The sequence below is a fragment of the Nesoenas mayeri genome (assembly GCF_963082525.1).
Source record: "Nesoenas mayeri genome assembly, chromosome: Z".
NCBI classification, from domain to species: Eukaryota; Metazoa; Chordata; class Aves; order Columbiformes; family Columbidae; genus Nesoenas; species Nesoenas mayeri.
Window position 1 is genome coordinate 36964806 of NC_137542.1, and position 230345 is coordinate 37195150.

Below are 230345 nucleotides of genomic sequence, written 5' to 3' on the forward strand. Positions count from 1 at the left end.
GGGTAAACGATCTAATCTCTGTATGGCTTTATGTCCCTCTTGCCATTACTTTTTTTTCTCTCTTTTTAAGAGAATAATTTTATGAAAGGTCTGCTAATGCATATTTATAGCATTTATTAATAGTACAATAATGACAGTCTTCTGTTGCAGGCTTTCAGAAAAATATACTGTAGCACCAGAGATATTCAAAAAAGATCTTATAAACCATTCACTGAATTTGGCTGAATAGGTGCATTCCTGGAGAATTCTCAATTTGATTGCTAATCTGGTTTGTTGAAACCATACAAAATGCACAACTGATTTTTGAGGAAGACATCTTTGATCATAGTTTATTTCCCTGGAAATTCAAAGTCTTTCTTACTGCAGTATCCAATCCCAACATGCTCTGGTAAACTGGATGTGATCACAACCTGCTGTGACAGAAAGGTTACTTTTTCTGCTCCTACAATGCCTGGATTGCTTGTGCAGGATGGGTTTGCCATTACAGGAGGGAAAACTATTTCCAGACATGTCAAATTACCTGTCATCTGGCTGCAGAAAGACAGGGTGACAGGCAGTCTTTCAGTTGGTGTCTGCTGCTTGTCAAGGAAGGCCTTTGCTATACTTTTCCCTTCCCAAAGAGAAATGTCTAAGACAGCAGTCACCAAGAGAAATAGCCCACACCCTCCAGCAGGGAGGCTCTTCCATCCATATACCTGGTTCAGTGATAAGCAAAGTCTTGCTCTTAACCTATGACAGAGACCTAAAATTTTCCCCAAATACTGGGGAACATTTCTGAGGGGATTTCACTTATCTTCTGGGTAAAAGCCCTTTCCAACTCCTAGACTGAAATACAAACAGGATTGTCAGTGAAGAGGGTAGGAGGAATGGAGGACAGGGCCAGAACTGTCTAGTCCTTCTTCAACACCTCCACTAGCTTCTGCCCACAATCCCCAGGCTGACTTCAACAATATAGTACTAAGGGGATTATAACAGTGTGATTATAAGAACAAGGCTCAATTTAGAGGCATCGATTCCTGTCTCTGCTGATGTGAAAATGTACAAAGGAAACCTGGGACTATTTTCTCTATTGTCCTACAGACTAACAGCAGGGTTACCTCAGCTTTCTGTTCAGTGAGTGCTGGGAACATGGCAGGGCTTCTTTTTTTACCACAGTCAAACAGGAATTTCTGCTCTATATATAAAAAGGAATGTTTTGTGCAAAGTCGCTTGATTTGTGGTTTACACAAGCAACTTCTGAGTCATTGTCAAAGTTTAGCGCCAGCCCACAACCCCCGTCAGCAGCTAAAAACAGGTTCCACTCACTCACCCCTCCCCCACTCCCAGTGACATAAGGAAGAGAAACAGAAAACAAAGGCAAAACCTGTGGGTTGGGAAAAGAACAGTTTAACACAACAGTGCAGAAAAACAGACAAACAGTAACAACAACAATAATGGAAAAACCTACAAAGCAACAGACACACAGCACCAACCCAATCATGTCTCAGCCCCACCATGGCAGCCTGCACCCCTCCAAAGCAGCAGGTGGATTCCCAGTCGCAGCCCACGCAGAAACCTCCTGCCAGTCCCACATGCAGCCCCCGCCAAATCCACCTCACCCCAAACCAAACAGTGGTTCACAACCAAAAGACAAAAGCACCACACCACGTGGTCGAGATACAACCTAGATCTTCCCTGAATGACCTGCTCCCAGCAGCCAGAGCAAAAGAGAGACAGGCTGCCCTCCTTGCCCACCCCCTTTGAGGATGACCTAATATGGTATCAAATACCCCCTTTGAGAGTTCTGGGTCAACTGTGCTGGCAGTGTAGAAACTAACCCTATCTTGGCCAACCCAGCACATTCTATGCCCTTATTCTGTGCCCAAATACCCCCTTTGGGAGTTCCGGATCAACTGTTCTGGCAGTGCAGAAATTAACCCTATCTCAGCCAACCCAGCACATTCCACCCCTTATTCTATGCCATTTATGTCATGCTCAGATCCTGCACTTCCCAGTGCATTTCAACTGATGACTACCATCTTAAACATATATATATATATACATATATATATATATACACACACAGATATCTTTCCTTTCGTTCATGGCATAATCTCATTCTTCTGAAATGTCAATTGAGTCCATGACTTTGGACTTTATCTATCAGGATGGTCTTCTGGGGCAAGAAAGACAGAGTGCCATGTTGGAGTGTTGTATTGCTGCATGCTGCATCTGAAACTCGTAGTACAGGTCCATGGTTTGCAGGTCAAAGTCATCAACCTCAAGGAGGTGGCTGGATGCCAGTTGTTGGAGCCAGCTCTGGTTCCATCACTGCACTTTGCTAAGTTTTGTTTAAGTTCATTCTTTGTTAACCTGAAAGATACTTACTGTATACTCTTAGTATGGTGTATAGTATTATGCATCAATTACCATCATACAGTACGCATCGTGGGAATATTCTCACCCAGAATCAAGTACCCCTGAGGTACACATTGGACTCTTGCATCCTTCAGCATTACCCACCAAGTCCACCCAGGTCCCTGAGCAAAAGCAATCCCAAGAATGGGTTTGCCTTTGCCCATAGCAGGAATAACCCAAACTGTTTTCCCAAACATATTCATTATTTGCACAACAGGGACTTTAACACCCTTTGCAGTGTGTGGAAACTTCAGCTGGGCAGGGCCAGCTCAATTGATAGATCCCCTGGAGTTAACCAACCAGGTGGCCTTTGCTAAATTCGAAACCCAATTTCTGAAAGTTCCACCACCCGTTGCTCTTAATGTAGTCTTTAATACACCATTGTACTGGATAGACCCACTCAGTGCCATGCTCTTTGGCCCAAGTGTTTATGAGGTTGTTCCAGAAATGAGCCCTGTTGTCTGACTCAGTTCTCTCTGGAGTGCCTTGTTGCCACAGGACCTGCTTTTCAAGGCCCAGGATAGTGTTCTGGGCAGTGGCAAGGGGCACAGCAGATATTTCCAGCCATCTGGTGGTTGCCTCCACCATAGTAAGCACATAGTGCTTGCCTTGTCAGATTTGTGGAAGTGTAATATAGCCAATCTGCCAGGCCTCTCCATATTTATACTACAGCTATTGTTCCCCATACCACACAGGCTTGAACTGCTTGGCTTGCTTGCTCATGTTTCACATTTGCGAATAACCTGTACCATAGAGTCCATGGTCAAGTCCACCGTTTGATCATGAGCCCATCTATATGTTGCATCTCTTCCTTGGTAACCTGAGGCATCATGAGCCCAATGAGCTGCAAATAATTCACTTTTGTGTTGCCAGTCCAAATCTACCTGAGACACCTTAATCTTGGTAGCAAAATCCATGTGCTGGTTGTTCTGATGTTCTTCAGTGGACCGACATTCAGGCACATGAGCATTTACATGGGCACACTTTTACAGGCCAGTTCTACAGCCAGGCAGCTATATCTTGACATAATTCAGCAGCCCTGATGTGTTTCCCTCTGTGCTGCTTGTTGCTCCTCTTGCATTGTTGTAACCACCCCCAAAGGGCATTTGTCACCATCTACAATTCAGTGTAGAGGTAAAGCACCAGCCATTTTTCTCATTCAGCAATGTCTAAAGCCAGCTGGATGGCTTTTACCTCTGCAAATTGAATTGATTCACCTTGTCTTTCTGGTTTCTGCAACTCATCATGTGGGACTCCAGAAGCTTTCTACCTCTGATGCTTTCCCACAATAAGACAGGACCCATCAGTGAACAGGGCATATCTCTTCTCATTCTCAGGTAACTTATAATACAGAGAGGCCTCTTCAGCATGTGCCACCTCCTGCCGATACTCTGAAACCCTTACCCTCTGGCCAGACTGTGATTACTTCTAAGATCCCTGGGCAATCAAGGCTCCCCGTTCAAGGCCGTTGCATGATCAATGCAAACCACTTACTAGATGTGGCATCAGTTGCATGGTGAGCAGAGACCTTTTCCTCTGAACATCCAGCCCAGTACCAGCAGTCAAGGTGCCAGAAGGAGCTATACTTCAATACTAATCACTTCAGAAGCAGCTTGAACCCGTTCATATGCTGCTAATATCTCCTTTTCTGTTGGACTATAGCAGGCCTAGGATCCTCTGTATCACCGACTCCAAAATCCCAAGGATCAACCTCAAGTCTCCCCTGGTGCTTTCTGTCAAAGGCTCCAGATAGGGCCATTCACTCCAGCTGCAGTGTAAAGCACATTTTTAGCATCTTGTCCTACCTGGACTGGCCCAAGACATAGTGCATGGTCCATCTCCTGCTTAATTTGTTCAAAGGTTTGTTCAGGGCCCCACTCAAAATCCTTCTTCTGGGTCACTTGGTATAGAGGACTCACATTCTCCAGATATCCACAACACCCAAGAAAGTCTGGATTTCCTTTCTATTAGTTGGTGCAGACATAGCTGCTATTTTATGGATTACATCCATTGCAATATGACAACATCTGTCCCACCATCTTATTCCTAAAAACTGGATCTTCTGTGCAGGTCCCTTGACCTTACTGTGTTTTATAGCAAAACTGGCTTGCAGAAGAATCTGAATTATCATCTCAGCTTTCTCAAAAACTTCTTCTGGTATGTCACCCCACACAATGATGTCATCAATGTACTGCAGGTGTTCCAGAGCTTTGCCATGTTCCAGTGTAGTTTGAATCAGCACATGGGAAATGGTAAAGCTATGTTTCCATGCCTGGAGCGGTCAATCCCAGGCATACTGGACACCCCTCCAGTAGAAGGCTGTACTCTGCTGCCAAAGGAGTAGAGAAAAACACATTAGTGGATGTGGATTGTGGCATACCGCTTGGCTGCCTTTGACTTCAGTTTGCATTACAGCTCTAGCATAACCATCAAGGCATCAATTAATAGCAGCATGACTTCATTCAGGCCACAATAATCCACTGTTAGTCTCCACCCTCCACTGGATTTCTGCACTGGCCATATGGGTATTTTTAGGGGGGGAGTGAGTCTTAGTGATCACTCTTTGGCTCTCTAGTTAACAAAGCAACTTATGGATGGGAATCAGAGAGTCTCAGATAGTGTTATTTTGCCACTAGTGCACCGTCATAGTAGCAACTGGCACTTGCTGGTTTTAACTCTCAGCAATCTTACAACAGAAGCGTCCTCCAAGAGACCAAGCAAGGTAAACAATGGGTTAATGTCCTGCTATCCCAACTAGTTAATGGCTGCTATCCCAAAAGCCCACTGGTACACTTTTGGGTCTTTAAAATACCCTCTCCTGAGGCAGTCTATGCCAAGGATGCACAGAGCACCTAGGCCAGACACAATGGGGTACTTTTGCTAGTCCTTCCCTGTTGGACTCACTTCAGTGTCTACTACAGTCAACTGTTGGATCCCCCAATGACTCTGGAAATACTAATGGGCTCTGCTGCTTCACAATTTGATGGAAGTACAGTACATTGTGCCCCAGTGTCTACTAGAGCCTTGTACTCTTACGGGTCTGATGCTCAAGGCCGTTGAATCCACACAGTCCAACAAACCTGTCTGTCTCTCTCCTCCACCTTGTTGGAAGCAGGGTTCCTCTAATGCTGGTCATAGTATTCCTTGCTTTCCTTTTGCAAGAATGAACCAGAAGTCCCTCAAAGAGGATCAGAAGTAAAATCAGCTCTTCTACTTTGTCTGAGGAACTGCTCACTGGAAAATGGAGCAGCAATTTTCCTGGCATAATGTTCTGTTGTGGTTGTCTTTCCTTACAACTCAGGTATCTGTGCCACTAGCACTGAGGTAGGTTCCCATCCCCCTTTATCATTTCTTCTCCATGGTCACAGAGGAAAAACATAGGGTGCCCCGCTTTGTATACCCTTTATATTCTCTCTCTTGAACAGAGAGACACTCATTCCAAGTAGCTGAGATCCTAGGCTGTACGGGTTGGAGTGGAATTTGTCTTTGAAATGCTGGAATTCTTGGAATAATTTCTCAGCTCACATGTTTGGCAGTTTCTCCACAGTCGAGAGACAGGCCCGTGGGAAGGAAGAGAGACTTCCTTCCTATCACCAGAGTTGGCCAGTCATCCATCATTTGTTACTCACCTTCTTTCCAGGACACTACTGCCAATGAGCTGGCATAAGATCACGCTGCACTCTGCAGGAACTTCTGCCACATGAGTTGTGTGCACTGGACATAATCTGTATCTGTGGGTAAACCCTCATTATTGGTGTAATTATAAATCACCTCCAGAACAGACAATCCCACATGTACTGGATAGCTTTCTCCACGGTGGTCCACTTTCCTGGGTGACAGGTAACATCTTCCTTGAAGGGGTACCTTTCCTTCACACCTGACAGAAGTCACCTCCAGAGGCTGAGGGTTTGTGCCTTTTTCCCAATCACCTTGTTAATGTTCCGTTCCCTAGACAGGGATCCCAGCTCCTTGGCTTCCTGACTCTCTAATTCTTATGGTCTTTGGGTCATCTGCAACACAGAAAATTTTATTTGGTTGGTGAGATTTCAATCAACCTAAAATGAAAACATTTTTCAGCTTGGCTGCATATTAAAATAAAAATCTCTGCTGATTTCCAAGTATAAATAGTTCTTGCTGTGAAATACTCAGTTTGTAGTAATGTTCACTTATCCCAGGTCCACTATGGTATACAAGTCCACAAGCTAAAAATAAATTATTTGCTTAGGAATTAGGACTCCATTCTGTTAACTTCCAGAAATACTATGGGGACTTCAGCAGAGCTGGACCAGCTCTTCAGTAAGGATCCAATTATGAACTGAAGACAATCCAAAGAAAAAAATCTCATCAAATGGCAAACCATCCATATAGGAAAAGATGAAATAGATGGAAATGAAAAATACATGCCTTGGAGCTTTAATGGTGCAGCCTCAGCCAATTCTGAAAATCTATGGATCCAGCCACCACAAGAAACAAGCAATATGCAACATTTCTGTCTTTAGTTAGGACATGCCAACCTGGGTGTTTTCCAGGCACAGTCAGCCTGTTGCTGCATATGGGCCTTTGCTTTGCTTTACTTGGCTTGAGAGAGGAGCTGTCACACTCCTGCCCTCCTACTCCCAGCACAGGCACAATATGTGAGACCAGACCACTGCTCATAGGCTGGCATAGGCAGGCTGACAGCTGAGGTTCTGCCGCCTGTTTAATGTAGGTCTCAACACCAGCTCACCTCTCTGCACAGCCAGGAAAAAGCTGGGAAATTACAATTAAGCTTTGAAACAAACATTTGCACAGAAATAATGAACTTTAAAGACCAGTTAAGACTGGCTTGCATAGAAAATTTGCATGCATTACACCTATTTATTTTGAGAAACACCTTTTAGTTACCTTGTGTAAAACAGGTGGTGTTCTCAGAACTACAGCATTGTGTTTATTTTTTAACTCAGAGTTCAATAATCAACTGCTCTGAGCTGGCATCTAGAAGAGTGAAAAGATTCCCTTCACTAACAATACCAACCAGGACTATTTATTAAATGCTTCAGAGGCAGGAGCAGCACAGCCTTGTAGCACCTGCTCTTCAGATAGCTGTGACTGACTGAGATCATCTTTGTAACAGTTGAACATTGCTCAGAGGCAGAAATGAACTGTACAAAATGTAGCATTTGGAACCCTTACGCACTGTTTCTAGACAATTAGTCATTGTTCCCATTGCCTCCTACAAAATAGCTAAGACTTCTCCTGCCAATGTCCATATGTTATTTCATCCTCCTGTCCTCATCACATGGCCTATCCACATGACAGTAGCTCTGATATTGAGTCTGTTTGCTATCTGAGGTAGGAGCTGTTCCCTCAATTTCCTGTCTGCACGGCTCTACATTTACAAGTGGAACTGACTAATCAGTGCAAAAAAGATAGAAGCAAACATCTGAAAAAATATAAAGTAAAATAAATTTTATAGAGGAGGAAACCATGTATTGTCTTGATCTGTTACAGTTTTTAGCACATACTAACGAAGCAAATGCCTCAGCAGGCTCAAATTCAGTATTTTTGCATGAAGCTCGCTGCTTTGCTATAAGATAGAGTGACAGTTTCTGTTTGCCAGTCCAAGTTAGTCAGGAGAGCTGAATTTATCACATATCTCCACAGTTTCATCACTGCTTTGCTCATTAACTGTCCCGGAAACAGTAGGAAGGTGATAAGGGAAAAAAAAAAAAACGGGCCTTACAGCCCATCAGCTCCAAGCATACATTGTTCCACAGAAAAGCATCCTCCAAACCCTGAACCAGTATCAGTACAGCTATCTGCAAAACAAAATCTTGAACTGGCAGATCAAAGGAGCAGCATTAGAAAAATGCTTGAGTTAGTCCACTGTCAGTATGCAAGCCCCACAGCAAGCTGCATCTCCAAGCATACTAGCATCTGAGCTCCACCATTCTGCCCATGAACAGAGCTGTTGTCCACCTGAACTATATAATGTTTCTTCCACATCAAAAGTAAATACATATGTCAGAGGTCCAAAGGTCCAGCATGTGGATCCTTATTCAGAAGGTTAACATGTGCTTCATTCAGGCCTGAAACATATGGGTACAAAACAGCAATTAGTCAGCCAGAGACACAAACACAGAATAGTATCACAAAAAATGCCAATCCCAGTCAGATTTTTTCTTAAATTATTATTCTGAATCCTTCTAGGTCTCACTTTTCCCCTTACCTCCAGAGAATATTTCTCATATCCTAGTTTCAAGAGCTACAAATTCATTTTACTCCTACTTTGAAGTCCAAATTCAGACATCAAGTACCATAACACTGACACTTAGACTGCTACTACTGACAACACTGTGCTTCTTGGTGACTATCCTTGGAAGCAGCCCCTTGCTAAACCCAACCTGAATTTCCTCAGTGTGAAAGACTGCTTGATTTAGGTGAACCTGTCTACTGCTTCCCTTGATACCTGGCCTTCCTGTTCATAACCTGTCCTTTGATTTTCTGGAGAAGCTATGTTTAACTTAATGTGCCATAATATTAATGTTGGCTTCAAATGCTGTACCCATAGCAATGACATAAAGAGCTGTGGTGAACTCTCCCAGGGAGACTCCATTAGCCTACACCCAGCTGTGTCCAGTCACATTCAAGAAAGAGGTAACAGTGCAAGCTTTAGCAATTTAAATGGGACTTGACTTTCTCTACTTAAAATCACTTCTTCCTGGTCCCTTAACTGCTGCTGCAGGTGAGTTCTGGACACTTGTCTACAGCTCTTCCTGGTTCTTTCACATTCCAGCTCCACTTTGACTTCTTATATCCTAGCACAGTCTATTTGGCAAGGCCTGAATAAAACACACCATGAAGCTTCACAGAGACAACACAGCAGAGGACCTTCTCTGCTGCCTTGAACCAGTTTTACTCCACTAAACCAGTTGTTGTGACTAGTTAGAGAGCATTTTGTATTGACAGGGAAGTCCTCATCTTATTCTATCACACAGTGTTTCTCAGAGACAATCTTTCCCTGCAAAAGGTCTTCCTAACTGACTCTAAGCTGAGTCCATTAAGGAATCACTGAATGACTCGCTTGTTGTTGCAGCTGTAGGTATGCAGACTTTTAGGATACAACACAGGTTTGCTCCGACAGTCTCCTTAGATCATAGCATCTTTGCAGTCTCAGGAAATGTATTTGTTTTTACCTCCCAAAAAGAAATTGGCCTTAAATGAGCTGAAAGAGAGTAAGAGAAAGCAGAGAGAATCCCAGATGCTTTATTTTTATTCTCTTATTCCTCAAAAGATAATGGAGGATTTTGATACAATGCATTTCAGATTTTCTTAATTTCTAGAGAGAAAATCCCTCCTGACCTCTGTTAGTGGATGTAATACTCCCCTGACCCCTTCTGAAAGATCAGCTGAAAGATATACAGGTTAAAGAACAAACACGACACACCTTGATAAAGGTACTGATCGACTAACAACAAACATTCAGGTACATAGCATCTGGATCTCTGCTGAAAAGGAGAAGTGAGTCATTTCCTGTTGACATCTTTGGGGCAAAAAAAACTTAAGTACTTGGAGACTAGGCAAATAAATAAAATAAAAGGAACTTTCTAGTGTGAATGGATATAGGAGGTGGAAGGGAATGAAATCACTCCTTTTCACCTGTCTTGAAGAAGCAGCATTCATTTCTCTCCAACAAAAACTTGTATATCCTGCTCACATAGTCATGATTAATTACCTAACCAAATTTGGGGTTAGAAATGAATTATTTTTCCATTTGAAATGGAAAGGCCCTATCAGGACTCAGGCAGGGGAGGAGAGGAGGGGTGGAGAAGCAGCTCCTGCAGGTATGTGGTGAACAGTTCCTTGTGATGAGTCTTCTGGGAGTTTTATTCAACAGATCTCCCATTGCCATCAACAACAGAGCATCTTGGACTTATGTATTAAATATCCTATTTTATAAAAGTGGCTATAGGTATAAAATACTGCTATTAACTCAGACTTGAATTATATCATCTACCAATACATTCTTCCTTGTAAACACCCTGATCAAATTGCATGCATAAGGGAATGCTATGCACACACCTTCTTGTCTGTGGGTTTTGAAAACCACATCCTACAGCCATCAAATGGCCTTAGGAGGAGAACCCCTAAGGACTGAGAAAGACATGCGGAGCTGAAGTTGTAAGGTGTTCCCACACTGTAGCTTTTCAAAGTTTTCTCAAAGACTAGGGGCCCAACAGTACAACCACAGTGAAGATAAGCAAGCGACAACAGTAGTAAAATAGCAAGGTGTGGGTTTACTCCATGCTGATTTCAATCTGGAATAAGTATCTGCTCATTCAGTCTGGCCAGCACAACTTTATGTGCAAAAGGATACAGATGGGTGTCACAGTGACATATGTTTGCTTAAATACGTGTCTAAGTTGGGTCATATGGATTGGCTATGCCAAAGAACAGCCCTCTATATAGTGGTGGTGAACATCCCAGGTCTGATGGAGAAGTGGCTGGAAGTTACCTAATCATCAACAACCAGAGCAAAACATCTGACCACAGCCCTGCCCTTTCGACCTGGTTACTCCTGAATGTTCGAGCCAGGTTCTGTGAGCTATTTTTGACTTGTTCTCATCTTTACTTCTCAAGAAGGGAAAGACTGGTCTGTGTCAGGTATTATACGCTGAAGATTTTAGCCAAATACTGGCAATCTTCAGTTGTTTGTGTGATAGGCATGCCATTCTAACACAAGTACTACAGCTTTCTCTCTCTGACTGCAGATTCTTGCCATATAGTAAGGCTGTCCTTATCCTTTGCTGCTCCTTCAATGAGAGAACTATGTACCCTTGAGTCTTGCAGCTTAAACAGAACCCTAAGAAGAGCCAGTCATATACATGGGGTAAAAGCAACCCCCTCATTTTTCTCTATACCATTAAATAGACTGAAGAACATATAGCAGCAGTTTGCTAAACACAGTGCTGCTGTTGGACTACATACCCAAGAGAGTGAGGCTGGGGTTTGGTGTGAGAACTGTACCTGTTTGTTAAAAAAACTATGGGACCTAAAGGGAAGAAGGAAGCAAAAGAATTGCTGCTCACCATGTACTGCCTCCCACTGTGCCTTGATGTGAGCCCCTGAAAGTCCTTTGGCACAGAAGAGGCAACAGTCTACATGGGTAGTGCCAAGTCTTAGAGTCCTGCCAGCCCTTCTGCAGGTTTGTTAACACTTTTCTTACCTTCATTAAGGGCTGAAATTCAGAATGACTGCACTCTCAGTTTCTTAACATCCTCAGAGCTCTATGCTTCAGGACAAAGCTGTGCATCACACTGTCAGCTTCTCAAAGACACTGCAGTCCCTATGGATAGAGGAAGGTCTTGGTTGAGTTAGATCCCAATTGGCTAGGTACTAGAGGGAAGAGAAGTACTGAATCTCAGTACCTCTCAATGCATATTCAAAAGCCCAGGGGTGTATTTCTACATTTTAAGTGCCAAAGTAGCTTTTAAAAGTTGCCCTCCCTCAACAAAAATTCAGCAAGACCTAGCTGTTTAAAATGGGTTTCAAAACTGGGCTGAGAAGAATTCATCTAGGCCTACTACATGTTTCAGCACCTCTGACTTTCTTCATTGTGCATAACTTGCTCAAGCAAAACCTATTTCAGTCTGAAATGTTCTAGCCTACTCTCTCAAACTTGATTTATTTTCCTTTTTATGAAGTATTTCAGTTGGGCTGTTTGGGGTTAATTGAAAACACTTCAGATACCAGCAAGTATATATGAGTGATTGCAAAACACGAAATGCTCGAACTTTTCTGTGGGTTTAATGCTAGGAATGTTTCAAACTTAGGTACTCTACACATGCTTTCTTACCCTTTCTAGAAGTATGCATTACACTTATTAAGACAGACACACTGGGGGACTGTGAAAAGAGTCTCTTTTGAAGGGTTAGAGGAGGATTGACCTCATGGCACTCTGAGCTTGGGTCTGTACAGCCATGAATGTCAGAGAAGCTTAGTGAAATCAATGAGGCAGGCTTAGGTAGGTTTTCACTGCAAAATTTTTGAAGAGGTATCACTTATTCCCTACATGCCTGCTTCCTAAACTGTCCCTCTACACTAGACTGCTGTCCTTGCCTAAAGAAATGAGTCTGCTAGGGTCTTCATTTGGCCTAAAACCCCAGTGATGACAGAACATAAATCAGAATGTCCTTCCGTTCTTTCCTGTCCCTCTGTGGCACAATCAGGTAAGATCTTCCTCGGCTCAGCTCCACGTAGCCACATGGCAGCTCAGCTGCAGAGCTAGGGTTTCTTCATTTCTGCCTCAGGAACAGATTTCAACAGATGTTCAGAAAAAGTGAATGAAAGCACTGGACTGAACAGGAAAGACCCAGAAGGAAGCTTCAGGTCAGCCTCTCTATCAACAAAGCTCTGAGGGGCAGAAGTATGTCAAAGTGCAATATTAAAGTGCTTCTCACAAATACGACAGGAGGGGTTTAGCTGTCTAAAAGGCCTGGGCTTTCACTGGGATACCGTATCTTGCTCTTGAAGCAAAAGTGATACAAGTGTATGACGTGTTTACTCACAGAGCTGCACTGTTGCCAAAGTACTTTGCTGGTACAAAATCTTGCAGTTTTGGATGAGCAAAGTGGTGAAGTAGGGACCTCTATTGTTCTTGAGGTGGACTCAAAAAAACTAGCCTCAATATGTATGCAAGTTTTGTCTTTGTAGAAGAGTGTCAGCCACAGAACTCATTGCAAATATGTTTGCCAAGACCTGCTCTGTCCCTTGTTCATCTCATACATAAAGAACGAACTCACGTTCAGGGCTGCTCTCACACGGTATAATCAGTGTTGCTCCCCTTGCATTTAATGCAAGAATAGTGACATGCAATAAGGTGACTCTGCCTTTCTGCCTTTAAAGGAAAACTTGCTTAGTAAATACTCCTTCGAGTTTGGCTCTATTATATATTTGCTTCTGCATAATGCCCACAAATACGTCTACTCTATCCATTATATACAAGAAATGTGCATCATCTAGTGCTTGTTTTCCCACCCCCAGATTTTCAAAGGTCTGTTGAAGTTGTAGATCCAGCACATTTCAGCTACAACACATTTCAGACCCTCACTTAAACAATTATGACAAAATTAGGCTTCTGTTTCTGGGACTGATCTAACAGCAAAAAATGGTCATGATAGCAAGGCTGTCCTGTCAGTCATAATTTGTACTAGGAAAACGCCCAAATCAAACAAAGATCAAAATTTCTTCACAGAATAGAATCCAGTACAATGTTATATTTTCCAGTAGCTTTCTGTTTTAGTCTGTCTTATAATCAGAAACAGGCAGGATGAGATGTCAGGTGATGTAGCATGGAAAGACTGTGCGCCTGCAGGCAACTGTAGAACAATCCTGAACATTTTCTCTCATCAATAAAGGTTTTTTTTTTCCCTCTATTCAGCACATTCTGAATTTCAAATGAATCTGAAGCCTTGCCCTCAGCTTAAAGACACCAGTGCCCAACCCTGATTTCAACCCTTCTATCAAAGTCTCCTGGGCCCTGACTTTCTCTCCAAGTCACAGGCATTTGTCTCAGAGCCATCAAAACTGTAATCTCCACCTTTGAAGTATCAAGCAGCAAGGCCCAGATCTGTAAAGGTATTTAGGCTCCCAGACCTTCTCTACCTTGATAGTTGAGGCTGTATGTTTCAAATTGTCCATTGCCACCATAAAAACTAAGCACACACCTGGTCCTACAAGGATCCAAATTGCCAAACAATAGACTCAAAACTTGACCAAGAAAAACTAAAATGGAAAAAACAACACTGTAAAAAGTTTGTGCTCGGGAAAAAACTGTAGGCATTTCTGCAATGTGTCATCTGACACACCAAATGAGCCAACAACCATAAGTCAAGTATCTTCTTCCTCTTCAACAGGATCTACATCCTGCCCCTGCCCTTCCACAGATACAACACTGAGTGGAACAGGTTTGTTCTGCAGAGAAGTTGCTGCCAAGACACACTCAAGTAGTAATTCAGGAATTCAAACACAGAAGTCTGGTATTATTATAGAGACCTTTAAGACCTCATGGCCTTTGCCTGCCAGTACATGACCTGTATGATCTTTTGCATATTGTCTTCAATATTTTACAACATTAGAATCATAGAACAGCTGAGGTTAGAAGCAATCTCTGGAGGTCATCTTGTCCACTTAAAACTGGTTGCCAGGACTATGTCAAAGTGGCTTTTCTCCAAGGAGGGAGGCTTTACCACCTCTCTGGGTGACCTGTGCCAGTGTTCAGGCACTTTCACAGTCAAAAAGTGTTTCTGGATATTTGGAGGGAACCCTCTCTTTTTCAGTTTGTGCCCATTGCCTGTCATTGGGCACCACTGAAAAGAGCCTAGCTCCATCTTTATAACCTCCCTTCAGGTATCAGTACACTTTGATGAGATTCCCCTCCTCAGTCTTCTCTGAGTGAGTACCAGCTTCATATGGAAGATGCTCCAGGCCCTTAATCATCTTTGAGACCCTTCACTGGACTCTCTCCAGTAGCTCCATATCTACTTTGTACCAAGGAGCCTAGAACTCAACACAGTACACTAGATGTGACTTTACCAGTGCTGAAAAGAGGGGGAAGATTTCCCAGTCTATTGGCAACACTCCTCCTAATGTAGCTCAAGGCACCATTTGCCTACTTTGCCATTCAGGCATATTGCTGGTTCCTGCTCAACTTGGTGCCCACCAGGGTGCTGGGTCCTTTTCTGCAAAGCTGCTATCTAGCTCCTTGGCCTCCAGCATATACTGGTGCATGGGGTTATTCTTATTCAGGTGCAGGAGTTTGAACTTCCCTTTGCTGAACTACATGAGGTCAAGGTGCCGCTAAACAGCAGCACAACCCTCTGGTGTATCAGCTACTCCTCCCAGTTTGGTGTCATCAGCAAACTTGCTGAGGAGGTACTCTGTCCCACCATCCAGATCATTAATGAAGATGTTGAAACAGTATTGGACCCAGTATTGATCACTGCAGTGCACCACTAGTTACTGGTCTCTAACTTTATGCCACTGATCACTATACTTTGGGCCTGGCCATTCAATCAGTTTTTAATCCACCTCACTGTCTGCTCATCAAGTCCATACATCATGAGCTTCTCTAAGGATCTTATGGGAGACAATGTCAAAAGCCTTACTAAAGTCAAGGTGGACAACACCTACTGCTCTACCCTCATCTAGCAAGGCAGTCATTTCATCAGAGAATGTTATCAGATCCATTAAGCAGGACCTCCTCTTTGTAAATCCATGCTAATACCAATCATATCCTTTCCAGGCATGAAAAGTTTCCAGGATTAGTTGTTTTACCACCTTCTCAGGAGTCAAGATGGCCTGTAGTTCCATGGGTACTTCTTCTTGCCCTCTTTGAAGACAGGAGTGACATTTGCTTTCCTCCAGTCCTCAGGAGCCTCTCTCAATTACCATGACCATTCAAAGATAATCAAGAGTTATTTTCCTGAGAGAAAGAGAGAACTCAAAAGAACACACAGTTGAAATTCATTGTGAAAGAATAACCATGCAAATATGCAAGTATGTGGAAAACGTGGAAAAAATGCAATATATGGTTCATAGCAAACTAAAGAAGTACCTCCTCTGATCTTACAAGTGCCAATTCTTTTGAAATCTTTTGTTGCTGCTTTATTGTTTGTCATAGATGAGTGATTTAGGATCCTGCTTGCTGCAGACCAGTGTTAAGGTCACTTAAAGTGTAACTTAGAGTTTGGTGGCAATATTCACTCTTACCACTTACTGCATGGAGGAAATAGGCCAAGCAGAATCAGGGGAGAGTTGTTTCAGAGTGATTTCTGCAGGGATGGAGATGCAAAAGGGTAGAGGGAGGGCCTCCTGTTGAGTCATAAAGTTTAGAATGGACCCCTTGCTTTCTAAACTCCTTCTCAGAGAGGAGCCTAGGTGTGGCTGGATCCAAACTTAGTCCCAGACCTGGTCAACAGTTCATGTCTAAGAAACAAAGAGGGTAAGGGAAAACAGCTAAGGGATTATACGTACTCATGGCCAAAGGGTTATATGTGCACACCTGATTCTTTATATCACTTGGTTAGGATTTCTGAGTTTCATTATTCTGCATCTCAACCTGCTTACCTTCCTTCTAGGGCCTGGTGCTGGCTTGCTTTGAAGTCTGGAACCTAGGTCTCTTGAAGTAAGCTCTCAATTAATAGAAATCAAAGTTCATTGAAATAAATAATTAAATGGAGAAGAACAGCAGTGGGTTGGCTCAAGCTGGGTGCCTTCGCAGAGTTCCCAGCCAAGACTAAAAGTTCCTGGGTAATTATATCCTTACAGACTATTTAGCCACCCCCCACATGATGATTCAGCCCAACAGTAATATTTCAGTCTGGGGTTTTCTTGATTATCATTGGATTCTTCCACTGCCTTCAGAAAGGCCCTTGTTTTGTTTAGCTGCAGACATTGTTTACAGTCCATAGGCACTTCCTGTGGCCTCAAAGGTGTTGTATTGTCTGAATGAATCCTTTTTTGTTCAGCAAAGTGCAAAACAGGCCTTATCTTGCAGGTGTCCATGATGGTCTGTAGCTGCTTTCGTTTGCATTAAGCAGATACAAGTTTGGTGAACATGAGTGGAACTTTACAATATAAAGCTTAAGATTTTAGCAAACTTAACTTCCTAAGTAACATGAAGCAGACAATATATAATAAATCTAAGTGATCCATTCTATTTAAAATGCATTTACTTAAGCTACATAATTAATACAAAACTGAAACTGAACTCATTAAGTGATCTGTGCTTAGTAAAAGTCCATTGCCCTACAGCCACACTTGTCTAGCAGAGAGAGCTCACAGTAGGCTCACCCAGGCTGTCTTCTTTATGGAATAAAGTGGTTAGTTCATAGCCAAATTGCATACAGTGGGAAAGGTCACAAGAGTCAGTGTTCAGTGTGGTGTCCTCCTTCCTTGTGAGTTTCCTAAAAGGTGGTTTTGGCCCACGTACAGCTCAGACCTTTACCTCCTTTGGAGCCTGTACCAAACTGCTGCTGTTTTTGTTAGGGGGCGTTTCAAGTGCATCATTCATGTCATTCTTCCATTCCTTCAGATGCTTTATTTATCAGCCTACCTTGTAGATAGTAACAGGATAAAGTGAGCAGCTACAAAAACACTGTGCTAACAGAATGCAAAAGTTATAAACTGCCATGGGTACAAAGGAATTAATTAAAACCAATATCAGCATAGCACATTGATCACAAGTTAAAGAAAACTTTCAGCAATAGTCATGGCCACTACTGTTGAACTGTTTGCGTATACACATAAATCTGTTGACAGAGGAAGAACCGATCAGTAACATTTAGAGGTGCTGTATGCTGACCTGCTTACAGGAGCACTTCTGCTATAAATTTATGTGATAGGTTGAATGTGTGTGTTTCATGAAAAACAAGCAGAAAGGAGAGAATGGTTGGAGACAAGTAATTCTTCTGCAAATGCTAAGGCCCGCTGTCAGAAATCAAAAGACAGGAAAGAACTGCAAGTGCCCCAAGATGACCTTGAAAGTCAGGGGTCACACAGGTGACTACAGCAGCTCAGAGCCCTGTGTGAGAAGGGCAACTGCATGGCTCCCTTGGGACATGCAGCCCCCATGACCTGAAAGGGGTCAGAGGTACAGCTGCAAACAAACCACAGCAAAACACAGCCTTGCAAAGATAAGAAGCAGCTGGTATCAGACTTCTAGAGTTCTGGCTGCTTCTGTTTCCCAGACTTGTGCTTGGAAGACTAGCTTGTTTGAGGCAGGTGCCATACATGCCCCTCAGGTTCCCTGCCAGGAGACACCTGCAGGTTCCTGTTGTTCTGAACAGATCTGCATACTCTTGGCAATGCTAAAAACACAAGGTGTCATTGATACTACCTGATAATATCCACAGACTAGGCTTTGCAGTGGTAAGGCTTCCTGGACCTTCCAACTGCTGTGCGTGCACAGGTGGTACCCAGCAGGGGAATATCTCCCTGAGATACAGGATCACACTAGGAGGCAATTCCCTTAACATGTGGGGTAACCGAGTACAAGATCCCCGTTTCCAGCGTTGCTCTGCAGGGATACCGGCACGGCCTTTGTAAATGCAATACTAAAAGCCTTGTCACCCATCACGCCTCACGATCTCCGGCTTGGCGTGGACTCATCTCAGAACGGCCGAGAAACCCTTGCCCCCCGCCCGAGGGCGAGCGAAGGCGGTGCTTGCGCTCGGGGCGGTCCCGGCGTGGTGCTGGCCGCGGGTGGTGCTCCCGCGGCGGCCCGACGGCCCCTTCCTGGAAGCAGTACAGCTGCCCGGAAAGCGACTCGGCGCTGGGTCCTCGCCGCCCTCCATGGGGACCAACGCCCCGCCGCGCCGAGAGCCGCTCGCCGACGGCCCCCACGTAAGTCAGCGGTTTCGCTCCCTGCCCGGCGGGGGCCTCAAGGTGGGACGGTTCGGCGGTGAGGGCGGAGAATGCTCCGCGGGCGTGCCCGCCTTGCGGAGGCTGCGGGAGCCGCCGTTTGTCAGCGCTGTTCACAGGCGGGTGAGCAAGTGGGGGCAGTAGCAGCGGCCAGACGGGCCGCACTGTCCCCAGCGTTCCGCCGAGAGGGTGCCTGCAGGCAGCCCGCGCTAGGGCAGCCGTGCGGGCGAGGTCGAGCCGGCACCCAACCTGTGGTGAACCTCGGCGGAGACCTTCCTGCCCGCTCCGCGGGGATGTCACGGAAGGTGCCGCCTCAAGGACCAACGCGGGATTTGGCTTTGTGCCCTCTGTTTCTCCATTTGGCATATGGCATTTGCGGCCGTGCCGGCTAACGGGCATTTAAAAGTCCTCCGGAGAACGGTACTTAATGGTTGTGCATTCGTGCCCATTCTTTCTGGATTCTGATTATTCAGTCCATAGCAAGCTATGGGGAGCTGGGGACCCTCACAGAGCTAGCACTCTATTCCTTGTCACTTGGACTTCCTTGTCTATTATTTGGGAGATGAGAGATTAGGTTTGGACTCACCCACGTTGAGGTACTACTTGGGTGGTGGTTTGACAGGGTTTTAAGATTATTAATCAGGTTTACTTTGCAGATGTACTTGTGGAAATGAGCACCATGCCAGGTGCTGTACGGGCACAGTGGGAGGAAAGGCATGAACCCTCGAAAGATTAAGTTCCAAGTAAAGCATGGAGAGCAGCTGGGAGAACAGATATGAATGCAGGCAGGGTAACAAGGGTCCTTGAGCTCAGTGGGGTAATTTTTTAGGTAGGTTTTCTCGGAAGGTATCCAAATAACAAGTGAAGTGAGCACAATGTTGAGGGAAAGGCAGAGAAGAGGCACACAGCAGGGAGAAGAAGGATAGGAAGTCTAGAAAGGCTGGGAAGGTGGCACTGGAGAGAGCATCAAAGAGCCAGCCAGTTTCTCCCAGGAGTCATGATTTCTTGCCCCTTGGCCAGCATTCCCACTGCCGGAAGTGGTGCTTAGTGGTGCAACTGATGCTGTGGCCCCAGGCTGTTCACTTTTCCACCTGCAGAGCAGGTTTTGTGCCAGCCTGTCAGGTGTTTTAAGCTATCAAGGAGTATGGCACTTTGCATACAGGAAGGGTGTGGAAAAGGCATGGAGGTGATGTCTGCCAAAATACAAAAGAAATGGTGTGTGCCTGTTATGCATAGGTGGCCTGTCCCACTTGAATCTGAATGTCTTATGTCAGCTGGAAATACCTTTTTCTTTGAAGTGTTTCCTTACATATTGTCCCTTTCCTCTTGCCTCCCAGCCAGCTTTGACTTGAGATTTGTCTCCAGGTCTCCCTGAGATCTGGAGGTGTTGAGAAATATCATCACCTTGGATATTGTCCAATGAAGGCATCCATCTAGGACCCAGGTTTAGGCTTTAAAGAAATGTATTTCCAGCAAGCACCAAAAATATGTAAATTGTCCTTATTTTTATGTAAGAAATTAGTTGATCATATTTTTTGCCCTCTTGTAGCAGTGTTTCCCTCTCATGCTCCAAGTCCAAATGTGACACCACTATGTCAGTATATCAGATGCTAAAGAGTAAGCCAACTTAGGGACAGAAGTAAAAATTAACAAAGCTCCCCATTAAGGAGCTTTAAGGAAATTGAGGACATTGATGGGAACTATAGAATGTTTTCATGTCCCCCAGTATTAGTACACAAAAACTAAATGGACTTTTTGACTTGGGAGCACTTTTCCACCAGAAGGTTTCTCACCTCTGCTGCATTGCTCCTTTATGATACCTAGCAGATCTACCTGCAGACTGGATGAAGTAGTAAGAAGTTTGGCAGCCCACACTAAAGGAAATACTTAAGGAAAGGAGATTCCCATCAACATTGTACTGTTCAAGGGAAGGGGATTATTATTAGTTATGTAAAATTGAGACTAAGACAGAGTCAAGGATCCCTGTAATCTTTTCCATGAACCAGCATTATTTCATGTGGTAGAAGCCACTCATAGTGATTTTCCCAGAAAGTACATAGCTTTGAAAATGCAAAATGTCCTTTTGAAAATCCCTATGAAATTGGATGCTTTTTCTTACAATTACGTTGTAAAAGATCAAGATGGATCATAGAACTTTGTATGAGAAAATACAAGCATGACATCATGCTATACAGTGTCAGTATTCCCTAACTGCCTTTCAGAGAGTCACACGGCGGTTTCAGAAAGCACAGGAGAAGGATGAAGGGGAGCATCTCACAAATGGCAGGAACATTCAGGCTGCATTTCTAGTAAGTACTGCCTCAGTAGCCAGGCCAGTCAGAAAGTGATCTGTAATGACCTGCTTCCTGACACATATTGAGGCTTGGGAGAATAGACTGCTAGTCTCTCGGTGGTGTATGGTCTTTCCCAGGGGGACTCAGCATAGCCCACAGGTGTGTGTGCTCAGGTTAGAACATCTATCAAGAGAGCTGCCCTTCCTGCAAAATCAGGGAATATTTTAGCAGTTGCTTTTATTTTGTTGTAATTCAGAACCATCTTTCATTAAAATATACAGCACTAAATCAAGCTTTAATAAAAGAACATGGGCAGTAAGTCCACCTGAGAAAACTACACTATCCTTAAAGTTAAGTCAGAATAACAGCTGAGTCATGCTTTTCACATGACTTTTTCCAGATGAGTAGCAAAAAGAAGGAAGGAAAGAAGTAAATGGCCACTTAACATGTGGGGTTTTTTTGTTTTCCTAAATGTCATCTTGAACTCCAGAGAGTTGGTTTTCATCATCTACAAGGTCGTGGCTTCCTGTCCAAGTAAAGCACTCTTACAGAACGTTTGTCGGTTGAAGGCTTTCTATGCACTCTTCAAAGATAGTACCTTTTTAAAAATTGTGTGCTTGTTTTTACTTTTCCTTGATTTTTCTTTCTCGTTTGGAAAAAACAAAACTGTTTCTGGAGATTGCTAGTAATGAAAATAAGGACTATAGATACTCCAAACAAAAAATAAGGGCATTTTATTCTCGACTCAGAATTAAAAACAAAAACATATTTTGTGTGATGCCTGATACCGAAAACACTCTGCTTTTGACTTCCATTTGAGCCTTCCATTACCTCTCTGCAGGCTCTTCAAATGAAAAATCTGAATTTTTTTCAGGAAATGACAATATCCATGTAATAGTTTAGACTTTAAGATTGCTTTAAAAGTCACATGGTTAAAGAAGACATTTGAATAACTCGGCTAACGATACCTACTGTGTTACAAGCTTCCAAAACAGGACAATTTACCCTTTGCTTAGTGAACAGCTACACTTCTTTGCTCATTTAATATTCTCTGTCTCTCAAAATTTCCTAATCTGTCTTTGAATCTGTAAACTGACTATATGCTTTGTGCTGTAACCATCTTTACAATCACATTTTCTTCTTTCATCGCATTTTTTGTCTGTGCGGTTAATAGTCAAAGTAACAGTCTGCAAACTACACAGAAAAAAAAAATCCTTTAATATGGAAAAAGGCTAGAAATACATGTTTACTATTATCATTCTCTAGTCCTGACACCAGATCTCTGCTTAACAGATTTTCTCTTTTTTGTAGTTTTGTAGTAGCATTTGTACACCTTAAATTAGAAATTAGGAATTACCAGTGAAGACATAATATTTCAAATATTTTTCAGCTGACTGTCACATTAAAAACACAGCTCCATGCAAGGAGTATGCCATAGATCCTCAGAAGGGATAAGAAAGATCTGAAAAAAATATATGCTAGTTGGACAAGGAGAGCAAACAGGAGCCTCTAGACCTGTGCACAACACAGGAGGTATTAATAGTTACAAGAGGACAGTTTGATGCAGTAGTCCTTCTTACTGTCAGACATTCATCTTTCTTTTCAACACTGTATGCCAACTTTAAGCAGAAAAATTAGGCAGTCTTATCACTAGATGATAATTTCTGGCACCTCCCCTCCTTTTCTCCCAGCTTCTAGCCTTTTGAACTTCCTGCTCCAAGACAGCACAGCTCTTGCATCTTTGTTAGAGCTCACAAGCCTCCACAGACCAACATGCACAGCTGTTCCTCCGGACACAGTTCACCCTTGTCTCTTTGCACCCACTGAAAGGAATCTTGGAGTGAGGGCAGAGGGCTGCATGGTAAAGGGCAGAACACAAGGTTAGAACCACAGCACTACTGGAATATGGTAATTTTCATATCTTCCATCTTTAAAACTGTGATAATACAGTAGGAATGAAGCAGAAATGACATGGGTTTAGCTTTTACTGAAACCCGGATAGAGAATCAAGCTCAGTCTTGCAAACTTGCCTATTTAAAGAAATATAAACAACTTGTTATTGTGATAAAAGCCCAAAGTGACCAGAACTGAGAAACCTTAACTGAACTTGCTTTCTGGCCTTACACATATGAAAGTCATTTGCATCCAGATAACTTGGCTCCTTTTTCTGCGTGTTTTCCTCAACCAAGTATGCATAACAAATCACTCTCCCACCTGTAACTGAGGTGCAAACTGGGATGTAGTACTCGGTAAAATTACCCACTGTTCTTACCTAGTGATCACAGCTTCCACTTAAGTTGGTTCCTCACTGGCTTTTGTCCAGCTACTCTGAGCATATAAAGGGGCCCTATTCATTCTTGTTTGAACACACCCCAAGTTGTTTCAAGTAAACTATGTTGTCTGCTGATCAAGGGGGTTTAGGTGCACAGCACAGGCATCAGCATAGTAAGAGGAAGAATTTTACCACAAGAATCATCCCAGTCTAGGCTGCCATCATTGTTCAAAACCCAACTGTTTTGAAGCCAGCTTGGGTATGTTGAACTGTGTCATGTTGCTTAGTGGATGTTTGATGTGTGTTAACAATCAGCAATAGCAATCATATTTATTTCAGCAGGACTGAACAGGAGTGGAGCTTCAGAAGAAACAAACAAACCCTAACCTTAAGAGCTTTTAATACATGCAAAGAAAACAGACCCTTTGGAAGGATTAAACAAATCACACAAGCAGAATTAATCACATGATGACAGCAAAAAGTGGGTCTGTTCCACTATTTTATTTTTAGAGAGAGGGAGTGGGAAAGAAAGGGTTTGTAGGGTTTTTAGCTGAAATTAAGATAAAGTCTCAAGTTGTTAGAGATTGAATTAACTGAAAAAAATCCTACTGACGTTGCCAGAACTCTTTCCAGTGCTTTGCATGGGTTTCAGATAGATACTATCTCACCACCTCTGGCCAAAGAATTCCCTAGAACAAAGGTTGCTTTTCATATCATGCCTCTATCGCATCCTGCAACTCTGGCTAGTTATTGGAAACTTGACTCAAATTTTATAGGATATAGGCAAATGCAGTTATATTGTAATAGTTCAAACATCACCATATACTATCTTTCCAATAAGAAAGATGAGACTGTTAACAAGTTAACACTGTCAGCTTTAAATAAAATATTGTGACTTTTTTTTTAGCTAATTCCTAGTTATTTCAATGAGATACGCAACTCTGCTTGTTACCTAGTGGTTTGATGCACTTGATTTTAACATAGAATAATTTAGGTTGGAAAAGACCTTTAAGATCATTGAGTCCAGCTGTTAGCTTAACACTATCAAGTCCACCACTAAACCGTGTCTCTTAGTGCCATGTCTACACATCTTTTAAACACCTCCAGGAAAGGTGACTCAACTACTTCCCTGGCAGCCTGTTCCAATGCTTGACAACCCCTTCTGTGAAGAAATTTTTCCTAATATCCAATCTAAGCCTTCCCTGGCACAACTTGAGGCTGTTTCATCTTGTCCTATCACTTGCTACTTGGGAGAATCAAGTAGCACCTTGCTACAATGTCCTTTCAGGTAGTTGTAGAGAGTGATAAGGTCTCCTCTGAGCTTTCTTTTCTCCAGACTAAACAACCCCTGTTCCCTCAGCTGCTCCTCATAAGACAGCTCCCTTCACCAGCTTCATTGTTCTTCTGTGGACACATACCCTCCCCTGAGACAGTGAATAAATTTTCACATAGTTTTGGATTTCCTCTCCCTTGGCTGGGAAATCTGTGCCTAACCATGTTATCCACATGCAGGTCCTCTTTTTGTGTTAGCATAAGATACTAAGAAAATACATGAGAGATAGATGTTATGGTGAGGAGAGAATAAAACCCAAAATTTCCCTTTGCGTAGCATATGTATCATTGTCGTACCCTCCACCTCTTTGCTTTCTCTGAAACATCAGATAAAAGCTGCAAGCCCATGATGTGGTGCCAGCCTAGCACGTTGTCGTTGCTTAGTTACAATTAGCTACACAGCTCACCTGGTAGTTTTAACTGGGAAAAATAAACAGGAAGATTTAGGAAGGTGGTAACTTGTTACGCTTTCCCTACAGTATCTGCTTAGATTCTCCTTATATCATGTAGTGTGTGTTACTTGTTCTTTTCCTATATGGGATATTCATAATACAGTACATTCACAGAAGCTGAGCACTGCTCTGCCAGAATCTTCAAAATTTATTAGTTTGACTGTGCCAGAAGGACCTGCACTTCTGCAAGCACTATGACCATCACCTTTAAAATTCAAGTTGCTTTCAAGTGTTTTAGGCTGGATAGTACAGAATTGACATGGACAACTGCTTCTAGTTGCTTTTGAAAATCTTAAGTTTTCACTTTCTTACACTCAGCAGCTTGTCTTGACATAAATAAAATGGATGTAAATGAAGAGTTAAGAAAATAAGTAATTAAAGCTCCATCTCATGTAGAGGTTGATTTAAAAAGACATTTTCCTTTTCTTTCAGGAGGGAAGAAGTGCTTAGCCCCAGTGCAGAAGTTCACAGTGATAGTCCCTCTATCTGTCCACACTGTCCATCTTCTGGGCATAATCATGCACTGACAAATGCCTTGTCAGACCACAGTTTAGGACCTTTCATCTTTTTCAGAATGGGTTTCCAGAGTCTCATCTTTGAGGCAGCTGCAAACCAAACCAGATGATCTTGTTTCTTCTGTTCAAATCTTAAGCAGCATGACCTCTCTAGAAAGAAGCTTCTTAACTCCAGGATATCCCAGCACTTTCAGGATTAATGTATGTTTAGTCCCTGCAGGGCTTTTACTATTTGATGAGGAGAAAGCCAATGAATTAATGTGAACACTGTGACCCTACTCCTCTAATGACCCTCAGTACTCCCTCAGGGCTTGGCAAGCACAGGAGGCCACCTTCACACTGTCATTTGTGATTTTGAGGAGCAAAAGGTAAGGCAGACTGGAAAAGGCAGATTATGGACTGAGACCTCTCCCATCTCATTTTTCTGGATAGCATTTTTCTCTCTGCTGGAGAGACTTGGGGCAGGGCTTACTGAGTAACACAAGATTAATTTCATTCTATATGTAATATGTGAGGTCTGTGGGTGAGAAATAACCAGGAGCATAAACTTTCCCCCTTCTGCAGCTTGTATTGCAAGATGCTAAACCACCATTATGACACTTCTGGAAAAAAACACATCAAGCAATGCACTGATGCTGTTGTGAGAATAATTAACTCTCAGTGTAGTTGCTTCTAGCTGCTTAAGTACTAGTATAATTCAGAATTTGTAAATGTATACACACTTTCATACACTTGTGCTCAAATATGATTCAGGCTCTTCCTCAGCATTTTCTTTCAGTGAAGCCAGATGTAGATATACTGGTGAGCTTATGATTACTCAAAAGCATTTACATAAGACAATAAAAACTTGCTTATAAAGATATTTCCAGAATGCACATAGGTTTTTAAGCAGTGTGCAATATGCATAAAGAAAATCTGGCAATCCAGAGGACAATGAAAACTCCTTAGGTGGGACATGAATCTAACCTAAGGTGCCTTCCAGTTGCTATTACTACCTCTGGTGAGTATTTCAAGTTAAGATCCCTGGTAATTTGAGAAGCGGGTGTGCTGCAATATTCTCAAAACGCTGAGGCTTTGAGGAATTATGAATCATTGGACCACAGCTGTCTGAGGACTTTCTGAACATCATCACATAAGATGTTATTTCAGTCTCTATTGGGAAACAGTTCGGAATGTTAAATTCCTGAGGGCAAGTCTTAAGGGTTTTTTAATTTTTAAATTAAATTATATTGCCATAATTCCTATTTAAGATTTTTTTTTTAATTGAAGACTTCAGTATTTGTTCCTGAAAACCTTTCTAAACAAATATTTGTTATCTGCTAGAAAAGTCAGCTTTTGCTCCCTAGTAAGGTACATTCCTTGTATCTATTTCAGGCATGTCAGACACAGGAGTCACTATTAACACTAATTTTTCTGAGAAGCAGAGGGTGAAAGCAGAAGGGATTTGAGACACTTCAGATATTATATGGATCAACAATGGTACAATTTGGTCTGAGAAACTATGTCAGAGTGCAGGTACCAAATAGCTGAATCCAGCAGTGTCTTGATCAGATGGATGGCCCTAGCACATTAGACTGTCAGGTTCCAGTCACACAAATATGAGAAAGAGAAAATGAGTGGAGAATTCTCATATTACTAGGACGTGTTCCCATAGCAAAATATAGTGGGCATAGGTTGCTGTTACATATGGTGCCTAGGGTACTTAACCAGGATCCAAGTCACAGTAATCTCACTAATAAGAGTCCACTTTGACCCCAGAATACATCCAGCAGAGAAAACAAGACACATCTCTTTTACAATCAGCTGAAACATATAGATGGCCAACACCCCTTGACAGCTGTTTTAACAGCTTTCTTGATTGTCACATGCCAATGAAGTCAACAGGATTTAAGTAAATGCAGTCATTCTTAACTGAATTAACAAGAGAGTCATAGAATTCTGCAGCACACCCAGAAGCTTTTCATGAGCTACAGGCTCGTAATGGTAGATGGCTCTAGTTCTTCACAGCCTTCAAGATCAGGCAACCTCCTCATTCTTCCTGGCATTGCTGGATGTCCTCACTTTGCATCTCATACAGGAAAACTCACAGTTCATGGTTTTAAGACAGCCCTCAATGTAAAAGCTCTTAACATGATGGGGATCCCCACTGGAGCTGTAAGATCATTCAGCAGTTTTAACTGGACTGCTCTCATGCGTACTGAATCATGTTATGCCATTTATTAAATGACAGTGAGAGGCGGTCCTGTCACAAGGACGCAGTTCCTTGTTAGGAACTGACCCCGGACAAACCCAGCTCCGCAGCGAGGCCCCGTTGCCCCGCCCCCACGCCCCACGCAGGCAGGCGGGAAGGGGCCGCCCTTCTGGGGGCGGGGCCTCTGTGCCAGCTCGGTGTTGGATGCGCCAGGTTCCTGCGCCGCTGCTGCCACCTCGGCGTGGGGACGGCTGACCGCGGACCGAGGCGAGTGCGAAGTGAGGCCTGGCCCAGCCTCCACGAGGTGTCCGGGGCCGTCCTGCCGGGCGGGGAGGGGCGCGGGGTACCGGCTGACGGCCTGGAATGGGGGCTGGGGACCGGCGGGAGCTCTGCCGAGCCGCTGGCGGGCGGTGTGGAGCAGGAAGAGCTGCGCCGGCTGCGCGTGGGCAGTGTCGCGCGCCGCGGACAGTGTAATGCCGGGGCTGGGCGCGCATGCGCCTGGGGCGCTCCTGAGCTTGTGTCGGATGTAGGTTGTGGTTGGACTCGGGGATCTTAAGGGTCTCTTCCAACCAAAATTATTTTATGGTTCTGCGCGAGGGTGGGTGCTGGGGAAAGCGGGCGGCGCGTGCGCACGTGAATGCGGCGGGTGGTCCTGAGGCGGGGGCGCGCACGGATCTGTGGTGGAGTTGAACGGAAATGGCCGTGGGAAGGTGTATGCGCACGCGCGTGTCTTTAAATCCTGCAAACGGAGCGGCGCTCACGAGTCTTTATCGATGGAATAAAGAGAACGATCGTAGGTGTTGCTGCTTACACCTGTCCACATGTGGGAGAAGGGAAAGTTTGTCCCTAGAAAGACACGTATGCGCTTTTGCATGTTGGAGGTGTGTTGAGGGACTGGCCTTGCACACGTGGATTTAACAGACCTGTAGTGGAAGCAAGCCTGAAGACAGATAGGTGCACACGTGTGCTACAAGGCAGAAGGGTTTTCCATGCAGACGTTTATGCTAATTCATATTGGGGTGTACAGCGGGAATGGTACTTTGCAGGTGTGGAAGAAAGGAGACACAGAAGGGCAGACCCTGCCCTTGGCTAATAAATCTATCTGTATAACTTGAGAGGTCTATAGGGGTTGATACCACATACAGACAAGGAAGGAGGGCAGTCAAGAGGTTGATCCCATTTGTTGGGCAAAATGATGCAAAGAGTTTCTTGCCTCAGCATGGCGTAATATGTGCTCAGGGTGATACAAGAAACAAACATGCTAGGTGGCAGTGAGAACACTTTTCTCACTTGCACAGATGTGTTCAAGGGGGCTTGCTGCAAGACTTGGTTTTGATCATTAACCTGCAAAGGGCTGCTGGAACAGGCACTGCATGTGTGTGCTTACAGGCCATACAGAAGCAATAGGTCTGTGGCTAAGGGAGTGTGGCATGAATACATTCACTAGCACATGTTGTGAGAAGAATTTTGGGCTGAATAACCTATATGCCTACTACACAGTGAAGCAAGTAGGAAGACCAAATGACTGCACAAGCACATAGACACATGGAGAGTTTAGAGATTGTAAAGAGGAGTATTCCTGGCTCTTTGATTTTGAAAATCATTGCTTCAGAAATATGAATGTAGAATATACAAGTGGCATCATTTGTTTGTGGAACACTGATAAAGAGGTGTCTCATGCACTTGGCATTGCACTTGGCATAAGTAGTAGATATTTGATTGATGTAAAATTTGGCCCAGAATCTCCCAGTCTTAAAAAGTCCTTGAACCTCTAATAGTCTAAAAGCCTTAAGATGGGATATGGAAGAGTAGTAGGCCAAAACAGCTAGAGATTAATTCTTTCAAGTAGTCTTTCATGGAGCACTGTTTTATTTCTTCTCCTTTCTGCTGAAGATTACGAGTCCTAGCAAGGTGGAAGAGTAAAATCTCTTGGAACAGTAAAATCTCAGACTAGATAAGGCTGTGTAGATCAAACTCAGTCTGTCATCAAGCACGTAGAAACTTAAAGGCAGCTGGTAGTGATTAATTATTTTAAAGAGTTTCAGTGAACAGTTCTGAAAAGAGGTTATTAGCCTGCAAAACCTATTAATAAATTTTAGAATTGTAGTGGTAACAAAATTATGTAGCTAGGACATTACAGCTCTCCTTGAAGGAATATACTGGTAAGGGTTGAAGGGACTTTGCTGTTACATGTTGACAGTGAATGGTATCTGAAAATTCAGAATTATTTTTGCATTTACAGGCTCAGAACTGGTCAAAGTCAAGAAAGAATTCTGCCTGGTTTTAAACTGTGATGTAGCAATACGTCACATTTCTTTAGAAATCATCACCCAGCTTAACCTGAAAAAACATAAACTGGTTAAATTGGTGGTAAATTTCTCTATGTAGTTAACACATATATTATATATTGGATTGTTATCTGTCCTTTTTGCTGGGGTAAATATTTTAGTTCCTCAGAAAAACACCTTCAAACTAGCAACAGTAGAACTGTGTCTGCACCACGGCAACTTTTTGTAACTATTGTGTTACAGAGTTTAAGGCAGTAGTAAAAATAATTCCACTTTGGGGCTTACTGAAACTTAATGTTAACAGAAGTTTAAATGCACAAATAGCATGAATTGCTTTTGATTCTGGTGAGTTCATATGCCTTTTAAGTATATCCACGTCTACCTCCAAAATTATTTCAAGAGACCTTTATTGCAGCCAATAGCAACTGTAATTAAATGTAACCTGTGTGGCCAGAAAGATGTGTGATCTCGTGATTCAGTTCTGGTAGATCTGTAGTTATGGTGAATCATGAGCTTGGGGTTTTTTTGCAACTGACATACTTAATATTTTAGGAGATGGTATTTTCTGGGTTTAGTTTGAAGGGTTCTAGAATATTAGACACTAACTATTCTGCTTCTTAAAAGCCTTCTTTGCCTAAATGAAAAGACAACTGCTATGTCTGAGGGGAAGTGATGGCTCTAGTTCAGGCAGGTAACTTGGAGTAAGCAGACTTTGGGTAAGCTTACTTTGTCACTTCCTTATTTTGTGCCCTTTTACTTTGGCTTCTCAGTTTATGTAGTACAGAATATGTATGCAGCCGTGACTGATTTGAAAAGTCTTGTGAGAGATTTGCTTCTAATTATACTAACGTTATTCATGCAGTTTCAAAGACAAGCTTATAGGGATGTCAGAAGTGGTCTTCACATCTTGAGTATTATTTTATTTGAAATAGTGGCTGTTTATACAGGCACAATGACAGAACTATCTCCAAAAAGAGGTTGTTTTAGAAATGAGAAAGGATTGGTTCTGTTAGATCTGAGTCTAGCTAATAAGGTTTCAGGTTGCACTCACTGATGCAGGATAACATGCTCTCTGACCTACCTTTATACAGCATCTAAAATCCTGGAAAGTACTCTCTACTTTTTCAACATGAGGTACTGAGTTTCTGAAATACATTGAAAGTACTTCAAGCTTTTTGGACAGAAAGGAAGACAAGAATAAATTAAACCAGCCATCATATAGGCACATAGCTGCAGTTGTTTTCAGCATGAGGAAATAATTAATTTGCTTGAACTGCCAAAAAAAAAGTGTCATCTGACTCTTTGAAAATGTAAAACAGTAGTTAATTAACATACTACTTTTGAAGTAAGTTTCAAATGTAAATTCAAATGAAGAGTCTCAGTGTAAACTAAATAATACCTATTACTTTATGGCTGAATCCATAGAACTCAGCTTAATTTGTCATGAACCCGATGCTGACATTCCAGAACTGTAACTATTCTACTGAAGTTGATTGGCATAGCCATAGCTGCTTTGCTTGAGTAAATGAGAAATGCCATTTCTTATGAGCTTAGTAATGGCAGCTGTCTTTGCTTTTTCCAACTTCAGTTTTATTCTAAAAAGTAGTATAAACTACTCTCTCAGGAATCGTGGTTGTTGGAGTTCAACTAGAAAAAACACCACTGTCAGTCATAGTTCTGCAGAGCCATAATGAATTGCAACTGGAGGCTAGAAATATATCTTACCTTTGACAACTTGGGATAGATTCCTGGTCACCCTAACACTAGTATTAAACCAAAACATTGTTTCATTATATGTGATAAAACCTAAAATAATCTGTGTTAAAAATGGGGCAATTTTTGAAAAGTTGCTGGATCCTGTAAGAGGGATATCACAATAGCTTCTCTTAAAAAAATTACTGGGAAAAAAAAATTAAGTGTAATATAAAAGGAGCATCAAATTGGATGTCAATATTGTCATGCTTGCATAGAGCTGCCCAGAAAAAGCTTCCCTAGCTGTAAAACCATTGGAGAGGTTGATACTGCTCTGAGTCAAAGGTGAGCAATCCTCATGCATTAATCTGGAAAAAGTTTACTTGCTATTAAATTGGAGAATAAGTCTGACATATTAGATTTCATACCGAAAGTATGGTACTCACTTAGAGTACAGTTATTTTGGGAAAGAGGACAACAAAAAATTACAAACAGCTGGTCTGATACCCTCTGCTACCAACTTAGTTTCTGTCAGGGGCAAGGGGAGAATTTGGGTTATTTTGAGGGAGTTATTACTGTATAATTTTTAATAGGTGTTTCTTGTTCGCTAATTTTTTCCCAATTCCTAAATAAAAAAAACCAAAAAAGGCAAGGCAAAATGGTAAACAAAGGATAGGTAAACATTTAAAATCATTGCATAGTTCAAGCAGCTACTAAAGAAGCTGTAAAACTGGATTAGGGAATACATTGTATTACAGTAACTGTTGGTGTTGCTTGTAAATATACCAAGTTCCTTTGGCATTTCAATTGTCAGAACCCCCCTTTTTTTTCCCAATAGCCTCCAGATTGTCTGGTGGTACTCATCATCCTTATTCGTCTACTTGTCTCCAAAAGCTGTTGTCTTATTGTAACCTAATATTATGCTACGTAATATCTTGATGTACTTTGGCCTGCAAAATGGTATGGGAGGCTTTAGAAGTCAATGTTTAACTCATTTTATCTCACCAAAGTGTGTTTAACAGATACATAAACTGACTCAGGCCAAAACTTTCTCTTTTTGTTCACAGAGTCCATCAGTGAATCTTTTAGCAGTTTGTTGCATTCTGTGGTTTTAGAATATGAGTTGTTGGGTTTTTTTTCTTTCATTTATTAAGATATCAGTAGTTTTTCTGCTTATACAGAAGTTTCCATCTGATCAGGAAAAAGTAATTTTACTGTATAATTACAGTTGAAATTCATAATACTTAAATATTGTTTATGTAGACATTTTTGTATATTATTTATAGAAATAGAGGTATTAAATATAAGTGAGTTTTAACTAAAAAAAAAAATCTGTCCTTTTCTAAACTATTGTAATGATAGATACTCTAAGGTATCAGTTGTCTGTCATCAATGGATGAACTACTATGTGTCCACAGTTCTGGGCTGCACTTGTGTATGCTGTTCATGAAGTGTACCATTTACTTGCCCTAAAGATTATTATTAATGCTGCTGCTTTCTTTTTTTTTCCTTCTCTATTATTTCAGGAATTCTATTTCAAGAATCTTTCAAAACAGAAACAAAAAGAAGTCATGGAGAAGAATGGAAACAACCACAAACTTCGTGTTTGTGTTGCTACTTGCAATCGTGCTGATTATTCAAAATTAGCTCCCATTATGTTTGGTATTAAGGCAGAACCACAGTTCTTTGAGCTTGATGTCATAGTGCTTGGTTCCCACCTGATTGATGATTATGGGTAAAGTGATTTTTTTTATATGTCTGCCAATCTGTTTCTGGGGTATTAGTATTAACATAATGAATGTTAGGTAACAAAATTTTTGTCATCACAAATGTACACAACAAAATTTTAAATTTATTTTTTAGATTTTATTTTGCAGCCCTTCTGGGATTGTATATTTCTGGTTTTTTCCGACCAATCTTGGAATTTTAGAAAGTTTTGTGTAAATGCTGTAATTAAGGTCTTCAACAGTATCACAGACTATATGAATGGAGAAACTCAATTTATTCAGATTTCCCTAAGAATCTGGTGATTATTGAATGGAAATTGGTACAGTTTTTAATTTTCACAGAGGAAAGATAATCTTCAGTCATTTTAAGTTGCAACCCTTCCATTCTGCATAGTTACTGGATACAGTACTTATTTCATATCCTAGGTAAGTAATTATTCTTACTTCCAGGACTGCGAGGAAGGAAAGGATGGTTGTCTCATTCTGACAAAATGAATAACTGATAGATACGTTAGGTATAGTTTGGCAGGAGAGATTACGTTCTCCTCCATAACACCCTATAATTAAGCAGTCAGATCACCTGACCAGGAGGATGGATTGTCTTGGTTCAGCTCCTGAATATTCTCATGTTTGCTGGAGAAAGGGCATAAAGAACAGCATGTGTGTTCTTGCTGGGCTTGTGGTTGTTGGTTGGTTGGTTTTGCTCAGGCTGCATTTATCAGATAGAGCCCAGTAAGTGAAACAGGAAAATGTTTAATCAGACTTTAGCATAAGGCTTGCAGCATGTAAGCATTGTTGAAATTTGAGAAATGTTATGCGTATCTTCAAGTAAAGACAGTTTTGGAATTTCCAACAAGAAATTTTGGTACTTCACAAGGTAGGGTGTGAGGAAGCTACATTTTTTCAAACTGCTGAAACAGGAAGTTCCACTGCTGCCCATCCTCAGTATGGTGCTCTGTTCCTTATTTTGTATTGGATGTTGTTTCCATCTAATAACATGGCAAGGTGAATTAAAAAACACAAAACTAACCTGATTTAAGGAAAAAAAAATCAAACCTCTTGCTAAGTCAGCATTTTGAATTGCATCCTATCTGATTGGTAAAATAAGGTAATCTCATTTCATTTGCTATAGTCTTGAATCCTTTGTCTGCAAGACATGTGCAAAGTAATGTGAAATACTATTTTTTCCAGTTCCAAGGTGTTTAATACCTATCTCTCTGATGCAAATGATTTCTAATGCACAAAGCAATAGAGATTTTGATCTGACAAATGTTGCTGTTCGTTTCTTTGTTGTAAGTTTTCTTAAACCCCTGGTACTGCTTAAGGGTTTTTTGGGGACCTAGCCCAGCACTCCTTAGTCTGTAGGTTCCTAGAGAATTAGTGGCTCCTGAAAATGTATGTGTTCTAGTGATTTGAGTAGGATAATCAACAGTAACAGAATTCAAATGATAGTGATCCTGTGAAATGTTTCATACTGAAATGTTTGGAGGATAATACAAGAAACAAAACAAAAATGCACAGTCTTCTTTGTTTCCTAGATTGTGACCTTTCAGAAGGGAAAGAATATAAAAGAAAAGATAATGAAGTTTTTTGAGAAAAATGCACACAGTAGAGAAAAAGCCAGGTCTATGAAGGGCAATTGTAAAGGCATTTGGAAATGTAACGCAGTTTATGCTATAAAAATCAGAGCTGCTTCACTTGGTCATATATATAAAAAAAAAAAAAAAGATTTGCCTTAAAAACCAAAAACCTGACAAGTTACTTGTAGGAATGTATCCTGTGTGTTACAGCAGTGATCAGAACTGAATACACAGATAGGGTTTTCTTTACTTACACAGAGTGGAGATTGGTTCTTTATTTGAGCTGGAGCACTCACCTTGCAGATTGTGAAATTTTAATTTGCAGAATTTGAGTAGCAGAGTGGATTTAATGAAAATTAAATCTGATTTAAATTAGTTTAAAAGTGTAATAAAACACTGTAATTAAACAGTGAATGTGTCAGATAGGTTGAAGACAGACTTGGAAAACTACTGGGGTTTTTCTCTCTTACTCCATGTAGAGTGTGCAATTACTTAAGTCAGGTTTAGTGAATGTGGAAGAGAAGTAATCTTACAGAGATGTGTGATCTTTCATATTTCAGATACGTAACTGTAAACAATAACAATTCTCAGTATTCAAGGAATGTTTTTACTTTCTCATTATGGAATGAAGCTGGTAGTATGTGTGGAAAACCACCTCTCTTTAGTGCAAAAGCCTGTTTCCTTTGAATTTAAGGCCTCTTTGTGCAGTGTATGAGTATGTAAGTCTGGATACAGCTCAAACACAGAATCTAAAAATTGGATGCTAGCTGCAGGATGTTTTCCGTGAACATACAGGCCTCAGCTTTGCATCATATCTATTATATATTTGTCCAGCAAAGTCAATATATGGGCCAATATGACTTCCTGAAAGGAAATAATACCATATCTGTTCTCTCTGCAAACATGATCGACAAGTTCAGCAGAGCTCCTTATTAAAGGTGTCTAGAAACACTTGATGCTTGGAATATGAGAGACGTGTTCATATGGATGAGAACATTCTGTTAAAATCTTAAAACCCAGTTTCCTCAATGAAGGAGATGTGATAATCAGACCTTTGTTCAAACCCAATACAACTATTCTTATACAGTTATTTTGTCAGGTTATGTTGCTGTAAAACAGAGTTGTATTTATTCTAACCCTTTTCCTCTTACCTTCAGTAATACCTATCGTATGATCGAACAAGATGACTTTGATATTCATACAAGATTGCACACCATTGTGAGAGGGGAGGATGAGGCAGCTATGGTGGAATCAGTGGGCCTTGCATTAGTCAAGTTACCGGATGTCCTGAACCGCCTGAAACCTGACATAATGATAGTTCATGGGGACAGATTTGATGCTTTGGCCCTGGCCACATCTGCAGCCCTGATGAATATTCGCATTCTTCACATTGAAGGTGGGGAAGTCAGTGGGACCATTGATGACTCTATCAGACACGCTATAACCAAACTGGCCCATTACCACGTGTGCTGCACAAGGAGTGCAGAGCAGCATTTGATAGCCATGTGTGAAGACCACGACCGCATCCTTTTAGCAGGCTGCCCCTCATATGACAAGCTTCTCTCTGCCAAAAATAAGGACTACATGAGTATTATATGCATGTGGCTAGGTGAGCAATCAATTTTTTGTATTTTTCATACAGCTTTCAAAACTAGACAAACTTGGGAGCTGGGTTATCAGTGTGTGGGATCTGTTGACCAGTGGCTCTGAGAAGAGTACAGGAAGGAGACTGACTTCCTGCTAATAAGTTTAACTTGGCTTAATTGGAGGTGATTATCAAACATCAACCTGCTGCTTCTGAAAAAAACTACTATATTTGGTAATAGTATCTAGCATTTCTTTCTTTCTACATTTTTTTTTGTTCTGTGTTCTACCATGTATAGCTGGAAAGATACAAATCTGTCCTGGTAGACGCATCTGGTCCTTTTGCCAAATCAAAACACCCAGCTCCTTAAATGGGTAATTTGTGTGAGCTGAACAACTTAAAAATAGAACAGTTTTATATGAACAGTTGTTTTGATGTAAAGGATGTATTCAAATAGAATCAAAGCTATTCAAGACTGGTCTAAAAAAAGCAATGGGAATGTATATTATTAACATTATTTTGAGGAATACACTGCAACAGGGCAACATGGGCCAAAGGTTTTTGGTGTTTCTCATTCATTTAGTTACGTTTAATTTCTGTAAACAGTGGGGGTTTGTGTTTGCTTTTTATCTTTGACAAAGCGATCTCCTGTATGGCACATTAACCTGTCTAATTGGAAGCTGGGATCTTCCTAGATTGGTAGGTGAATATTTTGCAGATAAACTTTCTTTTCATATGTTCTAAAACAAGGATCATTGACTTTTTTAAAGAAATGGGAATGAAGTCTTTGCTTGAGGATGGACAACTGACAGAAAACCTGAGCAGCTTCAGGCGTTTCATATTATTCCATATTTACACCGCTGTGAGAACAGGCTCTTGACCTTGGTATAGTCTTGAAAAGCTTTACATGTAGGCCTACAAATGAAGAGTTTGTTGGGGTTTAGGTAGTGGTCTCTAAAGTTATAAAGCTTGCCTAGAGAGGAAAATAATAAGCTAGATCCTCCTGTTACTCCCTTGAGTTTTATTGTAACATTGAAACTTGTTAGATATCCCATTCAGTGCCTTGATTGTTCAAGCTTTCATATCAGTAGTTTCAAAAGTAAATCCTCCTTTCCTGTTACTATTCTATTCCAATAAAAAAAAAATGTTTCTTGGCTCCATTTGGACAGGTGAAGATGTCAAAACCAGAGATTACATAGTTGCTCTGCAACATCCTGTAACTACAGATATTAAACATTCCATAAAGATGTTTGAGCTGACACTAGATGCACTCATCTCGTTCAACAAAAGAACACTTGTTCTATTCCCTAATGTAGATGCAGGTGAGTAAAATACCTTCATGACAGAGGGACACATAACAGATTGTCTTTAAACCATACGTTAGTTCTTGTAGATTGCTTTTATCCCAGAACTTCCAGCCAGATGGAAGTAGCTGGATGGTCTCAGCATCAGGTGTGCATCTGCTGCAGCTCCATGTTGACATTGCTGGAGGACACTTCAGCTTTTCAGCGTGCAGAGAAAGATGAAGAGAAACCACGTGACATGTAGAAGCAGTATTAATGCCTCTTAAATTAACTAAAACAACAAAAGTATTTTTGCAGTTGATTTTGGGATCAAACTTGGGCTTACGTGCCCAGCTCTGCAACTTGCACTGTGAGGATAAAAACAGAACAAAATCAGTTTGGAGCTGGCAACTCAATGAACTGCTATTAGCTCCCTTGCACATTTGGACTTTTCATTTAACAACAGAGCTTGAATAATTTATTCTAATTCTTGTTTTTCTGTAGGAAGCAAAGAGATGGTTCGGGTGATGAGGAAGAAAGGCATTGAACATCATCCCAACTTTCGGGCAGTAAAGCACGTCCCATTTGACCAGTTCATTCAGCTAGTTGCCCATGCTGGTTGCATGATTGGTAACAGCAGTTGTGGTGTTAGAGAGGTGGGCGCCTTTGGTACACCTGTCATCAACTTGGGGACACGTCAGACAGGAAGAGAAACAGGTACATGTTTGCATAACTATTTTAATTTCCTCATGGGTTTGCGTTTTTTTTCTTCTATGGGATAAAGTCAGATGAACGCTTGAGGGAGGCAGTATCAGTGCAAGAGAATTTTTGACCCATTTTAAAGCTTTGCTGGCTATTCCTGTTTCATGTTAATGCTGCTTGTATATTTTACATAAGATAATGAGGCTTTTCTCTATAGACAGGTTAAAATATAACTCCGTTTGCAGTGGATTCCATTTAGCAGAATAGGCAACTATTCGTTCTCCTTTGTAGCTAGTTTGATGTTTGACATGTATTACGGTATCATTCTGAAAAATACAAATTCTTCACCACTTCAGGAAGGAACTGTATTGTGGTATTTCACAGACATGCAGATATGACACAAATAGAAATTTACCATTTTCATCTGTGCATTTGTAATTTAATAACAGAATTCTGTTGCAGGCTAATATTCTACACTCTGGTGGTTTGTAATGCATGACAACATATCATAGGAGTCACCGTTGCTTTATTGGGAGCAAGGGGAGGCACATAATTGATGAAGAGCAGTGTTGATCTGGCTGTAGTCTTTTCTGCTCAGGGGAAAAAAAAATAATTATTTCTTAATTTCTAGAGCAGTTCGTATTCTCTAATGTAATTTGAGGAGCTGACCTGTCCTATTATGTTTTTGTCATCTAGGTGAAAATGTTCTTCATGTTCGTGATGCTGATACACAGGATAAGATTCTGCATGCTCTACAGCTGCAATTTGGTAAACAGTACCCATGGTAAGTATATTCATAGTGTTTCATTGGAGGGAATGTTAAAGCAGTAGAGTAAAAGGCATTTAGTCATGAAGATGGTTTATCATATTTGATTGGAATGCTTTTAATGCACTAATCTGAGGTTACAAATTATTTTTCATTTTATGTACTCCATTCAAAATCATAGTGCAATGCCCAGTATTCAGATTAGTATTTGCAGAGCAAAATGTTACTAGTAATGTTTTGATATAACTAAGAATTTAATGTCCAACAGAAAGTCAAGACGACAAAATTCTTGTGTTAGCTTAGACTGCTATGATTAAGAGAGCTCGTTCCAAAGGAGCAGCATGGGGCAGAACATCCTGTCTGCTTACCCCTGACTCCTGGCTGAAGGACATGCTACTTTATAGCTGGATTGACCTAAGGTGTGATACATCGAGAGTCCTGAGTGCAAGCTTCCAGGGGAGCTGCAGGATTACAGCAAGACGCTTTTTATTATTCTTCAGCTATGGAGCACTGACCCTCAGTTCTTTAATGTGTAAGTTCTTAAAAGCATCAGGGTATAATAGTTGTCCAATTAAGCATAAGAATCAAAAGTATATTTTTTGAGAACCTCAACAGAGCAATAAAACTGAATTGTGTTATACCAAATGTCTGACAGCATCTACTATGGTATTTTAAAACCAGACTTATATGTTGAAAACTGACATGAATGTACAGTTTATTACTACATAGTGGTTGTCTGTGTGATAAGTACATCTTGTCTGGACTTGTAGCACATACATAAACTTTTCATAATTTTAGATCTTAATTATGTGGATCCTTTCATTAAGCTCTTAATTTTTTTTTTACATCATTAGCTTTCCAGTTTTCTAATTTCCCTGTTTTGTATTCCAAAATTGAGCTAATGCCAAACTTGCACCTCTGTTGTGTGATCTTCAAAGTACTGACACTATCTACCATATGCCATGACAGGTTTGTGTAGTGTGAGCTGCAGTATTGTTATGATAGTTGTATCATAATTTTGTAATACCACAGTGTTACATCCTTCTGTTATATAAAGAACTTTCTCTATTGCAGTGTTATTTCCAATGAAATTGTTTTGGTTTCGTTTGTTTTTTTCATGTTATAGCTCAAAAATATATGGAGATGGTAATGCTGTTCCAAGGATTTTGAAGTTCCTTAAATCTATTGACCTCAACGAACCATTGCAAAAGAAGTTCTGTTTTCCTCCTGTCAAAGATAATATCTCTCAAGATATTGACCATATTCTGGAGACACAGAGTGCTCTAGCTGTGGATCTAGGCGGAACAAATCTCCGAGTAGCAATTGTCAGTATGAAGGTAAATATTCTGTTGTGCTTTTAGACATTATGCAAACTCCATTAGGCTTTGTGGTTCTGTTCCTACCATGGGGATATGGGCTTATGATGCAAAAGAGCTCAAAAATAAAGTAGTGCTGTCCTTTTTTGGTGTTTAGGGGTTAGGTAGATTTTAGCTTATTTGTTGCACCTCTTACAAGGTCTTGAAACAACTTGCCTGCTGGTTTGCTTTTGGCAGACTGCTGTTAAAGTAGCAAAGCCTGTTAGCTGGTGCATTGTCCTAGCTGCTCCCTCTCTGTGGGAAGTCATATAGACCTTGAAGAATAGGACAACATTCAGATGTGTTGGTTCCCCATAAAAGATTACTTAGTTCACTCTGCAACTTTTTATATGTCAAGCAAAAAGGGAAAGGCTCCAAAAGCTGAGTTTTTACTTCCCCACTGCCTTACATAGCCATGTAATGGACACACAGACCCATTTTGAGCAACAACCAGCATCTAGCAAAGCAATTTACTGAGGAAGAGTGGTGGGCTCATGGTGGTTGGGCTCAGGATACAGAACTTTGCATCTCTTCTATCAAGAGAACAGCCAGTAATCAAAAATTCTCAGTACGTTCCTGCATAGAAGCATAATTGGTGAGACATTATCATGCCTCAGTTGAACAGTGTTTGCTGTAATGCATCACACCACAGAGATGTAGACCAATTGGAAAGAGAATAAGGAGGAAAAACAACAATAATTATTACAGACATGGAAAACAGGGAGAAGTTGAAGAATCTACAATTATCTAGAGAAGAGGAAAGTGACTGGCAGGGGTGGAAGGGGAAAGTCTCTTCTATGGACAGAAAAATCAGATTCACTTGTGCACAAGCAAGTAGTACAGTATTAAAACAGTGGAAGGAAAATTCAAAAGTTTTTCTTATTATCCGGCTTAGCTGTCAATGCAAGAGAAGCCTGAGATAGTCTGGAAGGGTATGTTGTTTTTTTCATTGCCAAAATAGTAGGAACTGGTTTTAAAAGGTCTCTTAAAACCAGCTGAATTATAGTCTGTTGATCTTGCATTGGAAAAGGGTATTGGATTTGAGTTGTATGATGATCTTCTAAAATTCCTAAAATGGTTTTTGGTAGGTTGTTTTGGTTTGGTTTTGGGTTTTTTTGTTTTGTTTGTTTGTTTTAATTGTGTTGATTGTGTCCTTTGTATAAAGATATGTTTGATGGTTTAATACCATCATCAGAATAAGTAGAATTTGATATATATACTAGAATTCATAGAGACTTTAAAGATGAATGAGTTTTGGGTCTGAAGTACCTCTCTTCCTGTAAAAGTGTAACCCATTTGAAATAGGCTTGAACTTACAGCCTTGTAAAAGCTGTATGGAGAGATGTTCAGGTTTAGGGATACTGTGTAATTTAATGGTCACCATGCTTAGAAGTCCCTCAACCCATTTCTCTGGTAATGGCGCAGTAGGAAGCTTTCCTTTGCCTGTGTAATAGCACAGATAAGTATGCATTGCTTGTGTAGCTCTACTAGTCATAGATAACATATTACAAATAATAGTTAGGACTGGAGAATTTTAACTCATTTAGATACCTGTCTTCCTGTTTGGGAAAAAAAAAATCTTGAATTCTGCAACACTTAAAAAGTGTGAATAAAACTCATGTTAAGAAGTCTTTTGTTTTTATTCCTAACAGTATTGGACAATTACTTCTGCCATTACACTGCATACTTCCAGAAAACTAGATCAGTTAGACATATTTACCCAGGAAGAAAAGTTGCCTAAAGGAAGATGAAGTGCTGTGTAAATTAATATTATATGGTCCAGAATTTTTGCGTTCATTCAAAAGGAGATGTCTGGCAGATCCTTAATGTCTTTAAGACAACTTTTAAAAGTATATTGTTATAGAAGTAAAATTGACATCACATTTTCTGCCAACACAGCCTAGGAAAAAAAAAAATCCCGTCCATTTTGCAGAGTGTAGCTTGAGGTGGCATTTATGAAAGTTGAAATGTTAGTAAATTGTAGAGTGAAAAGGGTCAGATGTTCATAATAAAATCTACACCACAGATGTAAGCATTTAACAGGAAATGGCAAAGTTGAAGGTGTAGTTTTCTTTTCATTAGGAAAATAACTGAGTGTTCAAAAACTCCCGATAATGTTTTGTCTTCCAAAATAACTTAGTCTGATTTCCAACCCCCATCCAAACCAAAAGCTGAAAGGAAACTAAACATAAAAATCCCTGAACCCTACTGCTGGTGTGATGCTGAGATGATGGGATCTAATACTCAAACCATTGATGTATTGCAATTTTCTAAGTTATTTTGACAACAATGACTCAGCCATGTTGCTTTTAGACCATCTTTGTTACTCCTTTTTGCTTAGCTGTATTAATACAATGCTGTTCACTTCCATATATTGTAGAATACTGGGGGCATAATAGGGAGAATAGCATTGCTAACCAGCATATCTTCTGCAGTTTCCTGGCTGAATCCTGCAATATTAACATTACATTAAGATTAGTTTCTTAGTACTCACAGACTCAGGCACGTATAATGAATGCCTTCATTACCACTGCATGACTCCTAGGGCTGAAAATAAACCCTTCCTCCTGGACCCTCCCTCCCCCCCAAAACATACGTCACAGTAAATGGCACTCCGGAAATACTTCAAGTGACTCAGAAGTATGTTGCTTAGAAAAAAAGTTATTTCTGAAAGGACAGTAAATTTTGCATTGAAATTTCTAGCATTTCTTTCTGGATGACGCTCCTCCTGGTAGTAAAACAGTGGTGCCTGTGACACCAGGCAAAACTTTGATGTAGTCAAATTGGAAACGTTATTCTTCAAGCACTATGGTTTTCTGTCCTTTTTAGCAATTGCTACTCTCTTTTTTTTCTTAAACACTTTTAACACTTTACTATTGAGTATAAATGTATTGCTGTATCACAATTTAGTCCTAACAACAGTTCAAGTAGCTCCTGTGATATTTCTTTATACAATCTACGTGTTCATTGAAATATGTATTTTATTTCAGACAGGAGAGGTTGATTACAGAAGCACAATGCAATGCCTAATCTTGCAAACTTGTCTCCCAGAGCTGTTAGGAATTTTGCACAGAATAGCGTGTAAGTCAAGAACTAAGGCACACACCTGTATTCTTTTTTTAAGACCAAAGTGATGACTCTTTGTTTTCAAGTTGAACTGTAGTTTAAATTGAAATTTCATAATGAAGTAAATTTCTGTAAGGCATGTTTTGTTGTTTTTTATTTCTAGGGTGAAATAGTTAAGAAGTATACCCAGCTCAACCCTAAAACTTATGAAGACAGACTAGAATTAATTCTAAAGATGTGTGTAGAGGCTGCGTCAGAGGCACTAACTGTGAACTGCAGAATTTTGGGAGTAGGTAAGTTAACAAACATTAACTTTGTCTTTTCATCTAAGTTTTTTAACATGAAATCACTAGTGATTAATTTAAAACACCTATCTAAACTGTATCTAAAATGTGTAATAGATAGATTTTTGTGGATTTTGAAGCTCACTGTAGTCTCCGAATTACGAGTCAGATACTTAGTGTATATTAAATATCTCTTTAAACAACAGGAGCTGAGTCAAGTTCCCTGTACTGTTTGTAAGCCTTTTTTTTATAGCCAGGATCGACCGTGCAGCAGAATTCCCAGTTACACTAAAGCAAAGTAAAAAGACTAAAACATTAGATTAAATTTGCAGCTAACAGAGATAAAAGCAGCCTTTTTGTTGATTTCTGGTGTAGTTACACTGCAGTAGAGTTCCGAGTTAATCTGTGTTTAAACCATAGGGGACTTCTTCAGTTTAATGATAACTGAGAGCTTTGGTCTTAGATATTACAGTTATTTATGAAGGTGTCAATTAGTGTGTCCTGGATTTTTAAGGAGGACATAAAATCCTAATTTTAGCTGAAAAATGCTCCAAAAGATGCTTCTACAGACCAAAACTTACTTGAATCAAACAGTGTAAAGAAAATTTAATTTGACCTTCTTTTAAAAGTATTTTTCAAAACAATAAATACACAAAGCCATATGAAGCGATGTGTCAGATCTTCAAATATTTCAGACTATCTGTTGGGTAATATACATGACTCTACTACCCACATTATTTTACGCTGCATCTTGAAAGTTTCATAGTTCTTTCAAAAAAGATGGTAAACCTTGTGGTAGTCACTACTGCAAGTATGTAAGAAGAGTTCACAGTCAGCTACCTTTGTTAGGATAATGAAACTATAAACTGGTTTACAGAGGTTTATATATGCAGGAAAACTTTCCTTTAGTTTGTCATTTTACAAGAATTACATTCTATTTATTCTTTAGTCCCCTTCCTTCTGTGACTGATTGCCTACTGTTCAATTACTGAAAGGGGGAAGGTGTTACTACAGAATAAGAAATTGCTTACCTGAGTATTTTGGTTAGCTGCTCTTTGTCTCATTAGGAATCGTAGTTTGAATCAGAATACTAGCTGAAATTGAGACTTCTCTTTAGAGAAGTCTAATTATTCGTATGGGAATAATTAGCCTTAAGGCTAATAATCATAAGATAGAGAGTTCCTGTGACTCAGGAGAAATTTTTGCAAGACTGAGCAGAAGGGCTGGACTTAATCCTGGACTTTTTATCAGTAACACTGGCCTTCTTCCACCTGTTAACCATTGGAAATGAATAAGGAGAAAGAGCTACTAACAGAAAACGATGAAAAGAAAAAAGTGGTTTCCTCCTTTTAGTCCTGTAAACTGCTGTCAGCACTCAAAATACTAGCTACATAAGCATAACCCTTGGAGAACTCCTGCTAAGACAACACAGGTTTGTAGAGTGATTAAAATGTAGGACTCAATCACAATTTTAATTATCTTTTTGTCTTGGTTATCAAATAAGTCTAGATTGCAACAGCTCTGCAGTTAGTTTCAATTTTTTTTACTGTGGTTTGTTTGGGCTTTTTTTTTTCTACAAAGCATTTATATTAAAAACAGATTTATGAAAATGAGGGGAAAGTAAAGAACTATCAGGCCCAAGGAACACTAGAAGCTGTTACTGATTTTTTTAATTTTTTTTTTTAAATTTTTGCAAAACACAAATTTTAAAACCAAAAGAGACCCAGATCTAGACAAAAATGTTGCATAGAGATACTTGTCAGAACTACCTATTTACTGGATGATTTGGGCTTTACAAAGTGAGATTTTTTTGGGGTCTTACAGCTTTAATGTTAAATTCAGCTCTTTGTCTTGTAGACTTTGTGTCTGCCTTCTATTATAATTTTAACACTGAGACTGTTTTTTTCTTAACATCTTTAGATAAGTGACACAATTAAATAATCTTTGTGCAATGATGAATAGATAACATGTTCAGACTTTGTGGTCTAGAGCTAAATACCTCCATAACAGAGTGGCCTGCATTTTTAAGGTCCTGACTTCAGAAGCCTCTCCAGCTAGTGAAAATTGATTTGGCTAATAGTGCCTATTATTAGCCATTATTTTGTTCAGGAGACAAATCTCTGAACACAGTCTTGACATTTCTGCAAAACAATGTATTTTTCAATAGAAATTACTACTCAAAGTCCAGTGATTATATTTAGTCATTCTAAATCTTGAGAGTTACAGCAAATTTCAGCACACTTCCACAGTTGCAGGGTTTGAACAATTTATCTTGCACAGTTTGCTATTGTTTGTCTTTCATACTTGACTAAAAACAAACACAGGTATTAAGTGATTTGCTGCAATTTTGCCTAAAGTGGGAACATTAACTCTCTTGACTAACACTAATCATCACCCACCTACCTAGTCTTAAGATACTGTCTGCATTGTGATTAGAGCAATGGAGTTCTGTAAATTACCCTTACATGTCAGAAATTGCACTGCCACTAATACTGAGAAATTTTTGCTTGCATGCTCTGCTTCAAAGACTAGTATTAGAAATAAAAATATTTGTAATTGCAAAGAGAAAAATACATCTTTTACTTAAAGTGTTACACAGACTTGGTTTTGATTTTTCTCTCCTGTATTTCTGGGACTCAGGTATTTCCACAGGTGGACGCGTAAACCCCAGAGAAGGAATTGTGCTTCACTCTACAAAACTTATTCAGGAGTGGAGCTCTGTGGATCTCAGAACCCCGATATCTGATGCTCTGCACCTGCCAGTCTGGGTGGACAATGATGGAAACTGTGCTGCTCTAGCAGAGAGGAAATTTGGTCACGGAAAAGGAATAGAAAATTTTGTAACACTCATTACTGGTACAGGTGGGTATGCTATAGTTCAATGACATGCAAAGTCAAAATACCAGCACCATTACTCAGAGGCTCAACTGATCCTAAAAGGATAAACACCACTACTGTGCCTGGAAAACCCTAATATATTACATTCTTAAATCAAAAATCTTTTTGCCATTATATCTATTTATTTCTTTTAGTGTACTTTTTAATCTATTCGGGCAAGTGAAGCCTTTTGCGTAGTATAATTTTCTTGATAAAAGAAGTTCTGCTGACACAGCTATGCAGGCATTCAATTTTTTCAAAATAAGGAAAATCTGAGCAACTTTAGCTGGAATAATTTTGCTTTTTTTCAGCTTTATAGCTTAATTCTCTTCCAGCTGCATAAATACAAGCCAGATCAGGATGTGTATCTAGGAGGTAAGCAACCTAATAGGAGAGATGACACTTATTATATCTCAAATGCAAATGTGGGGTAACTTTTATTATTTGTTAAGTTTATAGTCCTTCAGAATGGTGGCATTAATAACTAGCTGATTAATCCCCACATAAGGCTTGGGACAGGGCAGCAAAGGATCACAGGTTTAAGTGTCCCGGCACTTTACATCATAGGTTTAGCTATCTAAATACAGCATTAATACACAGTTGGGAGTGATGCCATGGGAAGCTTATGTGGAGGATGAAGGAGCTAGTGAGTGCTGGGAGTCTTTCAAGAATGCTCTCCTGAAAGCACAAAAACAATTCACTCCCTTTAAAGGTAGGGGAAGTAGGCAGAGTTTCTGAGTCTATTCAAAACAAAAAGAGAAGAATACCAGAGGTGGAAAAGTGGACACATAACTACAAGGGCATTGCCAGAGTGTGCAGAGATGCAGTTAGAAAAGTAAAAGCTGATCTCAAATTGGAATTTTCCAGAGATGTCAAAAACCACAAGAAAGGGTTCTTCAGGTACATAAACAAGCAGAAACAGAAGGAAAATATTGGCCTGCTGATAAACAGCAGAGGTGAAGTATTCACCAACAATGCTGAAAAGGCAGAGTTTCTCAAAACTTCCTTCACCTCTATCTTTACAAGCACTGTTTGGCCCCAGGCCTTGGGAACAGAAATCCAGGTTGATGCTAATGAGAAAGTGTTGGCATGTGAGCTATTAAAGAGCTCAACACCTACAAATTGGTGGGCCCTGACAATATCTATCTAAGAGCATTAAGAGAGCTGGCTGATGTCATTGCAAGGCCACTCTCCACAATCTTTGAGAAGTTGTGTAGGTCTTCTGGGACATCCCCCAATTAGAAGAAGGCTATTGTCACCCCCATCTACTAGAAGGTCTTAAAGGAAGATCCATGAAATTGTATTTCAGTCTCTGGGAAGGTTCTGGAACAAGTTCTCCAGGTGGCTATCACAAATGAGTTAAAGCATGTGATTGAGAATAGCCAGCACAGATTGAGCAGGGGCAAGTCATGCCTGACAAATGTGATGACCTTCTACAACAAAGTAATCTGCTGAGTTGTTGTGGGGTGAGCATTACAATCAAGACAAGTGGTCTCTGCAGTGGGTGGGGAACTGGCTGAGAGGCCATATCCAGAGGGTAGTGGTAAATGGCTCCATTTCCAACTGGCAACCTGTCATGAGTGGGATCCTCCGGGGACTGATATTGGGCCCAACACTGTTTAACATAGTCATAAGTGAGCTGGCTGATGGGATCAAGTGTACGTGATGAAGTTTGTCAATGACACCAAACTGAGGGGGAAAGTGGACACTTCAGAAGGGAGAGCCACCCTGCAGGATGACCTGGACAGGATGGAACAGTGGGCTAACAACAACCTTATGAAGATGAGTAAAGACAAGCGTAAGGTTTTGCACCTGGGAAAACATAACCCAGGAGTGCAGCACAGGCTGGGATCTGCCTGGCTGGGGATCAGCTCTGTGGAAAGGGACCTGCGTGTTCTGGTGGACAACAAGCTCATTATGAGCGAACAGTGTGCTGCTGTGGCAAAGGTCAACAGGATGCTGGGCTGCATCAACAAGGGCATTGCCAGCAGAAACACAGAAGTCATCATCCTGTTGTACTCAGTGTGTGTCAGTCCACACCTGGGCTACTGTGTTCAGTTATGGTCCTTGCTGTGCAAAAAAGATGTGGACAGACTGGAGGGGGTCCAGAGAAGGGCTACACAGATGACCAAAGGCCTGAGAGGCTGACATATGAGGACAGGCTGAGAGAACCAGGTTTGTTCATCTTTGAGAAAAGAAGGCTAAGAGGAGACATCATCACCGTGTTCCAGTAATTAAAGGGTAGCTACAAAGAAGATGGAGACTCTTTTTACAAAGGGTCACATGGAAAAGACAAGAGACAATGGGTACAAGTTAATCTTGGAGAGATTCTGATTGGACACAAGAGGGAAATTTTATCACCATGACAACAATCAGCCATTGGAATAATCTCCCCAGGGAAGTGGTGGATTCCCGCAAATTGGATACTTTTACGTTTCAGCTGAACAGGGTACTGGGCCATCTTATCTAGACTGTGCTTTTGCCAAGAAAGGTTGGACCACATGATCCTTGTGGTCCCTTCCAACCTGGTTTTCTATGATTCATTAAAAATTTCCTCTGAAATGCAAAATTTAAAGGCCACTTGAAAGGTTATTCATGTGCATAAAGAACGTGATTCTCAAGCTTAAAGGTCTATCGTAGTAGTTCAGTAACATCAATAGGCATTTTAAGAAAGGAGAAGCATTATATAACATTTTGATGCAAACATGAATAGGTGTCATCGGAGTTCTTCAATAATCAGTAATTTTGGGGTTCCAGTACAGAAGACCAGTGATGCACATATTTTATCTTGTATTAGAATAAGCAAATGCCAGTGTTTTGCAGAAACAGGGTTTTTAAAAATGGGGGGGGGGGAGGAGGGGAGGTATTATTTTAATATTTTTAATTGTAGAAGTTTTCATATCTTTGCAGGAATTGGAGGTGGAATCGTTCATCAACACGAATTGATCCATGGCAGTTCTTTCTGTGCTGCTGAGCTTGGGCATATTGTTGTATCTTTAGATGGACCAGAATGCCTGTGTGGCAGCCAAGGATGTATAGAAGCATATGCCTCTGGAATAGCATTACAGAGAGAAGCAAAGAGATTGCATGATGGTATTTATGTACTTTATTTTTGAAAACATGATCACACAATTGCAGTATAGGAAGAAATTGGTAAAGATGATATTAAGAAAAACAGACCTGCCAGCTTTTTTTAGGAGGAGACAAGAACAAGTGTACAGGCAACTAGATAGGATTTCTGTGTATGGCCAACCCAGGAGCTGCCACAACCTGTGTAGGACAATACAGTTCTTTTTCAGTGATGGCAGCACCCAAGGAAGCCATATGTAGAACCACCGGTCTCAAAATTACCATAATCACAGAATGTTAGGGATTGGAAGGGACCTCAAAGCATGTATTAGAGCTTAGTCTCTCCTTTTTAAGCATGCTGTAAGGTGATTTGACAGGCATTCTGTGAGGTTTGGCTTCACAGTGATTGTCTTTCAGCAATAGCTTCTCAGTGTTATCTAAGCTTGAGAACATTTGTGGTTTATTTTATTAACTTTTGGGGCTGACAAGAATAGTGGATTACCATAGTATAACTGTTTGAGTTTGATTCCCTGCTTCTAAAAGTAGTTCCCTGAATAATATATGACTGCTTTGGGTAAACTCCAGGTGGGACAGATTGCTTAGGATTATGCTTTGGTATGCAAGTAAAAGAGATGTAAAGATCTTAACTGCCTGTCACCCTCCATTTTTTGACTTACCACATCACCATTCTTTCCTCTTGGCTTTTTCCTTTTCAAACAGAGGATCTGCTTTTAGTAGAAGGAATGTCAATGAAGAAGGAGGAGGTTGTTAGTGCTGCACATCTCATTCAAGCAGCTAAACTTGGGAACACAAAAGCAGACAGCATTCTCAGAACAGGTGAGAACATAGCTCAAAGGGTGGAATATAATATTTTTGGGGATACAGAAATGGTAATGCACTGTAACTCTATGAACACAACTCTACACTTTGAGGACCTCTCTATATAATTACTAATGGTAATAAATGTTAAATATAAATGTTGGAGGAAATGTTAGCAGAAGTGTGTATTAAAAGTCTATATTCAAATAAACTAGGAGATCAAAAGCTTCTGCAAAGATCAGCTTAAAAAAAGTCAGGCCTCATCATTTTTATATTGGAAAATTTGGGAACATATTGTAGGCAAGTGAATGGCTAGTCTGAGCAAGTAAAGACAATTTATACATTACTTTACGTGGACTATTTTACAGTTCTACTAGTTTCAAACACAGTCTTCTTCCTCATACATAGCTGATAGCTCTAAGATGGTAAAATAATGCATTTATGTTTTCTCTTAGCTTACAAGTGTGGTAATGTATTGCTTTGTCTTTCCCATCCACATCATTGGATAATGCATTAATGTGCAATAAAATTGCCCTTTTTTTCTTTTAATTTTGAAATAAAATTAATGGCAAACTCATATTCTCTGATAACATAAACTCAAAACTGTCTGCTCTGTGGAATTAAACCCTTTTCCTGACAGTGTTATTTGCTTCTCACAGACCTATTTCAGCTACCAAGCCTGGACTGCTTCAAGTATTCTACTTAATTTCTTTTTACTTTATCTTTTCAGCTGGGACAGCATTAGGCCTTGGAGTTGTGAACATTCTGCACACCGTGAACCCCTCTCTTGTGATTCTTTCTGGAGTTCTAGCTAGCCACTACGTTAATGCTGTCAAAGAAGTCATAAATCGACAGGCTCTATCCTCTGTTAAAACTGTGGATGTGGTAGTCTCAAATCTAGCAGATCCTGCCCTTCTTGGAGCTGCTAGCCTGGTACTGGATTACACTACACGTAGAATATACTAGGTACCTGGAAGAATTCTAGAAATGGACTATTCAAATTCCTAATGGGTGGAGGGATACTCTGTCCAAAATTTGTCTTTGATGAGGGCAGCTACTGAATCAGAGTAGTGTTATGAATAGTTAATGACTACTTCAGGGTTTTCTAATTGAGATATTACATTTTTGTATTTTTCCTAAATTTCATCTGACTTCATAGGAACAAATGTGCAATTGTTGTTTTTAATCACCTCTGTTGGTAAGTCCATATGTTGTTTTAAGTGTAGCTGAATTATTTATGAGGCTATCTTGATGTATGGTGAGGAATATGTGTATGGTGTGTCAAATTATAGCTAAAACTTGGGGATCCAAATCTCATTTCCCACTTATGTGAAATGAGAAGTCTACAATGTGACCAGCTTTGTGTTTCTGAGCTTTCACCCACAAAGTAAATTTGAGGTAATCACTAACAGCCATTAGTAATTTCAGTGGGTGGAACTGCTGGAAGTTGCCTCTACAATCAAAAAGGCTGCATCTAGAAATTGTGGTGGAGGCAGTTATTTATTACATCATCTTTAGAGGGCAGAGTCTCTTTTTAGAAGCTTTGCATATGGAAGAAAAAGACCATGGTTTAGTGTGCTTGCATCCTGCAGGGCAGTCTGAACAAACTGACAAGTGCAGCAGAGAGCATCTTTGTCTTCTGGTTATGGCCAACAGTCACTTACTTGAATTTTATTGTTTGGGGTTTTCTCAAGGGACTTAGTCTACTACTTCATCAGCCAAATTAGCAGAGGGGATTGTTTATTCTTTGGTTGCCCATTAGCTGAAATTAAGCTATGTGGCACATCCAATCATAAAGACTCTACTTTTCATGAAAACTCGCACACTGCAGAGTGACACAGTGCATCTTCTCAGCAGTTCTGGTGGCTGCAGGTAGACTGTTCTTGTCCTGCGTTGAGCATCAGCTGGCAGGATGGGAAGTCAAATCACCTTTTAAGACATTCAGAAGCCTGAGAGCAAAGTATACCAAATACCAATGAATGCTTCCCTGGGTAAACAATGGTTTATGTTTCTTTCAGTAGTCCTTGATATATAGCTCTGTCTTTATACAGCTGCTTTATAGCACACTTTTAAGATATTGTAGTAATAACTACTTGACACAAGGAGAAACTGAAAAACAGACCCTTCTAACTAATCAGCTATCCCAGCAAGAAGATACCTGTGGAGAAACAGGCACAACACTATCTTCTGTATTTAATACCCTATTTCAACATCTAACTAAGCACCTGAGGACACTCTAATATTTGCTCAGAAGTCCAGTAAAGTACTAGTACAAGGGAATAAAAGGGGCTTTTTCCACACTTGGAAGACTACAGGGATGTTGTGAAGTTATATAGGGAGAAAATTACAAGGGCCAAAGCCCAACTAGAGCTGAGCCTGGCTGCTACTGTAAAAGGCAACAAAAAATGTTTCTACAAATACATGAGCAACAAAAGGAGGGCCAAGGAGAACCTCCACACTCTAGTGGATGCAGGGATTCTTAGTGGGAATCATCAAGTAAACCAAGGCACACAGGAAAGGAACTAACTTCAATACCAGAGCAATAGCTCCATGAGCAGGTAAAGGAGAAATTGGCTTTGCTCTGCAGCTATAGCAGCTTAGGTCAGGAGTAACCATATTGAGGTTCTAACAGAAGCTTACATCCTCTTGCATCACAAGAAATGTCTGAATAAAAGAGGGACCAGGCTTTGCTTTCCAGACCTCCTGAAGCTCTGTATTTTTGATATTTCACAGTCCTGATATGTTTTTCCCTAGCAGCTGAAAGGAGAGTGCAGGCACAGAGAAAACAAGAAAGCATAAAACACATTTGAAAAGTTTTACTCTAAACACTTTTAACTAGTCCTGGCAAGAGAATGGTTCTTCAAATGCTTTTGAAAATGTTTTCCTGTCAACTAGACAAGAACCTGCTACCTATATGCAAGTGGTGCATACATCCTTACAGTTCCATCTGAAAAGTTTGTGGGTGTATAAAATCAGAATTAAAAAATCGTATTTAATAGCATAACTGACTTTGCCTCATAGAATCATAGAACATCCTGAGTTGAAACGGACCTACAAGGATCATCGAGTCCAACTCCTGTCCCTGCATACGACAACCCCACAGTTCACACCATGTGTCTGAAGGTGTTGTCCGGTCTCTTCTTGAACACTGTCAGGCTTGGGGCCATGATACCTCCCTGGGGAGCCTGTTCCAGTGCTCCACCACCCTCTGGGAGAAGAACCTTTTCCTGATGTCCAACCTAAACGTCCCCTGGCACATCTTCCTGCCATTCCCTTAGGTCCTATCATTGGTTGCCACAGAGACCAGCACCTCCTCCTCCCCTTGTGAGGAAGCTGTAGACCACGATGAGTCTCTTCAGTCTCCTCCAGGCTAAACAAACCAAGTAACTTTATCTGCTCCTCATAGAGCTTCCTTTCTAAACCCTTCACCAACTTCATAGCCCTCTTCTGGACACTTTCCAGTAGCTTTATATCCTTTTTATCCTGTGGCACCAGAACTGCACACAAGGCTCCAGGTGAGGCTGCACCAGTGCAGAGCAGAGTGGGACAATCACCTCCCTCGCCTGGCTGGCAATGCTGTGCTGGATGCACCCAGGACATGGATGGCCTCTTGGCTACCAGGGCACACTGTTGGATCACGTTCAACTTACACTGACCAGAACCCCCAGATGCCTCTCCATGGAGCTGCTCTCCAGCATCTCGTTTCCCCAGTCTCTATGTACAGCCAGGGTTTTCATGTCCCAGGTGCAAAATCCAGCACGTGCTCTTGTTGAACTTCATGTGGTTGGTGATTGTCCAGTTCTCCAATTTGTCCAGATCCACCTGGAGGGCCTCTCTGCCCAAGAGTGTTGGCAGCTCCTCCCAATTTTGTGTCATCGGTGAACTTGCTTAGTATTTCCTCAAGCTCTGCGTCCACATGATTTATGAAGACATTAAAGAGTACTGGCCCTAAGATGGATCCCTGCAGAACCCTGCTAGCGACTGGTCACCAACTCATGCCATTTACTAGAACCCTTTGAGCCCAACCCATCAGCCAATTTCTCACCCACTGCATTGTGTGTTTGTGGACATCTTGTCCGGGAGGATACTGTGACAGTATCAAAAGCTCTACTGAAATCGCATTCACTGGCTTCCCTTGGTCATCTAGGTGGGTAACCTTGTCACAGAAAGAAATTAGGTTGGTCAGGCCTGACCTTCCCCTCAAGCACCCATGCTGGCTGGGACTGATGACTGCATTGTCACTCAGGTGTTTTTCAATAACTCCCAGAATAATCTTCTCCACAATTTTGCCAGGCACAGAAGTGAGACTGTTTCTCCTTCTTCCCCTATTCAGAAACCTCCCTTTCTTTTCGGGCACTTAATTATAGACCAGAGGTTTTATGGACAACTAGCTCCCAATTCTACCCAATCCCAGGGGAAGTGAGTATCTCATGTTCATAGGACATCTGCAGTACTGTGCTATCTGGTTACTTGAGGCTGGCTCTATGTCCTTTTGCGCTGTGTCATTTGCTCTAGTGAGGGCACACCAGCCTTTATATCAATTAATAAGAGGGAAGAAGGGGAGTAAAAGCACAAGACAATAGCTGAACTCTCCCCAGCTATTACCAGAATTTCAGAGCCTAAAGAAATCATGCCTTCTCATTATCTGCACTGGCAGCATCTGGTAGTACTATCTGTTGTAAGACACGGTTTCATTTTGCAGTGTTCCTAGTAAGGACATGCAGTATACTATCATCTGCTGAAGGCTTAGCAAGAATGCCACTGTGCACCCTCTAAGCAAAATTGCATGTGACACTCAAGAGCTTGGGCAGGAGACTCTTCATGGACATGCACGTTTATAATCAGCATTGCATGAGTAAGCACCAGCAGTACTGACACACTAGAGTGCCAAAAGGTTGGAAAGTGACTTAAAACTGGAGTTCTTAGTTCTGTAGCTTGTAATTCATGTAATCAGTGTGAGACGCCTACCAATCCCTATATGGCATTGATTCTCATCCTTGCATCTATTGGAAAAAGACTGTCCATGACAGCTCTGCCTAAGCCTAGAAACCAAACCAGCCAGTATTTGGGACCATGAGGAGGCCTGTAGAGTTTTGCTAGCCGTCTTTTTATAGGTCATTGCCAATGCTTAGCAAACCATATAGCTAATCAGTACAGTATCAAGGTTTGGATTATTTTTTTTCATTTCCTGAGCAGCAAGCTTAGTTATTTAGTATTTTGAGTATTTGATGTGCCATCCAGGCACTCAGAATTAACAAATGCCTTAGCCTTATGGTGGTCTTGAAGCACTGTTTATCAAAACCACATCACTGACAGTAAGGTACAGACAGAGTTTATACTCTAATTCAGTCTGCCTCAGCGAAATCTGATCACTGTGTCACTATCAAATGCTGTGGAGAGTTCACAGGCATTAGTAAGGATAAAACACCTGGACTGTGCACAACTTAGACCATTCCAGATAATTATGTTTGGAAAACCATTTATAAAGGCACATTAGAAACGAGTGCTTTGTCAGCTGAAGTGTAGGTGCTAAAGCCATGTATTTAGTACAGCTCTTTTACTCCAATACCACAATGTATTCATAATCTGAAAGCAAATGCCTTGCATTGTGAGCACGTAATGTGTTTTAGTAACAACTACAAATGCTCATGAGGTTCTGAAGAGGACCCAGAAAGCCAAATTTTTCTTAAGCCTCACTTAAGTTTGCACATGCAGTTGTAGCACTTCTGGGTTGGTTCATTTGGCAAGGTCACACAACACAAGAACAAACTGTATACTTTGCTGTGGTGCTCACACCACCCACTGCTTGTACATTGCAGTTTGCTATAAAATCAAAGATGATTGCTTTTCCAAGATTGAGAAGACAGGTAACACAGCCAGCTCTTTCTGCTGCCTTCATAACTGAGGGGAGCTTTTGGGTTCACAACCCTCCTGACCTCAGAGAGATATCAGTTGTATCTTTAACAAATCACATATTACTATAAGGCTGTTACTGCTAGCTGAAGAAAGCTTTGCATGCTTAAAAGCACACATTTTTCTCCATTACTCTGAAAGGAAATTACAGAATGGTTTGGGTGGGAAGGCGCCTTTGGAGGTCATCTAGTCCAACCCACCTGCTAAAGTAGGTTCACCTAGAGCAGATCGCACAGGAATATCTCCAGAGAAGAAGACCATAACATCTCTGGGCAGCCTGTTCCAGTGCTCTAGCACCCTCAAAGTAAGCAAGTTTCTCCTCATAATCAGATGGAAACTCCTGTGCTTCAGTCTGTGCCTATTACCCCTCATCATATCGTTGGGCACCACTGAAAGGAGTCTGGTCTCATCCTCTTGACATCCACCCTTGAGATAGAGTCATTGATCAGATCCCCTCTCAGCCTTCTCTTCTCTAGGCTGGACAGACCCAGCTCTCTCAGTCTATCCTCATCAGAAAGGTGCTCTAGAGCCCAAATCATCTTTGTAGCCCACTGCTGGACTCCCTCCAGTAATTCTGTAATATTGCTGTAACTGTACCTGTAGTCCAGCCTCTTTTGCATGAGGGAAACACACAGAAATTTTAAATGCAAATTAAGTGCCAAATTTGTCCTTAAGTAAATAAAGCAGGTGAAGACTGTACTTACAGTAAAATTTTGAAGAAATATTCCAGTTTTTTTTCCAAAGGTTCCTTTTAAATTTTAGTTTCACAATCCTGTTATAAGTATGGATACAGGACTATTAAGACTGTTTGGCCTGGAAAAGAGACAGCTTAGGGAGAATCTCATCACTGTATACAAGTATCTGGATGGTGGGTGCAAAGAGGGCAGAGCCAGACTCTTTTCAGTGGTGCCCAGTGGCAGGACAAGAGGCAATGGGCACAGACTCAAACACAGGGAACAGGGAACTCCTGAACATCAGGAACCACTTTTTCACTGTGAAGGTGACTAAGCACTGGCCCAGGTTGCCCAGAGCACTGGTGAAATATTCCTTTGAGATTTTCAAAAGCCATTTGGACGTGGTCCTGGGCACAGAGCGCGAGGTAGCCCTGCTAGAACAGGGGAGACGGACCACATTAACTTCAGTGGTCTCTTCCAACCCCAGTCCTTGTGTGATTTTGTGTGAGCACTGATACAGGAGGTAGGAGGGTGACAGTGAGCTAGCATACTTGAACATAAGGTTGGTACAAAAGCAATTGTGGTTTTGGACTGAATTTTAAATCATTATAACTAGATTCAAATACATCTTTACTAATCAAAATAGGAAACATTACAATCAACACATTTTGCCAACAAGAAATGTTTGTTTATTCCTGTAGTGTAAACATCTGTGCTTCAGGATTTGGTGAGCTCTCAGAAAGCATTTTCTGCATCCTGCTGGTCATGGAAGCGTTTTTCCTGCAAAAAGTTGTCAAGATGCTTCAAGCAGTGGTGGTTGGTTGGCAAGAGATCAGGTGATAGAGCAGATGAGGCAAAACTTCATAGCCCAATTCATTCAACTTTTGAAGCGTCGGTTGTGTGATGTGCACAGCAAGTAATAAGTCAGTAGCAAGAAAACAAAGCAAGAAAAGCACATTAAAATGATGAATAACATAACACATGTAAGAATGTGTTCCAATATCAAACAGCAAATTTCAACAATGCAAAAACTGCAATTAGTTTTGCACCAACATAATAACTTTAAGGCAGAAGAGAAAAATCTACTGAAATATTAGCACAAGAGCTAGAGGAGACAACCAAAACCAACTGAGGTGCTTGTTAGGTGTTCCAGCTAGATGGTGTACATAAACCTGCAGACACATTGTCAGTCCTTGCAAATTCAGCTTCTAAGACAAGCTTTAACTTCTGTAACATTCCTTCGGCCTTGAATTTGAGAGTCTTCGCCCATTTTCTTGGATTGTAGCTCAAACCCATGTGCTAGCACAGATAAAATGCCCTATGAGATGGGACAATGTGATTATTAATCAGTTACATAACTCAGTGTGCAGAACCCCTTTCACTTGCTCATCTTTCAAATTCCAGTAAATTCAAAGTAACATTTTAAATGTATATTTAATGCAGTGGAGTTTTCCTTTATTAAATTATCAATTCATTTTAGAAGCCTTTATGCTGAGAGCTTTGGGGTGAATAGAAGGAGGTTTTCAATCAAGGTGAATGTGTAATTGGTCAAGGCTAGCACTGAGTACCAGTATTCTAGGGACTTACTCTGTGTTTCAGTCCTATTAAACTCAGCTGTGGTAGTCCTGTGCAGTTCAGAAAATATTCTCCTGTTTTTATCTTCCATGGAATTAACCTTCCGAATCTGTAGTCGTCTATAGTTTTCCATCACCACTTATCAGTAGCTTGTGAATACATTTGCAAACATGAGAATAGCTACAGTCACTACAGACAACAGTATGGTACAGCTTAACTATTGAAGCCCAGCTGGCAACCATTTATTCAGTATCTTATCAACCAAAGGGACACAGCTGCTACTAAAATAGTTGCCTTGCAGCAACTCCCTGAAACTTAGTAAATTTTAATCTGCATCTGCAGCCCTCTTAAAACTGCCTGGAGCAACCTTCCAGCTTGTACACAAAAGGTATTAAAGCAATTCTGCTACACAGTAGTTAAGCTACTGTATCTTTTATAAAAATGGTGAAACCATGTATGAGTCTGAACAGATTATTCTTACAAGATAGAGAGCTACGGTAAGTCTTACCAGAGAAAGGCTAGAATACAGCCTCTGTGAATGCTGTGTGAAATTGGAGAGCCAACGAAGCAGCTGAGCAGAGATATTCTGGATCAGTTTCTTTCAAATTCAACCACCTTGGCAGACAGCGCTCCAAGCCAGTAGGTGACCAGCAGTAAGAGCAAGTCTTCCTTTCTCTTGCTCTCCATATATCCAGTCCACCATGCTGGTGGGAGAAAGTGTCTGCAGGAGTCGGTAAGGACAAGGACATAGTTCAAAAACACCCAATCAGCCTCAGCAACAGATGAAGCCAGCACTGAATTCATGGCAGAATAGAATATGCAGCAGAATATCAAAGGCTTTAACTACTCTGTGTCCTGTACTGTATTTCTAGTCTGAGATCTGCAGCTGGAATGATAGCAGAATACTACACAGAACTGCTTACCTGCAGAAGGCTTTGTCCTCAGTTCCCCTAGAAGGGAGATAAGCTCGTTAACAAGCCTACTGTTCCAGTTTCCTAGAGCTTCAGTGTGATAAATTGGATAGGGAAGCAGTTTTCAAACTAAGGCTCTGACAAGCTTTAAGAAAGCTTGTAGAGACAAATAGGACAGCCTCTCAGAGACTAGGAGCATTGCTGGCTGGTCAGTCACCACTAGCAATTAAGAGACAGTCAGTTCAAACACCCCATGTTGAAAGGGAGCAGGAAACCTTAATTCATCCAAAATCAACACATTTTGCTGTTTAACAGATCTTTAATATCAATAATGCTGGAAGTGACATCTCAGTACACAATAGCACAGAGACTACAGTTTTGGAGTTTCTCCCATTTCAGACATGCAAAGGAAGCATAAGGAAGTACATGCAATCAAACATGATCAGCTCTAGATACATCATGAGGTTTGGTCCAAAAAAATTCAAACAATCAATCCAATTACTGCAAACAAAGCTTCTCTGAGTAAGGTTAAGATATTGCATTTGTAATGTTTCCATTGTGCTTTCCTTCAGCGAACAAGCGGAGCCTGCTTGAGTGAGATGAGGACTGAACGCATGCGAGACACATCTTTTGCCTGCTTACTAGACTTGGGATTAAAGTCACAGAGCTGAGCCACACGTTCCCACTCAGTGCCTGGAAAAATGTCTTCTGCATCATTCACAAAGGCTTCTTCAGCTGCCCTAAAAGCAATGCAATGGACCTTGCATTAATGCCCAACATATAAGGCATTCCTTCCTTCTTAACAGGATGCAGTTTCAGCATGTGTCATAGAAATGTGACATTACAGCTGCTTGTGGACATTATGGCTACTTAAGCTCCCACTGCCCCAACCCTGGAGATGAAAATCAGTTGCAAGCAGTATGCTATGCACAAGCAGTGCAGAGGATTACCGTGTAAAATGTTGGAATACAGGTGTTTGGTTTTTGAATAGTTATTGAGTCACCACACAAATTGCCAAGAAGTAAAGTAGTCCTATGTAGGCATTTTATTTATGGAGAAATGCCCAAGTCTTAACTAGTTAAGCCTCTGCCACTTGATGGCTTATATTGGACACTTGGCAACTGAAAATTTACAACTCCCTGCAAGCACATCTTAAAACAGATTCCATTTGAGGATTTAAATCAGCCCCAAGGCCTACAGGCCATCATAAAACTATCAGTTGGTGATTCCCAATGCTGTAGTTAAGGAGCATGAATCAAAAGGAATTTAAGTCATGAATCCCATGCTTGTGGGTACTATAGACTGAAGTATGTCTTGGCTGAGGTCAGGTCACAGAATAAACACATTTCCCCTGCTCTCACCCTAAGGAGACCCTAAGGAGACTTCTGTACATTATGTACAAGTTAGTGCCAGTGGCTTCTCAGCTGTACCATTTTGGCATTGCTATGCTGCCAACCACATTGCTTCAATATGGGGCTAACACTCCAGCATCTAGTTTACATGAGCTGTGGAGCCCTGGTAGCTGCCTGAGTGCAGAAGCAGTGAGCATCCAGAGATGAGACTAAATCCATTTAGTCCAACAAGCAGTACAGGAAAAAGCAGCAAAGATGACTCTCCCATGAGGGTTCAGCACTGTTCACAGGGATGATACAGTTACAGACACCACTGAAGACAAGGGTCACTACAACACTGATATTTTATGTGACATGACACTTTTAAGGGGCAGTGAAGGGTTTTTTTACTTAACTGTTCTAGGCTGTAGCAAGGATGATTTATGTTTGTGCTTAAAGGTGAAGAGAAAAGAAACAAGGAAAGAAAGTTTAAGTCAGATATAGAAAATGAGAATGAGTTTAATGCAGATGATCAACTGGTTGAACATGCACTAGTAGCTTAGCCAACACTCAGGAAACAGGTTGCTAATTTTAGTCTGCAGAACTTATAATGCATATTTGCATTGGATATATTAAAATAAGGATGTTATTAGAAAAATATTAAAATCAACTCCAGAAGACTTCAGAAAAGTCAAACACCACCTGTAAATCCATCATTTCACAAGTCCTGGTTTACATCCACCTACAGTTAGGTAATTAATTTCATGCTGGGCCTTCAATTTTAATGCAGTCAATGCCACACTTTGGCTCACCAATACACCTTCTAAAGGTGTCACCTTAGAATCTGTGACATGGCCATCTTTCAACTCAAGTCTACAAATTAAGGGAAGAAATGAAAATACATGAACAAGCTAATGAACATTGTAAACCTTCCAGTCCATGAAAACTAGCATACTCATTAGTCCTTGAAAGTCATGGCTGTATTCTCATTGATCCATTAGGCTGGCAAAATGTCTATACAGAGCTGCCCCTAAACGGTCTCCCAGTGACTAATGATAATTTTCCAACACCACTTTCTTGTATTTTTCATCTGTTCTCTAATAGCATCCTGTTTCTATAGGCACATCTCTTCTACCCTGATTTATGGCAGGTGATTCTTTTCTACCTTCTTTGGTTTGCAGAGCTTTATATCCAAGCATTGCTTGAATATTTTTCTGATTATGTAGGAGAATGAACACACAGCAGGAGCTCAGCACCTATTACAGAGAATGCAGTTAAACATGGCGCTTCTCTGTGGAAGTGACTAGGTCTAAATAGATCACACATGTAAGACTGCAGACACTAACGCAGTAAAGCATCCTGCCAAGCAGTGTTCACCAGCCTGGAAACAACTGTAAATCCCTACATCTAGAGACTGCTGAAGTCACTACCAAAATTCCAGTGGTATGCATACTACCTGACTTCATCTGAAAATTCTGGATGCCATGCAGTCTATGGGATCCTTATAGAAAAACCACACATTAATTCTGAGATTAATTAAGTCAGTCCAAAATGTAAAGGCTCTTTACTTATACTAGTTTATACTGCCGTGAGATATTCAGAAGTCACCTGCAGACATCCAGCACTACGTCTGATCATCCTTATTACCTAGTTGACTAGCAAACAGAATTAGTAGTTAAGCAACATACACATAACCAATCACGTCAGCGAAGGGTTGTTTGTAGAAAGCTTCATCTGCCACCCTAGGTAGCAAGTAGTCCAACAGGCAGGCAAGCAGACAGGAGAAAAGAAATAAAGATGAGAAGTAGGGAACACATCTGAAAGGAGTTCAACAAGCACATTAACCTTCTGTTATCTACTTACTGTGACAGGAAAGTATCTACCATACGGAATGTATCAATTAAGCCACTGGCTCAGAGGGGCAACACAAAAGGTCTGCTACATCCTACAGCTAGTTTAGAACTCAGGTCCCAGTGTCAGCATTAGGCTACTTCCAGTGGACAGAAACTTCCATTAGGACAGAGATCTCACTAGGCTGATGAGAATGCCAAACAGTCCTTCTGTGCAACACTTGTTAAATGGACCCTGCTCCAGAATGCATATCCTACACTCAAACGCTGGCCACAATAAAGCTATCAATGAGCTCTGGCCACCGGCTGGAAAAGAGTGCCACTACTGTTTCCCTTTCCTGGCCCAACCAAAGGGACTGTACCTCAGTGAATGGAAGTGTCAAATCTGTAATTCTGTAGAAAGTGTAGGCCTCCTTTCTTCCTTTAAAAATATAAAGAAATAGAGTCTACCTAGGACTCTACTTACTCCAGACAAACCTGCTGGCCATTTTGATAATAAAACTGGTGGGTTTTTAAAAAAACAAAACAAAACAAAAACAAAAAAAACCCAAAACCCACCACACAAACAAACAACAACAAAAAACCACACACACACAAAAAAATCACACACCAAACACATCACAACCCACCAATGAACAGGTCATACTGAAGTCTGTGGGTTCCCAAAGTATAAAGCAACCCTGATAATTACCTGGACAGAATGACGCTGACAACCCTAGGCCAGAAGTAGAGACTTAAGTGATATTAAGTCAGTACTATAGCATTTACCATTACATAGCGTGAAGTCAAAATTCCACAGGAAAACTCTAAGATAGTGTAAGAGCTACTAAACTAGCAGCTAAGTCATTAGTTTCTGCCCCAGGGGCCATAAATTAGACAATTCAAACACAACATAGAACAGCCAGCATTTAGCTCTTCACTAGCAGAACTGGGTCAGGTTATTTCTCAAACTACTTCAAAAGGAGCAGCCAAAAGTTTCAAGATATCTAATAAAATAACTTGTAACAAAAACTAAGAGGCCACTTCCATGTGTTCTAAAGACAGCAAATAAGGTGGCTAGCTTCAAGGCAGGTAATTACAGTCACCAAAGACCTATGCAGCTATGCAAACAATGGGTAGATTAAAACTTTTTCTGGCCATGCTCAAACTTCATGTTTTCAGTAATCTTCAGTAATTCTGGTTCACTACCTTAATGCTTTATCTTGCTATTCTTGGGCATTTAATCTAGAGTCGAAGAAACTTTAAAAGATAGTCTACCAGTGGAGACCCATTTCTCAGTAGGAGAGGTTACTTTAATGAGCTGAAGGACTAGTGCCTTAGGACACACTCAAAGCATTCTAATGTTCCTCTCCTATTACTTTCATATCCAGTACCATAACTCTTTAGATGGCTGGAGAAACCTTACCTGTTGCTGGCTTTTGTTTTCTGGAGCTTTTCATCTTGCCTTGCATACCACTCCTCCAACTCCTTTATTGCTTTTTCTTTCCATTCTGCTTCCTGTTTTCGTGAGTTAGCATCTGAAGATTTAAGAATTTATTTGTCGGTCATGTTTGTTCCAGCTGGATCTTGCTAACATTTCATCTGATGGCTCAGTGTACACTCTAGTGCAGACAGTTGCTTGATCTACTCAGATGTTTATGAGATTTACTGATTTAGGCCACGAGAACTCTAAATACCATGAACATTCAGAGGATTAGCTAAACAGAATGCCTGCACTGCATAGCTGCAACAGTCCACTTAAGCTTAGGATAGGCATTTGTAGACTAATTCAAATTCAGTAAGTCTGTTGGCCTGCAAATTGTTCAAAAACGGAACTGGCAACCTTGCTATGTTAGTGCTAGAAAAAAGCTCAGTGAAGTCCCCATGCTCAAAGTGAGGGACTGTGGCACTCAGCGTGCTTTTACACCCAGCCTACAGGCCTGGACAAGCTCATCTGCTATAACTAGCCCCGAAGCAGAGCACCAGGGTCAGCTCTATCCAGAATCACACTGCACAGAAGGTTGTGGCCTAACAATTTCCAGCAAAACCTTCTCCCTAGTATGAGTAGAAAGCATGTCAGTTTGTAGGCTCTTAGAAGCTGTCCACACGGAGGTATCACTGCATTTGATAGGTGTATTTAGCTTAGTTACTAGTCTGTTATTTAACTTAGCTATTAGATTAACATACATGTAACAACAGATGGCCTCAGCAATTACAAAATGAGCAATCTCTATCCATTGAAAAAAGTGCTGACAGCTGCAGTATTTATTCACTCTTTTCTGCTGATAAAGCTGCCCATTTTCTTGTCAGCTTATTTGTAAGTATAGGGCAGGCCACATGAATACTCTCTAAGGTTCAGAGAGCTATTTGTTTTCTGACTCCTACACCATTAAGTCTGCTTACTGAAAGCCTCATCCAGACTTGGTGCTCAAACTCCAGAAACATGTTAGATTTTCAAGAGCCAGAAGCCATGGTTGAGAATTCTGTTGCTTAAGAAGCTGCCACCAAGTTACTCACAAGCAACAACACTAATGCAACAAACACCCTCCTTACCAAGTTGCTCCAGGCGCTCCTTTTGCTCCTCTCTCCACTTACGAATACTCTCTGGTTCTGACTGTAGTCGATCTACTTGGGATATGGCAGCATACGAGTCTTTTGGACCATTACACTCCTTAAAGTGAAGGAAAAATAATGTAATATTTCAGATAACTCCCTGCAAGCTACACAAAATTAGACTCTGCCTGAACTGAGCACATCAGACATTTATACCACATTGCCACCATTAACATGAAAAGGTTCTTCCCACAAATTACAGCAGGATTGAAGCAAATTAATACAGAACTGCCTCTAGCAATCAGGAAAGAAACACAAATTCAAGTTGACTGGAAAGTCAAACTGTGAAAGAGGCTACATCTGAAGAAAGAAGATAATGCCTAGCACTTCACTATGCAGTTGTAGGCCTAGAGATCCTCTAGTTCATTTGCTATGAGAGTAATTTTTAGTTTTATTATGATGTTCTGCATAGGAGTTTAAAACATTATCTATAATGTATCTGTCTACTTCAGAGACATTTGCCAACTTAAATGATATTGAAAGCAAGTGTCCTTTAAAGATATTACAGGACTTGGATTGCTGTATGCAGCTTAGAACACAAGGCATTTCAACATTTAAGCATCAAGACAGTGATGCTAGCATACTTTTTACCAAACAATAGCTCAAAGACTTGCAATGAATACACCAGATTTGCAAAGCTAATGAACATTGTGCTGTTTGACACAGAATATAATCCAAGGTCAACAACTTAAATTGGTTCACACTGCTGTTAACAGACTTAAGAGATACCACTCCTGATAGTACCAGATGGATTGCAGCTAATGAAAGACCTGGCTGCATTTTGTCCCTCTTGGGATCTCCTGTATCCCTCAATGAAGGAATAAAGCAAAGAGAAGGAATAAGGCTGGTACAACAGCACCAGGCATCACATTCAATACAAACCAAAATAAATTGGCCAGTTGCAGGGCCAAACTAGTTACAGTTACCAGAAGTTACATATAACCAATTAAGTTTGTTCTTCCTCATGAAGAGGAAGCTCTTGTCCACCAAAGCAGCTGGTCACTTACAACTGCAAACACAAAATCAAGATATTTCATCTACTTTCTGCTGTATAAGGAAGCACAAAGGGACAGGAAGATACAGTTTTCCCATTCATCTCACAGCAACGGTGAGGATATACAAACGGTTGGCAACATTGCAAGCTGGTTTTGTCTCCACAAAGCTCAGCGTTCACTCAGAACTCTGTGGAGAAGTAGCTCATATGCTGCCCCCTTCCCAAGTATTAATTTAATCAGAGCTATCTAGTCTACTCTGATATAAAGCAATAACAAATGCCTTAGCCCAACCTGTATGAAATTCAGTTACAACACAGAGACTGAATTAGCATGCCTCATTCCTCCCCGACACTAATAAAGCAAGTATCTCCTCCTTTTGTCATCACCACAACTGACTAACATGCTTTCATAGTATGATTGAGCTATTTAGCCAGCCGCTTAATTTCATGCAACTTTGTCACTGAAAAGTATATAATGTTTTCAGTTAGCTCCTTGTACAAGATATCTTGGTAAGACAACCAGGATGAATGAATTATTCTTAAAGAATAAGCAATTCAGAAAACTCTGCTTTAAACTAGGCAGTCAGAGTTTGCTTTCAGCTTGTGAGCCAATGTCAAGTCAACATTAAGTCATACAACATTAAGCCTGCCAGTCTACTTCCAGTGGTTACGTCTTATGAAGCCATACTTCAAAATGAATTGCTGCTTTAGGTCACCTCTAAGTTCAGAGGAGGGGCATATAATAAGAACACTAACAGTGTTATGAGATGAGCTATCAGACTAGAAGTTCCTCTTCAGAGATGAGATAAAAGTACATCAGAGACAAGAAATGGGAAGTATTAACGTAAATTCAGGTAAGTTCTCAGAGTAGAATAGCACATTCTAAGTACAGAATATACTTCTGTCTTACCTGATGGATATTTCCATTAACCTCTCCATCAACAGCACCTGTAAAGAAGTGACTGTGGTTTAGCCATTTAAAAAAAGGCAAAAAAGCCAGATTTACTGATATCAGTAACTTGTATGGAAAGCTTTACTAGGGTATCTAAAGTGGGAGCTATGCAAATGAGTGTTACTTAGTACTCTGCAGGGTCACTTCCTTATCTTTGCACTTCTCTGTATAGGCACAAGAAACTAAGTGTACCATTATTCTGCAGAACCAGTAATACAAGATCATTTCTTCATCATGCTTCAAACTACAAAAACAGCAGAGCTGATACTGCTGAGAAGCTGCCACAGACAATGTTGTAAAGTTACTCCCACTTTCTCCTCCCTGTCTCAGAAACAGACTGCTGGACAACTGTTCAGAAGTTAAGAAGTGCACCACTGGTTTAGTCTCTATTTGGAAGATCAACAATCTTGCAGCCAACACTTAGTAATTCTTATCCTAGTTTGGTTTTCTTCCTAATCAGCTCAAAAGACACTGCTAATATTCCTAACAAAGTCACCTTTCTGCCACCTTCTGTGATTACATGTTTGATACCTTCCTACTTCAGCTGCAGCATTTTTCCCTGTGAGGTGACACTGGTAGTACAGCCTCAGGAACGCAATCAGCTAGAAATCTTTGCCTCAGAACCCAAAAATTTCATCTTATTAAAACACATCCATAGTGAACCTATGTCAGTTGTGACACAAAAGTTTCATTTTGTGAAACTAAGTCTCCAGACTACAAAAAACACACCAATATTTTCAAGGACTGCTTAATCTCAGCAAGGCATCTCTCTGGAACAATGCTACATAACACCTGCCTGCATGACATAACATCATATTACTACCTTTGTCTCACCCTTAATGCTACCATGGATAAACTTATCACAAAGAAGTGTTTCCACCATGTTACTAGACTCTTCAATGGAAGTGACTGTATCAAAGTCACCCAATAATAGGCAGAAAGTTTTTTTGCACTACCTTCTTACATGAAACAGCTAATAAAGCTAAAACTAAGAGCATTACGCTGCTGTATCCTCTATTTCTCTAGTGTTCATGGCACATAGGAAGCTCTTCATACTCCCTTATCAGGAAACTAGGCAAGTATTATTAAGTTCTCATCCCCAAGCCCTGAATAGCAATCATTAATTGTATTAGGTAGAAGATTATGGAGTCATCAGTTCAAACATTAAGTTGGAAGATATTAGTCTCCAAGAACACAATTACTAGCTTCAGTAGGGTAAGACTCAAGTTAACAACTAGCTTTATAGTTGTCAGAACCTAGTATTTTATAACTCAAAACTATCTGAAAGATGGTAGCTACTCTGCCTGATTGCTACTCCTCTGCAAGTTACAAGAGCCAAAAAAAATGGTTTGAGCGGCATGTAAAGCTAACAGTGTCTGTCCACTTCACAGCAGCTACCCTGTCCATCACTTAACATCAACCCTCAAAGATCAGCTTTCATACGCACAGGAAGCTTGAACAGGATAGCTATTTACATAATAAGAAGCCTACTGGTTCAGGCCAGTATTCCAACCCTGGCCATGGCAACATGAAGCAATACTGAGTAAGACAGATGAGCTTGGTAACATTTTGCCACTCACTCCATATTCCTCCAGTATATAACATTACTACAATTAACAGAAATATACACTAATAATAGTTTCCTGATATTGATAATATCAGTTCATGGAGCTCACTACAGTCCATGTAGTTGTCTCTCTTTTTTTTTTAAGAGGCTGCAATTTGAAAACTGTTATATGGAACACCATGTTTCTTACAAGTGTATTTCAAGAAGCTGGTGATTGCTTCTCACAACATTTGAAGTTATCTTCAAACTTCAGTTGAGAGCTGCCTGAGTGATGGCTTTTGGCTCAATAGTTATTAAGAAAATTTATCGAGACCTGTAAATAAGGAGTTCAAAAAGGTCACCGTTAAAAAAAGTAAATCCACAAATCCCCAATCACAATGCTTAAGCATTTATGTAAGAATTTTTATTATTTCAAAAAGAAATCTGCATTCACCTATTTAACTTAATAACAGAACAGTTTAAGAAACTCAAATGTACTAGGGACTAGAGTTTTCTGATATTTGTTAGGATACTGATCAGATGATAAAAAAATCTCAAACAAATAATAACAGAAGTCATTAGTTCATTTGTCACCAGGCCTGAACCAGTACAATTTGCACAGCTGTACTTCACTCTTTTTAACAAGGAGGGAGTAAGTATGAGCTCTGACAGTTAAACTGTTAAAAAAATGGAAGACCAAGAATCCAGAAACACAATCTGCTAAGCCTATTCAAAAGGCCAGATCATAGATGCAATCCTAGTGCACACAAGAAAGCAAGATCACACATAAATCATACCTAGACTTCCCAAATCTTTAGATTATATTATCATATTCATTATTTTATGACACTCTTTCTAAAGAAAGTTCTCCAATAACAGTTTTACATTCCATGACAAATGAATTTACATTACTTGAGAAAAAAACCTCTTGAAAATCAGCTTAAGAACCTTTTACCTATCAAGCCAATCTAGAAGTATTTAACAAGCTGACTTTTTGAGAATGAATCACTCTGCAATAGCCACATTGCACACATGTAGAGAAGGTAGGATCTAGGTGCTTCTAGCACCCTGTCAGAACAGCTGATGTCAGAACTTTCTCCAAATACAAGTCCTCAAACAGCTAATTTAATGTTCCAGAGTCTGTATAGAATGTAAAGACAATATAAAGAATAACGATTGTCTGAGGCTTCTGAAAGTAAGAGGGGAAGTGTCCACTGTGTCTGTTTCTGCACTACACATGAAACACGTAAGTGTCTGATATCTAAACAGGATGGTGTTCTGATAATGATTATCGTCATGTTCTAGTGCTTGAGCAAGTTACTTCCCTGTAAACACCCTTTCTACAAGATGTAGCCCATATGTCTCAAACTTCACAAATGAGCTGATTTTAAGTCTGCACTACCACTAAATGAGCACTGGAAGCAGCAGATCTCCATTACTCAGTTGGGCTCTATTCAAAGAGATACTGTGAACCTGCATCCTCATACATAAGATATGCCAGTAATTTCAGAAACCAGGTTGTAAAATGAAGACTAAATTCTAAAGATGCTCCAATGAACTGGGGAGCAAAGTTATCCAACTTAGTCTGAAGAAGAGTGGCATCTTCCCAAAGCGAGAAAAGAATGTCACATGAGAGCAAATACGTTCCTATGTACCCAAGTACAAGAAAAGTCTTCCAAGGGCACTGAAACAACAGTTTAGCACAGCATTATCCTACACTCACAACTGCTTTCCACTTAAACTTCAGATAAAAAACTTAAACCTTTCATAATCAGAAGTGTTCATTCAGGGCTGCCTTAGCTACCATTAGACTAACCAAAAACACACCAACCTCTAGTTTCCAACATATGTAGCCACTCTCCTCTGAACATAGCATGTTGTCCAGTGTCAGTTTTCTGACATTCAGTACAAAGGTTACCAAGGAACAAAGGCTAGACGCTTAGCAAAATTAAACATTAGCTAAACTGCTAGCATACTTTAAGATCACTGCATCTAAAGACAGAAACACAAGTGTCAGAACCCAACATATTGACTTATCCTTCTTTCAGTGGATCTTCATCTCTGGCAGTCTCACAGATTAGAAGAGATCAGAGCTCCTCAGCAGTGTTCTCTACCGGCTATACTTCGGCAAGCATGGGCACCCAAGAGTCTTTAAGTAACACAAACTATGAGCAACACCCCATCTGAGAGGGCATGATGCAAACTTAAGACAAAATAGAGCACACCCAGGACGATCAAGACAGCACACCATGTCCCAGACCTAATCCTGGGACCATTTTCGGACAGCCTGGCCCCGCTCACCGGTGGCATATGCTTCGGGAAGAAAGCTGAGGCGAGGGGCCTACTGGCACCGCCTCGTCCCGGACACAGGCCCTCCGAGGGAGAAGGGAAGCTGAGAAGCTCTGCCAGGCCGGGATCCCTTTCCTCCCCGCCCCACCCGCTGGGCACCGCGCCTCCCCCCGCCACGGGGAGAGGCGGCGGCGTGGGGCCTGCCCTGGCCTCCCTCCGCGCATACCCAGGCCGAGGTCGTCTGGATCCTGCATCGCCTCCAGGGCGCCCACGTCATTCTCGATACCCGCAATCTCGTTCTCCTGCTGCGCCAGAAAAGCGGCAGCAGGATCCTCCTCGGCGCCGTCCAGCAACCCTTTATCTCCGTCGGCCAGTGGCTGCTGCTGAGCAACGAACACCTCCTGGTCAGACATTAGGGCGAAACACAGAGCACTCCACCAGCCGCGAGCGTTTGCCGCTTCCGCACCTGCGCTAGGCCGGATATCAGTGAACAAGGGGCGAGCTCCTGGACTATGCCAATGAGAGCCGAGCACCGCCCAGCGGTCAAACCAATCATCGAGCGGTGGTGGCGGTGCTAACGGAATTCTCCGCATGATACCTTGGGCTCGAGCCAATCAGCGCAAGAGCGTCGTTGGGCGCGCGGGAGAGCGCGCTATCAGGGGTGGGATGGGGAGGTTGCGGCGCGGCGGGCGGAGGTCTCGTAGTCCAGCTGCTCGCTGACCGCCCGGCCTGACGTCGCATGGAGGAGCTGGGTGGTGCCAGGCGCGGGGTATGCGCCCGGGCCTGGCTTCCCGCGCGCGCAGCGCGGTCGGCGACTGACAGAATTTCTTGGGCTGGTTACTCCAACCGGCTCGCTCAAGCAGGGGCAGCAAGAGCAGGCTTCCCGGGACTATGTGCAGCCTGGATTTGAGTATTCTCCAGAGATGAAGATGGCACAAGGTCTCTGGACAACCTGTTCCAGTGTTTTACCAACCCACAGTAAAAAAAAGAAGTGTATTGTTGTGTTCAGATTTGACAGTGCTAAGTGAAAAGCCATGCTAAAGGTAAGGTAAACAACATCCCACTGCCCTCCATTCATCCAACAAGGTAGTCAGCTCACTGTGGAAGGTTATCAGGTTGGTTAAGCATGAGTTCCCGTTTGTAAATCCACACTGACTACTCCTGATCAATTTCTTGTCCTTCCTGAGATTGGAAATGGTGTCTAGGATTAGTTGCTCCATTGTCTGCAAGGATTCATATAAAGCTGGTTGGCCTGTCATTCCCATGATCTTCTCTTTTGCCTTTCTAGAAAGACAGATGTGACACTTGCTGTCTTTCAGCCTTGAGGAACACTCCCAAATGTCATGGCGTTTCACAGATTATCAAGAGTGGCCTCCCAATTACATCAGTCAGTTTACCCAACACCCATGGGTGCAACCTGACAGGCCCTAGGGACTTATGTATGTTATTTGTTTAACTGCTTCCTAAACTGGTTCTCCTCCATCCAGGTAGGTCTTCCTTGCTCCAGACTTTTTCTCTGCTTGCAGAGCATTGGGATTCCTGAAGAGCAGGATCATTTACTCGCAGTAAACCTAATAAGGTGCTCCAAATTTACTCATAATCCAAGGTGGAGTGTCTGATTTAGGTGCATAAAAATCCAGTATACAAATAGGTGTCTTTCTTACAGTGAAACAACAGAACATGACTCCCCATGAATCATAGAATCACAGAAACATTGAATCATTTTGGTTGGAAGAGACCCTCAGGATAACACTGGCCCTAAACCATGTGCCTAAGAATCTCATCTCCAAATCTTTTAAAAACCTCCAACGATGGCGACTCAACCACTTCCCTGGACAGTGCTACACAACTCATTCCATGAAGAAATTTTTCCTACCACCAAATCTGAACCTTCCCTGGCACAACTTGAGGCCATTTCCTCATGTCCTATCTCTTGCTACTTGGGAAGAGACCAACACCCTCCATGCTACAACCTCCTTTCAGGTAGCTGTAGACAGTGACAAGGTCTTCCCTCAGCCTCCTTTTCTCTGGGCTAAACAGCCCCCAGTTCCCTCAGCTGCTCCTTATATGACTTGTTTTCCAGACCCTTTACCAGCTTCGTTGCCCTCCTCTGAACTCTCTCCAGCACCTCAATATTGTTCTAGTAGTGAGGGGCCCAAAACTGAACACAGTATTCAAGGTAGGGCCTCACCACCATCAAGTACAGGGGGATGTTCACTTCCCTAATCCTGCTGGCCACACTATTCCTGATACAAGCTGAGATGCTGTTGGCTTTTTTGGCCACCTGGGCACAGTGCTGGCTCATATTCAGCAATCAACAACCCCAGGTCCTTTTTCTCCAGACAGACGTCTATGCCACCAACACCTAACTTTGCAGGTTGCCAGCAGCCTGTGTCAAGTAGCCATTACCCACTTCCCCTGTCCTAAATTCACCACCTTAATATTGCCTTTTAGTTATCAAAGAGGGTAATGCCTCAACAATGTCAAGAGGGACAATTAATAACCTTCCAAATGTTTACTGGAAGGAGAGCTCCATGGTGAGTGATTTTATATAGCTGCTTGTGGCTGCTGTTTGATTATCTCCTGTGCATGCCAGCAGTGCTACTCTTGAGTGTTTACAAATTATGCTTAGAGTCCTAGAGATTTCTCCAGTTTGTTGCAGGTTTTTTTGAGGGGAGAGGGGGCTTCGTGCGGGTTTTTTGTTTGCTTGCTTTGGTGGGGGTTTTTTGTTGTTGTGCTTGGTTTGTTGTTTATTTTGTTTTGTTTTGTTTTTCTTCACAGGCCTGTGGCTTTTTTTCATCTTTGAAAGTATGGAAGAGATATTGAAGGAAATTCAGAAAGTAAGACATATATGACCAGGATGAATGACAAGAGTGTGGAATAACTGTCCTGGTTTCAGCTGGGATAGAGTTAATTTTCTTTCTAGCAGCTGTGTTCTTGATTTAGCATAAGAAGAATGTTGATAATACACTGTTTTGGTGGTTGCTGGGTAGGCAGGGGCTTTTTCCGCTTTCCATGTTCTGCCAGGTGCACAAGAAACTGAGAGGGAGCAAAGCCAGGACAGCTGACTCAAGCTAGCCAAAGGCGTGTTCCTTACCGTATGGCTTCATGCTCAGTATATAGACTAGAGCTGGCTAATACCACTTTTTTGGAATTAACAGGTGATCAGTGCTGTGGGCAGTGAGCAATTGCATTGTGCATCACTTGTTTTGTTGTTATTAATATTATTACTAATACTATTTCTTCCTTTGCTGTCCCGATCTTAATTTAACCCACAAGGTTTCTTTCCTTTTCTTATTCTCTTCCCCATCCCACTTGGGGTGGGGAGTAAGCAAGTGGCTGCATGGTCATAGTTGCCAGCTGGAGTTAAACCACAACACTAACCGTGTGAATACCTCTGAATGCAGAGTATTTCTTTCTTCAGAGCTGTTAACTTATAATTTTCCCCCAAACAAAGATACACTTTTGTATTAAAGAAAAAAATATAGTTATTATTGTAAGTAAATAAGCAATTAAATGTTTTCCAGGCTTATCAGGTTCAGCCAAGAGACAAATGGATTGGAGGACAAGAGAAATTGAAACAATTTATCACATTTTTTGAGGTCACATTGATGTCTGAGTGGACTCTATCCACAAAGAACAGCTCTGTTTGGTTTAATTCCTGACTGATAATATTACCTTAAAACAGATAGTTCCTGGTTTGGTTTTATTTGAGCTAAAATATGGTTATTCAATGGTTATGGTCAATAAACCACTGCATGCAACAAATGCAAACAGATTGCTCATTAAGCTACCCTGTTAGTATAATTGACCTTCAGAACCAGGGTTCTTTTACACAGAAATTTGCTCCTCAAGCTGAACAATCAATTTTTATTTCACACATACAAATTTTCACTACAACGTTCTTTATCCTTAAAGCTCTAGAAGAAGTTAACTCCAGTCTTAGGCAAAATGTCACAGCTAAGTAGCAGGTAGTTAATGAGGAAAGCAAAAGTCTGAGCGGAAATAAGTGATATGTGTGTAGCATTATCTGACATTGTTATTACTGTTGTCTGTTATACAATGACGTTTAGTTAAAACCACAGCAATATATTCCATTTGGAGTCAATTTTGCTTCAGGAGAAAAGAAATTAAGATTTTTTTACACACATACTCCATCTGATTGTTGTTAAAATTGTACTTTTATGTTTTACACCTTTTAATTATTTTTGTCTTACAAATGATCTTACTTAACTATATATTTTAAGGCAAAATCAGAATGCAGTCATCTAGAACATTCTGATCCATTCAAATAATTTGATTTGAAAATACTAAGTATTTTGCCCAATGTGTAAAGGCTTGCAGTTTTTTACACAACAGAAATTCTAGTTTTCACAGGGTGCACAAACAGGTTAGAGGAAGAACCTGTAATTAGTTTGGGGGTAAATATATTAAGCAGCCTCTGCTAGGGGCACTTCAACCCAATTATATCCTGTACAGTAACCTGTGCAAATGCAGACAATATTAATACAATCCACCCACTCCGGCCCGTACAGCACCGCGGACCGCGGTCTCCCTGGGGCGCTCCCGCCCGCCCAGCGCCACCTGGCGGTCCCGCAGGCAGCAACTTCGCGGCTCCGCCCATCTCCTGGGAGGTACCCAATTGGGGGAGGTGTCGTCGCCCGGCCCCGCCCACAAGCAGCACGGATTGGCTGCCCGCCTCAGGCCGAGGCTGTGGACCTGCCGGGGGGCTGGGCTGCGTCTATGCGGCAGTGGAGGGCGGTGGCGTGGCGGCCATCATGTCGCGGGAGTTTGAGCTGTGTCCCGGGCGCCGCATTGGCGGCGAGCAGCCATGCTTCATCATCGCGGAGATCGGGCAGAACCACCAGGGCGACCTGGACATCGCCAAGCGTATGATCCGCATGGCCAAGGTGCGCGGGGGCTGCCCTGCCTCTGATGGGAGGGTGGCCAGGGCGGCGGGGCGCCTCGGGGGCAGGGCAGCGGCGCCGCGGGGGCAGGGCAGGGCCGCCCCGTCGCGCTTTAGCGCTTCTTTCGCCGGGTGGGCAGGCCCCCTCGCTCGGATGAGACAGGCATCGGGGTGCGGATGAGCGAGAGCCTTAGGGCACCGGCGAGGGTCGGGGAGCCACGGAAGGCCGTGAAGCCTCCCGCCCACCCCGCAGGGGACACCCCGGTCCCGTAGCGTCTTCTCCGGCAGCGGCACCACGTGAGAGGACTTTTAAAAATAAAGTAGCTGCAGGGAGCCGGTCGTAGTGAGGGCCCTGCTAAACCGGCTCTTGCTTTGCACCGTTCTGTCTGTAGCTCACAGCCCGCGATCACATCGTGTGTGCTGTTAGGAAGGCCCTGGCTCGTTCCCGGCACACGCAGGTACACACGCAGGCAGTGACCAAGGGGTGACAGCAATCCTTCAATTCTGTCACAAGCTAACGCCCAGTATGGGAAGAATCAAGTAACCACTGAACTGTCTCTGATAAGCTTCTGATTTGACTTGATTGCACTAGGGTTCTTTGAGGTAGTAGTTGTGTTAACTAGTAAGACAGCCGAGCTGTTTTAAAAAATGGTATTATATTTATTAGATACACCTATGTTAGCAAGTGGCAAATCCTCAGTGAAGAAGTTGGGAAATAACCACATGACTGTGGTGTAAATGCAAAATAGTGTAGTCAGAATTTAACTTCACTGTTTGCATTACTTCAGACAAATTTCAGATTCATAATCCTTGTTCTACAGAATCCTGTCACTTATTTTACTGTAGAATTATCATGTGATGGCAGAGCTTGGAAAACACCACAGGAGACAACTCTCCAAATTAAGTGGCATGCGCAGCAAAAGGCAGTTCAACTCTGTAGTTTTAGTGTGATTTCTTCCTAGACTGCTGTTCTACTAAGTATACATGCATTTTGAAATAAAAGGGCTCATGTGTGCAGGTCTGCTGTCATGCTGTGTTTGGACCATTCCTGTGATTGCTATGATGATAATGTGAAAGTTCCACTGTGAGTGAGTACATTAGTGGCACAATCCTTGTACTCAAACTTGAGATGAGTGCAGTTTCACTTGCACTTCCACTCAGTGTGTACCAGCTTGTTTTGCAGGACTGCGGAGCAGACTGTGCTAAGTTCCAGAAGAGTGAATTAGAGTACAAATTCAACAAGAAAGCCTTAGAAAGGCCCTATACCGCTAAACACTCTTGGGGAAAGACCTATGGGGAACACAAACGCCACTTGGAGTTCAGTCATGATGAATATAGAGAGCTAAGAAAATATGCAGAAGAGATTGGCATTTTCTTTACAGCTTCTGGCATGGATGAGGTATGTAAGCCATACTGGAATGACAGTTGTGTCTGTTGTGTCTGTTGGTGATTACTTGGGCATGATAGTTCTTACATAAAAGGAATACTAAATATGTATGGATGTTGAATTTGTAAATGCAGAAACTAGTGTAGTTGTACTTCTGCTGCTTCACTTGTGTCTTTGTAATGACGAGTAGATGACAGTATTTTGGAAGGCGTGCCATGTATGCTGAGGTTCTTATGCACAGTAAATCATAGAGACAAGGCCTCAGTTGAACTCGGAAAACAATCAAGGCTTTGAGAGTTTAGACCAAGACTAGAATCTGCCCACTATCCAATGCTGTCTGGTATATTGGCTCCAAGCATCTCAAACTTCCCTCTGTATTTGCTTTCTCAACTTAATCCCGATTATTTACCTGTTTTTTTTTTTAATTATTATTTCTGCTGTTTACTAGACCCCAGTTGGTGTTTCTAAGCAGCAGAAATGCTTATCTTCCTTTTATTTTACTAATCTCATAGAGATGGTCTCTACCTTGCCCTATTGCTCCTGAAGCATTTACTGGTTTTTGTCAGTGTGCTGTTGGTCAGTCACCAGCTTGTAAACTTCCTGAAGCTTGTCTGCTGCTGTTCCCCCTTAAGAGATATATACTTTAACTCTTGGACGTTGCCTACCTCAAAATGATGTTAGTTACAGTATTAACAAATGGCAGTGTATAATTGAAATGTGTAAACTGGAAAGATCAGGTAACAGTTAGACCTCAATACAGATCAGGGATTATAGATTGTTTTACTTTTCCTTGTGGCCTAGAAAATATAGAGAAACAAACTGAAAGAGTCTTCCAGAAGTAAACTAGCCACTTGTTCATAAGGCAAACACAGCAGTGTCCCTATCTTCTGCAAGCAGCCTTATCCAGGATGGGACACAGATAAGATGTATTCAATATTTTAAGGTGATCTCTTCCATGCTTCACTCTCCTTACCATCTGAGACAATTTGCTATGTATCAGCTTAATCTCCTTTCTCATAGTTTTTTTTACTGCCTCATCTGACATACTTTCATTCTGTCTCCTTTCTGTGTATTTGAACACCATTATCACATCTCTTTTATATTCTCTGGACTAAGCAATTTCAGTTCCTTCAACCTTTTCATGGTCTTTTATAGTAATCTGGCCATTCTCACAGCATCTACCAACTTACTGTCCTATTAACCAAAATCCTTGAATTACTGTGCCCCAGTCGAGTTGGTATGAGCACCAAATACCATAAAAAATTATTTCAGATGTCTGACAGACAAAAAAGTGTTTTGCATGTATTGCAAAAGCTCAATGCCATGGACTCAGAAATAGATCTGTGAAAAGAGGGTGTTGTGATGTTTCTTTTATTATTATCTTCATGCCTAGGAGACCTGCTGAACAACATCTACTCCTTTAAGAAAAGAGTAATTAAATACAGTAGTCTTGAACTTCTGTATCTGGGATCTTAAAGACCCATATGCCCTTGGCTGAGGAAAAGATCACACTCTTTCTTTGATGTTAAAACCTCCAGCTTTCCAAGGCTATAGTGCAATGCAGAACACCTTTCATACGCAGCCACTAAGATCACTTTTGGAATCCCTCTTTCTGAAGATGCTGTTCTTCTTTGTGTGTGGCCTCATCAGCTAATCAACAGAACTGATGCATGTTTGTGCTGCCTTTTTTGCATAGTAATCACACTACACAGCTCCTGAGATTTCCGGTGCCATTTCTGCAAGACATGGCTTTGGAGCGTATGGCAAACATTACATAAATTGACAAAATAAATCCTTGAGAATACGTTAACTTCTGTAAATGGAAGATAATCTCTGAAACTCCATATACGTCAAAGAGATTAATTTGTGTGTTTAACTACAAGGAAATTAATTAAGTGATGTGTGAAGTAAATATAAAGGCTATGAGTAATTCCTTTATGTACTCTGTTCCAATGTCTACTGAAGACAAAACAGGATCCCATTGAACCACTCCCTTTAATGTCATATTATTTGAGATTAGTTTCTCTTCCGTCAATCTCTTACATAAAACCTGCCAATTTTCAAGAGAGATTTACCTATAAAGAGTGACCTTATCTGCCATATTTCATTTTCTGTGATCTCCTCAGGTTAGATCTGTGGCTTTTTAATGTAGTGTATTCATCATCTTCGTGCATGACGCCTCTTAGTGAATAAACTATGTTAAAGAGATGTTATGCATCCTAGGTACACAAAATTGAATCTGCTTCATAATTATGACAGACAAATTAGACTGAAGATGTGATTCCCTCCTGGATGTTATACTCTTTCCCTGGTGCAAAGTAAATTTGACTGCAACAAGGAATGAGCTGAAGAAATTAAAAGTGTTTGTGGCTGGTTGAAGTGGGAAAAAATTAGGTAACAATTCAATTGTATCACCTTGATGTAAGTGAAAGATTCCAATATCTCTTCCCCACCATAGGTCTATGGTTTTCTTCCTTAAAAGTACTAATTTTTAAAAGGCTGATGCAATACTGAATTTCATGGAGCCTCAATTCCTAAATTGTCTTTAATATAGCACGTACATTTTTAGAAGAAGGCAGAGTATAATTAACATTTGAATAAACTTATATTATTGGCATAATTTATATTTATTTTCTAGTATTTTCTAGTGTCTTTCCTAGAAGCAAATTCATTTTGAAATTCCCTTTTTTGCGCACCTAGGTTTTTTTCAGGTGCTTATTGTATACTCATACAATTTTTCAGAGTGACTACTTCTACTTTTAAACACTCTGTTCGTGGTTTAGTATTTCTGACCTGCAGGAAGTATGTGGCAGGAAGACTGCACGCCTGTAGTACATTTCTTCTTCAACAGGCAAGCTCCCATCTGCACATGGTTGCTCTCCGTGGTAGCACCAAAAAAAAAAAAAAAAGCAAGAATGCTGTGGCCCACAAGCTCATCTTGAAGCTAGAGGAGCAGCTGAGCTCACCTGTACTAAGCAGCTCTACTTATGGCTGGCTTGCCCACCTATGGCTGGGAGGCCAAACAGCCTGCCTTGAGACAGGGATCCCAGTGAAAAACCTGTGGAAAATCTGCTTTTGAAGTAAAAAAGAAGACACCTCAATGACACTTCACTTGGAGGGAAGTCAGAAACTAGTATACTCAGAATAGTAAATGTTATTTTAGTAACAGTGTGTTTTGGGGCAATATATCTATATGACCTATTTAATTAAGTTTTGGTTTTGCTATTTTGAAGTGCTGTTTATTTCCCAGAATTTTCCCAGTTCTTTATCTTTGATCCAGCTGAAGTGGTGTATTAAAATAAAAATGCAATGATTTCTTCTCCTTGTAGATGGCTGTGGAATTTCTACATGAACTGGATGTTCCATTTTTCAAAGTAGGATCAGGAGATACAAACAATTTTCCATATTTGGAAAAGACTGCAAAAAAAGGTAAGCATTTTATTTTGAACCATCTTGGTAAACATGACTGTATCTCAGTAGATCAGTTATTAGATATTTCCTCCGACTGATTTTGGAAAAAAATTTCAAGTACCTTTAGAAGAAAATTATCATCAGACTTGGGGAAAAAAGTTTCACCTAGCTTCATTTTTTAGTCTAACTGAATTCATTTACTTTAATAATTTAATATTGTGTCATTTTCTTATAGACCTAGGACAAAACCTGTGCATGTTTTCTAATGGCTAGGTCGCCCAATGGTGATTTCCAGTGGGATGCAGTCAATGGACACAATGCATCGGGTTTATCAGATTGTGAAGGCCATCAATCCAAACTTCTGCTTCCTGCAGTGCACCAGTGCGTACCCACTTCAGCCAGAGGATGTCAATCTCCGTGTTATATCGGTCAGTGAGTAACCCAGAGCGTACCATAGGTAGCATACCAGAGAAAGACTATGCACTTTTATTGAGATATATTTCCAGATCTTAGGAATGCTGGAATTTGCTTCTGAGAAGTTAGAAAATGTGTCATGTTCCACTAATTCATGCAAGTGTTGAAGTAAAAATACACATTGGATCCTCTTTTAGCAGAACTCAGCTTTGAGGAATACGATAAAGGATATTACTGTAATTAATTACAATTAAACAGAGGAAAATATGACATATTGTTAACAGGTTAACACTGTGCCTTGTAGCTAAAAGATAAATTATGCATACTGTTACCATTATGAAGGTACATGGAATTCTAAATAGGGAGCTAGACCAGGAACTTTTGCTAAAAGTGCTTCATGTGAATATCAGAGCAATGAAGAAAATGGATTAGGCCCTTGTATAGTTTCCTTCACTGAAAATATTACTTGGATATGCCTGATAGTGATGCAAGATAATTTTCCCAAATTGGCTGGTGTTCAAGCGCTTGCCTAGCTTAATGCAGACATAGTATGTTATTTTTCATAGAATGGGACATGGCTGCATTTAATTGCCTTTAGGAGTAGGTGACTGTCCCCTATGTATGGCTGAAAGGGTCACTTCAGATTTTAAATATGGAGTTGGAGAAATCTGCTTTGGATACAGATGTAACTTTTGGATGAAAATAGACTACTGCTCTATTACTGTAACTTACAGTGATGTAGGCTTTGAAGACCTGGAATTAAAAGGAAAAGCATAAGAGGAGTTGTAGAATTGAAAGTACCTCTTTTTCCTTGTCAGTATTGATAATCCTAGTGAAATTCTTTAAAAATGACAGTCAATAATGCAGTGTGACTTGTTGAATATAAAAAAAAAAATCATTCTCAGTATAACCAACTGTTGGTTTTGTTGTTGGTGGTTTTTTGTGGCACAGTAATTGCCCATGGCTTTTGTAGCAGTTATCACTGTTAAATGTGCTTTCTCCTTGAAATCGCTACGTTGGTAATTCAGACCAATTCTGTCATGATTCAAGGCATATCAGTCAGCTTTTCCTGATATCCCCATTGGCTACTCGGGGCATGAAACTGGCATAGCCATTTCAGTGGCAGCTGTTGCTATGGGTGCTAAAGTAGTGGAACGCCATGTGACTCTCAACAAAACATGGAAAGGAAGTGACCACCAAGCATCTCTGGAGCCAAATGAACTGGCGGAGTTAGTGAAAGCCATCCGTACCGTGGAAAAAGCAATGGGTTCTCCAGTCAAACAACTTCTGCCCTGTGAAATGGCTTGCAGTGAAAAGGTAACTTTTACTTTTGATTCATGTATAGCTGAAACTTATTATAGCTAATAGCTATATCTTCCAAAAAGTAAATTGCTAATGGTCTATTGCAGCAGTGTTTCTGCTTCTGCACTCAAAAATTTCTGCTGCTGAGTAGCAGCATGCACAGTGTTAATGCTTGGCCTGCTGAAACATTAGTGTAGACCTGTCATTTTCTGTTAACTGCTGTTCTTGGCAGTCAGTAACTATTTTTACCGAAGTATAATGTTGTCAATTTTGAGTATAATGGAGTTCTTTGTATATCATCAAGTGGTTAACTAAGTTGAGTAGAATCATAGAATCATTTAGGTTGGAAAAGACCCTTAAGATCATCAGCTCCAACTATTAACATAGCACTGCCAAGTCCACCACTAAACCATATCCCTAAGCACCATGTCTACACATCTTTTAAAGACCTCCAGGGATGGTAACTCAGCCACTTCCCTGGGCAGCCTGACAACCCTTTTATTGGATAATTTTTTCCTGATATCCAATCTAAACCCCCCCAATGCAACTTGAGTCCATTTCCTCTCATCTTGTTCCTTGGGAAAAGAAGACTGACACCCTCCTCGCTGCAACTTCCTTTCAGGTAGTTGTAGACAGCGATAAGGTCTCCTCTCAGCTTCCTTTTCTCCAGGCTAAACAACCCCAGTTCCCTCAGCTACTCCTTGTAAGACTTGGGCTCCAGACCCTTCACCAGCTTTGCTGCCCTTCTTTGAACTCAATTCAGCATGTCAGTGTCTTCCTTGTAGTGAGGGACCCACAACTGAACACAGTATTTGAGGTGCACCCTCAGCCGTGCTGAGTACAAAGTATTCAGTAATAGTTAATAAGAGTAATAGGTCTCTCTGACTGCATACAAGCTACTTTTAGACTAAGCTAGAACAGTAGTCAATCTAATCAGATTCCTTCCATTCTGACTCTGAAAAATTCCAGTGAGCCATTGTCTGATTTCAAAAAGGATAGGGATGTTCCAGCAGCCTAGTTATAGTAAAGATTTCCATGCTACCTCAACCTTCATTTGAAATATAAGTAGTGGGGAGGCCAGTTCCATGCAACCTGTTCCCAAGTAACTTTAGAATATTTTTTAGCCTTTTTGGTATACTAAGTCTAGGAATGTGTTTGGCTTGAAGTTTTTTTATTTCTCCCTGTAGCTGGGAAAGTCTGTTGTGGCGAAAGTGACAATTCCTGAAGGTGCAGTACTGACACTTGACATGCTGACAGTGAAGGTGGGAGAACCCAAGGGATTTCCCCCAGAAGCCATCTATGATCTGGTGGGCCAGAAGGTTAAAAAAAATATTGAAGAAGATGAAACCATCACTGAGGAAGCAGTAGAAAATCATGTCAAAAAAGTAAAGTGCTAAACCAAAGTACTCCATTCCATATTTCATGATGTAGTACTGCACTACTGCAGAACATATGTAAGTATAGCAGCATGGTGGATTAGAAGAAAAGGGTGTAACAAGTTAGAATTTTCAGGGTCTCATTAGCAGGAAGTTTCTGAAGCAAGGGGATGTAAATTATGAGGAGTGATTTTATTAGAAACTGTATAGCATTTCGTCTAGAAAATACCATGCTTCTGTTTTCTCCATTCCACTTAACCTAGATTAATTTGGAGTTTTGCCAAATCTAAGAACACAGTTTGCTGCTTTTCAGCTTCCCTTTTCTGGTAAGAATACAGTAAATTGCAATAATTTTGTCTACACTTTTAATTGTTCTAACCTGCTGTCTTTTGATGTTCCTTTCTTCTCTGCCATTTTCCTTACCACTGTGATAACAGGACGCTAGCAGGAGTTGAATGCAGTTAAGTGAAAGTTTACATACACTGAACAGAAAACTACACATGCAACCTGATGGATTTTTCTCAAGATGAAAGCCTTAGGATAAAAAGTATCAAGTCTAACAGCAGTCAGTTGTGGGAATCTGCCCTCTGGGGAAAATGAGCTCCTTGAGAAAGCTAGGTTCTTAAAAGTACCAAGAAAGGAAGCAAACTGGATATGTAGAAAGGTCCTATTTAAGGGGCAAGAGCCTTCTTGTGAACTGAAAGGCAAGAAGGTAAGCCAGACAAAGATCAAGGGTGGAAAAACACATCTGAGATGGATCAAAGTAAACTTAACCTAGGCTTCAAGAAAATGTCAAAAGCATTTATTGTGAGCTGAGCGAAGTCTGTTTGTACCTTGGGGTGATTTCTCATGTAGGAAGCCAAATACTGGTGAAGATTCAGCAGCCTCCTTCCTGTACTAACAAGCAAATACATTGGTGTTTTTGGGGTTTGTTGTGGGTTTTTTGTTTGTTGGTTGGGTTTTTTTGGTTGGTTGGTTGGTTTGGTTTGGTTTTTTTTTTTGGTTGGGTGGTGGTTTTTTGTTGTTGGTTTGATTTGGTTTTCTTGGTGGGTTTTTTTTTTTTGTCCCTGATGCTTGTGTTAGAGACAGCTGAGGCTGGCTGCTTGAGTAGTTCACATCACTGTGCTTCAGCATGATGGTCAGTGCTCCTCTTGTGTGCTCTACACTTTCATCACAGCTTCACACTTTTCAAGTAAGAAATGCAATCCCACTCCCGTCAGCCCACTGCTCATCCAGGAAGGAGACATATGGCAACAACTGCAAATGAGGCATTCCTCAATTAGCTTCATTGGCACAGAACTGCTCTTGTATAATTCATGTGCATTTTTCTGTGGTGGAATAATTTATTAGTGATGGTTATTTGGAACTTGATACCTCTTGGTCATGAGTTGGTGAAGTATCTTGAATTTGGTGGTGGTGTTCTGTACCTGTGAGCTGTTTACTTTCAAAATGTTTACCCTTCTGCAATTCTGAGGAAACTGTATTTGTATCTTTAAACTGGGAAGCAATGAGTCTTTGAATCATGTGTTAGACTGTTATGTGAGCTCTGATTGATGCCTTACATTAAAAACCTACTCAATTGTTTGTTCATTTTTATTTCAAATTTGAGAATAAATGTATCTCAGAAAACAAGCTGTCATTTCTGTGTTTCAGCCTACGGTCAGACCTTGCCTTTGCCAGCACTGGTGATGATCCCAGGGCCTTTAGTAATTGAACAACACAAGATTTACCTGACCTGCTTTACGTAGCAGTGGTTCTTCAATCCAGCAGGCCTGGTTCTGGAGGCTGCTGTAAACATAGGCTTCAAAAATTTCTGGGACTTTACTGTATTGGGGAAAAAAAATCCCTATACAGAAACTTGCAGGCTGTCTTTCCTAGTTTTATGTGAGCGTACCTTTATCCAGCTGCAGTTAAAGAGTCTTTGCAAATGGGACACAAAAATAAATTAAGCAGAAGTGCCCCACTGACCTAGTGTTTTTATGGCACCTGTGGGTCCTCCTAATGTTTAATCTTCTGTTGGGGGTAGTACACAATTGTTTCTTGTGCTTCTACTCTGTGGGAAGGATAGGGCCACCCAGAAGCACATTTCAGAGTTTCTGTCACAAGACCAGCTAGTGGCCATTGTGTGGCTATAGGCTACTACTATAGCTTTACTTGAAGGGACTTCTCCAACATTCGGTGCCAGTCAATGGTTTTTCTGAGATGATATGTATAAACTTAGTGCATTTATTACCCAAATCTGGCATTGTCAACTGTAACAATAAGGAAGTATGAACTTGAAGCTTGAACCAAGTGAAACATATTACCCATACTATTACCATACCTGTTACCATACCATACACAATTGCAGCCTCTCCAGGTAGATGAGGGGAGGGAGTTAGTTAATTAAAAAAGACAGCAATATGCAGGTTCAAATCTGAGTTATAATATGCTTCTTCAAACCAGACTTTTTGCAAGTTGAAAGATGCATAAAAAATTTTATATATAGCACTTAAGGTGGTACATTGACATCATTTATAAAAGCCGGATCACCTTCCCCCATTGAAATATGCATATACATTAAAAATTACAGTTGGTTTTCTTGAATTTAGCTGTTAACCTTCTAAAAGCATCACAGTTACAACTTGCATATGACAGTGATTAATTAATGTAGGTCATTGCTAAAGTGGCTTTCAGAAGAAAAAGCATGAAACAGTAGGTTTCATTTTGCTTCAATGCCTATGTTAGTTTGCATACTCCAATGGACCCTTCCCTCAAGGCTGGGTAAACTGGTTCTGTGAACTTGCAGTGGAATGTATGCAGATGAGCCATACCATCAGTAACACTGTAGAATGAAATGATTCCTGCTTCATAATCCAGAAAAATACCAATGCAATCAGGATCATCTTCTATCAGGATAGGGACTCTCTCCCTCTTGTGAAATGCCCAGTACTCAAGATCAAACTTCTTGGGGCACAAAGATGCTCTATTCCAGCCCAGTTGACAGGCTTCAGAGTCTCCTTTCCTACCAATGGAAGAGTAGGCTGCGCCAATCCACCATCCTGCTCCAGCATGAAGTAGGTCAACTTCCCAGTAGTGGCTCCCAGAGAGGAATGCATCTCTGCTTAGCACTTGCCATAATTTATCAAATCTCTGGGGACAACAAGGGTAAGATATTCTCCTCTAGTTACAGCTTACTACAGGACGGTCATCAGGCAATTTCAGCCCTGGATGAATGCTATCATATTCCCAGGTTGGTGATCTTGCATCTGCAGTCAAAACCATAAACATACTTATTACATTTATCATGACTCTTGAAAGAAGTCCAAGTTACAAAAAACTTGAAAAGGATCCCACAGCTGACAATGTCTTGGAACCTGCAGTTTTGAAAGGAAAAGTCTGACATTTCTAATGAGAAGCACTATGCTATTCATATGCACCCATGTGCAAGATCATTAGGAAAGAGACATCTATCTACAGGCAAAAAGAAAAGCACTGTCCCCTCCAGTAAAATGATGGCTATTGCTGAGTGTGGCTAGGGTCTCTTGCAATTAAATAAATGCAACAATGTAGCCTTCCTCCTGAGCTTTCCAAGATGGATGCCTTTCCTCAGACCTTCATATTACCCTGCACAAGGAAAGAACTGCTACACTGTTTGTCTTCAAGATTAAGAGACAAACATAATTCATAGAATCACAGAATCACAGAATCGACTGGGTTGGAAAAGACCTCAGAGATCATCAAGTCCAAGCCTTCGTCCAACTCTAGTCTGTTTACTAGATCATGGCACTAAGTGCCATGTCCATCCTCACTTTAAAAACCTCCAGGGATGGCGAGTCCACCACCTCCCTGGGCAACCATTCCAATGCCTGACCACTCTCTCTGGAAAGAATTTCTTTCTAATATCCAGCCTAAATTTCCCCTGGCAGAGTTTAAGCCCATGCCCCCCTGTCCTATTGCTGACTGCCTGGGAGAAGAGACCAATCCCCACTTGGCTATAACTTCCCTTCAGGTAGTTATAGAGAGTGATGAGGTCACCTCTAAGCCTCCTCTTCTCCAGACTAAATAACCCCAGCTCCCTCAGCCTCTCCCCATAGGTCTTGCGCTCAAGTCCCTTCACCAGTCGTGCTGCTCTTCTCTGGACCCGCTCCAGCCCTTCAATGTCTTTCCTGAACTGAGGGGCCCAGAACTGAACACAATACTCCAGGTGTGGCCTCACCAATGCAGAGTACAGGGGAAGGATCACTTCCCTTGTCCTGCTGACCACGCTATTTTTGATACAGGACAGGATACCGTTGGCCTTCTTGGCCACCTGGGCACACTGATTGCTCATGTTGAGCTTCCTGTCGATTAGTACCCCCAGGTCCCTTTCTGTCTGACTGCTCTCCAGCCGCTCTGCGCCCAGCCTATAGCACTAATTCTATTCCATATATGCTTAAAATTAACATGAATTTTATACAAAGCTGAAATCAATGTAATAGCAGGAACACCTGACAGCTCAAAAATCAGGAGCCAAACTAGTTCACCAAAATACCAACAAAATTATTAAAAAGCAGTTAGAATGATGCTGCTTACATACACAAGGATTTACAAAGGAGACCTCTAGAGCAATTTACCAGGGACTATGAGGGTAGGAGGTAGAAGGAGACCATACACTACCACCTCAAGCAACTGAACAGGATCACTGTGCTGTTGTATTTGTCTGATTCTACGTGAGAATGTCTCCAGGGCTGTAAGCTTTTGTTGACCGGACTGCAACTGCTGATCATGTGCTTCAAGGACTTGCCGAGTTTTTTCATCAATTAAGCTTTTTGCCAGACTTTCCTCTTCCTGAAGTTGTAATTGTAGCTCAGCCAGTTTGCCTGATAGCTGCCTTTTGCTCATAGTGGCATGCATCTATGGATAAAGGAGAAGAATACCCCCGCTCATACTCAACAGACCATAAACAGTTCAGGAATGTCTCTCCCTGGCTTTCAACGTTACATCTCAGTTGAATTTTACTGATTTGCTTCATCTCTGGAGAAGGGGGTGTTAAGGGAGTGCAGCCACGATTTACCTGCTGATGTGCCGGATGGAAAAGCTCGAAGGCAGATTCCAAGATTATTATTTATGCAGAAAATGCTGTTTTCAGCTGGAATGTAACAGCACCAGGTACTAACTGCTACAAGCAGCAGACCTGGTCCTTTGGTAGCAACACTTTGCTCATCTTTAAAGGAAGCTAGGGGAAGAGAGCTGCTAGGAAAATAAAGCCTCCAAAACAAACTGACATCAAACCACAATGTCTCAAACCTCTACAGAGTCCCCTCCAACTCTTACTGACATTTCTGTAACAGAGATGCTTAGAAATGCACCTTGAGGCAAAAGCCATTTAATGTTCTATAAATGAGGTAGAGCTTCACATACATTTCCATTCTATAAGACAGAATGCATTTACTTAACTCTGAAGTCAGACTATTCAATAATGCAGCTCAGTGCAAGTGAAGCCAGAATAGCTGTGGCTATTTACTATTCCTCTGCACAAAAATTTCAACGTTGTTCTTCCAGAGATGTCTGTCTGATCAGGGAGTCAGGGCCAAGCCTTTGGAAACTCTTTCCCTCTTCTCTCACTTCGATGGTAATATGTTTGGACAGATACAAGGAATACATTGTTTACCTGAAACAGCAGATGCCTGGGTCTTTGAATAGCTACAGAGAAAGCAAAATGTCTGTCCTTGGAAAATGACCATGTAGTGGAGAAGGAAACCACATTTTACCTTCAGATCATTAGCAGCCTGCTCTATTCTTCTTCTGTTACCAGCTTCTTGCTCTTTTCTCTCTTCTAGATCCTTCAAACATAATGCCATCAGTTCCTACACAGCAACAAAATACAAGATTGTTTCATAACAACATTTGTAAAAACCAGAAATCATTATCCAACTTGCTTTCCATATAGGGGAGTATGTCACTGAAGCACTCAGTTTATGAGGCTTACTAAAGCACTAGTGAGGAAACATAAGCATGTCAATGTTTCACCTGCTCCTGGCAGTTTCACTGATAAGATTCAGAGAGCTGTGCAAATTAATACCACTTTCATAAGGAATAGGGAAACCTATGGTGAAAAAAACATTTTCATATTTAAATCTATGGCACTGTGCATTTCAAGACTACATTCTCATGCATTAAGCAGCTGAAGGGCAGCTAGACAAGTACTTCTATACAGAGGATCAGCTGGAGGCTGATCCAGTGAATATTCAGGCTGCTTCCCAGTGTACAACATAGTAATAAGAAATACTCCACTATGACTACACTGATGCTGTAGTCTGAATGCCTGCAATATTATTATCTTGGCTGGTAATCATAATATCTGTGACACCTGTGGTGTGCCCTGAGATACACTGAGCAGCACAGCACAGTTAATGTTCTGTTGCGTCTAGCCCCACAACTTCCCACCTGCTGCCCTCTGAGACTGGCTGTCCTCTGTCCAGCAGGTTGAACAGTCTTGGTGCATTTGGTGGTGCATTTCTGTCATTAGTACCATAAAAGATTCAAGCAATGCTGTTCCATGCTTTCATTGCACCAGTATTATAACAGACCCTCTCAGTAAATATCAGATAAGCTAGCTCTAGACTAGAGCCGTGTCACTTTGTGCACTTTATTCTGGTTCAAATCAGGTTGCCATAGTACAATACCTGCATCTACACACTGTACCAGTGAAGGGAATGCAAACACTGTAGTTAAGTTTCCAGTGGCAAAAGGAGCTGGATGCTGCACACCAGCATGCAGGAACACTGCTCTGAGTTGCTCTGACTTCTTCAGTGGTCCTTCTCTTGTGCTGCTGTTTGCTTGTGGCCTAGTATACTCCCCTCTGCCCTTGCACTGCTTTCTAACATAAAGTGCAATGAAGTGCCAGAGAAATTTAGCGTGACTTGTGCATCTGCACACAATCTGTGGGAATTAGGAAACTTCCTTGTAACACCAAAGAAGCAGTGGGAGGAAGCTCTCCGAAATTGTGAAAGGAAAAAAAAAAAAAAAGAAAAAGAAAAAAAAAAGGAAAAAAAGAAAGAAAGAAAGAACAAAGAAAGAAAGAAAGAACAAAGAAAGAAAGAAAGAAAGAAAGAAAAAAAGAAAGAAAAATAAAAAAGCTCCTGAACATCAGACCTCTGTGTTACTACTTTTTAAAGCCTCCCAAAGATAGCACCACAGCATGCAGACCTCAGCAAGCCTCCTGGCAAGCTCCTTGGAGTAAAACAGAGCACAAGCAGTAAGTATTGGGCAAGCTTGCAAAGCCTCCTGGGGCTGCTCCACGGACAGCTTTATGGACTGAGATGAATAAAAAAACTTAGGGAAGAACCCTGGCTGTGGCTGGGATGGAGTTAATTTTCCTCATAGCAGTTTGTATGTGTTTTAGATGTGAGTACACTGTGAGTGCACAAAATGTTAGGAGGGGACAGAAGCAGAGAGATGACCCAAACTAACCAAAGAGATATTCCATGCCATATAACATCATGCTCAGCAACAAAACAGAGAGAAGGGGGTTTCAGTGGGTTGAACATCTGGACATCTTTTGTTCAGGACCTGGTTGGGCATTGGTGTACACACGGAAGGTGGTGAGTGACTACCTCTGCATCACTTGTGTTGTTCTCTTTCTCTCCTCTTCCACTTCTCTTTTGTTTATTAAACTATTTTTATCCCAGCCTCTGAGCTTTCTTGGTTTTAGTCTTCCTTTCCTCTTCCCCTGTCCCACTGGGCAAGCGAGAGGGAGTAAGCAGGCAGCTGTGTTGTGCTTACCTGCCTAAAGAGGTTAACCCACAACCACCTGTATACCCCATCCCCAAGGAGTTAATAGAGAACATGCTCTGTACTGCTGCATGTGACCTGACAGTCAATATCACCTCCTCATTGACCCTTGATTTACACTCCTGTTACATGTGTGCTTGGAGTGTGACTGGATAACTCTCTCCCTCTCATGCACATGTCCCTGTGCGGTGACAGCATACTGACCCCTGTCCATGTGGGATTTACAAAGTCATCTTGTCAAAGCAAACAAACTTTGTTCTGCTAGGCAGTACAGCCTACAAAATTGATGTGACAACAAAACCTGAGCTCCTCAAGCTGCTTGTAAGGCAAGCAAAGCAAGGATGAAGATACTTTGCCTAGATCACTAATACAGCTGCCACCATTTCACCCGGGCAAAAGAAAACCCCACTGTACAAGTCCCAGAAGTGAGGAAGAAACCGGCAAGGTACACAAACAAATCAGGAAGATCTTTGCTCCATGTCTCATGCTGCCTCCCCCTCCAGCTCCTGGATATACCCCAATCCTGTCTCCCCACTCTGCTGCAGTTGGTCTAGCAGAAAATGTCCACGCCGCGGCAAACCCGCAGCAAGGTTCAGCAGCCCCGGACACCCAAGGCTCCGCAGGAGGCACAGGCCAGGCCAGACCAGACTGGGCCGAGCATCCATCAGGAAAACCATCCGGTGCCCGTTCGCGGCGCTCACCTGGTTGTGGCGGATGGCATCGGTCATCAGGTGGATGCTGTGTCCGCGGTGCGGACCCAGGGTCGGGCAGAGGGCGCAGACGCAGTGGCTGCAGTCCTCGCAAAACCACTCCAGTGGCCGCCCCACATGGACGCCACAAACTCGTGCCCTTGGGGCCAGGGTCCACGGTTTCTCCTGCTTCATGGTGGCCGCGGTGCTGGCTGTGAGTCAGGCAGGGATGGCGAGCTCCGAAAGGCAAGAGGTGGCTGCGCCCAGAGCAGCGAGATGCGTACGGCCCGCGGGCGCGCAGGAGAAGTGGTGCCTGTGGCTGATGGCCACTTGCTCTTCCGAGAGGGCGGGCAGTGGAGCAGGTAAGACGCTGAGCCCCACAGTGACAGGGGTGGGTTATGCCCTGATTCAGCGCTCCGTGCCCGGCAGTAGGTGTTGGCAAGAACTACACCCGACTCCAGGTGCGCATGGGAGGGGCAGAACCAGTGCTGCGGGAGCTGAACGGAGAGGCAGCTGCCTCCATCTGGTACGTGGTCTGGAAAACAGACTGTTCTGTGGAATTTTGGATGCGTCAATGAGGAATGCCCTCAATTTTATAGCTAAGCAAGGCACTTAATCTGATGCAAAAAAGGAACAATTTGTCTTCACAGTATTCCTTTGCTGTTTTTCAATTATATTTTTTTTCCTGTGTAATGTCTCATTTATAGAAGTCAAAATAAAATGCTCACTCTTACAGAGATGCATACTTCCTTTCTTTGGCCAAAACTCTTTGCTAACAGTCAATCAAATTCAGAAGGGTTTTTGTAATCTGCTTGTTTCTGTGGACAAAAGTAATCCAGAATACTGACCAAAAAAAAAAAAAAAAAGGTGAAAAAAGAGGAAGAGATTTTAAAGTAAGCATTTTGATGTTAAGTCTGAGCATCACTCATCACTGTATGTCTTAATATATGAGGATGTGGAGTGTTGAGAAGCAAGAGCAGTACCACTGAAAGCAGGTAGAATTTCGTGCCTGCCAAAGAGCTGCTGAGATAATCACGGATATAGAAATAATTTATCCAGAAGTGGTTTTTTATAACTCCATGCTAGAGTTATGGTATTACAAGGATTTTTACGGATATCTGGAGATCATTTGCTCTCACCCCCACATGCAGAAAAACACCAGGGCCTGCTGTAAAATGAGTAAAAATTCAGATTTCACAACCTCTTTGGGACCGTGTTCCAGTGTCTGGCCATCCTCACAGTGAAAACTTTTCCTAGGGTCAAATAAACACTTTCCTCATTACAATTTGTGCCATGTTGTTTCACTGTGCCCTCCAAGGAGAGTTGTGGCCTCATCTTCTCTATGTGCTCCCATAAGGGAGTTGTAGACAGTACTGAGTCTCTGCTGAAGGCTGAACAAGTCCAGTGTCTTCCATATCTCTTTGGACATGCTGTGTTTCAGCTCCATTACTGTCTTAGGGAGAGTTTGCTTAATGGAATCAACATGTGTCTTGTCCAAGGAAGTGTGTGTGCCACACTGTTGGGAGATAATCAGCCCAGGACCTTGGTTCCTTTCTTGACAAAGTTGTTCCCCAGCCTGTTGGTATCCAGCCTTAGTTGTTGCAGAATTACTTTGTGGGCTGGATAACCCCAGAGGCCTGTCTTTGTGCTGGTACATTTCTGCAGCACGTTACTGTCCCTCAGAAGAGTGACCCTGCCTGCTACTACCATTCCTCATCACTCGCTCCACCCTGTCCTGGTTTGTAATAATAGCGAAGTTGCTGAGGGCATATTCCATCCTACTGCCATGGTAATTGATAAGAATGTTAAAGCACAATGGGCCAAGTATCAGTCTCTGAGGAATGGCACCAGTATCCAGCTACCACCTAGACTTCATACATTTAAGGACAGCACTCAGTGCATAGCAGTCCAGGCAGTTTTCCATCCACTTTCTAGTCTACCTAGCCAAAAAACATCACTGCTTTGTCTGTAAAGACATTATTGAGGCTTGTGACTTGCAGTGTTAAAATTTGCAGGTTTTTGGTACCTAAGGCATTATTTCTCATTTTACATGGGACTTTGCAAACGATCTTATTGAGCTAGACTCTCTGGGCTTTTTAGTGTTTTTATTTACTTTAGAGAGTTACAATAAAACTTAAATGTTTGTGTAAACACAAACACTAGTGTTGAAGTAGTTCACTAAAATCAGATGTGCTTTCACCCCAGTACATTACTGTCTAACACTGTGGGAAAATGCTGCTGCACTGTGGCTGTGAGACGCCAGAAGAGCAGGAGAGACCCTGCACTTTGCATGCAACTCTCCAGCTGGTAACTAAGCCTCACACAGCTGCTCACTCACTCCACACATGGTGGGGTGGGGGAAGAGATTCAGAAAGGTAAAAGTGAAAACACTTGTGTGTTGAGATAAAGGTAGTTTAATAAACAAAGCAAAAGCCACTCATGCAAGCAAAGCAAAACAAGGAATTAATTCATTACTTCCCATTGGCAGGCAGGTGTTCAGCCATCTTCAGGAAAGCATCATGCATAAAAGTTACTTGAGATGACAAACACCATCACTCCAAATATCCCACCCTAACATTCAATTTAAACTTCCTCTGGTGCAACTTGAGGTCATTTCCTCTTGTCTTGTCACTTGCTACATGGGAGAAGAGACCAACACTCTCCATGCTACAACCTCCTTTCCGGTAGTTGCAGACAGCAATAAGGTCTTACCTCAGCCTTCTTTTCTCCAGGCTAAACAGCCCCAGTTTCCTTAGCTGTTCCTCATAAAACTTGTGCTCCACACCCCTCACCAGCTTTGTTGCTGTTCTCCAGTGGTGGTGACTCAACCACTTCCCCAGACAGCCACTTCCAGTGCTACACAACTCATTCTATGAAGAAATTTTTCCTACCATTGAATCTGAACCTTCCCTGGCACAACTTGAGCCCATTTCCTCATGCTACAATGTCCTTTCAGGTAGTTGTAGACAGCGACAAGGTCTTCCCTCAGCCTCCTCTGGGCTAAACAGCCTCAGTTCCCTCAGCCGCTCATTATATGACTTGTTTTCCAGACCCCTCATCATCTTTGTTGCCCTCCTCTGAACTCTCTCCAGCACCTCAATATTTTTCTAGTAGTGAGGGGCCCAAAACTGAACACAGTATTCAAGGTGGGGCCTCACCAGCATCAAGTACAGGGTGATGATGAATCCCTACTCCTGCTGGCCACACTATTCCTGATACAAGCTGAGATGCTGTTAGCCTTTTTGGCCACCTGGCCACACTGCTGGCTCATGTTCAGCCAGCTGTCAGTCAAGACCCCCAGATCCCTCTCTGCCAGGCAGCTTTCCAGCCACTCTTTCTCGAGCCTGTAGCGCTGCCTGGGGTTGTTGTGACCCAAGTGCAGGACCCAGCACTTGGCCTTGTTGAACATCATACTGTCCAGCAGATAAACACTCCCACACAACTCGGTGTCATCTGCAAACAGATGCCCTCAATCCCCTCATCCAGATAACTGATAAAGAGATTAAACAGAACTGGCCCAAATACTGAGCCCTGGGAAACATCACTCTTGACTCGCCGCCAACTGGATTTGACTCCATTTACCACAACTCTTTGGAACATTCTGTGATTCTGTGACCTAGTCATCCAGCCATTTTTTTACCCACCAAAGAGTGTGCTTGTCCAAGCTATGAGCTGCCACTTTCTCCAGAAGCATGCTGTGGAAAACAGTGTGAAAGGCTTTAGTAAAGTCTAGGTACACAACATCCACAGCCTTTCACTCATTCCCTAAGTAGGTCACCTTGTCACAGAAGGAGATCCAGTTGGTCAAACAGGACCAGCGTTTCATAAACCCAACCTGATTTGGGCTGATCATTTGGTTGTCCTGTATGTGCTGTGTGATGGCACTCAGGATGACCTATTCCATGACTTTCCTGGCACCAATGTCAGACTGACAGACCTGTAATTCCCCAGATCCTCCTTCTGGCCCTTCTTGTAGATGGGTATCATATTTGCCAACTTACAGTCATCTGGGACCTCTCTGTTTAGGCCAGGACTGCTGATAAATAATTGAAAGAGCCTTGGTAAGCACCTCTGCCAGCTCCCTTGGGTGTATGTCATCTGGCCCATAGACTTGTGGGTGTCAAATTGGTGTAGCAGGTCACCAGCTGTTTCCCCTGGGATTATCTGGGCTTCATTCTGCACCCCATTCCTGTCTTCTGGCTCAGGGGGCTGGGTACCTGGAGCACAACTGGTCTAACTATTAAAGACTGAAGCAAAGAAGGCATTTAATACCTCAGGCTTTTCCTCATCCTTTGTGACCGTGTTTCCCCCTGCATCCACTAACGGATGGAGATTCTCCTTAGCCCTCCTTCTATTGCTATTGTATTTATAGAAACATTTCTTGTTGCCTTTTACAGCAGTAGCCAGGCACAGCTCTAGTTGAGCTTCGGCCCTTTTAACTTTATGATTGCATAACTTCACAACATCCTTTTAGTCCTCTTGAGTAGCCTGCCCCTTCTTCCAAAGGTTATAAACTCTCCTTTTATTCCTGAGTTTCAGCCAAAGCTCTCTGTTCAGCTAGGCTGGTCTTCTTCCCCCTCAGCTTGTCTTTCAGCACATGGGGATAGCCTGGTCCTGCAACTTTAAGATTTCCTTCTTGAAGAACGAAAAGTATTCCTGGACTCCTTTGCCTTTCAGCATTGCCTCTCAAGAGACTCTGCCAACCAGTCTTCTGAACAGGTCAAAGTCTGCCCTTTGGAAGTGTGAAGCAGCAGTTCTGCTGATCCTTCTCCATCTCCAAGAGTAGAAAACCCGATCATTTCATGATTGTTATGCCCAAGGTGACCTTCAACCATCACATAACTCATGAGTTCTTCTGTTTCCAAACACCAAGTCCAGTGGGGTGCCTTCTGTAGATGGCTCACTGACCAGCTGTGTTAGGCAGCTGTCTTCCACACACTCCAGGAGGTGTGTTTCAGGATGCTTGCACAGTGCAGCTCTAGCTCAGAAATACAAACTGTGTGCTCTTGTCCCTCTAAGGTCAGCAAGATAAAGAAAAAAAGCTACATTTTTTACACAAAGTAAACAAGCTGGACTTGAAGCAAATATGAAGAAACACACTAGGTACTACACACAGTGCTCAAGATGAAAATACATTCTCCCATGGCTGCTCTTATGACACTGAGCCACAACATGGCCCACACAGACCTGCAATTGCTCAGAGGATACTCCTTTCGCAGGAAGGAGAAGATTCGCTTATGCATTTTGTTCTAAGGTCCAGACAGGAGTCATGGAGATGGCTCAGCTCAAGCAGATTTCTTGTGGTTTGATTAAGAAAGCTAGCAAGAGGCAGCAAATTCCTATGTAAGCACAGAGTCTGGATATGCAGCTGGGAGAGGGATTGCCACTTAGGGCTAGGAAATGTAGAATTTCTGTTTGGCATTGTTACCTACGCATCTCACATGCCCACTCTATCTTGTATGACTTTGTTTTTCTCTTCCTTTTCACTTATTATTTGGCTTCAGCCACAGATTCTTTCTGCAACATGTTCTGTTTGCTACTGACAACCTTGTAACTAACAGTAAGAAGATCGTTACTTTTTTCCGAATTATCTTTTCCCATCTACCTCTATTTATGACATAATTCTGATTTCACTTTTTATTTTGTCTACTTTGTTTTTTCACCGGGTGTTAACGCATCTGTTGCATCAACAACACTGCTCTAGAACAGCCCAGCAAAGTTAGCACTGAAATCCACCTGCATTCACTAGGAACTCAGCTTTTCTGAAGAACAGGTGTTCTCTGTATCCTCTGCCCTTTGCTTATCCATGATATTCTACTGTTTTATCAGTTCTTTGCATACTTGCTTAACACTGCCAATTGCAGAGCAATTGCCTGAGTAACAGATGGTTGTATTCCAGGGGTCAAAGTACAGCTGCTGGAGTTGCTACCCAAAAGGCACATTACACATCTCTGACTAAACTGTGGTAGATAACAAGCCACAGAGCAGATTTTGGGAAGCAGAGTCCAGAAATATTAGCAGGTAGGTAGGTACCATTTACCCATCATCTGAGGTGTAAGGTATTGTCAAATTCTTGATGTGGGTGCTTTAAGCCAAAGAAAGGAGGATATACTCAAAACTGTGCTTCCCAAAAACCCACCAGCTGCCTGCACATATGAGCAGCAGCAACAAAGGTAAAAGCAACACATATATGCAATATCATTCTGTTTTGTTTGGTGCCATTATAGCAAAACAATTCAAATAGCAGTGTTATCACATAAAAAAGAATTTACCAAATTGTACAGACAAACCAGTTGGGTAATACTGCTGACCCAATACTGCTTTCTCAGGGCCACACCAGCAGACATTATTACGATTCCAGGATGGTTTGACAGCGGTGAGTGCTTCTATTTGAGGCTTATTGCTTATTTTCTGCTACAGCATCACCAATTATGAAAGACATTTTATTTATAGTTTCTAGTAAAAAGGCAGAGTAATTATGCAAAATACGAAATCAGTGGTTTGAGAAATGTGCTTCCAAGTTACTAACACTAGCTGAAGCACAGTTATAGTTGCCTATGATATTATTGTATTCATATAATAAAAAAGTATAAATGCAGCTGAATATACCAGTGGGGAAGTTACTGGGATGTGTGTGTGCAAACTCTTAATGTATCACATATAAGCGTGAGAAGAAAAAAGGGTGAGGTGAGGGAATGGCTGCAAGAAACAGAGGCAATGTTGGAAACATTATTGAAAAAATCCTATACTTGTTCTTGCTCTCTCTGTCAGACCTCCCAGCAGAAGCCTTACTGGGCTTGGTGAACAGGGTAATGACAAATCTTTCATGTAACTAATGCTGCAGTTAGAAGGTTCACCATGTCTATCAAATATGCTATCTTCTTCCACCACAGCATCTGAAATACCTGTTCAAATTGCTACAGCAAAATGAGCTACCATGAGGCTATCTTTGGCTGGTAGTAAACCTGAAAAAAACGATAACTAGAAGCTTGGAGGAAAGATTTATATGCTAGTAAGTCAACACAACATGTAAGCAGATATAATAGGTTAACACTGCTTATCTGACACACAACATTTAATACCATCAGCCTCTGGTGTCCCACTTGGGCATCTGCACAGCTGTTCACTTACACTCTTTAAGTGTACCAGGATGGTGCGTTACTTCTCCAAGTTGTCCATCAGCTTTTTGTTTCAAAACGAAAATCTGCTAATTTTGGTTCTAAGTACCAGAAACCTGGTGGTACGTGAGTTCTTTCAGAAAGGAAAACGGCACTGTGAGACACAGCCAGCGTAAATGGCACAGTGTAATCCACTGCAAAAGCGCGCGTACAGGACTGTGTTAGGCAGAACAAACATTTTTGAACTGATGACTTACGTTTTATTTGCATGTTTGAAAAAGCACAGAACTTTGTGAAAGCAATAATTGACAAGGGAATATCCATATGCTGTAAATAAAGTAAACTAAACTTACCAAGCTTAGTAAAGGCTAGAACTGGACAAAAACTATAGCAATGCCACTGCCCCTGAAAAGCCAAGGCCATATTTAACATACATATAACACTAAATAAGGAATAAATAATTACATTTCTCTTAAGCATTCTGTCATTCCTAAACCAGGTGATAAGCACTGTGGGGATGAAAAACATTAATCTGATGCAAGAACATGCCACAGCTGAAGGTCACATGGTTGCATGTTGCAGCTGAAGGTCACCACGGCATGAGCTGTAGGAGAAGGAGTGTTAAAGCAAATGCACAAGATGGAGAAGCTACAGTTGTGGAAAGTAAGACAGGAGAAAAGGACAGACAGGGATGGGGAGCAAGATGAAAGTCACTTAGTTTGTTCAGCTCAGAGAAGGCTGAAGAGGGACCTCATTGCAGTTTACAGCTTCCTCATGAGGGGCAGCAGACGGGTGAGGTGCTGATCTCCTCTCTCTGGTGACCAGCAACAGGACAGGAAGAAATGGAATGAGGCAAATATTTTATCAGAGGAAGTTCAGACTTGACATCAGGAAAACATTCTTCACTGAGAGAGTGACTAGAACAAGCTCCCCAGCAAAGTGGTCATGGCACCAAGACTGTCAAGAGTTCAAGGAGCACCTGGACGATGATCTAAGTCATATGGTTTAGTTTCAGGTAGTCCTCTGAGAAGCAGGCAGTTGGACTCCATGATACTTGTGGGTCCCTTCCAGCTTGAGATATTCTATGATCTTTGCCAGGAAGGCCCACTCTACTCTCAGGAGCTTGCTGGTAACAGGCTCTAAGCCTGTCACAAGAACTTCCTCGTTTCCTTATCACTGAAGCTCAGCCACCCAGCACCTTTAGCTTCACAAGTACTACTGGCAGCATTGTCCATTTTCAACAGTATAACTAATAATTAAAATCTGCTGTATGAACAAGGGCAAACTAGTTGTTATCCAGGATTATAAATCCACATGTACATGAATCTTTGCATAAGGATTCTCAAAGCACCAATGGATCTTCAAATATGTTTGAGTACCAAGAACAGCTGCTATTAACAAAGCTATTAAATGCCCTGTGTAAAAGGAAACCTTTTAAATAATTACCTCTGTCAGCTTAGTTTACACCACCTCATTAAAAACAAAACCAAACATAACTCTTTATTTTTCTTTCTACCATCAGCCACTTATGTGACCCTGGCTAATCAAACTCCTTTTCATTCAGTTTCATCCTTAACTCAGGATGCATTTTTACCACTGTTGGGGCACTGCAAAGTGTAACACATCTTCAGCTGACACAAGGCAAATATTACGTCAAAGGTACACCTCCACCCCTGCTTATTTTCTTTCGACTAACATCTTTAGAATGCTGAACTTTTATGCAAGACTTTGAGTTCTATGAATTATAGCTATTTTACACTTTCAAAAATATGACAACATTTAATATGATTTTGTTATGATCTTTCAAACTAGATTAAAACAAGCCAGTCATGCACTACAATTAAGGGAGTAAAACTTCCTCCTATAAAACAAGCATATATTGTCAATAGCTAGAGTTGTATGAACATGCACAGAAATATTCAGAGTAACAAAAGAAAACAACGCGCCTTTTTCTAAGAGAAAGAACAGGACAAAATTGTGTAAGTGTACATCATACATTTATTATGGAACAACTCTTTCAACTCCAAAACTAGGCACAGGGATTAAAAATAAAAATTCATTGCACTACCTAGTATAGCATTACTAGTAACTCTCATAAAAAAAGTACAAATTTTGTTAAAAATTTATCAAGCCTTCAAATGATTTGGTTGCAGGTATTTAGAATACAAAACCCCCTACATGTTAAATGATACAATGGAGTAAGTTTAAAAGAAAACACTCAACAAAATATGATTCCAACAAAACCCATAAGCTTTCATAATCATTAGCAAATCTGAAACACAAGTAGCAAAATGAGGTAACAATGTACCAAAGAAAAAACCACAGCCTTTACCAAGGCTCAAAGATAACTCAGTCAAAAATGTGTTTTCTACAATCCAAATTAATACAATCTCATCCCAAGTATTATACAATGTGTTAACAGCTTTGAAATCACATTCAAGAGCCTGCACAAAATAGCATACAACAAAAGGCTTTAACTTTTTTTTTTTTTAAAGAAGGCCATAAAGTGATACACTGGAATTATCTGTAGGCCTTGCTATCCACTAAAATGTCAAATTAAATTTACAATTTAATTATTAAAAACCCACAGCATTCCCTTCTTTTTTTTTTTTTTTTTGAGAAGGAGTAGCCCGCTGATGGCAGAAAGGCTGAATTCAGGTGCTGCCAGGCAGCATGGCAGACTGTGGAATTACACACAAATGTGCATAACACATGGCAGTTAAGAGCTGAACACGAATCCCCCTTCCTTAACAGCCACAACAGAGAGGACTTTGTTTTAACTTGTCTGAGTTGATTCAGAATGTATGCATGTGCTGTTTATACACACTAACCACAGGAAACAGGTCCACATGTATCTGCAAGAGTCCCATGCAAACAAAAGAACGTTTACAGAGGAGATGAGCCGTAAGAGTGCGAAAATTAATTTCAGGATTTTACCAACTTAGACTCTCCATCTCCTAGAACTCCTACTGCATCACAGAGTTTCACCAGGGAAAAAGGGACAATACACATCAAGATTTCTCCAATTTCAAAAAGAGCACTACTTTCCCTTGGCTTCAGAAGAGTGTGTCTTGTTTGTGTCTTGCCTAGAAAAAGTATCTTCATTCCACGCTTGAAACCAAATACTGAGCACAGTAATGTTAGTTAAGTTTAATTCTGTACACACAGAATTTTTTCTTTTGAAATTCTATAAAAGAGCCTAAGTTTTCTAAGACATATGTGACATATGCTTTTTAAACAACATTATTTTATTTGTTAAAAAAATAAATTTTATTACATATGATTTAACCTGCTAGGTTTAACTCCACTGGAAAAGAGGAGAAATTCAAATATTTTCATGTTGCTGTAACAGTGTTTTCATTTATTTAGTATTCTTAAGTATGGATAGGTATAGAAAGACTCACTGTTTTTGAGAACTACTTGCATAACCAAACAGAGGGAAGAGCATCCGAAATAGGGTAAAATTGTGCTTTTATTTTATCTGCACCAAGAGCTGTTTCTGGTCTGTGGAATCTTCAAAGAGGGAAATCAGCATGAAGAACATCTAACACTGTTTGAAATTGTAACTGATACTAAAGCACAGCAGCATACAAAAGCATCAGAAATTATAAAGAATAAACTTAAAGCTGAGACTGGCAGCAAGTTGCAGCAATATTGCTAACTGTGCCACTTGTGCTGCTGCAACCAAAGTAATGACACTGAACTTAGGAGAAGAATTTTATTGCAAAATGTGCATCCTTTGAATAACTATGGTATATGCAGACCTAAAAATGTTGCTAAGCCATATCAAAGATGTTAACAGTCTGAATGTTATAAATGAAGATTTTTTTTTTTTAACATTATTCAGAGCACTTGAATAAATGTTACCACCTTCTATTTCACAGCAGTGTTCTGAAAGGTGTTCAATTTTCTGCTATAGTGGAACACACTGGAAACAACTGCAAAAAATGAGGGAGTTACTTCTTCGTTCACACTCATCATGAAATAAGGGAGGGCAAGCAGCAACATCAGGTCAACTGAATTCTGTAGTTTGTAACCAAAAGCAACCTTCTCTTGTGACACAATGAAAAAAATCAGAAGTTCTACCTCTCTGAGAAAATGCTAAAAGTTTTATTTTATTCATGAAGTTGCAAGAATAAAATTGTAATTTTACAAGTTGTTTTAGTTGTATACAAACTCCCCTGTAAATGACAAAGAATGTATGTGATTAAAGCCAACGTTTATAAACTAAAAGATTATGTCCTTAGCAAGTATAACGGCCAAAAGTGAAGAGCTGTTGCACAAGACCCTCAGTGTCCTTTCTGCTTCCTTTCGTGGAAGAACCACATAACTGGCAAACCCAGCTAGAAAGATTAAGAAGGAGAACAGAAGAACATTGATATTCATATTAGCAATTGAAAATTATAATATTGCAAAATGATTTGTGTGATATTGCAACTTTACATTGATAACGTATGCTAAAACCCCAAAACTACTCACGTATCAACAATCAATGCACTCTTTAGTGGTACACATTTAAAGCCTCCAATGAAGGGGAAGCATAACAGCTGTTTGAATAACAGGTAGGAAGGTCTTTACACCTGTTAAGTACATTGGGGAGGAAATACTAAACGTCTGCAATTGATGCGCCCATCCCATTCAGTGTGCAACTGCAAACACAAGGAAAGGAACCAGTGTACAGTACTAGTACTGTTTAAATAACACACAAGATTATACATTGCAGCATAATTATTACTACACACATACATTCTCAGTACATGCTGGTATATAGGTTCTCAAACACACATGCCCACTCAAGTCACAAGCACACTTCATGCAACCTCTCGCAAGCAAACAATTACACCATTCATCCCCACTCACAGTATCTGAAGGCTCTACATAACGTAGATTGCTATTTTGTTTGGACCTACCACTTTTTTTTTTCTTTTATATAAAAGCACATGCTAAAAGACCATGTCCACAGTAATCTTGCAGCAACACCCAGAATGATCACACAAAACCCAGGGAATGTTAGTGCACACACAAAATGAAGCTAAAAAATATATATATATATATATAATGTATATCTTTGGAGTTCCAATCACACTGTTAGTATAACAATCCTGTAACTGTGAAGACTAGTTATAAGCTTTATAATTGATTAAGTCACACAGTGCAAACTAAGGTCCATTGACCCTTTTGTGTAAAGGGTAGGCTGGAAGCCACGTGGTATGTTCAACAGATAGTTCATATATACATGTGATCAGGAACACCCAAACCAGATTTGTGCTCTTAGACTGGTCATTCTGAATCACGATGTACTTCTGAAGCATCAGCTCTACAAATTGGGCAGGTACGATTTGCCTGTAAAACCAGAAACAAGAGAGTTTACTATTCTGACAAATACATTGTTAAAGTAATGTGTGCATGACACTAACATCTGTGAATATTGAAAAGTAATTCAAGAGTACTCAAGAGAAGATGAAGTGTGTTTATGCCTTTTTTAGTTTGTTTGGTTATGTTACAGTGGTGTGATAAGTTTGTCAATTGAAAATTATGTTTCGAATAAAGTAATTGTACCTCTTATCTTTAGAGATAAAACAAAACAGCAAACTAGGCTTTATCTAAGTGATGGTGGTTTTATTAATGCAAATTCATAGTTATAGTCCATTGCAATCACATGGAGGCAACTAAGAAGCTGTACTGTGTGCTGCAAAGAAATCCTCTCAAACCAGACTAGAAACCAGTCACACAGATTTGGTCAAAGCTGAAAGCGGACCAGTGAGAAAGGGAAGAGGCTTTAGTAAAGAGAGGAAAAAAAGGAAAAAAAAAAAAAGACAGACATAAGACGACCTGAGAAAAAAGGTATTAACACAGATAAGGCAGGTCTAAATTCAGTCCTTCAGCAAAGCAATCACTGAAAAGATGTCCTGTGATTCTTCTACTTTTATAGCTTCCTTGAAAATATAAGAAGTAACATTTCTTAAACTACTGGGAAAGTATTTCTGTCTTCTCATCCCCCTTTTCATAAAAAGGCTAATTTCATTTTAGCAAATGATGAGAAAAATCCCAAACCAAAACCAATTATGATAAAACATTTCCTTTGAAAAGAAGAGAGTGAAAATAACTCTGGATTCCTTGCCACAAATTCTGTATTTCATGATTACCAAAACTGCAGGATCAAGCACTGTCAACTCCAAGTTTTTCTAAGGTAGCCAGTTTTTTAAATGAAAAGACAAGTTAGAGCATCAAAAAATGTGGTTCTGCAGGACAGAATTCAGAAATCATTGTCATGAATTTCAAATTCAAACAATAAATGCCAATGAAATGAACATGTAATTACTGAAAAACATTATCTAGTAATGCAAGCTAAAACGAGGGCATATTTTTTCTATCGATTACTACTGTCATTACTGGTTTATAGTTTATATCATGGTTATTATCACTTTGGTTTTTGTAAAGCATGGATTGAAGAACCAATCCAAAATGTATTTATTACTCTTTCACTAACAGTTCTGAAATTACTTGAAGACAATGCCATTACTTGGTCTCTACTTTGTATTTGCATTATTCTAAGTACAATTCAGCTATTAAGTTGGTGCAAAAGTAATTGCAGTTCTTGCATTGTTGAAATTTGCTGTTTGATACTGGAATACATTCTTAAATAAATGTGGTTATGTTATACATTAACAACAACGACAAAAAACACATTAAAATAATGACGTATAACTTGCTGTTTACTTTATATTTATTTTAGGCTATGGAAATGATGTTAGATAAAAAGCAAATTAGAGTGATTTTCTTATTTGAATTCAAAATGAGTGGTGAAGCAGTGGAGACAATTTGCAACATCAACAATGCATTTGGCCCAGGAACTGCTAACAAACCTACAGTGCAGTGGTGGTTCAAGAAGTTTCATAAAGGAGTCAAGAGCCCTGAGGATGAGGAGTGTAGTGTCTGGCCATTGGAAGTTGACAATGACCTACTGAGAGCAATCATCGAAGCTGATGCTCTGCAACTACTGATACTGATGCTGATACTGCAACTACACAAGAAGTTGTCAAAGAACTCAACGTTGACCATTCTATGGTTGTTTGGCATTTGAAAGAAATTGGCAAGGTGAAAAAGCCTAAAAAACTGGGTGCCTCATGAGCTGACTGAAAATCAAATGAATCACCGTTTTGAAGTGTTGTCTCCTCTTCTTTTACAGAACAACAAAGAACCATTTCTTGTTCAGATTGTGATGTGCAATGAAAAGTGGACTTTATATGACAACTGGTGATGACCAGCTCAGTGGCTGAACTGAGCAGAATCTCCAAAGCACTTCCCAAAGCCAAACTTGCACTAAAATAAGGTCATGGTCACTGCTTGGTGGTCTGCTGCTGATCTGATCGACTACAGCTTTCTGAATCCTGGTGAAACCATTCCATCTGAGAAGCATGACTCCTAAGGGTGTGCAACCGGAGATGGCGAAGTCCTGTCCCTCCTGCCATAAGGTAGATAGAGCAGACCTAATTGATGGGGTGGAATGGAAACAGGTCCCTGATCGGAGAAGTAAAAGAACCCTCTCTCCAACCCCATCACCACCCTTGGTGCCCTTAACAAATAGATACAAGGCCCTGGACCCAGAAAATCAGGCAGAAAACAGCCAAGAAGATCTGCCTGGAGAGCCTCCTGGATGGACCTCATCTACAAAAAGGATTACAACTGCAGCTATAAGAAAAAACCAAAGAAGGGTGGTTGTAGTTGGCGACTCCCTTCTGAGGGGAACAGAAGGCCCTATATGTTGCCCAGAGCCATCCCACAGGGAGGTCTGCTGCCTTCCTGGGGCCTTGGTGAGGAACATTAATAGAAGACTTCCTGAGATAATTCAGCCCTCAGACTATTATCCCCTGTTAGTAGTCCAAGCTGGCAGTGAGGACATGAATAGAAGAAGTACCAAGACAATTAAAGACTTTAAAGCACTGGGTCAGTCAGTTCATGGGACAGGAGCAGAGGTGATATTTGCCTCAGTTCCTGTGCTATCTGAGGTAGATGAGGAGCTAAATAAAGAGAGGAGTAGAAAAGCCCATCTCATTAACAGGTGGCTAAAGGATTGGTGTCAGCATAAAAATTTTGGGTTTTTTGACCATGGGGCAAACTCCATGCTACCTAGTCTCCTCAAATCAGATGGGCTTCATCCTTCTAGGAAGAGCAAGGGGACTATAGCCCATAAGCTGGCAGGGCTGATCAGGAGGGCTTTAAACTAGGTTTGAAGGGGGAGAGAATTGAAACTGGGTTCTCCAAAGATCAGCCTAAGGATGGAAAGCCTGAATTAAGAGTGAAATCAGCAGTCCACTTGAAGTGCATGTACACTAATGCACGCAGTATGGGCAACAAACAAGAGGAGCTGGAAGCCATCATGCAGCAGGAAAGCTATGACATAGTTGCCATCACAGAAACATGGTGGGATGACTAATATGACTGGAGTGCTGCTATGTGTGGTTACAAACTCTTCATAAAAGACAGGCAGGGTAAGAGAGGTGGAGGGGTGGCTTTATATGTTAGAGAGTCTCTTGACTCTGTTGAACTTGAGGGCAGCAGTGACACAGTTGAGTGTCTGTGGACCAGAATCAGGGGGAAGTCCAACAAGACTGACATTCTTGTGGGTGTCTGTTATAGATCGCCCAACCAGGATGATGAAGGAGATTAATTATTCTACAAGCAGATGGCAGATGTCTCAAAATTGACAGTCCTTGTTCTTGTGGGTGACTTTAACCTGCCGGGTATCTGCTGAGAGCTCAATACTGCACAGAAGAGTCAGTCTAGGAATTTCCTAGAGTGTATAGAGGACAATTTCCTTCATCAGCTGGTAAATGAGGCTACCAGGGGTAAGACCCCGCAAGACCTACTGTTTACAAACAGAGAAGGGCTGGTGCGAGATGTAGTGGTTGGAGGACACCTGGGGCATAGCGACCATGAAATAATAGAATTTTCAATACTCAGGGATGCAAGGAGAGCCATTAATAAAACCTCTACAATGGACTTCCGGAGGGCAGATTTTTGCCTATTCAGAGCATACCCTGGGAAACAATTCTTAAAAACAAGGGTGCCCAGGAGGGTTGGACATGCTTCAAGCGGGAGGTTTTGAGTGCACAGGAACAGGCTATACCAGTGTGCCAAAAGGCTAGCCGGCGGGGAAGAGAAACGGCTTGGCTGAACAGGGAGATTCTGAAGGAAATCAGAAATAAAAAGAAAGTTTACCGACTGTGGAAAAAAAGGTCTGGCTTCTTATGAAGAATTTATGAAAATAGCTAGACCATGCAGAAAAAAAATCATGGAAACAAAAGTGCAATTTGAAGTTAATTTGGCCAATTCTGTCAGGGATAATAAAAAGTCCTTCTTTAAATATGTTAATAACAAAAGGAGGGGCAAGGAAAACCTTCGTTCTCTGTTGGACTTTGAGGGAAATAGAGTTAACAAAGATGAGGAGAAAGCTGAGGTACTAATACCTACTTTGCCTCAGTTTTTACCAGCAAGAGAGGTGGCCCTCAGGACAACTGGCCTCTGGAGGTGGTTAACAGAGATAGGAAGCCAAATAGCCCCCTTGTATTCCAGGAGGAAACAGTTGGTGACTTACTGAGCCATCTGGATCCTTACAAGTCTATGGGACCAGATAGGATCCATCCTAGGGTGATGAGGGCGCTAGCAGAAGAGCTCGCCAAGCCGCTCTCCATCATCTTCCAACAGTGCTGGCTCACTGAGGAGGTCCCATATGATTGGAAATTGGCGAATGTTACCCCAATCCACAAAAAGGGCTGCAAAGCTGACCCTGGCAACTATAGGCCTGTCAGCCTGATCTCGGTGTCTGACAGGGTTATGGAGCAGATCATCCTGAATGCAATCACACAGCACCTTCAGGATGGACAAGGGATCAGATCCAGCCAGCAAGGGTTTAGGAGGGGCAGGTCCTGTCTGACCAACCTGATCTCCTTTTATGATCAGGTGACCCACCTGGTGGATGAGGGGAAAGCTGTAGACGTGGTCTATCTAGACTTCAGCAAGGCCTTTGACACTGTCTCCCATAATATACTCCTGCAAAAGTTGGTAGCCCATGGCTTGGACAAGTGCACTCTCTGCTGAGTTAAGAACTGGCTGGAGGGCCGGGCCCAGAGAGTGCTGGTGAATGGGGCTGCATCTAGCTGGCAGCCAGTCACTAGTGGTGTCCCCCAGGGGTCACTGTTGGGTCCAGTCCTGTTTAACATCTTTATTGATGATTTAGATGAGGGGATTGAGACCATCATCAGCAAATTTGCTGATGACATCAAACTGGGAGGGAGTGTCAACCTGCTGGAAGGCAAGAGGGCTCTGCCGAGGGATCTGGATAGACTGGAAAAATGGGCTGATCCCAATGGGATGAAGTTCAACAAGGCAAAGTGCTGGGTCCTGCACTTTGGCCACAGCAACCCCCTGCAGTGCTACAGGCTGGGCACAGAGTGGCTGGAGAGCAGTCAGACAGAAAGGGACCTGGGGGTACTGATTGACAGGAAGCTCAACATGAGCCAACAGTGCAGTGTGCCCAGGTGGCCAAGAAGGCCAATGGTATCCTGTCCTCTATCAAAAATAGCATGGTCAGCAGGACAAGGGAAGTGATCCTTCCCCTATACTCTGCACTGGTGAGGCCATACCTGGAGTATTGTGTTCAGTTCTGGGCCCCTCAGTTCAGGAAAGACATTGAAGTGCTGGAGCGGGCTCAGAGAAGAGCAACAAGACTGGTGAAGGAACTTGAGCACAAGACCTATGGGGAGAGACTGAGGGAGCTGGGGCTGTTTAGTCTGGAGAAGAGGAGGCTTAGAGGTGACCTCATCACTCTCTATAACTACCTGAAGGGAAGTTATAGCCAAGTGGGGACTGGTCTCTTCTCCCAGGCAGTCAGCAATAGGACAGGGGGGCATGGGCTTAAACTCTGCCAGGGGAAATTTAGGCTGGATATTAGAAAGAAATTCTTTCCAGAGAGAGTGGTCAGGCATTGGAATGGCCTGCCCACAGAGGTGGTGGACTCACCGTCCCTGGAGGTTTTTAAACTGAGATTGGACATGGCACTTAGTGCCATGATCTAGTAAATGGAGTGGAGTTGGATCAAGGCTTGGACTTGATGATCTCTGAGGTCTTTTCCAACCCAGTTGATTCTGTGATTCTGTGAGATGCACCGAAAACTACAACGTCTGCAGCTGGCATTGGTCAACAGAAAGGGTCCAATTCTTCTCAAAGAGAATGCTCAACCACACGTCACACAACCAGTGCTTCAAAAGTTGAATTGGGCTATGAAGTTTTGCCTCATCTGCTATATCACCTGATCTCTTGCCAACCAACCACCACTGCTTGAAGCATCTTGGCAACTTTTTGCAGGGAAAACACTTGCACGACCAGCAGGATGCAGAAAATGCTTTCTGAGAGCTCATCAAATCCTGAAGCACAGATGTTTACACTACAGGAATAAACAAACTTATTTCTTGTTTGCAAAAATTTGTTCATTGTAAGGGTTCCTATTTTGATTAATAAAGCCTAGCCATAATGATTTAAAATTCATGGTCTGGAACTGTAATTACTTTTGCACCAATCTGATAATATGATTTTTAAAGTAATAAGACATGTCCTTCAAAATTCAATGGTTTAATGAAACAAGAGGTATTTGCTTATATAAATAATGAGGTATCCACCATCTGTATCATGAATCACAGCATTCAGTGGGAATAATTTTTTGATTGGAATTGCAGAAATACATCCACTGTGCCAGGATAAAATGAATACTCATAGATACTGCAACACTGATTTTTAGGCAACTCTTCAAGATCCTGTATGAACATTTGGTTTTAAATTTAGTTGCATTCTTGTGCTTTTCATGAAATTCATTCTCCCTTTCTGGCATTTAATGTGACTCCTTGGTGCAAAAAGACGAATAAGAGAGACATAATATCGTAAAATTGACCTTCTAACTATCCACTAATTCAAGAAAACTTTCTGTACTATAGAGTGCTGTATGTTCAATGAACTAACCAATTTCTTTTTTTATATTTTATAGAAATTCATAGCTCAAGTAAACTGCATTTAGAAAAATAGATCTTTTAGGATCTACTAGAATCCTTTAAAACTCTGGTATTAGTCAGAACAAAGTTAAACTATAGTTACAATTTTTCTCATATATAATACATCATTTCCTATCAGAACAGTTTTCCCTATTATCGTCACCTCAGGGGAAGACAGGTCATGTTTTCAAGCTGTCCTTTGGAATGATAACTAATACTTACTTTACAAAAGAAGAGATTTCTCATGTATTCATATTTGAACAAAAGACTTAGGATATTAAGAAATAACAAAAAAATGTGAAATATGAGAGTTAACAATACTATGAAAAGCAAAAGAATAACCTCCCCACTAATTCTGTTTCCTCCACTCTATTACATCTTCTCTCACAAGTCTTTAACCTTGCTTAAACAGTGAAGTATAAATTGAAGTTGGCAACCTAATGCACTAAACAAACATTCCTTCTCACTTGCTCACAGTGAGTGATACTGTACATAGCATTATAGAGGCAGGGCAGATCAAAACTTTCATGCATAGACAAGACACAAAACTTTCTTAGATACTTTTTTTTTTTCTCTATCATCACCAACAGGCAATGGAATAAAGATTTTTTTAAAAGAATCAGATTGGATCTCTGAACTCTTATTTACATCTTTCACTAACAACATGGTGAAACTTAGAAGAATCAACATAACTCCACAGTTCCAGAACTAGTTCTAGAAATATTCCTAGATAGCAAATACCTTCTTCACAAAAGCAAGAGGACAAAATATTGGTTTTAGTTTGTTTGTTTGTTTGTTTTTCCCTAGTTTGTGGAAAAAAAGTTACAAGTACTGAAAGCTACAATTTTTACCTTCCCTTGCAGAATTTATCAACTTGATGTCAGCTGGATGATGTGAATTAAGTGGATGTGGACATAATTAACACTATCAACATACAAAACAAGTTGTCAAATATATAAATGAATGGACAGATGCAAAGCTATAGCACAAGATATCTGTCAATTATCTTCACTTCCAGATGTTTGCTGTTTTAACTGTTAACAAGTTTACACAGAGGCTGTAACTAAAACAGAGTGGTGTTACAGGTTATTTCTTATATTTGCAAAGTGAAATAATCTTTATTTCCAAACACCATCTCCGTACCAGTGCAACTAAACCCACGTGCTGTAAATACGCTGCCTTAGGAATCCTACACTGCAATGCTTTAACCTTGTCTAGCTTATTTTGCATCCAGCTCTGAATACACGATGTCAATACAAACAGTTTCAGGTGGATATAACTACACCCCCTTTAGGTTCAGACTGCATATCTTTCACCTCATTCTCCCATGTAGCTGACACTCTTATGTTCATGGGGTTTTTCTATGATAAGACAACGTTCAGAAAACACCACATGTGAAGATCGATTAGAAAATACATAGTTTCTATTATAAGCTGGGACAGGAACACCAGAAAAAAAGCTATTTCACCACTACTACAGTACATCTATGATTATAAAAATAAAGACTAAACTAAATCTGCTTTTTTCACTTTTCTGTTCTGCCAGTTCATTACCAGTTGAAAATACTGAATCTAACTTTAGAACTGCCACACTGACTCCCCCAAAAGCTTGATTCAACATACTTGTCTGACTCTTGACACCGACGGCAGGTAAGAAAGAGCATAAAAACAGGACAAGCATGCATGATACTTCCCTGACATGTTCTTCTAACTTCCAGCAATCTGCAGATCAGGGGCTCTATGAATCAGAGGTATATTTTTTTGCATTAATAGCCTGGAAAGAACTGTCTTTTAAAAAATCTATATAATCAATTTAACATATATAGACCTATGGCTTCCACTATCTCACAGGCTGTGTCAAATGATCTTAGTTCTTTTTCATAAAATGGAGTGAATACTACCCTTGGATACTCTGTCCACACCACAAATAACTTAAGAAGTTTCATGCAATAAAACGACTTAATAAATCTAGCGCGAACAGTCCTTGAGAGGAGTAAGGGGACACTGGAGAATACCACTTGAATGTATATACTCCACTCTTAACTTGCAGTTAATGAACAAAGCAGCATACATCTAGCATAGACATATTGATAATATTGGGGCAGGGGGAGTGTGTACATAGCTTTTTAATCTGACAATAAAACAACTAGGTGTTTACATTTCTTTTGCTGATTCTCAAGTACGTTCATGGATTCAGATACTGAAAGATCAGTTCTACTGAAACTTATGACCACTGTTGTGGAAACATTTTTTACGCTGGCCTTGTATTTTGTAGAAGCCTTAGACTTCTGTGGGTACTATAGCTCAAGAGCAACTTCCTGTCCAAGTTTTTAAAATTGTTCTCATTATTCTTGATATCTTGCTAGCCAAAAGAATGCTGCCAATATAAACTTGATTTTTTTCATTCTCTGCACTGACTATTTTAGTCTATGCCTAAGGACTGCACTTTCTTGCTTCTATGAAGCCCTAAGGGCAAGGAGTTTTCCTTTCTTTTTTTTGAAACAACATCACCTGTAATTCTCTAGGGACTGTATCCTGTTGTAACATAGGATCATGGTCATAACATAGTTTCCAATGTTCTACACAACAGATTATACACAGATTAAACTAAAGAAGAACAGAACAAAATACTGAAAAAAGGCAAGGCAAGATGGGGATCAAGACCTTGTTGGCAGTAGATCTGGCTAGTGCACCTTGTAGAGAAATCTATGTATCATCACCAACTTACCTGTATTTCCTGTTCTTCACACATTCTATACTGCTGCTATTTTCTCTGTCCCCTTACTGGGCTGTCCTGATTCTAGTTCCTTTCTTTTCTGGTCAGATTGTCTCAGAACGGTCTATCATGATTTTTGTAAAACTATTATTTCTATTTGTATATATTACATTTATATATATATATATATATGTATATATATGTATACATGCATACAGATATATGTACCTACATAACACTTTTGCCTCAGAATCTAACATTAATAGGAAAGTGGAGAAGGAAGGTATCAGTATTCACTCTTGCTATGCAGGATATGGAAAATAGTTAAAGCCACCATCATCACAGAAACTCTAATTCATACTTCCTATATCATTATGTTACTTTTTTGTTTTCAAGTTTTCTTTAATTTCACATATTACTTGAATTCACAGTCATTGTTTTGTGCAAATGGGAAACACAGTAAAATCTGTCAGTGACAATAATTCTCTTCATATTCATTTTTCCTTGTGCCAGGCTATAAAGAAACATCCTTCATAAATTGATACAAAAATATCTTAAGTAAGAAGTGCTTTCACTCTGTTGGCATTTCTGGCCTAAGTATTAGAAATGTGAAACATGATGAAATGAAGTGGAAAAACAAACCACTTCCCCCCAATCTACATGAATTCCATACAAGTCAGTGTGGGGTTTTTTTTGTTTGTTTACCTTCAGCCATTTATCGACACACTTGGCATGGAACTCGTGGTTACAGGGTAAGACTCTAAGTAGCTGCCTTGACTCAAAATCACACATGCATACCACACACCTAAAAACAGAAAACAAAATTCAAATGTATCTGCTGTAAGAACCACAAATACATATTCCATACAAAATTTATAGATATGGCTACAACATGGTAGACCATTTACTCCTTGGGTAGCTCCAATTATCTGTCATTGAAGGTGTGGAGTGTGACAACGTAAACTGAGAATTGCTTTTGTGTTTTTGTTTTAGCGTTTGTTTCGTTTCAGGTTATGTTTGATGTTTTTTTTCTTCCTGTGTTTTAAATCACAAAGCAAGTGGTCCTGCTCACAGGAGTTCACAGACCCAACAAATAGAACTGATGTTTAATCAAAATTCAGTACATTGGAGATAATGATCTATAAAGTTTACTCCCTACTGATACCAGTAAGTCACACTGAGGGTCACTGAAACTGGAATGTCAGAGAAAAATCCTTACTCTGATGTTCAAACATTGGAAAGCATTTGGTACTACTTTAAGTACCTTTCCATTTGGTTTACAAGGATATTTCAAACATAGTAAGTTAATGGATTTTAAAAATAAGAAGATGGACTCTTAAAACACTGACAAAGCTCTATCAGGAGCACTTGAAACATCAACACATGAAGGTATTTTTACACAGGCTAAATTCCAAGTTGACAATGTCACTTAAATGTCTAGCATGCTGAATTAAACCTAGAACACCTTTCTTTCATTTTATTTTTTTTAATGCTGGGGAACTAAACTGAAACATAGCTGAATGATGTCAGGCTGAATAGAGATTTTAGAGTAAGGATAAATAGTATGCGATCTGGAAAACAATACAGGAAAAAAAAAGAAAATTAAACTGTTTGCTGACATGACTGCTTTTAAAGCCCTTCTAGTGTAGCTAAAGCTGCAAGTTAAACAAATGGAAATATAGCCACCTAAATTATGGACCTTTAAAAAAGACCAATGTACTCACAATGTCTGTTCTGACTGGTGGTTGTTTGGATTGAACCTGTAGGATGGAAGCTGTTCAATGTCTGCCTTTGTTAATCCTCGTGGTTTGGCTTCTCCCAGACGTTCTGCTAAATTCAGCAGTGCCTGCAAAACATGGAAACCAGACATTTAAAAATTCACTGCTCAGACAGGTTCTGGTTCCACTACAGGTAGGGCTGCCATTATTCCTCACTGCCCCAGCTTGTAGCACAAAACACCCTTCTACCAAGAAATGTCTAGAATCTTAGTTCTCCTGTACAAAACAAGCCTCATAGAGAGTCTTTCAGAATTCAGCCATCTTTCTAATTCTGTAAGATGCTTTCTTCAGGACTTCAAAACCTCCAGGACCCAACTTTCAAATAGTCTTGTGGTTGCATGCACAGCCTGGTAAGTATTTTACTTCTGAAGGACCTCTTGTCCTGCTATAAAATGAATGGTGCTAGTAACCAGTAAAAACTGTCAACAAATTTGCTTCTTAAGAATATGGGAGGCTGGTCTTGTGAAAGAAACAAAGAATTTAATGCGACAGATTCTGATTCCTACTCCACATCTTGGACTAGCTGAATTGCAATATGAAGATTTTATCCTGAATCTGGGAAACAAACATGTACCATCAAACTTCAGGGTTTTTTTTTTTTTTTTTGCTAAATTTTATGTTGTTTTTCTATAAACCAAGCATTGCAACTAAATCCTGTCACGTAAATAATGTGCACTCTGTTCTGTATGTAACTTGCACTCCTTTGCAAGGGACATACGAAAAATGTCACTGTAAATGCAATGAAGAACCAAGGCATAGAAAAGTTTAAAGACTTGATGAAAGCTGCAAACAGTACTGGTTACAAGGAGATTTCTAACACTGTCAAACCTAAGGCCCAAATTCTCAGAAATAACATGATGGTTCCTCTGACTCAGCACAGAAGTTATTACAGAAGTGCTCACTGTTAAACTGAAAATGTGCAACTACAGAGAGCTCTTAATGGGAGCACAGGTAAAGAGGTGCAAAAGTAAGGGTTGTTGATGACTGTTTGAAGAGAAACTTAACGGAATCCAACAGTCTCAACCAGCAAAGCCACAACAGCTTGGACTTCCCGTAAAGGAAAAAAGGCAGGTTGTGGTTGTAGGAGACTCACTTCTAAAGGGAAGAGAAGGTCCTATATGCAGGCCTGACCGACTTCTTAGGGAAGTCTGCTGCCTCTCTGGGGCCAGGGTTAAAGATGTAAAAAGGAAACTTCCTGCCCTGGTTATGACCTCAGACTACATCCCACTAATAATTTTTCAGGTAGGCAGTGATGAAACTGAAAAGGGAAAACTAAAGATGATCAAGAGAAACTTCAGGGCCTTGGGATGACTGGTCAAGGGATCAGGAGCACAAGCAGTGCTCTCTTCTGTCCCCACAGTTGCAGGGTATGATGAAGAAAGATACAGGAAGACCCAGCAGATAAATACCTGGCTGCAGGACTTGTGTCACTGGCAGAATTTTGGGTTTTTTGATCATGAGTCAGCTTACATGGCACCTGGCCTGCTAGTAACAAATGGGACGCACCTGTCTCAAAAGTGGAAAAGAATCCTGGCACAGGAGTTAGCAGGACTTATTGAGAGGGCTTTAAACTAGATTTGAAGTGGGAGGGGGAGGAAACCAGGTGCGTCAGAGGCAAACCCTAGGGCAGCATGCTGGCATCTGAGGGTAGTGCTAACGAAGCCCTTCAGTCTGCCATCCCAGGGGAATCAATGGCTCGGCTGAAGTGCATCTATACAGATGCAGGCAGCATGGGCAACAAACAGGAAAAGCTGGAAGCCCTTGTGAGGCAGAAGAACCACAATATGTTTGCCATCACAGAAACATGGTAGGATGACTCTCACAACTGGAGTGGTGCATTAAATGGCTATAAACTCTTCAGAAGGGACAGGCAAGGAAAGAGAAGAGGTAGGATAGCACAGTAGGCTAGGAAGTGTTTTGATTGTCTGGAGTTTGATGAGGGTGATGATAGGGTTGAGTATCTATGGGTGAGAATCAAGGGCAACAAGGCAGACATCCTGGTGAGGGTGTGTTACAGACCACCCAACCAAGATGAAGAGGCAGATGAAATATTTTTGCAAGCAGCTGGGAGAAGTCTCTCAATCTCTAGCTCTTGTTCTCATGGGAGAACCAGATGTGAACCTACCAGATGTCTACTGGAAATACAACACAGCAGAGAGGAACAGTCTATAGGGGGCTCCTGGAGTGCATGGAAGACAACTTCCTGGCACAGCTGGTTAGTGAAACAACTAAGGAAGGAGCCCCACTGGACATGTTGTTTGCAAATAGAGAAGGACTCATGGGCTACATGTCAGTTGGAGGTCGCTTTGGTAAATAGAGACCATGAAATGACTGAGTTTACTATCCTTGGAGAAGTTAGAAGGGTGGTTAGCATAAGTGCTACTTAGGACTTCTGAAGGGGAGACTTTCACCTGCTCAGAAGGCTGGTTGACAGAGTCCCTTGGGAAGCAGTGCTGATGGACAAAGGAGTGCAAGAAGGTTGGTCTCTCTTCAATACAGAAATCTCAGAGATATAGGAGCAGGCTGTCCTCAGGTAGTGGCAGGTGAGCTGGCAGGGAAGAAGGCTTGCATGGCTGAAAAGAGAGCTTTGGTTGGAACTTAGGAATAAAAGGAGAATTTATAACCTTTGGAAGAAGGGGCAGGCTACTCAAGAGGAATACAAGAATTTTGTGAAGTTATTCAGGGAGAAAATTACAAGGGCCAAAGCCCAAGTAGAGCTGAACCTGGCTACCACTGTGAAAGGCAAAAAGAAATGTTTCTATAAATACATTAGCAACAAGAAGGCCAAGGAGAATCTCCACCCCCTGATAGATACAGAGGGAAACACAGCAACAGAAGATGAGGGAAAGGCTGAGAATATAAATGCCTTCTTTGCCTCAGTCTTAAATAGTAAGACCAGTTGTGCTGCAGGTACCAAATTCCCTGAGCCAGAAGACAGGGATGAGGAGCAGAACTAAGCCCCAATAATCCACGGGGAAATGGTTAGTGACCTGCTACACCACTTGGACACCCACAAGTCTATGGGGACAGATGGAATACACCCAAGGGTGCTGAGGGAGCTGGCGGAACTGATCACTAAGCCTCTTTCCATTATCTATCAGCAATCCTTGCTAACTGGGAAGGTCCCAGTTGACAAACATGATGCCCATCTATAAGAAGGGCCAGAAGGAGGACCTGGGGAACTATAGACCTGTCAGTCTGACCTCAGTGCTGGGGAAGGTCATGGAGCAGATGATCTTGAGTAACATCACATGGCACATACAAGACAACTATATGAGCAGGCCCAGTCAACATGGGTTTACGAAAGCCAGGTCCTGTTTGACCAACCTGATCTCCTTCTATGACAAGGGGACCCACCTAGTATATGAGGAAAAGGCTGTGGATGTTGTGTACTTAGACTTCAGTAATGCCTTTGACACCATATTCCACAGCATTCTCCTGGAGAGGCTGGCAGCTCATGGCCTGGATGGGTGTACTCTTTGATAGATAAAGAACTGGCTGGATGGCCAGGCCCAGAGAGTTGTGGTGAACGGAGCCAAATCTAGTTGGAGGCCAGTCACAAGTGGTGTTCCCCAGGGCTCAGTATTGGGGCCAGTTCTGTTTAATCTCTATCAATGATCCAGATGAGTGCACCCTTAGTAAGTTTGCAGATGACACCAAATTGGGTGGGAGTGTTGATCTGCTGGAGAGTAGGAAGGTCATACAGAGGGATCTGGACTGGCTGGATCGATCGGCTGAGGCCAGGTGTATGAGGTTTAACAAGGCCAAGTGTCATGTCCTGCATTTGGGTCACAACAACCCCAGGCAGTGCTACAGGCTCAGAGAAGAGGGGCTGGAGAGCTGCCTGGCAGAGGGGGGTCTGTGGGTGTTGACTCACTGCTGGCTGGCTATGAGTCAGCAGTGTGGCCAGGTGGCCAAAAAGGCCCACAGCATCATGGCTTGTATCAGGAACAGTGTGGCCAGCAGGACTAGAGAAGTGATCGTGCCATTGTACTCAGCACTAGTGAGGCCCCACCTTGAATACTGTGGTCAGTTTTGGGCCCTGCATCATAAGAAGGACATTGAGGTGCTGGAGAGAGTGCAGAGGAGAGCGATGAAGCTGGTGAGGGGTCTGGAGCACAAGTCTGATGAGGAACAGCTGAAGGAACGAGGGCTGTTTAGCTTGGAGAAAAGGAGGCTGAGGGGAGACCTTATTGCTGTCTACAACTACCTGAAAGGAGGTTGTAGCATGGAGTGTGTTGGTCTCTTCTCCCAGGTAGCAAGGGATAGGACAAGAGGAAATAGCCTCAAGTTGCACCAGGGAAGTTTAGATTGGGTATTAGGAAAAAAAAAGAAATCACAGAAAGGGTTGTCAGGCATTGGAAAAGGCTACCCAGGGAAATGGTGGAGTCACTATCCCTCAAGGTGTTTAAAAGGCATTTAGACAAGGTTCTTAGGGACATGGTTTAGTGCTAGAGTTAGTTTAGGTTATGGTTGGACTTGGTGATCCTGAGGGTCTCTTCCAACTGAAATGATTCTATGATTCTATAATTATCTTGGACATTAAAGAAGGTTCTACATCCATAGATGTAGATTACTGTAATCTTTGGATATTAAAGAAAAAAAGGCAGTAAGGCAGTTTAATAAACATTACATTTAGATTAATTAATACTGCAACACTACTACTATTCTACAAAGTTACACACACAAAACCCATAACTTACCTGATCCTTTGAAAGTGCTTCACTTCTGTTTTGTATTTAAAATCAATTAAAACTCAAAAGAAGATTAATATGTAGAATATAAAAGCTGAACAATTTAATGATTACAGGCCTAGAAGGGTGAATTCTGGGAAAGAGCAATAGACAAAAAATAAAGCTAAGCACTTCTAATATCCAGTATTGCAAAAAAATTTGAAAGAATGGTTTCTGAATCCTGTCTGCACAGTCATTACTTTTATTTGAAAGGCAAAAGCAAGATCAAAAGCAAAATATAATAGAAATTTATGTGTTGTGTGACCTAACATCTGTTCTTTAAAGGCAGTTGTTGTTTGCACACCAACCTCATAGTTTTCTACCTCTCCATCTTCCACATCCAACTCAAAGCTGAAAGCTGGTCCAACTGCAGGTGGCACTGGGAGCATTGATCTACCATGAGAGTAAACAATGATAAGGTTCAGCATCTTGCTGAAGGAAAGCACAGAAACATCTGGCAGAAGTAAAGTAACTTTACAGATTCCTCTCAAATCAACACGTTCTCAGAACTGGTACAAACAATAAGTTTAAAGTCAAGGATAGATATTGGAAGTGAAAGCATCAAAGGAAAAAGCTAATTCTGCCACTTTCTGATAGTGAGAGTGCTGCCCTTTTAATTCCACACATGCCTCAACTGATACTTGCAACCAGGCTCAGTATTATTACATAAACTAAGCTCTTGATTATCACAGATTATGAAGAGCCAACACTGACAATAACTAATGCTCTGGTTTTAAATACATTTTATCTCTTTAAGTGGATAAAATATTAATGAAGAAAAAGAACCCTAAGTTCACTTAGCTCTCCAATACAAAAGCCTTGAAACTTCATAAGCTGCAAACACACAGTGAAGATAAATATCACATGCTGGACCAACTTCCATACTGAAGGCAAGCACAAACTCATTTCTCACGTACTGTGATGCTGGTTAAAGCTGAATCTTCTTCATATGGAGAGACGAGAGAGATGTTTCTCTGTTTTTATATATGACAAGCATTTTATGTCCCCCCCCAATAGTATTACACATCAAAATGCACAGACACAGAAATTCACAGTATTTAAATATATTAAAATCCCACTGAAGGCATCAGGAATTACTGTGTCATGTGTCCTCAATGGACAGGCAAGAAGCTAAGACACTAGTCTCAGGCTGTAAGACGCAAAGCTGAAAAACTCCACTAGATCAGACTTCTGGTGCCATTTTCACGCCATGTCTGAAATTGCACAGAGAGAAACTACAGATCTGGTGACAATGTTTGATTATTTCCTTGTCAATGTCACCAATCTTTGTTTTCCAAACATTTTGCACTTATTTCCAAAACAGAACACAGAACAGTAATACATCTCATCGTATATATTTAAACTTCAAAGAGAATCCACCATAACACACTAAGATAATTCCTAAATGTTAATTGTCCCACATATTTTCCAGAAACAGCTGAGAGGCAGAATTCAATAACTGTAACAGCGTAGCAGTTCAGCCAATAAAGAGTAACAGGTCACAAAAAGCTCCCACCCTTGTGTTTCATAATTAAGAACCAAACAAATGAATTTATTCTCTAAGTGAAGACTCTTAGGACTTTATCCTACAGTGTAGGATGCTCCTCTGTAGGACTATCCAAGAACTAAGTTTTAAAATTTGTTGAAACGTTTATGAAGCATTCAGAAACTACAAGCATTCAAAACTACATTGAGCAAAATTGTTAACTTATATTTTTCCTTGCTCAAGAGTGTATGTTACTCAAAATAGGCTGAAATATTAACATAGAAATCAAAAGTTTCCTCCTCTCTGGGACAGCTGAACTATGACTGTTGTTTGGCAGAGTTCAACCATAAAATGTGCTGAGACTCTTGTTCAAAGTCATGTGACTTCATAATACATTACGTAGAAGTAAACGTACTTAGAACTTACAGCACATAAGGTAACAGGCTGGGATGGTATGGGTGTGGTGGTATTGGCTGCTGTGATCGGTATCTGCTGCGCCCTGTGAGTCTTCGAGGCATAAAAGGTGAATAAGGCTGCAAGAAAGAAGAAAATAAGCTGGAACTTGTGGAATGGGAACTTGGGTCCAGTTCTGGGCTCCCCAGCACAAGACAGACATGGACACACTGGAGAGAGTGCAACAAAGGGCCACTAAGATGGGACTGAAGGATCTCACATATGAGGAAAGGCTGAGAGTTGGGACTGTTCAGCCTGGAGAATAAGAAGGCTCAGGAGGGATCTTTATCAAATTATACAAATACCTGAAGAGAAAGGTGCAAAGAAGACAGAGACAGGTTCTTTTCAGTGGTGCCCAGTGACAAAACCAGAGGCAATGGGCACAAACTGTAAAACAGAATGCTCCCTCTGAACATCACATAACACTTTTCAACTGTGAAGGTAACCAAGCACTGGTACAGCTTGCTCAGAGGGGTTGTGGACTCTCTCCTCCTTGGAGATATTCAAAAGCTGACTGGACATGGTCCTGGGCAAGTGGCTGTGGGTGGCCTTACTTGAGCAGGGGGTAGGACCAGATGACCTCCCCCTCAACCTCATCTAGTCTGCAAGTCTGTGATTCAACATTTTGTTCTCTTAATCATGAAATAAAATAAAATCTGAGTATTGAAATCCACTTCCAATAAAACATTATTAAAAAAGCCAGCCTCTGCTCAAATCCAAAAATAACCTCAGCCTCAGTTTGAAACAACTACCATCAATAACACAATCATACCATTCCATTTGAAAAAGTAGTAACACACAACAGAAATCCTTGCAAGCTCTTCTGTTCTTAGTCTACATGAAGGCTGATCTGAGAAACAGGACCTGAACTGCTGACTTCTCTTGCAAATATAGAAGCCCAGGCTTTTGGCTTGGTGCTATTACACAGGTTTGAACACAAGCTGTTGAGTAAAGAAGCCTTTAAAAGTATTTAAAAAAAGATTTAAGATTAAAAAAAAAAATTAAAAATCCCACAACTTTTAAATAGTGGTGTATATTTACATTTATGCTAAAAAAGGATTGAAGCCTTTCAAGTGCAATATGGAGAGTTTAATCAGTACAATTTCTGCAGACGGCCAACACCTAAAGAGACAGTCAGGCCTAAAGCTTAAATGCATTATTTACATGGATAAATCATGGGGGTTTTGTAATAATTTTCTTCATTTGCATGCTAAGCTCTTTACTTGTATATCTAAGTTTTCATCATAATTGTTCAAAATTCCTTACATTACCCACTATAATGGGGTAAAAAATTTCCAATTAAATGCAAACTATGTTTTTCCAGAAATAGTCAAAGTACTAAAATTATTCTGGTAATTTTTTAAAACTGTAATTTATGTACCACTATTGAATTAATACTTTAAAGCCTTGAGACTTTTTTTGAAAACAAAGAACACTGAAAGTCTTCACGAACATGTTTTTCTTCTTCCATGTTTGAAATTTAAGAAACTGCAAAAGCTCAATACCAGCTAAGTTAAGAGCCCCTAACTTTACAATGGAAACATTATTAACAGGTGGCCATGGTCACACATAAAAATTACATATGAATGCCTACACAATGAAAAAAAGCCAAGGTCTTTTTCTTCAAGATAAGACCTCAAACTAAGACATAACAAATATCAGTTTTACTGGTTTGTGAATTCTGCAAGCCAAAAATATAATTAGAAATCATTGTGTTCAGTGAATGAAAGAGAATGAAAAATGCTGCCATTCCATCATTTAATAAAAATTAAATTTTATAAAGATTTAGGATTACTTTATAAAAGACTATATGACTACTTGTAATACACCTCTGTTCTACTCCTCAGTGACACACAACCCAGAACTGAAGCAGACAACTGTTGTATAGTCCGAAAAATACGTTATTTTGTTCTTTCTCTACTTCACAGACTGAACTGGAAATCAAGAAAGCTTTACTCCAACCAAAATATTTGTGATTAGGCTGTAATTCACCTAACAAACATATTGAATAAAATACAAGCAGTTTTGGAAGTGTCTTTGTCTCCAGGGTGCCCCATAGTGACTAAAAACTTAACTGACAATCTGTACAGCTTTAGTATAACAATGAGCAGAATATTTTTTTTAAATGGTGAAGACTTATTTGAACCTTTATAAAAACTGCAGCAAGCATTTAACTAGGTTATGTGATTTTGAAGAGACTAAGAAGAAGTTATGTGTATATTCTGTAGTCACAGGGTCTAAAATTTAATTCTCATTTAAAATGTTAAATAACAGTATGCCTCTAAAACCTTCTGTCAACCTGATGCAAAAGGTCAAACACTAAAAAAATTCAGAGCCTATACTGGACTCCAAGTATTACACAGGAAGGAGAGGTGGTTTTTTGTTTGTTCTGTTCTGGGTTTTGTTGTTGTTGTTTTGTGGGGTTTGTTTGTTTTTGTTCTGTTTTGTTTTAAACCAACCCCCACAAAACAACAGTGCACCACAAAGATCCCAGAGGTAGCACACACACTGGACACACCACAGAAGCATAAAATTCAGCACAGACTTTATCCTGCATCAGATAAAACTTTTTTTGTGCTGCTGCTGTTGATCTGCCTATAGATCCACAGAAAGTCAGCTTAAAGCAAGCTTGGCTGTCTTTATAGCACAGTAACATCTAAATTATGGAAGCACTCCAAACAGCTGCCTGCCTGCAAATTGCAAACACTCTGGAGAAGAACTGTTTTAAAAGCATCCCAAATATTCATGACTTGGGGAAACTCAACATTCAGTGAAGAACTAGCTACAAGTGACAGCAGCTTTTCTAAATGGTACTAATTAGTTTCTGCAGCACAAGTCCTGGACTGTGTGGCAACATGGTATGTCTTCTAAGTAACCCCTGCAGATAACGTTATCAGAAATCATTTGCTGGTACCATAAAGTTACCCTTGATTTTAAAAAGCTTAAAGAAAATACCACAGTATGCAGCTATAGCCAACAATAGAATACAACTGCAAAAAGTGCCACTTTTCAACAGAATGTACTATAGAATAAAGATCAAGGCTGTTAATACAGCATGAATAAGAATGTAGCGCAGAAAATAATACTTACTACACCAAATGGCACCTCCTGGTGTAAAGGATCATGGGTTAAAAATTGGAGAGGAGCTGAGGGAGGCAATGTTGGTGGATGGGCTGATGGAGGGTATGTAAAACCTCCTACAGGAAGATGTTCTCCAAGCAGTTCTACTTCATTTTCTATTCTTTGAAGTGGCTGTGGGGGGAAAAAAAAACAAAAAACAAAAAAATAGGCTTTGTTGCAATAATAGAGATGTAATTTTTCCCCACTAAAGAATAGTAATGCCAGCTGTATATTCTGAGCTGCTGTGGTCAATTTTACAGGGTTAAAAAAAAAAAAAATTAAAGCTATAACTGTACTCAGTTTCACACATTTACTCTGTGAACAATTCCTGTGTCATTAACACTACCAAAAAGCAAAGACAACACTACACATTTGATATAAATTCACCTTTTCCAGCTAGCCATTCTTATAGACCAGGAATTTATGCGATCTAGCAAATATAGGAGTGGCTGTAATTTCCTGTGTCTTGCATTTTTCAGGACAAATATTTGCTCTCCTTCTTGCCAGGCTGCTCTCACTGTACAACTATGCGAGAGAAAAAAATAAACAACCATAGACAAGAACTGAAATTGTGCCAGAAAATCTGAAAAGTGGAGAGGAAACACGGCAACTCCAGTGGATTAAACTGCTGATGACATTCAGTAATGCTTTCCTCGGAGGGTCATGCAAGCAGTACTACCAAGAACATGCAGTGCAAAGGTTTCAGAAGCACAAGTTTCCAGTTCAGTATTGTAATCTAGTCAACTGCAGTACATCAGTCAGGCCCAGAAGTGCTCAAGAAAAGAACATGACTTGTCATTGTTTAATTAACAGACGTTTCTTGTTCCTGACACCAAATTATACCATTTCAAAAAATTCATCTAAGAAAGCCACCCTGTGGAACCAAAGGAATGTTCTGTTTCCATGTTATGTAGAGAAAACTTTAAACACACAGTATTCTTAAACCACTAAGATACAAATTTTTGCCAAGCCTAGTCAATAACATAAGCTAAAACCCAAGCTCATATATTTTGTAAAGTCAAGTCTTATGAAGATTACCAGAGAAAACTGTATTTTCCCTGCTGTTTTCCCATCATAAGAATAAAGTGATTGCAACCCTGTCCACATCTGAGACATGGCATGGAGAAGTCTCAGGAGTGTTTGTAAGGAACAATGAAGCTGCCTTCTGCTTCTGCATTAGTGAAGTGTGGCATCTTCTAGTCAGAGGGGCAAACAAATGGATGTGAGTATAAAGGTAATCCCAGAGTAAGAGCTGTAGGCCAGAACTAAAACTCCATTTTCCCCTCTAATTCAAAACAGGGTCACATTTTCCCATGTCTGCATAGTCTCTATCACTAAGCTCCAGGTCAGCTTAAGCACAAGGTATTAATAACTTACATAAGTGGGGGGAAAAAAAGGAGATTGTAGGCTCTGGAATATGTCTGGATAATGTAAGGCCATTATGTTCTAGGAAAACCACTGGTGATTTAAAAATTAACTAAGTAACATGAAAAGAATAACATTCTATGCTTTCTTCTCTCAGCTCAGTTTTTCTCTGAGACCACTACTACTGCACTGCACAACCTCCTCTGGATTCTCTCCTCCTTCCTGGGAAAGAAATAGCTGAAGGAATAGTTGGTGAAGCAAATTTACATCTCTTTGCAGAAGTAAAGGGCTATGAAGAAACAGCACAAACAACAAGTGGTGAAATCTGAAGAGAAACATGGTGAACTTTAAAATTCGTTTTTCATATTCACACTAAATGGTTACAGACTTGCTGAGGAAATATAAGTGCAAAAAACTATTACTTTAAACAAAATCATTCTGTTTCCTTGGCCAGGTATCAGCATCATTTGCCCATCCAGCCCCACCAGTTCTATGGAGAGGGGGGTAAGAAGCATCACTTACCGACCGTGACTGCTGTGCTTGGAAAGGAACAAATTGTCCTGGAGGAGGCAAGTGAGGAGGGTGGTGTGGAGACATATGAGGAGGATGCAAAAGGAATGGGTCACTAGAAATGAGGGGTGGAAATGCTGCATATGGTACAGGTAGGTGCTGGACCGAACACGCCTGAAGCATCTGAAATGAAATGAAAACAACATATTTTTGTCTCTGGCACAAACATTCCCTACAGAAAATTCTATATTTACTATGGAAAGATATCATTAAGCCAAAGCAGTTCTCTTGCCTCCTTGAAAAAGCCTCCAAAACACACATAAATAGTAACTCATTCAAGTACAAAAGGAACAGTGATTAGCACAGAACAAGAATGTGCTTTGTGAAAGAGTGCAGTTTTACTTTCAACTCTAGGTATGGAGAAGTAAGAAAACCTGAATTCTCTTCTTGCTCTTTGATCTGTCATCAGAATGTCAGGCATTTCTGTTAATTTTTTGACAATTATGAGAACAATTAATAAGATACTTCTGATTAAATCTTATGAAGAATGAAGACCTAGTTCTGATTTCCCACTTTTTTTTCTTTTCAGTGATGTTGCACATGTATTTTGCATTCTAACTATAATGGCATAAAATTGTAAAGAGATCTAGTTTAAGACTAGATTACAGTAGTGGAGGTGGAACTATCACCTCAGTTTACTGTGATCATGACCAAATGTAAATCTTTACATGCACTGAAACAGTAGCAGATTAATTTGATCTGACTACCATTTTCTCTTAAATGCTGAGTATTGTTCACACTCAGCTACTACAACATTTTTCTAAGAAAGAAATACAAGAGACAAGTGTTTCTATTGTTAAAATATTTTTTAAATTATATTTTACTAAATTGAAACCTGTTCTCTGAAATAGTTGAAGACAAGTTTGCAGGTAGAACATCACATAGTGTTCTTTAAAACAGGAGAAAATATTGGGGAAAATATTAAAACAGGTTTCATGACAAGATTCTATAAGGTAAAGATTACCATAGCTTCAATATGTATTTGGAATGATCTGTGCTATGCCCATGGCACCTTTTAGGTTAGAACAAACGAGGTTGCATTATCTTTCAAATGGAAAGAAATTAAAACTACCTGTTTATTCATTCATGCTTTTAGAAGACTTCTGCTGTTTGAACAGATGGTTACAAGAAGTTTTAAAATTAATGAAGGTATTTCACAAATGACATTTGTTTACAGTTACAGACGTAGCGAGAGAGAAATACTGAAGTAACAAAAGGATACTGGGAAGTTTACGAAGTTATAGAAATTAGCTCACAAGAACCATGTTAAGTTCAACAAAGGCAAATGTGAAATCTAGCACTGCGAGAGAGTAACTCCATGGAGCAGGACATTTTGAGACTGAGTGGTTGGTAACCAGATTTGCAGAAATGCGTCAAATAGGAGTGCACAAGAGCCATCATGTATTCCTGCAATCAAACAGGCTTACTACACACTGTGCTGCATTACTAAGAATGTAACTAGTGGGTCCAGTGAAGTGATTCTGCCCTTCTAGTTGGATCTTGTGAAACACTATCTCAATTCCTGTGTCTGGTTTAGGCCTTCCCAGTGCCAAAGAAAGACACTGACATACCGAAATCAGTCCACTTAAAGACAAAGACAACACAATGACCAGGAGCTTGAAACACACTTGCATAAAAGAAGAAGCTGCAGAATTGGATTTGTTTTGCCTTACAAGAGAAAACTAAGCTAAGATCTCCCTGCTGTCTCAGGTTACTTCATGAGAGTGGATAGGCAGAATCTGACTCCTTCTCAAGGGGCAAAGTGAAAGGACAAGGACCAATGGCACCAAGTTGCAGCAAAGAAAATTCAATCAGATTTACAGAAGAAATTATTCACCACAACAATATTGAAACACTGGAGCAGAGGCTTAGAGGGATTGTGAATCTCCATCCTTGGCAACTGGTACTGCTCTTGCAGGTGACCACCACAGGCCCCTCTTAAATTAAATTAATCCTCATTTCTGTGATATAATTAAAGAAAGTGTAAAGTCTGTCTGTTGATGTTACATAAACTCAACCCTAATTATTATATGTACTTGTACGGCATTCATTCTGTCAACACATTGGAGTAACTGTTGTACACTCAGTCCAAAAAGCCTGGTTAGAACTTCACTCTTGTATATATTTAAAATACAGCTGCATTGTCGAATTACAGAACACTTTTTGAATTGTACATATAATACACTTGTTCAAAGCAGAGGGTAAGATTATTAGTATCTGTTGTTTGGATTTCCCTAAGCCCCAGTACAGTTTTAGCTTTTTTTTTTCTTTTTTTGTTTCATAGGACATGTTGCTTTCTTGTTTTGCTGAATGTACTATGCAAGTATTGTTCAAGTCTCTGGGTATCCAGTCTATTGCTTTGCTCCACTAACATCACCACTGAACAGAAGAAAATAGCTGTCTCTCATCCAGCCTCTGTGATACACACTGACTCCTGTAACAGATTTTCACCAGTTTGAAAGGTAAGGGGAAATATAGCCCGCAAATATTCCAGACTAGCCAGCAGTATGCTGCAGACCTTGTCCCTCATGGAGATAAATGGCACCTGGACAAGATGAATTCAAATTAGCCCCACTCTTCAACAAGCAGCTTAAAGAAATAGGTGGTCACATCAAAGGTTTTGTTTCAGTGTCATGGGCTTGTTCATGCCCTCTGGTCACAGAATGAGCAACAGGAAAAGTTAAGCTACATATTGCTGGCAAATGTACAGCAGGCAGAGACCAATGTTTACATCAGAACTATAAAAGGTTACTGAACACTATTGTATTTACCTATGTTATTACAGATTCATACTAGAAAAAGGAGCAGGGGGGAAAAGCTGTGACTCTTCTAGCAGGTTCTGCAGCCTTCAAATGTACAGCTGAAAGTTCTTGCGGTACGCTTCCTCAGCTCTGGTGTCTGTTAGCACTTGATGAAATTTCCACAGAATGGCAGCATCAGAATGCTATGACCTGGTAAGTGGTATCTCAGAGTTGATACACAAAAATTTCTGAGAAAACAGTTCAAATTCTTTCAGATTTAAAGCTGACAAAATAACCAGTCAAGGAACTTTATTTTACTGCCAGAAAAGCATAGAGAGACATCATTATTAAGGAATATTTTGATTCATTTTAGGAGAGCACTTTGAGACAGAAGAGCCCTTCTGAGCTTTTAGTCATCTTTCATGATCTCATTACTTTTCAGAAGAAGACTGACTTTGGAATATCAGATATTTTTGTGTATAACAAATCCCTGAACAAGGTCTCTACTAAGTAAGATGTTTTTTCTAGATGAGCTGCCTAATAAATGCCATAGAAACCTTCCATTTACGATCTGAAAGTATGCAGAATATCTGCTAAGAAGTCAGTTCATCAGCTAGCATTTAATTTGAATTAAAAACCACCAGGACTCTATAAAATAAACAGTCATACTCCATAAAGTTGGCAGCTAAGTACCACATGCTTACCAGTTCTAAGGCCTACACTGCCATGCTACTGCAATTTACCACAGAGAAGAAAAATTGCTATTTCCCACACAATTAAAGCCTCAGACACTGAAGCTCCAAGGTGCCATTCCTACGTCTAAGATTGAAGCTGGTATAACTACAGAGAACCACTTACTGGGGGAGGCACACTGCAAACTGGAAGGTGCTGCCCACTGAAAACCACTGAGCACCCTGGAACCTGCTGTGTGCTGCATGTTGGGATGTGCTGGCCTGTGCAAAGTGGTATCCCATGCGGAGCCATCGTGGTCACTGTGTATGAGACAGGAACTGTGCCCTGATGGATCTGCAGCAAAAAGAAAATTAATAACTTACTGTAAACTCTGAACAGTGTTGTACAGCATGATAAGCAAAACGGTAACATTTTACCTACATAGCAGAAAAAATATATTCACAATTGAGGTGTAAAAGGAGACACGTGCTTGTAATTCCTGCTCATTAAAGTATCCTTTTCAATGGAATATGACTTACTGGTCAGCAGTTTATGGGCAAGGCGAAGAGGGATCTCTCAGCTTGAAATGTTAAAACTTCAGAGGCACCTTAGAGTCATTCAGAAGCATCTCAGACCCTATTAAACTTGCCTCCCCCCATACTAAGGTTATTCCTTACAAAACAAGACAGCAGTAACTCCCACATGAAAGCTAATCTACAAGTAGCTAAATAATCTTCTCAGCTCTGAAGGGACTGATTCAATAATAATTCTGAGAATTGTATCTTTAAAGAATAGGAAAATTCTGTAGATTTTCTTCCTTACAAAGAGATCAGTCCTTTGATTCATTCTCACACTAACACTCAAGCCAAATCTCCTAATCAAAAAGTAGCAGAACAGCTAGTGGGAAAGCTGAAAGGTAAACATGACTATGAGGAAGCAGATCTTAATTATGCACATTTATATTAGGAAACAGACCCATGTAACCCAATTTTCTAGCTACTGATATTGCCTAGAATTAAATCACCAAAATAAAATGTATTCTGTACTGCAAACCACTTCTTTAAATATATATATATATACATACATTATATATATATATACACATGTATTTATTTTTTTAAAGAAATCTCTGATGCTCTAATGAAACTGACAAGGCTTAACTGTTAGGGAGCATAGACTAATAAAAATCAATCATTTCAAAGAAGCCCCCTCTCTTCCTTCATGATCTGCTAAAATGGAAATGCCTGCTAAAGATGGAACAAGTAAGAACAGCCCATTAGGAAGGTGAGAATGAGTAAAGACACTACTGAACCGGTAGTGTACAGCCAGACACAGAGAGCCAAAGGAGAACACAGATGATTGAATAGAACTTAAAATCTCAACCTGTGTATCACTAACAATGGAAATCAGTCTCAGGAGAGACACTGAATTTGACCCAGTTCTGGCTCAGGTACAGAAGTTGGGCACATGGTACAATGCTGGGTGTGATTCTAAAAGGTTTACTGTGCAGAGTAATAATAAAAATGACCTCTCAAAATCATTATGTCCCTGAAGTAAAAGCCATCACCACAGAACACCTCAGTGAGTCTGAAAACACTGACATCTGATGACAGATGGTACCTCTAAGTTAGAGGCAGTGGGACAGAACACTTGTTATGCAGGCTTGTCATGATGTAATCTTGCAACACAAAGCAAAAGCACAATCTGAATTTTTGAGGTGCTGCAGCAGTAAAATTTTCATCAAAATGTAAGATTGTGAGATGGCTAGAATGGCATTAGCTTCCATCCTGCATTTGGTCCCAAATGCAAATACTTCCCTACTGAGAACTGCACTGCACACATAACAAAACATGGTGGTGATATGCAGCTGCACTGAATGCAAACTGTTTTTAAGCAGGGATGTTAGAGTTGCATTCTATGCACATGCAGTTTGAGAAATGGACATCCAGGTAACCAGTCCTATTTCCCAGTTCATGACCCTGTAGCAACGCCTGGGGATTTAACAAACAACAAAGGTTACCTCAATAGGACAACTTATTTTACAAGTCCTCAATTACAGAATTCTATACCAACTCCTGTTGCAGAGTAGAATTATTTACTTTCTGGACCAACCACAAATCTCATTTTTTCATGAAATTTAAGGAGGAATTGATTAGGTTTGGATGGCTAGTTTGGTCATGCCACAATGCTATAATAAGTTCTGCTGTCATGTAGGCAAACCAATTATAGGCATTGTGAATTCTGTTTCTAAATAATGTATTTTAACTATTCAAAGGCTCCTAAGCTAAGGAGATGTATTTCGTGTAAAACAGAATACATTCTTAATTATCATATCACATCTTCATCACATTAACTTCAGAATCAAAAAAACAGTTAGGCTTGAGCCAGAGGCCTACAGAACAATGCCAACACATGTATCAATAAACTGTAAAATATCCCACTGCCTACTGAAGTGCTCCACGCACCATGAACATGCAATAGTAAAAATGCTCTGTAAGAGGGCAAATAGAGCTCAATGTTACGTGATGTTCATGGTCAACTAATTTGGAGCAGAAAGGGATCTTGAAAATTTGCGGAGAAAAAACAAAACAATCAAAACTCACATCTTCAACAACCTTCTGTTTGTACTCTAAAACACTTACCTGATCATGAATGTCAACCATCACTGCATTCTGCTGTGGTGGATGAGCAGCTGGGTGCAATATACGGGGAGATACATTTGGAGGGTGAAAGGCTCGGGGCTCTTCTATTGCCTGTTGCTGTCCATAGGAGAGATGGCGATAGTTTTCATCGTGATTAATAGAATTATGCCTAGACAAACGATCTCTCCTTGTTCTCTGACGTCGAACAGGAGGACTGGAAATGCATTAAAAAAAAACAGAGGTTATATAAATGACAGAAATCCTTCTTAATAACTAAAACCCCAAGAGAATAAGTATAAAGAAATTTTTTACACTGGAAAATTTTACTAGAACAGATTTATTATATCTGAATAAAACTTTTTACTGACAAAACTGCTAAAAGCCTTAGAGATGACACTTTTTCAGCATGGAAGTGCTTAACAGAGCATAGCTTAATGCTGTAACGGAAATTAGAAGACTTCTTATGTAAATATTAACTTCACTTGGGTTGCTAAGACAAGTGTTCAAAAGTCAAGATAGCAATCTTCAAGAGATTTCTCTGCATTTATTTTAGGTAAAAATCCTTCATAACATGATTACAGATTTCCCCAGGGTCCTTGCTGCAACCAGGCCACAGAATTGTTCCTCAAGCAGCTGACTCCTCTGAAGAAACAAATGCATTTTTCAGCTCTCACATGTTTACTACATAACTGAGTGCCTCATAGAATGCTCTCTAGATGATCCAAGAAATTGTGATTGTGGTAATCCTTCTTCTTCAGAGTGTAGCACTGTTGTGTAGAATGATTTAGACAAGAGCTTCCACTTCTTTTGAGCACTGATCTACAGGCACAGGATTTGATTAGGTGTTCTTACATAACTCTGTGTATGTTCTGAGCAGAGTTGCTACTATCTGGAGGCAAGACTCTCGTAAATCAGAAACCAGTAGTTCAGGTTCAATACTCAGAAAATTATGCATACACAAGTATCAAACTCACTATTAGAAGTTTTGATCAAGTCACTTCTCATGGTGGAGTTTAGGATCCTGCGTGGAGAAAGCAGGACAATATGTAGGACTAAAGCCATGGACTTCATCAGGGCAAACTGGTCTCTTCAAGATCCTGCTTGGAAGAATCCCATGGCTTAGGGTTCTAGAAGGCAGGGGGGCCGAAGAGAGCTGGCTAATGTTCAAACATCACTTTCTCCAAGCCCAAAACCAATGCAGAGGACATTCTCCACCTTGACTTCAGCAAGCCTTTTGACACTGTCTCTCACAACATCCTCATAGGAAAGTGTGCGCTGGTGAGTTCACAGTGAGATGGATCAACAACTGGCTGGATGGCAGAACTCAGTGGGTTGTGATCAATGGTGCGGAGTCTGTTTGGAGGCCTCTAGTTAGCGGGGTTCCCCAGGGGTCAGTCCTGTTCAACCTGATCATCGATGACCTGGATCAAGAGACTGAGTGCACCCCCAGCAAGTTTGCTGATGATACCAAACTGGGATGAAGGGCTGACACATAAGAAGGCTGTGCTGCCATTCAGTGAGACCTGGACAGGCTGCAGGACAGGACAGAGAAGAACCTGATGAATTTCAACAAGGACAAGTGTAGGGTCCTGCAGCTGGGGAGGAATAACCCCAGGCACCAGTACAGGTTAGGGGTGGACCTGCTGGAAAGCAGCATTGCTGAGAAGGACTTGGGAGTTCTGGTCGACACAGGCTGACCATGAGTCAGCAATTGGCCCTTATGGCCAGGAAGGCCAATGGTGTCCTGGGGTGCATTAGGAAAAGTGCGACCAGCAGGTCAAGGGAGGTTATCCTCCCCCTCTGCTCTGCCCTGGTGAGGTCACATCTGGAGTACTGCATCCAGTTCTGGGCTCCCCAGTTTAAGGCAGACAAGGAATTACTGGGGGGAGCCCAGCGGTGGGCTACAAAGATGATTAGGGGTCTGGAGCATCTTTCCTATGAGGGGAGGCTGAGAGAGCTGGGTTTGTTCAGCCTGGAGAAGAGGAGGCTGAGAGGGAAACAGACTAATGCTTGCAAGTATCTCAAGGGTGGATGTCACGAGGATGGGACCAGACTCTTCTCAGTGGTACTCAATGATAGGATGAGGGGCAACAGGCGCAGACTGAAGCACAGGAGGTTCCATCTGAACAGGAGGAAAAACTTCTTACTTTGAGCGTGACAGAGCACTGGAACAGGCTGCCCAGAGAGGTTGTGGAGTCTCCTTCTCTGGAGATATTCAAAACCCACCTGGACACATTCCTGTGCAGTTTCCGCTGGGTGAACCTCCTTTAGCAGGTGAGTTGGACTAGATTATCTCCAGAGGCCCCTTCTAACCCAAACCATTCTGTGAATCACTAACTCGGAAGGGGAAGGAACTCAAAGCAGAAAACTACCCCCCAGTACTTTCTATACATGTCTTCCAATCTCCACAAGGTGTAAATTACAGGTTCTGGAGGCAACAGCAAATTAAAACTACATGGTATTTAAATGGTTTCCCACTTATGGAACAGGCTGAAGAAACTAAACTGCAGAGAAGAGACAAGAAGTACCTGTGACCATTAGAACACATCCTCTCCAACAGTAAGTGGAAGAGAACTTAAGATTATTCACTCTCACTATTCCCATTGCTGTTACCAAATAAAAAGCTTGAAACATGTTAGCAAATCAGAGAATCATAGAATCATTTAGGTTGGACGACACATTCAAGATCATCAGATCCCAGACATTCCTCAAATTGAGTCCAACTTTTGTGCTGCATGAAACAGACATACTCTGGGGAAGAGGGAACATACTGCTAGGTATTCAGATGCTACTACGAGTATATGATACGTCTTAAGCCACTATTTCTCTGCTCTATTTCACAGGGATGTTTTGTCATTATTGCTTTTCTCAGAACTGAAACAAATGCTAACTCACAACAGTTCAGACACATGGCATCAACTCAGATTGTAACACAGCATTCTTAAAACAAAAAAATCCCAAGCAAACAAAAAATGCATAGCCTTCTTCATCCTACCAATCACCATGTCAGAACACAGAAGCTGTTTTCTTCTAAGCACTTAGAATCCAAATTCACAGTCTTACAAATGGATTTGTCTTAATTCCAGTCTCCGTTTCAAGAGCTATTGTTGCACTCTGTATGACATAACTGTTACATTCTCATTAGAAATCATATATACCAGCTTTATCTAACCAGAGAGATATTAATGCCAAAGTTGTTCTATTTTTTGGAGCATTAAAGTTACCTTAAAGTTGCTGTTTCCTGCTATGCAACAGAAATGCCATGAATACTTAAACATAAAATGTCTATGTGAGGATTTTTGTTTAGAAAAGCTGAAGGAATAGAGGAAAGTTGCAAAAACCAGATCCAATGCTTTGGAAGAAGAAGAACAGAAATTCTCTAACTGCCACAGCACTTAGACAAGATAGCTTCTCGTAAAACTACTCTTATCCCTGTCTTCAGTAAAAGGTCTGGTTTTCATTTTCTGTGAGCCTGGAATGATGAGAGAGCACAGCCAGCAAAAGCTGGCAAAACTTCTGGAGTATTTTTTTATAAATGAATGGAGTATCATTCTCTGGAAAAAGCAAAATTGTATTTTTTTGTATGCAGAGTTAACTCCTCTGGTTCTACACACACAGTATAAACACAGTAAATGCCTAGTTAAAACAAAGAGACAGGATGAAAGTAGTGAAAATACTGCAGGAATTCCTACCCTTGAGTACGAACAGCCATCAAAAGCTATCCATAACTGCAGTCAGTATTTGAAGATCTCAGTATTTTCTATCAAGAGTGATTTCTTTGCACTAACATGTTCTTAAGTCCCATTAGTTCAGAATTACAGTCAAGACATGGAGGAAAAGAAGCACAGATGAAAGGTGAGGTGCAGCAATGGTATAGATCTCCCCACTTTACAACACCTGGTGAAGACAAATTGGAATGGCGTTCTCTGTTTCACATAGGCATGCGTTATTCTTTTACATTCACAATTTATCTGTACTATGAGTAGTTGGACAAAAATAACATCTTTCTGCAAATTCATACCAGAAAGCTACCTTTCTAAATTCAATGTTTATTTGCTTACAATTAATCTGGGCACTATTGTGCTATGCACAGTACAGAGTCCCTGATACAAAGCCATAAAGTCAAAATAGTAACCCAGACAACGGAAAAAATACAGCACAGCCTGTACTGACCAACAGGAGAGAACTGGTAGCACAAAAGAGTTAATGCTGATGATACTGCGTCCACACTTCGGAGGTTTTACATGCAGTTGCCCCAGTCTGTCCCCTTGAGTTGAATGACGATTTGCGACTGGAGTACACCTTTCATTTTCATCTGAAAATCTCATTAACTCTGAGACCATTCTGTGATGCATAGGGAGAAAACAAAGCGGGGAAAATAGGAAATTTGCTTCAAAAGCACATGCATAACCTCATCTAAAGCATTAACAACAGATGCGCTCACGGAGATCTTAAGGAATCAGGAATCCTTGAGAGTGGTCACTAGTTCTGATACAGCTTCAGAGCCATCTAAGACTCAAAAAACCTCCTGCAAAATAAGAGACATGCATGCATTGTTCTCCCTAACAATCCTGTTCCAGGAGAGGAACTGACCTCAAGCCAGCTCAAATTAAACTGTACACCCAAGCTTAAAAATGTGTTGACTTAAGTGCAGGGAAACAAAGTACATTCAAATGTCTCTGATTAGAGCAAAAGCAGGTGATATTACCCAAGAGCAGGTGAGCTAGCCCTAGAAAAAGTAATGCCTTGTGCCCACAATGCTGCAGCCAACCTAACAACTCCTGTCAGGCTGAAGATGGCTCTGCACTGAGAAGTAGGTGGTGCAGTACAGTTTACTTGAAAGCTACAGGCCAATAACAGCAGCACCTGACAGCACTTGAACATTAGACACTTGTCCCATGCGTCTCCTACACATCCCATTCTTCAACCCATTGTGTATCCCACCTGTCTAGATTGAGCTGCTTGGCATTTATCTTGTTAAGCACTCTACTTACTCTGCAGAAGATGTTAGTGAACATTGCAAAGAAACCTATGTAGGCTGGCTGGACACCAAACAAAAATGGCCAAATGCAGCATATTTGGATAATTAGTTTAACTAAAATAGTAGTGGTTTTATGCTTTGCTAGTATAACTAGAACAGTCTGTAGTTCTATGCTTTCCTTTACTACCACCCATCCAGGCACCAGTTCAACTAGGCCAAATCTCTGCTCTTCAATGATCACTGGAACTTCCTCTAAATTCTCTGTTTTGAGAGGTTAATAAGCCACAAGCTAAAACCAACATGAAAATCTAACTCCTGTTACAAGTGAATCATCACCTCAGCATTTGGCACTATGCTAACCTCTAGACAGTATCCCTCATCTTTATTTCAATTGGTTTTATATACAAAAATGATTGTGACTGCAGTGAAAATTATTGTACTACATCAGTAACTCCTAATACCTTTAAAGGTACCCTAGTGAGAAAGATTTTTCCTCACATTTTTCTAAACGCTTATCGCTCCACATCAGAGTGAAAAAGCACAATTTAAAACATTAATGAGCACTCCCTTCCCAGAGCTGACCACTCACACAAATAATGGGATGATGCACCAACTGGAATTATTTCCAGTAACTTTTCAGTTACAACTGAAACTTATAACTCGAAGGAAATGTTAACATGTTTACCATGTGTGATCTAGTCAGTGTTGCCTGAAATGCACCTCCCTTGGAGCTGAAATCAGGAAGAATAAGAAATTGTTTCCCAATCTACACAGCTTGCTTACCTCCTCCTGTTTCGTGCAGGTGTGTTGCATCGTTCCCCTGAGAAGTGGTGTTGACTGGGCCGAGCCAAAGGAGGCTGCCTATTTGATGTCATCTCCCATGGTCGCATTGGTGGTGATGGAGCTGGAGATGCTGCTGTATAGTCAAAGACTGAATGGGAAAGGCGTTGTCGCTTGGGACTAGGACTGTCTTCGCTCTGTGCCAGTGCAAAAAAGCAAACAAACAAACAAAAACACCAAAACAAAACAACAACAACAACAAAAAAACACAGAACAAAACCAACCAAAAACAAAACAAACAAACAAACAAAAAAGAACAAAAAACCCACCTCCAGATGAGTGAATTACAATCCATACTTCAGTATTGCTTTGCATGTAGCATTAGAAGCGACTTAATGATGACTGCACTAAAACACCATGAAATTAAACACTTGCAAGTAGTTGCCTACTTATTATCTTTATAACACAGATTTGTGACAGCTCCCTGATCCCCTAAAAGAATTATTATTAACTTAATTTCTAGCAGCATTACAAGACAAAAATTCTAAAATCCCCGCAAACCCAAAACCATATCAGAAAAGAGAATAACATGAAGAATATAAGGCATAAACTATTTTACACCCCTCCTGCCCTAGCATCTAAAGGCTACAGATGCATGAAAAAATATTTAAGCAGAGTCTTCATAACAATGGAATCTGTACTTGTCAGTAAGCAGACACCATACAGACTTTCTAATCTGCATTGCATCTCTTTCCTATCAGGTCTGTACTTATGTAGCTGATCAGATATTCGTTCTGCAGTGCAGTCTGTTTTAATTCTCCTAGCTCAGCACAGAGGTGCTTCATCCTTTTACTTACTAATATAACAAAGGTAATGGAAAACTGCTTTCACATAACCTCTAAAAAACCTAATCAGCAATCTCTGGCCGTGTACTTCAGTAAAATTCTGCAGAGACTACATAGTGTGTAAAGTTTTCAGTGTTAATGATATAATATGAAGGCCATTCACCTCCAAGTAATATTCTCCCAGTAAGTTCTGAACCCAAGCAACTACCTGTCCCCTTTGTTGTGTATCCATGTCATTTCTTTGCAAAAGTTCCCATGGATGTCTCTGAACCCAGCAACAAATGCAATAAATGCTCCTCCCCTTCACCCACTCTTCTTTCAAGATAATAACATTTCATGCTGTTAATAAGCACAATAACCAACAATATAAAAAAATACAAGTTCTGCTCCAGACCTCATCAACGGAGCACAGAAAAGCTAAAAGCAACACATGAACTACCACACTGCTCCACCCTTGAATCCAAGCATCACACAGACTTCCCTTGACAGAACACTCTTGGTGTGAGCCAAATCGCAGCATTATTTCAACTAATCAAAATTACCCCAAATTTGCATTTAGTTGAGATGGCTGGTGCACAGAAAACTGAACTTGTCTGCAATGGCTTTGTATTCCTAAATCGTCTCTCTCAGAGGCTGGTAATCCACAGATTGTTAAAGGTCTTATTTCAGGTTTACTTGTAGACTAGCCTATGGACCTCTTTTGGTTCTTATGCTTACAGGGGCTTATAATTTTCCAAACACTATCAGTTGCTTCTTGGTAGGTTACTGTTGACATATAGCTTGTCCTCCAGTGCAAGCATGCCCTTTTTCGACACCAAAGTTTTGTCCAGATTAAAAAATGATAAAAGGGTATTTTTCTTCTCTTTTGACTTGTGGCCATTTTTACTAAATGTCACTCAAATTGCAATTTTTTCCTACTATACCTTATCTCAGTCACTAGTAATGATTAAGGAACAGAAAAAGGTCAGAGAGAATCAGAAGCATAAAGTAAACAGGGGGTGTCCACTTTTAATTCTATGTTTGTTAGATGTATAACTATTAGCATGGAATCCCTAGGGAAACAGGCTGACGATGCATGCATCTGCTTGTTGCTTAGTCTCCTTTGAACTCCTTAACCAACTGCATCTCTATTTTATAGAGAAAAAATGGGTCAAAAGACAGGTATGCACCTGAAGGTTCATGAGAACAGATGTCTAGGCAAAGAGTGTCCAGAAGGCTGCCTGTCCTCAGGAGTTCAACCCCAAAGAACTGGAACAGATATCTGAGAAGTGCCTTGAGAGCCAAGCTTCTGTGAAAATACATGTTTTGTTAGCATTCAGAGAACCTTGACAAAGAACAAATTGTGAAGAAACTGCTGCATTTGTTAAGCTATTCAGAGTTGCTTATTTAATCTGTTTTACTGTTGTGACAGAATGAGTCAGAGAGAACGATGATTTTTTGCCCAAGCTGGAGGTTTCAGGATGGGAGAAGGGCTTACATCATGATGACTGATGTCTACTCAAAGAGAAACACAGGTAATAAAAATTCAGGTAAATAAGATATGCCAGGGTCTTGGGAGTGCAAAAGGAAAAGTCAAACAGAAAAAGGAAACACCATGTTTAGTGAAGCTGCCAGAAAACGAAACACTGAAATAGGAAAATAAACACACTGGCCTGCTATATTCTGCAGGTGTCTTTGGCTGGGGGATCTCCCACTGCTACTGCCTTAACTTAATTCTGTACCTCCAGTGAGACTCCAGTTGCAGGCCTCGTCTCCACTCAAGTTGGTCTCACTTAGTCTCTGCAGCACTCACATATGCTGGACAGAAAGTAATATTACACAGAGACACAGTTAAGAAAAGAACTAATAAAACAGGACAGATTGCAGTGATCAGGCACAGCCAGACAAATGTAAAGACTGGCCACAGTTTACATGACTGGCCCCTTTTGTGTCTGGCCACATTTTATCTCTCTCCAACTCCCTTCCCCTGCACATTGCCTCCTCCTCTGGCACAGTCCCACTGAACCCCTCCAGTATCCTGGAACCTCGGATTTGCATCCTCATCAGTCACAAAGTCCTTGTTTGCATGTGGTTTCTTGATAGCCCATCAGATAGTGTGACTGACCAGGTCTGTTCATTGTCTTTGCCTCCATTATGTTTGTCTGGCAGGTTTGTTCTATATACTTTGTTTCTGGCTTCCCTCTTTTCCTTATAATCCCATTTGACAAGGTCTCAAATCAAATAATCACACAGAAATAAACATTCACACATTCCACATACTTTAATCAATTTCTTTTTATCCTCTTTTGGCATGGAAAAGGTCCTTGACCAGATACACTCACATAAGCAGATGCTCTCTCCTTCTACGTACCCTTACACAAATCACACAGCTCTTCCACTAATGACACAAACAAGAATTATAAGGATACTGTCAGATACAACAGTTCAGGAAGAGGAAGATAAAGATTACCTCCGAAAACAGTAAAAACTAAGGAGGACAAGGAAAAAAAAAACAACAGCCCCTCACCTCTTGCACTAAATAAGAATGTTTAAGAAAAAAATGAAAAAGGTGGGCATAAGGTATGAGAAGGCTTTGTTAGGGTAAACCAGGATAGTTCACCTCCCACATTTGAGTATGTACAGTCCTAAGCATACTTATCTTGATGTTATGGTAACCTGGAACAGTTCACTTCCCCCCAAACACCTGCACCCCTGCAGTGCTTTCCCTTGAGCTTCAATCCCAAGCAGGGCTCCACTGCACTGGGCCCCCTTTTGATTATCACTGGTGTCCCAGCGCTCTCCCTGTGGTAAGGCCAGGCTTTCAGAAAAGCCAAAGCTTTCACTTGCTGAAGGTTATGCCTTGCTCCAGAGGGATCTACCCCTATGTTTTGTGTTAACAGTGGGAAAAAAACAAAACATCAGGAAAAAAGTGTGATCATATTAGCTTTTAAGCTGACAGATGAAAGGCTCCTGGGGTTTATACATAAAGCTTGACATGTCTTCTAAATACTCTCTCAAAATTCCAGACCTAAGTAAATCTAGGAAGGAGCTACTAAAAGGGAGCAGGTATGCGAAATAAATTAAGAGTCCTGTGTCACAAGTGGCAAAAAAGTTACAGATTTTATGGAAACACAGATTGCTTCCAAGCCTGACAGATGTGTTTTTTCCAAGACAAAATAAACAAAGGTTATCCAGTTGGACACAGGGCTGCATAACTAAGGACTTCTCTATGTATAAAGATTTGCCAGCAGAATCATACTGCAAGGACACACAGCTTTTACTGGCAAAAAGCTATTTAAAGGATCTTGAGCTTTAGAGGAACTTTAGCTGACAGAATAAACACCAGGAGTCAGAATCTTTAGCCAGTATAATTGGGTTTGTCCCAATAGTTTTACTGGCTTAGCCACACTGGTTAATACAATCATCTTTTTCATCTTGCCAACTATGTGTCATTCAGCTAGAGCAAAAAATACTGCTTGCTCAGCTTCTGCAGTGTTAAGCAACGTTAAGTCTGCTTCAACCCAGCATCATTCACCATCATCATTCAGCATCAATCGCCATTTTACCCGTTGCTGTGAATAAGAGAATGTCTGGAACAGACACCATGACTCCTCTGGTAAGAACTGGAAAACTGTAGGGCTGTTGGTAATGAGCACAATCTGCTACATCAGAGTGGTGAAGTGGAGGTACAGTGAGAAGATAAAAATTCTAATATTGTCTTCTACACCATGCATCTTCCAGGCACCAAATCCAAACCCTAGAAGGTAAACATTCGAGACAACTGCTTTAAACAATGCACCAGATCTTTTCAAAGTATCGTTCAGATTTTACTGTAAAACATCACTGCCATTAACATTCTAAGACATTTTTTTTCTAGCCAAACTTTGATTTCAGAGTTGTGAGCAAGAGCCAACTTTGAAACACAGCTCCCGGGCACATACAAGACAAGTTCCTGATTAAGGAGCACTAAGGTAATCTGAGTTTGGTCTAATGAAAAATTGGCAAAGAAATGCAGTTCTTCACACATGTGAAAGCTGGCTCAAACAAATCAGGTGGCTGAAAGGAAGGCCAAAATGATCCAATTCTTGAAGTAGGCCCAAAAGTCCTAAGAGGTAGCACCTGGAGCACTGTGTCCAGTTCCGGGCTTCCCAGAACAAGTGAGACATGGACATACTGGAGATAGTACAACAAAGGGCCCCAAAACTGATTATGCAACTAGAGCATCTCTCCTATAAGGAAAGGCTGAGAGAGCTGGGATTGTTCAGCCTGGAGAAGAGACAGCTCAGAAGGGATCTCATCAATGTGTAAAAATACCTGAAGGGGAGGCTGAAAAGAAGAGAGAACCAGACTTTTCTCAGTGGTGCCCAGTGCCAGGACACGAGGCAACGGGCACAGACTCAAACACAGGAGGCTCCATTTGAACATGAGGAAATGCTTTACTCTGTGAGGGTGACCAAACTGAGCACTGGCACAGGTTGCCCTGAGAGGTTGTGGAGTCTCCCTCCTTGGAGATCTTCAAAAGCTGTCTGGACATAGTCCTGGGCACCTGGCTCTAGGTGGCCCTACTTGAGCAGAGAGGTCAAATGGAAGTCTGCAAAACTGAGCCATTCTGTGATTCTAAAACAGCACAAAGGAAAGCAGCAACTGATTTTCACTCTGTGCTAAACACTAGGCTTTTAGAAGGGTTATACTGCGAAAGAAATAAAGCACAACTCAATTGAGGAAGAGCTCCAACCTCTACCCTTGAGACACAAAGTATCCCTGTGCACATGTCCTCAACCAAACAGGACGTTCCAGTATTTAAAAGGAGCAGAAAAAACAAGTAGTTCAGAAGAAAACCCCTCTATGTGCCCTCTCCCTATCCTGTATTTCAACTCCTAGACAGAGACTCCACTCTGAAAGGAAACCTACAATATTTCCTCTAACTTGCTTTTGAAATATTACAATGTGGTAAGAAAAAACCAGTAACTCCATCTTAAAATGGAAACCCATCTACAATAACATCAGGTTGCCATAAAATTTGCTGTAGCAGGTTAAAATATATCAGATTTCTTAATATTTTTTGTGAGTTAAAAAGCCATTCTGATAGTGAAAATTTACACACTATTTAGTAACAGAACACAACTGGTAAAATAGGAGCAACACTACCAAACATGGTTTAAAGAGGATGCAAAGGCCATCTAACTCTTTGGTGTTTCAAAGCTATGATGGTATGTATCAATTAGGCCGTTTCTCTATCTAACAACTGCACCAAGAACACTTCCCAGTAATCATTCTGGGCCACCCATAATTCTCTCATGGTAACAGGATGAATCATTATTTACTGACAGCAAGCAAAATGGCCAATATTGCTCCTCAGCAACCAAAACTGACAATGAATCCTCCATGTGAAGTGCTTCTGCAAAAGATCTGAGGCATGCAATAGTAAATGCATACCAAAGCATAGAATATATGCCACCAAATGCATCTCTTAATTTTATTTATTATCAGAACATAATAATAATCTGAATATTTAATTTGTTGTTTATTCAACGTCAGGCTGACAGCCATTTCTAGGGTTTTCTCTGTATTACTTCCTTCTCTGAAACGCAATTCGCATTTATCTGGGTGTTTAGGAGACTCACGAAGCAACACTAAGAGACTGCTAAGCCTAAAGTGTTGAAAATTCATACAACAAATATTTTAAACAGTCTTAAGATTTTGATTCTTAGGTGTCAATTTCTCATACAAAATGCTGGAATCTGTCTTCACTGCATGTGAATTTAAAATGCACAAGAACATTAAAAAAATGTAAAAATCTTAGCATCCTATCTGGCACACAGCACCACTCTCAACAAGAAGAATAAAAAAGCAAACTCTGTTTAGTTTCTTATTTTCATGTTCTATTGTTCACAGAAGAAGGACAGTGGAAGCCATATATCACATCTGAAGCAACTCCTTTTCTAATACTGAAGTAGGTTTAAGAATCAAAGAAACAGACACAGCCATCTTCAAGTTCTTCAAACTGAATTTTATTAGTATTTGCTATTTCTTGCACTAGTTGCTGCATGCAAATAAGAATCCTTTGAATATAAAAAGATTTTGCTATATTTTTTCAACAAATCAAAGCAATTTCAATGCTGCTAAACTCACTGAAAAAGGTAGTATGTATTTTCATATTACATCATGGTGCTTTTTCCACATAGAGACCTATGCCTCTCATAATCCAAAACACCAGCCACACTTCACCAGGGGGAAAAAAAACCTCAGCTATACCTTGCTCTCTATTAAAGAAGAAACTTGTACAGATTTTACTATAAAATATCTATTTATGGTCTCAGTTTTGAACTCAACTTTGTCAACGGTGTAGGTGACCAGAAATGGAAAATAGTTTGTGCTGTTTCTGCACATTTCCTGCAGTTAACATGTACCATGATAGTAAGCAAAACCTGTTACATACATTTAGCATGTCACTAAGTATTTGCAAGCTTGCTTTCTTAAAACCAGAAAGTTAAAAATTTTGCAACAAATAGTTCTAATAACCAATAAGATTTTTTAAATATTTTTCAGTTTACCATTTCCTACCAGTTCATCTCCAAGTTGCCTACCAAGACCTGAGTTAATGTGTCCATGACATTAGTACCACCTAACAGAATACAGAAAGTGCCATTTTAGGAGACAGTATTAACAACAACTTCTTAGCATACATAGAGTCCTGAATTCCTATTTTGGTACATAAATAAAACAGAAGATGAGTTTTTAAGTAAAATCACAAATTTGCAGCTACCAAAAGAGGCCTAATTTCCCTATATACTAGGCTGAAACATATTAAACTTTGCATGCGTACCACTAAAACATGTTAATTACTATAAAGAAATTATTTGAAATGTCACAAAATATACTGAAACAGATATAACCACATTTGAAAAAGATCAAGATTTCAATTTGAAAAATAATTCTGTTCTTTCAGCTGATGGGACAAAGAGCCTGGAGAGAAGTCTGGCTTAAAGCTGTCTTGATACTTAAGTCTTCTCTACATACAGTTTGAGCATACAGTACGTATTCAGTAATGATTTTTCATTTAGGCATGTAAAACTAATGTACAGGTACATCAAGAGAGACAGGGTAATTAAGACAATTCTAAACCAAATCACATTCAACTTATAATTTTTCCCCATAGTAAACTATATATATATACATATATATATATATATGTGTATACACAAGCATGCACACACATAACGCAAAACACAATATACATACACGGACAAACTAGCAGTTGAGCATGGCGACTTCTTATTCAGGTAAATTAATGTTATGCTGACTATATTTGTTGATAAAGCATCAAAGAATATCCAAACATTGAACTGAGGCATACTGCTCCCTAAGCACCTGAACTAGTGAACAGAGGAATGAACTAATTTTTTGCACAAGAATACATTTTAACCAGCAATTATCACCAATTATTTAAGTCAATCCTCCCCAAACTTCAGCTCCCAAAGAGATTACATTTACACTGATATTAATGTTAGACTACTGTAACTGATGTCCTTACTGCAATGGGCACAAAGGCAAGTCAGCACTAGAAATTTGCTCCTAGGAGAATGACTACTGGCATAATACCCCAACAACTATTGTGGTACAGTATATTCACATTTCGCTGCCTTCACTGGCCTTGTTATCACAACACTGAGCTGTGTTAGCAGAAGATGTATGTCTCTGCTTAGCATACCATACTGCTAAAAATTTCTGTGTATAATGCAGCTATTATGTGTTCTCAGAAACTGATGATCTAATTTCTTCAGGAATGTACCACAGTTAACTCACTACATGCTTCCAGTCTCTCCACCTTGCTGGAAATTAGAAGTTTTAACAAATACTCTTGATCTGGAACACCAAGGGACCACACAGCCTGAAAACCGCCTGTGACAGGAGTGACCCCATCTGTGTGTGAGAGCCCAGCACTTGTCAGCCCTTATTGATTTGTGTCTCATGGGGTCTTTTGAGTGTGATTCTTTTGGGGGTATCTGCTTTTCTTGGTGAAGGGTCTATCTGTCCTGCTGCATTCTATTGCTAATTAATTTTACTTTTTTACATGTACAGCTGCCTGGAAACTACTTAAATTGACTTTTTAATGAACTGTAACTAGAGCTTCTTTTTGGAGCAGTGTTTATATTTTGAGCATCCTCAAAAATCCTGAAAAGTCATGCTAGGGCTTATTTTCATGGTAGGTCTTATTTTTGGGGAAACAGGGTAACTCTAAGAATAAGGCACTCTAAGTTCTACCTGCTTCAATTTCCTTCTTCTCTGGGGACATCCCACGGAAGGAAGGAGAAAACACATTCCAAAGGGCACATAATACAGCTGCAACAGTTGTATGTAACTGTCACAGCAGTCTCCAAAACCCAAGTAACAGGGCTCCTCTCACCCTGCAGTTCAGTTCTCTGCTTCTCTCGTTTCTGACACCTAATTTGTTCTTTCCTTCTTCCAGGCCATCTCCCACATCAAAGAACATTTTCACAGCTGAAACAAATACAAAGGCTTAGCTTTATCATTCATACAGTTTAGGACAAATAAACTCTCTGTATCACCAACAAATGGCTGAACACAATGGTATGTCCACTGAGCATAATGTCATGGTTACCATCTTGTTAACCAATTTCGCATTAAAAGGGATTTATTTATACTGCAAAAACCTACATGTTTATACACTGCAGAACCACTCTTAACAATAGTACAAATCTAGGATTCTGTTTAAGCAGTTGTTTACCTGGAGTTTAGTAAAGCCTTTGACACTGTTTCCCACAACATTCTCCTGGAGAAAGCAGCAGCTCAGAGCCTGGATGGCCATATGCTTCGCTGCTGGGTAGCCAAGCCCAAGCAGTTGTGGTAAATAGACATAGATCCATTTGGTGGACACTCATAAGAGGTGTTCCCCAGGGCTCAGTACTGGGGCCAGTTCTCTTTAGTACACTCAGTCACTTTACAGACAACACCAAGATGGGCAGAAGTGTTGATCTGCTGGAGGGTAGGAAGGGTCTACAGAAGGATCTAGACAGACTGGATTGCTGGGCTGAGGTCAATTACATGAGATGCAATAAGGCCAAGGGCTGGGTCCTGCACTTGGGTCACAACCCCAGGCAGTGCTACAGGCTCAGGGAAGAGTGGCTGGAAAGAAGTCCATGAGAAAAGGACCATGGAGTGTTGGTCAACAGCCAGCTGAATATGAGCCAGCAGTGTGCCTAGGCGGCCAAAAAGGCCACCAGAATCCTGGCTTGTATCAGAAATAGTGTAGCCAGCAGAACTAGGGAAGAGATAGTGCCACTGCACTTGTCACTGGGGAGGTCACACCTCAAATACTTGTTCAGTTTTGGGCCCCTCACTACAAGAAAGACATTGAAGTTCTATAGTGAGTTCACAGAAGACCAATGAAGCTGATGAAGCGTGTAGAGAACAAGTCTTACGATAATTGTTTGAGGGATCTGTGGTTGTTTAGCCTAGAGAAAAGAAGGCTCAGGGGAGACCATATCAGCCTCTACAACTACCTGAAAGGAGGCTGCAGAATGGATGGTTTTGGTCTCTTTTCCCAAGTAACAAGTGATGGGACAAGAGGAAATGGCCCCAAATTGCACCAGAGGAGGTTTAGATTAGATATTAGGAAAAAATTATTCACCAGAAGGGTTATCAAGCGCTGGAACAGGCTGCCCAGGTTGAGTCACCATCTCTGAAGAATTTAAAAGATGTGTAGACGTGGCGCTTAGGGATGTGGTTTAATGGTGGATTTGGCAGTGGTAGGTTAGTGGTTGGACTCTGTGATCTTAAGGGTCTTTTCCAACCTAAGTGATTCTGTGATTCTTTTTAAAGCTCAACATATTTAGACTATGCACTACATATTACAGAGTACTTGCTTTAAACACACATGGGCCATTTTATTTTTTATAAGTCAATTTTATAAGTCAATAGAATTGTTTAACAAAGTTTTAGAAACAAATGTTCTTCTCCATTACTTGAGATTTGAACACACCTTTTGCCCTCAGTAGCTTGTAGAACTTCATTTTTGCACGCGTCAGACTCGCCACAGGCCCTGTGAACATATTAACTGCTGCGACAGCGGCTGGTTCTTCTGTCCCTACAAAATACACATATTGGGAGGCTGTCATCTAACAGAGGTCATGTAGACACATATATAATCCTCATAAGGGGATGTAATGGGTAGAGAACTCAGTCCTCTTAATCCAAGTGCCAAATTACGTGAGACAGCAAAACCAAGAAAGAAATTATATTTTCTGCTAAATTAACCTAAAAGAGGAACATGAGAAAATACTGCAGGTCCTCAGCTTCAAGAAATAGCTTATACTTGCGTAGATCTTATAATTTACTTTAGAAAATAGGATTATTATCACACAAAGTCAGACTAATTTTTATATAAAAAAACCCCACACTACACACTATGCATTAGATGATATATGAAGGAAAAACCCACACTCCCCTACTCAAATAAGCATGGTTTCCTGACTTCTCGAACCTCATCCTACTTTTTTACTAGGGAGAAAAATGAGAATTTAAAGCACACAAAAAAATTCAGTGAGATCTGCCCTATGCTGAACAAAGTCATCGTCACAGCCATGAACTGTTAAGTCATACTTCCACTACAGATACAAGTAAACATTCACATATTGAAAGCAGAGCTGGAGAATATGAACACTGTACTAGGTCTCTGTATTTGAATTTGAGGAAGAATTCTCTGACTGTTCTCTGATACAATAAGGAAACTGACAACAAAAAGGAAGAAAGCTTAACATATGGTCTCTAACCTACACTCACATATAAAATTGCCAAATGCTAACTGGTCTTGTCAGACTCTTTGTGTTCACATCTGAACACTTTTCTCAACTTCATACTCACTCGCTTGGAACTTTGCTACTAATCCTCCTAAGTTCCTCCCATGACCTTATTTAAAATGAATATCTGTTTCTACTCTTTTGTGCCTTCAATCTTTTCATTTCCCCTCTTGTTTTATAATCAGTGTCCATGTTTTCCCAACAGACTTACAGAGGACACAAACCAAAAATGACCTCCCCCAGTACCACCAACAAAATAGTTTTAAGTGTCTTTGCAGGAAACCGATTTCTAAGAATCAGATTTTGAAAATGCAGCTTATAAAAACATTCAGCACATTACAGCTTTTTAAAAGAAGAATCCCAACACAGATCATCTAGAGAAATAACCTGAATAAGGAAGAAAAGTTCTCAATTTTTGTCTGGAGAGAAGGCCATCTCCTAAAGCTTTCATTAAGACTGTCAGACAAAACATCTGCTCAGCAGCACCATAAGTTGTACCATGAACGTTCTCAACCTTGCTGAATTATTTCCTCTTACTGCAATGCAAAAGAGAAACTTGGCCAGTTCAGTCAGAAACAAACAGAGCTGACAAAGACAGACCACAAGTCTAAGACAAGAGGTTCTGGAAAAACGGTAGGGTTTAGGTTCATGCAATTGCTGAGTTTGCCTAGGACAAAGGTGTTCACAGATCTTGGGGACAGGAACAAAACTGCAAGTCTGACGAGGTGAAAGGGCAAGCAAAATAAAGCATATATCATGGCACTCACAGGAACTCACTTTTTATAGTATCTGAGGTCGAAGTGGGAAACACAAAAAGCATTGTTATTGAAAGTGAATCAGAAAGTAGAAAGTTCTAGGGCAGCAAGTCTGAAATATGTTCACTGAGAACCAGGAACCATGGACATTAAAGAGAGAAAATCTGTATTTTTCTGAGAAGGGAAGTGTAAATGCACCAATCTTTTTAAAGATGGAATGCCTACAAGACACGAGGTGAGGCAGATTTATACTTTTCTGCCCTGTGAGGAATAGTTCCACTGCAATACAGACAAAATGACTGGACAGCCATCAGCAAAATACATACAGTACAAAACGGCCTCCTTTTTTCTTTCTTTCTTTAAAAACAATCAGAAGGGAAAAGAAAGAGCTGACAAAAAAAAAAAAAACAAAACACAACACCCTTGCTTTCGATGTTCTGACAAACAGGAAACAGTAGAGGGCACCAAAAAGCAAAGGAAGTTTTCCTTGATCCTTCAAGAGCTTAGTAAAACAGGACCCTACCCACTCCCAAGTGAAGCTTAAGAGTAAAAGCCATAAAAAAACCAGGAAAATAGAAGTTTCACGTCCTACCTGTACCCTCATTCCTACCTTTCAAATCCCTCTGGGGAGAGTGGGGCTCGGGGTGTATGGCTACATACATGGATTAAGTGAGAAAACCTTTAGAAGTCTAAGACTCACTCTGTACAAATTCTCATTAGATTCATTAGCAATTTAACCCATGTAGTTTCCATGGACAAACATATATAACAGCTTCGAAATGCAACAAAACTACAATTTATGTTTCAAGTTAACAGTAGCCCTGAAGAAGGAACTTGTCTTCCTGACTGCATCATTTTTCATACTCTAATAAGGAGCTTGCATTGAAACCATTTTATTCTTAAAGACTTTCTCAGGAAAGAGTTGAAAAAATAACTTGGCTTCATCAGCAATATGATTGTAAATAATATATCTCATATTATAGTGTCAATAAACTTTACTGAAAAATGTATTTAGATAAACTGACACATAAACTATGCAAATCACCACAGCACCGATGCTACTGACAACAGCTTCTGAGCCAAAAGCATATATTTCAGACAAAGAAAAGACAATTATATACTGTGTCTCTCACACCACTGCAGGTGCAAAGCAAGGACTAATAAAACTGCACCTTCAATTTAGTATTTATTATAGTTTTTTAAAAAAATCAAAGTGAACCAGATGCAAATCAAATAATGCTTAATATGCTTTATAAGACAGGAAGATGACAAAATAAGTTTCACACAAGAGAATCTTGAGATAACTAAATTATAATAAGCTCCTTTTGTTCATATACCACTTCTTGCAATTCCCACTCTTAACATGTACCATCTCCTGGTAACAATTCCCTGGAAACCTTCACATTGTTATCCTATGTACACATAGGGTTTTTTCCCCTAGAGATAAGGTGATTAAGGAAGATCAACATTATCAAACTTCCACCACCTATTAAATCTGCCATGGTAGCTATTTGCTCTCACTTGATGCTCTAGCAACTGCATCCTTTTTTCTTTTACTGCATCCATAAGTAGTTTTTTCCTCTTTCTTAGAACAGTGAGTGTCTAATACCACAGCTGCAATACCTCCTTGGAGGGAAAATAGGTTTCTATTTTTAATTTTTGCAGTGCTGCAAAGCAGTTAAGGAGTCTGTCGAGCCAGCACACAGCAAAATGGCCAGGATATGGATAAATTCTATAAATTTGGCAACTGAAACCCAAAGTAGATACCTCAGTGAATAGCATTTAAGAAGCAGCATGTCAGCAGCAACACCTAATCAAGTCATGATCAACACCTGGATAAGGCAGACTACTAGCAATCATGTCCATCTTACCATTCCAGTTGCTTTACTATACACCTGAAAAACTTAACAGAACATATGCACTTGCTCCAAATGATATTCCCCAAAACCTGTTTCAAAAGGCAAATGCTATATATTCATAAACATTCTCCTGACTTACTGTTCAGTGAACTTCTGTGTAAGTAATAACGAAATTCCTTTCTATAAACAGTTACAACTTAAAACTGATGTACCTGGAAAAGATCTCAATGCATCTTAAATTTTAAAATACACTTATTGAAGAAGAAGTAGCATATTTCTGGTCTAAGTATAAAGAAATCTACTTCACGTTATACAGAAATTAAGTCATACATACTGAAAAGTGCTAACAGAATGCCCTAGAACTTGCCAGCATCAGTGTTTGTTTACACAGTTGTTTTTTCTCAACTACCTTGAGAAAATGAAAGCCACCGAGGAACTTCAGTTTACTATAAAACTGGGAAGATAATCAGGTGTTAACTGCTTCAGAAATACTTGCTGCCTCCTTGCACGCAGCACATTGAACCTGCTCGTCTTCTTGAGAACAGCACACAGTTCCAGTTCTACCTTTTTCCAAGGCAGATAAAGCAATTTTAAGACAAACAAATGCTTATGTCCCTCGAGATGACCCCGCCGAGCCCTGCTCCAGGTGCAGGCCGCACGCCCTGGGAGCGCAGCTTCTGCCCTGGCTCACGGGACCGCTTGGGCTCCCCAGCAGCGCGCCCGGGCCGCGCGGACTCATTTCCTTTCTGTGCTTACGCACGATGGAGCAACAGAACCGGGCCCAGTACTCTACTGCCAGTGATTCTCCTTCCCCTCCTCAGCTGAAGGAGTGAGGGGCACCGGGCGGTGATGCTGAGGCCCCGCCCCCATAGGGCACACCGCCCTCCTCGACCGCTACTTCCCGACTCTCCCGCTCCCCGGTACCTGGGGCTGCGCTTCCGCCGTCACCGTCAAGGCTGCCGCACCGCCTCCTGTCGTGTCGGTCGGGGCGCCCGCTGCTGCCGCCCGGGCCTGGCCTACTGCACCTTCCCGCGCGATCGCTTAGGCAGCACCGGCCCAGCGTCCTCTGGCCATCAGAGGACGAGTCCCCCGCGGCCCGGGACCGCGGCCACGCGCCATGCTCCGCTCCTGCGGGCGCTGCAGCCCCACGCGCACCCCACCCCACGCGCACCCCTCAGGGGCGTGACGTCACTCTTCGATCGGCCCCGCCCCGCGGGCAGCGCGGCGTCCTTTGTTTGCAGCCTGGTGGGGGGGGGCCGGCCTTCTCACGTCACGGCCACGGGCCGAATGGGAGGCGAGGCAGGCCAACCCACGCCCTCGCGGCGGCGCGGAGACACGGACACGTGGGGCCCCTGCACACTGCGACTGAAGCCGCTTCCCCTTGTCAGCGGCCGGGGGCGGAGCGCCGTGCACAGGGGCACGAGAGCGCAGCTCCTCTTCCGATTCAGTTTCAGTTTGTCACCTCGCGCCCTCTGCGCGAGCGGCGATGGGGAACAGGCCGCGGCGCAGCTCGGTGCTCCGCCCCCACCACAGCAGCGCGAGCAGCGCGAACAGAGCCAGGCGGACTCCCGCTCCGACAGCGCGGCCCTGCCGCCACGGCTTAAACCGAAACACAACCACTGCCGTGCAGGCCTGTGTGCGCGGGACTGAGGCACCCGGACAGTAGGGGAGGCGGGAACCACCCCTGCGGGACGGCAGTGCCTTGGGAGTACGGGCCGCGACCACGGGCGGGGTGCTCACCGGAGTGAGGGACTCCGTATTCAAACCCTAAACTCCACAAAAGCCATCGAGCCTCTCAACAACGGCCGCCTGCAATCTGCTCAGCTCACACTTAAGGCCTCTGGATTTTTATCTACTTTCCTGATATGCGGCGGGGGCGGGTGAGACTGACTAGAAGAAGTCAAGAAAACCCACGGGGCAACGTCACCTGCTGATGAATCATTAGAGAAACGCGATCGGCCTTTTGCTACCAGTGTCACAAGGAGAGTCTCAATGCAGAACTGCTCAGCAAAAGCAACAAATGAGGTATCATTTATTTACTCAAGCTATTCCCCTTAAATAAGATATCATCACTCTAACTATTTTCATCTTTCAAACCTGCCTACATTCTCTGTAATTCAGTCTAATTAAAGTTTCCCCAAACGTGATCTTGGAAAAGAAAATAAACTCTCTGCTCTAGATACATAATATTAATGCTCTAAAAGAGATGATTCACCAGATATGAAAGTGGTTTAAAATCAGTAAATCATATCCTTGCAGCTGCCAAATGTGAAATGAAAATGGCATCAAGCTACTCAGCAAGAACAGGAAGAATTAACCAAAACTAAGGGCAAGTGGCAGATGACATATACCAAGAGGAATTAATTAGTGCTGTCCTATATGGACAGGAAGGTTTTTTTGCAGTTTTGAAATCAGAGGGGGCAAAAGAAATTCCTTATAGTATTCCAATTTTTCTGTGTATTGTCTGCCACCTGTTCCCCACGAGAGGTACATGTAGCCTTATTTTATAGATTACTCATAAATGTGGTGGACCTTATAATACCTGAATTACTGAATCGTTTGAGTTCAGCTGTAGATGAGTCTGTTAGGCTTATCCTACCTGACTCTGCAGCATCCAAAGAGGAAAACAAATAAGTGGATAATTTTCTTAGGATTAGAACTTGTAAAATACTTCTCTTGTGAATAACATCTTTTTAAAGACGTGACAGCCCTCTGGATCACAGACTGAGAACTGGGTGCCCATTAAGACAGACAAATGAAATTAAGTTCAGGAACAAGAAATTATTAAAGAAATGGAGGATGTACTAACTATGCCTGGCAAATTTAAAGGTTAGAAACAGTGAATCCAGTTATGTAGCTACAGGTCGTAAGTACTGAACAAAAATGAATTCCTTAGATAGTATAAGAAAGCAAATATAATAGGAGTATTGAAAGTAAAGTATGAAAGTAAAATAAATGAAAATAAATTATAAAGGAGTAAAGCAAGGCAAATATTTGGAATAATAATTTCAAACCCCTTACTGGTAGTGAAAAGATTCCACTGGATTTCTCCCACAGTTCTTTATTTTTTTCATTACTACTGGATGGTCAATTTGGCTTTTAAATGCTTTTAAATCTAAGCAATAGATAACTTGATGAGATCTCTGAAGGGAAATGTCTCAAGAATAGTTAAGAGTTAGGAGTTTATTTTCAAACTGAGCAAGCATCCTTTAATGGAAGTATACCACTGCTGAAACAACCACCTAAAGGACAAAAATATTTCTAAAGTTAAATAAACTGAATATGGTTGAAAGGCTTTGCAGGATAATACACTTGCATCTATCTCTCTAAGAAACCACTTCTTGGGCATTAAATCAAAGTAATATTCCAAGGAATAATAGTTTCTTGTTACAAATATCTTTCCTTAAATGCTGTGCTCTGTAGCAAAATTTATTCAGTTATGTTATTTAATATTTTAAGAATGACAATTCCAGTATTAAGTATTTAATTAATTTAAAATTAACGGGTACTAAACATATACAACGTGTTATACTCCAAAGAAAAATAAAAGAAATTACAAACATGAAAAAGGGTCCCCTGATTAATGCACTGAGGCTTAAAAGCTCCCTCCTCCAAAACGACAATTATTTCAAGACGTATCTCAATTATAATCACTTTGCAATACCAAGTAAAATGGGAAATGTACTCTGTATCTATGCTATACTAGATCTTTTTACAAGACAGAAGGCAAAGTACTGATTTCGGTTCTACAAAATTAAACAGGTTCATAGTACCACCAACAATGCCCTCCACAAAGATACATCCTTCTTAATGCAGTGAGGCCACACATGAAAAATCTTAGACTTCAGTTTCCTGGTGATGTCACTGAACAGGAATACAAGATCCTCATGAACCAAGCCAACAAATTAAGTAATTGGCTGGAAGCCTGGGAACTGTTTTCATTAAGACTGCTACATTCCTTTATCATGTGTGGTGTAGAACTTTGCTCACGTTGTTTTGCAGAAAAGGAAGACTAGCCTTGTGGAGAACCTACTGTAAAAAATAACGCAGATTGCCGGTCAACTACTATCCTTTACATTTCTTCTGTAATGCAAAAACTGGTTACACATGGTCAAGCATAGAGCAGTGAATTATTTAATGGAAAAATGTGTATTGAATAATCAAACATATGTCAAACTGTTATGAATGCATGTTTTTCATGAAGTTTCTGGAATGAATACAGAAGTCCAACAATTCATAAAAATTATTAGATAAATAAAACAATTAAACCCTGTGTTTTATCTTTAAATTATATTCCTACCAAAATGAACAGATGCTGTCTCTCAGTAACGACAGAATAAATCCAGACTCTCATTTTCAAAGTAATTTACACTGGAAACTAATAACCAGTTCAGACAATGACACAAAAATATAGGCATATGTGAAATACAAGAAAAGTGTGGTAGAGAATTGAAATTGCATCCTAGCATTGTAACCAGCTTTTTAGGAAGCACTGCTTATGATTTTTTTTAAAAAGGTATACACATATACACAACTCTTCAAAAGATGGAAAAAACCAGACATCCCGTCAGCTTATACCCCCCCGTGACAGTAATTGAGCATCAGTGCTCTATCTTCTCTTTTAAAACAATAGCACAGAGTTCAGTGTCACATGGAAAAGAGCACATGTGTCTGCTCTGAAAATTGTTCCTGCTTTTCCCAACAAGTGCTAATTTTAATCAAGGGATCGACTAGAATTTCCTATAAAATGTAAGGCAAACAGCTTCATGTATTCTCACAGAAAAATCAAAGATCCTATCCAATAAAACTGACATTTGAAGGAAAAGATATCTGAAATACACCCAAAACACATTCTTTCTTCTTTTTATACCAGTTCAACCTTAGCTTTTGCAGTTGGGAGTTTTCATTTGGTGCAGAATCAACACCAGCGAGAAAGATTGTTTTCTCCCACCATCCCTAAGCATGCAAAAAGTAAAGTTGTGGCCCAGTTCTTCTGTTAATATGGCAGCAGGTGGTCTGCCAAACAAGTCAAAAGGCTTTGCACTCTTCTGAAATTTAAACCAGGTAAGCTGCCACAGCCCTTCCTACTCCCTCTCCCCAGATCTGTGAAGCACCTAACAAACAGAATTTCCAACAAGACCTAAAACCATTTTAATTACCCTGATACATAATAAAACTAAGAGAAGACAATCTAACACATGGGTAATCTTCCATGTAATGACAGAAAAGAATGCTAAAAGGGAATGCTAGTGTTAAGTTGGTGCACTAGGATGGCCCTGAAAGGAAATTTCCCCTACCTGTTCCTCACCCAAGAGAGGACAAAAAAAACCCAAAACAAACAAACAAACAAACAAACCCCAGTAAATTATATTGAAAATAGTTAATCCCTTAATCAACTGGAAACTTAAAATATTCATAATTTTGCCATGTTCTGGATAGCATGTTTTGCCAGTATCTGTAGGTTAAACCAGATCCCAAATCTAAGATGGTACCTAAAAACAAAATATATATTTTTTAAAAAGGAGGAAAAAAAGAGAGGGGGGAAAAAAAAAAAACAAACAACATGACAGTATAGCTGTACAAGAAACTTGCACTGAAAACAAATCTAGCTCTAGGATAAGATGGAACCACTATAAAATTACTTACTCCAGAATTTCAAAACACAAGGATTTGTGAACTTATCAAGGCACTGCCCTGCAGGTTGCATTCCACTTCTATCTTTTAAAATTTTGACTAATACATGCCATATTATAGACATGTCACGCCAGAAAGTTAGTTTACTATGAAGTGTAATACATACGTTACATATTGAACTAATGTTAATCAATTCACATTATTTATGGACAGTACAGCTTAGGCTAAAACCATCAACAAGCAGTTCAATGTCAAAACTTTTCCCTTCTGTATGTCATACTTACACTACTGATCCAAGTATAATTGAATATTTAACATTCAGCACTCACTGACTCAAAGCCAGCTAATCCGGTAATATGTGAAAACAAGTTTAGGAAAACACTTGCACACTACTAGACAGGTTGGTGTTTTAAGGCTGCAGTAGCGAACAGAAGCATCCTCTCTCTCAAACCTTACGCTCCCCACTCCAAAACAGGAAAATACAGCTACTGCAAAAAAATTCTTGAACAATTTGCTAGGCTTTAACCTCTGAAGTCAGAAGCAGCAAGATAACTTGCCTTACCTAAAATTTAGCAAAAATATTTCTGGTCTTTATTAACTGAGGATGTCAATGTGGCAAATCACAATTGTTTAGAATAGCAAAGGAACACAAGCAAAAAGAAAAACACTATAGTAATAAAGACCAATATCTCCTTAACTGGCTAAAAAAATATTGTCTTGAGTAAAATATATTTCTTGATATTCCAGAGAGTGTTATAAGAGTAACTCTGAAAACTGACTGCTACTCACAAAACAATCTTTGTATAGTATAAGCAATACATAGAAAAACCCAATGCATATGCATCTTGTGAAAGAAACTTTTATGTAAGCCTCACCTTGTCACTGTCATCATTACAAATGTGATCTTGATGGACTGAGTGGCATTGAAAGGGTGTACCAATGCTACCTACAAAAGAAGGTGGAGGGGAGGGAAGAGAAAAATATCATTAAAATGACAACTCAGTTTCTTTGAATGCTAAAAATAAAGACAAGTTCAGCAAACATTCATTCTTCCCCACACAAAAGAGAGATTTAGTTACCAAACAGCTATGTCTGGCAAGTCACACATTTAATTCTGATAATGGAATCAGCATCAGAGAGACATTTTGCACAGTGTGCCAGAATGATATTAAAACTAGTTTATCAAAACAAACATATGCAGTGAAGTATATATGCATACATATATATAAGGAGAAGCTAAACACTTCATGTTTAGGCAGTATAGTCCTGTCCCATATCCTCTACTACAGAAAATTTTCAGTACCATGGGCAGCCATGAAATAGAAAAGTTTTAATTCCATCCATTCTGTTCGTAGTGGAATTTCTGCCTCCTTGAGGTCTTTTTTTCATAGCTTTCTTTATGCCTAGGAAAAAAAAGGACAGCATACCTCTACAAAGGCTTATCTTACTCCTGAGACTTCTGTGCAAGGAAAGAGACAAACTGAAGTTTAATTGTATCCTTATAGATTCTCAAACAGATTTATAGAACTCATGCTGTAGTTTTATTTAATGTACTGTTTCCTTGCTCAAAAAGTACAGGATTAGAGTAGCCGCTATTGTGGAGTTTATGCTTCCCTAAGATGACTTCTTCCCACAAATACTGAACAAAACCATTTTTAAAAAGCAAGGAGAAAAAAAGACTTTCATTTGTAAAGCTACACCATTTCATGATTTTCCTTACAGAAGATCTACGTAGAACTTTTCTCCATGAGTTTACTGTGACCCTTCTGTTAGGACTTTGAAATGTTAGTAATCCTATCCTTTAACATTTACAACAAATTCCACACCAAGTTTGTCATAAAGCTTTGCAGTCCATGCATTGTTTTGGACCTGGACAGAACCGATCAAAGAAGATAATCGTTCAGGCTGGCAGCCAGCCAGCTACAGGCAGAAAACATGGCCAATTAGTGCAGAACCACCCTGATTTCTTTGTATTGTGGGAGGGAGGAGGGGAAGGAGAGTTTGTCACTGCTTATTGTCATCACTACCTCAAGTAAGAAACAATGTATTTAGCATTAAAATCAAGTTTCCTCCCTCTGAATTCTAAAACTGAAAGTAAAGAATGAGAGAGAGGGAAAATCAATTTCCTTCTCTTTCACTCCTTTTTGCATGTGCTCGTGCACACACACACACACAGTCTTTAACCAGACTGGACATTCTTGAGGAATATGCTGCTGAGCTCCAAGGAATACACTGTCTCGTATTTCAGTGGCAATTGCTACTGATATCATTATGCCATGTGAATCCTATTGAAGTTGTTTGTGATAAGTTTCCCATCTTATCTTTGGTATGGCACCAAGTACTGTACTGCACAGGCACTGCCCCAGCAATCAGCAAAGAACATGTTGTGCCCTATTCAGCACTCAGCATCTGGACGTTGTTCGTTCATGAGCTTGAACCAATTTATATCCCTTTAGGCTTGAATCACACCACTTTCAGAGTAGCTAGCGCTACCACAGCTACTGGGAAACATATGTCATGGCTGCATGTAGATACTGTCCTGGGGTTTCCAAGTTCCATTGAACAGGTAACAGTGTCCAGTTTTTCTGTCCAAAACTTGGAAGTTGTGCATGCTATCTGAACACAGTTCAGTCAGACGAACTTCTGAATGTTTCCTCATCCACTTCAATCCCTTTTTCCAAAGCAAAAAGTCTCCATCAAATCAAATTTAATCTACAAGAAAATTTCACCATACTCAGACCTTATTAAAAGGAATAGAGCATTTGACTTCCTTTTTCCTGAAAGGTACTATTAAAACTTTTATCTCAAAATGTGATACTCTAGTCATTTTCTTATTTTCCATACCTCAGTTGTTTTTAAAACAGACAATTCTTAAATCAGTTTTGAATGTGTAGGAGCACATAGTGGTACCTTACAAATGGTATCTTACAAAAGTTCACCAGTAGCATATTTTATTACATTCACTACCTAAATCTCTTAAAAGGGGCCGTCTCAAAAGATCCCATAGGCTTATAGCTCTGTATTTGGCTCACATACTGATGAGATAGTTTACTTGCTCTCATTTTTATACTGACATACAAAGCTTCTAAGACCTGATGTGGGGGAGTGCTAGTGAAAGTGATAGACATCACAATGCTTATAGAATTGTAATAGTCATATTCAATAGTCATAGATGTGATTCATTAGACTTTAGATCTATAGTTAGCAGCTTTATAGATGAGCATAATAATATGCATTGTAATCTAATGGTGAATTGATTTGATGGCCTATAATTGACTATTTTACAGCTCTATGAATTTCCTAACAATGTGTTCATTAATTAATAAACTTAATTGCTTTGCATCAATTATGCCTTAAGTATCCAGTCACAAGGGTGTACACAAATCCTGTCAGCAAGGCAGACACACTAGACAATGCCATGTATCCCCATGTATCCCTTCCTTTGATTGTGCTTGTAGTTCTGCAATATCTTGAGGCACCAGTTCACCGTGACCCAGAATTGTGAGCTGACAAACGTTATTTCAGATTTCATGATATTTAGGGTTTCCCTTAAATATCTGTCTTCTTCAGTAATGCTGTAAAGCTCTCATAATATAAATAAAATAGTAAAATAAATAAATATACTTGTGAGGAAAAGCATAAAAGGAATTGACTTTTTTTTTTTTTGGGGGGGGGGGGGGGGGAACACAAAAAAGAAAAAATATTCTACCCTCACACACTCACACATTTATTTAAGTTTCCCTTTCATAGGAAACTCCTGGCTTCCTAGTGGCCAACCTCATTTTGCAAAAAATTTGAGCTGGCTGTAGAGTCAATTCAATGCAAAAATTATTAAAAAAAAAGAGATTTTTAGATACTTTAGTAGAGATTTTATTAGATGGATAATGGATGGTGGAAATTCATAATAATATATGTGTACATGTAAAACATTTTTATATATGTGTATATATACACACATATTTGTATATACCTATGCATATAAACAGACATATGTAAGTATATATATATATACATACCTTCAGAATACAGTATTCTATTATTTATAACAATATTCTATTATTTATAGATAATATTATATTATTTACAAATACCCATTATTTAGAATTGTTCACTCTTACAGTCAGAATATTCAAAATATTGTGGAGTTAAAGGATAGTGGGATATGAAAGAGTAGTAACCTTTATCATTCAGATATTAGATGACAACATTTCTGGAAGAAGCTTGTTATAAAAGTTTGGCACATAAAATGAAGATGGCCAACACAGCAGCATAAAGGCCTTAGTTTGCTTTATTTGTCTGTGCATGGAACACACTAGCATATTTATCTCAAACTGCAGGTCTTTACAGCAGAGCTGCATTATGCACAGCCAACAGGAGAAAATTACAATGAACTTCCTTCTTTGCCACATGTTCTGAAAAGGTTTGGCATCACTGTGTGTAGCACAGCAGCACGTTTCCCCCAGGATGCCTAACATCACTATGCAGTGATGGTGAAGAACTCTCACAGCTCGCCTGTCACTACTATTGATTTATACCCTTCTTCCCTTACAAAGACTGACTTTGAGAGTCTGTTATTTGATATTCTGAATGGGAAACCTGACATTTAGCACTGACAATTCTGCTTACTAAAAGAAGTTTAAAATGCACTATGAGGAAAACTATTAATAAATCCCTTCTTGCTTGGTCTGCAAAGGATTCTTTGCAGTTTTGTTTACAGATACATGTTTGCTAGCAAACGGAGCAGCCATAACATCCTGAGTTACTGAAACTTAACAGGACTAATACATTTTTTTTCTTAAATTAGAAGCTTGAAAGGATGTTAGACAAAGTTTATAACAAAGTAAAATCTTTTGTTCAGGAATTCACTTGCACCTACGATTTACTACTGTGTTGTCTATCTACACACACTCCCAACTATATCCTGCGCGTGTGCATATACATACATATACATTTGTACAAGACTCTCTCTGGAATGTAGAGCAAACTGCTAATTTATTACTGGGGTGGGGTGGGTGCTGCAAGCACAAACGGATAACAAAAAGACTTTTGAATGGAAGAATTACGAGACCACAATACAACTACTTTTATGTGGTTACAGGCTGATTATTGAAAATGGTCCCATTAAAATATTTAAATGATTAAATGGGTCAGATGTTTAATCTGTAGGTGCCCAATATTTGAGAAGTCTTCTAGTTATCAGCTTCTTTCAGATATACTCATGCCTATGCACCAGTGCTCATCTACCAGTCCAGCCACCAGACACTTACTGAGCTTTTCTTTGCCGCCTCGTACCTCCTCCTACAGCCAACAGCACAAGCAACCTGGGATGACAAAAATAGTCTGTGATCAAGAATTTGCACAGGAAGTCCTGGACCTTGCTGCTGCCTTCCATGATCAGCCTCCGACAGACCTCATGCTAGAGCACTAACATCCCTCTCTGAGCATCCATGGGCTTCCCAGACATCATTTAACTGTGCTCAGCCAATTGACCAAAAGGGACATCACCTGAAAAGCTGGCTTAATATTACCAAGCTCAAATGTAACTGAGATTGTCTCATCTGGAGCAATTTTGACCACAGTTGCCATAATCCAACTCTAGTATGGCAAAAGAGCATTCCCAAACCCCCTTTACCAACCTACTATACAGGGAGATAGAATGATAAGAATAAACTATTTTTTATTAAGCATCAAAAGTACATTCAGATTAAGAAAGATTTTTATCTCTGTCTTAAAGACTACATCCCCTTTGATTTTATGTCTATAAGATGAAATTACTAACATACATTTCCCAATGCAGAACTGTCCCTTGATATAATTAAAACAGTTTTGTCACTTCATTATTCTCAGGAAAAAATGGAGTGACATAAAATCAAGAAGCCACAAATCCTTCATTCACAAAACATGCGTAAAACGGAGTTTGCCTGTGAACATTTCCCAGTGCTGTTCCACTTGGTGCTACAAAGAAACTAAAGAGCATAGTAAAACCAGGAGTATTACGGTTTATTCTCAACTGGTCTATCAGACATTAGGCAGAGGGCAAAGCGCCTTCTGCTACTTAAACACATGAATTAAAATCCTAAATGGACTACAGTGAGATCACTTTTTTTCCTTTCTTTAAATGTGTGTGCGTGAATGCACCTGCTTGCTTGATAATCTGTAAACTTGGGGAGCTATCTAAACAGTGCACAATGTGACACAAATTATAACTGTACTACTTCACCATCAGCTTTAAAAGGACAAGGCAATATGTATAAACATGAACAATTGAAAAAAATAAAATACTTTGTTTCAAAAGCAAACCTAGATTAAAGATAATTTTAATATGTGAGACAGATAGTTTTTACTGGCAGGATATGCTTTTGTCAATATAAACTGCTTTAGTGCTATGGACTTGGTTTCCTAATCATACCAATAAACTCATACTACATAAACTCTGTCATACAAGAGCCCTACCCTTCCTACAAAACAAAGTCTTGTTCATAGACCTACTTCAGCTACTTCTCCACAACCTTGACTCTTAACACCACTTAGAGTAGAAAAGGTTCACCTGCACTTTTCCAAAACCATAGAAGCTAGCAAGCAAAACTGGAACTAGATGCAGAGCTATCTACAACAGTATAGTACATATCAGCTAAATAGGCTTCTCTCAAAAACACCCTTTTGCAAAATAATTTACAGAGACTTCCTTTTAATCAACTGCCTAAATCACTGGGATCATTGCACCATGTCTGCAGCAAGAGCTGAACAGAATGAAAAATGAAAAGAAATGCACACAGGCTCACATGGCAGGAGACCCGGCCCAGGAAGGCTGAGCTGTGCTATGAGCCCCCATGAAAAGAGCTGAGAGCATGCAAAGGAAACTGAAGTTACTGAAGTCACAGCTCCATTTTTTTTTCCAGCTATGACAAACCATGTGTGCATGTGCAGTCTGTTTCTATGTTTGTGTTTTTATAAGAAAGCATTAAAATGTACTGAAATTGGTATAAAATAAATCCTCAAGTCAGTTAACACTAAACATTCGAGTAAAACAAACTAGATCACATTATGGAATTAATAACCCAGCAATTATTATACAAACAAAACACAGCTGTCTGAACCACGAACACCAGCCAAATCCACAAAACCTCTGCTACTTGGGCTATTTCAAAAAAAGAAACAAAGAAACCAAACAGTAGTATTCCCTTGGGCTCTGGCCAGGAGTGCCAAGTTCTATTGCCTGCAGAGTGTTTTCATCACAAAGTAATAAATGATGAGGTTATAGTGTCAACAGCAATTTGTAACTGCAATAGTACTAATGGGAACAGCTTTTACCAAGTTTAATGAAACTATTAATTCTGTTTTAAGATATGAGTTCAGTAACCAGGTGTTTTTCCTCGCCTCTTTTCTTGAACAGTCTTTAAAAACTCCAAACACAAAAACTAACAAAGCAAGCCCAAAAACCAAAGTGAGACAGGAGGAGGAGGAGGAGACAACGGTCCTGCAAGGCATTACTGGATCCACATTGGTGATCATTTCTCCTTCCCTCTCCACCCTCCCTCTCTCTCCTTCTCATTAAATGAGTTAAACGTTATTATAAAGTTTTGGTTCTTTCCTGACATTTGGCCTCTGTTGTGCCATAATTAGTGATCACCTTTAATCGCGGTCCTCTGTGTTGTGACATTTTAATTGGTGTCATGGACAGTATCACTACGAGTCAGAAGTGTCTGGAAGGTCTAAAACTCTTAGGTATTACTTTTGAGCGCAATCAGATTGGGCATCACTTAGAAGGTAAGCTCAGCTGCTCCCAGCTCACAGTAATATACTGAAGACAAGATGGAACACAACAGGGTTTAGTTTCTGCCAAATGAATCCTTTTAATGCAGCACTGCTCATAAAGATCCTGTCCCCTGGAAACAAACTTACCTTGCCTGACAGGAGGACCACACCTCTCTCAGAGATATGGAAAAGTCCAGTGTTTCACGTAACAACCCACAAGTCATTCTGAAGGTTTTGGAAAAATGCAACTCACAGCTCTCCCCACCTGGGCTGCAATGAGCACAGGAGAACTGGCACAGTCCCCAGAGCGTGGTGGCCTTTATGCAGGCTCTGAGAGCTGAGGCAAAGTTACACTCTGCTAAAGGAAAATCAGTAATCTGCACAATTTCAAGAGCAGCACTGGTCACTACACTTGAACAAAAAGAACAACAAAAACAGGCAGAAATGTAGATTATAATTTCTCTGCAAGAGTGAGTTTAAGACCCTGCAGAGACAATCAGAAGAAGAAAGGACTCGATCTAGCCGACTGAGAGAGGCCTTGTTTGATCATTTACATGCAGGCAACATAGCAGAAGTCCAGACTTTAATGATGGACCAAGGTACAGACTCTGATCCCATCTACCCCAAAAAGGAATTAGAGCAGATGAAGACATGGCTAGAAAATCTGCATGCCATGCTGCTATACAACACCTGATCAAAACCAGAAATGTTTTTGACAGGGCCAATGACGGCAGGCCTGCTGTTGTTACAAAAGAAGTACCATATTCTCCTGCCTAATTGGCTAAATTACAAAAGTAGTATAGTCATACCCAAAAATAATCAGAAACGGAATATGTTTGTACGGTTTCCCTTTCCAGGGCAGGGAGCGTGGGGGAAGGGTAGGGGAGGAATATTCTTTAGTGAATCAGAAGTGGAAAGGTATTGGGGAATGCGAGTGTTTCTGACCACCAGGAACCATAAAGCCCCTTGGTCCTTGACACAACAGGCAGCCTACTGGGCAGGGGACTCAGCCCCCTTGAGAGGGGCAATATGATCACTGTCTTGGGTGGAATGGAGCAATTAATGGAAAGTATCCAGAGAGCTGCTTGTCTGCAGATAATGCATTACAGGGACCTGAAACCAAACCAAGGGTCCCCCATGACAATGCCAGTAGACCCCACAGGATGACTCCCTTGACACATGGGCTCCCAGATACCTTTAAACCAGTACCCACGCAATTACAAGACCCAATTTGAAATGCTTCCAACTGCCAAAGGACTGTTTTGGCCCTCAACTGAGCTCTCACTCACAAGATAAGATCTTGATGTCTGTTGGAAAGGTAATAGAGCAGGTGGGGACACACATTGGGAAATTTCTAGAAAGGATACCTCCTTGATATAGGTACTGGATAGGGTAACCTGGTATGGTTATGATGCACAGATAAGCATATCTGCTCTTCACTAGCAGAGAAGTACTGATTAAGGATATAAAAATCACTGCAGCCTCGTCTGACCATGACATAGGGGAGTTCAAGATTCTGAGGGGAGAGAGGGGGGAGAGTACTAGAGTAAAGACCATGGCCTTTAGGAAAGCAGACTTAGGGAGTGGTAGGTGTGAACACATTGAAAGCTGCACTAAAGGGTAAAGGATCACAAGGAAGCTGACAGGTCTCCAAATACAGCAACTGTCCAGCGCAATACGGACGAAATCAAGCAGAGGTACCAGGACACCAGATCAGCCAAGGAAAAAACTCATGGTAGAACTCCACTGCAAAAAGGCAGCGTATGGGAGGTAAAAGCAAGGTCAGGCTGCAAAGGAGGAATTTCGAAACACTGCCTGACCATGCAAGAATGGTATCAGGAAAGGCAAAGCTCCACTCCAGGTAAGACCTGCAAGCATCATAAGGATAACAAAAAGAGCTTCTACTGCTACATTAACAGTGAGAGACTGAAGAGGAAAGCATGGGACAGTTACTGAATAGAGTAGGTGACTTAGTGACAACAGAAACAGGTAAGTACTCAACGTCTTCTCTGCCTTTTCCACAAGCAACGTCTTCCAGACAGGGTTCAAGGAAGGAAAAATGCCCATCAGTTGACAATGACTTAGTCAGGAACTGCATAACAGAACTTGATCCATACAAGTCCGTGGGATCAGATCTGTTACATCCACGGGTACTGCGAGAGTTGGACAATGCCATGGCAAGGCTGCTCTCTCTAACATGTGAAGTATCATGGATATTGGGGAGGTCCCTGATGACTAGGAAAAAGCAAATGTTTCACCAATCTTAACAACAACAAAAAGGCCAAAAGGACAATTTGAGAAAACGCAAGACAGTCAGCCTCATTTTGATCCTCAGTGAAATCATGGAGCAAGTGAGTTCTCCTTGAGCATGTTTCTGAACACAGAAATTGAAAGGTCACTGTAAACAGTTAACATTTCTTCCTGCAGTTCTCATTCTATTACTCTGTGTCCAAGCAGAAACTTAATATGGGATTTCATGCATGTGTGTACCTGTGGCTGAAAGAAATTAAGAAACTAACATATGGAAGGATCGGAAAGGAGGATGAACAGGAGTCAAAAGCACACACCTTCAAGGGAAAGCTCCACTTAAGAGCTGGCTATGGAAGTACCAATCCAGATCCTAAAGCTTACATACACCTTGAACATTTTTTTAAGCAAACCTATAAATGGCGATTCAATAAGTAAGTTAAATATCCAGGAAAGAGTACTTTTAGAGATAAAAGTTTTATCACAAGCCTTAAAGCAAGAAAAACAGAAAAATTTCCACTGGAAGTTCAGACAAATCTCAAGTATTTATGAAACAAAATGCTCATTTAATTGTCAAAAAATACAACATGAATCAATCATATACTGACAGTCCACTGTAATATGCAAAAAAAGTTCTACACAGCTCTTGTCTGCCTTCTCACTACTATTGCAAGACAATGAATTTGCCACTGAAATCTGCCAGCTACAAACATCCAAACTGCAACACAGCTTCTAAGCAGAAAGGAAAGGCTTGTCCTTTTTAAACAGTGGAACATTTACAGATGTTCCTAAAAGTTACTGTTGAAGCTCCCTCTGGCAGCTGTAAGTAGCTCCAAAGAACTCAGCTGGAACTGAGAGGCCCTCAGCACCAGCATCCTCTCTAGTCTCAAAGCATGACATGACTCCTTGGGTACCACAGCTGCAGTAGGCTGGGTACTATGAACTATTGTTACCATCCTGGTTTACTCAGAAATGCTGAATGAAAGCCAGCTAACAATCAAATCTTAAAATGACACCACTCCCACAGCCCAAATGCTAAACCAAATAAAAAATGAATTAAATAATTATATACTAGTTAAAATACAAAAGTCTTCCCCAGCAAGGTACAGAGCTTCTCTTAAGCCATGACTACTACAGTATACAAATTCTGTCTTCAGCGAGTATGTCCAGTAAATCACACCTTAAAAAAAAGGAGGAAAATGCTAATTTAACCATTTGATGCATGCAGGACATCATGTCCCTCGACTAACACAATTTCTGATTCTAATGTGTGGTATGCTACCATAAAAATACAACCTCAGAGCTGCAGGACATTTTACTGGGCTTCACAAATAAAGGAAAGCTAACAATTAACCCAACTTTTAGCTAAGCTAAAAGGCTAGCCAAAAAGGAAGCTAAATTGCATTTCCAAATGAAATTCTTTATTTGGGGAAGCCAGAGAATAATTTATAAAAAACAGCTAACATGGTAACTGAAACCAGTGTCTCCAACATTCAAGAGCAACACTTGGACAATCCATGGTTCAGTTTTTAGATAAAGTAATGGTTTTAATGAGAAATTTCACAATCTGAATGCCACCAGCAGAGTTGTTTTTCAGGGCTTTCACTTTTCTGAAGTTTGGTTTAGCCAAAGACAATCCAAAGACATCTTCAATATATATAGCTTACCAGTAATTTTCCCAGCAGAGGACAGCAAGACTGAAAGCTACACACACACACAAGATGCAGCCCAGCTTCTAAGTGAATGAGGAAGCATGAGGACATAGCTACAAAATAAACAGAACTGAATGCAGTCTATACACAAAGGGCAGCCAAAGAGCTCATGTCAAGATGTAGAAACCCACTGAAAAAGCTACACCTGCACCATGTAACATGTTTTTGTCTTCCATGACCAGTCTAAAAAAGCATCTAGTATGTGACAGAACCCTGAAGGAATATTTTTTTATATAACAATAAGTTTGTTACCAGGTCTTATTCCTAAAATGTTCTCTAGATCATGCATATCTGAAAATTCCTTCCCATATTAATACATGAAACAGATAACACAAAGTAAGCAACTGCAGCATCTGTAGTAGACCACACCCCAATTCCTTCTACCTTCTGCAACCAGAACAAGAGTCACATTTCCTTCTCTCATGTTATATTGGAGCTAATCTAAATCAAACTGGTCCCTCTCTGTTCTCATCCCAACAGCCTTAAATAAGCATATCCATAGCCTCCAGTTAGAATTTTATACTGCATCTTTATTTAGTCTTCTTGGGAGAAAAATATTCTCTTGGAATTGCCACTGAAGGGGCTAAAAGTTCACAACCCTCAAAATGCCCCATGCTCTGTGTACAACCAGCAACCTCTGTCTTGGTAGGCACCTTAAATTATCCCATTGGTAAAATCAGTAAACCAGTCCTGCGGTAATACACCCATACTTGACATGAAACTCTGTCAGCAATCACACTGTACTTCCTTTTAATTCTTGTTTCAAACCCAGGTAATGCCAGTAAATTAATTCTACATATTAAGGCCAGGCTTCCTTTTATTTAAGATACGCAAAACACTACCAATTTCACTACTTCCATAGAAAAGGAATAGCAAGGAAGTTTGACTCCCCATCTTTTCAACAGTTAAATGCATTAAGTGCTATTAAGACACACTGATCATACCTTTAGGCAAAAAATTCATGTCATTTTAAGACAGGACACAAAATTTTCCACGTAATTAGAGAAGAATGAGTGAAAAATGCTACTAGGTTTTATGCAGGTAGCTACACCAGCTGCTGTACATCTAAGCAGGAAAACATCCTCCTCAGTGACACAGAACTCATCAGAAAAGATCTGCCAAAGTAGATCGAAGTAGCGAAAAGACAGACAGACCCCATGCATCAATTGCTGTCACATACTCAGAATCATAGAATCATTTTGGTTGGAAGAGACCCTCAGAATCATCAAGTCCAACCATAACCTAACCTAACTCTAGCACTAAACCATGTCCCTAAGAACCTTGTCTAAATGCCTTTTAAACACCTCCAGGGATGGTGATGCCACCACTTCCCTGGGCACCCTGTTCCAGTGCTTGATAACCCCTTCCATGAAGAAACTTTTCCTAACATCCGATCTAAACTTCCCCTGGCACAACCTGAGGCCATTTCCTCTCATCATATCACTTGCAACTTGGGAGAAGAGACCAACATGCTCCAAGCTACAACATCCTTTCAGGTAGTTGTAGAGTTGTAAATTAAACAAATTAGGAAAAAGCCTCCAGACTCTCCTGGGTGTTTTCTGAACCTGTTGACTTAAAATGTTACACATAGCTGTTCATCTATAGTGCAAGAAAATACAACTTGTAAAGGTCAAAGGCACTCTGCCTATATGCCACAGCAAATGATACACATGCTTAAAAACAAACAGGAAAGAGCCAAAAATCAGGCTTAACCGTAACACAATGCCTAACGATTTTGTGGGAAAAGCTGTCCTTTCTCAGGCTATTTCATCAAGAAGTCACATAGGTATGTGGGGGTTTTGTGGTTGGTTGGTTTGGGGATTTCTGTTTGTGGGGTTTTTTTGTTTTTTTTTCTTGGTTTTAGTTGGTTGTAGGGTTTTTGTTGTTGTTTTGTTTGGTTGGTTTTGGTAACAGTTAGCCAAGTGACAACTTTTGGACTCCTAGACTGTTAATGTTAAGTAGTTCTAAGCATTACAATATACCAAAATTGGCATCTTATATATTAATTCAAGCTTACAGGCAAGGGCTAAAATCACCTAAAAATTGCTGACTATAGTTTATTACTATGAATAGAGATATTTCAAAATATTTGTATTCAGAATTTACAGTATACTCCACTATTTTTGTCTGTGAAAAACTGACAGCATTTAACTGTTGAGGATCACATGCTACTCCAATTGCAAAGAAAAAGGAAGCGAAGAAAAATTTCCCTGATCAATACAGAGTAGTTCAGTAACAGAAAGACAGCCTGGTCTTGCACATTCCTTTGTCCACATCACTCCACAAGGATCAGCAAAAAATATTCTGCAGAAAATGTGTTTTGTTCACATACTACAGGAGAAAAAGCAACTAATTCCCCTTTTTTTCCTTCATAGAACTTGGAGACAGTCAAATGCACACAACGTGTTGGAAAAACATGGGGTTAATCACTGAGAACTCAACACAAATAAAGAACCAAATGTATCTGAACGGGTTTGAGAAAGTTATGTTCTATTTGGCTCTCTAATATGTAATGCAGTATTTTTCCACAAGAGGCGTGCTATCACAATGAGGCACTGTCTTCATAATTAAATGTACAGAAATAGCTATCCTGAAATCAGTTTCAGGATCTAGAGATATTAAAAATCCAACTGGACGCTGTCCTGGACAACCTGCTCTAGATGACTATGTGTGCTGGTTTGACTGAAAATGGGTTAATTTCCTTCATACAGTTAGAAAGCTTTATTTTTCACAGTCATTATTTGGACTTAGTTTGAGAACAAGAGATAACACCCCAGCACAGTGTTAATGTTTTTAATTGCTCTGGTCTGAGAGACAAGGACATTCTGAGCACTCTGCCCACAGGTGTGAGGCAACGAGGAAGGGAGGCATGAGTGGGGCAAAGCTTGACTGATATCCAGACTGATCAATAAGAGTATTCCATCCCATTAGTGTTATGCTTCATATTCAGGAAGAGCTGAGATCTTCTGCTCTGTCTCTGTCTTTTTCGGTTTCTTTGCTCAGTCTGTCGGAGCCGGAGGAGTTCTGTTCGGGATTTACATTAGTTTGGCCATTTGACATTGGAGGAGGCACCTGCCATCCTGCTGTTTGCAGAGACCTCTGAGCCCTTCTGCCTTTTTCCTTTCTTTCTCTGTCCAGGGTTGGCTGTTCAGGACCAGGTGCTGTTTCCTGGGACTGGCTGCTCAGTGTGAACAGAGTTCGTGAGGAATTGCATTAACTATCTTTTATTTTAAATTCTTTTTCTATTATATATACATATATATATATATATATATATACATTTACTAGTAGTGTATTAGTATTTTGATTTTTCATTAAACTGTGTTTATCTCAATCCACGTTTCTCCCTTCTCTTTTGATTCTCTCCCCTATTTGGGGCGGGGGGGAGGAGTGAGTAAGCAGCTACTCTGGTTGTATTGCTAGCTCAGGTTAAACCACAACATTATGCTTCAGCAAGGAGGCTGGACTTGATGATCTCAGAAGGTGTCTTCCAACTTCAACCATTTTGCAATCTGTATACACTGACAGAGATTATCCTAGGCTAATCAAAGCAGCCACCTACTCCTACTCCAGAACAAACTACATTATCCCAAATAATTATAATGGAGTATTTTAATGCTTGCAGAATTACTTTACAGGTAATCCTCCACAAAAAGCCATTATTAGGAGAAAAAAATAGCACAAAAAGCTACTATTAAAAATAAACTATTCAATTTATGACCCGATTCAGTCAATGATTGCTGTCTCTCATTCTCCTGCTGTACCTCTGAGTAAAAAGCCTGTATCTGTCTTTTAGGTAACTCTTTTACAGATACAGGCAGACTGCTGCTACTAATACATACCCCTGCTCCATGCCAAATAAGCCCCAGAACCCAGTCTCTCCTTAGAAGGTAAGCAAGCACCCCAGCTTCTGCAGTGCTTCATGGTTCTCTGCTGAGCTCAGTCTACTTTATCAGCATTTTTCCTCATACTAGGGGAGTCAAAAGCAGATGCAGTATTCCAAATGCAATCTAATGAGAGCCAAGGAGAGGAATCATTTCACCAATCTGCTTGTTATGATCCTGTTAATATGGCCCAGCATGCTGTTAGCCTTCAGCACTTCCAGAGTGCATTCTTTTTTCATGTTTAGTGTATCATCACCCAGGATCTCCAAGAGATTTTCAGCAGAGCAACTCCGCAGCCCAACAGCCTCAGCCTTTATTTATTGTTTCATGGAAAGAGAATGTCCTGCTGCATTTGTCTTTGTTGAATTTCACAAAATGCCTGTTGGGCTAACCTTCTAGCCTGTCTCGATTGCTCTGGATGCAGCCCTTACCTCAAATGTATAAACTACAAACCCAGATTGGAGTAATTCACAGCCTTGAAGTGCATTATCAATAGCCTGGACAAGGAGATGTAAAAACATTAGACATATCCCAGGACAAACCCCTGTGATATTATTATCTGGAGGCCACTACTGAGTATTACCCACTAACCACTACTTTCTGAGCTCAAACACCTAGCCAGTTTCTCACTCACCTGGTAGTTTTCACCCATCCAGACCTTACCATCCTCATTTGGATGCAAGGATGCCAGAGGAGACCAAAGCAATAGCCTTGCTAAGAATCAAGGCAGATGACAGCCTCTACTCCCTCATTGTCCATAGATGTAGTAATTTCATCATAGAAGACAGTGTGGTTGCTGATGCTTGATTTACCTCTTTCCTCCTTCATGTACACAGAAATGGCTTGCAAGAGGATTTATTCCACTCAGACCAATGTAATCTACTTATTTCAAAAATGAAGGATACTACACTATTCTGATTCTTTTCCCAGTTCATTAAAGATCCAGCTTACAGGGTCAGAGGATACTCACTCTCCAGACAAGGTGAGGGGGATGCTATAAATGTTTTATGAGACTTGCATAATCACAGAAGTAAATGTATCACACATAAATACTTTTTAAAAAATTGTTAAGGAGACTCCCCAACACTGCATGATAACTTCTAAGTCAGTGCCTCCCACAATTTCACAGATTCTGCATTTTTTGGTATTGCAAGGTTTGTAACCTTCCTTGCTGTATCACACAGAGCTTTAACATGACCTTGCTGCGCTTTAGTTTTCATCCTGCATTTAGGGGAGTGAACGCCTGCTTTCAGCCAGCAGACATAGTTGAGTGAAGGAATTCACTCACAGGTTTAACTAACTTCACTCACAGCTTTAACTAACTGTGGATACCACGGATCGGTCATTCAATCTTCTCCTGCACTGTACACACCTAACATAACAGAAGTTGCTTTAGTGGCAGTCTGGGAACATTTAAAACTTTCTAATGAAAAAAAAAAGTATCAGAGCTTACCAAAAAGTCTGCAACCTGCCCAGTAATACCGTGGGGAGGCTGCTCACTTAACTGGTTTGTAATGACAGAGAACTCCTTGTAGAAGGAAAGATTCCTATAATAAACATGGAGTTGACCTCTTGTAGCTTTCAGTTTGAGAGGTCTCTGTGGGGGACTATGGTGGGTCCTTGGATTCTGTGATGGAGGGCATGGGAACAGAAATTAGCCTTGAAGATATTAAGGCCTACCCATGAGAAAGATGGGAGTAAAAGAGCATCTGGAGATGTTAAGGATGTACCCCTGAGAGAGAAGGGAGTAAAAGAGTAACACTGATGATAGCAAAAATAGCCAATGAGATGTTACTGCTGTATCTTGTAACCAATAGTAAAGAGACACACGAATTGGTAAAACTGTATAAAAATGCACTTGTGGCAATAAATGGCATCTACTACTTTCATCCTGGAAGAACTTGGTCTGTGTCATTTGTCCGTCTCAACCGCGACATATGGTGACCCTGACATGATCCTGTATGAAGAAGGATCTCGCATGAAGAAGAGACAGCAGTGAAGCTGTGACATCCGAAGACAAGCTGTGGAGATGGAGCCTGGTACAACTGATAGAGCAGCACGAGGGAGCTGCCGAAGATCCAGATCCTTGAAAAGACACCACACCAAGAGTTGGTGAGCTACCGGGAACCACGGGGGGTGGCACTTATCTAAAGAAGAGGGTACTATATTATCTACATGGAAGTTGCTTCTGAAGAAGCAGGGTGTTAGCCTTCTGGAATTGACTTTACGAAGGACAATGTTACTATGGGGCAAAGCACTACCGAAATATCCAAAGAAACAACTGAACTGTTAACGACATGGCACTTGTTGCTAGAGACCTTGAGAGGATTAAAAGAGCAATGGGAACAGGCAGAGACAGCAGAGGAGGGTGGCTTCCCTGGACTAGATTTAAGAAAAAAAAAAAAGGCACTGTTCCAAACCCCCCTGTTACTAATGATTCTCCAGCACTGTTCAAGTCTGCGTTATCTGATGACTCAGATGATGGTGAAGGTCTGCAGCATTTTCTTGAAAAGTTAAAAGGAAAAGGAGTATGTGTACGTGTTGTCCCAAGATCAGATAAAAACCATGAAAGACTCAAGCAAAATTAGACCTATGCAATGTAACAGCCATAGCTCATTTAGGACAGAACAATGGGGATTTGCTGAAAGGGGCGGGTATCCCCCAGCTCTTGGAAGAGACACTAACTGTCACACCACATTTACAGGTGCTATTAGTTTCTGAAATCCCGAGGCAGTCAATCAAGCTATGCATATCAAGCTATGACAAAGGTGCCTGAAACCGACAAAGCAGCCAAATAATTTACAACTATTAATCAGGGTCCCAATGAGAATTACATGCAATTTATTGACCATCCTTAAGAGGCCATCAATAAGCAGACTGAAAACTTAGAAGCTAAGGATGCACTAGTGTTGAAATTAGCAGTAGAGAATGCTAATGTTTGCTATCAATGTGTTATCTGCAAGTTTTACAGTACATATTAAGTGCTTCTGTGTATTGTCTCTCTGAAAATCAAGCGGCTTGGCAGGAATGTGAGTTAATTGTTTTACTGGTTGTTATTGTTAGAATTGTTTCTTTGTGGTATAAGTACACTGTAAAACCTTCTCCCCACTTTTCCCACTTGTGCTGCAAGCAGCCCTGTGCTTCCCCTCCCTCCCTCTTCTCATGGTTTTTATTTAGAAGATGGGGTTGGAAACGACTGTTTTCAGTCGTGTTCCTAAGAAATCGGTATTGGGAGGTGTTTTAAAACATAGGAAGGCACTTGGAAATATGAGGAAGGAAGATCTTGTGAAATATTATGATCAATGGTGGCTGCTGTGTAAGTTAGATGAATGGGAAAAATGGCCGGAGGATAGAACCTTGAAGTATAACACTTTGTTGCAATTAATGTTGTTTTTAAGGTGAGAAGAGCAGGACAAAATAAATCTCTACAAGTGATCATTAGATCATTACAGACAGTTTTACAGCTGGAACAGTCTGAACTCCAACAAGCTGAGAGAGAATTAACTGATAACACACAGGTCACAGTAAACTTGCTGAAGTCTGCAAGATGCTTTCCTCATCAACCCGTTTTCTTTGTGGGTATCTGTTTAAGCAAGTTGCAATTTTAGTAGGTCTTTGTTGTGTGGTACGGTGAGTTCACAGACTGTTAAATAATGAGAATCCATGGACTCAAAATGTGCGTTTTGTGAATACAGAAGATCATGAGTAATTTAGTTCTTTACTGCGTGAATGTGATGGTAAAATTTTGTGTGTAGTAGCTGTTACTTTTCATTCTAGCATGCTAACTTTATTATGGCATTCAGACTTGCGCAACTCTGTGATAGGCTGTGTCTCATCTTGGTGTTCTAAATTTGGCTCTTTTGTATGCACACCAAGTAAAGAAACCTGTTTTTGGGATAACAGTTGTATCACCCCAGATGAGACGCTAATAAAAGCCTTGCCCAGTCCAGCTTGCTGCAGCGGCGGGGAGGCAGGTGCAGACTGGGCTCCAGCGTGCACTGACCTGCTTTGTCTGAGAGACCCAGCGGTGTCTCCACCTGGATGAGCAGTAACCAGTTCAAAGGTGCAATCCAAAAATTGAGATATTGTCTTGAATAAGTGTAACTGTGATCCATCTGCATATTTGAACTTGGTGTTTGGTTTTCATATCTGAGCTCAGTATTTTAGTTTGCATATATATATATTTTATATATATATATATATATATATATATATATATATATATATATATATTTGGTACCAAAGAATTTTGTTTGGGGGGATACTTACAAAATAGGAACTGGTTCCGCTGCTAAAATACCACCTTGCTCCCCCTTAGGATGCATCCTTACACATCAAAGTAAGTTTTCGTGAAAGATTCTGATAAAAGAAAACTTTAAACAATACTGTACTTGAATGTGGCTTAAATGTGGCATTCTTGGGTTTTAGTGCTGTATTGCAATTAATGTTGTTCTGCAGAACTTTGGAAAAAAATGGGTGAAGTATGGTACTGTGAGTTAATTTGCTAATTTTGAGACCAGAAAAGAATTTAAATTATTAAACTCTGATCCGCATTGAAAAAAATACCAAACCAACCAAACAAACAAAACACACACACACAAAAAAAACACAAACCAAAGCAAACAAAAAACCCCAAACAAACAAAAACCAAAACCAGAAACAAAACAATCTCTAAATGCTATGAATCATGTGAACTTGGTACTGTATGAGGTTGTATTTAGAAGTTGCTAGAATATGAACTGATTTGGATCTAGGAAAATGGAATAATGGATTGATGTTTAATATGCTCGTTTTTGACAACTGTAAATTGCAAAAGGTAAATGGAGCTAAGGAATGTAACTATTGCTGAGCTAGATGGAATTGCATGTAAAGTGTATTATGGTTGGAATGAAATGGGAAAACAAAAAAGCAGAACATTCCAGACCTGTGTTGTACAGTTTGAATATAAATTTCAGGCCTGTCTCAAGCTGCAAGATAAACTCAGCTCATTGGAACAGAGGAGTTTGCCAGAGCCTCCCACTTCGTAATAGCGATCACACCAGCTGGGTGGCCTTGGCTATATCTAAACTGCAGCGAGAAAGAAAAAAAAAAAAAGGAAAAACCTGGTTGCCCGCTCCTAAGCAGAGAAAGGGGGAGCTTTACTCCCTCCACTCTTTTTTTTTTTTTTTTTTTCCTGAAGTGTTGCCATCCATCCTTGTTGTGGCACTGCGTTGCTTCTTGGCTTTGAATCAGGGGTTGTTGGTGCTGTTTCTTTTTGCTTCTGTCTTGTTTCCTAGGTTTTGGCACATCTGGGGAGAGAGCTCATCATTTTACCTCCTTGCTGAAGTCGGTCTTTTCACACTGGTCAGCTTTGGGGGCGTCAGAGTGCTCAGTGCTTCTCTGGGTTAGAATGGTACTGATTTGGGCGTGGAGTGGAGCTGGGCTGGTTTGATGTGGAGTTTGAACTGATTTGTTTTCATGCTGGGCTGGAGATCTTGCCATCTCAGATGGGGGCAAGAGGGAGGTTTTATTCCCCCCCACCCCCAGCCTCCCAACCAATGTTACTGCTAGAGAACTGTAATACTGTATGAAGGAGTCTGAGGGTGAAATTTAAAGGCATTGGCAGTGGACCCATAGTTCTAATGAAGCTGGGAAATTAAACCTTTTTTTTTTTTTTTTTTTTTTCTTAATAGACTTATTCTGTGGTAACTAGTTGTAAGAGACTTCTTAATAAATTCACTGTGCTAGCTTTTGAGGTCATGGGAGAGAATGAAAGAAAGGCCGCTTTTTGAGACCAATGGAATGTCAAATTTGGAACAAAGTTTTACCTTATGAATTCTTGTATTTGCCAGAAAGCCCTATACCTCTCTTGGGTCAAGATCTGTTAAGTAAATTATAAGCTCAAATAATGTTTTCTGAGAATTCTCTCCAGTTGCATGTCCTACAAGAAGCTGCTTGGATGGTGCAGATCTGCTTGCTGCAAGTGAGAAATCCCCAAGGAAATTTTGAATGCTGTATTTCCACTAGTTTTAACAGCCAGTGTTTTGATAAAGCAAACACTACACTGATAGAACTGAAACAGGACTTCAATCCGGTAAGGAAAAACAATACCCAATAAATATGACAGCCAAAATGGACTTAGAAACTTCAATGAATAAATTTATGACAACCTTACAGGCTGATTGCATTCAATTGGACTTGCAGATTTGGCTGTTTATAGCTACAACATGGAAACAACCTGTGGCTATTGTGGGACAGTACGATGAGAATGCTAAACAGATTGATACACCGATTGTCACTCTGATCAAGAAATGCAGGGAATGAATTTAAGTCTTAATAGGCCACGATCCTTTTGTCATATATGTACTATTTTTGAAATTTAATTTTGATTTTTTTTTTATTTGCAATCTATGTCCTTGTAAATTGCACTAGCTTGTTTTCTTAACAGCACAGCTTTTGGCATGCATAAATATAAATTGCTGCAGAACCTGCAAGTCTTTAACATCAGGTCACAGACCATACTTGTATCTGGTCTGACCCTACATGCTTGCACAGTTTTTGTTGATGGTTCTGGGAAGTCTCATAAAGTTGTAATGGTCTGGCATGAAAATAACAATTGGCATAATTCTGTAAAAATTATTGAAAGTTCAACCGAATTAGCAGAACTTGACACAGCTTTGCATTACTTAGAGCTTTTTAAGGAGGAACTTCTAAATTTGATTTGTGCTTCTGAGTACGTAGTCAAGGTCCAACGCACGTATCTGATTCTGAACTGGTTTTCTGTTTTTGTTTTAAACAGAAAGGGGGGAGAAGTAGGGAAAACACCACAAAACCAATTATCAAAAGCATTGTATGTGATGAATCACTTATATCTAAGTGGTGCAGACCATATTTGCCCTGTGATGAAACACTTTGCACGTAGGACCCAAAAACATGCTAAATCAGAAAGAACCTACATTAGTTATGGTCAAATCACTAGTTAATGGTCAATGGAAAAGGCCACATCAATTGATAATCTTGGGGAGAGACTATGCTTGTGTCTTCACAGATCAAGGGCTGCAATGGTTGCCGGCACAAAATGTAAAACCTTCCTGACAACGATTGCTGCAGCTGCTGCATTTTGGATGCCTGCATAGACAAAGACTAACATGTGGATTACTTTAGCCAACTGACCAGGACTCCACATGCCTAGCTATGGCATCTCTGGAAAACCTGTTCCACACATGCTTGGTTGGCATCCCCCTTGATGACTACAGCAGCATCATACAACTGTTTCAAAATAGTGGTCGGTGCAAAGGCATTGCAACAAACTGTAATAATGCCAACATGGCACTTTGGATTAATTGCCTCCTGGAAGCAGATATTGAACCACAGGAACTGGAATTGCTGGCATCTATGCCTATGGACACTTGTAGCCAGCTGATTTGCGAAAAGTTTCAGAACAATATACAAGAACATAAATGGATAAAACTGCAAAATGTTAATGCTTCCCTTGGTGACTATAGAAATGAAACTCGATGGTGTAATGCCTCACAGAAGAATCCAAGGGGTGTCATTAATAATGTGGGACAGCAACCCCAAAACCTCCTGTATGGTGTATTCTTGACCTGTGGAGATAGAGCCTGGCCAGGAATTTCTTCTAATGCTGTTGGAGGACCGTGTATTTTGGGATGATTAACTCTCTTAATGCCCAGTGTATCTATGATAATAGATCACAGAAGAGCAAGATGGAAAAACACTTTTTGTATGTATATGAGTCAAAATGTGATGATAATGTAGATTTTTGGGGATCAGGGTTAAGATTTTTAGGATCTCTTCTACCTGGTGCTGGCACAGCTAAAGCTTTAAATACTTTAGAAAAATGAGGATGCTATCTAGCTAAGCAAACTAACAGAACTTCTAAGGCTTTAAGTGGACTTCTGTTAGATGTAGATTCTGTAAGACATGCTACACTGCAGAACAGAGCCTCAATAGACTTTTTGTTATTAGCTCAATGATATGGGTGTGAAGATTTTGATGGGATTGGTTAAATAAATTGTTTAGTGACTGGGGGCTTTCATGGTGGTTGTTATCAGTAGTGAAAATGGAACTGATTGTTTTGATAATTGTTGTGGTTGTGTTACTAATGTTGCTATGCATGATTTCTCTGCTGCAAAGAACCCTGCAGCAGAAAAAGAAGGCAATATTTTAGCACAGATACAAAAAGGGGGAATTGTGGGGGACTACAGTGGGTCCTTGGATTCCATGATGGAGGGCATGGGAACAGAAATTAGCCTTGAAGATATTAAGGCCTACCTGTGAGAAAGATGGGAGTAAAGGAGCATGCGGAGATGTTAAGGATGTATCCCTGAGAGAAAAGGGAGTAAAAGAGTAACATTGATGATAACAAAAATAGCCAATGAGATGTTACTGCTGTAACTTGTAACCAATAGTAAAGAGACACACGAATTGGTAAAACTGTATAAAAATGCACTTGTGGCAATAAATGGCATCTACTACTTTCATCCTGGAAGAACTTGGTCTATGCCGTTTGTCCGTCTCAACCGCGACAGGTCTCCAAAGAAAAATCAACAGTACTTTGAGCTACAAAATACTACTGTCAAACATACTTGCCTTTTAGACAATTTTGAAAAAAGATTTCTGATACAGCTCTGCTTATTCAAATGTCCACGAATTTTTCTTTTAAATGTGTTTTTCCTGCACAGTGACCTGTTAATAAAAAGCAAGATTTCTAATTAATGAGACCACTATATAACTCTGTGCCACCTCATAGTCGACATGTAAGCCCATGGAATGGTTACCAGCCTCAATAGAGTTCATTCAGGTAAGACCTGAGCAACAACTAAAAGTATTTTTCCTGTTTTCTGCTAGACAGAAAACATTAAGCCTAAAAAAAAACCCAAAAAAACCAAAAAAACAAACAAAAAAAGCCACAACGGGGGGGGGGGGGGGGGAAGAGAAGGAGAATAAAAAGAGGACTTCAATGGAAAATGCAAAGTCTTTAACAGTTGCAAAATACTGCTGCTGACATAGAAAGCAAGGCCGTATATAAAAGAGAGACACTGGAAGTCAGTTACTAAGGTCAGCCATTTGGGCAGATAGAAAGCACAAGAGATTTGAGGGTCAGCAGTAGACCAGATCAGGAAAAATTCTCATTCAGCATTACTTAAATTGTAATCTGCTGATTAGTCAAAATTGGATTCAACAATGACTTGGTGAGTTTCCTTGGTCTCTCACCACATCAATCTCCTGCTCCTTGGTGGACTTTGAGCCAGGTTCTCCAGCAATCTGGACTAGAACATTCCCAGGCTGTGTCTCCATGGTCACCTGCAGGACTGTCCTGAGGCTCCCACCTACTCACAAACTCCACAGTAAGTAAATCTTCCATGAAATCCCAACCTCTCTGTCCCAAATGCATCCATAGCCCTGATCAGGGAGAAAATGAACACAGTAACTACTGTCTAAGTATATCCCTGTTGTCATCCCTGCCTCTGCATGCCTCAGAACTAAGAGCAAAAGTAAGGCAATGGAAAAAAACAACCAAAGAACAAACACCACAGCATACATAAAATTTCACTGTGTGGTAATACAAACAATTTTTTTAAAAAAGGAAATAAAAGGAAAACTCTGATGAGATATATGTTAGGACTACTACCTGACCAGTGAAGAGGGTGAGGACATCTGGGGACAGGAAAGTAAGTCAAAGAAAAGTTTCTGATCCAATCTGGAGTACAAGTTGCTTTTCTAATGAGAGGAAGATTTTTTTGTTGGTATTTTTAAGGACCGTAATGCACTTTTAACTCCTACCCTTAGCTACTTTCCCCCCGCTTAAGGAAAAGTATCCCATGCAATGTAGAAAGTTCACAAAAACATTCCACCGGAAGTATTATATGTTTTACCTTTGAGGAAACACTAAGAATTTCTGTGCTCACATCTCAAAGCTAGACTGGTATAAGGAACATTTGATGAAGGAATGTTGTTTTTACAAAACTAAGGAGCTGGTGCATGACCCCAGCTGGGGAGAAGGACCAAGAGACATCAGACTGTGAATCCTTAATGTAAAACAAAGTGTCTTCAAACTAAATCCCAGAATGCATACTGGTACCTGTATTTACAAGTAAATCTAGGGAGAAGGGTAGCCAAAGAGCCAGAAATCCATATTTTAAATAGATTGATAAGGGGAAGGGTGTTGTTCGAATTAGATTGATGAAATATGTAAGCTGAGGCAGGCATCAGGTAGTCTGTAAGCCCTGCAGTACCAAACCAACGGGGAGCAGGGGAAGGAAATTGCAGCCGGGATCTGGGGGCATATAAGCAAGGGCTTTTTGCCCTATTAGGTGTAGGCACCTACCTTTAGGTAGAACATGCGATCTTGCAAAATCGTTATTAAAATATGCTTTGCTGAGAGATCCTGCCTGGGCCTATTATATTTGCAAGGTAATTGTTTCCTACACTGGCAGCCCCCTAAGTTGTTTGGACAGAGTCTCTTTCACTCCAGCAAATATTTAAAGCATTAAAAAAAGACTTTTGCTTGACACAGAACACTAACAGAAATACGCCTTCAGTAATGTGACCTAAACATTTGTTTTTCACATTCACTATTGCTTCCTGAGCACTTCAGATATTAAAGTAACGTTTTCCAGTGTAAGACATATACTCTGCCATTGGAAGAAGTGGTAAGGAGCAATAAACACTGTACAATTATTTGATCTGACTTTAAATCCTTTTCAACAATAGGATACACACAGCACTCCATCTGCAGCACTGTCTTTTCAAAGTTACCATACTACAGCATTAGTGAGTCACTACACAACTGCTGCAGTAGGCTGCTGGAAATTCCATGGCTTGATAAACCTGTCAGTTGAACTACTGGTCCAGATTTTGGTTGCACGTTGTTAGAGTGAGAGCTTAAAGAAAATAACAGTACAACAGAATTATGAACGACCTCAATTTGCTTGATTTCAAAATCACAGCACAGATTGTACTGTAGGATGGGAGCAGTTTGATATAAACCAAAGAAAACCACTAACATTTGGTTTCTAAAAAGAATGCTTTAGACTACTAACACAAACTACACCAGCTTTCCCAACATTTGATTACATAAGCCAAACAGTAAGTCAAGAGGTATATCATGAAGAAGTTGAAGTCCAACAACCACAGATACCCAAAAACCCCTGTGTTTCGTCATGTCTTCCGAATGATATGAATAACTATCACCTGTCCTTGCAAAATGAGGTGCAACAAGCCTATTGCTGCAAAAATGTGCAGGCTTATGACAAGGAGAGGGGGAAGTTAAGTACTGACCAATCAGCTAACCAGAAGTATTAGGAGGGAGATCTCTATTTTGCATAAACTGCAATTTGAACTTCTGTGACCTTTCATCCAATGCACATGCTTAATTCCCTTATATATATTAATTTTTCCACCCTGCCTAGAGTGAGATATAATGAATATACAATACATGTAAACCCATGTTCTGTGCCGCAGGTTGTTGGTAGGCATGTCGGAAAGTTGTAACCTCTGACTATAGGGAAAGGAGGAGTGATCTTGTGGCTAGGAGACTATGATATAAGAGTTTTTAATCCATGTATTGAGAGACACCACACAGACCGGTCTTGTGGACTCACTGATGCCCCTAGTGGACTCTCCCTTTATTTGAATAAAGTGACCTCTTCTATTCCTGTTTCCTTTTCTGAACATTTACCTCTAGCGAAACAAATTTCCATAAATGAACAAATTTCAGAGACAGTTACTGCAATGGTTAGTTACCAAACAGAGGGCCTCTAGCAAATACTTTTGTTGGCAGCAACGCACAAAACAGCCAGGCCCGAAGTGAACAATGGATTTCCACAGCAACATGAAAGCTGTTCACCTTATTCAGAAACACCATCCTCACTACCCAAGGTGAATTTCTTATGATCTCTGTGACTGAAGACCTTGTAGTTGTTGCTACTGGGGAAAAAAAAAAAAAGAAAATTAAGTTTTCTGGAATAAAAATGTTTCATTATACATATTGGTGTGCTCCTGCATTGAAGATCGTATTCCTCATGAGCTTAAAAGTCTCATCAATTTCAACCAGAAAGCCTGTAGATACCATGCTCTAAAAGGACTAACAAGGTTAGGTGTCAATACTGCTCACAAAGGGAGTCAAGTGCTATTTCTTGCTCATATCGTTTGCTAGTTCCGACTGACAAAACATTGTTGTCAGGTCATCCATGAGTGACAGAGCCCATAATCTGGCCTTCATTATTTCTTACTAGGCAAAATAAAGAAAGAAGGCATTTTGAGTTCTGGGTGAATTTTGCTTGCAGTCAAAAAAAATCTTTGTATGCCCCAAATGACTATATTTGATAAGGAAATGAAGACACACAGAGAACCCAATTGTGCAACCTTTCATAAATCAGCATGCTTTCAGAATCACTCCCTCCAAGAAAAAATGGTACAACTAATGAAGTTAATTATCAAGGTATATGGATAAGCACTTATACACACAAGAGGGTATTTGCCTGGTTTTCAGTGCAGCATAACCACGATCGACACCAAGCTACACAAAGTCTACTATGTGAGACTAGGCTAGCTGAGGGTTACATATCTTACAACATTCATTAGGAGGTTTTAAAAGTTCATCTACAAAGAAGATGCCAGAGCAAGGCTTGAAAAGTTAGGAGAGAGTAAGCTAGTTGCAGCAACAAGCTCATGACACACTTCAGTTATACATGAATATACTTCTCTCCTTTACCAGCCTTCAGGGAATGAGGTGTGTAGATTACAAAAAAGCTGGATTTGTCAAAGAAGCAGATGCAGAGCAGCAAGATTAGGACTCAGACTTGGCAGACAGTGCAGAGACTTGCAGCAAGAAGGATCATGACATGAAGAGATCATAAAAAGACCAGTATGTTTCAGCTTAGAGAAGAGGTAACTAAGGGACATGACACTTAAGCCTAAAAACATTTGTGTGATGAAAATAAGTATTAAACTCTACTCAGTCAAAGTCAATACCAAAGTCAAACTACTTATCTTCCTACAGCGGTTTGGCAACTTCAGCAGTCTTGAGTAAAATCCTCAACGTCCACAAGTAGGGACTGCAAACTGTACCTTTCTCCAGCCATTGGCTCACCTGGTTTACTCAAAACATTAATTGTACAGAGTGCCAACCCCAGAGCAGCTATGTTACCACTGGAAATCCTGAGTCATGCACAAGTTACTGTTTCATTTATATTTATCTCTGCTTGCCAGCATGAAGACTGAGAAATCAGATCAGTTGCATCATGTCTTCTCTGTTCCTGCTAGCTTGTTGCAGCAGAAGTATTCACCTGCTAAGCTAGTAAAGCAGTTTTAAGCAGAAGACTGAAGTATTTGGACTGCCTTGTTTTGCAAGCACAAAGAAACAGATAATTATGGATTATTTTTTTTTCTTTAAAAAATACCATTCTAAGGATGTTTCTGTGCATGGCAAAGCCGAGTGCTCTGTCTGGATTCCAACGAACAAAGCACACTGTGAGGTACATTACTTCCATAGTAGTTTTGCTTTGTAGCTGTGAGGAACTACTTGCAACTGGACAATCTACATTCCTCTGCACATTTAATAGCACTCTTAAGGTAAATGGGAAATTCTGTGTTTTCTAACCATTTTTCACGCCTGCTAATTAAAAGCTGATGAGCTGCTAAGCAACTTGAGGACAAATGACAAACCTGTGTCACATTTATTCCTCCATGGGGAAAGGCAAAGGGAAGGAAGAAAGTGCATGTATACACAAGCCTAAGTGTGTGTACAGGAGACTAATCCATTCAATCGCTATATTTTCTAGCAAAGTTGTTACGTATTTTCTGGTTTGCCTGTTCCCAAGGGGATGCAATTTTAGATGCATGACTTTTTGAAAAATAACGGAAAGATTCTAGTGCTTAACTTTCTTCAGAGGTCATCGTCACGCATGCCCAGTTCCAGCTCAAGAGGTTTGCTAGCAAGTGAGGGACAGAAAATCGATAAAGCAGAAGCCAAAGGAAAATAAAGGATCCTGTTCAACATGATACAAACACTCTCACTAAACATAACAACTCTTTCAGAACAGAACCTCCTTATTTGACAAAAACAAGAGGAAGGGAGGGCATGGTGTTCATTTGGACACAATAAGAAAAATTAAATATGAGCAATTTTATATCCCAACTGAAGTCAGCAATACCCTTTAATCAATTGTCTAAAGTATTAGCTCACTGATTTCACCTTTCACAGATGAAAAAAAATAGTATCTCAGCTGAGAATAAGCAGAAGTTTTTGAAAATACTGTAAATGTTTTGAAATTCCAGATAAGTCTTCTACAGGCTCTAAAGCAGAATCACATTACAAATGAGAAGTGAATTTCAGGAAATGGCTGAACTACTATAGCTCGCACAACATCAGTTTCAAGCCCGCTGTGTTTATGACAGTGTAAAAACATCTACATTTTCTCCTGCACTCCTAACTCAGCTACACAGGACACTCAGCATTGAGAAGGATCATTCATCATTTTATTTTTGTCACCTGCTTCAAAACAAAAGTTGCTGTTGCACTCAGCACCAGCTGCTTTTTCCCCAACTTTGACATTATTGTTTCAGTTGGTCTCAAATGCAATTAGCAATCAAACATTCAGAAGCAACTGGATCTGCAATGAGCAGAGGGCTACAAAGACGATCAGGGGACTGGCGCATCTTTCTTACATGGAAAGGCTATGGGAGCTCGGTATCTTTAGCCTGGAGAAGAGAAGACTAAGCGGGTATCTCATCAATGCTTATAAGTATCTTAAGGGTGGGTGTCAAGATGATGGAACCAGACTCTTTTCAGTGGTGCCCAACAATAGGATGAGGGGCAATGGGCACAGATTGAAGCACAGGAGGTTCCATCTAGACATGAGGAGAAACTTCTTTACTTTTAGGGTGACAGACCACTGGAACAGGCTGCCCAAGGAGTTTCTGGAGACATTCAAAACCTGCCTGGACACATTCTTGTGTGATGTCCTCTGGGGGAACCTGCCTTAGCAGGTGGGTTGGACTAGATGATCTCCAGAGGTCACTTCCAACCTCAACCATTCTGTGATTCCGTGATTACCAGCTAACAGAACAGAAGAATAAATGTGAGTAAAGCCTTCATAAGTACCTGCTAGCAGGTAATTGTGTTCCTAAAGCAAACTTTGGAAAGACAACCTAGTGGCTACAGGAAGGTCTTGTCCTTCTGCCAACACCCGTGCCATCTTTCTGACTGTAACTGTCTGCAGGACCAGGTAGTATGAATAAGAGCTCCTTCAACCCAGGTAATTTAAAAAATAATGCTGGTTCACTACTTCTTTCACAGTCAAACTTACAAGCTATACAGATGGTGTGCCAGGTGGCCAGCAGGTAAGCCAGCAGCAGAGAGACTATATGGGCCCATGTGAGTGTACTTGTAACCTCATCAGACTTTCACTTCAAAGATAAAAATTCTCATGCTAACCCTCCCACCCACTACCAGTTTCAACAGGTGAGATGCTACAGATTCTTTCTGAAATAGCTTTAAGAACATATATAACAAGGAAGGAAAGGCAATATTGGATGTTTTTCTTAAGGTGTCCACACAATGTGCCTGTGGAGTCTGACAGAAGTTTTCAAAATAATCAGGAAGTGACCCGCTACTTTCAAATTCTGTAAGTAACTCTCATGAGATCTGTCCAAACATCAGCATAGAGATTGGGGGGAAAAGATTATGTACCATGGAAGAAAGAAATACAAGCTGTCTACTGCTTTGTACGAAAGACCAGAAATTACACTTTTCACTCCAAAATACATTAGACTGCTATCAGAATGCTTGTGCTGCCCCACAAAGATAATAGTTCAAAAATTCCTCAGATAAATTAAACAAAAACTTCTTTGGACTAAAACTGTACATGCAATAAAATGGACAAGTCACAGGCAAAAAAAGTCCTGCAGTATTATAGTGAAGTTTGACATAAATCCTAAAAGAAATAAAAGATAATTTTTGTGAATCATAAAAAAATATTTTTCTTAGTGCAGCAACTACAGACTATATGCTGAGGATCCAGTATATAACACTGGAGTCATGACCTTTATATGACAAGAACTCAGATATTCTCTATCTCAAAGCACTTCAACTTCAGGCACCATCATATGTTAACAGTCTCTGCTTTAAACAACAACTATTTTATGACTTCAAAAGAAGAGTCACAAGAGTAGGCCCCCCCAGCATTCTGTTCAAGAAAGATTGACTACACAGATGGCTACGGTTGATGTAGTTTTCCTTCAATGGTGAATAAATTTAAATTTAAAAATAAATTAAATAATCAAAAGGTAAATAAATTTTTAAGCAGCATTTAAAGAGGACAGAAAAACTGACATATAAGAAGGACCTACTAGTATGCACAATTTAGAAATAAAATCGTAATAGTTTGAGGAAAAGTATAATGAACAAAGCATTTGTTTACTTCTTTATGAAACCTGAAATAAAACTACACTTCCAGTTCATTAACAGGAGTTTAACTATACCCCTAAAATTGATTAATGATGCTTAACTGAGAAGGAAGAAACGCAGTTTGAAATGAAAAAATTCAAATAGACCCTTTTCCCCTTCCCTTTTACCATTCTTCTTTCAACCTCCTTCTTTCTATTCTTACAGTATCTTTCTGAATTCTCCACCAAAAAGCTGTTCCTAAATACCTTAGAGTTTCTTCAGCAGTCACCACAAAGAACAAATGCTTTTATCATGACAGCACCTTCTGCAAAGCTAGATCTCATTATATGGTAACTTCTGGCCCTGTTGTCAAGACTAAAGTAATACATTTCAGTACACAACACTTAGAACAATTTATTTGAAACTTAATTCCCTGAAGAACTTTGCAGTCTCACTAAAATCACAGTTTTGAGTTCTCACTGAAGGGAAAAATAATTCAAAACACCCCGCTGTTCCATGAAGGTATACAATCCAAAACAAACATATCTAGTTCAGAGAAAGCAAAGGGCACAATCCACCAAAACTATCACACAGTCCAACCGCTATAGCATTGCCTTCCGGGAGTTATGTTTTTAGTGAAATAGTCCAAAAGTTGTCATTAATGTCAGGCACTTCAAAGGCATTAAAATCTATAAAACTGACACCAATGTACTCAGCCAGAAGAAAAGGCTCAAGGCACTTAGCATGCTGAGGACTACTCGCACCCTTGCAATACAGAGTTCCAGCTGTACTGGTGGTACCAAGTTACTAAACCTAAACAGTCATCCTCATCATCACTGGCAGGCAGGCTCTGAAATCATGACAGTGATATTTAGTCAGCCACAGCCTACCTTCTGACAAACAAGTAACCAAGCACAATTTTTCTGCCTCGTCTCCCTCCTGTGAAATGACAGGTTAATCATCCAGCAATTCCCCAAACTACCTGGGAAGGCAGGGGGAAGTGCCACCAGTCTAAGCAGCCTACCTCTCTACTTACTCCCCCAAGGTTTCCTTGTGCTGTCACATTCTGGCTTGCGCTCCTTACAAGATAACCTTGCAGGCAAGTTTTTAATACTGAGCACCTTGTGTTATACTGCAATACTAAAACAAAAATACACGCGTACATGAGCTGCCATTATTAAAGTAGAGTATTACAACTCAAACTAAGACAGCAGTTAAAGCTTTTCTGTTTTTTAACAAGGTTTTGAATAGCATTAACACAACAGACAGCACCAATAATCTAATTCCATAGTAGTCTACATGCTGTTGGAAGGAGGAAAAGTTTCAAAGAGAAAAACTGAAAAATCACAATTCAGGACAGAGTTTAGTTACATGAAAGGCATAGACATAAATCATATTAGCCTGCTGCAGAAATTTGTGATGAAAACACATGACAGAGTTAGATACCAATATGAAAGTCGGTGATTAGACAGGGAAGAATTATAGAATCATATAGTCATTCTGGTGGAAAAAGACCCTCAAGATCTTTGAGTCCAACCAAAACTTAACTCTAGCACTAAACCATGTCCCTAAGAACCTCGTCTACACATCTTTTAAACACCTCCAGGGATGGTGACTCCACCACTTTCCTGGTCAGCCTGTTCCAATGCCTGACAATCCTGTCCATGAAGCATTTTTTCCTTATTTCCAATGTAAACCTCCTCTGGTGCAATTTAAGGTAATTTCCTCTTGTCCTGTCCCTTGCTACTTGGGAGAAGAGACCAACACCCTCCAAGCTACAACCAGGCTCTTCTTGGTGACAACCAATGATAGGACAAGGGGTAATGGGTACAAACTGGAACACAGGAGGTTCCACTTAAATATGAGAAGAAACTTCTTCACAGTGAGAGTAACAGAACACTGGAACAGGCTGCCCAGGGGGGTTGTGGAGTTTCCTTCTCTGGAGACATTAAAAACCTGCCTGGACACATTCCTATGTAACCTCATCTATATGTTCCTGGTCCGGCAGGGGGATTGGACTAGATGATCTTTCGAGGTCCTTTCCAATCCCTAACATTCTGTGATTCTGGTAGTTGTAGAGAGTGATAAGCAGAACTTGCCTTTAATAAACCTGTTCTGACTGGACCTGATCACTTGGTTGTCTTGTGCGGTGTGATGGCATTCAGGATGATTTGTTCCATAACCTTCGCTCACACTGTTTCCCTTGGATTATTAGCTCTTCATTCTGGTGCCCATCCCTGTCTTCCAGCTCAGGGGGCTGGGTACCTGGAACACAACTGTTCTTACTATTAACAACTGGAGGCAAAGAAGGCATTTAGTACTCCAGACTTTCCCTCATCCTCTGTCACTATGTTGCCCACTGCATCCACCAGAGGATGGAGATTTTCCTTAGCCCTGCTTTTGTTGCTGATATATTTATAGAAACATTTCCTCTTGCCTTTAACAGCAGTAGCCAGGCTTCGCTGCAGTAGGGCTTTGGCCCTTCTAATTTTCGCCCTGCTTAACTTCATAGCATCCTTCTAGTCCTCTTGAGTAGATTTCCCCTTCTTCCAAAGGTTATAAATTCTCCTTTTATTGCTAAGTTCCAGCTGCAGCTTTCTATTCAGCTGGGCTGGCCTTCTTCCCTGCCGGCTCGCCTTTCGGCACATGGGGACAGCCTGCTCCTACGCCTCTAATATTTCCTTCTTGAAGAGAGACCAACCTTCTTGCACTCCTTTGTCCATCAGCACTGCCTCCCAAGGGACTCTGTCAACCAGCCTTCTGAACAGATCAAAGTCTCCCCTTCAGAAGTCCAAGGTATGAATGAGTTCTGCTGACTGCCCTCCTTACTTCTTCAAGAATAGAAAACTCAATAATTTCATTATCATTATGCGCAAAGCGACCTCCAACCTACATGTTGCCCATGAGTCCTTCTCTATTCACAAAAAATAGATCCAGTGGGGCTCCTTCCCTAGTTGTCTCACTAACCAGCTGTGTCAGGAAGTTGTCTTCCATGCACTCCAGGAGCCCCCTGGACTGTTCCTCTCTGCTGTGTTGTATGTCCAGCAGACATCTGGTAGGTTGAAATCCCTCACAAGAACAAGGGCTAGTGATCAAGAGACTTCTTCCAGTTGCCTGAAAAGTTTTTCACCTGCCTCTTCATCCTGGTTGGGTGGTCTGTAATGGACTCCTACCAGGATGTCTACCTTGTTGCCCTTGATTCTCATCCATAGACAGTCTATCATCACCCTCACCAAGCTCTATACAGTCAAAACCCTCCCTAACATACATGGCTACCTCAACTCATCTCCTTCCTTGCCTGTCCCTTCTGAAGAGTTTACAGTCATCTAATGTAGCACTCCAGTTGTGAGAGTCATTCCACTGTGTTTCTGTGATGGCAACTATATTGTCGTTTTTCTGCCGCACAAGGGCTTCCAGCTCTCCCTGTTTGTTGCCCATGCTGCGAGCATCCGTATAGATGCACTTCAGCTGGGCCATTGATTCTGCCACCCTTTTCTGGTGAGAAGTCCTAATCTGTGGCCATCCTCAAGTGCTTCCACAGTTTCTAACACATCTATAACCCTTGTATCTCTTCTACTGCACGGCTCTCCACCCCCTCCCTTCACTGGGACAGCAGACCAAAGAGCTCTTCAAATGCTTCCCTCAAATGCTGGCATGCTGCCCTTGTCTCTGAAAACTACAGAAAAGATAAATCAGTAGAAAAAGCAAAACATCGAGGGGCATAAGTTACCCAGATAGATCTTTGATACAAGAGGAACTGGAGAAAGCACAAAGTGTGTCTGGCATGAGATAAAGATTGTAACAATTATATTATTAAATAATATTATATAACAAAATTTATAACAACTTATAACAATTTCTGGATAATCACTGATCACAATATTTAACCTGCAGTTACCTAAGTTACACACAATGTTTTAAAAGTAAGATTTTCCAGAGGCTAGAAACTGCTGATGTTGCCCACAGGAGAAAAACAAGTGGGATAAAAAGGTCAGGTAACTGCCTTAACACTGTGGAGCTGAACTGTGTTCTTTTCTCACACAGAACTGAGAAACAGAAAAGCTATACTATGTTTGTATGGCTATAGCAAAAACTAAGCCACAGCACAGAAGTTTTTTGAGCATTATTTGAAGCTCAAGTGGTTCAGTACCACACATATTACTGTTCAATTTTTTGTCTTAACCCCAAATGTGCCAGAATTCTTTGCTACTGTGACTAGATCTGCTGTCCCATCTAATATGAGTAGCAAAATGTCCATTTCTCCCACTGCAGTGCTTTTCATTTTATTTCTTTCATTCATCCTCCTTTCAGCCTGGGTGTTACTGACCACCTGAGGCATATTGCCAAATAATACAAGATGGATAACATGAAGTTAACATCCAGGCAGTAACCTAGGCCAACAAGCATGCTAATGATAATCTACATCTCACTGAAGACTTCTTTTTAATAGAAAGTATTAATGCTATCCAGACAGGACACTTCAGCTTCCCCTTCCATCAGAAGACTCAAATATTCATTCAGGTTTTAAGGTGGACAGCAACCAGGTGTCATTTATCAGAAAACTCAGAAAGCTTATTTGGGAAACACGAAGGACGTGGTTGCCACATTGATTAATTACAGCCTCTCCCCAGGGTGAATCCTTTTGCCTTTCTTCTTCCCACCAGCTCAAATGCAGATGCAAGATATGAATTCTGCCTCCAGCATTTTCACTACTGCAAAAGCCCACAAGGACTCCACCCATGCTTCTTTTGTGACACTGCCTCAATGACCAGTCAATATATTCACAAGAACATTGTCAGAACATAGTTTACTTTGCCTCTAAAAAACAAAGTTCTTGGAGAAGGGAGACTCCCCACAGCGTGCCACCACCACATCCAGTCATATTCAGGAGACTTTTCCTCAATAGCATTGCTTGAACCTTATTCAAGAAATTTACACAGCTCTCAGGATAATTACTGCATGGAAAGGATTATTTTGTTCTCTGTTTAAAAGACAAACAAAGGAGACTTGAGACATACTTTTTGGTGTGGCTAATTTTAAGGAAGCAGCAAGCTGATTTAGCTAGTGGACAGAACCCAAACTTCCCAAGCAGGTGCAAAAAGACACGCTAAAATCAGAATACAGCAAACAGCTGGGAGCACTCCTTGCAGGAAACTGCTAGATTTGTGCCAGCATTTTAAAATCTTGCAATCTCCATGCAGCTCTAGTGAAATTACAGCTTTGTACACTCTGGCTTGACAGCAAGATTACAGAGAAGAGGCAATCCCAGCAGTGGAATGTGGAGTTGACACATTCCCAGAAAGCAGGGAAAGGAGGGATCAGTAGATTCATGTCACCTTGAAGACACAGTAAGGGGTTACTATAAAAGATTCCTAATTATTCATAACTATTAAAATCAAGGCTGTTGACCAGAAATCTAGTTACTTACCATTTTAAAGTGGAAACATGATTTAAGTAAATTCATAAGTAAAAGCAGGGAGATGGGCAAAAAATATCTGCAAGGAGATGAAAAGACAGAATCACGAGTGAAGTCAGAGGGAGATACCTCTGCTACAGACCTCTGTCCCACTTGCCAGGCTAATGCCTCCATGATTCCAGAATATCCTCAGGACATACTCTGTTCAGGAGCAGACAGAGTAGCATGCTGTCAGTAAAGCAAAAGCAGGAGACATGTCCCAGCCCGTTCCACACAGACATACAATGATGCTGGATGAAGTGTGGGTAGAACTGTTCAATAAAGAAGTGCTTATCCCCATCTGTCTATAATGGCTCTGCAATACTAGACAAGGACTGAAAAGTTTCAAAGCAATCCTCGTTTTCTCGTCTGTTAAGATCAGTAACAGACACGACTTGGGGTCAAATGGAAGATTACAACGTGATTTAACAGAATTATGACATGATTTAGCAGAATTATGACATGATTTAAAAATAGCAAGTGAGGGGCAAGTAGAGTAACAGATGAAATTCAGTGCTAGTAACTACAAAAGAAGACACATAGAGAAAAATAATCCCAGCTACAATTGTGGACCACGAGCTTCCTTTTGTTTCCACCTCTTAAGTGGAAATGGTCTCTTTGCAAAGCTTCTGATAGAATTAACAGATGACCATTCTGAATTAGCAGAAAAAAACACATACTGAAAATGCTGTACACCTCAGGGTTTGCTAGTGCTTTGAAAACTGAGTTCTTCAAAGCCTGTAATCAAAGTCAGAGAACTGTGAGAAAGTAGAGCGGGGTGGGGAGGCAGGGGGAAGACACCATATAGACCTGGACTCTTCAGCTGAGAACTCAGATGACTGAGTGAACATCATGAGTGCCACAGAAAAGGTGGACAAAGAAAAGTTACTCACTGTGCCTCAAAAGAAGTCCAGTCCACTGAATAAAATGCACCTGATACAACTTCCAGTTCACAAGATCCCTGACCAGGACCTTCTGAAGCTTGGGTAATATAATGGGAAGTATTACTTAGTTTGTGCCTCACCCAAACTCCATTCTTAAGCATTTACTGAGGGCCACATGCAGCAACTGGGTACAATCTAGACTGACCTAGGACTAACCTGTATCTGACAATGTAAGAACAATTTGTTTCAAAAACACTGTCCACCTTCCACAAACAACCCTCCAGACTTTTAAGTCAAATTATAGATAGGTTCTAGGTGTAGGAAAGCACTTCAGTACTTTTCTGTGGCCTGAGTAAAGCTGCAAGACACAACAGGACATCGTTAGCCGGTCTGACACCAGATACCTATCAGTGTAAGAAACCCATTAACAAGACGTCATGTGGCTTACTGGACATAAGCAGTTTTCCATAGCCCTAGCAGTCCTGTCACAGACTGGTAAGTGCTTGAACAGAGCAAAAGAAACCTCCTGGCACCAGGTCAGACAGAATATATATGACACTTCTTCTCCACTTTGAAAGTAGTCTGCTTGATTACCAGTTTTTCTTTTTGCACTGTGCATTTGCAGCACTGTGCAAAATACAGCCTCTCAGAGCACAACAGCAATATAAGTAAAAAGATTCTGCCCCATGAAATAATGAATGCTACTTTCTGGTTCAGAAGCCACGTACCAAGCCTATGATTTTCCTGGAACATGACCATGGGTCAGATGTTGATTTCTAGCAAGATACAAGGTCTGAGGAAATTCTGAACTTTCTTTAGATTGCTCAACACACATATCACAGACCCTTCCGTACTCAGGTGCCCAGAAACTGAAACTAGAAGAAAGAACAGCTGATAAGGTTAGACAAGAAAGAAGCAAATAGTAAACAAAATATTACATACATCCTCTGGAAATGTCTTTGTTTCTCTTCCTCCTCAAGACAGCCAGAGATGATGGATGGTAAGATGAGCTGGAATGTAGGGGAACATTATTAGGAGTTAGGATTTAAGTAGCAAGGAAATAAACAAGGGTATGTGCAGCCAAGACTAAACAATGGGAAAAACTGAACTGGAGAGAACACCTCCCAGACACAAGCTCTACCCGGGGACTGTCCAGTGTTAAAAGATTTGCACTTCCACCAATAGTGGGATATTACAATTGGTTCAAAGTATCCTCTAAGAACCCAATATAGAGCAGCAACTGAAATATGTATTCTCAATACAGGCATCTCAGTTTCTCAATACAGGCATCTTAATTCTGGTGTTTCAGAAGCCATCAGAAAGATTGGAAGACCCTGCTTAATGCTCCCAATAGTCCTACATATAGGCTTCCTTTCAAGAGCTACTTTGAGAGAGAAAAGCACAATCCAGATTATATAACTCAATTAATATCAGCAGCCTGTTTCAATAAGCCATCTACTGTTAGTTCTCCTATAGTCAAATGACTAGACTATGCTCTGGATTTCTAGACACAAATCGTCACTTGTCTAAATGACAATGTTTTCTATGTTATTTTCGTAACAGAGGCAGCATCTTAGGATGGGAAACTCTCCTGTTTTTTACAGGAAATTGTTTCTCACCAATACTGGCAACCATACTACAAAGTTTATGAGAATGAACTCTAAGATGAAAATAACTGTGATGCTAAAAGATTTTTAATTAACAGTTCAGTTGGGAAAAACCAAAAAGAAGTGCAGTCAGGTGTTTAGTTCCGTAGGACAGGTAGGACAGGGCTAATACACTTCTGTGAAATTATAACATGCTCCTGGATGATAAAGGTACTTCAGATTTTCTGGTTTTTATTTGATAAGAAATAATATTAATCATATGCCTTGAACATAGTTTACATCATAATTTTCCTGTGTGTACCATACAAGAGGCAAAAAGCACCAAAAATGTAAAAGTACAGTAAGCACAGGCGGACAGCACTGGGGCTACATGAGCAAACCATACAGCAGAGCCTTGTAAAAATTACATTCAGCAGCTGAAGTTGGTGTCTACCAGCCTGCAAGCTTGTGCTTTGCACTACTACTTGGAGTTAGGTGGGAAGAATCACTACCCTCAAAATGAGAAGCCTCTAGCTTCAATCTCCTGAATAGTGAGGATTACTCAGAACTGCAGGTAGAGTGGAAACGAAGCTATTCTTTTTGACTAATGAACGAACTTTATGACACAAGTTCAAAGATATATCTGCACATTGAGGCCACTGCATCTGCAAAATTTTTAAATCACTTTGCATTACTGTAAAGCTGCACACAAAAGAAAATAAAACCTTTCCTTCCTAAAATCCTAAGTTATTCTATCTCCCCCTCCCAAGTTCCCAGGTGTATGTTCCTTCATCATTGATGCCACCTCTACCAGTAGCTCCAGTTGGGGACTTTTTGAACAGCCAAAAATATAAATAAATCAATGCCATCACTGCTTACCTTTACAAAGCATTTATTTACTGTGTGGGTCTGTCCAAAATTTAATCCATTTATCTTAATAGCCCCCTAAAGACTACCAAAATAGATTACTAGTTAGAGTAATCTTTCAGATTACTGGGGGGAAAAAAAAAAAGATCTCTACGTTCAACGTTTTAATAGCTGGCAGCCCTCTCTGTCAGTGCTCCTAGCAATGTGTCCAACAGGTACAATGTACGAAGAGAGGCAGAAACAAATATCACCTAGAAGTTATTAAACAGATTGTAACCTCTTTGATTTCATTTCATGATCTTGTGATAGGGCAGCACTGAGGGAAACACTTCCAGGTCTGCCACACACTGCAGGTACACATCTGTAAGAACACTCAGTGAAACCGGACAAGGGATTTACCTCAGTTAACACTTTATGCTAGTGTTGAACTGCAGCAGTTCTTTCATCCAGCAAGGTGGTTATAAGCCAGGTGATAATGGGCAGCTTTTTCTGCTATTCCAGATGCAGCTTAAGTGTGCATGAAGCTATGACCTTAGAAACACAGTTTTTAGGACATTCCTTATATTGTTTCTACATAGCTAATAAGAGGCAAATGCCTGATTCAGAGCTTAATGACATGAAATAGAGAAAACAAACATACACACACAAACCAAACGCCTTATGAACTCTGAAAAGACCAAAGCTGTCCTATGCAACCAGTGCCAGCCACCCCCACAAAACCCACAAACCAAATCAGCTCTTGCAGCCATGTCCTAATATCACCCTCCTCCTCTCTTTTGCCACAAAGGTCTCACAGCCTCACAAACAATACAGAGCCCGCCCAGTGTTGAAACACTTCTAGAAATGGATGCAGATGGTGTTCTTTACTCTGAAGAGACTGTGCCTCATGGTAAAGGCTTCCTGGAGGGACTACCTACCTAAGAGTTCATGAAAAGGACCCACATCCACTCACTCCAGTGAAAAACTGATCCCTTTAAACACTTAATAGAATTTTCTTCAATCCATACTGATGTCTTGAATAAGCCACAGCACTATGAAGAGGCTCAAAATGGGTCACCTTTCACCACAGTACAACATAGACGGGTCACCTAGAGCAACACCTCACAAGAGTTCTTAATCATTTTGTCTTGGTACACAAACCAAATGCAACTCAAAAAGAAGCACTTCCTTATAAGCACACAGACAGAAGCCATTTCCCTTTCCCCCTTACTTGTAAACCACGTGCACTCTTCTAGAGACATGTTTTCACTGATGAGCACAGTTTATTACTCTCTGTTCCTGCCAACAACCTTGCTGACCTCTGTCCTTACATGAAAATACACAACAAAGTTCCCTCTGTCCTTGTGTTGCATGTGACTGCTTTCTGAAGCTTACTTTGAACATCACAGCCACGGACATTTGCCTGTAACACAAGTATTAGACAGATGTAACCCACTTAAAAGATTCTTGCAAAAACACACACAAAAATCTAGATACTGCATTTATTATAAAATAGACAAAATGCAGCAATTCTATCAAATGACAGAGCAGCAGGTCACTCATATTTAGATTTTGCTGCAAATCGCACATCAGTCTGAACACTCCATTTATACAGCTGGATTATTACTGCATTTTTGTTAGTCCTGAAAAAAAAAAAAAAAAAGGAAAAAAAAAACACAAAGCAAAACAGCACCAGAACAACCACAACAAAAAACCCCACAAGTTTCTGGAAGCCTTCTGAGTAAAGTTAAATATTTGAAGCCACCACAATTTAAGCAAAAGACACAATATATAAATCTCTCTTGCATCAAAAGGTTTTGGTTTAGGATTTACGATTCCAGACTTTTCCCCCATGACAAACTTAGAGTAGTTGAAGATTTCTGACTAGTGAGTAACCTAGAGAATATCAGTAGGATTGACAGATCCTTCTGTATATATGCATTTCTTTATTCAAAACAATGGCTTCTCTGTACATTATCTGCAATTTTAGATCCAAGGTATAAGAAAAGAAATCCAGAAAAAGTGTACATTTGGGATCAACTACATTACCCTTTTCAGCTATACAAGTCTTCTAGGCAGCAAACTGCTTAAGTTATAAGTAATCACACACACAAAAAATAAAAGGTGTTGAGTTCACTTTGCTCCCTTACATTAGCTTTTTCACTCAGTTCTTCATACACTTCACCTTGCCGCAGGACACCATATGGAAAGTAGTTGTGTTTTTCTTCTTGAAGGACCTTTCTTGGAGTTGTGACAAAATTACGAGCTCAAATGCCTTGTGTAGTCAAAGGATAAGCACATACAGATAGGCAATGTTTGTCTGCATTGGTTATCTATGTAAATAATTCCAGATCCCTTTATTTCAGGCCATGTTGTACTGGGTTTTCACAGCAAGGTTTTGGCAGCAGGGGGCTATGTGAGAAATGGCTTTGGTAATATACTGAGCTTTTAATGGATTTAACTTCCGTAGAGGTGACTTGTGAGCAGCAGAACTGACTCTGCACGGGGGGTAACAAAGCTTAAAAATAATAATTTTACTCTTTTATTAAAGAATGACTTTTTTTAATTGAATGTCTTCGTAGCTTTAATATTCTTGGGCTTTTTTTTTCCTCTCTCTCTCCATTTTTATTTAAATCCTTATGTCTGTCATGAGTCACCTTTCTGAAGGCGGGACTGAACCACCTTCACGCTCGCGTGCCACAGGGACCTGCCAAAGCTTGTCTATAATCAACAGTCAAATGTACAGATCCTGTACATGGGAAGGAGTCACCTCAGTAGGAAATCGATTAGCACGTCTGTACATTTGCTTAGGAGCTGTGAGGCTGAATGGTGAAAGGAGAAAATGCCAGAAGCTTCCCTATGGCCAACAGAGCCAATGACAGCCAGCACCAAGACAGACCTGCTGCTGGCCAAAGCTGAGCCCATCAGCGACGGTGGTAACACATCTGTGAAAAACATACTTAAGAAGGGATAAAAATGGCTGTGCAACAGCAGCCAAGAGAGAAGACTCAAACAACTCTGCAGACACCAATGCCAGTGAAGAAGGAGGGGGAGGAGGTGCTACAGGTATCAGAACAGGGAGTTCGTTGCAGCCCATGGTGCAGAACGCAGCGAGGCCAGCGATCCCCTGGCAGTCCATGCAGGTCCACAGTGGAGCACAGATCCACCTGCAGCCCATGGGGACCCCATGCCAGACCAGATGGATGTGCCTGAAGGAGGCTGTGATGCCACGGAGAGTCCATACTGGAGCAGGCTCCTGGCAGGACTTGCAGACACACGGAAAAAGGAGCCCATGCTGCAGCAGGTTTCCTGGCAGGGGATCCATGCTGGAGCTGTCCATTTCTGAAGGAGCACACCCTGTGGAAGGGTCCCATGCTGAAGCAGTTTGTAAAGAACTGCAGCCCAGAGGAAGGACTCATGTTGGAGAAGTTCATGGAGAACTGAATCGTGTGGGACCTCCCACTAGAGCCAGGGAAGAACATGAAGAGGAAGAAGCAGCAAAGACAACTTGTAATGAAGTGACTGCAAGCCCCATTCCACATTCCTCTGTGTTACATAGCTGGAGAAGGTAGAGAAGTCCAGAGTGAAGTTGAGCACAGAAAGAAGGGAGGGGTGAGGGAAAGATGTTTTAAGATTTGATTTTTCATTATCCCACTCTGACTTTTGATTGTCAATGAATTAATTTCCCCAAGCTGAATATGTTCTGCCTATGACTGTACTTTCTGTGTAATCTCCCTGTCTTTATCTCACCCCATATGCCTTTTGTAATATTTTCTTCCCCCTGTCCAGCTGAGGACAGGGAGTGAAAAAGTGGCTCAGCAGGTGCCTGGCATCTAGCCAAAGTTAACTCACCGCAACATGATAACCTTCTTTCTGCACAGGATTTCATTTTGGCTGCCATAGTTTCTAATTTTTTTATGTTTTGCATAATATAACTGCACTCTCGAATTTTCTTCACATCTCCCAATTCAGTAACAGGCTACAGAAGTAATCAGCTTTATTTTCCTTTCTAGTGCATTTCTTAGTGTTTCCTTCTGTGTAGTTGCCAGTTCTCAACTTCTGGCATTTTTTCTTTGAACTTGGTAAGGTATCTCATTCCCTGGTGGTCTTGCCTGGCTAGTTATCACCCACTCTGACTCTGTTCCATCAGGAATTCCCAAAACCCCATCACACTCTTACCTTTCTCAAGTAAATAAGACCCAGCTCTCCCAAACACTCCTATTACCATAGCTCCTTGTGCTCCAACTGATACTCATGGTAACATCTGAAAGCAAAAGCAGCAACACAGATGCACGTCAGCCAGTGACATATCCACATAGCGCAGCAGTTTTCAGTTGTTTATCTAGTAGCTTAACAGCAAAAATACCCATTTGAGTTCAAACTCTATTAGATACACAAAAGCTTTGAGAAAAAAAAAGGCAAGTTACTGCAATTTTTCCTAGTCTATGTGGTCATTTTAAGTGACTAACTCCTGATGGTGACTGCTATTACCAGGATCTATACAACTGAACACAGTACTACTTTTGCTTTTAATGAAGGCATACCTCTGTAGAGTCCAGGTACAATGGGCTCTCAGATTTACGGACAATGTATATACACAGATTTAAAAACATATGTATAGTATAGTTTACTTTCAGGCATATTTCAGTTGAACTGGAGGAGAAGTATCTAAGCAACCAGGTCAGCCAGCCCCAATAGCAAGTCATTAGCTAGTAGAGTTAAATATTGTCAACAAATTTCACAATAGAACCCTGTAAAGCTTACAATGCCTTCAACATACATAAATCTAGGATGCTGTAGAGCCACTTTCCTCCTCAGCAGTACATCTTTTTATACCTTAAATAATGCAGTGAAGCAATCTCAAGTCAAGGAATGTGACCACTGCTAACTGTTGATTGTTTTAAGAGATACAGAGGTAACTGGTTTAGATACTGAGGTACTGAGACAAGCACAGGGTGTTTGTCTCTAACAGCAAACATACAACTGAAAACATGCAAGGCAGAAGAGAATTAGAACCTAAGACACTGGGTTTATCACCAGTTGTGCTCGTTTTGAATTTTCAATGCCTCTTTGAGAGCACCAGTATGCTAATAACAGTAATAATAGCAAGTGGGAAAATAGAGATTATTCAACAGAAATATATATGTATATTTAAAGGAGACTTTGAATGAACAATGTCCTTGCGACCTGCGAGATATCCATCTTTGTTTTAGCACCCTGCCATTTTCTCAGGGCTGCTCCTACTTCAACAGCCTCTGGGCCATCTCCAAAAACAAAAGGAAACCTGCCAGTAGCCTCTCTCTAGCAACAAAGAACAGCCACTGGACTTTTGGAAGTCTATAGGAATCACGTCTCTTGCCTCCCCCCTTCCAAATACACATGTTGCAGTACAGGAACACTTTCACATAGGCATAAAGCAGTTAAATTAACAAACACAGACCAACAGGTCGCAGATCAGTTCTACTTTCATGCTACTCGATTTGCAAAGTTGAAGCACGTGTGTTCATCGTTTACGATGAGAATTACGCCTTCACTTCTGGATACAGTATAGCAAATCTCCTGAAAACCTGCCTGCATCTGCTTTATTTCACAATGTTTTCTGGAATATAACATCTGCATTGCCTGGGTGATTAAACTTAGAATTTAACTTCTCACTACTCAAGTTTTTGCAACACAAAATATGCCATATCCAGAGAAAAACTCCAGGAATTCAAACCTAACTAGAAATCAGACTGCCACATTTCTCTTTTAAATATATGCACCATTTACAATCCACTTCCCCTTATTTTTGTGAGTCATAAGTTCATAACAACAGCAGTTTGCTTCGTTGACAACACCATAAAAACAAAGTTCTAAGCCCAGATTTCCAGTGTTCATAGAAAATCTTCACAGGGAATCCAAGCAGTTGGAGCAAGAAAACATCTTGTTTACCAGAGCTCAGTTCACTTTCACATCCCAGAAACATGTATCCTACAGGTGCCTCTTCACCCTCAGCCTGCTAGCTGTATTTTCCATTGAGACCTCTGGACAGCCCTTGAAAACAGATATCTGTATGTCCCAGTTTTCCCACTCCTAAGGCTACACGATACCTCTCCCATTTTGATGCCACTGTTCCTATGACAACATAAATAGCTCTAGTGGCCACAAGAATGCTGAATAAAATAATCTGCAAGAGGTGCGGTGCAATGCAACCCACCAAAGCATTTTTATTACACTTTGAAATTCATTCCTTCAGCAACAGCCTTGAAAAGGACAAGCTTAATTGGATTAGGAAGCAGCAAAAGCAAGGGAAAAGCCTGGAAAACAATGAGACCAATCTAGGAAGCTCTGGTGTGACTTGTCAAAAGAGCTGAGAGGAGCACAAAATTTTTGAACACAAGGAACAGCAAAACCAGCACAGCAGAAATTATGTAAAGCAAGAGAAAGTAATAAACCATGAATGCCTTGTAGAACACATGGACTGCAAGGGCAAGGAGACTGAAGCTCTCCAAAGGCACTACCTGGGCCCCCAACATGGATGGAAAATTCTTTTCAATACCAAACATAACATAACTTCAAATTTCAAGCATCTGTGACCTGGTAGTCTACATAAGAGGACAGGCAAGTGTATTCGTAAAGAGTGATTCTCCAGGTGTACTGTGTCTATAATTCAAGAGCAATGGGGTTATCAGGCCAAAAAGTTCTTACCAATTACTTTGTTTCTCAGAACAGGACAAACTCTCCACAATGAGCAATTCAAAGTCAATTTCTTGTCTGCGAAGACCACTGTTGCCACTTTAGCTATTGATTAAGTTAGCATAGCCTAACCTTCTAGAACAGATGAAACCTAAGCAATAACTCCAAAGATGCTGGATGATAAAATCACAGCATGTCAGTACACAGACATCCAACAACAGTCATCTCAACTGTTCTAAAGTATTTTTATCTATTGCTGTCTACTGAGATCATAAAATCTTCCGTGGTGATTCTAGGCCCTCTCTCTACAGAGATGCAATAAAGCTTAGCCAGCATTTCTTCTCCAAATTGCATAAACTCAAGATCTTTGGAACATCAAAATTAAAAATAGTTCAGCTGGCAATCACTTTGGTATCTCTTTGCTAGACAATCTGCCTTAATTTGAAAATCTCTAGAGAAATAAAAGGCCCCCAAACCCAAACATGGTGCCTTGAAAACAAAGTTCTCCTATGGCCTTGTACAATTATAGAATGCTTTCCTATGCTTTGCTTACTGATGCAGACTATTGGACTTCTTTGCTAGTCCTCTTTTCATTGCTATTAAATTTGAGGGAAAAAACAAAAGGTAAAAGAGCAAAAAAGGGAGAAACACAACGGTAAGGAAGACCTAAGCTACTATAAACGTTTATCTCTTTAGGACATCAATGCCAAACAGAAAATGCAGCAGCCAAAACATAGCTGATAGGAAACAAACACTTGACCTAATACAGAAACGTCATGTTAAAGAATAATAAATGAAACAAATGGCACAAGTCTTTGCTTTAAAATGCTTTAAGGCCACTTTTGTCCCAATCTAACTGGAGACTCAGGAACTTCAGAAAATTCTGGTATCCTCGTTCAGCCTCACTACCCATCTTGCCACACAGCCTCTATCCAGCTGGTTAACAACAGACAGAGATGACACTTCAGTCCATTCATAATAAACAAGTCCATAACAATATGGGCAATGCGTTTACTTTGGAAATCCTCTTTTATGCCATTGATGTTTTAAGAGTCATCCTCAAAATAAATCAGTAGTTACATGAGCAGCAGAATTAATGAAAAGTAGTTTTTACTGAGTTTTGCTCTGTATTTTTATGCTCCCTCTCTGCAATAATGCAGTTCCCCTCCAAATGTTTACAAGTTCCATTCCCTGCAATTCCTTTTGTGTCATTGGTCCTTTATACACTCCATTATTCCCTATGTCCCTCTAAGAGAGACCATACACTGCAGCTGTTTGGAGGCAGATCACTGGCTAACTGCCCAGAAACTACCTAGATCCATGGGTCAGTAAGCCAAAAAGAACAGCATCAGCTCCCTCCACAGTGTTTTCTTCAGAGAACAGACTAATTTATCTGCCACTTAACCACTGATTTCTTACAGTTCTTTTTAAGAAATGAAAAAGCCTTCATCAGGTCAGGAGCTATTTACACAGAAAGAGGACTAAAAGAACAAGCATCACAGCTTTACACAGAATGTCAAATGCACACTCACAAGGGAAGGCAACATGAGGAGGTAATTGTGGCAGTTGCACATCCCTTGAGATACCAAGCCTTCAAAAGGGCAGCTGATGGCTCTTTGGCACCTTTTGCTCCTCACTGTTCCTGTCTCCACATAGACACCTAGGATAGTGCTGGCAGTCACATCTTGCCCCACTGGGGGCAGGGTGACCTCACCTCCCCCTGGCTGGGGGGCAGGAGGGGTGGGACCCTCAATTGCTTGACAGGGTCCCCAACAAAGGAGATGCCCAGAGAAGCTGAGAAGCTTCTCGACCATATTGTAATGAACCCCAGCCAGATCTGACCAGATTACAAAATGAAGTCCATGAAGACCCCCTTTGAGTGGTCTTCTCAGAGCAGTGGGTCTGTGAACTGGAGCCCTCCCCTTAGCCTGGGATGCTATGTAAGGAGACTTCCAGGGATTGAATGCACCTCACCTCCTCGTTTGGGAGAGTGGCTGTTTTTCTTTGCTGGATATATCCTTGACTGAGCCCTTGCCTAACCCAGGCAAGTGATTGTTTCCTCTGGGTACCCTTCAGTGAGGGGCCTCTGGTTTTGTTTCTTGTAAGTGAATGTGTGCATGCTGTGGATCTTCATTAGTCTTACAAAGTCATGCCCAAATAATCTCCTCAAACTGATAGCCAAATCTGTGGTTTATATTGTTGGAGTACTAAATAATTGTATAAACCCCACTTCTAGTTAGTTTATTGGCTATACTTTTCCAGCTAGAATAAAGTCTGGTTTAGAACTTGTTGTCCACCTTAATTGACTTTTGGGGTGCCTCCGTGAAAGTCATATACCACAGTTTTTTGCTCTCTGCCTACTGTCTGCTATGCTCATATTATATGTTACTCACTGAACTACTGTTTGTACCATTTTTCCTTACAAATACTGTAGAAGATTTATGCTTTAGTACATGTAAGGAACATTTAATGAAGAACTGTTGTTTTTACATAACTGAGGACCTGGCACCTGACCCCAGCAGGGGAGAGGACTGAGAGACATCGGACTATAAATCCTTAATGTAATATACAGTCTCTTCCCGGAATATGTACTGACACCTGTATACATACCGATACCTGTATTTACAAGCTAATTTAGGGGGGAAGGACTGAGAGACATCGGACTATGAATTCGATGGGGATCGATGTGCATCATTATTTTCTATTTTTTTTCAGGATATAATCCATCCTGAGCTGATGTTAACCTGTTAGTGAGAAAGTTGGTCTGTCCAGAAAGATCATTTAAAAGAATGTGGAACTAACTCTACAGACAGGGGGAAACTGCCTGACCCCAAGGTGATTCTAATTGAGAGTATACTAACCAAACAAATGGAGATAATTGCCAAACAGTGGTTAAAATCTGATAAAAGCTTTCGAGCTTTTGAGGAGATAAGAGTAAATTGAACCAAAGTGCAGGAATGTAGACAGAAACCAGACGAGCACCGACTGGGGAAGATTTTTGGAAAGCTTTGTGAACTGGTAGCAAGTGTGTTTGTGGATCTATGGAAGTATTTCAGAGACCATGTGCCAGGTTGGCAGGAAGAATGTGCAAAAATTCTGTGTGGTCATGTTTGTGTATGATGGTCAGGAAGAGAAGCAAAAAGTTGAAGGAGATTGATTTGTTGCAAGTGAAAGATAAAGACTGGAAGGAAAAAAAAAAAAAACACGCAGAAGATTTAGACCAAAGTCAGTGATAAAAGTGAGAGAATGAGAGAAAATGGAATGCTATTATTGTGGAAATCTGGGATATTTACCGCTAGGGCAGCAAGTGTTAGAAATGACTAAAGGAAGAAAACTCAATACACTTTGGAAAATCAGAGGGGCTGAAAATGTTTTTGGTGGTGGTGTTTCTTTCTTTCTTTCTTTTTTTTTTTTTTTTTTTTTTTGGTGGAGAAACTTGTTTAAATTGCAAAAGGGCATATAATTGGTAAAGCAGGAGGTAATAAGGTCTAGTTTTTAGTAGAAATGGAAGCTACCCTATTCCTTCTAAATTCTACTGTAAAAAAATCTAAAACTGAAGACAGAGTTGTAATAAATGGGGTAGCAGGGAGGAAGGAGAGACAATTATGAATAAATTCCTATTTGTGATAATAAGAATTAAAAGCGTATGGGGAAGGAATATGTTAGTGGAAGATTCCCCAGCTTATTTATTAGAAAGAAATCTTTTACACGCTCTGGATGTGGAAACACAGTTACTGCCTGGGCCGTGACAAGGAGAAAATTTGAAAGATATTGTATTACCTGGAAGTTTGTGTTGGTTTTGGCTGGGGTGGAGTTAATTTTATTTGTGGTACCTAGTATGGGACTATGTTTTTGATTTATGCTAAAAACAGTGTTGATAATACGGATATGTTTTTGTTATTGTTGAGCAATGCTTGCACAGAGTGGAGTCTTGTTCTGCCTCTCGCACTGCTCCACCAGCAAGTAGGCTGTGGTGAAGCAACAACCAGTGGCACATTTATCTAAGCTCTTAGACCCAGTGTCTTGAGGTTGGCCAGAGTGTGTGCAACCTGTAGCGGCAACCGTTCTTCTGGTGGAAGAAAGCAGGAAATTAAACCCTGCTGCATTCCTATGGAGAGGTGACAACGGGCTGCACCTCTTCATAGATAGGCCTTCAAGGGTAATTCACGGGAAAAGACACAATGAGTATGCCATCATGGAAGGTGTGAGTGGTGAAATAAGAGAAACGGGAAGGTTGCCTAGTAACTGGTCAGCTCAAACATGCCAGCTATAAGCTGTCAGTCAGGCACTGCAAATGTTAGAAGGAAAAGAAGGTATCATCTGTAATGATTCTAGATATGCATTTGGAATAGAGCATACCTTTGGGAAAATCTAGGAAGAATGGAGTCTAACTAATAGCAAACGGAAAGAATTGGTTCATGAAGAACTATTTGGACAAGTGTTATGTAATCTGATGTCACCAATAGAAGTGGCTGCAATACATGTTAATGGACATCAGAGGGGAAACTCCTTTTGTGTCAGGGGAAGTTGGTTATCAGATGAAATGGCCTGAGAAGTAGCCTTAAAACCTGAAGCAATAACTAAGTTATCTCATGGCACCACAAGAAATTCCAGTTTTCAATGAAAGATAAAAAGAAGTCCTCCAAGAATTAGAAGCCAGGGAACAGAAAGGGAAATGGGTATTCCCAGATGGTAGAGAAATGTTAAATAAGCAAACCATGAGGAAGGTATTAGCAATTTTACATCAAGAGAGTTAATGGGGAAAACAAGTAATGTGTGACATAGTGTTACAAAAATATGGGTGTACTGGAATTTATACTATAGCCAAGCAAATTTGTGAATGATGTGTGGTTTGTAAAAAAGTAAATAAAAAGCCATTTAGGAAGCAGCCTGCAGGAGGTCGGAGTCCAAGTTTACGACCCTTCCAAAATATTCAAGTTGATTTCACAGAATTACCTGCAGTTGGCCGAATTAAAAACTTACTAGTGTTTGATCATCTTGCCAGGTGGGGAGAAGCATTCCCTCTTAGCACTGCCACAGTGGCAGTGGTAGCAAAAGTGAAATAACAGATGGAACCCCACGGTTTGAAACTAAGGAATTGTTTCTCAAAAGCTGTATACTCCGGTTGTCTTTTCTATCTTCTCTCAGGCACCAAGGGCTTCCAGCACAAACTCTGCCTTTAGAATTTGCAGCTCACAAGTTTCAGCCTGGAAACTAGGTCCTGGTCAAATCCTGGAAAGAAACTAAGCTTCAGCCAGATTGGGAAGGAGCATTTCAAATCCGAGAGCAATGTAGGGGAAAGGGACCTGGGGGTTCTGGTGGACAACAGGATGACCATGAGCCAGCACTGTGCCCTTGTGGCCAGGAAAGCCAATGGCATCCTGGGGTGTATTAAAAGGGGGGTGGTTAGTAGATCGAGAGAGGTCCTCCTTCCCCTCTACTCCGCCCTGGTGAGACCACATCTGGAATATTGTGCCCAGTTCTGGGCCCCTCAGTTCCAGAAGGACAGGGAACTGCTGGAGAGGGTCCAGCGTAGGGCAACGAAGATGATTAAGGGAGTGGAGCACCTCCCTTATGAGGAAAGGCTGAGAGAGCTGAGTCTCTTTAGTTTGGAGAAGAGGAGACTGAGGGGTGACCTTATTAATGTTTATAAATATATAAAAGGTGAGTGCCATGAGGATGGAGCCAGGCTCTTCTCGGTGGCAAACAATGATAGGACAAGGGGTAATGGGATCAAGCTGGAACACAAGAGGTTCCACTTAAATTTGAGAAAAAACTTCTTCTCAGTAAGGGTGCCAGAGCACTGGAACAGGCTGCCCAGGGAGGTTGTGGAGTCTCCTTCGCTGGAGACATTCAAAACACGCCTAGACATGTTCCTGTGAGACCTTACCTAGGTGTTCCTGCTCCAGCAGGGGGATTGGACTAGATGATCTTTTGAGGTCCCTTCCAATCCCAAACATACTGTGATACTGTGTGATACTGTGAAATTCTGCTGATCACCGAGACAGTGGTACGACCAGCTGAGAAAGGGTGGACTCATTACACATGGATTAAAGAGCCAATCGAACCTCCAAAGGACAATGATGAGTGGCAAGTACTGACAACTGACAAACCCCTTTGACTAAAGATACAGAGATGAAAATGAAATGGAACTTTTGGGGATTATTAATCGTGTATTACGTAGAATTTACAAATGGGTTACTTAACATAAACATCACTGAAACTGAAGGTTCCCTAACAATGTGAGTAGACACTTGCCAGATCCTTAACTGTGGGGATGTACAGAGCTAAAAAGAATTGAGTTATGAAAACAAACATGTGTCCAAGGGGACTGAGTCTAGGGATGATTTAAATAAGTGCATAGTTTTTGTTGCTCTCCTCATTGTCCCTCCTGGTACAGTGTTATCTGGACCACAGAGTTTAGGGGATGGACAGTGAGCAATGAACAGTTACAGAGTTAAAAAGAAAAATTACCCTATCTAAAGGATAGTGCAACCCTTTCCTAATTACAATACAGGGAGCAGATGATTCAGTAAGTGGGGTTTATGGATCACAAATAGACATTAGTAGAAACGATGCCCTGGGAAGGTTCAAAATACATGGAAATACAAACGCCTGGGTAGAATGGATCAAATATATTGTGCAAAGCCTAAACAAGAGCAATTGCTATGCCTGTGCACCAGGAAGGCCTGTGGCCCAAGTGGTACCCTTCCCTCTGGGATGGAGCGAAGATTGACAGGGGACGGAGTGCATCTTAGCCTTATACCAAGATTCTATGCCATAGGGAAATAAGTCGTGTCATACTCTCTCCCTGCTGTTTCCAGCCTTGCAGGGAAAAATATCAAAATTCCCCCAGCCTTTTCAGGAATAATTGGAAATCATACTGCCTGTCTTTCACAGTGGGGCAGGAATGATACCAAGTTCCTAGGAACATGAGTAGATATGTAGAGATACGGGAAGTTGGTCCTCATATGTCCCCAAATGCTTCTTGAGTGGATCTTTGGTGTTACTGTGGGAAGATGACACTTCATTCCATTTTATCCCCCACTAGTAAGGTACCTGTGACATTGTTCATTTGGCAATTCCTTTTACCCTGGCATTTGAACATTGTGATTCATCAGGACAACAGAAAAAAGAGTTTAGGGTCTTCCTTTGATGACAGAGTTTATTTCAATTTGATTGGGGTCTCCAGAGGGGTCCCCACGGAACACAAAGCAAGAAATCAAGTAGCTGCAGGTTTTGAGTCCTTTTTGTTTTGGTAGGTAACTATAAAAAAGAATGTAGACTGGATAAATAACATTTATTTATAAGTTATACTAGACAAGCAGCTAAAGGAATTGCCAAACAATTAGATGCTACTAGTAGAAAGGCATGGGAAAATAACATGGTCTTAGATAAGATGTTGGCAGAAAAAGGTGATGTATGTGTAACCAGAGCTTTGCAAGGACTCACAACTTCAGCAGAAGAATTGGCTGAGAATTCAGGTATAGATAATCCACTCATGGGATTGTTAGAATCTTGGTTTGGAAAATTGAAAGAAATTATAGTATCTGGTTTTACTTCCTTAGTCGTAGTAGCAGAAGCACTGATTTCTATAGCGTGCTGCATCACTCTGTGTGTCCGAGGACTTGTTCAATGCCTTATTGAGACAGCTCTATCAAAGCAAATGCCTTTAGGGCCACTGTCATGCTCAGATAAAATGATGCTGCTAAAAGAACAAGAAGAAAGAAGGAACAGCGAATGCATCACACCAGAAGAAAAACATGAAATCATGTTATCTAGGCTTGAAGCCACCTATAGAACTGTATCATAAGAAAACCCAAAACCAACAAAAGTATAAAATAAGGAGAGGAGGAAATTGTAAGGAACATTTAACGAAGAACTGTTGTTTTTACATAACTGAGGACCTGACACCTGACCCCTCAGGAAGGACTGAGAGACATCGGACTATAAATTCTTAATGTAATACACAGTCTCTTCCCAGAATATGTACTGACACCTGTATACATACCGATACCTGTATTTGCAAGCTAATTTAGGGGGGGAAGGACTGAGAGACATCGGACTATGAATTCTTAATGTAAGACACAGTCTCTTCCCAGAATATGTACTGACACCTGTATACTTACCAATACCTGTATTGATAAGTTAATTTAGGGAGAAATGTAGCCAAAGTACCAGGAATACATATCTTAAACAGATTGATAAGGGGAAGGGTATTGTGTGTGTTGGGATAGTCTGTAAACCCTGAAGTACCCAACCAATGGGGAACAGGGGAGGGAAATCACAGCCGGGATTTTGGGGAGATATAAGCAGGGGCTTTTTGCCCTATTAGGTGTGCCTACCTTTAGGAAGAACACCCGGTCTTGCAAAATGCTTTGCTGAGACATCCTGCCTGGGCCTCTTATCTTTGCAAAATAATTGTTTCCTACAGTAGATTCATCACATAAATACTTGTTAGGGAAAGACTAACAGAAGAAGATGAAAATATGTCAGTGAATATATTTTAAATGTTTTGTTTATTTGTATATATCTCACATTCCCTAAAAGCTTAAAAAAATGTCTCCCATTACTGAACAACATAACTCTCAAATCATTTATCTGGCACCTTCTGAGAAAGTGTACAAGTATGACAGTAAAGAGAAGACTTAACATCCTCTACACCTCTAAGACTGAAAAAAAAAAACCAAAAAACAACTAAGTGCATATTTTTGTCTGTCAAAAGAAAACTGGCAGCTCGTACATAAAGCAGTACACCAGTAAGTTAGGAAAGAGGACTAAGAGGCAGAAATGTAGCTCTGCATTCAGTACTTCTTTAAATACAAACAGCTACTGACACTTTTTACCCCAAAGCTTTTATAAAGAAAATACCATTGCAAAAGGCATTTTTGGATGTGTGGGGAAGAAGCACGTTAAGACCATAATGGTGAAGATGTCAAAATTGAAAAAAAAAATACATTGCAAGACAAGCTGACATTTGTATGCCTAAGCAAACTGAATTCTCACGATCACTTCTGGCCATCTGCAACTGGCCAGAGTCCCAAATTAGTGTTACTTCTCTATTACAGTGCCTGAAGCCAACGAGGAACACTGAAAAAAGGATGGGCAAACAGGGGCGTGGCAGTCAGGGGCATGGCAATTAGCACAAGCAGCATGACCAGGAACTATCCTGCCACTGTAAGCAGAGGCTACAACCCACTAGCAAGGAGCTAAGAACAGCAGGAGGCATGGTATCCAGCTGGCAGAGCTGTGCCTTCAGCATCCTGCATGGTCCCTCTGGCTGTAAGAACTGATGCAGCCACTCAAACTGAGCTTGGGAGGGAAGATGCGGCTGTCGAGGTCCCGGGTTGCAAAGTGTGCCTGAGTTTCTGCTCAGGAACTGACAGCAGCGGTGAGCTCACCTGTGGGCGATGTGCACAAGTGAAGGAGCTGCTCAGCCTAGTGACAGAGCTTCAGGAAGAGGCTGAGGAGCATCAGGGAGTCAGAGGAGGAGGCTGACTGGTGGACTTGCTTTCTACCATCACTGAGGCAGGTGCAGAAGTGAATCATGGCATTACGGACAAAGGATGCCCTAGTCTCTCAGAACCAGGCTGAAAGGGGAGACCCCAGAGATGGGGGAGAATGGAAACAGGTTACTGCTCGGGGCAGCAGATGAATACACCCTCAGCTGGCCGCACCTTCCCAGGTAACTGTACACAACAGGTTTGAGGCCCTGGAACTGGATGGGCAGAGAGCTGATGTTGCACATGAAGGCCCTTCTGGGATGGAGGGTTGTCTACCCAGCAAAACCACTCATGATAAGACAAAAAGAAGGGTAATTTTCGTAGGTGATTCCCTTCTGAAGGGAACAGAGGGCAAAATATGCCAACCATACCCAACCTACTGGGAAGTGTGCGGCCTCCCTGAGGCCAAGTATGTGACTGGACAGCTCCCTAGGCTGAAGGTCGTTCTATGGTCATTTGGCATTTGAAGCAAATTGGAAAGGTGAAAAAGCTCAATAACAAAGAAGTCATTGTTTTGAAGTGTCTTCTTCTATGCAACAACAATGAACTGTTTCTCAATCAGATAGTGACATGTGACAAAAAGTGGATTTTACACGGCAAGTGGCAATGACCAGCTCAGTGGCTGGACTAAGAAGAACATCCAAAGCACTTCTCAAAGCCAAACTTGCACTAAAATAAGGTCATGGTCACTGCTTGGTCTGCTGCTGGTCCAATCAACTACAGCTTTCTGAATACTGGTGAAACCATTCCATCTGAGAAGCATGCTCAGGAAATCAATGAGATGCACCGAAAACTGCAACACCTGCAGCTGGCATTGGTCAACAGAAATGGCCCAGTTCTCCTCCATGACAACACCTGACCTCACATCACACAACCAGCGCTTCAGAAGTGGAACAAATTGGGCTACAAAGTTTTGCCTTATTTGCCATATTCACCTGACCTCTCACCAACTGACCACCAGTTCTTCAAGCATCTTGACAGCTTTTTGCAGGGAAAATGCTTCCACAACCAGCAGGATGCAGAAAATGCTTTCCAAGAGTTTGTCAAATCCCAAAGCACAGATGTTTATGCTAAAGGAATGAACAAGCTTATTTTTCATGGTGAAAATCTGTTGACTGTAATGGTTCCTATTTTGATTTATAAAGATGTGTTTGAGCCTAGTTATAATGACTAAAAATTCAAGTCCAAAATTCAAGTCCAAAACCATGATTACTTTTGCACCAACCTATAACTAACATCCTTCCTCATGCTCTTGTTTCAAAAAAACGTGCCCTGGAGCACAAATCAGTACTATGATAGAGAAAAGTGCAATTTCCGTATTCATAAGGAATATTGAAAACAATCATAAACACCCTTTAACAGTCAAGTAATGTTCCTCTTGATAGTGCCTGCATAACCTTGTGCTGCAGTAGTATATATTATACAGAAGAACAAAAATTCAGTACAAGTAAGCTTTTCTATTTTTTTTTTGGTTTTGTGGTTTGTTTTTTTTTTCAGTTTAAGTGATAGAGTACATCTCCTTTTAAGATTATCATTTCCCATTTGGGATTGTCCCAGAAACTGGTGACCAAGCCCAAATGCTTCAGAGTTTTAAGCTCTGAAATAATATGTTTCACTGAAGGGTAGTTATTATGACAGCCCATGACCAAGAAAACCACGCCAGCTGTTAGACAATGCAGCAAGCAACATAGATTATCTGTGTGGATGCAGAACTCCAGTCATTACAAGAGAAATCAGAGAAACATCTTGACACACTGTACCACTAATATACTGATCACAGATGTTACTCTTTCATACATCATAAGTGCTTGCATGAGAGGGAGGATGCAGAGGATGAACCTAAACACGATGCCAGCAACAACGCGAACAGCAATCCAGGAGCTTAGAGCTGAGACACGAGACTCTCAACTGAGATCAACCTTGGGAAGAGTGTTCTAAGAATGAACATTTGGAGCACATGTGTGCAGTTGAGGAACTCTTAAAGAAAAAAAAATACAGTATACTGTGCTTGCTTAAAAATACTTCTGAAAATACCTATGACTTAGTGTTTCAAAAATCACTTCCTGCATCTTTCCCTGAGTAAAGGGAAGTATGCATTCTTTGCTCTACATTACACATCAAGTAACTTCCAGAAGTAAACTTTTTTTTAAGTCATCAGAGCAAAAGAACAACAGTTGTTTCCCTTTAAGAATGGAGGATCTTTTCCTCATTCAGGGAATTTAAACAAGCAAGCAAGCATTTACTGTACTTCACATATACAAAGAAGAAAACAATAGAACAAGCACAGAAGAATGCAACTAGGAGGTGTCAAAAAAGAAAAGGCAACAACAACAACAAAAAACAACCACAAGAAAACAAAACCCAGAAAAGCAAAGGTGGGACAAAGCAGCACCATCACATAGAATATTCATGCAAAGGGAGCTCCTACTGCAAACCTGACAAAATGCTCTCTGCCATTTTAGTGCTTTACCTTCTTTTTATCCCACCCACATTTTGCACCATCTTAACACTGACAACTGTTGGTTTTAGATAACACATCTGATACTGACAAGTCGGCACAAAGACTCTGTAACATCGTTTTGAAAGTGTTAAAAAGCAGGCACTTTTACTGCAGTTCACCAGACACTCACAGGATCGTTCCTCTAATTGAGTATGTGTATGATTTGCACTTCTTGGTATGTATTACATATTCCTATTGCATATTCATTTGTCTCTACCACTTAGTTACTGCATTAAACATAAACTATTTCCATAACCTCGCCCTTTGTCGGAAGTCCATATTTGGTATTCCAGAGTCTTCATCTAGGTCTCTAGTGGTACCGGGGGTCTCCCCAGCCTGGTGCTCTGTGACCCCCAACCCCAGTGTCAGCCTCTTGACCTAATTTCTTGAACATGGATATTGTCATTTTGTGCCACTACTCAGCAAAAGCCGTGTAGCTCCTTCTTCATTTAGTGGAACATTGCACTTTCCCAGCTTGCGAACCAAGGTCACCCTGCTTTGCCTCATGCCCAGTCTCTAATAGAGCTATTGTTTCTCTATTAAGTTCCTGTTACATTAAGCCTAATCTTGTTACATTAGGCCTAGGGCCTTCTAAAAGATTTTTGTTTCTGTTATCACACCTCCACCTGAACTTCTGACATGTAGTAGATGCTATATGAGAGACCACTTAAAACATCTGGGGTGCAAGAAATAAGAAGAAAAGCTGCAATGCTATTAGTAGAAAAAATATCAACCCTATCTTTCTCAGGAAAAGAGCATGAGTCAAAAAGATCCTGTGCACTCATGGATTTCATTTTGCCAAGATAATTTGTGGGTGTAAAAGGGCTGTATAAGCCTCAATACTAAATATGAAATATTAAGACAAAAAAATACGCTTTATTTTTTAACTGAGCACAGCTTTTCCCAGAATATATAATGTTCACAATCATGTTTATTAATAGTCTCTAAAGCAATTTCTCATTTTAACCTTTTTGTGACAAGGCAAACACACTTGTCAACTACATTGACAAGAGTGTTGACTTTTCACCCATCTGAAAGCATGGGTGAAGCTACCTAACTGCTCTGCTGCCTAGCTTTTTTCCTGTAGTAATTTCACCTTGGAAAGAAATAGCTCAGGGCTTAATAGCATATATGATGTGCCAGAAATGACAACTTCAGATGGATATGAAAATGCAAATGTTGTAGCATTGTCATTAAATTCAGAAAAATCATGCAGATACAAAAGAGAACTGTTACAGCAAGAACAAAGCTAATATACACAAATACACATATATATGTATACCTGTAATTTTTCCTGAAATTCATTTTCTTTGAACTGAGACCATACGTCACGTTCAATCATCAGTTACCTGTTATTAGTTATTTTAATTGAGACAAGACAATCTGTTTCAAAACCAAACAAACTCTAATATAAAAACTGTACAAGACATCAGACACATATTGCTTTTCGGCTGCAAATCCATGCAATCTTCACTAATGCCTGTGGAGTGACACCAGCAGAAAAATCAACGTACACTCACATCTTACACTTCCCCTCTTAAAAATTAATCTCTCTGCCTTTTTCTACGCAAATAGCAACTTTTAGGCAAGGCAGTAGCCAACAAAAGATGGGCGAGTTTACAAACCAAATCAACTGCCAACTACCTTGCAGTTCTGTATTATGTGCTTCTGTGTAGCCCCCCAAACCCACAGTCCTGACAGCTGAAGGATCAGTTCCAGCAGGTGATCCAGTTTGAATCAACAGATGTAGATGATAATCTGTATCTTGATGGATTAGACCAAAACGATAATTTAGATTATTTCATAAGCAGATGGTGCAAAGCAGGGCATGCATTTCAAAAGTAAACACTTGTATCTGGTCTTTTTCCTACTAAACTGAAATTTGTACTGTAGAGACAATTTGGAATTGTTAATTCCTGTGGTCCTACATATTTTACATTTGAAATATATGCCAGTATGAGCAAGGAGGAAGCTGTTTGTTCTGCAAGAACTACAATTAAAAGATCTACATATTAATTTTATTTTATTTATTTTCCCTAAAATACATTTATCTCAGCCTCATACTACTTTTAAATACTTAAACTGGGAGTGCAGGGTAAGGGGCAGAATATCAACATCTGCTGGCATTCACTTGAGCTGGTTTGTGCCAGCACCGAAAAAGCATACCTCCAAAATAACTTTGTACCGTATATTTATGGCACGGAACAATTTCAGGCCATAAAATTAGCATTTCCAGTTCATATAAGTGCTACATATTAATTTATCAAATAAAGTCAAAGTGATACAAAAAGTGATAGATTAGTCAGAGAATGACTTTAAAAGTATGTAAATTATCTGAAAATATTTGTTAAGGAAGTACATTGGCATTTATTTCCCAAATTCATCCCATGGATATGCAACTTATTTCCATTATAACCAACTTCTTGAAATAAACAGTCAATGTTTGTCTGCTGACATTAGTTCCATGATTACTAGAATCTATTCAGAGTGCAACTGCTTTATGTAAAAAGCAAAGTCTATCTTCCTTTATAATGGAAAACTAGCAAAACAAACACACCAACACTATAATAAATAATTCCGAGATACTAAACGTAAATACAAACTAGTATCCATGACACGTTATTTCTACCTAAAAAACATGCACAGTAACAGGTTTGTAATATTGTAGTAATTCTAACCAAGAAGTACCACCAACACTTCAGGCAATGACAAAAAGCCCCTTCCCTTTTCGGAGAAGAAAAAGCTCAGCATGTCCTACTCCAGCAGTACAGTTTTTGTACAGTAGGTGCGTGATTAATTCAGTCTATGATAAGGTTTATAAGTTCTTCTATCCATCCAAGATTTTCCAAATCATGTCATATTAAAGACCTTTCATCCCCCAATAGTACCATACTAGTTCAATTTCTCTGTTGGATTATTAAGAGTGCGGGAAGGTTAGGAGGGGTTTTAAGATAAGTTTATCGTCTACACCAAAAATGTCCAAGCAATTTTAACACAAAAAGCTGAAATATAGTTTCATCAGGTAAAACCTCCATTTCCAGATCACCTATATCGGAAGAAAATTTTTCTCCTATATATTTTATTTGGAAGACCCAAATAGCTAAACAGGGGAGACTGATCTTCCCCAGGTGCTGTGTGGTCTCAGCACATAGGAAAAGCTATTTTTGAGCTATATAAGACAATTCAAAGGTAAAAATTCAAGTTCTTTCTCAACTTTCTGCATGGTAATTCTCTCAAATACTGTCAACCACAAATTTCAAGAGGAACTTGTCTATAAAACCTGCTTTACTTCAGAGCAAGATTTCCATCAGTATAAAAACCCACACTGCAGACTCCTGTAAATCATCCAAGTCCCAAAACACGAGCACCAGTATAAACACATTCTAAGAAGACTAATTAGGTATCTCATTTCTTCACCTTCCAGGCCCAAAGAACTATGTCTTGTTTTCTGTCGTTCTCCCATACCACTTCCTAATTACTAACTTCATATCCACAGTTTCATTCTTGCTGCCATTCACGAAACACAGCTATGGGGCTCCAGTCCTGAAACCACACACTCGCTTAAATTTAAGCATATGGGAAACTCCAGTGCAGTCTTAGAAGTGGCTCTGGTGTTTGACAAAAAGCACATCAACCCAGATGTTGGCACCTCAGTCCTGAAAACATTGTAGGTCCAGAAGTACTGAACCACATGCCCAAAACCAGTTGCTCGGAGACACATTGCTGTAGGCTACTTCTAACAGGAAACTCAAGAACCTGTTTAAGGGGCAGCTGCCAAGGGCCCAGAAGGCACTCAGCCAAGGTTCCCACAGAGGCAGCTTCTCTTTCAAGACATTTTGGAGCTACACGCAGGAACTTGAGGGGACCTGCCGTTGTAAACCGTGGACTCCCACAGACACAGGCAGCCCGCTGGGAGCTGCAGCGCCTGCTTCAGGGACACGGACACGCACACGGACACACAGTTCCCCTCCCGGGCCAACGCCTTTCAGGAGTGCGGCACAGCGGAGCCCGAGGGCCGGCTGAATGCCGGCGGCCGCCTCAGGGAGAAAGGCGGGCAGGGCCGGACAGGCCTCGGCGCTGTCGAGGGCACAGCAAAGCCTCGCACGGGACGCAGCCGCCGCCACGGCGAGGGCAAGCAAGCATAAAGGGGCAGCGCAACCCCTCCGGCTGCACCGGCGGCCCACAGAGGAGGGTGCAGGGCGGAGAAGCGCTGGCAGTGGTATGACGACTGGAGGCGACACGGCGGGCCGCCCGCGCTTCACAACGCCGCATCCCAACCGGCGGGGGGAAAGCCATCGCCACGCCGGCCACCGCGGCGCAGGGGGCCCCGGGCACGCCGTGGCTGGCCGGGCAACAGACAGCCTGCGGGTAGCCGTCGCGACTTGCGTCGGTCTGCTGTGACGGGCAAAAATTCCTTCCCCGTCCCGCGGCCCTGGGGCGGCCACGACTCCGGGCGCCGGGAAGGACAACAGGCAGGCCCCTCCAGGCCGACTGCGCTCCTGGGCTGGGGTGGGACGCCCGGAACTACTACTCCTACGCTGGGACCCCTTTCCCGCTCACCTGGTGGCGGGCCTCTGGCTCCCGGGGCGGCGCGGGTTGCGCCGTGGCCGGTAGGGCTACCCCGTCCCTGGCTGCGCGCTCCCGGGTCCGGCAGGCTCGGCCCGTGGAGGGGCGGCGGCAAGCGAGCGGCACCGCCGCTCATGGCGACTCCGCGGAAGCCGGAGCGGGAGCGAGCGCGGGTTCAGGGGTGCGCCAGGAGGAGGCAGGCAGCCGAGGAGGAGGCGGAGGCGGCAGCTGTGGCCTCGGCGGTGGGGGTGGAGGAAGCGGAGAACGGTGGCGACGACGGAGGGGCGGAGGAGAAGGAAGGCAGGAAGGGGGCGGTGGAAGAAGCCACTCGTCTGCCCGCCCGCCTCGCCGGCCCGGCCGGGGGCTGGGGCAGCTGATCGCCGCGGTACTGCCGGCGGGCGAGAGCAAGGAGACAGGCGGCACGGTGTGCCTCCCGGGGCGCTGAGAGGGGGACCACCGACACCGCTACCTGCTCTGGCCGGCCGATGGCACCCAGCTTCCCGAGAGCAACCCCGCCGCAGGGACAGAGGAGCCATCGGCTCCCGCGCGGGGGGACGTGGGCGGTATGGGCGACGTGGGAACCCTCCAGCTGGGGCGCAGCCGTCAACCAGGCAGCAGAGGCCGGTGCCGAAGAGTGCCGGCTGCTCCAGGAGAGAAGCCACCGCCGCTGCCCGGCTCGCGGCCGAGGGAGTCTCGCCTGTTTCCTCTCTGCGCCCCGGCCCGGCCCCAGCGGTCCGTCGGGCGGGAGTGCTCAGCGCGCCACCGGCAGCCCGGCGCCCCCCCAAGGCCACTCGCTTCCCGGGGGTCTTAGCCTACTCGCAACAGCGCTACCGCGGAACGCACGCGGGCACGGCAGCCAACGGCCCTTTATTGTGGCGCTGCCCCAGCCGCCCATTCGGCCGGGCGCGGGAGAGAAAGCGGGGCCCGAGTCGCGATCGGACGGTCCCCCGGCGCCCAGCGGGTGCCAGCCCCCAGGAGCAAAGTGCGCGCAGAGCTTGGAATAATCCTCGCCCTGCCTCGCGCTCCGTCTCCGCTGGGCACGGGCCCCTCGCATTTGCGGTGTGCAGGGGCCTCGTCGCTCCGCGGCAGGCGGGCGGCTCATCCTCTGCTCCGTGCCTCGCTCTCTGCGCCCACCGGAGCGGCACGGTACCCCGACGGGAGCCACCGGCCGGGCGGGGAGGCCAAAGGCCGCGATCGATTGGACGGCCGCGCGATTATAGTGGCTGCGCTCGGCCCCGGTGGCGCGTGGACGCCGCGCAGCGGCGACCCGGTAGAAGGCGGCCCCGGGTAGGGCGGGGCTTGTCCCGCTGTCGGTGGGCCTGAGTGGTATTGAGGCGGAGCAGGCCCTGATAGGCACATGTAGGGACCAGGGAGCATCCCACCCAGCCGAGGGCTTGGAAGGCGTCAGCGGGGCACGGTTGTTACGGGCCGCTCACGGTGCAGGGGCGGAGCGCGCCTGCCGGTGTGTGCAAAAAATCAGAGATGTCGGTGAACTGCTTAATTTGTCACGGGAATGGCGGTATAGTGCTGTGTTGTCAGACATGCATTATTCAGGCTAATCATTTGCATCAGAAGATACCAGGAATGCAACTAGGAGGTTTTTCTTTAATGAAAGAGCGTTTGTGCGTCTGTGTCAGTGTTCTGGTGAACAGCCTTGTTTTCCAAGCCGGTCCAGCTGGGTTTAGTTTTCAGGAGAAGTAAAATAATGGGAAAACTGATACACAACTAAAGAAAAATCACTGCTTAGTGAAATTTACTGCCTAGAGGGATGCACTTTCTGTCATCAATGGAACAAGAGTTCTTTGGGATCTAAATGTGCAGGCAGAGAATTAATTTCAGTTGGCACATAACAGCAGTGCCACCTTCTCCTGTGCAATGCTGTGAGTGGGAAAGCTTTCTGCAAATCATGCCTTTGCCAGTGTTACCCTGCTGTGCCAGCCTTTTCTCTCACTCGGTGCCATTTGATTGAGGTTTTCACCTAGTGTGGGAAAAGATGTTCATGACTCCCCAGAGGGCTAGCATGCCTGGGACTTGTAGCCTTCTGCTGACATGATTCATGTGTCTCAGCAACTACAGAAGGCCACTCAAAACCTTTCTCAATTTGTTTGCTTAAACTCCACAGAGATAACCCTTCATGTCCTTAGTGTCAAATCAAGGAGCATCTTCAACAGCTCCTGTGCTGCGATCCTGTGGAACACATGGGTCGGAAAGTACTTTCCCACTGCAGCTTCTGCTTCACCTTTCTGAGGGGTCTACACCTCTCTCAGATGGCTGCTATAGGGCAAACACGTGCAGACTGCATGAAGCTCCTAGCAATGCACAGGTGACACAAAGAGAGGAACAGAGCCACTCTTACTTTATGATGATTCATTTTTTACTCAGTTCCTGGGGGGAAGTTGCTTTAAAACTACTCACATACTGAAGATATCAAGTAAGACTGCACCGAGGCACAGACTTCCTTTTTTGTGAGTCCTTGAAAACTTCACAGATTTGAATGCTGGAGGATTTTATACTACAGGAAAAGATGTGAAGATAGCATCAGTTCTTCAATAAAGACAACCTCTAACTTTTTTGCACCTAGATTGTCTTCCACAAATAAGCAAAAGAAGGATATTTCTGCAGCATGAAGCTACCTCAATTATTATTCTAACATGCACTTCAGACTGTAGGCTATCTGGAAGTTCAGGAAGGCTGTTTCTGTGCAATATGGGTCAGCAGTCTTACAGACACATAACTTGATAGTTCTGTTGCTTTGGTCTTCATTTACTTCTGCAGCTGAGGAGTTCAATTTTCCTGTTGGTTCTAAATTTAGATCAAGCCTTTTCAAGAGAATATCATTACAAGAGCTAGATCTAGATTTTTTTTCCAAGTGTCTTGAGAAGAGGTAATAACACCCTTAGATATTACTTATTAGGGTAATTACCACATTTGAAAAACCAGACAAGCTTTTGGCAGTGTACAGCCTTCTTCATGTCTGCTTAAGGTCTTCAAGTATTTAAAGACAAGATTTTCTCTCTTTGAGGTTTAAAAAAAAAGGTATGTTAACTCATTTTTCCAAACAGAAACATACTGATGGGTGTCCAGAGTTGACACTTTACATCAAACAGATCCAGGAAAAAGTTATAACAAGAGATTTTTTTTTTTTCTTTTTTTGTGACTTTTATTTTGCTTTAAAGTTTACAAACTTGAAATATTGCTAATAATGATCAGAAAGCTACTGTACTAGGTATTGTAGACTACTTTTCACTTCAGCTGATTTCAGACTGGTTTGAGTCAGAACAATCTCTGCAAGAACGTCTGACACTCATGCAAACTCTTTTGCAGACCAGGAGTGCTTGTTTCTTCCAACCTCGTAACAAATTCTGTCTAAAAATCAACACAAAATTTGAGTGTAAATTTCCATATCTCCAAATGGTCTGCTTGAATCAGTTGTACAATATCACTCTCAGGGTTTTTATCAGGGTCTGTTGTCAAAACCAGTGACATTAGGTATAATGTTTCAAAAAAAACAAGTTAAATGTCCACTGTGCCGAAGGCATTTCTAAAAGCTGGTAACAGCTGAAGTGGTATTTAGAGCTTTCTGTAAGCCAGACTTTGCAGTGGGATTATTTTTACCCTGAATCCTTCACTGTTTCTGTTTTGTCCCCCTCAGTGCTACTGAAGTGCTTGATTATGAGAGGGACCTACAGAAAAGAGCTACTGCAAGTGGGACTCACAAGATGGTAGTTAGTTGAATAAACTAAGTTGACAAGGAGTCATGTGTATTGCAGAAGTTCATGGAGGACTGTCTTCTGTGGGAGGGACCCTGTGCTAGAGCCAGGCAAGAGTGTGAGGAGGAAGGAGTGGCAGAGACAACAGGTAGTGAACTGACAACAACTCCCATTCCCCATCCCATGTCACCACTGTGGAGGAGAAGGTAGAGAAAATTTGGAGTGAAGTTGAGCCCAGGAAGAAGAGAGGGCTGTGGGGAAGTTGCTTTATGATTTTTCTTATTTCTCATTATCCTACTCTGATTTAGATCAGCAATAAAATAAATTAATTTCCCTGAGTCAAGCTTGTTTTGCCCATGACAGTAATTGGTGAGTGACTTCCCTGTCCTTATCTTGATCCACAAGCCTTTCATTTTATTTTCTCCCCCTGTCCAGTTGAGGAAGGGGCATGATAGAGAGGCTTGGTGAGCCCCTGGCAACTAGGCAGGCCCAACTCACCATATCACATCAGTCAATGGAAATACACCTTATAACATAAATTCCTAAACAAAAATCAGGATGAAATGAATTGTTTGTGTGCAAACTTAATACCACAAATACATTCCCACATACTTGAAGAATAGGGGAAAAGAAAGAAAAACTCACATCTTTGTAATCACATTACATCTTTGCCACTGTTGCACCTTGCTTGTTAGACTTTTTACTTTTCATGAAACAGGCCTGGAGAAGTCCTAACTAATCCATGCAGGTGCTACATTTATCATAACATACATTTATACTTGATGTGTTTCCCATGGAAAGCGTACAGAGCAAATCAAAGTGCTCGAAGTTGTAGGTATCAGGGCCCACTCCTGCTTTTCCTTATTACATGCTCCCCCACTCCTCTCTTAGTCTGCTGATGCAAGGGGAAACCAGTTGTAACAACTCTCTTTGTTGAAAGCTCACCAGCAAAACAGTGATGAGTTTTTTGGTTGAATTGCCTTCCTGAGGCAGCTCAGTCCTTGATCACATAAGTACCAGTGCCATGTTCAGGAAGATTCAGCTCAGGCAAATGAGATATGGAGGAGCATAGGGTTACACCAGTCCCACTCTGCCATGGAGCCACCTCTGCATTGAAAACTGCAATAGCAGAATGGACCTCTTGGAAGGAGGAGTCTTGTGGATCCAATAAAATAATGGAAAAATGCACTGGGTGTAGCAGTACGCACCTGTACACCTGAGGAAGGAAAAAAACCTGACTTTGTCTTTTATTTGGATGCTGGGTTTGTCTGAGTTAAACTGAGGAACAAGAGGGTGAAATCTTAACTCCTGCCAAAGAGGTAGATATGGTCCAGTCTTCACCCATTGCAAACTTTCATAGGAATATAATACTTCACATCATAAAAATTAATTTTAACACATCATTCTTCAGAATTTCACAGGTATATATATTAAGATATCTAAAATTTTAACTTGTCACAGAATTTAATGGACTTCCTGTGGGATCCTACACAGGCAGGGTAGGAACCCAATGACTGGAACAAGGTAAGCCTCACACTCACCTTCAGGAAGGCAAGGAGTATGAGCTGGGGAACCACAGGCCAGTTAATCTCATCTGAGTCTCTTGGAAGTTTCCAGAGGAAATCATCTTTGGAAACTACTCTATGATGAGCTGACTGGCTGATCAGACAGAGGGAGCACAGCAGATGTTGCACAGTTTAAGCAAGGCCTTTGACATTGCCTCCCGTCGTATCCTTGTAGCCCAATGGGTGAGGGGAGATGGTTAGTGACCATGTACATCACTCAGACACACACAAGTCTATGGGGCTAGATAGGATCCACCCAAGAGTTCTGAGGGAGCTGACAGAAGTGCTCACCAAGCCACTTTCAATCATTTATGAGCAGTCCTGGCTAACCGAGGAGGTCCCAGTTGACTGGTGATTAGCAAATGTGATGCCCATCTACAAAAGGGCCACAAGAAGACTCCAAGGAACTACAGGCCTGTCAGTCTGACATTGGTGCCAGCAAAGGTTCTGGAGCAGAACATCCTGGGTGCCATCATGTGGCATGCACAGGATGACCAAGTGATCATGCTGAATCAGCATGGGTTTATGAAAGGCAGGTCCCACCTGACTAACCTAATATCCTTCTGTGACAAGGTGATCTGCTTAGTGGATGAGGGAAAAGCCATATATGTTATCTACCTAGACTTTAGTAAAGCTTTTGACACCATTTCCCATAGCATTCTTCTGAAGTAACTGGCTGCTTATGGCTTGGACACAGGTCCACTGTTCAATGAGTAAAAAACTGGCTGGATGGTGTAGCCGAAAGAGTTGTGATTGAATGGTGTCAAATCTAGTTGGAGTCAAATCATGAGTGGTGTTCCCCAGGGGTCAGTATTGGGGCCAGTTCTGTTTGATCTCTTTATCAACAATATGGACAATGGGATTCAGTGCACCATCAGTCAGTTGGCAGACAAAACCAAGTTGGGCAGGTATGTTGATGTGCTGGATGGTAGGAAGGCCATACAGAGGCATCTGAACAGGCTGGATCAATGGGCTGAGGCCAATTGTATGAGTTGCAACAAGGCGAAGTGCCGGGTCCTATACTTGTGTCATAAACCCCCCATGCAATGCTACAGGCTTGGGGAAGAGTGGGGGGAAAGATGTCTATTAGAAAAGGACCTGAGGATGTCGTTTGACAGCCACCTGAATATGAGCTGGCATTGCAGCCAGGTGGCCAAGGA

General features: G+C 41.0%; 5 protein-coding genes and 1 long non-coding RNA gene across 13 annotated transcripts; 2 read left to right on the forward strand and 4 right to left on the reverse strand.

Annotated features, from left to right (window-relative positions):
• The first annotated feature begins 28053 nt into the window (after nucleotides 1–28053).
• GNE (glucosamine (UDP-N-acetyl)-2-epimerase/N-acetylmannosamine kinase) lies at nucleotides 28054–53853 on the forward strand. 2 transcript variants are annotated; one of them, XM_080363164.1, is made up of 12 exons: nucleotides 28054–28121; nucleotides 33361–33569; nucleotides 36299–36750; nucleotides 37896–38048; nucleotides 38514–38726; nucleotides 39408–39495; nucleotides 40604–40814; nucleotides 44062–44191; nucleotides 46823–47044; nucleotides 49970–50152; nucleotides 50849–50965; nucleotides 51678–53853. In XM_080363164.1, exons 2-12 carry the CDS (start codon nucleotides 33406–33408, stop codon nucleotides 51911–51913), a joined length of 2169 nt encoding a protein of 722 aa, XP_080219290.1. In that variant the 5' UTR covers nucleotides 28054–28121; nucleotides 33361–33405; the 3' UTR covers nucleotides 51914–53853. The 2 variants fall into 2 exon arrangements, with proteins under 2 accessions (XP_080219290.1, XP_080219291.1); XM_080363165.1 differs by lacking the exon at nucleotides 28054–28121 and having other exon boundaries at nucleotides 33519–33569; nucleotides 36538–36750.
• A 4439-nt stretch (nucleotides 53854–58292) lies between these two features.
• On the reverse strand, nucleotides 58293–72032 carry CLTA (clathrin light chain A). 4 transcript variants are annotated; one of them, XR_013923535.1, is made up of 6 exons: nucleotides 71801–72032; nucleotides 67698–67735; nucleotides 65734–65851; nucleotides 64607–64718; nucleotides 59618–59830; nucleotides 58293–58415 (listed from the first exon to the last, which is right to left on the reverse strand). XR_013923535.1 is itself a non-coding variant. In XM_080362590.1 (5 exons), exons 1-5 carry the CDS (start codon nucleotides 71985–71987, stop codon nucleotides 60589–60591), a joined length of 627 nt encoding a protein of 208 aa, XP_080218716.1. In that variant the 5' UTR covers nucleotides 71988–72032; the 3' UTR covers nucleotides 60399–60588. The 4 variants fall into 4 exon arrangements, 3 of the variants coding, with proteins under 3 accessions (XP_080218716.1, XP_080218718.1, XP_080218717.1); XM_080362590.1 differs by lacking the exons at nucleotides 58293–58415; nucleotides 59618–59830 and adding an exon at nucleotides 60399–60760; XM_080362591.1 differs by lacking the exons at nucleotides 58293–58415; nucleotides 59618–59830 and adding an exon at nucleotides 60626–60755.
• A 4302-nt stretch (nucleotides 72033–76334) lies between these two features.
• NANS (N-acetylneuraminate synthase) lies at nucleotides 76335–85483 on the forward strand. Of its 2 annotated transcripts, none has more exons than XM_080362777.1 (6): nucleotides 76335–76484; nucleotides 77652–77879; nucleotides 81197–81296; nucleotides 81552–81706; nucleotides 82743–83009; nucleotides 84182–85483. In XM_080362777.1, the coding sequence occupies exons 1-6, from the start codon at nucleotides 76353–76355 to the stop codon at nucleotides 84389–84391; spliced, it is 1092 nt and encodes a 363-aa protein (XP_080218903.1). In that variant the 5' UTR covers nucleotides 76335–76352; the 3' UTR covers nucleotides 84392–85483. The 2 variants fall into 2 exon arrangements, with proteins under 2 accessions (XP_080218903.1, XP_080218904.1); XM_080362778.1 differs by having other exon boundaries at nucleotides 77664–77879.
• Nucleotides 85484–87088: 1605 nt separating this feature from the next.
• TRIM14 (tripartite motif containing 14) lies at nucleotides 87089–93009 on the reverse strand (the record flags this gene model as incomplete). Its single annotated transcript, XM_080362513.1, has 5 exons — nucleotides 87089–87502; nucleotides 87548–87618; nucleotides 88966–89245; nucleotides 90103–90198; nucleotides 92827–93009. 5 exons carry the CDS (start codon nucleotides 93007–93009, stop codon nucleotides 87089–87091), a joined length of 1044 nt encoding a protein of 347 aa, XP_080218639.1.
• Nucleotides 93010–101972: 8963 nt separating this feature from the next.
• RNF38 (ring finger protein 38) lies at nucleotides 101973–224126 on the reverse strand. 3 transcript variants are annotated; one of them, XR_013923555.1, is made up of 13 exons: nucleotides 223905–224126; nucleotides 160780–160850; nucleotides 140016–140209; nucleotides 134252–134465; nucleotides 131796–131963; nucleotides 128149–128319; nucleotides 126232–126393; nucleotides 123115–123221; nucleotides 121511–121595; nucleotides 116416–116537; nucleotides 115397–115496; nucleotides 104412–105275; nucleotides 101973–104275 (listed from the first exon to the last, which is right to left on the reverse strand). XR_013923555.1 is itself a non-coding variant. In XM_080363168.1 (12 exons), exons 1-12 carry the CDS (start codon nucleotides 224044–224046, stop codon nucleotides 105213–105215), a joined length of 1599 nt encoding a protein of 532 aa, XP_080219294.1. In that variant the 5' UTR covers nucleotides 224047–224126; the 3' UTR covers nucleotides 101973–105212. The 3 variants fall into 3 exon arrangements, 2 of the variants coding, with proteins under 2 accessions (XP_080219294.1, XP_080219295.1); XM_080363168.1 differs by having other exon boundaries at nucleotides 101973–105275; XM_080363169.1 differs by lacking the exon at nucleotides 160780–160850 and adding an exon at nucleotides 204846–204930 and having other exon boundaries at nucleotides 101973–105275; nucleotides 223905–224021.
• On the reverse strand, nucleotides 148399–155334 carry LOC308052281. Its single transcript, XR_013923556.1, has 3 exons — nucleotides 155195–155334; nucleotides 150840–150944; nucleotides 148399–149338 (listed from the first exon to the last, which is right to left on the reverse strand). It is a non-coding gene; the product is annotated as an uncharacterized lncRNA (long non-coding RNA).
• Nucleotides 224127–230345: the final 6219 nt, after the last annotated feature.

Bases quoted from the DNA above. Each gene is read 5' to 3' on its own strand.
- GNE (XM_080363164.1), top strand. From the start codon at position 33,406: ATGGAGAAGAATGGAAACAACCACAAACTTCGTGTTTGTGTTGCTACT. The intron at 36,751-37,895 runs GTGAGCAATCAA...CCATTTGGACAG, and splicing joins TATTATATGCATGTGGCTAG to GTGAAGATGTCAAAACCAGA. The intron at 38,049-38,513 runs GTGAGTAAAATA...GTTTTTCTGTAG, and splicing joins ATTCCCTAATGTAGATGCAG to GAAGCAAAGAGATGGTTCGG.
- CLTA (XM_080362590.1), bottom strand. From the start codon at position 71,987: ATGTCTGACCAGGAGGTGTTCGTTGCTCAGCAGCAGCCACTGGCCGAC. The intron at 67,736-71,800 runs GTATGCGCGGAG...ACTTCTTTACAG, and splicing joins TCCAGACGACCTCGGCCTGG to GTGCTGTTGATGGAGAGGTT. The intron at 64,719-65,733 runs GTAAGGAGGGTG...TTAAATCTTCAG, and splicing joins GGAGCGCCTGGAGCAACTTG to ATGCTAACTCACGAAAACAG.
- NANS (XM_080362777.1), top strand. From the start codon at position 76,353: ATGTCGCGGGAGTTTGAGCTGTGTCCCGGGCGCCGCATTGGCGGCGAG. The intron at 77,880-81,196 runs GTATGTAAGCCA...TTCTCCTTGTAG, and splicing joins CAGCTTCTGGCATGGATGAG to ATGGCTGTGGAATTTCTACA. The intron at 81,297-81,551 runs GTAAGCATTTTA...TCTAATGGCTAG, and splicing joins GGAAAAGACTGCAAAAAAAG to GTCGCCCAATGGTGATTTCC.
- RNF38 (XM_080363168.1), bottom strand. From the start codon at position 224,046: ATGAGCGGCGGTGCCGCTCGCTTGCCGCCGCCCCTCCACGGGCCGAGC. The intron at 123,222-126,231 runs GTAAGTATTATT...TCTTTCTTGCAG, and splicing joins AGGAGGTGCCATTTGGTGTA to CCTTATTCACCTTTTATGCC. The intron at 115,497-116,415 runs GTGAGTACATTG...TTCTGTTTTTAG, and splicing joins CACCAGTCAGAACAGACATT to GTGTGTGGTATGCATGTGTG.